The sequence below is a fragment of the Musca domestica genome, unplaced genomic scaffold (assembly GCF_030504385.1).
Source record: "Musca domestica strain aabys unplaced genomic scaffold, Musca_domestica.polishedcontigs.V.1.1 33, whole genome shotgun sequence".
NCBI classification, from domain to species: Eukaryota; Metazoa; Arthropoda; class Insecta; order Diptera; family Muscidae; genus Musca; species Musca domestica.
In genome coordinates, this window is record NW_026712312.1 from 8,596,435 (window position 1) to 8,884,792 (window position 288,358).

Consider the following 288,358-nt stretch of genomic DNA (forward strand, 5'->3'; position numbering starts at 1 on the left):
GCCGATAGCAAATATATTGAATGTGTATAGCGAAATATATCCAATGTGTATATTCGAAGGAAGGGGATGTTAGCTAGAATGTTTATATCTGAAGAATGGCTGGACCGATTTTGACAAATTTTGTCAATTCAGAATGCCCTCAGAATAAAAGTATAATAATCTATCTATATTCTAGCTTTAGCTGAATCACATAAAATATGTGAGGTAAAAAACTTTAATCGACTTTAAAAATGCACAACCATTTCCAGATTCATAATAATTAAATGTGTATGTGTCTGTCACATAGTGAACATAATTATTCATAATGTCGCTCAGTTCTTGACTAACTGAAAAGATGCTGACAAAAGAAAATCCATGATAAACATATGGTGGCCGACAATATGGATTAATTTCATTAATCAACATCTTCAAAACATTTCACTACTAAATTATAGGCCAACTTTTCCAGCACTCAAACACACTCACACTCAAACACACGCACACACAAAGCCACTCAACATTGTTTTCATGCGCCAAATAAGTTATACAAAATAATCCATTCATCCATTAGTCTGTCTGTCTGTCCGTTCGTCTGTCTGCGAGTCCATCCATTGAAAAAATGGCAAAAAAGTAATTAAATTCAAATGAAAAATGGAAATGGCGACAGACAACAATTGCGCAGGAGAAGAAAACTAGAAGAACCTACTTGGCGGATAAAAACTCAATAAAATCACAAAACAGCTGAGACAATCTGGAGCGAACTACCGGTCTCTGGTCATACTTAAATGCGTTTGCTAATTTCCCCTTACTGCGTGCATTCTTGTCGTGGCAACGCCGCAATGAGTGATGATGATTTTGAGTGGTAGCCGTGTAATAATCTTGGAAACATCTGGAAAATGTTTGGAAATACATTTACGTATAAGGTAAATGGTGCTCTAATTACTTTATTCTTTTGCGTTTTTGTTATTCCTTGGAATAGTCTCAGATGGAAATGATGGAATGCTGGCGACATTTGGGATATGGATTGCAAATGTTTCAATCTATTAATAGTTGTATGATTGGGTAATTTTTGGATGATGTTTTTGCATTAAGTGGCAGGTTTATTGCACCTAAATACATTAAAAGTTCACTTCTGACCAGTGATGCTGATAGCAAAGATATCGGATATATCGCAAAATAGGCACAATCTATATGTAAAAGAAATTGACGCCAGTTATTGCGGTCATAAATCAATAACCGCAGGACTGATTTTGACAATTCTCATCAATTCGGAATGTCCTCTTGTCAGAAAAGAATAAAATCTAAGAAAACAGCGCAAAAATATGCCAATAAAAAGTAATTTTTATACCCTCAGGCATATGGATACAGGGTTACAGGGTGAGATAAAAAAACTACAACAAAGTCAAACGCCATAATTTTTATATTTTATTTTATAAGAAAGCAAAAAATGTCAAATTTTCGAATAAGTTTAGATTTGTTTGAATTGGTCACCTTTGGCACGAATTATGGCCTTCAAACGGCCAATGAAATCGTCACGCGCTGCTCGAATGTTGCTCGCGGTTTTTTAGCGCTTGCTTGAGGTGATCGGCACTTTGGTATTTTTTAGTGCCAACCCGAAAGAATATTCCAAAGGATTGGTATCCGGAGATTTTGGTGGACATTGTGCACTGGAAATGAAGCGAGGAACCTCATTTTGTAACCATTCTTCCGTGGCGCGTGTTGAGTTCTGTTGGAATGCCCAAGGTCTGCGGCCAAAATGTTTGCGTGCCCAAGGCTTTAATACATCCACCAGAATATTTTCGTCATAATATTCGGCATATATTCTAATGCCACGGTCGATTAATACGAGCGGAGTGCGACCATCGGCTGTTATGGCGGCCCACTCCATCACCATGACCGGCGCTTGAGTTCTTTGGCAAGAAAACACGATCATTTTGTTTGTTTACAAACTGCTGGATAACGAATGTTTTCTCATCGGAGAAAACTAAACTCGGCAGTTCACCTCTTTCGGCCAAGCGAAGCTAATCTTTAGCTCTTTTAAGCCTATTTTCTTCCTGTTGCGGTGTTTGTCATGCACTTTTTGGAATATCAATGGCTTTACCCTGAGCTCATTTTTCATATTTTTGCCGAATGGAATATTGCGATATGTTCAGCTCACGAGCCATTTTTTGGCCACTGTGACGCGGGTTTCGATCAAGTCGCTTCTCTAATTTTCGAACCATTTCTGTTGATGCTGCTGTTTTCTTCCGCCCACTTCCTTGACGTCGGGCTACGCTACCAGTATCACGGTAACGAGCAATGGCACGAGACACAAAAAATATATTTCCATTTAAATGTTGGAGTGCCTAACGATAGCCACTTGTGGTTTTCCAGCGAAATATAAAGAACTCACACTATCACGCTTGAATTTCATCACGAATACATTTTTTCTGGAAAATTCTCACCAAAATGCTTTATTTATTTCCAGATGTTTTTTGATGAATATTCCATTTTTCTACAATTTTAAAAATAGCCTGCAAATATTATTGCAAAATAGATATTGATGTGCGATATGCAAACCCCAAAAAAAAAAATCTTTTGCCAAAGAATATCATAATTCGTGCTAATATCAAACAATTGCAATACAGACACCGACCGCACTTCAAGTGCTACATATTTGCAATCGCATTTCATCGCCATGCTTAATCGTGTCTGGTCTTGACGATAAAACAATTATTTTTATTGGAATATCTTTCAGCAATTTGGCTAATTGTCAAGACGATGCGGCATTTATTGGCCAAATAATAAAAACGGATAAAAAAACAATTGCGATTTGAATGCGGATAGCAGCAGAAAGCGTATCGCCACCCTCACTTCTACCCCTGGCTAAGAGTTAAATGTTCGCTTTCGCCCAACAGCCAACACTAAATCTTGTGAAGAAATTCATCGATAATTGAGGCAAACAACACACACACACATACGTAGTTACATATATACGTGTGAAAATAATTTTCGATAAAAAAAGGATTTTATTGGTTTAACCAAATTTACCAAAGTGTCGAAAGATTTGTTAAATATTCGAATGTTGTTGAATATTAAGGTGGGTAATGGAAAATGTGCAAAAAAATGATTGTTTATATAAAATGTTTTTTTTTTTATTAGTGGTGTAAAGGGAACTGTTTAGGAGCAGGACAGCAAGGCAAAGAAAACTTCAATCAACTTTAGACTGCTGTAATTTATAAGCCACTAGTCCGACAGCTGTTAAAATTATTCCATTGACAGCAGATTATATTGTTTACAAGCGGACCAAAGCATTTACGTGAGAATTTTCCAGAAAAAAAGTTATTCGTGATGGAATTCAAGCGAGATGGTGTGTTTTATTTATCTTTCGCTGGAAAACCACAAGTGGCTATCGTCAGAGCACTCCAGCATTTAAATCTTTTGTGTCTCGTACCATTGCTCGTTACTGTGATGCTTGTAGCGTAGCCCGATGTCAAGGAAGTGGACAGAAAAAAACAGCAACATCAGCAGAGTTGCTTCGCTTGGCCGATGAGAAAACATTTGTTGTCTAGCAGTTTACTTGCCAAAGAAGTCAGCTGAAAATGTGCACCTTCGGTTGGCCACCAGAACTCAAGCGCCAGCCATGGTGATGGTGTGGGCCGCCAAAGCAGCCGATGGTCGCATTCCTCTCGTATTAATCGACCGTGACATCAGAATAAATGCCGAATATTATCGCGAAAATATTCTGGAGGGTGTATTAAAGCGTTGGGCACGCAAACATTTTGGCCGCAGACCTTGGACATTCAAACAGGACTCAGCACCATCGTACTCAGCACGCGCCATACAAGATTAGGTTCCTCGCTTCATTTCCAGAGCACAATGGCCATCAAAATCTCTGGATACCAAGCCGTGGCACTGTTGTGCCTGGAGTATTTTGGAAAGCACTAAAAAATACCAAAGTGTCGATCACCTCAAGCAAGCGCTTCGCCGGGAATGGGCCAAAATATCGCAGAGCAACATTCGGGCAGCGTGTGACGGTTTCATTGGCGGTTTGAAGGCCATAATTCGTGCCAAAGGTGAACAATTCGAACAAATCTAAAATTTGATGCTATTTCCGATATTTTGCTATCATTCAATAAAATTTAACAAAACAATTAAAAATCATGGTGTTTTACTTTGGTGCAGTTTTTTTATCTCACCCTGTATAGTCATTCGTAAATAGTCAAATTGAACTGTTTTCTAAGTCTGCCCTTTGAGAATATGTGGAGCCGATTATTTAAGTAACAATTTTTTGTCATTGTAACTTATTTTTTTAGTATTAATTCAAATTTTCCGAAAAATTTTACATTTATTTCATAAATTATTAAATTCTGATATCCCGGCAAATTCTTTAGATGTGTATGAACCCACTTGAATAAATCGAATTCGTTTTAATCGAATTTGGTTAATTTGTGCGAAAGCACGCCAAGCCAATATCTCTGATGGCGGTGACCCATTTTTCATCGGCACAAACAAACAACCAACCAACAGTTGACAATTTATGGCGTAAATGGTAAACACTTCCTGGCACCCTGTCATAAATCTTGGTCTAATCGAAGGCGTCACCATCTTCCTTTCCCCGAGAAATTCGAAATAAGCCAGTAATCAGAAAACAAATAAAATAAAACAAATGGATTCGAATTAAATTATGTACGTCTTTGAAAATCGAATGTAATCATTTGTACATAAATTTCCCATAATCGGTTAGCGAAAGGATCTAAATAAGTTTTAACTTGCTTCTTCTACGACAGCCAATAAAGTGAGAATAATCCCTTAAACGGCTGAGGGAATGGTGGCGTATGAGCAATTTTCTGTAATTAGTTTCTTTTGAAAGAATGACTTTGGGGGTGCGTATGAGCAATGTTTACACATTCCTCCATACAAAGAAAAATATATAAATTTTATTCTTCGCTTTATAAGACAAGTCTACACAGAAGTATAGAGTACGGCACCGAAACCTATGGGACCCCACATTTTTTTTTTCAAAATTACTGGGAATTTCAGGTGGTTTATGAAAGTAGAGCTAGAAATATGACACACACGTCTCCAAAATACAGCGGGAAAATTCACATCTTTGAAAATAGTATACTTAATGTATATAGTATCTTCGGTAATATTACTCGAAAAAATCCGATGAATATTTTGTAAAACATCTTCACCATCAGCCGAGTAATAAAATCTTTCTATAGATCACAAAGATATAAAATCTTTACCATTTTTTTTTCTATTTTCTTAATAGAAAAAATATATTATATTTTTTATATTTTTTGACCGTTTATTAAAAAAATCCTCAAATTAAATTTTATTGTCAGTATCTGAACAACCAAAGTATTCAGCATCTCTAACAGTTTGTGTTTTGGTTATATAGTAGTGGATTATTTTTCACGATTTTTAATAACATTTTCGTTTTCATTGGAAAAATATATAAAATTGATGGTTTTTCGAAATGAAGATATAGTATGCTCGTTTTATATTTGGAATATATAATTTGAAATATAAATCAAGAATCTAAATACAGAGATTCGGAATGTTCCGTTGTATGGGGGCTACACGAAAACGTGAACCTGTATGGGTCATTATCTTCCGAAGAGAGAAGAGCACTGCGAATACCAACCTTCAAAGGACTCTTTTACAAAATTTTCCAAAAATCGTCCAAATACCCAATACCGTCCAGAACCGTCCTAAAAGGAATATACGAAAGGTGAACATGAAAAGACGAAAAGGCGGGGCCTATTTCTAACTCAAAATCCCCACTTTGGGAACATTACTTTTAATAGTGAGTCTAATTATTTTCCAAAGAAATGCTACCCATTGGAACTCAAAATATCATATTTGATAAAATTACCTGGAAAATGTGTCTATATTGTCTATGTACAAGGTTGCCCATATTCGACGGACCATTCCAATCGACGAGGCTTGTCCGCAGGCAACATTCTTTGCGTCAATTGAATTTTGTACGGGAACAAATGCAAATCAATGCGCATAATCCGTTGTAAAGTGGACCGAGCCATGCCCAACTGCTGAGAACGGCGTTTTTGGGATGTTCTTGGGGACCTCTCAACACTGGCTCGTACGGCAGCGATATTCTCGGCCGATCGCCTTGGTCGACTTTTATATGGCCTCTTCGGATTAAAAAGAGCCTTACCAGTCGAAAATTTTTCGTATAAACGCTTAATAGTGTTCTTTGAAGGCGCACTTCTCACATTTTTTAATGTTTTAAAAGCACGTTGAGTTTACATTCATTCAAATTTACATTCGACAGAAGAAGTCAATTGTGAAGACTTCTTCTGTTGAATGTAAATTTCAACTATTTCAGAGCGCTCGCGTGGCGTGTATTGGTTCATGATAAAAATCTGCTTGGACTAACGCTTCAAACACGGTATGTCATTAAGCGATGTGACATCTCTGTCAAAAGTTATGGCGTTGCCAGATGGGTCCGTCGAATATAGACAACCCTGTATGTGGGGCCTATGCGCAATTCGAACCTATATGGATAGTATTTCGAAGAACGTTTTTTGTCTGCTGGGAGCGACAATTCCGATTTACAAAGTTCTGTTCAAAACAAGTAAGCAAAGGCTCGCTAAAAACATGAAATTTGCTATGCGAACTGTACTAGATGGTAGTAATTTCGGAACTGTTTGATTTAGGATAAACGTATGATGGTGGATTTTTAAAATTGTGTATTGTTGTCACTGTTGGTGGTAGGTTTGTTATAAAGAGGTGGTCTTGGAAAAATGTGCTATATTTGGTACAATTTGGTATTTGGTGAACAGATAGTGCTTGAAAACTGATATTAGATTTCATTAAGGAAAAATTGTTCACTTCATATTTTCATAGAATTAGAAGCTTGTCTGAGATCAGATTTTATTCTTTAGCTCAATAGGCAAAACAATCTTCAACATTTAAAGCTCGACGTCAAAAAAGTTAAACCACATTTTTATCGTATTTGCTACTTTTTAGAACGCGTACGCACCAAAACCATAATTAATATTTAAATTTTAATTAGAAATCAATCTTCATTTAAATGGTATTACGTACGTTGATATTTCATACCAACCCCCAGATTAAATTACATTTTTAAATAGTTTAGGTTATTGTCCATTCGTATTTACAAAACCAATATCCACACATATTTCCATTCCCAAGGGCAAGTAATTCCTAATTAAATTCTAGACCACAACTAATTTACGGATGTGTTCTATTTCTTGTTATTGTTAACGAAGGGGTAAAAGAAAAACAATAGAACACTTTATATATAGTGTGTACGTATCCAAACCTTAAATATGAATAATTACAATAGTGGCAAATTTTGGCTTGGATGTATTTACGTTGCAGGTTTTAGCACCGCACCATTTTTTTTTTTAATTTTGTGATTTTTTCAAAGACTATCGTAGAAAAAAATTCTGTGTTTTTTCCCGTATTTAAAACAAATTATTAAATTTCAGAAGTTATCTCCAACAAATTGCTTATCAAACAAAATTATTTAAGCTTTACTTGCAAAAATAAAACACTCCATTTTTTTTTAACAATTACAACATTTTTATTATTTTTTATAGTTTATATTCTCATTACAAATTGATCGTGATGTTCGAAAATTTCCTTCAAATCCTTCATGTCTGGTACGTTCTCGAATAACTCTTCTATGTGTTCCCAAAGTTGGTCGTGAAATGAAAACATTTTCAACGTTCACTGGTGCTGTCAGGTTGGGTGACTGGAAAGGCTTTTATACAAAGCTTTGTTTTTTAACCACTTCGAAAGTGGCAGATATTAATATCAACTGAATACAGTTGCAAATTTAAGGGGTTAAATACCACTGCTGTATTTAATGGCCAAGATTAATAATTTTGTTATTCGCAATAAAACGTTGATGGCATCAGATTGATTGATATATTGATAGGGGTGTATAATAATATTGTTGTGAAGAATCTACAAATTTTACTTTTATTGAATTTTTCTATAAAACACTAACTATAAAACAAGCATGGTAGCTGAAGGAAAACAAGTAAAACTTTTTGCTGAATTTAAGATAATAGGGCCTTTATGTTATAGAGAAATTGAACCGTTTAAAAAATATTAGCATGATTACCAGCAATTGATCGACTCATGTGTTCATTTTCAAGGATTTCTGTCAAGTTTTGATAATTTTACTAATAATCCGTAATTCCTGGAAAAAAGGCAGTAGATTAGTAGAGCTAAAATTAAAGTAGAACTAACAACTAAAATAGTTTTAGTCGGTTTTGCTGACAGATGTATGCCTCAAGGCTTGACTTAAGGTTATTCAAACTGTTGACTCTTTATGGGGGAGTTGGTCAATATTGACCAATTCGTATCTGACCTAAAACTGATATAGATATTGCAACGTGACAGATTTGGACTATATCGACTACTTCCTGTATCTCATATAATATGTGCAAATTTTTGGAAATTGTGGAAATATGCGTGAGGTAACAGATATAGCGGACAGAAGTATTCTATTTTCAAACTTCATCTAATACAGATAAAAATATTGATATGTGGAAAATTTGAAGGAAGTCGAACATTTATATCCAACTTTATGCGAAATCATAAATTCGGATGCATTCCATATAGAAAAATATTTAGATATAGGAAGTTGTAAAGAATCGCCAACTTGTTTCGCAAGTTATGACATAAATAAGTATTGGAAATTGTGACCCTTTGTGGGTGAGGTGCCAGAAGAGCTTGGCAGATGTATAACATCTTTACAACAGTTCTTGTGTTAGCAAAAAAGTTTTGTAATTGGAAAATTTGAGGAGACGGTGGATGCATTTGGATGCTTATTTCGCTTTCTTTGAGAGTTTTGTTTTTGAAAATCTTAAAAATTTTGAAAATCTTGTGTGAGCTTCATGAATATTCAAAATGTTGACCCTTTTGTGGGGAAGGTACCGGATGGAGTGTTCACATCGGACCTTGGGAAAATAAAAATATTGTGATGTGTGTAATTTGAAGAGAGCCGGATGCTTACTTCGGATTTTATGATCCTTTTGGTTATTCAAAACGTTGAACCTTTGTGGGGGAGGTACCCGAAGGAATGGTCCGATCTCTACCGTCTTTATAACAGATCCTATCAGATGTGCCAAGTCTAAATGGAATTGGATGTTAATTTCGTATTTTATGAGCTTAATGGATATTCAAAATTTTGGAGGGAGGTACGTGAAGGGGTGGTACGACCTATTCCATTTACATACCAGAACTAGAGTTGTTAGAAATATTGAGATATGCAGAATTTCTCTACCAGATTTATAACATATCTTGCGTTGATGGAAATATTGAGATCTGCCAAGTCTTTATGAGCTTCATGAATATTTAAAGTTTTGACCCTTTGTGGGGGGATGGGAGCGGACCGATATATTCCACCTTCACAGCAGATATTGTGTTAGTAGAAATAATGGGATGTGTGAAATATGAAGAGAACGGGATGTTTATTTTGGAATTATGATCGTTTTGGTTATTCAAAACTTTGACCCTTTGTGGGAAGGTACCAGAAGAATTGATCCGATCACTACCATCTTTATAACAGATCTTGTGTTGATGGAAATATTGAGGTGTGCCAAGTCAGAATGGAACCGGATGTTAATTTCGTGTTTTAGGAGCTTCTTGAATATTCAAAATGTTGACCCTTTGTGGGGAAGGTAGCAGAAGGACTGGACAGATATTTTCCATCTTCAACCAGACCTTAGATTAATAAAAATATTGTGATGGGTGTAATTTTAAGACAATCGGACTCTTTAATTATATTTAATAAGATTTATAATTATTCAATAAGTTGACCCCTTATGGGGCAGGTACTTGATGAAGTGGATCGATACTGTCCATTTTCGCACCTGACCTAGCACTGATGCAAATATTTGGATTTGAAAGTTTGGATTATCCTTTCTCTTTCTGTGAAGTAAATTATTTTCTTTGAAAATGTTGACATTTTGTGGGGGCGGTAGCAGAAGAAGTGGACCGATATTGGCCATCTCCGAACCCGATCTATGTTTACCAAGTTTGGATCAAATCGTAATCTCCCTTTGAAAGTTATCGTGAGCACCAGTCAGATAGACGGCGACCCCAAATGTCCTGAAACGAATTTGGTCCAAAGAGACCTAGGTTCTTAAACTGTTATTTCGATGAGGCACGTTTTGGCCGTATCAAGTGATATATACCCTCTCTAGCCATATGACTGAGGGTATAAAAATAAGAAAATCGATTGGAGAGAGGGAATGTATATCGGCCGAACTTAATACTGAAATTTTCAACACAATGGGCTGGTGGCATATATCAGTCGGAAAACTATCACACTTCTAAGAAGCACCTATTGGCCGTAAATATATGCGGATACTGGTGGTGATTTCTTGCCCTCTAGGTTAGGGTTTTAATTTAGCGTTGCAAGCATTGCAAATTTTTATTTCAAGACCGGTTTCCAAGCAGTTATTTTATAATTAGCTCTTCAAGTATTTAAATAACTGAGTGAATGTTGTGATGTATCAGCAACTGGTTTGAGGCGAAAAATTACAATATTACCAGATGACATAATATTAGATTAAGAATAACAACGACCACACAACATTCGAAGGGACTGGGTGACTGACTGGCTGACTGACACACATATTTAATAACACCTTTCAAAGGAGTTCAGAGCCAAGAATAAACAAACAATAAATTATATCTACAACGATGAAATGCCGTCGATCAGGTATGGATATGGTTTGTAGCCAGGTGTTGGTGGTGGGCGAGGCGGGGTGGTGATATACAGTGAGCGGCATAATTTGCATATGGTTTGGAATACTTATCGCTCGCATATGGCCAAACATGGTGGTTTGTATTGAATGAACTTGCTTGAACCGCAACGAATTAAATTTTTAATTTTAATAATTTACCGTTTTATTTTTGGCAACTTGTTATGTTGTTAAAATAAACGTCAAACTTTTGACGTCACACATGTCAGGTGGAAGATGATGATGAGTATAAAATCAAAATAAAATGTGGAACAAATCAACTTTCAAGGGGAGTAGGTTAACGGGACAAGTTAGCAGTACTTCCTTAAAGAAAAATAAATCTTTTTACCGATCAAATTCCGACTATAAAAAGACCTATATTCTTCAAGGATAATACCAATGAAGTAGAGGATCCTTGATCCTGGAAAATGGTTTCAAACCCCAATGTTGATTATCACTCAGACATGTACACCATAGCGGAAATAATGAGAGCAGCTACCATGGTCTACTGTCCCTTTAACAAGGATATGCACATTGCCAATGACCCGCTGTGTGTTGACTGTACCCTGAAAGTTGGCCAGGAGGCAGACAAAACAAAAAAGTCTCCAAATACAAAAAGAAATAAATCACTTTGGTTAAAATTAAAACAAAAAGTAAAGCGAGGTTGCCAAAGAGACAAAAGTAAATATCATCACATAACAGGAAAAGAGAAACTGAAAGGACATCAACCCATTTCCCGAGAAGTAATGAGCGAACGATGTCAATCGGGTCCAAAGAAGTTTGACGATCACCTTTTGTATAATGTCTTAATTGCCAATAGTCTTTGTATGTATATGTGTTAAGAAGTTTGAATTTAATAGTTTGATATGATGTATTATAATTGAAATGAAAATTATTTGTTAACCAAAAAAAAAAAAAATTAAATAAAAAAAGGAAAAAAAGTGAATTATAAAATATTTTATTTCCAATCCTTAAAACTTTATATTCTTAAAAACCTTGAAATAGTAGCATAAGCCTTTTTGGGATCCCATTTAAAAAGTCACAATTCCAACAGAATCCTCTAAATATGAAGAGTACGCTTGTGTCAAAAATGCGTTCCATCAAGGCCCATTGCATAGGGATAATTCGTCAACAATGATATCAGAAGACATGTTCGTGAAGGTAAATTTAACTAACACAGACACAAACCAAACAAATTTTCTCAATTTCAGAAAGGGTTGATGAGAATAGAGAAATAGAAAAAGTTGAAACCTCTTCACTCTTCATTTAAAGCTCAGAATATACGAATTCAAACTAAAGCAAGGCCGTAATCCCGTTTGCTCTCTATCTCTCCCTTTGTTTTTATTAAGCCTTTGGAAGGCTATGGTCATTGGTAGTATTTTTTACTTCTTTTCTTCTTGCAGGCGGCGATCCCTATGTGCATCACAACAAATCACAAAAACGGAGATTAATAGAAAAAATGCAATTCGTCCACAAAAGGTCGAATTTTTCAAAATAAAAATTTTGTTGCACAGACAGAGAAAGGATAATCCGATTTTGCTTCAACTTTGCAAATCCTAATATTTTCGTCAGTGCTGGTGTGAAAATGCACAATACCGGCCCACCTCCCCCACAAATGGTCAAATGAAAATGAATAATTACAACTCTCATAAAATGTGATGTAGAGTTCGATTGTCTTCAAATTTCACACATCCCAATATTTATATTAATCCACGGTCTGGTGTTAAGATGGACAATATTGGTCCACTCCTTCTGGTACCTCCCCAACAAAAGGTCGATATTTTCAAAAGAAATATTTTACTGCATAGAAAGAGAAAGGATAATCTGATTTTGCAAATCCTAATATTTGCATCAGTGCTAGGTCAGGTACGAAAATGGAAAATATCTGTCCACTCCATCAAGTTCCGCCCCCACAATGGGTAAAAATTTTGAATATTCATGAAGCTCACGAAACATGAAATTAAAATCCGATTCCATTCAGACTAAGCACATCTTAATATTTCTCTTAGCCAGCTATGGGATTTGGATATGCAATATATCGAAATTTATAATTTTGCATAAAAATGGAAATAAATATTCGATTTCCTTCAAATTTTGCACATACCAAAATTTTTATCTCTATTAGATGAAGTAAAGTAAAATTTCCCCTTATCTCATATAAAGTATAGGAAATAATCCATATAGTCCAAATCTGGCACGTTGTAATATTAATATCAGTCTTAGGTCAGATACGAATTGGTCAATATTGGCCAACTGCTCCGGAACCACCCCCATAAAGGGTCAACAGCTTGAATCGGCAAAACCGACTGATACTATTTTATTTCAGATTTTTAGAGTATTCACCAATGACTTTAACGCATTTGGTTCCAAGATTTAATTTTAATTTTGTTTTTGAAAGAAATTGCTTTTTAGGATAATTTGGGCCCACTGATGTCAAAAATGTAGTCAAAAATTATTCCGATTCTTCGTTATTCCATAAACCACTGTTCGAAATTTCAAACAGTCAAGTTTACACATATGTAAAGAAACGCTTCTTAGGTTTTTGATATTTTTAAAAAATTATTTAAAAGGTATCCAAAAATGTACCCCTACCTTCGAGGGGGATGAGGGTTTTTTAATTACTACACAAAAAATTTCCCCTTTTTCACTTTTCTAAAAATCGAACAGAGGAGGGAAATGGGTTATTCTCCTAAAGAATGGGTTATTCATCCGCTTATTACTGAGCTCCATCGTGTTGTCCCTGTTATTAAAGAACGAAAAATAACACTTTTCAAGGAGCAATTGGGGAATATTTCGAATTTTATGGTAATATTTTCGTCCTGGGACATCTGCCTGAGGGACAGAGTTTTTATTGCTTCATCCAGCTTCAATTTGATATAAATCTTTTAAAATACTAAGTTTCAATTTAATTTACTTCGAAGGGAATCAGTGATTTTTTTCTAGTTTTATTTAAAATATTTACATACATATTTTGAGCCGGTGTAATCGCCCGGTTTCGAATTTGATCTTATTTTGAAGAACGTTCTTTTATCAGCTTCAGGTTTACAGTCGTGTCTGATATCTAACTTTTACTGAAATTCTTTATACTTTATTTTTAACACAGACAAATGTTAAATCTCCCTTGGTACTACAACAAAACGAAGAAATTTTAGGATGTAATATTTTATTATTAGTCTCCGTTTCCCAATTTTAATAACATTTATAAATAAATTTTTTAAAAAATAAATTTTCTTTTATCAACAAAAATGCTCTGTTCCAAAACCTGCAAGAATCTACCAGTTTGACAAATTTTCCCAAAATCAAAAAGAGAAAATCGGTTATCGTAGTGAAAAGTTTAACATTCTTGCATTTTTCAGTTACAGAGCAAAAATGTACATCCCTTAGAGAATAGTAACGAAAAAATAATTCAAATATTTTATTTTCTATTTTCGACCACAATTTCTCCTCACACTACAAAATACAGACACCCAGATACGCCTGTATACCGACATATGTAAATGACAAACAAACAATCTGCATATGTATGTGATTACCGATTGGCCGGAATGACATTAAAGATTGTGTGACAATTTACGTCTTAAAGCGGCAATAAAATTAGCATTCGAACGACCGATTTCAGGCCATGTCAGCAATCTGAACAAAAGCAACCGCAGGATGCCAGCCATCTTCCAAATAAGGACACATAACCGCAAACGGCAAGTAACATTCGCCACGAATGACAATTCGTTATTTGTGGAGGCGTTAGACATACACAACCACTTACACGGGTGCTATCGAACACTCCAACACACACGCACGCACACACACTCGCACTCACATTTTCAAGGTCTATCTAATCAATTTATCGCCGTTTAATGGCCAAGTGAAGATTCCACTTTCACATTCGATTCAATGTGAATGTTCTGAAGAATTCCCCACACATTTGCGTATCTCGAGGATTATTTACAAACATTCTCACACACCCACACGCATGGAATATTCAATGAAACACAGAACAGAAATAGACATTGGCAATGTGACATTTCATTTGTGTGAGAACTTTGCTCGATATGTCATTGGATGCATTCCGAATAAAACCTCTGTGAAGGGAATCTTCTCTTATTTTTAGCAAATGTCTTAGTTGTTTCAGTGCTTCTCCTTGACCCACATTTATTGTGGGATTGCTGAAGTTATTCTGGTTGGTAATATGCTCTGCTGTAATTAAATCCTATTTACGCTGAATGCTCCACTTCAGATTGTCCGATGTCAACTGGACAATTTATAATCCTTGTCAACATTAATTTCGTTGCGGAGAAACTACCATATGTTGAAGAAGTGCAGCAGTGGTTTATTTTTTTATTACCATTCATTCTTTGACTGAAAGGTATTGCCATGCTGCAAAGTATTTAAGCTTTATTTATCCTTCCTATCTCAAATACCCGTATAAATGACATATACATCCTTAGGTACACACATACATTGATGGTCAGCTATGCTTCTGCTATGCTGCTTTTCACTAAACTGCAAACTATTAAATAAACATTAATTAACTTTGAGTTTACAAATATTTGAAATCCTAATCCCAGATGGAGGTAGAGGTAGCCTTTCGTCAATAAAAATAAAAAGGTTGTTCTGAAACTGTGTCATATGTTACTTGGACATTGAAATGAAGAGGGTGAATGAAACCCTAATTAAACTTAAACCAAATGCATAAAACAATATTTGGAAAGGACAGTTTTAGAAGTTATGAATTCAACTAATACGATTATGAATAAACTGATATGAATTATAACGATCAAATAATAATTAAAAGACCATACACAACTCTAGGATAGTCTGGTTAAATTAGCTCTCTAGTAGATTTCCGACAACAATTTCGAAAAAGAAAAAAACAGACTATTTTATTTCATCACCTTGTTGAAATCTTTAACAAAAATTCCTCGCCCTTATAGAACTTCAAATCTACTGCATCTCTGAGGGAAAAACCATCATAACATTAATTCAAAACTCGGACAGACCCAGGTAAATAATACCCTGTCAGTTTAGCAATACAGAGAGTAACACTGCCCAGAATGCTGCCTCTGGATTCTTTTGATTTTGCTCAGTTCTTCCCATACCCATCTACCGCTCGTCCATATCGATGATATTCAACACACACAGGCAGTGTCTGATATCCTAGGAAATAAATAAAGTAAATATGTAGAAGCGATAATTCTAAAGTTGAGCTACAAGAAAATCGAGAAGGTGAGATAAAAAACTGCAACGAAGTCAAACGCCATAATTTTTACATATTTATTTAAATTTTATTGAATGAAAGCAAAAAATGGTGGAAATAGCATCAAATTTTAGAATAAGTTTAGATTTCCTCGAATTGATCGCCTTTGGCACGAATTATGGCCTTTGAACGGCCAATGAAACAGTCACACGCTGCCCTAATGTTGCTTTGCGGTATTTAGCTCATTCCCGGCAAAGCGCTTGCTTGAGCTATTTTTAGTGCCAACCTTGCTTTCCAAAATACTCCAGACACAATAGTCCAACGAATTGGTATCCGGAGATTTTGGTGGCCATTGTGCGCTGGATATGAAGCGAGGAACCTCATTTTGTAATCATGGGTGGCGGGGCTGAGTGCGATGGTGCTGAGTCCTGTTGGAATGTCTAAGGTCTGCGGCCAAAATGTTTGCGTGCCCAAGGCTCTACTACACCCTCCAGGATATTTTCGAGATAATATTCGGCTATTATTCTGTGCCACGGTCGATTAATACGAGCGGAGATCGATCATCGGCTGTTATGGCGGCCCACACCATCACCATGGCCGGCGCTTGAGTTCACATTTTCAGCTCACCTCTTTGGCTAGTAAACACGATCATTTTGTTTGTTTACAAACTGCTGGAAAACGAATGTTTTTTCATCGGAGAAACCCACTTTCGGTCAAGCGAAGCAACTCTTTAGCTCTTTTGAGTCTATTTTATCTGCGTTGTGGTGTAAGTTCTTACACTTTTTGGAATTTCAATGGCTTTACACCGAGCTCGTTTTTCAGCCAGCTCACGAGCCATTTTTCGGCCACTCGACGCGGGTTTCGATCAAGTCGCTTCTGTACTTTTCGAACCAATTCTGCTGATGTGGACGGAAATCCACTTCCTTGACGTCGGGCTACGCTACCAGTATCACGGTAACGAGCGATGGTATGAGACACAAAATGAGTGCTCTAACGATAACCACATGTGGTTTTCCAGCCAAATTTAAAGAAATCGCACTATCGCGCTTGAATTCCATCAGGAATAACTTTTTTCTGGAAAATTCTCACCAAAATGTTTTTGTACGCTTGTAAGCAATATAATGAGCTGTCACTGGAATAATTTTAACAGCTGTGGCTTAGAAATGACAGCAACCTGAAATTGGTTGCGGTTTTTTCATCTCCCTGTATTTAGTACGCATATCCAGCGTTTAAATGTGAATGAATCGTTTGTGTCTCGTACCATACCTCGTTACCGTGATACTGGACGTCAAGGAAGTGGACGAAAGAAATGGTTCGAAAAGTAAAGAAGCGACTTGATCGAAACCCGCGTCGCTGTGGCCGAAAAATGGCTCGTGAGCTGAACACCCTGTAAGTCAGATACGAAAAGGCCAATATTGGTCCACTCCTTCGATACCTCCCACATGAAGAGTCAACACTTTGAATAATCATAACGCAATCATGTTGCTTTGATGAAGAGTAAAATTCAATAATTCAGATCAGTCAAAGAGTCCTTCATCCATATTTGTCAGAATGATAGTGACGTAGTTATTACCTGTTGAACGTTGCTCATTTTACGCACACACTTCCGCAGATTACCTGACTTACCTTAAAAAACGGCATTAAAAAGCCATCTGCTTTCAAGGTTTGGCTTATCGCCGTCTTTCAGTGGCAATTGATTTAATAGGATTGAAATAGATTTTACTCTGAGTACTCTGATAATAATGCTACGAACAAAAGCGAGTGAGAGAGAGAGGGAGAGAGAGCGAGAAGAGATAAAATCCTATTTGATTCAAGTGAATTCATTAATCTGTTTCATTGAAAAATCGTTTTGTGATAAAGGACCAGCAGCAAAAACAATGAAATATCTTTGTCGGTTACATTCAAATACGAGTGACTATTCTAAGCAATGGCATGCTTATAAAGTCAAGGGTGGGGGTACTAAACAAAAATAAAACCACTACCACAAAAACCATAATGGCACTCTACGGAGATAATCTACACACAATCACATCTAGATAGGCTCCCACACTCACTAGTACAACCACGTAATTAAATGCAGAGGAACACTAGTCATACATCCCTCTGTCTTTAATAGGTTACGAAAAAGAATTTGAATTAATTTGGTCTTTCCTTTGGTTTGGGGAGATTTTTGGGAGCTTTTAATTAATTTAGAAAACCATAAACCACCCATCCTACCTACCAAGCAGTCAACCAAACCGCCAATGTCCCCTCCCCTGAGGACTGGTAGTGGCATTTGTCTAATCATTTGAACGTAATCAAATGAATGTCAGAAGTAATTGGGAATGATAGAATTAAGTTACTTTTGCCTCGAAATACTTTCACTTGTCTTCGAAAAGCTGATTCCTGTGGGAAAGGGGGGGGGGGAGGTGGAATTAAATACTGAGGGGAATTGTGGTTGCCTATCTCTGTTGTCTGGAGTCTGTGGTGTAAATGTAATCAATGGAGTGTGAAATTATTATTTACCCATTCACACTACATGGAATGCGGCTTAAAGGGATTGAGAATTCCCCTCGGGGGGGAAGTCTCGCGGTTGGTATTTTGAAAAAAAACCATTGACATTTCTATGAAAAAAGACGCACAAAACATTTTATGTTTGAAAACCATGCAATGAAAATCCCGTTATCTCGTGGAAAACAAATTCCAACCGAAACAACAGCAGCATTTCAATATTTGAACACAAGCATGAAAAATGTTAGCCAGCCTTCCAATAACACTGTGAACATCAACAGCTGTTCTCATTACCGCGACACAGTGTTCGGTAATGAGAATTGATTTTAAATCGATATTTATGTAGAAAGAAAGATATATTAAATACTAGCTGGCCCGGTCCGCGTTGCCGGCCCGTAGTTTTTGTCTATTATGCATATTTGTCAAAGCATAATTATTCACAGATATGACTGATATAAGTGTTCCCGTACTGGTCGATTAAAAGTGTTTTAAAATACCTGTACCCATATTTAAGCCGTGGGCTTCAAAGGTGTGGATGTGCTATACAAATCTATTAAAAAGTATATATCAATCTTATCCCCATGTAAGGGATCAAATTAATTTTTAGTATGGTAAAAATCGTAGCAAAATCTTCCAGTGAAATGAGCAGTAATTTGGAATTTGCTGTATTTTGTACACCTCATAATTGAGCGCTGAATGAATTAAGAATAGCCAAAGTTAATTACTTTTTTAAGCCATTAGCACCTCAGATTGTCCATTAGCGTTCTTATAAGTCCCCCTAACCATGTCGGTCTGTTTGTCCGCCAAAAAGTGGACTTGAGGGGGTACTATTATATGGAAAAAATTCTAAAATTTGTAGATATGTTCATATTTTTGTGTAAGTTTTCACCCACCAAATACACATTTTTAGCCAAATCCTTTGAAATATGGTAAAATCAGGAGATACTTTTACATGGGCACTACTCCGAGACATCGACCTACATTGAAAACATTCTTCTAGCCCTTATAATCCAATATGACAAATAGAGACCAAATCAAAAATTTAACAGAACAACATATCATATCAAACTGAAAAACATTCCGCGTGATTTAAATGAGTAAAAATAGTTTTATCCACCATATTATCATATAGATGTATTTCCCAAATCTACGTTTCCAACCAATATTCTCTTGAGAGTTACAAATTCAATAGAATACAAAATTTTCTTTCCTGACCACACATTATATGTGAAAGTGGACTTGGGGATACTCCAATGTGGGGACTTTACTTAAATAAATTCCTATGTGGCAATTATCTGTATGATGGTTCCCTAACCCCTTAGAGTCAAAGATGCCAAATAGGGCCAAAATATGAAAAAAGTGGCCAAGACCCCAAAAATAGCTTAAATCATATGATGGTTATATAAATATAAAATCGGGTTGTACCCTTATCCGTGAGTTATGATCGATATCATGACCTGCAAAAGTGATTTAGGGTATCTTGAATGTTTGGGAAGAATTCCTGGAAGGATAGAAATCCTTTTCTTACTAAAAGTTCCATTCGCTCTATTTTTTTTGCACCCTTTAAATTTGGTATTTTACTGATTGTACTTCCAAAGAATTTTGCATTTTGAGCTCTCATTGGACGGATTATTGTCACATGAAAGAAGTAGGTCCACGCTTTGAAATGAGCTCAATTAGGCTTTTTCTGTCATTTTTGGTTGTTTAAATGTGTTTGCAAATACAAATTAAAAAAAAAATGACAAAAGAAGTATAGCAAATTGAAAAAATCTTCAACTTGTTCGCTGATTTATTACAGCAAATGTTTAAAGACCCTTACTATTATTTTAAAATTCGATTCCACTGAAAATCTTTTCGATTTTTTCCCGATTTGAGAATTTTTGCAATGAGATCTCTTTTTCGTGATTTTTTAGCGAATTTGAAAAAGTAATTATCTTTTAATTAATAATTATCTTTCTTTTGGTGTGACCGCGTTAAATTATTTCGATATCATCTATTCCGTTTCGCCACCATATAATTCGGTATTACACTTCCATGTAACCCGCCATAAATTTCAGTTCTCAAGAAATCAAGTCAATTAAATAAATTGGTATTAATATTCGAATTCAAAAATAAAAAATAAAAAACACTACAAATGTACATTAGAAAAAAGCCAGTCAAAATAGAAAAAAATCATGCAAAATAAAACATTACTATTGTACATTTGAAAAGTCAAAATGAAAATGTTAATGTATCACATTTTTACGCGATTTTTTTTGGATATTATCCTTTTCGGAGAGTAGACAACTCCGAATTTGTGTGAATCGTTAAAATTAATCCAGCGGTTCTTAAGTTATAAGCGTAGTAACTAACACAACTTACATTTATATATATAGATAATATTAATATGTTAATGCTAGCAAGTGCCCGATACTTCGTCAGAGAAAAGTTAAACATTTTAGATTCGCTCCAACAGTTCCTGTTAGGTCTTTTATTACTCAGTACTCAAAACTTGTTCAGTTTGACAACATTTACACATTATTCAAATTTTTCGTTCTTTCGGAAATAATAATGCAAAAATATTTACCTTTTTTAAAAAAAGTTCTTAAAATCGTTCATTTTGAAATTTACCGAGGAGGATATCAATAACATCATTGCACAATGGACTCGCATCCAATTTCCAGTCCAAAACTATTGCAACGTCTCCATATGTACAACAGTGACCTCATATCTAATTTCAGCTCTATGTTGTCACCCAATACCAAATGTTTAGGTCCCATTGGCCAAAGCGTTCCATATCTCAATCCCAGACACCAACGGTTATCTTTACATACAATTTCACGATTGCGGGTCTATTCCTTCACCCAATACCAAATTCAGTTAAATTGAACACTTTTCGAATAAGTATAGTACGCATTTCCAAACCCACCTTCAAACCTCAACATCAGATACCAACAGTTATCAAAATATCCAACCAAGACCAAATTAAATAGCATTTAGTACTTTTCGAACAATTACAGAACGCATTTTCAAAACAATCTCCATATGTCGAGGCTACACATGAAGCACTATCTTTTCATTGTATACCAAATTTAATACCATTTAGTACTTTTCCTACAAATATATTACACATTTCCAAACCACTGCCATATCTTATACACAGATACGATTAGTAAACTAAATATCAAATTTCAGAACTCTATTTTTATCCCTTAACCCTATACCAAATATACTTTTATAATATACTTTTTTTTAGTTTTTTATACTATTATTATCCGAAACCACCATCATATGTTCAGGCTACATATGAACAGCGACCCTAATACAAAATTTAAAATCTCAAGCACTATCTGTTTACCCAATACCAGATTTTACGAAATATGATATAATAATGTTTTTTTTTTCGCGCACTTGTAGCAGAAATTTCCAAAACCAATTGTTAAATTTCAAAATAACAGCTTTATCCGTTGACCCTAAACCAAATTAAGTACCATTTAGTACAGTTCGCACACGATCTACACATTTCCAAAACCACATTCGTACATCAGAGCCAGAAGAGGCGTTCCTTCAGAACACTCAATATCAGTTATACGACATTAATTACATTTTTTACATAACCTCAGCATATGACTACAGAGGGTATATACAGGGTGAGATAAAAAACTGCAACAAAGTCAAGCGCCATAATTTTTACATTTTTTTTTAAATGTTATTGAATGAAGACAAAAAATGTCGGAAATAGCATCAAATTTTAGAATAATTTTAGATTTGTTCGAATTGGTCACCTTTGGCATGAATTATGTCCTTCGGCACTTTGGTATTTTTAGTGCCAACCTTGCTTTCCAAAATACTCTAGACACAATAGAAAAACGGATTGGTATCCGGAGATTGTGGTGGCCATTGTGCGCTGAAAATGAAGCGAGGAACCTCATTTTGTACCAATTTTTGTGTGGCGCGTGCCGAGTGCGATGTGTCCTTTTGGAATGACCAAGATGTGCGGCCAAAATGTTTACATTATACACCCTCTAGAATATTTTCGCGATAATATTCGGCATTTATTCTGATGTCACGGTCGATTAATACGAGCGGAGATCGACTATCGGCTGTTATGGCTGCCCACACCATCACCATGACCGGCAATTGAGATCTGGTGGCCAACCGAAGGTGCACATTTATAGCTGATCTCTTTGGCAAGTAAACACCATCATTTCGTTTGTTTACAAACTGCTGGACAACGAATGTTTTCCCATCGGAGAAAACCAATTTCGGCAGTTCACCACTTCTGGCCAAGCGAAGCACCTCTTTAACCCTTATGAGTCTATTTTCTTTCTGTTGTGGTGTAAGTTCTTGTACTTTTCGGATTTTCAATGGCTTTACTCCGAGCTCATTTTTCAATATTTGCCAAATGGAATAATGCGATATGTTCAGCTTACGAGCCATTTTTCGGCCACTGCGATGCGGGTTTTGATCACGTCGCTTCTTTATTTTTCGAACCATTTCTGCTGATGTTTAGATTTACCGGACTGAGTTTCACTAAATGGTAAAATTCGGTTTAATATGAAAAATCCATTCAATTTGGGCTGATATTACATATGTGGCAAGCAAGAACCTTAAAATCGGATGAAGATGTATATCGAAGCTATATAAAAATCTGAACCTATCAAAAAATCTGACCGAGCAGTATCTGATGCCTGGTGTTAAATATCATTGTTGTGGAGTGCATATTAAGCACATGAGGACTGTAACAACAAACCGGATAAGACATATATATGGGAGCTATAGCTATATCTGAACCGATTTTCACCAAATTTTATGTACATGCTTATAGAGCTAATTCCAAAATTCAGGTCATTTGGGCAGATAGTGGCCATTTTGTACAAAATTAACCCGAAATCGGGGAGCTATATCGAAATTTGAACAGAATCTCACCAATTTCAACAGGGTTCGTCATTGGGCCAAACAAATATTTCTTCTCCATCGGATTATAAATGCGACCTGCTTTTTGTTTACAAAAATACATGGACAGACTGACGAAAAAGTGATTTATGAAGATCCTCAAAGTAACTATGTGTCTATCTCGCTTCCTTCTTCATGTTACAAACAGATGCACAAAGATATAATAATATCATATCATATCAGTATAGAGATGTGAGATTTAAAAACACCTTTAACAGTGGATGAGTGCATTTTGCGCCCAACTACAAGTCAGAAGATGGGCAACTCACTAGCACCTCACTCGCTGCTGGGTGGGCTCTTGAAATAACACAAACACACTTTTCTACTGATTTCAATTTTTTTTTTCGACCAATGAGTAACCACTCACTTCGTACGACATGCCCTTGTTTGTTAAAATAATGGGTTGGTAGCTTGATTTGAAAACAGTTCTGACCATAAAAAAATAGCAAGGAAACGGAAGTTTTTGCTGGGAAGTAGTGCTTTGCTGGTTGGGACTGTAGGACCACCAAGTACTTCCTTTGATAGATAATCAAACGCCTAAATTACTTCCGCTTTAGCAACACTGTTGCCGCCCCCGTCAGACATGTGGTGGTGTGGGTAGAAAAATATGCAAAAACATATAAAAAAACGGGAAAACGTTCATGCTCCATTAATGAGGCATTGTTTTATGACGTTATTACTGTTTATAAATAAATATGTCAAAAAGTGCGTAAAATGTCGTCGACAACATTGTTTGGCTGGCTGCATGTGCGAGAGAGGAGGAGGTCCTATGTTTATGTGTCTGGATGTTGGAGGAGCAACGTTTGATGTCTATTCAAAAAAAACCAAAATAAAAAAAAAAAAAATATTTTATAAACCTCTTAGAATAGAAAAAATCAAAAATGGCCAGGACTATGTATGTGTCCTGATGTGTATGTTAAACAAAGAACAAATGCTTGAGGATTATGACGTCAGATCGTTTCACAGGACCAAATGCTGTGAGAAAAATAACGACATTTGTTTCCACGGCCTATCACAACATAACAGACTTTCTTGCAGACAAGTGATGGTTATTAAGGATGTGAAGGACATTAGATCCATGCAACAAAAGAAGGTTTTTGTTTGATGGAGAATGTTAATAATAAATGTTGATGATTTATTACAAATCTAGAAAATTGTTAATTTTAAAGGCATTTTGTTGCAACATTTTAACATTACAATTTAATTTTGTTATTTTAATGTTGACCAATCTCTTCTGTTGTTTTAGTGCCATGGAGTTGCTGATCTGATCTGTCCTTTTTAAAATAATAATCCAATTCCATCCATTCTTGTCCTGTGATATTAACGTATCCTGCCTTCAATTGCATTCGTAATACCTTCCATGCAATAATATCAAAAACAACAAAATCCTCAATGACAGAATAAACGCTCACTTTGTGGCTTGCGTTGACGTGGCAGCTCATTCATCGTTCAGTTTTGCAGAATCAAATACTTATCGAACGATGCCCAGTTCAATGACAATAAAATTCGATTCTATTTGCAGATAAATGCAATTTTCTTCATTCCTGGAAGGATACTTGAAAACAACAACAACAACCACTACGCATATAACAATGAGTATTGAAACAAAGAAGTGGTTGTGAAAAGAGCTATTCCATATTTGTTTTTTTTTTTTTTTTTTTTTCAAAACGTATGAAGAAGCAGACCCAGCAACATATTTACCCTTGCCAAAGGACAAGACACAGTTTTAATGGCATCTGAACTTTTGAATGGAACTTTATAGATGTGTGGGCGGGTGTGAAAGAGCAGTGCTCTGCCATCAAACAGATGATGTAAAACAATTGTGGCGGCTTCCAAAACCGCCACACTATGACTTTAGCTGCTGGTTTTTTACTCCCCTAAAATAAATGTGTGGCATCCCGACTCGAACATATGACATTTTTCATGACACACACATCCTCCTATCATCAATGCATACAAAATATCCTTGTTGGAGTGGAGGAGCACAGTGGACGGATATACATTTTAAAGTGAGAGTAACGCTTTGTGGGGCTTTGGAGTGATGAAAATCTTCAAGTAGCTCCTGAATCAAACTAAGTAACATCTGAGTTTCTATCGAAACTCATTTCGATCCTCAGTTCAATTTTTCGAACAGTAAAAACATAATTTTTCATAAAAAGGAGGTACCAGAAAAAATTGGCCAAACTCTACCATATTTATAACAGATCTTATGTTGATGGAAATATTGAGATGTACCAAGTCTGAATGGAATCAGATGTAAATTTTTCATTTAACGAGCCTCATAAATTTTCAGAATTTTTAACTTTTGTGTGGGAGGTACCAGAAGGTGTCGACCGAAATATTTCATCTTCACACCAGACCTTAGATTAATAAAAATATTGTAACGTATGAAATATGAAGGGAAGCGGATGCTTATTTCGGATTTTATGATCGTTATGGTCATACAAAACTTTGACCCCTTGTGAGGGAGGTAGCAGAAGAAATGGTACAATCTCTACCATCTTTATAACAGATCTTGTGTTGATGGAAATATTGAGATGTGCCAAGTCTGAATGTGAGCTTTATGAATATTCAAAATTTCGACCCTTTGTGGGAGAGGTACGCGAAGGAGTGGACCGATATATTCAATCTTCAGAACAGACCTTGGGTTAATAAACTTATTTTTACTTTTATAAGAATTGTATTTATTCGAAATTGATGACCTTTGTGGGAGAGGTACTTGATGGAGTGGACCGATATTGTCCATTTTCGCACTTGACCTAGCACTGATGTAAATATTAGGATTTGCAAAGTTGGAGCCAAATTGGATTATCGTTTCTCTTTCTGTGCAGAAAATATATTTTTTGAAAATTTTGACCTTTTGTTGGGGAGGTACCAGAAGGAGTAGACCGATATCTCCCAATTTCACACCAGAACTTGTCCTAATTAAAATATTGTGATATGTTTAATTTGAAGAGAAGCGGATGCTTATTTCGGATTTTATGATCGTTTTTGTTATTCAAAACTTTGACCCTTTGTGGGGGAGGTATCAGGAGGAATGGTCCGATCTCTACTATCTTTATAACAGATCTTGCGTTGATGGAAATATTGAGATGTGACAAGTCTGAATGGAATCGGAAGTTAATTTCGTGTTTTGTGAGCTTCATGGATACACAAAATTTTGACCCTCTGTGGGGGTGGTACCAGAAGGTGTGGACCGATATATTCCGTCTTCACACCAGACCATGAGTTAATAAAAAAATTGTGATGTGTGTAATTTAAAGAGAACCGGGTGTGTTTTTCAGATTTTATAATCGTTTTGGTTATTTCAAACTTTGTCCCTTTGTGGGGGAGGTACCAAGAAAATGGTCCGATCTCTATCATCTTTATACCAGATCTTGTGTTGATAAAAATATTGAGATATGTTAAGACTAAATGTAAATTCCGCGTCTTATGAGCTTGATATATATTTAAAATTTTGACCCTTTGTGGGGTGGAAGCAAAAGGAGTGGACCGATATATTCCATCTTCACACCAGACCGGACTCTTAATTCACATTTTATAAGAATTAGAATAATTCAAAATGTTGACCCATTGTAGGGGAGGTACTTGTTGAAGTGGTCCGTCCATTTTCGCACCTGACCTAGCACTAAAAAAATATTACGATGTACCAAATTTGGATCAAATCGGATACTTCTTTCGATAGTTATCGTGAGCACCAGCCATCTAGACGGACGGACATCGCTAGATCGACTCCAAATGTCCTGAAACGGATTTGTTTCAAAGAGACCTGTGGCCTAAAACAGTTATTTCGATGAGGCATGTTTTGGCTGTATTAAATGGTATATACCCTCTCTCTAGCTCTCACTATAAAAATAAATGTAAATTTCAAACACTTGTTTCTGTAAAAACGAAAAATCGGAAAATTTTTCTGAGTAAATTTTTGACATCGGTAGCCCAAATTACCGTACAAAAAATTTTTCAAAAAAAAAATTAAATTAAATTTCAGAACGAAGTGGATTAAACCATCTGTGGGAGGGGAAATTCATTTATTTAAAATTACCATTAAAAGTTTTATCCATTGATTCCATCAACACCCTTTCATCACATTCCCCTCCACCTGTAATCTATCATCACTCCCTGGTATCGAAGATAAATTGGAAAATAGTTTTGTGTGGTTGTGGCTGTGGTACTCTATTAGTCTACCGAACAGGGCCAGTAGTTGCTTGCCACGAGCCAAGTCGAGACCTGTAAACATTCTTTAAAAGTGACGTAAATATTTGCAAATGCCTTTGGCAGGAAGAGTTAAGGAAGCATAGAAGCAATCGGACAACTACACTTCGAGCTTAATCATCATCGCCATGCGGTAGCTGGTATTTCGAGTGACTTCATTTTGGGCATCTTTTGTTGACGGTTGTCATTTAAAAAGTTTGAAGTTTAATGATTGGCCATGTTTGGATAGCTACAATACTAGTACAGACACACAAACACACACTTCCTGCCTGTAACCCCACTTCTGGTTAATTTCATGGAAACCTACGGCAAACAGACTTTTCCACTGGTCATTTAACCACCAAGGACAATGATAGGACAAAAACAACTATTCTATTCATTGTTATAGTTGTATAAACAAAACTTCTTCAGAATAATAGTAAGTAATAATATTGTTATTGTTATTTTTGTTTTTGTTCTTCGTAGTGGTCATGATAAACATTGTGATAAGAATTTATGATTGACGATGGAAATTACGCTCTATTCGTCCCGGTTGAAACGGCGCGCTCTCTATCATGTGATGGAAATTTCAAGGTTTTGGAAATGCCTTAATCTGAATATTTATTTTGAGGATTATTTCTAACCACTAAAAATCTAAGAAGATTTCAAAATATATCTAAAAGAGACAAATAGAAAAGTCGGATATAAAATATTTATATATCCTTTTTCTTACATAATATGGAGAGTTTATTAGATCAGCTGGATCTTCGTACTTCGAATTCGTAATAAAACGGTACGAAAAGTATTAAAATGTACTAATCGTGATACTCTTTGTATTTGAGTAAGCAGTAGAGCTATAAATCTTAATTTTGGAACAAGTGTCGCTGATGGAGTATATGATAGATGTACGGAAGTGGTTTTTTGGAAATTCTCATCATAAGTGTACTAAAATGTACTACATTTGGCACCATTTTGTATCATGTGAACGGTTAGAGCTAAAAAATTGATATTTTGCATGGGTATCAAGGTTGAGGGGTAGAGTCGATGTAAGGAGGTAGTTTTGGAAGTGTATACACATATATACGAAAAGTACAAGACGGTACTAAATTTAGTACAATTTGAATTTGGAGGAACGGATGGAGCTGGAATACTAAAATTTTATATTAACATTACAGGATTGCGATATGGAGGAAGTTTTCGAAATTTGTACTTATGTGCACGAAAAGTACTAAAATTTGGTACAACTTCGATTTGGTTGAACCGCTGGAGACATCCAGCTGGAGCTTGAATTTTGAAATATAGAAATAAAATTACTATTGCATTTTAGGATTTAGGAATGTTGGTAGTTTTGGAAATTCGTACTTATGTGGACTAAATGGTACTAAAATTGATACAATTAAAATTTTGGGTGAACCGGTAGAGTTGGAATCCTGAAATTTGAAAAAAAAAAGATTTCTATTGGACTGTATGATATAGGTAATAATGAAAATTTGTACTTAAGTGTACTAAATTGTACTAAATTTGGTATAATTTGGTTTTGAAAAAAATATTACTGTCGTAGGATTAAATATTACTGAGTGTAGGATTGGGGTATGTAGGTAGTTGTGGAAATTTGTTACTTATGTGTACTAAATTTGGTACAATTTGGATTTGGGGGAACCGATTATTGATTATTATTATGAGATTATTGTTGGAGGATATGATTGGGTTATGTAGGAATTTGTAGGAAATTCGTACTTATCTGTAGTATATGGTTCTAAATTTGGTACAATTTGTACTTAGGCGAACCCGATAGGGATGAAATCGTAAAATATAGAAAAGGTGTTACTGTGGGGGTTTAGGATTGTGGTATGTAGGAAGCTTTTGGAACTTCTTACTTATGTGTACTAAGTAGTACTAAATTCTAAACAATTAGGATTTGGGTGAACCGATAGGGCTGGAATTCTGATATAGAGAAATACGATTGCTAAAGGTTTGTATGAAGCAGGTTCTTATGGAAATGTGTACCAAATTGTACTAAAATGTCCACAAGTTGAAATTGTGATGAACCGATAGAGCTTAAATTCTAAAATTTGGAAATAACATTTCTATGGGACTGTATGATTGAGGTATGGATGTAGCTTTGGATATTTTAAGTGTAGGATAGGGATATGTACGAAGTTTGGAAATTCGTACTTATTTTTGTAAATAAAATAGTAAAAATTGAGTGACTGTCTGACTAAGTCTTCAACGCCTAGGCGAAACGGCTGAAGCTACAATCTTGAAATTTTGCACGAAGGTCAGGGTTTTTGGAAATTCGTACTAAAAGTGTACGAAAAGTACTGAAATTTGGAATGAGAGTCACTGATGGAGTGCAGAATATACTTTAGTATAGATTAAAGAAAAATTGTAAAATGGTACTAAACTTCTAACATGTTAATTGGAATAGTTCTTAAATGGAATTTAACTTCTAAAATGGTACCATTTGGTGAGAGCTAAAAACTTAAAATTTGTTATGAGAATCGAGGTTACAAAGTAAGTCTGATATATGAAGGTGGTTTGGGAAATGTGTACTAAGAGCTGTACTAAATGGTACTAAATTTTTAACACTTTGCTTTAGGGTGACCGGATGAAGCTGGTCTTTATGAAATAGTACAATAATTGGTACAATTTGGTATCAGACAGTGCTTGAAATCTGAAATTTGGTATTAGAATCGATGTCCATGGATATATGGAGATGGTTACGGGAATGTGTACTATAATTGTACAAAAAGTACTAAATTTGGTATTGGGAGAAGGATAGGTGTGGAATTCTCAAATTTGATATTTACATTATTGATGTTTGTTATATGGTGAAGGGTTGCACAAAAAGTACTAAATGGTATTGGATGAAGGGATAGAGCTGGAATCCCGAAATTTGATATTAAGGTCTCTGTTGGTATCTGGAATTTAGATATGGAGTTGCTTTTGAAAATGCGTTCTTAAACTGTACGGATAGTACTTAATGGTACTATATTTGGTATTGGGTAAAGAAATGGGGCTAAAATCCTGATATTTCATATTTAGGTTACTGATAGTATCAGTATTCGAGTTTTGGCGGTGGTTTGGAAATTCGACCTATATTTTTAAGAAAAACATTTAAATGCACTAAATCCTCAAATTTGATATTGAGGTCTCTGTTGACATCTAGAACTGTGGTATGGAGGTGATTTGGGAAATGTGTGCAGTAATAGTATGAAAAGTACTAAATAGTACTATATTTGGTATTGGGTGTGATACAGCTAGAATCTTAAAATTTGATATGGATATCACTATTGGTGACTGTGGTTGGGAGAACGAGCTGGTTTTAGAAGAACGTACTATGAGCGTAGGAAAAGTGAACAATGTCACAAAGTGTGCCGTTGGGTGTTGGAATAAAGATGGAATTCTGAAATTTGGTACCGAGGTATTTAGGGTGGATAGAAGGATGTGGTTTTGGATGTATATAGTATAACTGCACGAAAAGTAGAGTAATACATTTAGGATTAAGTCTTAAGATAAAGCTGGAATTCTGAAATTTGATATTGAGGTCTCTGTTGGTATCTAGTGCTAAGATCTGGTGGTTATTTTGTAAATGCGTAGCATAATTGCTTGAAAAGTACTCAATGGCACCAATTTTGGATTACTTTTGGTGTCCAGAAGAAGGAAATCATGTGCATGATTAGCGCACAATTTATCGTAGGGAATTATATATGAGAGCTGTATCTAAATCAAAGTAGAGATTTGGAAACCTTTGTTAGAAAATTTTGTAGGGTATATATGTCATCTTGTGCCGAATATCATTACTTATTATCACACATATTCAGTTTGACATACCTTCTATTCTTTAGGGAATTAAAGTGAATCAAAAATATTTCCCGACATCCATCTTCATCTGAAATGACACAAGGAAATCTAATTTCAACACACATATTCAAAAAAAAAAAAAAAAATCATTTACCACAGATGATCTGAAACTAAAATCACTTTTCACTTGACTTCTTTGACGGAAGAATGAACCGTTTATGATTGACCCAGAAAAGTTGAACTCTAACCCCTCTCCACCCCTCAACGAATTCACAGCAGAGTGTTGAAAACTAAAGCAAAGGACAAAATAGTAAATAACACCAACAACATATCCTTGATGTTCAAGCCACAGTCCTCCATTCGCTGTTTGGGGAGAAGAAAAGAAGGCAACCAAAGTATATATGTGGCATATGGATGTATAAATGAATGGTTAGCCCCCTAACCATTAGAAAAGAGAATGTGGGGGGTAAATGAATATCTTCATAATAATCATAACAAAGTAATATGAGATTCTTTATTTCATTTTGGATTTTCGTTCAAGAATAATTTCATAAAAACAGTCATAACACGAGGTGGTGAGGAGGAGAGGAGACGACACGAGTGAGGGATTTGAGATGGATCTACTGCGAGGACAATTGATTGATTTCTATTTCAATTTTGTAGACACACCGTATCTTTTGGGGAAAAATAACAGCAACAACAACACGACCATAAAATCATAATGACAATGACAGCTGTAACGGTTGTTCACAGTCGTAAAAGAAGTATCGCCAAAACAACAATCACTGGCAAATCATATTTCCCTCCATGAAAGAAAACCTTGCGAACGAAAAATAATAACTGATAAGTTATGGTCTATTAAAATATGGAAGAATTGATTAGAATGATGTGACATGGAGCGATAGAGGGGCATCAGTTCGCAGTGAATATTTTGTCATAATAAAAACATTATCATTATGTCATAAATGACAAGTATTCGATTGCAAAAAGGACTCGGCAGTTACTTAAACATTTTTGTCGAATTTTGTAATACCCAGAGGATGGGTTGTGAAGTGAGTTGTAATAAATGTTCTGTTTGAGATTTACAATTTACACAGACATAAACATAATTACAGGTTGCAAACATTGAAATATTTTCGAAATGGATGTCAGGAAATGGTCATTCTGCAAGGCCACTTAAAAAGTTAACATCAATGATACCTTAATCTACTGTCAGACTTTAATAGCTGTTAACTGATGAAATGTGGGAAACAGATAATTACAAATTATTCACTTTTATAACCACCCGGTAAATCCAAATAAAATAAATTATACGTTTTTTTTTTCGTGTAGGTGTGGCAGTCTCTTAGAGAATGCCTAGATAAAGCTAATTCCGTTTTCAAAATTCCAAAACTTTAAAAAGATCTGACATCGACATATGTGGCCTTTGACGGAAAAAGACCCATATCATCAGTCCCACAAAACTTGCATATAGGTTAAACGCTTTCACGATGGTTCCACAGCCAATTTTTCCGACCAAAACTATTTCAATGTAAATCCTAGAAACCAACAGTGACCTCTATATCAAATTTCAGAATTTCATTTCTATTCCAACACCCAATACCAAATTAAATAACATTTAGTACGCATACCCACAAACATCTTCATTTACATCCTAGACACCAACCGAGATCCAAAATTAGTACAATTTAGTACTTTTCGAACAATTATGGTACGCATTTGCAAAAGCACAAACAAAGACCTCAATATCAAATGTCAGAATTCCAGCTCTATTCTAAAACCCAATCCCAAATTTAATACCATACTTTTCGTACAGTTTTAGCTCTGTAATTTCCTTCATTACCAAATTTAGAACATCAATACAATTATAGTACGCATATCCAATACCAGCTTCTTCTCTCAACCACAGACATCCGCTCTGACATCCATCGAAATTTGAGGATTCCCAATCCCCATCGCAGATACCAAGAGAGACTTCAATAATAAATTTCGCTATTCTACTCGCAACTTAGTACCGCTTAGTACTTTTCGAACAATTATAGTACATATTTCCAAAGCCACCTCCATATCTTTACCACAGACACCAACAGTGACTTCCAAATGAAATTTCAGGATTTCAGCACTATTCCTTCACCCAATGCCAAAGTTTTGTACTATCCAGTACTTTTCGTACAATTATACACATTTCCAAAACCACCTACACATCTCCATATTAACAGAGACCTCAATGTCAAATTTGATAAGTCAAGCCCTATCCCTTCACCCAATACCAAATTTAGCACGAATTTCCAAGCCACCGCCAAATCTCAACACAGATACCATCAGTCATCTAAATATCAAATATCAGAATTGTTTATCTATCCCTTTCCCCCAAATACGAAATTTAGTACCATTCAGTACTATTCGTACAATTACAGTACACATTTGCAAAACCACCTCCATATCTACCACTCAGTGCTCTTCAATTGATACAATTGTTGTACACGTTTCCGAATCCACCTTCACATTTTCCGGCGATAAATGAACAGCGACCATAAAACCAAATTTCAGATTTGTAGGTTTCGTAGCCACATCATTTTATATCATTTATGATCGACACATTAAAAGACAATAGAAAATATTTCACTGCACAGAGAGTGAAAGGATGATCCGATTTTGCTCCAACTTTGCACATCCTAATATTTGCATCAGTTCTAGGTCAGGTGCGAAAACGGACAATATCGATCCACTCCATCAAGTACCTCCGCCGCAAAGAGTCAACATTTTGAATAATTATAACTCTTGTAAAATGTGTAAGAGTCCGATTGTCCTCAAATTATACAAATCAAAGTATTTTTATTATCCCAAGGTCTGGTGTGAAGATGGAATATATCGGTCCACTCCCTCTAGTAACTCCCCCACAAAAGGTCAAAATTTTGAATAACCATGAAGCTCATAAAACGCGAAATTAACATGCGATTCTATTCAGACTTGGTACATCTCAATATTTCTATCTACACAAGATCTGTTATAAAGACAGCAGAGATCGGACCATTTCTTCTGGTTTAAAATTTTGAAAAACAAAACGCTCAAAAAAGTGATATAGGCATCCAACTCTCTTCAACTTTTATACACACAAACATTTTTGCTAACACAAGATCTGTTGTTAAGATGATATGTATCTGCGAACTCCTTCTGAGTTGTGCCAATCTAGTTTATAGTTCCTAAAAGTATGAGTGATTTCATAAATTTCATATCACTCATACGCGGATCTGTCATGTAACCGACCGGAATCCCCGAAACTAGTTCGATCCATCGAACTAGACTGGCACAACTCAAGTGTCAATACAGTACGATCTCGTTGCGTGGACTCCGGTAGATTGCATAAAAACTCTGCGTATGAGTGGTATGAAATATATGAAATTTATGAAATCACTCATACGTTTAGGAACTGGTGTACTGAACTGTGAACTAGATTGACATAAATCTATTTGATAGCTTCTGATTGTCTAATATGTTAATTCTGAAGAATTGTCATCTAGTTTAGACATTTTTATTGTTTCCATTCCTTTAGCTTTGAGTACAGTATCCGATAGAGTAATTTACATTTCGCTCTTCTACTATTTTTACCGTTAAAAAGGAAGGTCCACTATAAACTCCTCTTACTTTAAACGTCATATTTCCAGTGAAGATAAATCAAGTTAAAAAGTATCAGTCGGTTTTGCCGACATATGTATACCCTCAGATTGACCTCTATGGAATAGGCTCCGAAGGAATGGTCCAATCTTGTGTATTTCGTAGCGGACCTAAATAAATACGATATAAATATTGCGACGTGCAGGGTTTGAACTACATCCATCGTCTACTTCATTCACTTTATATGAGATATGTGATAATTTTTATAAAAATTTATATCCAACTTTATGCGAAATTATAAATTCCGAAAAATTCCATTTTAATCTCAGATTTCTGTTTGAGGGAGATATTTAGATATTACTAGTTATAAAGAATCGCTAAATTGTTTCGCAAGTTATGACAGATACAATTATTGAAAAATGTGATCCTTTGTGGGTGAGGTACCAGAATTGGTTCGCAGAAGTACATCATCTTCACAACGGATCTTGTGTTAGCAAAAATGTTTGTATGTGTGACACTTGAAGAGAGTTGCTTTTTTTATGCGTATTGTTTTTCAAAATCTTGAACCCTGTGTGGAGGAGGTACCAGAAGAAATGGTCTGATCTCTACCATGTTTAGAACAGATCTTGAGTTGATAGAAATCAGACGTGCCAAGTCTAAGTGGAATCGGATTTTAATTTCGCGTTTTATGGGCTTAATGGATATTCAACATTTCGATCTTTTGGGCGGGAGGTACTAGATATATTCCATCTGGGTTTATTAAAATATTGGGGTGTGTGAAGTTTTAAAGAGTTGTAATTATTCAAAATTTTGACCCTTTGTGGGGGAGGTACTTGATAGAGTGGACCGATATTGTCCATCTTCGCACTTGACCTTGCACTGACGCAAATATTAGAATTTGCAAAGTTCGAGCAAAATCGGACATCCTTTCTCTTTCTGCGCAGAAAACATATAAAAAAATATAAATAAAAATGAGCTGTAGATCAAATGGGATTTTTTCCCTTCAGATTACATTGTTTACTAAACAACGAAGGGATGATTTGTTGCTTCCCCCTAAAAAATGAAAAATAGTATTTTGCGATATTAACCTGCAATTATTCCATCACTTGATTTATCTCCATAAAATCTCATTGTTTTTTTACTATCTTGTTTGAATCTAAATAATTAAATGTATTAGACTAACAAATTAACTAATCAATATGTATTGCATAAAATATAATGAAATAAATCAGATTCCGGCCAATTAAAACATTCAACATTCCGATTATGGCAAATAAAACTAATTCATTCAAATGGTATTGTTGTTGGTGTTGTTACTTCCCAGCGGGTAACCAATATTCGATATATTTAACGTAAATATGAACATTTATTTTTTATAAAATAACAAATTTCTCGCCGTGAATAGATTTAAAAAGTAAACAACAAATGCCCTCTCATCAATTACCGATACCCGGCAAGCGCCGCCATCAGTTGTGAGAAGTTGAGAGAAAATTATTTGTTTAGCTTTTAGAAGCCCCTGTGGTGAAGAGAAACAACAACAACAACAAATATATCAACTGGCTGTGTAATAGCCCATGGCCATCTTCTAATTGTAGCGTCTTTACTGGGTCACAGTTGGCGATTGGTTTCTAGGGGTATTACGCGGATATTTTTGGTTTTACAGAAAAGAAGAAAAAAAAAACACACACACGAAACTGTTCCGCATTGTCGCCATCCAAACAATCGGTTTCAATAGTCAACTGAAAATGTTTGTTTGTATTGGTCATTGATGATTCCATGGGCCATTAGAGTGTCATAAATGTCTTGACCAGTCAGTCATTGGTAATGCGGTTGTTATTTTAGTGGAAATCACAAAAAGAGAATAAATAAACAAACAGAGAAGGGAGATATTGAAATAAGTTTTCATTGTCGTTGTTGTTGGGATATTTGAGAATCCTAAAATATCTGTAGCGTAAGTGTAGGGAATGAAATAAGCCGAGAATAAATCCAAGCCAAGTTTTCGCGGGAACTCCCCAACAGCCTATTAGTCATTTTCAAGTATTTAAATATTTATTCATTTACATATTTGCTGGAATGTCGTACACGAGAGAAATGGAGAGAGAGAGAGAGCGCGAGGGAGAGGCGAAGAGAGGGTGCGAGAAATGAATTAATTGGATTCTGTTGCCAGCGGTAACAGGTGTTACGGTTTATCCTCTTCCGCAGTGAATGACTTATTTTTTTTTACAAAGTTCACTGGGACATTTGATGTTTGGATGTGTGTGCGTGTGTGTATGCTCTCACACACATTTTTATAGAAATTCCCGTAAATGTAACAATGTTCTTAAACACGACCATTAACACGGTCAACACGAAGTCAATGATACTAAATATGGGTTAATAAATTTGACGGTCGCCCCTCCCACAAATGGTACCGAACATTTTAGGAAGCAACAATAAATTATTGACTACATGAGAATAAAAGTGGATTGCAGTAAAATTATATTACGTACATACACACATATGCATGTATGTGTCTGTATGTATCTTCGCATTCACGAGAATACTCCGCGCGTCATCATGCGATAGGTAGATAATATAAAGCGCGTGGATATTTTCCTGAATTCAAATGGCTTGTAATTCAAGGCAATGTTCCTACTTGTGTTTTTGTGGAGAGATATTAAATTGGTTTCCGTATCGAGGCATAGCATGGACAATATCAAAGGAAAACATAATAAACAATGTAAATTAGCGTAAAATTATATTTCAGTTCGGGACGAAAATTGTTAGATATTGAGTCAATTACTTTATAGGCCGTCGTTTGATTTTGGGATGTTAAATATATTTCAAGAGGAAAGTGGACAACCGAAAATAATTTAAAAAGAATCAGCCGGTTTTGCCAATAGCCAATGTTCCATTATTATACCCTTAGCCATATGGCTAGAGAGGGTACATATCATTTGATACGGCCAAAACGTGCCTCATCGAAATAAAGGTTTTAGACCCTAGGTCTCTTTGAACCAAATCCGTTTCAGAACATTTGGAGCCGATCTAGTGATGTCCGTACCTCTGACTGTCTATATGGTGCACGATAACTCTTGAAGGGAGTATCCGATTTGGTCCAAACTTGGTTCAACGTAATAATTTTGTCAAACTTAAATCGACTTCAGAGATGGGCAACATCGGTTCACTCAAAAGATCAAAATTTAAAAAAAAAAGAAAATATTTTATTTCACAGAAAGAGAAAAGATAATCCGATTTCGATTCAACTTTGCAAAAATCTAATATTTGCGTCAGTATTAGGCCAAGTGCGAAAATGGACAATATCGGCCCACTCCATAAAGTACCTCCCTCACAAAGGGTCAAAATTTTGAATATTTTTTTTTTGTCTTCAAATAAAACGCATCATAACATTTTTATTAACCCTAGGTCTGGTGTGAAGATGGAATATATCGGCCCACTCCTTCTGGTACCTCTCCCACAAAGGGTCAGAATTTTGAATATACATGATGATCCTAAAACGTAATATTATCATCCGATTCAATACAGACTTTGCACATCTCAATATTTCAATCTGTTGTAAAGCCGGTTGAGATCGGATCATTCCTCCTGGTACCTCTCCCACAAAGGACCAAAGTTTTGAATAACCATAACAATTATAAAATCCGAGATAAGCATCCGGTTATCTTCATATGTCCTATATCCTATTATATTTACTAATACAAAATTTGCTATGAAGATGGGATATATCGGTCCACTTCCTCTGGTATCTCCCTTACAATTATGAAAATCTTGAACTCAATATGGAAAAGTGCCAGAAGAAATTTATAACAGATCTTATGTTAATGGAAATATTGAGATGTGCAAAGTCTGAATAAAATCGGATATTAATTTCGGATTTTATGAGCTCCATTGATATTCAAAATTTTGACCCTATGTGGAAGGGGTGAACCGGTAACCGATCATAATTATTCAAAATGCTGTTGATGTTAAGTTAGATTATTTTATATGAAGATTTTGACCTTTTATGGAGGAGCTAGCAGGATATCAACCATGTTCAGATCTTGCGTCAGAAGAAAAGTTATATTGTGTAAAGTTTCAAATGAATCCTGTGCTTATTTCGCATTTTATGAAAGATATAATTATTCAAAAATTTGAGAAGGAGAAGTGGTCCGGACAATCAGACCTTTATTACACATTTTATAAGAGATTAAGAGAGATTTTTCAAAATGTTGACCCATTGTGGGAGAGGTACTTGATGGAGTAGAACGATATTTTCCTTTTTCGCTCCCGGCCTAACACTGATAAAAGTATTTAAATTTGCAAAATTTAAACAAATTAGGGTGATCCCCTCTTGTTTTTTAAGTAAATTATTTGTAATGAAAATGTTGACCTTCTGTGGTGGAGGTGCAAGAAGGAGGGGACCGATATTGTCTTCGATATAAATTTGGACCGGCCAGGCGGGCCGACATACCTAGATCGACTTCAAATGTCCTGAAATCAATTACTTTACCTTTCAAAAAAAGAGTGGACAACCGAAATATTTGGAAGAGTTGAACTTAGTATAGACCAATGTTGCGGATACCTGTTATGCAGAAACTTTGAATGAACAGACTTCACCGAAAATGTGGAGAACTTTACACCGGAAATACAGTTCTGAATAAATTTTTAAATTGAGCAAATTTGAAGAACTCTTGATCTTCAAATTTAATTTTAAAAATGTTTATTTCCCTGTAGACTTACATTGGAACTGTCGCCTTCCTGATCATTATTTCAACACCTATTCAAACATTGTCATAACTCAAGGAGAAAAAAATCTGCTTTGAAGTAAGCGATTTCGTCTAGAATAATCTTACGGAGTTATGATAAAAATTGTAATAAAGACATGGACTCTCCTATTCTAATTGAAATGTTTACCTAATAATATTAGGCTTCCTGATTTTATGACCAGTATAATAAATATATATTACAAAAAAGATATATATTACAGAAAAACGTCACTGTCCATTTCATTTCGTCAAAACATCATAAAATCAAGAATGTTTGAATGAATTATTAGAGAATTCCATTTCATATAAAAACAACAAACGAAAAATAGCTAAGAAACGTCGCAAAAACTCACCAATGGCAGTGGATTTACGTTTTCATCGGCAGAATCTGAAATTTAATAGAAAAAAAAACTATTTTAGTTTGATCTGGTCTCTGCACATAAAATTACCATAACTAATATATTATGCATACAAAGATAATAATATAACAAGCCAATACAATAGGGTGGAATGAGAATATTTATTTTATTATTATCAGTTAATTAAATTAATAAAAGATCTAAAATGAAAAAATAAATATTTTTTAATTGGAATGTTGTTAATTTTCTTCTTTGTAGGATTGTTATTGAAGTGTACACATTTATTTACCAATCCACGCAAATCTCGGCCCACACTAATGTATGTCTGTGAATTATTGGATACACTATTGTATTTAGAGCTTAAATATTAAAATTGAGTAGCTACTGAAAAAATGCTCAAAATGTTGAACTTTTGTAGGGGAAAAACGAAAAGAAGTGAACCGATATTATCCATTTCGCCCTTGAATTTAATAGAATACATATATTACGGTTTACTTAGCTTCTTATAACTCATCCATAGGGAGTATATATTATTTTTGTCATTCCGATTGTAAATGTTCGAAATTCTTATGATAGGACCTTCAAAGTACTTGCATTCTGGATCAGCGTACAATTCTAAATCAATTCAGCATTGTCTGCATGTCTCTGTCCTAATTACTTAACCTTCCTACTGGTAAATGGGCGATATTACTATACCACCCGATTATTATTATTCCCCCAAATTGTTTCAAATGTTGTAATTTAAGTTCGGAATTGGTACTATTGCCTATGGCAATGCAGGTCCACGTCTTCGCATAGCTCCCAAATAACGGGTTTCATTTAAATGGTATTTTTCGACAGATTTTTTTATTTCAAATTCCATCCAAAATGATGGAAGGTGTTAAAAGTTCGGTCCGGATGAGCTTAGCTGCTTTTGTACATGTTTTTTATACCCTCAGCCATATGGCTAGAGAGGGTATATATCATTTGATACGGCCAAAACGTGTCTTATCGAAAAAACGGATCTAGCGAGGTCCGTCTGTCTGAGATGAAAACTTAACCCTATAGGGCACCAGAATTATTTGCATTTTATTATATATCAGTTGATACGATCAAAACGTGCTTCATCGAAATAACGGTTTTAGACCCTGGGTCTCTTTGGACGAAATCCGTTTCAGAACATTTGGAGTCCACCTAGCGATGTCCGTCGTCCGTCTGTCTGGCTGGCTAGTCGCTCGATAACTCTCGAAGGGAGTATCCGATTTGATCCAAACTTGGTACATCGTAATATTATTGTCAAACTTAGATCGAGTTAGGAGATGGGCAATATCGGTCCACTCCTTTTGGTACCTTCACCAAAAAATGTCGACATTTTCAAAGAAAATAATTTACTGCACAGAAAGAGAAATGATAATCCGATTTTGCTTTTGGAAAATATCGGGCCACTCCATCAAGTACCTCCCCCACAAAGGGGTCAAAATTTTGAATAATTACAACTCTTATAAAATGTGATGTATGCGTCTGATTGTCTTCAAATTTCACACATCCCAATAATTTTATTAACCCAAGGTCTAGTGTAAAAATTAATTAATTAAAAAATTAATTAACCCAAGGTCTAGTGTAAAAAATTATCGGTCCACTCCTTCTGGTACCCCCCCACAAAAGGTAAAAATTATCAAAAAAAAAATTTTTTTGCACAGAAAAAAGAAAGTATAATCCGATTTTGCTACAACTTTGCAAATCCTAATATATGCGTCAGTGTTAGGTCCTGACAAAAGGTTCCTCCTACAGAAGGTCAAACTTTTGAGTATCCATGAAGCTCATAAAACGCGAAATTAACATCTGCATATTTCTATCAACACAGGATCTGTTAAAAAAAACGGTAGAGCTCGGGCGTTTTTAATAACCAAGAGGTTTATAAAATGCGAAATAAGCATCAGGTTTTCTATATATTTCACACATCCCATTATTTCCACTAACAAAAGATCCGTTGCTAAGATGGGGTATACCGGTCCACTCCTTCTAGTGCCTCCCCCACATATTTTATATGTTTTATATTATATATTTTATTTATTTAGAGCCGATATAAAATAACCAATATGCCCCTGATATGGCATAAGGGGTTAAACATTTTTATAATCATAACAGAAATCAAAATATTTTTAAATAATTGAACATTGGCCGAGGGCATACATCTGTCGGCAAAACCGACCGATACTTTTTTACTTGTTAAATTGTAATTGAATTATTTAACTTTTCGGACAAAACTGTGGGCCAATATTTCCAATGATTCTCCTATTCTATGTATGTTATAACTATTTGAACGGGTCATGTATTGAATATATTGAATACTTGTTTTAAGTGAGATATAGTTATAACTTTTTTTTTGGCAAGTTTTTGATCTTTCATAAAGAAAGAAAAAGTGTCTTCGAACTCGATCAAAGTTGTAAAAAAATGTTACGATGAACCAGGTACGGACTAAATCAGGTTCTACCATAAAAAGTTATTTTGAGTACAGGAAAAAAAGATTGTCGAACGGCCGTGTACGACCTGGGGTCCAAAATCTATATTTTGGCAGTAACCAGTTATAAGGCTGATTGAAGTAGGGGATTGGGGGATTGATTTTTGTTGTTCTAAACCAATGATGATTTTGATGATGATTCATAATCAGAATGTTTCATCTTTGGTCTTAATACTCCAATATCCCGAGAATTTATCTTGCATTCTTATTATAATAATTTTAAATAAGTTATTGTAGTAAAACTTTTGAAGTATTTAAGAGTTTGAGATTGTCATTCTTATATCCCAACACCATCGTTTCAGACACTTGAGACGGGGGGTTTTCAAAACGTTTATGATAGTTTCAATTGCAGTGGTAATTAATAGCATTGCGGCATCGCAGAACTGACGTGGAGCATGCGTAATTCTGTAAAACACTTCATAATAATGACAACAAGAAAAACAACAAAACTGGCAACACCATTAAGACGCGTGCACACACACACATACACACTTAGCGGTTAAAACACAATTCAATTCTAATCTATTTGGGTCTGAGACACAAATGAGGGTAAGGTTGATTGTTGCGGCCGCTGAATGTCGTCGCTGCTGGTGTTTGGCCCGATGGCTGGGTAGGTAGGTAGGTAGGTACCCCTGCTGTGGCTGTCGCTGTTCGCTTTGTGCTTCCAGCTCAAATGCGAAGCATAAAATAGCGCTGCGTTTAACACTCAATTACTAACATTGATTACATAATTATGCAAATATTCGCGCAAAGAAGCAATAAACGAACAAAAAGACAACAACAACAAAACAAAAAAAAAAAAAAACAATTAAATTTCTACAACAAAAAAAGAAGAAAGAAAAGAAAATACTACTAAATACACAAACAAGCTGGCAAACAACCAAACCAACCACCCACTCCCTCAATGTATAGTGTGGTGGATCCTCTTGGAGTTTAAGTTAAGAATGAATTACTTATTCACCAATATCAATAGCAGCAACAACAAAAACAAAACAATTCACCACTCATAAATGGCAAATGAATGAACAATGGGACTTCTAATGAATTATTGGGAAACTAGTGCGAATATTGATTTAGGTGGGTGAATGGGGTGGGTGGGTGTTTGTGATGATACTTTCTCTGAAACAGTTTACTTCCAAATTGACTCATTGAATTCCGTTTGATTCATCACTTCCGAACTTTGTGACACACATTCTAAATATTACGAGTCGATTGTTATTGATTGAAGTATTTTTCATAATTTGTATTTATCGTTCTCCAAAGGCGCGTCTATTTGACAGTTTTTATTGTTATTAATCGGTGACAGTGTTTCATATTAGGTCTGTTCCAGAACTGCAAGAAAGTAAACATTTTTACTAATGTAACCGATTTTGCCATTGTGACATCAAAAAATACTTCGAAACAAGTAAAATAGTATCAGACGGTTCTGTTGACAGATTAATAGCACCAGCCTTGAGTCACGATTATTCAAACTGTTGACCCGAGCAATCCGAAGCAGTTGGCCAATATTGACCAATTCATATATGACCTAAGACTGATATCAATATTACAACGTGCCAGATTTGGACTATATCGACTACTTCCCGTACTTTATATGAGATATGTGCAAATTCTTGGAAAATGTGGAAATATGCGTAATACAGATAAATATGTTGTTATGGGCAACATTTTAAGGAAATCCATATCAGAATTCTGGTTAATAGAAATATTTAGATATAGGAAGTTGTAAAAACGCCGACTTGTTACGCAAGTTATGACAGATAAAAATATTATTGGAAATTGGAAATTGTGAACCTTTGTTGGTGAGGTTCCTAAAGGGGTTGACAGATACATGCCATCTTGCGTTATGTTCTAAATTTGAAGAGAGTTGGATGCTTATTTCATTACTTTCAGCGTTTTGTTTTTCTGGGGGAGGTATCAGAAGAAGTGGTGCGATCTCTACCATCATTAGAACAGATCTTGTGTTGATTGAAATATTGAGATGTGCCAAGTCGGAATGAAATCGGATGTTAATTTCGTGTTTTATGAGCTTTATAAATATTCAAAAATTTGACCCTTGTGAGGGAGGTACCAGAAGGAGTGGACCTATATACTCCATCTTCACACCAGAACTTTGGTTAATAAAAATATTCTAATGTGTGTAATTTGAAGACAATCGGACATTTACATCACATTTTATAAGAGTTATAATTATTAAAAATTTTGACCTCTGTAGGGGGGGGGGGGGGGGGGGGTGTACTTGATGGTGTAGACCGATATTTTCCATTTTCGCACTGATGCAAATATTGGGATTCACAATGTTGGAGCAAAATCGGATATACCTTTCTCTGCTTGGAAATATTGATATTTTATGTGCAAGTTACCAGAAGGAGTGGACCGAGATTACCCCTCTCCGAACTCGATCTAAGTTTGAAAATAATATTAATATGTGCCAAGTTTGGATGAAGTCGGATACTTTTGTTTAAGAGTTATTGTGCGCACCAGCCAGTCTGATAGACAGATGTCGCAAGATCCGTTATTTTGATTAGGCACGTTTTGTCCGTATCAAATGATAAATACCCTCTCTTGCCATATGGCTGAGGGTATAAAAACCGTAAAGGGTGAGGCTGCTGTATAGGGGCCATACCAAATCGGGAACCTTCATTAGCAATTTTACACTCTTCAAGGATTTTCCGTATTCTGCCGCCGGAGCTAGAACTCATTATGAATTACAAATACCAATATTTACACAGAACGTGGACCTGTACATACTATAGCCATTACCAACTACAAATACCAATTTTGGACAAATCCATGAAAAAATGTGAGATCAAAATACCGAATATTGGGAGGCACGCTGCCGTTGTACCTGCAATGTTCGGCTACCGGAGCTAGAACCCATTATGACCTATAAAATACCAATTTTTAGACAAATCCGTAGAAAAATTTAGGCTAAAACCATCAAAATACCGAATATCGGGAAGCACCATTAGATGGAGGCTAAAGCAAAACGTTCAGCTATACAACCAGTGTTCTGCCACCAGAGTAGAACACGTTACAAACTCTTAACATAAAATTTGGAACCATTGCGTGCAAACATTTGGCAAAAATCATCAAAATACCGAATATTGGGAGGTACCGCTATATATATAGGCTTATCCCAAAATACAGTTTCCGAACAAAAGATATATGGGTCCCCAAGTCAATTTGGCCTCAGACCGTTGTTAATACATTTTAAAAACTTCACTTCATTTAATTTTTCTAAAAATCTCCCCCACTCCAATCTATGTCCACTTTCGAAATACTGTTTCTGGTTCCAAAGGTTATATTTAAATTCGCAAAAAAAAAGCATTTTTCCTACTCTCCCTTGTGGGGCTTCTTTTATTACGACTCGATAGGAATAATGTTTTTATAGTTTATCTACAATGCTATTGTTGTTCTTTCACTCGTTGTGGTTGTTGTTTTCGTTGTGGTACTTACATTGTTTGCCTCAGATAAATTGTTTACATTTTCGCCTAAAATACCAACACCAGCAACAACCACTGAGAGTATTGAACAACATGGACGAAAGCAAAAAAAAAAACCGGCAAAGTCATAAAAAACGATTTCGGAGGCAGCTCGCTGGGCTAGTACTCGGTTAGTCAACCAGCTCCTTAATGCTCGGTTCGGTCTCTTGGCCATTTCTGTTTCATCGTTTATTCCCTATTTTAGTGTGTGATAATGGTTTTGGTGTTGTTTGTCTTCTTAACGTCCAACAACAACAACAAATCGAGCTCGTCCAAATAAAATAAATGATTACGCATAGTAATTTTTATGATAGCCTTTCGTTTCGTCCGCCCATCCGTCTGTTCGTCCCGTCATTATTTTGCCGGTTTACTGCCCTGTCTTCAAAAGAAAGTCAATAGTCAATGGGAACACTCATTCATCTGTTGGCAGCGTTTTTCCTTTTGTTTACATTTCAAAAGCAAATGAAACAATAATTAGGTGCTGCCCGATGAAATTTATGCGAAAATGTTTTCTTTTCGCCGGCTGCCGGAGATATGGGTGGGAATATGCCACCTTATCATGTTTTTGGCAATGGCAAATAAAGCTAAGGATGTTAGAATGTGTTAGAGACACCCCAAATTCTAGATTTCATAGGGTATTGTTGTCATATCTTCTTGGAATTTATGACTATTTGGGATTGAGGTAGGACCGATTTATATATTTGCCCGATTATAAAGGATAAATAAATCAAATAAATAACATCAATGGCGATATTACGTAACATTCAAGGGATATATTGACAAGTGAAGGAGACTAAAAAGTAGTAGAAGAAAATAATTTTAGAATTAAAACTGACAACGTATTTTGGTTGGATCTTATGCACGTTGGGCGCCAAATAAATCAAAAAATATAAAACATGTTAAAAAGTATCAGTCGGTTTTGCCGACAGATGCATACCTTTAGCCAGTGTTCGATTATTTAAATATATTTTGACTTCTGTTACGATTATTCAAATTGTTGATCCTCTATGGAGTTGGTTCCGAAAGAATGGACCACCTTACCATTCCGTATCGGAATTAAATAAACACGATATAAATATAGCGACGTGCCAGGTTTGGGCTATATCGACAGCTTCCTTCACTTTATATGAGATTTGCGATAATTTATCGAAAATGTTGAAATGTGCGGATGTGCGGAGTCCCCATATTCACAGCAAAAAAAATGTTGTGATGTGTGTAATTTGAAGAGAACCGGATGCTTATTTCGAATTTTAAGTTCGCATTGGTTATTCAAAATTGTAACCCTTTGTGAGGGAGGTACCAGAAGGAATGGTCCGACACCTACCTTATAAAAAATCTTGTGTTGATGGATATATTGAGATGTGCCAAATCTGAATGGAATCGGATGTTAATTTCGTGTTTTATGAGCTTTATGAATATTGAAAATTTTGACCCTTTGTGCAAAGAGGTACCAGAAAGAGTTGACCGATATATTTATCAAATGATATATCCATCTCTAACCATATGGCTAAGGGTAATATATATAATATAAAATATTCCATAAGCTTCATTACTGCTGTGTAGGCGAGTGATAAGGCGTGATTATGGAAATTCGAAACCACTTTAAAATGCTCAAAATAATGTTATGTTTGAGTTAAATAAAAAAACCTTTAAAATCTGAAATTCACACACACTCTCTCTCTCTCTAAAATTTGGCGAGAGATATCTTTAAAAGCAGCTTTCATTACACTGTGCAATAATTTTTTTTTTTAATAATTACGGGGAAAATCTAGCAGATTATGAATATTTTGGTTGAAGATTTTAACCCCTAAAGCGATTGAACAAAGAGGTCTTTTTGGTCCTTATTTTAAAATATGGTTAAAAAACTCCTTAAACGGGATCTTTGCAAATCAAAATATTCCACAAAATTATTTTTCCTGAAATTTACTGTGGGTCCTTCAAGACATCCAGAGTCTAAATCTTTCCACGCCACAACATTTTTGGGTTTAAAAGCGTACCTTATGTGAGTTAATACAAAAATCTCCAACAAAGTAACATTGTAGAAGGATGACGTCATAGGCAAAAATGTTCTTATTCAAATTTTACTATAAGTCACCAAAGAAAAGAAATCTCCATTTCCACTTAATATCAAAAAATATTCGCATCAATGAAAATGTTCCCTATTTTTATACCCTCAGCCATATGGCTAGAGAGGACATATATCATTTAATATGGCCAAAACATACCTCATCCAAATACCGATTGTAGACCCTAGGTCTCCTTATAAAAAATCCTTTTCAGGGCATTTGAAGTCGTTAAAGCGATGTCCTTCCGTCCGTTCGTCTGTGTGGCTGGTGTGCACGAAGGGAGTATCCGATTTGTTTCAAACTTTGTACATCGTAATATTATTATCAAACTTAGATCGAGTTCGGAGGTGGGCAATATCGGTCAACTCCTTCTGGTAGCTCCCCCACAAAAGGTCGGAATTTTAAAAAAAAAAATATTTTACTGCACAGAAAGAGAAAGGATAATCCGATTTTGCTTCAACTTTGCAAATACTAATATTTGTATTAGTGCTAGGTCAGGTGCGAAAATAAACAATATCCGTCCACTCCTTCAAGTATCTCTCCCACAAACGGTCCAAATTTGGTATAATTATAATTCTTATAAAATGTAATGTAAGATTCCGATTCTCTTCAAATTACACACAGCACAATATTTTTTATTAATCCCAGGCCTGGTATGAAGATGAAATATTTTTGGTATCCCCCGCCAAAGGGTTAAAATTTTCCATAACCAAAACGATCATAAAATCCGAAATATCTATCCGGTTCTACTCAAATTACACACATCACAATATTTTTATTAGCCCAAGGGCTGGTGTGAAGATGGTATATATCGGTCCACTCTTTCTGGTATCTCAAAATTTGAGTATCCGTGAACTTTTTAATCGCTAAAATAACATCCGATTCCATTCAGACTTGGCATATCTCAATATTTCCATCAACACAAGATCTGTTATAAAGATGGTAGAGATCGGACGATTTTTTCTAGTACCTCCCCCACATAGGGTTCAAGATTTTGAAAAACAAAACGCTCAAAGGAAGTGAAATAAGCATCCAAATCCATCCATCCATCTCCTTAAATTTCCCACATACAAAAATTTTTGCTAACACAAGATATGTTGTGAAGATGATATACATCTGCCAACCTCTTCTGGTACCTCACCTACAAAGGGTCACAATTTCCAATTCTTATATCTGTCATATAAAATATAGGAAGTAGTCGATATAGTCCCAATCTGTAACGTTGTAATATTTATATCAGTTTTAGGTCAGATGCGAATTGGTCAATATTGGCCAACTACTTCGGAACCAATCCCCCCCCCCTATAAAGGATCATCAGTTTGAATAATCATAACGCAAGGCTGGGGGTATACATTTGTCGGCAAAATCGACTGATACTATTTTACTTGTTTATTAACAAAAAAATGCGCGCTATTCTTTATGCTATTTTTTTAGGGTAAATACTGAGTATTCAAATTTCTTTTGTTCGGAGACTCGTAATGAATTTTAGACTAGAAAAATTCTTACTTTGATACTTTACTCAAAAAATTAAGTAAAAAGGGAGAAAATAAAATTTTGAATATAATTTTCTTAAAAACTATTCTACCTAAGTCTATGGTTTATTCTGAGATTTGTAGCGAAATTTTGTGTAGAATATATCTTCTTTTGACACTTTTCGTCTAAACCAATACTGTTTGTTACTTTCAGGAGTATGTATACAAAAGAGTTAAATGTACATTAAGAATTTGAATTTCAGACGTTTCTATTTTAAATACCCTTCAGAGTCCCTACCGTTTGATATGAGCCATAGCAATAATTTAAAATATGTCGATAATTTTTTGCATTAAAGATTTTTGACCATCAGGACCATACCATGCTCATTTCTTGCCACATTGGTTGAAATCCCATGACATGTCACTACATACTTTGGTTAAACGTAAAATTTTGGTATGGAATTTGGTAAATAATGAACATTTATAATTTATAAGGTCCTTAATAGTGGATAATTGACAAATCTAAAAGATGAAATGTATTGCAAACGAATATTAAACATCAAATATGTATGAGTCATTTCTGGAGAGGTTCCAGTCATCTGGCTATTTCTACCGAAATTTAAAAAAAAATAAGACCTACTTCAAATTCATAGTAAATTTTTCACAGTGTATCGTCCGCCAACGTCACCAGAATAATGATCACCACAAATCATAAAAAATGTTCACAACGGCTCATCATGGCCAACAGATTGAACTTGCAAAAAAAAAAAAAACTAAAAATAACAAAAAAAAACTTAACTAAAAACATAAACTATCATTGCTATCGATTGTCAGCACACCGTCTTGGTAATGTGTCATTGCATTAAAACCCACGAAATTCTTCAAGCGCTAAAAAAAATTAGTAATAAAATTGTGACAGTTTTGAATTGCCATGTACAACGGATCCGTCAAATTGAATTCAAGCATTAGAGTTTTGTTATTTTAAAGACTTATTTTTTTGGAGGGGCTAGTGCCGCTTAGCAATAATTTTAATTATTCAAAAAACGTTTTTGGCCAAAAAAAAAAATAACAAATAACACTCCTGAAAAAAAAAAAACAAAAACAAAAACAATCAATGACATTACTCATAAAATCCACAAAATAAATTACACTCGGAGAAATAAATAAAATAAAGGAAACCAAACCCCTTTTTACTTTATAACCAAAAAAAAAGTAACTAAAAATTAATCATCCGATTTGTAATTTTTGCACTGAGGACAACTTTTAATATTTAGTAGGTGTTTTATAGTTGTATTCCAGTGGTCGTGACAGATACTCTTCACAGATTCCCATCAAAGTGGTGTGTGTATGTATGTGTGTGTTTGTACCGTTTTAATTGAGCAATAAATGTTGTTTTGGCAACACGTGTCGAACAGAATAGAATAAACTGTATTTTAATTTTATTTTGTCGGTTGTACTGCAATGAATAATAATTCTCGACACAGTCCGACGGACACAGAGACAGACCGACAGACACACATCCAACAACTGCCGAATTATGTTAAACTATTTTGTACACTCAATTAATGATTGTTCTACAACTTTGGCATTGACTGCAGTCGCTGGAATCCAATTGAATATTAACAAACATGGAATTGATTAAATACATTTTCGTAAAAACAAAATTCCATAATTCATCAAACAAATGCACAAAGATTTTATACCATATACCACAATTTGATGTGGGTTATAAAGAATCGATCAAAAAAATGTCCCCAAAAATTTCGAAAAAATGTGAAATAAGAAATGATGAGACATGGGGGGTGAAATTACAAAAAAAAAAAAAGAGATTAATTGAAAAAATGAAATTCGTTTTTGGAATAAACATTTTTAAACAAAATTCTACTTCAGTAGCGAAATGCTAAAGTTGAGAAAAGTTTCACTTTTTCGCAAGAAGAAGAAAAACTTTTGTTTTCGGTGTTTTTTTTTTCTCATCAAAACTGATAATTTTAAAACGGAAATATCGACTACAGGTAGTTATTGGTGTTTTTTTTTTTAACTAAAAAAAATTTAATCCCTGATGTTACAATGTTTTAAAAATTAACTCAAAATATGCCCATATTTTCGCAATATCAGAAAATTATATGGAGTTAAAAAAATAATATCGAGAATATTTGAATTTCGCATTTTAGTATGTCATATTTCATAAACAACAAACAACTTGTGCTGTTCTTTTTATATCCTCAGCCATATGGCTACTGAAGGTATATATCATTTGATACGACCAAAACGTGACGTATCAAAATTACGGTTTTATACTCTAGCTCTCTTTAGACTAAATCCGTTTAAGGACATTTGGAGCCGATCTTGCGATGTCAGTCCGACCGTCTGTCTATCTGAGTATCCCACTTGGTCCAAACTTGATACATCGTAAAATTATTGTCAAACAAAAATCGAGTTCGGACGTGGGCACTATTGGACCACTCCATCCGACACCTCCCCCACAAAATGTCCACATTTTCAAATAAAATAATTTTCTTCACAGAAAGAAAAAGGATAATCCTTTTTTGCTCGAACTTTGCGAATCCTAATATTTTCATCAGTGCTAGGTCAGGTGCGAAAATGGACAATATCGGTCCACTCCATCAGGTACCTCCCCCACAAAGGGACAACATTTTGAATAATTAAAACACTTGTAAAATGTGATGTAAGAGTCCGATTGTCTTCAAATTTCACACATCCCAATAATTTTATTAACCCAAGGTCTGGTTTGAAAATGGAATATATCGGTGCACCCCTTCTGGTACCTCCCTCACAAAAGGTCGAAATTTTCAAAAAATATGTTTTGCACAGAAAGAAAAATGATAATCCGATTTTTCTCCCACTTTGCGAATCCTAATATTTTCATCAGTGCTAGGTTAGGTGCGAAAATGGATAATATCGCTCTACTCCATCATGTACCTCCCCCACAAATGGTCAAAATGTTCAATAATTAAAACACTTATAAAATGTGATGTAAGAGTCCGACTGTCTTCAAATTACGCACAGCACAATATTTGTGTTAACCCAAGGTCTGGTGTGAAGATGGAATATATCGGTCTACTCCTTCTGGTACCTACCCCACAAAAGGACAATCTTTTGAATAATCAAGACAATCATAAAATCCGGTTCTCTTCAAATTATAGCCATCGATATATTTTTATTTACCCAACGTCTGGTGAGAAATTGGGATATATGGGTCCACTACGTCTGGTACCTCCCCCACAAAGGGGCAAAAATTTGAGTATCCATGAAGCTCATAAAACGCGAAATTAACATCCGATTCCATTCAGATTTGGTACTTCTCAATATTTCTATCAACACAAGATCTATTATATAGATAGTATAAATCGGAGCATCGGACCTCCCCCAATCCAGATAAGCATCCAACTCTCTTCAAATGTCAAACATCCAAATATTTCTCTGCTTCGGAACCTCCCTCACAAATAATCAATGTAGGCCCACTTTTTTGTATATTCGCACCTGAACTAAGTCTGATATAATCAACCAAATTACGTATTCCTTAAGCTTTATATTAAATTAATATTCTTCACGCAAATTTCGAACTCTTTTGGGGTTGGATACCAGCAGTATAGGATCGATACCAAACTTGCTCGAATTTTAACAAAGAGTAAGACTCAATCGAATTGTAGAGGGAGCGCTCGGTAGAACAAACTTAATTTTTCGACGTCGATGCTCGAATATGAGTAAGCTTATTTTCCTCGTTTTTGAGTAGGGGTTCGAAATCGAGCAGATCTTAGTCTTTCTGAGCACTCTTTTAGTTTTTTCCATATTGTCAAAATTTTTGATATTACATTGTACCCATGCTGTATGGCTATACTAAAATCTGAGTCTGGAAATAGAAAAATAGCAAAGTACTGACACATGGGGTCTATACTTTTTCATTATTGGACAGCAAAGTCGGTAATACCCTTAGCTTATGTTCGTGTATTAAAATATATTCTGAATTGCGTTATGATTATTCAAAATGTTGAACCTTTATAGGGGAGATACCGAAGGAGTTTGCCAATATTGTTTATTTCGTATTACAGCGTGCCAGGTTTAGCCTATATGAACTTACGTCCTTCATTTTTTGGAAAATGTTAAAATATGCGTGAGTAACCCGATATAGTGGACCAAAATCTTTTATTTCCAATTTTATGTTAATTTTTAATCAAAATTATAATCTTTTGCGGGGGAGGTACCTTAGTGGAGTGGGCCGATAAATTCAATATTCACTTTAAATCTTGCGAAATAAAATATTGTGATGTGTGAAATTAAGAAAGAATCAGATGCATATTTCGTATTTTATGAGAGTTATTCAAAATGTTGACCCGATGTGGAGACGTATCCGAAGAAGTGGTGCTATATATTCTATCATCTTATGTTAGTAGAAGTATTGATATGAGCTAACTTTGAAAGTGATCGGGTGCCCTTTTAGCGTTTTAAAAGCTTAATGATTACTTAAATTTTTGGTCCGTAGTGGGGGGGGGGGGGTTACCAAAAGGAGTGAACCGTTACATCCCATATTTATACTAGATCTTGCGGTGGCAAAACTATTAGTTTGTTCCATTTTTAAAAAGAATTAGATGTTCATTTTGCCTTTTGTGAGGTTATTCTTTTTGACCCGTTGTAGGAGTAGGGTAACACAAGGAGTGGTCCGAAATGTTTCTTCTTCACATCTGCTATTGTATTGCTAGATGTATTGAGACGTGCGAAATTTGAAGACAATCAGACTCTTATTTCACATGAAGTAGACCTATATCGTCCATTTACGCACTCAACTTTGCACGGATAAAAATATTTGTATTTGCAAAGTTTGACCAAAATCTGATGATACTGTCTTGTTCTATAAGGTAAATTATTTCCTGTAAATATTTTGAACTATTTTGGGGGAGGAATCCGATCTAGGCTGTACCAAATGTTGACTCCAAATGTCCGGAAACGGATTTGGTCCAAAAAGACCTGGGGTCTAAAACCGTTATTTCGATGATATGTACATATATGTGTTTAACATTGTGGAAAATAAAGAGATAATAAAACATTGCTTCCGAAATAGTTGGGGATTTTAAAATTTCCTTTTAATATTTTTATCGATTTAACATCGACACACATTGTGTTCTTTGAGTCCGCACCGTACTCTACTGTTTCCTACGAATTAGACATTTAACACACATCCCCTCCACCCCTCCTGGATGATATCAAAAATATATTTATGTTGTTTCTTCTCTTTTCTCCATTCAATCGAAATATTTTCACATTTTCATTCAATCATCCGACCCGCACTGCATCACTTTTGTTTTTCCAACTGAAAATTGGACAGTTTTGATTTCCATTTGATTGCGCGATTCCATTCCATGGCAGTCACATAAAAAAGGCATTCCGCCAGAGAACGTTTTAAATTCTCTTTCATTTTCATCTGTTCGCAAATGTTATGCCAGATGTTTGAAATAACGAAACAACTACAACAATGACAACACTGGCAACAACGGCAACAAAACATTCCAACAAAATATGATTTATGTACTTAACATTTTTTTAATGATGATATTTTTCATGGCGTTTTGGTTGGTCCGCTGCTTCGATGAGTGCTTAAATCAAACGACTAGCAGACGGACGGCGGACGGACGGACAGATAGACGTGTTAATACACTTGTGTGTGTGGGGGGGTGGCAGACGACAACACCTGGTAGGTTGGTCGGTTGTTCGACTGCTCGCTTGTATGTTTGCCACTCAACGCCTCAATGGAGAAATACTGGTCCAAGAAAATTTATAGTCAAATCTTGTATTTTCCGATGTTGTTGTATTTGTCATTAATTAATGATTTTTTTTTTTTGCACCAGCACGAATTTAGTTTGTTTACTTTGTTGTTGTTAATAGTTTATGTAGTTGGCTTGGGCTCATTGTGACAGAATTAAGAGAATAACAGCAACACCAGCACACTTATCATCCAATACTTGACTCGATGGTTTTTTCTTAGCGTTTTCTTCATTTGGAATTCATTTGGCGATTCAGTGCAACGGCTAACAGTTGCGGTTGCACTGAATCGCCGTCGGGGTCTAACAAACCGATAAATTCTGAAGTGGAAAGCGGCCTTTTAATGCAACGACACTTGAACCACAAAAAATTAAATAAAAATAATTACCACTTTGTTTGGCACTGTTGCTGCTGCTGCTGCTTCAAGTGTTTGGCGACAATCATTTGTCTTGGCTCCAAAGTGGAGATAATCATGTACATGTGTATGTTTGTAAGTATGCATGTATGTACTTACACATAATGAATGAACAAATGCATGCATGTACGACATAAGTTGTTTGTTGCAACAGTCAAGAAGAGAAGTTCCTTGAAGTGGTTGCAATAAATAAAATGAACGAATTGCGATTTGCGGGTCGTTGTGGGTTAGAAGCGCATCTGAAGAGGAATCATTGACATTAATACTAACACACATGATTTGCATTTATAATCAGTTTGTAGAACAAATAAAGATGTCCTTGTTAACGAGTTTTGGTAAAGAGCTCTTTCAGTTCGAATGCTATGATGCAAAGAAAATTATTGTGACTTTAGTCGTCCCACTTACAGGGGCTAACTGCATGACCCTTAAAATCTTTAATCAAAACCAAAAAAAGTTAGAAAATATCAGTCGATTTCGCCAACAGATGTATAACCTCAGCCAAGGTTCGATTATTTAAATATATATTGACTTCTGTTATGATTATTCAAATTGTCGACCCTCTATGGAGTAGGTTACGAAAAAATGCGTCAATATTGACCATTTCGTGTCGCACCTGAATACATATGATATAAATATTGCGATGTGCCCGGTTTGGACTATATTGGCTTTATATGAAATATATAATAAATTTTAGAGAATCTTGAAATGTGTCTGAGGAACCAGATATAGTCGACCGAAGTATTCAATTGTCATGCTTCATCTAATACATATCATTTTCGTATGGTCAAAATCGCAAGAAAATCGAACATTTATCTAATTTATGGGAAATCATAAATTCCATATTCATCTCAGGTTTCTGGTTAAGAGAAATGTTTAGAGATAGCAAGTTGTACAGAATCGCCAAATTATTTCTCATGTTATGGCGGATAAACTTATTGAAAATTGTTACCCTTTGTGGGTGAGGTACCAGAAGGGGTTGGCAGATATATTTCATCTTCGCAACATATCTTGTGTTAGCAAAAATAGTTTTATGTGTGAACTTTAAAGAGAGTCGGATGCATATTTCGATTTATTTGAGCGTTTTGTTTTCAAAATCTTGAACCCTATGTGGAGGAGGCACTAGAAGAAATGCTCCGATCTCTACCATCTTTTTAACAGATCATGTGCTGATGGAAATGTTGAGATGTACCAAGCCTGAATGGAATCGGATGTTAATTTCGCGTTTTATAAGCTTCGTGGGTATTCAAAATGTTAACCCCTGTACCAAAAGGAGTGGACCGATATATCCCATTATCAGAGTAGATCTTGTGTTTTCAGAAATAATGAGATGTGTGAAATATGAAGAGAACAGGATGTTTATCTCGGATTTTATAATCGTTTTGGTTATTTAAAACTTTGACCATTGGTGAAGGAGTTACCAGAAGGAAAGGTCCGAGTTCTACCATCTTTCTAACAAATCTTGTGTTGATAGAAATGTTGAGATGTACCAAGTCTGAATCTGGAACCGGATGTTAAATTCCTGATTTATGAGCTACATGGATATTCAAAATTTTACCCCTTGTGGGGGAGGTAACAGAAGGAGTGGTCTGATAAATTTATTTTTCACACCAGACCTTGGATTAATAAAAATATTCTGATGAGTGTAATATAAAGAGAACCTGATGCTTATTTCGGATTTTATAAACGTTTTGGTTATTGAAAACGTTGATCTCTACCGTTTTCATAACAGATCCTGTGTTGAGAGAAATATTGAGATGTGCCACGTCTGAATGGAATCGGATGTTAATTTCGCGTTTTATGAACTTCGTGAATATTCAAAATTTTGAGCCCTTGTGGGGAAGTAACAGAAGACCTTGTGTTAATAAAAATATTGCGATGAGTGTAATCTGAAGAGAACCGGATGGTTATTTCGGATTTTATGATCGTTTTGGTTATTAAAAATTTCGACCATTTGTTGGGGAGATACCAGAAGGAATGGTCCGACCTCTACCAACTTTATAACAAATCTTGTGTTGATGGAAATATTGAGATGTGCCAAGTCTGGATGGAATCGGATGTTAATTTCGTGATCTATGAGCTTCATGGATATTTACAATTTTGACCCCTTGTGGGGGAGGTAACGGAAGGAGTGGACCGATACATTCCATCTTTACAACAGACCTTGGGTTAATAAAATTATTAGGATGTGTGAAATTTGAAAGACAATCGGACTCTTACATCATATTTTATAAGAGATATAATTATTCAAAATTTTGGGGGAGGTACTTCATGAAGTAGGCCTATATTGTCCATTTTCTCACCTGACGTAGCACTGACACAAATATTAGGATTTGCAAAGTTGGAGCAAAATCGGATTAAAGTTTATCTTTCTGTGCAAAAAATATATTTATACCCTCAGTCTTATGGCTACAGAGGGTATATACCATTTGATACGGTCAGAACGTGCCTAGTCGACATAATGGTTGTAGACCCTAGGTCTCTTTGGACAAAATCCGTTTCAAAACATTTGGAGTCTTTCTGGCTGGCTGGTGCGCACGATAACTTTCGAAGGGAGTATCCGATTTGGTCCAAACTTGGTATATATTGTAATATTTTTTCATACTTAGATCGAGTTCGGAGATGGGCAATATCGGCTTTTTGCACAGAAAGGGAAACTATAATCCGATTTTTCTCCAACTTTGCAAATTCTAATATTTACGTCAGTGCTAGGTCAGGTGTGAAAATGGACGATATCTGCCCACTCCACCAAGTACCTCCCCCGCAAACGGTCAAAATTTTGAATAATTACAGCTCTCATAAAATGTGATGTAAAAATCCGATTGGTACCAGAAGGAGTGGACCGATATTGCCTATCTCCGAACTCGATCCAAGTTTGATATATGATATTAAGATGTACCAAGTTTGGACCAAATCGGAAACTCCCTTCGAGAGTTATCGTGCGCACCAGCCAGCCAGTCAGACGGACGGACGGATATCGCTAGATCATCTTCAAATGTCCTGAAACGGATTTGGTCCAAAGAGACCTAGGGCCTAAAACCAGTATTTCTACTAGGCACGTTTTGACAGTATCAAATTATATATACCCTCTCTAGCCATATGGCTGAGGGATGAGCGATCTATTTTCAATAGCCTCACATTATCATCACTAACTAACTATTGAAATCAAGCCACAGAACCAGAACGTATCTCTCCCTTATAAAGCCTCGCAGTTAGACCAAAACAATTATTAATTTTTAAATATTAAAAGCAACAGAATGTGTAACCCCCAACATAAACGAAACTAAATTTCAAACTTAGCATACCTACCAACTATTTTAATGTAGTTGGGGGGAGCTTGATCTTTAATCACCTCGATCATAAAATTTTACTTCGCCTCTGAAACTTGTTAACAATTTTTAAAGACCAACCACATTTGAAAATATCCACAAAAATGTCGTTTGGTATTCCAAACAACGTCACACAAATTACAAATGGTTATTACAAACCTGTACTGGTTGTAGATAAAAATCCGATTGAATGCCACAGGTGGTGGATGGTTGTCACAATTATCATAAATTTCAAGAAGTGTCAATATCACCGGCTATTTCGTTTTTCGGCGGCGTTGGACGCACTCTAATCAAACAGCGATGATGATGATGATAACAACAACAGCACCGACGACGACAACAAAAAAACCGGAGCTCGCAATTAAAACTGCATGCAATTCGGCGAGTCAATGAAAGTGTCACGAACTTCATAAATTTGTGCCAACCATTCGCTTTTGAGTTTTCGACTCGCTGGTTGGATGGATGAATGAATGAATGTCCTCACGTTCGTGTTGTAATTAATGAATGGCCGATATTTCACACCAATCGCATCAATTTTTCAATCTTTTGTTTGGGGATGTAGAAAATCTGATGTTTTCTCACACAGAAAAAATATTGAAAAAACTTAAATTTGCCACAAAACAAAAACAGCGATTTTTCCCACCATAAACAAATAATACAAGATTTATGGTTCAAATTATTATTATTATTATTTTTTTTTTTGTTTTGTTTATCTCACAAACAATAACAAAACATCACAACAATAACAACGGCGACACAGAACAGTTGATTAATTAAATCGCAGCTAAACTGTTTGTTAATTTGACTAATTTGACAACGAAGTGTAGCGAAGTGATAATTTGTCAATTGCCACTCAAAACGTTTCGAATGTTTTTTTTTTTATCCGCCGCCCGTCCGATTAGCAACGATGGCTTTGCAAATTTGGCCAATTTGGAATTTGAATATTCTACGATGGCGTTTTGAATTGTATTTTCGGTTATCCGCTAAATGCCGAACACATCAACCGTCCATGAAAGCGTTTTCTACGAAACTGAAGTTGACTATTTTGGCCAAAATAAATTCAATGCTGCTGTCGTCGGTGGCAACGACGACGTCGCTGACTACGACGTTGTTGATGGTGTTGATGTTGCTGCTGTGACTTCGACGTTGCCATTGCCGGCTTTTTGATATGGATTTGTGGATGGATACATTCGATTCAATTCAATTTAGCCATCTGTTGTAGCTTCAATGTTTAGAAGACGCTCTGCGTCGGATGGATGGTCTAAACATTTGTTGCCAGCCATGGTTACCAATGTTTGGAGAAATGGTTTGGGGTTCCAAATTGTAAAAAATAAAGTAAAATGTCACTCATCGGAATATCGGATTCCGATCCTATTGCATGAACTCGACACATCAGAATATTTAGAAAGCGTTTTGTTCAGCTGCAAAAAAATAACAAATTTCTCCCCACAAAAATCAAATCAAAGAACAAAAAGTACTAAAAGGTACTAAATTTGGAATTGGGTAAACGGATAGTGTTTGAATCCCGAAATTTAATATTGAGGTCTCTGTTGGTATCTATATGGAGGTGTTTTTGGAAATGTACTAATTGGTACTAAATTTGTTATTGGGTGAAAAGATGGGGCTGGAATTCTCAAATTTGAAATTTAGGTCTCTGTGGGTATCTGGGATTGAGATATGAAGGGGGTTCTGGAAATATGTACTATTATTCAACGAAAAGTACAAAATAGTACTAAATCTGAGATTGAGATTGGTGTTTAGGATTAAGGTATGAAACGTTTTTCAAATGAGTACTGAACCTTGTTGGAAAGTACTAAATTTGGTATTAAATGAACGTATAGAGGTGGAATCCTCAAATTTGATATTGTGGTATCTGGAATTAAGATATGGAGGTGGTTTTAGAAATGTGTACCATAATTGTACGAAAAGTAGTAAATAGTAGAAATTTTTTATTGGGTAGAGCTGAATTGTACGGATGGTGCTAAATTGTAGAAGGGTAAGATGTACAGGGTGTTATAAAAAAACTGCAACAAAGTCAAACGCCATATTTTTTCATGTTTTTAATTTTATTGAATGAAAGCAAAAAATGGCGGAAATAGCATCAAATTTAAGAATATGTTTAGATTTGTTCGAATTGGCCATCTTTGGCACGAATTATGGCCTTCAAACGGCCAATGGAACCGTCACACGATGCACGAATGTTTCTCAGCGGTATTTCGGCCCATTCCCGGCGAAACGCTTGCTTGAGGTAATCGACGTTTTGGTATTTTACCGGAGATTTTGGTGGTCATTGTGCGCTGGAAATGAAGCGATGAACCTCATTTTTTAACCATTCTGAGGGCGATGGTGCTGAGTTCTGGTAGAATGCTTGTTTTCGTGCCCAAGGCTTTAATACACTCTCCAGAATATTTTCACCATAATATTCGGCAATTATTCTGATGCCACGGTCGATTAATACGAGCGGAGAGCGACCATCGGCGGTTATGGCGGCCCACACCATCACCATGGCCGACGCTTGAGTTCTGGTGGCCAACCGAAGGTGAACATATTCAGCTGACCTCTTTGGCAAGTAAACACGAACATTTTGTTTGTTTACAAGCTGCTGGATAACGAATGTTTTCTCATCGCAGAAAACCAAATTCGAGCTCATTTTTCAATATTTGCCGAATGGAATATTCCGGCATGTTCAGCTCACGAGCCATTTTTCGGCGACTGCGACGCGGGTTTCGATCAAATCGCTTCTTTACTTTTCGAACCATTTCTGCTGGTGTTGCTGTGTTCTTCCGTCCACTTCCTTGACGTCGGGCTACGCTACCAGTATTATTCACATTTAAATGCTGGAGTGCTCTAATGATAGCCACTTGTGGTTTTCATCCAAATATAAATAAATCACACTATCACGCTGCAATTCCATCACGAATAACTTTTTTTTCTGGAAAATTCACACCAAAATGCTCTCGTACGCTTGTAAACAATATAATGAGCTGTCACTGGAACAATTTTAACAGATGTCGGACGATTGGCTTAGAAATGACAGCAGTCTGAAGTTGGTTGCAGTTTTTTCATCCCACCCTGTAAATTGTTTGGATACGCATATCCATTAATGTTACTAAATGGGTGAAGGCATAGAATCCCAAAATTTGATATTGAGGTCACTGTCGATTTCTTAAGTTTACATATGGAGACGTTGAAATAGTTCTGCACAGAAAAATTGGATGTGGGTATATTGTGCAATGGTTTTACAAATATCATCCGCGGTAAACTTCAAAATGAAAGATTTTGAAGACTTTTTGTTGTAGAAGGTAAATATGTTCCCTTTTGTCTTTCCGAAAAATGAAAAATTTGAAGAATATATAAAACGTACTCAAGGCCTAACACGAATTGTTGGAACGAATCTAAAATTTTAAGGTGGATTTTTCTCTGACGAAGTAGTGGGCACTTGATAGTGTTAGATATCTTGAAATTCAGTCTAGTCAAAATTCAGTTGTTCATTTTGCTTTGTTGTTAGCATGAGCTATGCTTATTGGTACCGACGAACTCAAATTCCTAGCCACATTTTTTAACAGTAGATTATTTAATGTAAATAATATGGCACCGGTTTCGCTTCTTGTATCTATTAAATGTAAATTCCATCAAAATTCCCAAATAATCAAAAAAAAGTTTCACTTAAAAGATGACCGAAAGTGAGCCCTAATAATATCATGATTTCTTCATTCCAAAAATGTCTAATACTAGTCCAAAAATCTTCTCATTGCAAAACTTTTCCCATCAAAACTTTCACTACTTGTACTTCTTTTTTTATATTAGAAATTCAAATAACGGTTAACAAAAGTTCTTCTATCGCTAGGGCATATCCAAATGTTAATGGGCTACTAAGATTTTTCAAAAATACATCAGCAACATGTTGACAGTGGCAAATTGTGCAACATGTCGCTAACCATTGGCCAAAATATCCCGCCAAACAATAGTTGGAGCTTAAAGCTCCTTCTCTATTGTGATTATGTCGTGAAGAAGACCACCACGAACTGTGAATAAATCATTCAATCTGTCCGTTATGTTTACCCGCAACCGAAAGTTCATCTCATTGTGGCCCATTAGGTTGCTATTGTGGGGTTTGCTTTAAAAGCTTTCATTTGCCGATGTTGTATGGTAAATATCAAAAAACAAAAAAAACTTGCGCATAGTAAAAGCTTTTGCTTGGCCAATTTTATGAATGAAATTTTGAAATGCTATGCAAATTAGACTTGAATGTAGGCAGTTTTTGGGAAAAACAATGGAGAAGTGGTATTTTATCCTGGTTATAAATTTGTCATTCCGTTTGCAGCACCAAGAAATAAGTGTGTCTGGTTAATTTCTCAGTATGATTTTAATCGAAGAATTTCAGTAAGATTTAACAAAAAATCAGTTGTTCTGTTAAATGTATGTTTCTACTTTGTTGTTCCAAAATGGCCAGGCTTAATCCCATTATTGTTGTTTTTATAAAACAACGTTTGTTCATTTGTATGTATGTATGTTTGTATGTATGTATGTTTGTATGTATGTATGTTTGTATGTATGTATGTTTGTATGTATGTATGTTTCTACTTCAAAATTGGTTTAGTTAGGATTAAATATTACCAACTGGTCTGCCCCATTGTGTTTTCTTTTTTGGTATTTTGATGATTTTTGCCACATTTTTCCAAGGATTTGTCTAAAAATTGGTATTTGTAGCTCTCAGTGGGTTCCAGCTCCGGTGGCGGAACATAGTAAATACAAGTCCACGTTTTGGTATAGCCCCCATATAACCGTACCTCCCGATATTCGGGTTTTTGAAGATTTTTGCAACATTTTATCCAGGGATTTGTCTAAAAATTGGTATTTGTAGGTTCTAGCTCCGGTGGCGGAACATAGTAAATATAAGTTCACGTTTTGGTATGGCCCCCATATAATGGTACCTCCCAATATACGGGTTTTTGATGTTTTTAGCCACATTATATACAGGGATTTGTCTAAATCTTGGTCTTTGTAGTTCGTAATGGGCTCTAGCGGCGGCAGAACACTGAATATTTAGATCCACGTTTTCCTATAGCGCACATATAACGATACTCACCGATATTCGGTATTTTGATAATCCTTGACACATTTACCCACATAATTGTTTTTAAATTGTAATTTAGTATTGAAATTTGTAAAACATCCGATTTACATCCAAGAGAAATATAATCTTAATTCAAAAGGTTTGGTCGGTCTCCATAGAGAACCTGGCTACAGTTGAGCTTACCTCAGCCGACGAGAAGAACACATAACATAGAATCTACGTAAGTCGAATTTCATTCAAAGTGTTGTTGATAGTCCCGAGGATACTTCATTTAATTAACAGAGTTGAGATGAAAAAAATGCAACCAACTTCAGACTGTTGTCATTTCTAAGCCACTAGTCCGCCAGATGTTAAAATTATTCCAGTGACAGCTCATTATAGTGTTTACAAGCGTACAAAAACATTTTGGTGAGAATTTCCCAGAAAAAAAGTTATTCCTTTATATTTGGCTGGAAAACCACAAGTGGCTATCGTTAGAGCACTCCAGCATTTAAATGTGAATAAATCTTTTGTGTCTCGTACCATCGCTCGTAACCGTGATACTGGCAGCCTACTGGTAGCCCGACGTCAAGGAAGTGGACGGAAGAAAACAGCAAAAATCAGCAGAAATGATTTGAAAAGTAAAGAAGCGACTTGATCGAAACCCGCATAGCAGTGGCCGAAAAATAACTCGTGAGCTGCACATATCGTAAAATTCCATTCGGCAACTTACACTTACACCACAACTGAAAGAAAATGGACTCAAAAGAGCTGAAGAGTTGCTTCGCTTGGCCGAATTTGGTTTTTCTCCAATGCGAAAACATTCCGATGAGATTGTCCAGCAGTTTGTAAACAGAGCTGAAATGTGCATCAACCAAAATCTCAGGATGCTAATCCGTGTCTGGAATATTTTGGATGGCAAGGTTGGCACTAAAAAATACCAAAGTGTCGATCACCTCAAGCAAGCGCTTCGACGGGAATGGGCCAAAATACCGCAGGGCAACATTCGGGCAGCGTGCGATTTCATTGACCGTAACCAATTTGAACAAATCTAAACTTATTCTAAAATTTTATGTTATTTCCGATATTTTTTGCTTTCATTTAATAAATTAAAAAAAATTAAAAAATATGGCGTTTGACTTTTTTTTGACAGTTTTTTTTGTATCTCACCCTGTATATACTTTGAGTATTTCGGGGAGTTACCACTACCACAGTATGGTGAAGGGTATAAAAACAACGAGAGAATGCCTTGACAGCAAAGAGGACAGCATCAACACTGAACCAGAAAAATCAGCAGTCGAAAATGTTCCGTTTGACATAAGTGGGAAATAATTCTCATTCACTTGGCGATGCCTGTCACATATAGTGCCACTGTAGGGGCGCTTGCAAAAGTGTAGTTAGTAATTTTCTGAATCATTTTTTGTCCTCCGGCTAACAGCTGGGAATACTTTCTGAACTGGCTTTGACGGGGTATTCATTCACACAAGAGCTACGGCTCCTTGTCCCCCAAAAGCTTCGGCTCGATAAAGCGTATCGCATAGCTTAAATTTAAGCCATAAAGCAAGCTAGAATAATTTTGTAGCCATTCTAGACAACCAAAACAGCTAAATCTGAATATACTTGAACGAGTTTCGATCCATCGGAAAGGCCTAGACATCGGCTGCTATACATACCTATGAAAGTTTCCGATTACATTCAAATCGTGACGATCCGGAATACCAGAGTTACTTAGTACACAATCGACGAATCTCGACGAGTTCCGTTCACCTGACATTACCTGAACTTTATTACCAGCTAATCGCATTTAATCAACCACCCTAGTACCAGTCATGAACAATCTAATATCGCTACGGCATAGTTCCCGATTGTCCACAAATCGTTCACCCTCTAAATATCAACCCTAGAATCCCAGATTACCTACGAGACATCGTAAAACTAGAATTCCCGATCATAAACTGAACAAATCTACATTGAATTTCCGAGCATCTCGGAAGTCCATTCGCCATCCTCTATTCTATATTCATCTTATCGTATTTAAACCCGATTAGTCTTTAAATCAATATAACATGTCTCAGGAAAGGGAGAAATATAAATTTATTTCAAAATGTTTAGTGAGTCTCTATGGAGAATCTGGCTACAGCTTACCTTGCCGACGAGAAAATCACCTGGTATTTGTATCACCTAGTATTTGTCAACTTATATCCAAAGCGTTTTTGATAGCCACGTGGATACTTTATTTATTTATAAATGATTGGATGTCGGTGTTTTTGATTTAGTATGTCCACGATATAGTAGGACTCTGATATAAGGACAACCCTGATATTCGGCATTTATTTATGGATTTTACGGGCAATCGATTCTGAAATAATTTAAGTTTTCCCATGATGGAGGACATAACACGTTTTATTTGCGTTTGTTCCAACGCCTGTCACACCCGCCCTTGCCGATCCTTATAGTACTGTAACATTTCTTCTTTTAAAGCTATCCAAAAACCACTATTCTTTTCAAAATTTAATAATAATGTTATATGAAGGTCACAGAAAAATGTACAATTGATACAACAATATCTAAATCTTAAAATATAAATATTCGAAATATTCGTTTAAATCCAACAACTAGTTTTCGATTCTTTGTTCTTACATGATAAGGCAAAAATGTGTAATTCTCCAAAAGCATATTCTCCCGCTTACTTAATGGCCAAGTATTATTTTTTAAAAAAGAACATATGAATATAACTGGGATTACGACCGTCAAATTGATTCTGATTCGATACTCATTCTCATCTTATTATCATTTGATATAATTCCTAAAATAAACAAATAATTAAATACCAACGAAAAAAGTTAAAAATATGCTTCAATGGGATTTACCCACTACTGTGTGGATCGGCTAACTGACCGACCACAAGCAAAACCAGATCAATAGCTCATTGCGGGAAGTAAAGAAGCCAAAGCAAATATTTAACAACAAAATGCATACGTCACTATTTCCGTAGCAATTGACTATTGGCTTTGACAGTGGCGAAGTGTTAATCGTGATTCGCAGAAATTGAGTCACACAAACATACACACACACACAATAAATTATTAACTCAAATCTATTTAATTTTAAATTTCCACAATAATTTGCTCTGCTCTGTGAATGGCGCCCAAACAAACTGGCTCCAAAATGAGGTAAACGTTTTAATGCTAAACACTGACGATTTTAGCCAAACGTCACCATTCAGTGACCGGCAATTAATTAACGTGTCATATAACGCAGAGACGTCATATCGCAATCGTCGGCGAACACAGAGAGAAATTTTAATGGAAGAAAAACAAATGAATTTTTAAAACTGTTCGGAGAGTTGTTGAAAGATCGTCTTATATTTAGACCTGAAATAAAATTAAATCCGCTGTTTATTTTTAACCGAAATGAGACTACACAAAAATGATGCAGAGCAATTGAACAAAATATTGAGTATCGTTATAACCTCATCCGTATGGCTAGAGAGGGTATGCAACATTTGATACGGCCAAAACGTGCCATATGAAATAATGGTTTTAGACCCTCTATCCCTTTGGATCAAATCCATTTCATGACATTTGGAGCCGATTTCGGGGTGGACACGCCCACCCGTCTGTCTATCTGGCTGGGAGAAGGAAAATCGGATAATTTGGTTCAAAATTGGTACATCATAATATTATTGTCGAACTTAGATCTCGTTTGGACATGGGCAATGTAGGTCCACTCCTTCTGCTACCCTCTCCACAAAAGGTTAAAATTTTCAATAAAAAAGTTCGCCTCATAGGAATAAAAAGGATCATCCAATTTAGTTCAAACTTGGCAATTCCTAATATTAGTATCAGTGTTAGGTCAGGTGCGAAAATGGACAATATCAGCCCACTCCATCAAGTACTTCCACCACAAAGGGTAAAATTTTTGAATAATCTTAAGGCTTAAAAATGTTAATAAGAGTCCAATTGTCTTGAAATTTCGCATATACAAATATTTTTAACAACTCAAGGTCTGGTATGAAGATGGGATAGGCCGAAACGACCACTCCTTCTGGTACCTCCTAATTGATCAAAATTTTGAATGCTTTTATCTCTTAAACACGAAAAAAGCATCCAATTCTCTTCAAACTTCAATCATAATATTTTTTTATTAACAAAAGATCTGGTGTGAAGGGCGATGTGTCGGTCCACATCTTCTTGTACCTCCACCACAAAGGGTCAAAAATTGGAATATTTATAACTGTTATAAAATGTGAAATTTGAGTTCGATGATCTTCGAATTTCGCACATCTCAATATTTCCGCCAACAAAAGTTCTGGTGTAAAGAACCAATAGAACGGAGTAATCCTTCTGGTACCTCCCCCACAACGGGTCAAAAATTTGAATGACCCGAAGCTAATAAAAAGCAATATAAACATATAATTATTTTTATACTCGGCTCCTCGTAACCACGCAAGATCTGGTGTGGAGATGGGATTGAGATGAGATTTTCCAAACAATATTTGTTTGATCCAAGGGCAAACCATATTGAAATTGGTGAGAATCGGTTCAAATTTAGGTATGCTCCCATGTATATATTTTCAACCGTTTTCGGGTTAATTGTGCACCAAATGGCCAAATTACCAGAATTTTGGCACATCCGACCGCAAGTACATCAAATTTGGCTATAGCTGATTCATCCGATTCCACATTCCACAAGAATAATATTTGGTACAAGATATCAGATATCCCCCAGAAATACCTATGTCAAATTTTATCGAGATCGGATAAGATTTGGATTTAGTTCCTATATATATCTTTATCCGATATCAGGTTTAGTGGCTAATATCAGCCCAAAAGTCCCTCACATGCGTAATATGAACTCCCCACCAACAATGAGATTTGATACCGGGCATCGGGCATCGAAAATATCTCTGTCAAATTTTATCGAGATCGGTTTTATACATATAGCTTCGATATACATCCTCATCCGATTTTAATGTTCTACCTCACAACATATGTAATATCAGCCCAAATTGAATAGATTTTTAAATATTCAACTGAATTTGACCATTTGATGAATCTCGGTCCGATATTTTTATTACTTCAATTATGGTGATGTTTAGTCATCAAATTAAAAATTTTAATTCAATTCATCGATTGTTGAATATTTTCTCAGTGTCTTTCGACACCGAGATGTCCAACAACGACATCGTTGTTTGTTATGGTTTTACGCATTCTTCGGAATTCAATTAAATGATTTTGCGGGGGATTCCACAGAGAGGCTTGTTTGTGGTTTCCATTTTCGCTTAGCATCCATCGTGTGTGTGTGTGTGTGTCAGTGGTAACCTGCATCTGTATTCACGTGTTTGCTTAAACACCGCGAAAACCGGAAAGAAAATACCGGCAGATAAAATGTACACAACTTGGTTGCGATTTATTGGGAAAAGATTCCATTTTTAGCAACGGCCAAATTCTATAGCAAATATGGAGCGGTATTAATAGCAGCAACTTGAATTCGAAGGTGGTGCAATGGAGTTACAACAGCAGTTTTTGTAAAAGGAGGCCTATGGCAAATAAGCCACTTTATTTTTAGAAGCTTTTGAAAGGGGTGTCAAGGAACTTTGATAATTATATTAAAGATATTATTAATGCATTTCAGATGAATACGGAAATTGGATTTAAATGTATTTGAACCTCTGGGCTTGGCTTGAAAATTGTGTCAGTTGAACGTCAATTGTTTTGTTATGTCATAATTATAAATTCCATCCAAATAACGGTTTATTTTTTAAATCCAATAATTTAATATTCGTATAATTCAAGTTCCCTTCTATTTTTTTGCTTTCCACCAACCATCGGCAATCAATTCCTCTGTCAATTTCAAATTCTCGTCATTATTTTCTACTTTGTCAAGAATTGATTAATTTTCGTCACCTTAGAATGTGCAGACGTCAATTAAAATCATTCTCCTGATAATAACAGCAATTATTTTAATTGTTACAGCACTTCATTCGATTAACGAATGCACTTGGTTTTCTTAAATGAAAAATTTTCAATCGCGAAATCAAAGCTGTTCATAATTTTATTGCACAACACAAATACTCGATGATTTATTTAATGAACTTAACACATAAAAAAAGCAGCTAAGTTCGGACAGGCTGAATTTTTAATGCCCTCCATTATTCGGTAGGAACTTGAAAAAATTAAAAAAAAAATCTTACATAAAAACCGTTGTATGGGGGCTATGCGAAATCGTGGACCGACATAAGTAATTTTTGTCATAGGTTGTAGTACCTATTCTGAATGTTAAGTACGAAAATTTAAACAATTCCGGTGGATAATATCGCTAAAATCATCAAATAAGGGAGGTACCGTTATATGGGGGTTATACGAAGACGAGGACCTGCATATGATTTTTTTGCCATAGGCTGTAGTAAGTATCCACAGCGAACTTTAAATACGAAATTTGAAATAATTCCGGTTTATAATATCTCTAAAATCATCGAAATACCGAGAATGGGGAGGTACAGTTATATGGGGGCTATACGAAAATTTGGGCCCGCATATGTGTTTTTATACCACACACCACAAGGTGGTCAGGGTATTATGTATTTGTGCATTTGTTTGTAACAGGAAATGGAAACGAGATAGACCCATATTTCCTTTTGATGATCTGCATAGAATCAAATTCTGAGTCGATTTATGCATGTCCGCCCGTCAGTCCATGTATTTTTGTCCAGATGAAATTTTGCACAAATCATTTGTTTGGCCCAAGGACGAATTGAAATTGGAGAAAATCGGTAAAAATTTAGACATAGCTCCCATATATATCTTCGACCGATTCGCCTTTTATTGTGCACCAACGTCTAATATTTGCTAAAATGAAATGAAATTTGGCACTTACGACCGAATTGAGTCTAGAAGCTAGTATGTCAAATTTGGTGAAGATCGGTTCAGATATAGCTATAGCTCCCATACATACTGTTCATCCGATTTGTTATATTTGATACCCACAGCCGTAATATGCACTCCGTAACAACGATATTCAGGGAAATATATGAAATAGGGTAAGTGTACCAGTAGTCGGCACTTTTAGGATTTTCGATTTTTCAAACTTTCAACATTCTGAGTGAAATCTTCAATTGCAGAAAAATAAAGTTGTTTAGATTCCAAATTTTGTTTAGTTTTCGAAATAATAAACAAAAATTTCATTTTTTTATTAAATTGGCAAAATTTGCAATTTTACTAATATAATAGTTTTTTGCCAGTAGTCGGCACGATTTTCCAATGCTCGGCATGTCTATTTGCCAGTAGTCGGCATATGGTATTTCAGTTAAAAAAATATTATTTTGTATATTTTTTTGTTTCAAATAGTATAAAACAATTATATATTACTAATTCAAAGTTTAATCCAGAATTTGAAATTAATTTGGTTTTTAAATAGTGTTTTAATTAATTATCATTCCAAATAGGGTAAGTGTACCAGTAGTCGGCACTTTTAGGATTTTCGCGTTTTTAATCGCTCACCATTCTGAGTGGAACATTTCAATTATTACAAAGTTAATTTTTTCAGATTCGAAATTTTGTATAGTTTTTGCAATAATAAATAAAGTTTTAATAACTTTTTATTAAATTTTATAAATTTGTAGTTTTATTAAAACAATGCTTTTTTGCCAGTAGTCGGCACCACTTGCTAATTGTCGGTATGGCATGTTCCAACAGTCGGCATACCAATTTTTTTGTAAGAATAATTAATAGTAATAATAAATTAATTCATTAAAATATAATATTTTTGTTTAGTTAAACTGATTCGACGTCTTTAATGTACTTTTCTTAAGAATATGAATTGTTGAGGACCTTCACAGACAAACATTTAATTTTTATTAGAATAATTCATCTTTTCTTAGTAAAATTGTGCACAAAGATAGCTGACAATATATTTGAAGTAAACAAAATACATTTAGTTATAATAGTTTCATTTATTTGGGCTTAAAAATAAAAAGTGCCGACTACTGGGACATGCCGAACTTAGGCACACTTACCCTATAGGTAGAAAATCAAGAATAGTATATTCGTCGTAGACCCCATAATGTATATATATTCATAATCAGCATAAAATTCTATGGCGATTTAACGATGTATGTCTGTCTGTTTGTTGAAATCACGATATAGGCCACATTATTTGACGTAGAGCGTCAAAATTTAGCAGAATAATTTGTTTTGTGTCTAGGATGGTTGGTATTGAAAATAACATATATCGGTCCACGTTTTGGTATAGCCCCCATATAGAATAGAATCCTCAAATTCGATATTGAGATCCCTTGTTGATATCTGGAATTGAGATATGGAGATTGTTTCGAAAATATGTACTATAATTATACTAGATAGTACTAAATTTGGTATTGTGTGAAGGGATAGAGATAAAATTCCGAAGGAATAGGACTTGGAATCCTCATATTTGTTGTAAATACCACTGTTGGTATCGGTGGTTAATATATGGAGGTGGCTTTGGAAATGTGTACAATAATGGTTTGAAAAGTACTAAGTGGTACCAAGCTGGGTATAGAGGTAAGGGATGGATGGAATTCCGAAATTTGATATTGAGGTATCTGTTGTTATATATGGAATTGAGATATGTAGTTGGTTTTGAAAATATGCACTATAACTGTACGAAATGTACTAAATATTTCAAAATTTGGTATTGGGTGAAGGTAGAGAGCTGAAATCCTGAAGTTCCGTAGTTAAGCTATCGAGGTGGTTTCGGAAATGTGTACTATAATTGTACTGAAAGTACTGAATCGTACTAAATTTAGTATGGGGTGAAGATAAAATTCTGAATGTATAGGGCTGGAATCCTCAAATTTGATAGAAATGCCACTGTTGGTGACTGTGGTTGTGATATGGAAGTGGCTTTGGACATTTATTCTATAATTGTTCGAAAAGTACTAAGTGGTACAAAATTGGGTATTGGGTGAAGGAATAGGGGTAGAATTCTGAAATTTCGTATTAAGGTCATTGTGGAGAGAAAGAAGTGGTTTTGGATATAATTTTCGTACAGTTAGACCACGCATGTCCAAACCACTTCGTTCTCTCCAACCAGACACCAATAATATTGCATTAACTTGTCTCCTCTGCGACTTCAGACGTCAGTGTCCAAAAAATGGCTCGTGAGCTGAACTTATCGCAATATTCCATTCGGCAAATATTGAAAAATGAGCTGCGGGTAAAGTCATTGAAATTCCGAAAAGTACAAGAACTTACACCACAACAGAAAGAAAATAGACTCAAAGGAGCTAAAGAGTTGCTTCGCTTGGCCGAAAGTTTTGAGCTGCTCAATTTGGTTTTCTCCGATGAGAAAACATTCATTGTCCAGCAGTGTGTAAACAAACAAAATTGTCGTGTTCAGTTCCCAAAGAGGTCAGCTGAAAATATGCACCTTCGGTTGGCCACCAGAACTCAAGCGCCAGCCATGGAGATGGTGTGGGCCGCCATAACTTCCGATGGTCGCTCTCGGCTCGTATTAATCGACCGTGGCATCAGAATAAATGCCGAATATTGTCGCGAAAATATTCTGGAGTCTTGGGCACGCAAACATTCTGTACACATTTGAATATTATATGACCATTTGAATATTATATGTATTATACGACAAAGATTCATTTTCCAAGGGATATGATAAGGTCAGCATAATTTCAATATCAATTTTTTTGATACACAAAATTCAAAACAATTTGAATCAAATATCTTCACATCCCAACATACCAAAAATACAATACAGCTTGAGAATAATATTATGAAAATAGTTTATCATAAGAATTTTTCAACAATGCTTGAGAAACACTTTTTTGCACAAACTTTTCTCAAATCTGTCCTTTGTTGACAAATTTGTTTTGATTTTTTTTGTGAAAATTGTCAACAAAAAATTATTTTCTTTGGTTAAAATCAAAATCACGCGAATTTAGGACCCATTTCCGGACGAAACTCTAAGGTAATGATGAATAATAAATCTGGGAATCTGTAGTATAAATTATTTCAATCTCATTTCAGAATGGAGGCGTCAAAAAGTTGCAGGAATTCAACAGAAGTGAAGAATAAGTGGAGGAGATACAGAAGCTCAAATAAGGGGAAAGAAAGCATCTAGGTATCAAGGCAACAGGATGCAGTGACAGCTGGGATGGCAATCAATGAATGAAATGTGTAAAATAATTAAAAAATGAATAAATAAATATTTTTTACCATTGAAAAAATAAGCTTTATAAAATATTACTTTCGTAAGCTTATTCTGCAATTACAAGAATAAGCTTATGAATAAGGGTTCCTTTTCGATTATTCTATAATTGTTAAACAAACATTTCTCAATACATTCTCAAGATTTTCTCAAGCTTTAGGCTTATGTTTGTAAGCTTATTAAAATATTATTCTCAAGTCAATTTGGTATGTTGGGATTGTTATAGAATGTGCGCATGTGTGTAACATGGCTATGAATATAATTCAAATTGAAAATACATTCATTTTTATATCATAACTGGTAATTGTTGTTAATAATGGGAATAGTTTTTGCACCTTCTAATGGAGGGTAGAACAAATGACGATAATCATCACCTACAAGTTGGGGCTAAACTACAATTAACTACTAAATTAATTTAATTATAAGTCAGAGCTACTCTCCAATTACACACTCTGGCGATGTGTCCAGGTCTCCATGTAAATGCTTCGATATTGATTGGAAACAAAACGTTTGTCTTTTCTAAATCATGTTCGAATTATAAATTCCATTTTTTTAAGGAAGGTGAATGCTTTGGTTTAACCTCATTTAGAGGAAACTTATTCTGAATGGAATTTCATGTGAAGTAAGGCAACGATCTAGCAATTGATCCTCCACCCATACCTCTCACCTGCTTCTGCCTTATTTTCCATGGAAGTGAATTGATTTGACTTGGAAGCGTCGTGTTAATTAATTCCAAATATTTGAAAATTCAAATTTTCATTCAAATAATAATTTGAGAGGGCACACTTCGAATGCCGCCCTCCTGCCCTCCTGAGACGTTTGTGGGACAATTATTACACATTAAATGTATTGTTGTGTGGCCCAGCTGAACTTGAAACAAGAATTATTGAAAACGTTCGTTGTTTGTTCTGCAGCGTTCACAGGTTAATATTTTTCCATTTGCCTTTCACTTTCGTTTAATGAATGAATAGACAGACAACGACGATGACGGCGGCGTCGGTGGGATCCCTTTAATTACAAGAACCCCTCTAGTGTATTATTACTAATTTAATCAGTTGTATGCATGTGATTTACTTAGATGGGGAGTGCACTGAAAGAAATACAACCTCTTAAAGATTCTTTTTTATAAAAAACTTGGATTTTTAAGCTCTTCGAATATGAATTTGTCTAAACAGGAATATTTCCTAATGCATCGTTATATAGTAAATAGTACTTTAAATTTTTGAATCAATGCCCATAATTATCTAATAAAAGGGTGTAGTAGTCCATTTTGGTATGGATCCAATATAAGAATCTCCATTTTGAAATATTTGAGTCCTTTTTATACCATCAGCCACAGGACTAAAGGGGGTATATATGTAATTTCAGGGGGTATATATCATTCATACCTCAACGAAATAACGATTATAGACCCTAGGTTTCTTTGGACCAAATCCGTTTCAGAATTTTTGGAGTCGATCTGGCGATATGCGTCCGTCTGTCTGACTGGCTTGATTTGATCCATACTTGGTACATCTTAAAATAATTGACAAACCTTATTGTAACTCCCACTCACCACCTCATTTACCTCATTTTGTACCTCATTTTCATTGAAAAAAATTACCTCATAAAACAGGAAAGTATCATCCAATTTTGTTCAAACTTTACAAATTTTAATATTTTTATCAGTGCTAGGCCGGGTGCGAAAATGGAAAATATCGGTCCACTCCATCAAGTAACTCCCCCACAAAGGGTCAAAATTTTGAATAATCAAAACTCTTACAAAATGTGAAACAAGTGTTGGATTGTCTTCAAATTGCGTATATCGCAATATTTTGACCAACACAAGATGCGGCGTAAGGACGATAGACATCGGAACACTTCTTCTGGTACTTCCCTCAAAACGGGTCAAATTTTTGAATAATTATATCTTTCATAAAATGCGAAATAAGCACCTGATTCATTTAAAACTTCACACATTTCAATTTTTCTACTGAAGCAAGATCTGATGTGAAGATGATAGATATCGCGCCACTCCTTCTGGTACCTCCCCCACAATGCGTCAACATTTTGAATAATTATATTTCAAATAAACTTTTAAATTAGCAGCCGGCTCCCGTCATAAATCGTACATCCTATTATTTCTACTAACACAAGATCTGCTATGAAGATGGAATATATCGGAAGACTACTTCTGGTACCTTCCCCACAAGGAAAGGTCGAAACTTTGAATATCCGTGAATCTCTTAGAACGCGAAATTCTATTCTATTTCTATTCTATTTTGACTTGGTACATCTCAATATTTCCATCAACACAAGATCTGTTATAAAGATGGTAGAAATCGGAAATCCTTCTGGTACCTCCCCCCATAAAGGGTCAAAGTTTTAAATAATCAAAACGATCATAAAATCCGAAATAAACATCCAGTTCCCTTCATATTTCATACATCCTATTATTTTTACTAACATAAGATCTGCTGTGATTAGGGTATATATCGGTCCACTCTTTCTGGTACCTCCCTCAAAAAGGGACAAAAATTCGAATATCCATGAAGCTCATAAAACGCGGAGAGATGGGACCATCCCTTCTGCTACCTTCCCCACAAAAGGTCCAAAGTTGTGAATAACCAAAACGATTATAATATCCGAAATAAGCATCCGGTTCTCTTAACATTTCACACATCCCATTATTTCTACTAACGCAAGATCTGGTGTGAAGATGGTATATATCGGTCCACTCCCCCCACAAAGCGCCAAAATTTTTAATATCTATGAAGCTCATAAGACGTAAAATAACCATCCGCTGCCATTCAGACTTGCAACATCTCAATATTCCCATAAACACAAGATCTGTTATAAAGATGGTAGATGTCGGACAATACCTTCCCCACACAAATGTTCAAAGTTTTAAATAGCCAAAACAAATTTAAAATTCGAAGTAAGCATCTGGTTCTATTCAAATTTCTGGCATGCCATTATTTCTACTAACACAGGATATGCTGTCCACTTCTTCTAGTAATTCCTCCACAACGGGTCAAAATTTTGAATAGCCCTGAAGCTCGTAAAACGCATGCGATTCTTTTCAAATGTTACACATCGCAATACTTCTACTTAAGCAAGATCTGGGGTGAAGATAGGATATGTATCCGTATACTCCTTTTGATACCTCCCATACAAAGGGTCAAATTATGAATAATTATAACTTTTATAAATTTCGCACATCCTTCACCAAAACAATTCGAAATTTTAAATATATTCTAACTCTCATAGCAGGCGAACTTTTGGAAAATTTTTCAAATATCTCATATAAAGTGAAGGATAACTCTGATTCGATTTAGTACTTTTATCAGACTTATGTCAGATACGGAATGGAAAATATTGGACCACTTCTTTCGAACCTCTCCTATGGTTAACAGTTTGAATAATCATAATATAAGTCAAAATATATTTAAATAACCGAACATTGGCTGAGGGTATGCAGCTGATGGCCGACTGATTCCATTTAACTTGTTATAAAAACTATTACCGTATATATAATATATCGTAATATAAAAGATACAATTTTAAAATATTACATAACCGTTTCTTATCTTCAAATTTATGGTATTCAAAATTAGATATGTCGGTCGGCATTTGATACTGCAGTATGAAGGTTTGTACAACATTTGGAGATAATTTACTGTTTGGTGTAACCAGTAAAAATTTTATTTTATTGAAGCTCACACATATGCGGGCTAATCTTGTTTCTGAGCAAGATGAAGGAATCTATAACAACGCTACATACAAAAAAATTTCTTGAGATAAAAAATAAATTACCTTCAGAATTAAATGCATCCTACTAACTTTCTTAGTGAAAATACGGCCCTTTCGATTTTAAATTGCAAATGACACTAGGCAAAGCTCCAATTGTTTATCTACAGAAAAACTTTGACAAGTGTATGAAATGAATGAATTATCGGGAGATTCATTAGAACGTTCGCTCGCAATTCGAGAAATTCAACAATCGACTGATTTAATTAGAAAAATGCACTTGTTTTATTGTTGTTGCCCCATCTGCATTATTCAGCAGTTGTTAGTGTGTGTGCGTGTGAGAGTCTGTGTGCTGTTGTAGTAATTATGTAAAACAAATCGATGGGGAGAAGGTAATTTCCCAATAGGATTCATATTCAGATTTCGAATGGCAAACAATGCCGATAAACAATCGCCCTTGCCACATCACCGATGCTGGAATTTCTCAGATTGTGCGAATGCAAAACTTAAAAATTCATATTTTATTAATTGTTTGCAATCAGTCGAAGATGTGGTTAATTATGTGAGTAGGAAGGTGGCTTGGGTGAAAATGGAAGTTTTTTTATTTTTTTGTAAAAGGGTTTCCACACTTAAATCTACATTGCAAAATAAAATTATTTTTTGTTTTTTTAATTATCTCCTATGGATCAAAACAAAAGTTGCATCATACGAAGTTGCTACAACGGGCGTAGGATACGCTGATGCATACACCCCTTGAAGGTCAGTGCGGATGATACATTATAAATTAATTCGAATTTGAATTATTATCAAAATAATTGAAAATAAATTGAGGAAATAATATTGGATGAAATAAAAGAGAGTTAATTGAGAAATTAATGGGAAATAACTCAGCATATTTGCTGAATCATCGTAATTTGGTAGTTTTTGATTTCCGTAACGTACAAATTTTAAAAAAATCCAAATTTAAAAAATAAAACAACAAGTAAAATAGTGTCAGCCGGTTTTGCCGACAGATGTATGCCCTCAGCCTTGAGTTATGATTATTCAATCTGTTAACCCTTTATGGAAGAGGTTCCGAAGCAGTTGGACAATATTACCCAATTCGTATCTAACCCAAAATGTTACAACGAGCCAGATTTGGACTACATCGACTACTTCCTATACTTTACAGGGTGAGATGAAAAAACTGCAACCAACTTCAGATGGCTGTCATTTCTAAGCCAGTCGTCCGACAGCTGTTAAAATTATTCCAGTGACAGCTCATTATATTGTTTACAAGCGTACAAAAGCAATTTGGTGAGAATTTTCCAGGAGAAATGATATTCGTGATGGAATTCAAACGTAATAGTGTGATTTCTTTATATTTGGCTGGAAACCCACAAGGGGCTATCGTTAGAACACTCCAGCATTTAAATTTGAATAAATCTTCTGTGTTTTGCAGTTACCGTGATACTGGTAGCGTAGCCCGACGTCAAGGAAGTGGACGAGGAAAACAGCAATATAAGCAGAAATGGTTCGAAAAGTAAAGAAGCGACTTGATCGAAACCCGCGTCGCAGTGGCCGAAAAACGGCTCGTGAGCTGAACATGCCGGAATATTCCATTCGGCAAATATTGAAAAATGAGCTCGGGTGAAACCATTGAAATTCCAAAAAGTGCACGAACTTACACCGCAACTAAAAGAAAATAATATAATATAATATAAGAAAATAATAGCTAAAGAGAGTTGCTTCGCTTGGCCGAAAGTGGTGAACTACCGAATTTGGTTTTCTCCGATGAGAAAACACTCGTTGATTGTGTTTACTTGCCACATGATTGTGTTTACTTGCCAAAGAGGCCAGCTGAAAATTTACACCTTCGGTTGGCCACCAGAACTCAAGCGCCGGCCATGGTTAAGAGGTTGGGCCACTATAACAACCGATGGCCACTCTCCGCTCGTATTAATCGACCGTGGCATCATAATAAATGCCGAATATTATCGCGAAAATATTCTGGAAGGTGTATTAAAGCCTTGGATACCCAAACATTTTGCCGGCAGACCTCGGACATTCCCCCAGGACTCAGCACGTGCCATCCAAGAATGGCGCGCACAATGGCCAAATACCAGTCCGTTGAACTATTGTGTCTGGAGTATTTTGGAAAGCCAACCTTGGCACTAAAAAATACCAAAGTGTCGATCACCTCAATGGGCCAAAGTACCGCAGAGCAACATTCGGGCAACGTATGACGGTTTCATTGGCCGTTTGAAGGCCATAATTCGTGCCAAAGGTGACCAATTCGTACAAATCTAAATTTATTCTAAAATTTGATGATATTTCCGACATTTTTCGCTTTCATTCAATAAAATTTAAAAAAAAAATTGAAAATTATGCCTTTTGACTTTGTTGCAGTTTTTTATATCTTAAATCAAGTGGTATAGAATTTCGCATCTAAAAATAGTTGCTCGTATTTTTTTGTGCTATTTTTGGTACGAATTTCTAAAAACACCGCATTATCTTTAGTGGCCCAAAAATGAACTCTTATTATTTTTAGTACACATTTCGGACAACGCCACCTAAGCGAAATTAAAAAGTTCTAGTCCATACTCTTCTTCAACGCGAATTTTCAAAAACATTGGATGTTTTTGCACCAAGAGTAGACTTGATATTGACCATTATTTCACATCTGCGAACTCGATTTAAGTTTCAAAGCACCTGTTGGTAAGTCTCAAAAATGGTTTGAATATATAGTGTTTTAATCATAAAGAATGAAGGACAATCGTTTGAAAATACAAAAGTATTTCAGCCTTTTTATCTAAAATATTACCTCTGTTCCTGTAACTGCAAGAATCTAATGTTTTTGCAATTTTCTTCGATATCATAAAGGGAAAATCGGTTATCGTAGTAAAAACTGTCACATTCTTGCAGTTTTGGAACAGATCAATCATTTTCTACGTAAGGACTCAGTCAGGTTCAAATGCATAAATCCTTTAACAAATTCTTATAATAATCACTGTTCTAATATTACTTTTTTGCCGTTAGTATCATAACAAATATTCCATATTCCAATATCGCCTTTTCAATATTATAAATTAGTCGTTTACACATTAGTCATCAATTCCTTCAAACATTTTTAAAATAAATAACAAAAAAAAAAAGGTTTTTTTAAATGCTCACTTTTATAATATGTTCCTAAACATTCACCCAATCTCAAAAAAACAGTTATTTTTAACCAACAAATTGCTGGTTTCCTATAGGAAAATTCCTCTACAATTTGCAGCATTGCATTAACCACCCAATGCGGGGTCAATGAAATCGATTTGAAAACATTAAACTAATTACCCGATAAATTAACTGACAATCACTTCCAGAGGAAAATCATAGAATAAGCCATACGACAGCTTAAAGTTCTTATTTCTCTGCTGGGGTAAGAGGTGCATGAACTTCCACTCAACTTGGCTCACTCAAATCTCTTTTGTTTCTGCAAAGAAAAAAAAAAAGCAAAAAATCATTCGAATGCATTGGCTTAGTCACTGAAATAAAGTTGTCCATAGACTCGTCGCACGCTTAACGTTACCACAACAGCTGGATTTTGTGGGATTTCCCCTGCACTCTAAACCAGTTCGGTGCACTTGCAAACATTTCACTATTCCAGGAGATCGCATGTGAAGCTATCGCCAAGAACTGGAACATGATGTATTGGTTTGTATCTGTGTTCCACCCGAGGCGAACAGTTGTGTTCGATAAGAGTAGTAGAGTGATGTTCGTTACAGAACGGAAAATAAAGAATTGTTTGGAAGATAAACTGGTTTTATGATCGCAATATAAGGAATACATGCATGTTCGTACTATGGTGGAAAATTCCGGTATTGCATGAAGATTTTAGGCCTCTGCTTACTACAGGTGTAAAAATGTTCCACGTATTTAGTTGTATAGATACAAGAAGGAAGAATCGAGGGTATATTAAGTTCGTTATTCCGTTATTAACTCATCGAAATAATAATTTTAGACCTAACAAAGTATATATATTATTGATCAACATAAACTTCTAAGACGATTTAACCCTTTCCGCCTGTCTGTCGGTCCGTCTGCTGTAATCAAGCTAGAGTCACAACGAATTAAGATAGGAAGCTAAAATTTTGCCCGGATCAGTATTTTGTCTGCAGGCAGGTCATGTTCGAAGATGGGCTATATTGGTTCACGATATCATATAGCCCCCATATAACAGTACCCCCGAAATTCGGTATTTTGATGATTTCGGCCACATTTTTATACCCTCAGTCATATGGCGTATAGAGGAGGGTAGATATCATTTGATACGGCCAAAATGTGCCTCGTCGAAAAAATGATTTTACACCCCAGGTCTTTTTGGACAAAACCGTTTCAGGAAACTTGGAGTCGATCAAGCGATGACCGTCCGCCCGCCTGTCTGTCGGTCTATCTGTTGTAATCACGCTAGAACCACAACGAATTAAGATGGGAAGCCAACATTTTGCACAGATCAGTCTTTTGTTTGGAAGCAGGTCAAGTTCGAAGATGGGTTATATAGGTCCACGACATCATATAGCCACCCTATAACATTACCCTCGATATTCGAATTTTTGATCATTTTCGCCACCTTCATTCATTTAGATAGGGTATATATCATTTGATACGGCCAAAACGTGCCTCATCGAAATAACGGTTTTACACCCTTGGTCTTTTTTGGACCAAATGCGTTGCAGGACATTTGGAGCCGATCTAGCGATGTCCATCCGTCTGTCTGCCTGGCGCGCACAATATCTCTCGAAGGAAGTATCTGATTTGGTCGAAACTTGGCACATATTATCATCAAACTTAGATCGAGTTCGAAGATGAGCAATATCGGTCCACTCCTTCTGGTACCTCTCCCACCAAATGTCGAACTTTTCAAAAAAATATTTTATTGCAGAGAAAGATTTTATGATTTGATTTTACTCTAATATTTGCATCAGTGCTGCGTCAGGTGCGAAAATGGACAATATCGGTCTACTCCATCAAGTACCTCCCCCACAAAGGGTCAACATTTTGAATAATAATAACTGTTACAAAATATGATGTAAGACTCCGATTGTCTTCAAATTACACACATCCGAATATTTTTATCAAGCTAAGGTCTGGCGTGAAGATGGAATATGTAGGTTCACTCATTCTGGTACCTCGCCACAAAGGGTCAATATTTTAAATATCCATGAAGTTCAAAAAACGCGAAATTAACATCCGATTTCTTTTAGGCTTGGCACTTCCCAATATTTTTATCAACGCAAGATCTGTTATAAAGATATTAGAGATCGGACCAATTCTTCTGGTACCTCTCCTTACATAGGGTTCAAAATTTTGAACAACAAAAGGCTCAAAGAAAGCGAAAAAGTCATCAAACTCTCTTCAAATTTCAAACATCCAAATGTTTTTATTAACGCAAGATCTGCCGTGGAGATGATATATATATCTGCCAACTCCTTTTGGTACCTCACCCACAAAGGATCATAATTTTCAATTCTTTTATCTGCAATAAATTGCGGAACAAGTCAGCGATTCTTTACAACTTGCTATATCTAAATATATGTCTCTTAACCACCCACCTGAGATGAATATGGAACTTATGACTTCGCATAAAATTGGATATAAATGTTCGATTTTCTTGTAATTTTCCTCACACCAATATGTTTGTCTGTATTAGATGAATTATAAGAATGGAATACTTCGGTCGACTATATCTGGTACCTCAATCACATTTTAACATTTTCAAAAAATTATCACATATCTCATATAAAGTTAAGGAAGAAGTCGATATTGTCCAAACCTGGCATGTCGCAATATTTATATCATATTTATTTAGGTCCGATACGAAGTGGACAATATTGGCCCATTCCTTCGGAACCTACTCCGTAGGGGGTCACAATAATCATAACAGAAGTCCAAATTTATTGAAATAATCGAACATTGGCTGAGGGTATAAATCTTTTGACAAAACCAACTGATCCTTTTTAACTTGTTCAATGTAATTTTGGGAGATTCTACACAAGGAGTTCCTTCTGTGTACTTACCCCCTAGAGAAGTATTTTCTGTGTAGGTCCACGATATCGTATATACCCCCGATATAATGATTGTCAAATTTTCCAATGGAATTTTAAGAAGAACTATACAATTGGGGCCATTGTAGTATCCCTCCATATTCGGTATTTTGATGATTTTAGCCAAATTGTTCAGTGGAATTGTCTGATAATCCACAAAAAGAGTTCCTTTTATGCACTTTACTCCCTGGTAGAGAATTTATAGGTGCACGACATTGTATAGTCATATAACGATACCTCCCAATATTCGTTATTTTGGTGATTTTAGGGACTGTATTCATCAGAATTGTTTCAAAGTTCGTATTTCGAGTTCATAATGGGTACTGCAGCCTATAAAAAAATTATTTATGCGGGACCACGTCTCCTGTATTTTCGATTTATTTTTTTCTTTTGTTTTAATTTGAAGTTCCTTTAAAATGGTGGAGTGTATTAAACGAACTTAATAATTTTTTCAATAATTTTCCAAAGTAGGAAAATATGTAAAATGTGACCTACTTTGCCAACGAAGTAATTTGGTACTATTTTGGAAATATTTAATTTTCAATATTCACCTCCCATAAACTTAACACAATCTCTTATCCACCAAAACAAATATCCAAAACAATTTGATCGGTTCATCATTGTGTCGAAGTGCGTGTCTCTCTAGTAACCCCTCCAAATTTATTTATCAACAGAAAAATATTAAATAAATAAAAACAAATTAATTGCCAAATTACTCTTTATTTTTTTTGCAAATTTTGCATTAATTAACGATTAGTGAATATTTAATTCAAACGTTGCCTCACAAATCTTTCAAATCGTCTTTGTTTTAAACCAGTTTAGAAAAGATCGATTAGTTGAGCCCTAGAGTCTTCCCGGTAACCGCAATCATACCATCGCACAAAATTTCGCACATCTACATTGAGAATGAGAATTCTAAAGCTTAGAACATGAAATAGTACCGGGCTTCGCGCAGTAGCGTAAAAACGTACAAAACATAAATAAATAAAACAAAGCAAAGCGTAAAAAAATTCCCAAAAATTATTCTACAAAACACACAAACAAACTAATTTATAAAATATAGAAAGTCAATTTGCAAAATGTTTTTTATTTATTTTTTTTTTTTTTATTTTTTATTATTCTTGTTAAAATTTCGTAGTATAACGTCATTGTTGTTTACTATTTATTTTTTTTATATTTTTACGAATCCATTTCAATAATTTTTTAATGTCATGAACACGTTTACTAAATTAGTCTCATTGGAGATTTAATAACCGCTTATAAATGGGACCGATTGACGGGCACTTTTGCTTTGTTTTGGGGTTTTTTTTTTCTATATCTCCTTCTTTGTTAGTTTTAATTTGACAAATTTATCGGACAATTTGTCTCAGAAGCAGTGCGCAAAAACGGTGCAACGAAATGATGCTGATAAACTATTGTGCAGGTAATTAAGATATTGGCTATTTGAAACTAGCAGCTTTATTGTTTTTTGTTTCATTAAATACTATTAACAAATACCCTAACCATTCCAGACAAAAATATCGAAAATATTTCTTAAATATTTATCCAGCATATTCATTGTTTTATAATTCAATTACGAAATAAATTTGGTAAAACTTTTGATACAGAATATCAAACATTCATAATTAATTTTGAAATTCCTACGTTTTGGCCCAAAATTGGTTCAGAAGTTTCAAAAAGTGTCAAAAAAGATAAAACTACGTTTCTACGCGGGTGTCAAAGTAAAATTTCAAATAAATTCCAGCAAAATGTACAAAACTACAACACGTACCTATAGGTGCCAATGCACTTCTATGGTGTAAAATGAACGCATAAAGTAAGAATTTTTAAAAATCTCCGATAAAAATAAAATCGCATAAAAAAGAGTTTGAAAATGCAGTTGTAATAAAAAATAAAATTTAAAAATATTTGGAATTTTGAAAAAAAAATAAATGGTACAAAAATGTACAAACTACAGGGTGAGATACGAAAAAAACTGCAACAAAATCAAACGCAATAATTTTTACATTTTTTTTTTAATTTTCTTGAAAGCAAAATATGTCGGAAACAGAATTAAGTTTTATAATAAGTTTAGATTTGTTCGAATTTGCACCTTTTGGAATTTCAATGGCTTTATCCCGAGGAGCTCATTTTCAATATTTGCCGAATGGATTATTGCGATATGTTCAGCTCACGAGCCATTTTTCGGTCACTGCGACCCGGGTTTCGATCAAGTCGCTCCTTTACTTTTCGAACCATTTCTGCTGATGTTGCTGTTTTTTTCCGACCACTTCCTTGACGTCGGGCCACGCTACCAGTATCACGGTAACGAGCGATGGTACGAGACACAAAAGATTTATTCACATTTAAATACTGGAGTGCCCCAACGATAGCCATTTGTGGTTTTCCAGCCAAATATAAAGATATCCCACCATCACGCTTGAATTTCATCACGAATAGCTTTTTTTCTGGAAAATTCTCACGAAAATGCTTTTGTACGCTTGCAAACAATATAATGTGCTGTCATTGGAATAATTTTAACAGCTGTCGGACGAGTGGCTTAGAAATGACAGCAGTCTGAATATGGTTGTAGTTTTTTTTTTATCCCACCCTGTATGTCCGTCCGTCTATCCATGTTAATTTGTAATCAAGCTACAGGTCGCAATTATGGCCCGATCCTCACGAAATTGAAAATGGAGGTGGGGTTAGTTTCAGAATATTGTTTTTGGAGATGATCGCAAAACATTTAGAGGTTGAAATGGAGCAAAAATACAGAAAAATTTCTTGATTTTAAAGTTGCTCTAAAGACTACAATCATAGAGCAATTGACGTGGAATTTTGAATGGAATTAGAGTTTAGAACTGAGTAGAAGCCCACCCACGGTCTGCGGTTAATATTTAGCGGGTAAAATAATCCGCAACTTTTATGTAATAAAAATCCGAAAATTTTATCTAAACCGCGAATATTTTCAATCCCTGCGAATTCCAAATACATTAATAGGTCACTTCTGACTATTGCAGTGACGCTGGGTATTATTTGGTTAAGAATTAAATCCTATTGTTTGTGAAGATGTACATTTCGAGGTACAAAAGAAAAATTAAAATTTTCCTGATTTTGCAGCCACAATAGCATGAGGAGAGTTAAGGACAAGGTAAAGGTCTAGCATTTCGGATTACCATGGGATTATATTTAGCTGGTCCAATGGTTCCAATGCCTAAAAGCACGAGGGAGTTCATATGGACAAATACCTCCGATCAAACATCTCTTTCAAATCTATTTTTTTTTTTTTTTTTTTTTGATCCGACATATTTTATCCGACAGAGGCAGACAAGATAAAAATGAGTAATGCCTTTCATAAAACCGTGCTGCATTATAGTACGCAATGGAGAAACTGTCATCTTAAATCGCATTCAGTTCAAGACTATTTAAAAATTCCCCTATTTTTATTTTGTGGTATTTTTTTATTCTCACCCCACTCTGCAACTTTCTAGGAAATGTGCAATGAATCTTCTTGTTATTGTTATCAATTCGATCGATTCGAACTCGTTCAGCGTTGACGTTCGAAGCGAAGAACGGAATCTTATTACCAAGATGGGGGCATTACCAAACTACACTTCGTGGTTTGCCTCTGACGTCAGCTATAACCAGGTGCTGGCACGCCAATAGCGTTGATGGCGATGCTGATGAAGACAGTAACAAAGAGAAGTAAACAAAGACCTGCCTCCTTTCCGCTGGTGATGGTCGAGTGCAGAAGCGCTGTCGCCACTGCGGAGAAGTTAGCTTATAATTTGCCCATGTTTTTAAGCTGCGTATGAATCGCTTGAGTTCGGACGTATAGCACGCAAAATAAATCATGAATAGTAAACAAATAAAAATAAATACGAAATAAAAACAACCAATTAAAGGGTTAATTATTGGCAGCTGACAGAGGACAGATTCTTGTTTTGGTCTTTAAGTTGTTTTTTCAGTTTCGAGGAAGGGGTGTATCAATTAAATAATTTTCCATTGCTATTTTTCGTCACACCACTGTAGTACCGGCCAATAGAAAATTATTGTAATTAATTATTATCACAAGCTCTGCATCATTTCCAACATTTAATCCGATTCCCAATAAATAGAATGGGATTTACTTTTGATGTGACGAGACGAGAGATTTTCGTCATTGCAATTCCAGCTGGCGTGTTTGAACGACAACGCACGCTTAGAACTTGCTCGCAGCCAGTGCGGAGGAATGCGAATGCAATTGTTGTCATAGCATCTGTGCGAGACACTCAATTGGCACTTGGAGCGATGATTCAGCAGAAACAAAACTTTGCATTTCCTGCATCACGACAACTTAAATTTGTTTACAAATTATCGCAAAACAGAAGCCTACAATGTAAATTTAAACAAAAGTGTGCTTTTTGTTGTTTAAAAAAAAATAGCATTAGTTTGTAAAGATTTAAATGCATGACGGTTTGAATTATTCAGATGTGGTTAATTTGGCGGTGTTCAGAATCTATATTAATTGACAACGTCCAGACGAAATGGCAGAAGCTTGAATCTTGACATTTTTGGTGAGGGTAACTCTTGGCCCGAAGGGTTCAGATAAGGCTGGGTTTTTGGAAATTCGTACTAGAACGGTACGAAAAATTATTAAAAGGTACTAAATATGGTACCCTTTGTATTTGAGCAAGCAGAGCTGAAATTCCTTAATTTGGAATGAGGGACACTGATGGAGTGTATGCTATATATGCCGAAGGGTTTTTGGAAATGCGCAATATAAGTGTACGAAAAGTACTAAAATGTACTACATATCGTACTATTGCGTAACATGTGAACGGTTAGAGCTAAAAACTTGAAATTTGGCATGGAAATCAGGGTTGAGGAGTAGGAGACGATGTAAGGATGTAGTTTTGGAAGTGTATACTCACGTATACGAAAAGTACTAAATGGTACTAAATTTAGTACAATTTGAATTTGGATGAAAGGATGAAGCTGGAATCCTGAAATTTAAAATAAACATTACTGTGAAATAAACATTGCTGCGAAATGTGTACGAATGTGCACAAAAATTACTAAATGGTACGAAATCTGGTACAATTTCGATTTGGATGAACCGATAGAACTGGAATTCTGAATTTTAGAAATAAGATTAATATTGCATTCAAGGACTGAGAAATTTGGGTAGTTTTGGAAATTATGCGTACTTATGTGTACTAAATGGTACTTAATTTTGTACAATTTAAAAGTTTGGAAAAACCGGTACGGGTGGAATTCTAAAACTTAAAAATAAGATTTCTATTGGATTTAATGGTACTAATGGTACTTAATTTGTCGCAATTCGAATTGGGTTGAACCAATAGAGCTGGTATCCTGAAAATTGTATATAAGATTACTGGTGTAGTGTAGGATTGGGATATGTAGATAGTCATGGAAGATTGTTCCTATATTTACTAAAATGTACTAAATTTGGTACAATTAAGATTTATATATATTTGGTACAATTTGAAATTAGGGGAACCGATAAGGTTGGAATGCTGAACTTTGGAATTAGGATTGTGGTATGCAGGAACCATTACAAATTCGTACATATGTGTAATAAATAGTACTAAATTTGGAACAATTAGGTTTTAATTGAACATATAGTGTCGGAATCCTGATATTGGGAAAACGGTTGCTATTAGATTGTATGATGCGGGTTGTTATGGGAATATGTAATTAGTGTACTAAATTGCCCTCATTCATTCACTCGTACAAAATGTTTATACAAAATATGGGTCTTATCAAAACAGACTCCAATGTTAACATATTTTCCGCATTAAGGCTTACCGTCCATTGTATTACTTCGTTACATCCTAATGTGACATATATGCGACCATTACAAGCTGCTGCTGCAAATATATGTGTAAGAGAACATATCCCGCAGCCAAATCAGGTTTACATTGACATGATTAAACATGTAGCTGGGATTTTCCAACATCAGCCTTGTTGCCAAAAGGAAGATTCGACGCACGGGGATTTTTGGACATCAGTCGTTCGAGCAACAAAATATGGCAAACATAAAAAATGAGGCAGAAGAATGTGGGATGTGTAGAATGTTTAGATAAAATATAAAAAAATTCAATAATGTTGGAAAAATTGAATAGAAGCTTCAAAATACTAGAATCACGTTTTTAAAATGTTGTTCAATTCTCTGATTTTTTTTAATATGGCAATGGATTATTGCTGAAAGAAAGTGTTGAAAAGCTGCAAAATATGTAAAAAAAAGAACCTGAAGCTAATATCTTGAAATTTCTCACGAGGATAAGTTTTGGTGCGTAGGCATGTTAAAACTGAGTAACGAGTTTGAAATCTAAGGGTGATACATGTATTTGGTTTAGGAATGTGTACTAAGTGTTTGAACTGTACTAAGTGGTACTAAACTTGCACAGTTTCGATTAGGCGGAAATGCGTACTATATTTGTACGAAAAGTACTAAATGGTACTAAATTTGGTATTTAATGGAGGGACTGAAATTTGATGTGGATGTCAATGTTGGTTGGTGTACGAAAACTACTTAATGGTACTAAGTTTGGTATTGGGTGAAGAAATAGATTTGAAATCCTGCAATTTAATATTGAGGTCTTCTTGGTATCTGGGATTGAGATTTGGAGGTGGGTTTGAAAATGAGTACTATAATCGTACGAAAAGTATTAAATAGTTACTAAAGAATAAGGCTGGAATCCTGAAATTTGATATGGATGTCACTGTTGGTTTCTTGAAAAAAAAAACGATGATATAGTTTTCGACAGAAGCAGTAGGTCTATTATGCAATGGTTATATACATAAGGATGAGGATGGGAAGTGGCTTGGAAAATTCGTCCTATTTTTGTACCAAAAGTATTAAATGGTACCAAATTTGGTAGTGGGTAAAGGGATAGATTAACATTTTTGAAATTTGATATTTAGGTAAGTGATGGTATCTGTGTGAGATTTGGAGGTGTTTTTGAAAATGTGTTCAAAATTGTGTATGAAAAGTACTAAATGTTACCAAATGTGATATTAAGTGAATGTATAGAGCTCGAAACTCAAGATTTGATATTAAGGTCTCTGTTGGTATCTGAAATTGACATACGAAGATTGTTTTTAAAATATGTACTTTAATACTAAATTTACTAAATAGTACTAAAGTACTAAATAGTACTAAAAATGGTATTGGGTAAATGGATAGAGCTTAAAACGTGAAATTGCATATTCCTTAACTTTTGATGTCTGGGATTGCAATATGGAATGGTTTTGCAAAATAGTACTAAAATTATACAAAAAGTACTAAATTTTACTAAATTTTGTATGAAGTGGGTCTATGAAGCTGGAGTCCCAAATTTTGATATTGTAGTTCGTTGGTATTTGGTGGAGGTTTTACGTACCATAAATGTTTGAAAAGCACTAAATGGAACTCATTTTGGATCACTGTTCGTGTTGGATGAAAGATGTACATTATTTCGGATGTACGTACTAAATTTTACTAAATTTGTAATTTGGTTAAGGGAGCTGAAATTCTGAAATGTGATTTAGAGGTTACTGTTGGTTTCTAGAGTTTACATACGGAGACGTCGAAACAGTTTTCGACTGAAAAATGGGATGTGGATCGACTGTGCAATGATTTTATAAATTTCATCTTTGGTAAACTTCAAAATGAAGAAATTTAAAGACTTTTTGGTGTAAAAGGGCTTTAAAATTCTGCTGAGTAGATTTTGAGGCGAAATTTATTTTTGCACAAAGACGAACAACAATATTATTTAGCAAACTACAAACAAGCACAAAAGTATTCTGGCGATACTTACGTTTGTTGTCTGCGCAAAAGGAAAAGCACTTTAAATTATGGTTTCAAATTAAAAATGACTCAGCCGGTCAACTTTGTTTATATGAAAATTCACAATATTTTTGATCTGTCGATCCACTTTTCTAAAACTCCAAGAAGAATAATGCTGGTTTTACAGATGTGACGACATCGATAGGTTTTAATTGTCGATATCGATTAGGTCCATGTCGATGTTGTTGGGTCTATTCCCAACATATTATTTTTTCTAACAAAACATTTGTATGCCGATTATAGGGACATGCCATGCCAATTTAATAAAACCTAATTAACAGATTGTTTCTTTTAGTGAAGCGACGACGAGCAGATCCTTAAGGTGATTACTACTGAACACCGACCCTACGCTCCATCTTATGGTGAAGGGGAAAAACTTGGTGGATTTTAATTTTTCTGCCGGTAATTATTTTAAATACCTATGGTGTTTGTAGGTATTTATTTTATCTCATCCCATTAAAGGATGTAAAACTGAACTACATTGTAATTACAATACAACTGTTTAAATCTAAAGAACCAGTTTTTTGGTGTACATGTCAAGAGAAAATAAAACAAATAACAACAATAATATCCTTTTGTTATAATAATCATTTTAAATTAGGCATTTTTAACATTCCACAAAATCGGCAACAAATGAAATTTAATTAACTAATAATTAGAGTAATCCAAGTTATATAAACTTTATAACGTCTATTAAAATACATGAATCAAAATCCTGTTGAATAATGGCCCATGCGGGATCCACGTAGTTCAATATTATAACAAGTTGAAAAGTATCAGTCGGTTTAGCCGACAAATATATACCCTCAAGCTAATGTTTAATTTTTTAAATATATTTTGACTTATGTTACGATTATTCAAATCGTTGACCCTCTTGGAGTAGGTTCCGAAGGATTGGGACAATATTGTTCATTTCGTATCGGTCCTAAATAAATATCATATAAATATTGGAACATGCCAGGTTTGGACTATATTGGTTATTTCCTTCACTTCGTATGAAATATGCAATCAAAGTATTCCATTTCCATACCTCATCTAATACAGATAAAAATATTGGAATGTGCAAAATTTCAAGAAAATCTAAAATTTATTTCCAATTTTGTGCGAAATCAAAAATTCCATATTCATCTTAGGTTGTAAAGAATCGCCGATTTGTTTCGCAAGATATGATAGATAAAAGTATTGAAATTTGTGACTCTTTATGGGTGAGTTACCAGAAGGAGTTTGCATCTTCACAACAGATGATGAATGGACTTTATTTCGTTTTCTTTGAGCGTTTTTCAAAATCTTGAGCCCTTTGTTGGGGGAGGTACCAGAAGGAGTGGACCGATATATACCAAGTCTTTCGTTAGTAGAAATAATGGGATATGTGAAATATGAGAAGAACCGGATGCTCATTTCGGATTTTATAATGGTTTTGGTTACTCAAAACTATGATCTTTTGTGGGGAGATACCCGAAGAAATGGTCCAATCTCTACCATCTTTATAACAGATCTTGTTTTAACGGAAATATTCAGATGTACCAAGTCTAAATGGAATCGGATGTTAGATTCGCTCTTTATGAGCTTCATGGATAATACAAATTTTGACCCTTTGTGTGGGAGGTACCAGAAGGAGTGGATCGATATACTTCATTTTCATAGCATATCTTGTGTTAGTAGAAATAATTAGATGTGTGAAATATGAAGAGAACCGGCTGCTCATTTCCGATTTTATAATCGTTTTGGTTATAAAAAACTTTGACCGTTTGTGGGAGAGGTACCAGAAGGAATGGTCCAATCTCTACCATCTTTAAAACAGATCTTTTGCTGATGAAAATATTAAGACGTACTAAGTCTGAATGGAATCGGATTTTAATTTCGCGTTTTATCAGCTTCATGGATATTCAACATTTTGACCCTTTATGGGGGAGGTACCAGAAGAAGTGGACCGGTATATCCCATCTTCACAGCAGATGAAGAGAACCAGATGCTCATTTCCAATTTTATAATCGTTTTGGTTATTCAAAACTTTGACCTTTGTGGGCGAGGTACCAGAAGGAATGGTCCGATCTCTTCTCTCTTTAAAACAGATTTTGTGTTTATGGAAATATTGAGATGTGCCAGGTCTGAATGGCATCGGAGGTTAGTTTCACGTTTATGAGTTAAATGGATATTCAAAATTTTGACCCCTTGTGCGGGAGGTACCACTCCAAATGTCCTCAAACAGATTTGGTCCAAAGAGACCTAGGGTCGATGAGGCACGTTTTGGCCGTATCAAATTATATAAACCCTCTCTAGCCATATGGCTGGGTATTAAAAATATACACATGTTCATATTTTGGAAAATATTGAAAATATCGTCTTTTTTGTTGTAATAAATCTTTGTGATTTTGTAATTGTTCGGCTGGCAACATTCAAGCTAATATACACAAGTTTTTATTGTTTCTAATTTTGTTTACTAATTAAAAACTATCACCCCCTGCTACCTCCACTTACCCAGCCAAGATAAACAATTGATTTGGTTTAAATCATAACGGTCTGAAAGTTTAATTAAAACTGTCACTAAATTGACTTTTACTACAACGGCAGTAAGATTCAAAACATCAACGGCAACAACAACAAAACAAACAGTCATGAAAAACTATTTTCCCAGCCCTCAATTAATGAATGAACAAGTGGCGGTCGGTTGCATTGATGCTGGGAGGACAATGGGCAAAAAAAATTGCCAACAAATGCAAGCTTTTATACAAACATTCATACATTTGTTTTTATTACTCAATTTTCCCCAAGAAAATGTTTCAATTGAAATAATTCAATATTCAAAGAGAAGCCCCAGAAGAGAACTAGTCATAGAATTGGAAGAGAAATCTTCAGAATAAAATGTGTGTTTTTCCAAACCATAACCCAACAAACAATTAGAACAACAAACAATTAGAAACCCCAAATGAGAGAGTCTGATCCATACCGGCATCAAGACACCCGAGAGCATTTCCACAAAATCCAATACGCTCTCATAAATTTTGCCGCTTTGGTCAGGGGGGCTTGGTTCATACAAGCGTTATGTCTCGTGCCGTAAGAGCAAACAAGTGTGTGCGATGAATCAAACCGCCGAACAGTATTTGTGTGTTTTGTTTAGATTTCGGTGCAGCTCCAAAACCCAGAAAACCCCCCCAAACCAGGTATCCAAACAATTGGACGAATGAGCATCTGTTTGTGTGTGTGTGTGTGAGTGTTGAAGAGGTATCTGCGACAAACTAAAATAAAACCCAAACAAAATAAACCAACGAACATGTCCACTCGTTTACGCTGTCTCGGTGGCTGGCTGACTGACTGGCTGGTTGGTTGTGTGCTTTTATTTTTAGTTGGAACTTTTTCGCGTATATAAGTAACTCTTCGGCCGGGGTTCTGATTAGTCTTTAAAACGCTCTTTTGTTTGAAACGTTCAAACGTTCACGACTATCAAACGCAAAGCTCAAGCGAATATAACTTACAAAAAATATAACTGAAATTTAAATCTTAACAAAAGAAAAATTGTTTAAAAAATATATTCTGAAAAATTAAAACACTTAAATTAAAAACTAAAATAAAAAATAAAGTGAAAAGTGAGAATAACATTTTTAAATCAACGAAAAAATAAGAAAAGTATGTATGAGAAAAAAATATTAAAAAAGACTCAACAAAAAATATAAATATAAATTTTTAAAATATGAAAAACCATATTCATATATAGAAAACATAAATAATATGCAAATATATATTACATTGCATTACAAGGAGTTAATGGAGTGGATTTAAATTCTATGGATTTTCCACAAAAAAATAAAGAACTTTTTTTAAATATTTGTCATATTATTAAAAGAAAAACAATGAATTTTAAAACTACAATATTTATAGTGAAATGCAAATCAGTATCAAAGGATATTCTTGTTAACAAAGGATACTGGCCTTGGCGAGTGATTTAAAGATCTATATTTAATGTATTTTTATTATTTTCAAATTTAAATTAAATGCTTCAAAACCTCAACACATTTCAAATGAAATCGCAGGATGTAAAAAAAGATTACATTTTTATCCCAATATACAAGGAATATCCCTCTACTCATTTCAATGGAAAATGGAATCATTTACAGACTTCCAATAAAAAATAGTGTTTTTCAAATAATTATCGAATTTTAAAAAATAAAATAAGGCAAAAAAGGATCGGCGTCACGGCTGTCAAAGAACAAAAAAATATAAGCATGTTAAGAGGACTTTATGTTTGGCCTCCGTTTACGAAGAAAACAAGCTCAACGATATCCAAATCTGTTGAAAACTATGGTGAAGGGCTTTAAATAATCTTGTGAAATGGGGTTCTATCGGCTAAAAAATCCAAATAAAAGAAAAGTATCAACAATAAAGAGCTATCACCAGTTTGGCCCCTATCTGAGTTTTTGAAGTACTATCTGCAAAATCCTGGGATCCATATTAAATGTTCGATCTACAGTGGGATTTATTGGGTGAAAAGCAAAACGTTAAATGTCTAAAAGACATTTTGCGACGGCTAGTTCTATGCACTCAGAATACAAAAGAGGTACAGGTATCTGTGCTAAATTTTAAATTACAACATAAAAGGATGTAGCCTCTATCTTAAACAAGTCTGCGAAATGGATTAAATTTTTATCAGACTCCGACTCCCGAGTCGGCTCCGAAACCAAAATCCTAATTTTTCAAGAGGAAGCGGGTGAAAATGATATATTTGATACGGCCAAAACGTTCCTCATCGAAATAACGTTTTTAGAGGTCTCTTTGGACCAAATGTGTTTCAGAACATTTGGAGTCGATCTAGCGATGTCCGTCCGTATGTCTGTCTACTGGCTGGTGCGCACTATAACTCTCGAAGTGTGTATCCGATTTGGTCCAAACTTGGTACATCATAATATTATTATCGGAGTTCGGATATGGGCAATATCGGTCCACTCCTTCTGGTACCTCCCCCACAAAAGGTCTACATTTTCAAACAAAAAAAAATAGTTTAATGCACAGAAAGAGAAAGGATAATCCCATTTTGCTCCAACTTTGCGAATACTAATATTTGCATCAGTGCTAGATCTGGTGCGAAAATGGACAGTATCGGTCCACTCCATGAAGTGCCTCTCCCACAGAGGGTCAACATTTTGAATATCCATGAAGCTCATAAACCGCCAAATTAATATTCCATTCCGACTTCGAACATCTCAATATTTCTATCAACACAAGATCTGTTATAAAGATGGTAGACATCGGACGATTCTTTCTGGTACCTCCCCCACAAAGGGTCAAAGTTTTGAAAAACAAAACGCTCAAAGAAAGTGAGATAAACATCCAACTCTCTTCACATCCAAATATTTTTGCCAACGCAAGATCTGTTGTGGAGGTGATATATATCTGTCAATCCTTTCGGCTACCTCACCCACAAAGGATCACAATTTCCAATACTTATATCTGTCATAACTTGCGAAACAAGTCGGCGATTCTATGCAACTTGATATATCTTAATATTTCTCTTATCCAAAAATCTGATATGAATATGTAATTTATTGCAATTTATGATTTCACATAAAGTTTTATATAAATGTTCGATTTCATTCAAATTTTACAAGATGTAGTATGGAAATGGAATACTTCGGTCCGCTATATCTGTTATTATTTCCATATTTCCACATTTTTCAAAAATTTGCACATATATCATATAAGGTATAAGAAATAGTCGATATAGTCCAAATATGGTTCGCTGTAATATTTATATCAGACTTAGATCAGATACGAATTGGTCAATATTGGCCAACTGCTTCGTAATCTCCCCCAGTTTTGAAAAATCATAATTCAGTGATTCGAAATGGGGGAACGTTTCTCCACTGGTTAACAATTGTACAAACAGTGCATATCATATAAGGTATAGTGCAAATACTAATCTGAGTCAGTGCTTTGAAATAGGAAAACGTTTCACCACTGGATAACGATGATACAAGCAGTGTATACTTATATAGTGGCCTCGTAGACAAGAAGAGTAGAAAAGAATATCCTATGGCTTTGTATTTCATAAAAATATTTTTTTTTTGTTTTTGCCCAAAGAATTGTGTCTAAAATATTGGGCGCCACTTTCGTCAACTTTTACTTGTCTTTCTAAGCGTGGCTGCATAATTCTTACTAAAACAGTAAAGTTGGACAAAGAATGCGCACAATATTTTAAAAAGAATATGACGACCAATATTTTAGGATTATTTGGCATTTCAATTCTCTAATGTCGTACGTTAATATCGTTTTCCAAATTCACCTCTTTTGGCCACGAAGTGTAACCATGAATGGTCAGTCTTTAGACTTTTCCATGTGGCCACTCATATTTATAAATTTATTATGGCACGGCTTTAAGAAATATTAACAATTATTATTATCATTACACCATGGCCGTTTTTATGTCGAAATCTTAAATTTTGACAGCGGCAACACCTTCTGTGGCACAAAAATTAAATTTATTACCTAAGGAAATGCAGGCTTTTAAACGGCATTGCAGCAACCGTTTGCACCAAAATGTTGTTCTCGAAATGGTTCTAAGTAACAAAAACAAAAAATAAAGCCAAAAAAGAGTCTTAAGAATGTCTTTACTAAATGGATTAAGAATAAATAAAATAAAAGAAATAAAACAGCTGTGGCAATTTATTGCATCGATTCCAATGTTTTTTTTTAATGCCATATTTTTGATACCTCCCAGCTGAGGTACATACTTCCAACAACAATAAAGTGTTTTAAATCCAGTTCCCACTTCTTAAGATCGAAATGAGAAAAAAATAAAGGAATTATTCATTCTTTCACTAGAAAATCTTACATTTAATTGTTCAACTAAATGGCCAGCTCCGCCATGCACAACAAATGCATTTAACATAAATGTATATGTATGTGTGTCTTTAATAAGAAAAATCCGTAGTGGGTTTCCAGAATTTGTGAATACCCTAATTATTTGCCATAATTTGTTGTTGTCTTATTCCGATTTTTTTTTCTCATTTCCGATCCGATTGACTCATAGCTTCTGGCTTAAGTCTAGAACTAGAATATCAAATGCTAATTGTCTTCTGTCGTCCCAATTCGAAGAAAATGCAGTTTCATGAAATCCTAATTGATTTGAATTGAATTAAGCCCATTGTGAATGTCATTTTTGTTTTTGGAATAAATAAATAAAACAAAACTGCCAGCCAGTGGACATCACAAAGGTATGGGTAATGTATTAGGGCGTATCTGAGAACTGCAAATAGTTTTGTTACAGAAATTCCAAATATTGCATCTGTTTTGATTTCGCTTCAATTTAGTTGATATGCAAATTATTTATACATATTGCAAATAGATAATAGATTATTAAATAAACAAATGAAAAACAAAAAAAAAAGCAGAAATTTAAACTTGTTTTCTAATATTCCCAGTTAATTGTTAGTAAATACATTTTTGCGGTTATTTTTTTTTTTTTACTTGAATTCTCTTTGATAAATGAATGCTTCTGCTATTAATCGAATTAGCATTTTTGGTTTAGAAACTTAAACTGGACTTGATTCTAGCATTTTGTGATTTGACAATAGCTAGAATGCAAAACGATACGGGTAATTATTTTATTTGGTCACTAAAGTCCCAATCAAATATTTTTTATTCAAAATTTTTGGGAGAAAAAATTCTAAAATTGTTGCAGTGTTGTTTTATTGTTTTTAATATCCTCATCCATCTAAGTCTCTTTGGACCAAAAATCACTTTCAGGACATTTGGAGTCGATCTAGCGATGTCCGTCCGTCTGTCTGGCTGGCTGGTGCGCACAATAACTCTCGAATTCGGAGATGGGCAATATCGGTCAATTCTTACTGGCACCTCTCCCACAAAAGTTCGAAATTTTAAAAGAAAATATTTTGCTGCACAAAAAGAGAAAAGATGATCCGATTTTGCTGCAACTTTGCCAATAATAATATGTGCATTAGTATTAGGTCAGGTGCGAAAAACGGGACAATATCGGTCCACTCCATCAAGGGTTAAATTTTTAATAATTATAACTCATATAAAATGTGAAGTAAGAGTCCGATTGTCTTCAAATTACTCACACCACATTATTTTTTTACCCAAGGTCTGGTCAACTCCTTCTTGTACCTCCCCCACAAATTTGGCCAGAATTTGGAATAGCCATAAAGCTAGTAAAACGCGAAAAAAAGCATCTAATTCTCTTCAAATTTCACACATCTCAATATTTTTACTAACAAAAGATCTGCTGTGAATATGTGATATATTGGGACCAAATTTTTTTAATATCCATGAAGCTCATAAAACGCAAAATTAACATCCGATTCCATTCAGACTTGGCACATCTTAATGTTTCTATCCTCACAAGATGGTAGAGATGGGACCATTCCTTCTCGTACCTCCCCCACAAAGTGTTAAAATGTTGAATAACCAAAACGATCATAAAATCCGAAATAAGCATCCATTTCTCTTCAAATTACACACATCACAATACTTTTATTAACCCAAGGTCTGGTGTGAAAATGGAATATATCGATTAATTCCTTCTGGTACCTCCCTCACAAAAGTCAAAATATTGAATATTCATGAAGCTCATAAAACACGAAATTAAACCCCGATTCCATTCAGGCTTGTCACATATCAATATTTCCATCAATACAATATATTTTATAAATATGGTAGAGATCGGACCATTCCTCCTGGTACCTCCCCCAGATAGGGTTCAAGATTTTGATAAACAAGACGCTCAAAGAAAGCGAAATAAGCATCCAGCCCTCTTCAAATTTCGTACATACAAACATTTTTACAAACTCAAGATCGGTTGTGAAGATGATATATAGCAGCGAACCGCTTTTGCTTAGGTCCGATACGACATGAACAACATTGGCCCCTTCCATCGGAACTTTCTCCATAGAGGGTCAACAATTTTCAAAATATATTTAAATAATCGAACATTGGCTGAGGGTATACACCATTCGGCAAAACCGACTGATACTTCTTAACGTGGTTTGTTAAAAATATTTAATTTCCCCTGAATTTACAAGAGGTAAACGTAAATTTCTGTATTTATTGTCAAAATGATAAATTTTTTGTTATGTGACAATCTTACAAAGAATACATATCTCTCTAATTATTGAAAACTTGATAAAATACCACATTGAATACAAATGGTTGGTGAATTGAAAAAAATACTTTGAATAACGGCCACTTTTTTGCCAAAATAAAAAAAAATAATAATAATAATAATAATGAAATTCAATGTTAATTTCTATGATGGATGTTCTTATAACTGTTGCGATTTGGCGCCCAACAAAACAAACGATTGACACACAAATTATTCCAACTGTCAGACGAATCAAGAACACCAAACATTACAAATTATTAAATTGTCATAAACAATTTGCTGCCAAACAAACAGACGAACGAACGAACGGAATCAACGACTTGACTATTTGGTGAGCATGATCGGCGGCAAATAAATGCAACAAATTAAAACAAAAGAAGAAAAAAAAAAAAAACAAACAAAAATTATGCTTACATTGTTGTGTCAGAGTTAACAAGTTTCCCTGGTGTAAAGCGAACGGCTTCTTTGCCACTGACCGGCCAGCGAATGCTGCCGTCCGACTTCAGCGAGTTTTTTTTTCGTTTTGCATTTTCGGTAAGAATGCTCGCTGGCTCGCTGGCACACAGAATTCTGTTTGCACTTGCGCAATGCGATGTTGCAACACACACCACGAGGCAAAGTCAATGGTAGGTAGCTGCAACATTCGAAGAGTTCATTGACACAGAAACGAACCACAAATGAATATAATCGTGGCTATAATTTTAGGATTTTGGTTTTTTTCCGTTTTTTTTTTTTTTCAATTTATTGAAAATAATTTAGAAAGAGTTGCCAGGCACGTAGAAAATGGGTATTATTATCAAAATTGATTATTGCCTTTTTTCATAGATTCAATGAGACAATGCCTAAAAATGGGGTCTTAAAGAGGTGGTAAATTAATTTTGGGGAATTTATTCTCTCTCTGATTTAAATATTAAATCTAATGGAAGAAGGCCATTAACAATTGATTATAGAGCAAATTTACATTTGGCAATGTACCACAATTTTTATTATTTCGATACGAGGGGTTGAAGAGAAGGGAGGAGGCTTCATTTTTCTCACCCTTGTGGTTATTGGGATTGGCTAATAAAAATCAGGATATATGCGAAATAGAAGCGGGTATCGAAATTAATACAATTAGAAATTGCCCACAACTTCATCAGCGAAAGTTCACCTTAAAATTTGAGATTAGTTCCAACAGTTTGAGTTAGGCCTTTTTAGTACCAAAAATGTACACTTTGTTTAGTTTTTTTAATTAAAACTTTATATATCGTAATACATTTTCAGATTTTCAAGGTTTTAATTATTTTTCAAATTTTTCGTTTTTGGAAACTATTTCAATGTCTACATATGAGAACCCTAGAAACCAACAGTGGCCCTAATATCAAAAATTTTAGCTCTATCCCTTCACCCCCATTCCAAATTTAGTAACATTTAGTATGCATATTCAAAATAATCTACTTCTCTTTATCCTAGTGCGATTTAGAACTTTTCGAACAATAATAGTATCTTTTTGCAAAACCACCACCACTTCTCAACACAAGATACCAACAGAGACCCTCAATACAAAATTTTTGGACTCAAGCTCTATACAATCACTCAATTCCTAATTTAGTAACATTTTGTACTTTTCGTACAATTTTAGTACCAATTTAGTACTTTTCGAACAATTGTAGTACCTTCACCCAGTACCATAGTACTTTTTAGTACTTTGGTATCCCAATTCCAGATCCCAACAGAAAGCTCAATATCAAATTTAAGAAATCTATCCCTGCACCTAACAACAAATTTTGTACCATTTAGTACTTTTCGTACAACATTACACGTACACATTTCCAAACCACCTCGAAAATCTCAAACAAAGATACCATTAGTATTCTAATAGAACATAACTTTGAGTTTCAAACCAACCATCAGTTTCAGATTTCAAATCAACCAATACAAAATTTTCGAAATTCTAGTTCTAACCCTTCAACCATAGAACATGTTAGTAAAACTTAGTACCTTTCGTACAATTATAGTGCACACTTGCAAAATCGCCTCCATATCACAATTCCAGATACCAAGAGAGATCACAATATCAAATTTTGAGGATTCCAGTTCTAACCCTTGATCTAAAACCCAATTTTGTAACGCTTAGTACTTTTTGTGCAAATATTGTAAAAACTTAAAAAAAATCCCATATATCAATACCAGGTAACAACAGCGACCTCAATATCAGCCCTATTCCATCATCCAATACTAAATTTAGTACAATTTTCCAATTTTTTTTTTATTATGTGCATATGCAGTATTTATGATATTTGCATATTTTTCGTAAGTTCCATGTCTTTGTATTGAATTTCAATTATATTCAAAAAAATTATTTTATATCCAATTTGCTAAGAAGTTTTTAATACAAATTATTATTTGTAGGGAGATTTTTCGAAGTGGGGTGGAGGTGGTTTTTTTTCTATATTTTTTTCAATGGAACGTGCATCATTTCTTAGCCATTATAGGTCATATTTACATGTCTTATGGTATTGACTTGCTTGTATCAAGCTTCTTGATCAAAGTACTAAGAGCTTGTTAGATAATTTTCCAATTGCCATAGTTTACGTATCAGCTTTACAAGGTTATGGACAATATTTGGTAACAACAAATCATTAAACTGCATAAATAGGTACACCATAAATCATCTATTATTTTTACAGAAGGACATTCCACGTTTGACAGTTTTCGAAAGGGAAACTAAAGGAAAATCGGTTAATTTGGACAATTATTATTTTTTTCCAATTTTTTCTAACGGACATTATCGCATTTATGATTTTTCACGTTCTCATTACCAATTGGAATATGGAAAATACAATGGCTAGCCGTGTAGAGCTGCAGCAAAAGTGGCCAGCAATTAGTTTTTCGGTTGACTGAACAATTGGACCTTTGGGAGCTACTGGCTGGCTGGTCGACTGGTCATTTGAATAGTTATTCAATTGAAGGCAACGGCGATTGCTGTTTTTCTTAATATTAATTTATTGGTGGTATTGTTTTGAATTTTGCTCTTTTTTTGGTGTTGCTCATTGTTTAAATGATTGTAATTTGCAATTGTTGAAAACCCAACAAAAACAAAAAAAAAAAACAAAATTGAACAGAAAACAAAACCGGCGCGTCGCAGCGGTAACAAATTACCGTTGATTTAATGTACCGCAACGTCAGTAAAATCGCATTTTTTTGCACCAAGCTTCACCTTCAGCGCCTGGCCACACTTTGGATGGATGAGGTGAAATCTTTAGCGCCCCTGGCAGGCCCCCTCTCACAACTGACTGGCTGACTGACAGCAACAATTACGCCATCGCTTATGGAGGCCGGTACAGCGGCACCTTTCTGGTCTTTCGATGGCCACTCAAGGTCAATGATTACAAATTGTTCTGGCCGCTCTTGAAGAACCCAAAACCTACAGATGGATGATCGTAATTCGTAAGCGCATAACACATTTCATTTGTTGTGGCAGCAATTTTAATTATTCGATTGTTTCAGCGAAACGTCGTTGTCCGTCCGGAAAAGCGTTCCACACAAATTGAAGGGGGAGGGGGTAAATTGAAAGGGTTTAATTTTGTGCCACAAGTGGCAATGCAATGATGTTGCATTTATTGATTCTGTTGTTAGACCACCTGATTTGATGTTAAACTAAAAATAGTCGACGTTGTCGTTATCGTCATAATGTTATTATGAAATAAATCAGCATGGCGCCCAATTTAGTTTAGGCATTTCCTTTTTTAATATTTTATGAAAGCTTTGCTGTTTAGATTTCCACTTGGAATTTATTTTATGTGGGGGATGTGAATTATAGTCCTATTGGTACCAGTAAGCGGTATCTGTCAGAAAGGTTGAAAATAATTTCCAAAGGTACACCTTTTTGGAAAACCTTGTTGTACAATTTCCAATGACAAATATAAGTTTCTCTGATTATAAAATGTCCAGCAGAGTCTTGCGAGCAATCATCTGATTCGGGCTGCTAGGAAAGGAATTAAGAACGCAAAAATAAAATAAAAAAATAAAAATGGAGCCGAAAAAAACAAAACAACTAGGCCTGTGATTTCCAAAATAAATTGGTTGTCCAAATATAAATCACCGGAAGGAGAAGAAGAAGAGTTGCAAGTGATTTCAAGAAGAAATTTGTCCACCAAAAATTTTTAAACTCTCATTAAAAGAACTATTAACATTTCTCTATCTCTCTCTCTCGAACCGCTCTCTCTCTCTCGTTTGTAAAACTGTTGGGTCAACAGAAGACTTCTAGTAACAGTTTGCAAAAAATTTTACAAATTTTAGGGTAACCAGACACACCTTATATATTGAAAATCGTTTCTCTGTCCTCAACGGTCTCGTTACCTTTCTTACAATAAATTTGGATTTCGCCTCTTCAGTCAAACTCCTATCTAAAAAATTTACTATTGAAGACTAGTAATTGCCTACCACAAGCAGCAAAGTTTTTATACCCTTAATCATATGGCTAGAGAGGAGGTATATATCGTTTGATATGGGCGAAACGTTCGTCCGTCTGGCTGCCTGGCTGCCTGGCTCGTGCACATGATAACTTTCGAAGGGAGTATCCGATTCGATCCAAACTTGGTACATCGTAATATTATTGACAAACATAGATCAAGTTCGGAGATGGACAACCACTCCTTCTGGTACCTCCCATACAAATTGTCAACATTTTCAAAGAAAATAATATACTGCACAGAAATATAAGGGGTAGTCCAATTCTGCTCCAACTTTGCAAATCCTAATATTTGCATGAGTGCTAAGTCAGGTGCGAAAATGGACAATATCGGTCCACTCCATCAAGTACATCCCCCACAAAAGGTTAACATTTTGAATAATTATAACTCTTATAAAAGGTGATGTAAGAGTCCGATTGTCTTCACATTACACATATCACGATATTTTTATTAAGCCAAGGTCTGGCGTGAAGATTGAATATATCGGTTCACTCCTTCTGGTACCTCCCCCACAAAAGGGTCAACATTTTGAATATTCAAGAAGCTTATAAAACGCGAAACTGACATCTGATTCCATTTAGACTTGGTACAACTCCATATTACCATCAACACAAGATCTGTTGTTAAGATGGTAGAGATCGGAGCATTTCTTCTGGTACATTCCCCACAAAGGGCCAAAGTTTTGAATAACCAAAACGATTATAAAATCTGAAATAAGCATCCGGTTCTGTTCATATTTCACACATCCCATTATTTTAACTAACACAAGATTTGAAGTGAAAATGGGATATGCTGGTCCATTCCTTTTAGTACCTCCCTCACAAAGGGTCAGAATTTTGAATATCCATGAAACTCATAAAACGTGAAATTAAAAGCCGATTCCATTCAGACTTGGTAAATCTCAATATTTCTATCAACACAAGATCTGTTTTAAAGATGGTAGAGATCGGAGCATTTCTTCTGGTACCTCTACTTGCATGGGGTTTAAGATTTTGAAAAACAAAACCCTAAAACTCTCTTCAAAATTCACACACAGAAACATTTTTGATAACACAAAATGAAGATGACATATATCTGCGACCCATTCTAGTACCTCACCCACAAAGGGTCACGATTTTCAGTACTTTTGTCTGTCAAAACTTGCAAACCAAGCTCACGATATTTACAACTTGCAATATCTTTTTAGCAAAGCCTCTATGTAATTCCTATTTTGTAATAATCTAAAATGTTCACCTTTATTTAAAAATATATTTTTTTGTTCGCATGTCACTGGGTAGTTTCCACGTCTCTCCCTCCACACGGTATTTAATGTTTATGAAAAAAAAAATTTGGGGACAATGAAAAACATTCCAGCCCAGAGCGAGCCCATTTGGTCCATTAAGTGGTGAAATGCAATTTGTTTTGATTTGTTTAATTGAGTCAATCATTGATGTGCGATGTGGTTGGGACAAGTCAGCACTGCTTATGTTCGTACATATGTATGTGTTTTGTGTGTATGTATGGAAATTATGAAGGTTTGTCTTTTTTGATTTTTTTTTTAAATCATGAATTTGACGAAAAACGAGCCGGTGTAGTTCAGACACATGTCTGTACCTCTGTCTGTCTGTCCAATAATTTCATACATAAATCAATCATTATTATTAGCTGTATCCCCCTTTTAAAGGGATTTAGAATGAAAACACACGCACATGTGTATGTGTGAAGACCCCTTAATTTTAAGGGGGTGGATGTGTAAAAAAATCGTCCAATGAACCGTAAAATGTAATGTTTGTATGCGAAGCTTTAAATGCATGATTTAATTTTAGCTCAAGAAATTTGAAATTTAGATTATGACTTACTCATTTAGCCTGTCATATGGAGTGTCAAAATACTGTTCTTGACCATGTCCTCTATATTTTCTGACATTTAATTACCATTAAGTGTGTTGATTGAACTACTTTTTTTGCTGTTAATCAAGCAATCTGGGGCCATAAATCAAAATTAAAATTTTTAAAGTTTTTTTTTTGTTTTTCTTTGTTTGGTCGGTCAGTTTGTGGAGCTAATTAAAAAATAATTTGCATTTAAATTATTGCATTAATTTTTCTTCGTCTTTTTTTTAACGGCAACTCCTCAGAATTGTTGCACCGACCCGCAACGCAACAATGTAAGTGGTCATGTTCATTGTGCCAGTGACACGCATCGCACACCTCACCCCCTTCGAACATGTTTCCTTTTTTTTTTGATGAAAATGCTGAAGCGAAAATTAAATTTTAAAAAAATGTATAATTTTGAAATGTTGTCCACACATTTTTTCGTTCGTTAGACGTTTGTGACCTGCTTCATATTCATATCGAATCAATATCAAGCTGTGATTTGTGGACAATTCGGTGCGTAGTTTAATAAGATTTTTGTCAAGATAATTTGTCAAGGACTTCTTTTTTTTTTTTTGTTTTTTTGAAGCAACAAACCCACAAAAATTCTAATGGAAATTTTTGAATATTTCCAACACAAAAAAAAATAATATAAAAACTGTTAATTAACCAAACATGTAATGATGACTGCTAGAGTTTTGTAGTGAAACATGAGGCAATGACCGAGACTTGAAACAACAAAATCCATTATTTTATGTCTATGACTTGGCTAAGTAATGCAATGTAACAAAAACAGAAAGAAATCGTATTCTTAGACAGAAAAAATTAAACATATGTTTTTGCGCATACCCAGAATTCGGAAGCATTTCAAATGGCGGCTTTGTCGTTTGCCACTTGAAAACTTGATTCCAATCATGTAATTATCCAAAGCTACATACAGCAACAATCACACAGTTGCATATGATTTGCACTGCAGTTTGTTTCGGACATGAGCGGACATTGCGCAAGAGACCGAAATTTATGCTCACACACAGACACCTACAAACATATGCATCAATGGAAATTAAATGTGAGAACAATTTTGGTGGCAAATTTGAAAAAGTTTTGTTTGAAACCAAATTTTGACAAATATCTCTGATATAAAAAAACTGGATGAAACATATATACATATGGAAGGCGAGCCATAAATTCGACCTGTAACTTGGGTGGAGGGATGGAAGGACATTTTTAAATCGACTCAGAATCTGATTACATTCCAGTCACCTTAAATCCTTAAATAAAAAATCCGTCGAAAAATACCGCTCAAAGGAAACCCGTTATACGAAGACGTGGGCCTGCAAACGCAATTTTTGTCATAGACTGTAGTACCCATTACGAACTTTAAATACGGGATTTGAAACGATTCCGGTAAAAAATTGTCTCTAATATTATCAAACTCGAAACGATTCCGGTGAATAATGCCGCTAATATCATTAAAATACCGAAAAAAATTGGAGGGGCCGCTATAAGTATATGCAGACGTGGACCTACATAGACAATTTTCCGTCATAGCCTGTAGTACCCATTACGAATTTTGAAACAATTCCGAAAAAAAATGTCGCTAAAATCATACAAATAGCGAATATCGGGGATACAGTTTTATGGGGATATGCGATATCTACAGGGTGAGATGAAAAAACTTCAAGCAACTTCAAACTGCTGTCATTTCTAAGCCACTTGTCCTACAACTGTTAAAATTATTCCAGTGACAGATCATTATATTGTTTACAAGCGGACCAAAGCATTTTGGTGAGAATTTTCCAGAAAAAAAGTTATTCGCGATGGAATTCAAGCGTGATAGTGTGATTTCTTTATATTTGGCTGGAAAACCACAAGTGGCTATCAATGTGAGTAAATCTTTTGTGTCTCGTGCCATCGCTCGTTACCGTGATACTGGTAGCGTAGCCCGATGTCAAGGAAGTGTACGGAAGAAAACAGCAACATCAGCAGAAATGGTTCGAAAAGTAAAGAAGCGACTTGATCGAAACCCGCGTCGCAGTGGCCGAAAAATGGCTCGTGAGCTGAACATATTGCAATATTCCATTCGGCAAATATTGAAAAATGAACTCGGGGTAAAGCCATTGAAATTCCAAAAAGTGCAAGAACTTACACCGCAACAGAAAGAAAATAAACTCAAAAGAGCTAAAGAATTGATTCGCTTGGCCGAAAGTTGTGATCTGCCGAATTTAGGCTTCTCCGATGAGAAAACATTCGTTGTCCAGCAGTTTGTAAACAAACAAAATGCTCGTGTTAACTAGCCAAATAGGTCAGCTGAAAATGTGCACCTTCGGTTGGACACCAGAACTCAAGCGCCGGCCATGGTGATAGTGTGGGCCACCATAACAGCCGATGGTCGCTCGTATTAATCGACCGTGGCATCAGAATAAATACCGAATATTATTCCGAAAATATTCTGGAGGGTGTATTAAAGCCTTGGGCAATAGCAAACATTTTGGCCGCAGACCTTGGACATTCCAACAGGACTCAGCACCATCGCAATCAGCACGCGCCACCCAAGAATGGTTACAAAATGAGGTTCCTCTCTTCTTCTTGAAGGCCATAATTTCTGCCAAAATTAACCAATTCGAACAAATCTTAACTTATTCTAAAATTTGAGTCTATTTCGGACATTTTTTGCTTCATTCATAAAAATTTAAAAAAAAATGTAAAAATTATGGCGTTTGACTTTGTTGCAGTTTTTTAACTCACCCTGCATACTGAAATTTCCTGAAAATTTCCAGAATTTGAATTTTGGAGTTTTAACATGAGAATTATTTCAGGGTATTTTGAACATACATTCACTTGTCTTCATCAAAATTGTGATCGAATTTTGTAGTTACTGCTTAAATTGTTATTATTGTAGGGAAGTTTGATGAGATTTGATTCAGAAATTTAACTTTCGAAAAATAATATTTTTTCCAATTCTAATTCTTAGCCAAAGTATGGTCTTTCCCTTGAATTTCGAATTTTTGTGAATAAAATGACATAAAATGGCGTTTGTTTTTTGATTTCCAAACACTTGATTCCATATGACATTCCGACGTAAATAAACAATAATTACTGGTAACGGCGAATTTGTTCATATGTCAGTTTGATTGACGTCCACTATGTCGATGCTGTTACGATGTATTGTTGTTGTTGTTGTTGCTGCTGCAGCACGTTCCCAATGAATTGGCAATTGGTGGTGGTCAAGTCATCAGCGCTTGGTTAGGAAAGTGATTGGACAACAATGCAAACGATTAGAACACAACAACACAGTGACAACAGCAACAACAACAATCAGTGCATAACTTAATCATGAATTATTTAAAAGTGAAATAAAAAACAACAACGAAAAAGACCATTTGTTATTGCCGGTTAATGTTGTTTTTTTGCAGCTACTGTCTGAAAGGAGGAACCAATCGATATCGCAACAGACACCCCACAAGACTGCTGGACGACAGACTTTAAATCAGTTTCAATTGCAATTTTATTTACCTTTTTCTGTTGTTGTTGTTAATAATTGTATGGACATGACAACAAATTAACATACATACATATGTATGTATGTATACATATGAACATGTTGTCTGTAAACAGAAACCGCGATAATTTTTAATTGATTTTAATTATGTTTAACTTTTGTTTACACAAATAAATTAAATTAAACATATGCTGATAGGAGGTACATGTTATTCCGAAAAGCATAATTGATTATTTGAAACCGCGTCAAAAGTAGGCAAAAATATCGGCTGAATTGTCATTCTACATTATTCAATTAATAATTTGAATGACTTGACATTTATACAGTTGTTGACAGTTTTTGCATTTAATTGTTATAGGAAAATAATTATTTAACAAATATTTATAAGGGGGAAAATGAATATCAAAAATTGAATGGGTTATGTGTTGACAATAATACCTGATGCAGGCTGTATGACATAAAAATGAACAATTAGAGTTTGGAGAACTCTATGGGATTATGTCGAAAAAAAACATCTGATATAGGCTCATATCAAATTATATGGACTAAAATTAATCTTTCCAAAATTGAATTTCCAATTTTGAAAATGATATTCAACAAGTTCTGACTCAGTTTTATGAAATTTAAAACTTTTATAAAAAATTTATTAATTTTATGAAGAAAATATTTTTCGCTCCATACTTTCATTGAACAAAAATCCACAGCCTGATCATTCGTTTAAGGCGACGAGAATTCTGAATTAAACCTAGGCCAGCTGTTACTGGTCTCTTAGACTAACATCTATTAAATTTCACGGTAACTTTTCAATTGCAACGATTCAGAGAAGTAATGAACGTTGCTTTTTAGGGCAGATGTAGAGCATTGAGTGATCGCTTCAAGCCGACTATTGTCATTTTTATACCCTCCACCATACATAGTATGGAGGGTATATTAAGTTCGTCATTCCGTCAGTTACAGACTCATCGAAAAAATAATTTTACACCCAACAAAGTATATATAGTCTTGATCAGGTTAAAAATCTAAGACGATTTAGCCCTAACCATGAAATGCCGGATTTGATTTTCTCCGATGAGAAAACATTCGTTGTCCAGCAGTTTGTAAACAAACAAAATTATCGTGTTTACTTGCCAAAGAGGTCAGCTGAAAATGTGCACCTTCGGTTGGCCACCAGAACTCAAGCGCCGACCATGGTGATGGTGTGGGCCGCCATAACAGCCGATGGTTGCTCTCCGCTCATATAAATCGGCCGTGGCATCAGAATTAATGCCGAATATATTCTAGAGGGTGTATTAAAGCCTTGGACACGTAAACATTTTGGCCGCAGACCTTGGACATTCCAACAAGACTCAGCGCACTATCGCACTCAGCACGCCCCACCTACGAATGGTTACAAAATGAGGTTCCTCGCTTCATTTCCAGCGCATAATAGCCATCAAAATCTCCGATGAACTATTTTGTCAGGAGTATTTTGAAAATCAAGGTTGGCACTAAAGAATACCAAAGTGTCGATTACCTCAAGCAAGCTCTTCACCGGGAATGGGTCAAAATACCGCAGAGCACGTCACACTTGGGAAGCGTGTGACGGTTTCATTGGCCGTTTGAAGGTAATAATTCGTGCCAAAGGTGACCAATTCGAACAAATCTAAACTTATTCTTAAATTTGATGCTATTTCCGACATATTCGGCTTTCAATAAAATTTAAAAAAAAAATGTAAAAATTATGGCGTTTGACTTTGTTTTAGGTTTAGTAGCACCCATATAACGCTACACCGACATATTCGGTATTTACAGGATATTCGCGACATTATTCACCGGAATTGCGTCAAATTTCGTATTTGAAGATCGTAATGGGTACAACAACATTTGACGGAAAATTGTCAATGCCTGTCCACGTCTTAGTTTAGTCCCCATAGTACAACGGTATCTCCCTTTATTCGGTATTTTGAAGATATTAGCAACATTATTCATCGATATTGTTTCGAATTTCGTATTTGAAGTTCGGAATCGGTACTGCAGTCCATGACAAAAAATTACTTATGCAGGTCCACGTCTTCTCCCATATAAGGGTTTTCATTTGAACGGTATTTTTCGACGGATTTTTTTTTTTTTTTTTTAATTTTTAAGTTTCTTCCGAATGGTAGAGGGCATAAAAAGTTCGGGCCGGCCGAACTTATATGCTTTTTTATTTGTTTTCATTATTCTATCTATCAAAATGTAAAACCTATAAATTATATAAAATTAGTAATTTAGATAATATCTATAAATTGACAAGTTGTCATACTAACAATTGAATGTTCTGCAAAAGTAGAAGATAAGGTCAAATTTTAATAAGCAGCCATTGGGATTAACCAACAAGTGGAAGTAGTGTAGACAATTTTTATATAATCCACATATGCCGTGTATACCAACTATATTGTGATATAATTATCAAAGTTGGCAGATCCATTTTACTATTTCCTATCCGTCGCTAATATGGTATTTATTTAGTTCACATTTGTTTAATCATAAATTCCGATAAATTACATATTCATATCAGATTTCTGGTTAACAAAAATTTTTCTAATATTCTGGAAGTATTAAGATTACCTCAATCATGTAAAAAAAAAAAACAAACTTTGTCATACCAACCAAATCAAATGAAAATCAAATCGCATAAAATCAAAATGAATGAAAATACAAAATTATTAAAAATGAATGTTCCTGCTTTGGAATTCAGATATCTTGCAGCTGTAAATGTTGCTACTTTAGCTGTCATTAAATCTAAATACTTTGATTAAATTTCAAATCAAATTTATTGGCATTTAAAAAATTAAATTTATTTCCAAACGGAAATTTAAATAATTCAGCAGCATTATAAATAGTTTTCAATAGTTTACATAGGCATATGTAAAAAAAAAATGAACGACTTCATTATCGGTATCTATTCAAAAATTAAATGATTTTTTCAGAGGTGTTCGCCAACACTTTATCGCATCGCTTCAAAGAGTCGAACAGCAATTGTGATAACGATAAACGGAGTAATCTCCATGCAAATTATATTGCGGAGCATTTCGCATAATTAAATGCTTGGCTGCTGGATTGGCAGGCTGCTTGTAATTGAATGAGCCATAAAACTGTCAACATTGCCAGAGTACGTCAATGTTGCATTCTGCTCTCGAATATCTGAAAGGTAGCACTGAGTAGCTACTTGAATTGGGATTTGCATGAATATGAAATTATTAAAATCTATGACATATTGAGTGGTACAATAAAATGCATTCATAATCGTTATGCTGATTAAATATAGTTATGTTTTTACACTCTGCGCCACACCGAGGGGTAGGGTAGTTGTGCATTTGTATGTGACATTGAAAACGAGACGAAATGGAGCCATAGTTACTTTTAATGATCTTCATAATAACATTGGTTCATTTCCAGTGCACAATGGTCACCAAAATCTCCTGATACCAAGCCGTTGGACTATTGTGTCTGGAGTATTTTGTAAAGAAAGGTTGGCACTAAAGAATACCAAAGTGTCGATCACCTCAAGCAAGCGCTTTGCCGGAAATGGGCCAAAATACCGGGCGGCGTATGACCGTTTCATTGGCCGCTTGAAGGCCATAATTCTGGCCAAAGGTGACCAATTCGAGCAAATCTAAACTTAGTTTGAAATTTTATGCTTTTTCCGACTTTTTTATTTTCATTCTATTAAATTCAAAAAAATGTAAAAATTATGGCTTTTGACTTTGATTGATTGACTTTGATATTTTATCTCACCCTGCATTCCATTTTCAATACCAAAAATCCTATAATTTACCCAATATTTTTTAGGCAAAGTATTCGTTTTCCCAATAATCATCTACACATAAAAAGAGTAAAAAATGAGTGACTGACTGATTCATCAACCCCCAGGCGAAACGACTGAAGCTAGCCGTGGGTCAATGTTGGTGGGTAGGGGGAGAAAAGGCTGGGTTTTTGGAAAAGCATATTGAAAGGATACGAAAAGTACTCAAAAATTAAATACCTTTTATTGGATAAATGGAATGAACTAGAATTCTAAAATTTCAAATGAGAGTCAATGATGGATGTACCAAAGGGTTTTGGAAAATTCGAAAAGTTCTAAATTGGTACTAAAATTCTGAAATGGTATCGATTGATATTATATAAATGGATAGAGCTAAAAGCTTAAAATTTGGTATGAGAATCAAGGTTAGAAAGTTAATTTGATATATAAAGACGGTTTTGGAAATGCGTACTAAGGTTGCGAAACAGTACTAAACGGTACTAAATTTGGAACAGTTTGATGTGGGTTGAACGGATGAAGGTGACATTATAAAATTTTGTATTGAGATCACTGTTGGTGGGAAGTTTATGATAAGTAGAAGGTTTTTGAAATGAGTACTAAAAGTGGACGAAATGTACTAAATAATACTAAATTCGGTACCATTTGGTATTGGGTGAACAGATAGTGCTTGAAATCTGAAATTCGGTATATGCGTCGATGTTTATGTGCAGTCATGACACATGGAAGTGGTTTCGGAAATGTGTACTATAATTGTACGAAAAGTACTAAATGGTACTAAATTTGGGACAGATTGGTTTAGGTGAACGCGTGGAGCTGAAATTTTCAAATTTTGTATTCGGGGTGAAATGTGTATTACAAGTGCACGAAAAGTACTAAATAGTACTATATTTGGTACCATTTGGTATTGGGTGAACAGATAGTGCTTGAAATCTGAAATTTGGTATAAGGATCACTGTTAATATAAAGCCTGGACATATGGAAGTGTTTTCGGAAATGTGTACTATACTTGTACGGAAAGTACTAAATGGTACTAAAATTTGAACAGTTTGGTTAAGGTGAACGCATGGAGGTGAAACTTGGGATCTTTTTGTATTGAGATCACTGTTGGGGTAGGCTTGTGATAAAGAAAATGTTTTGGAAATGTGTACTACAAATGCACAAAAAATACCAAATAGTACTATATTTGGTACATTTTGGTATTGAGTGAATAGATAGTGCTTGAAATCTGAAATTGAAATTTGGTATAAGGGTCGCTATCTGGACACATTGAGGTGTTTTGGGAAATGTGTATTATAATTGTACGAAAAGCACTAAATGGTACTAAATTTGGAACAGTTTGGTTTAGGCTAAACGGACGAAGCTGAAATTCGCAAATTTTGTATTGGGATCACTGTTGGGCGTAGGCTTGTGATAAAGAGAATGTTTTGGAATTGTGTACTACAAGTACGAACAGTACTAAATATGGACATATGGAGGTGTTTTCAGAACATATGGAGGTGTTAAATGCGTCCTATATACAGTCTGGAATCTCTATATTTGATACTGAGGTCTCTGTTAGTATCTGGAATTAAGATATGGAGGTGGCTTTAGAAATCTGTACAATAAGTGTACGAAAAGTAATAAGTTTGATATTGGTTGATGGAACAGAGCTGGAATCCCAAAATTTGATATGGATGCCAGTGTTGTTGTCTGGAGTTAAGAGACTTTTTAGTTCAAAAGGTAAACTTTTTTCTCTTATTATTTCCGAAAAAGGAAAAAACTTGCAACGAATCTGAAATTTTTATGTGGGCTTTTCGCTGACAAAGTAGATGGCACTTGCTAGTTTTGGTATATAATACCATAACCCTGATTTTCTGCCCTGTTACATAACCTGCAAGAATCTTCTAGTTTTGCAATTTTTTCCGATATCATAAATTCATTTCAGCATTCAATAAAAAATTACACAAATTACCTAATTTATTTACTCTCTCCAAAAAGTCCTGGTAATTAAGTCCCCATACGAATTCCATTATTTTTCTACAAGGGAACTAATCTAATTGGATCGGAAATAGTTATTGCAAGGCTTGCTTTCATTTCGAAACATAAATAATAATGTTTGTCTGTATCATATAAATTTGGAATATAATTAAGCGAATTAACTGATTTTCCGATACTCCATACATACATACACATACTTGTCTAATTTATAATGACGCTATTATCGTTCTAATAGAATTAAATTCTGAGATTACAAAACCACTATCGAAATCAGTGGAGCCCGGCTTAAAGCGATTAACTGCTTAGCTATGACAAGACAGACAGCCAGCCAGCGTTCTGCAATATTAATAAGCCATGAATAGAATGGTGTCGAAGGTGGTCAGCAGCAGCAGCAGCAGCAATCTTAACATCTTAATATCTTGGGCACCCCACCATTAAGAACAAGCATTGAACGGCAAAAAATGGAAAAAAAGAAAAACTCAAATAAATAAGACAAGATTTTAATGTTGTGATAGATTTTAATGCCATAAAAAGGTTAATTACCCGATTGCGATTCGTGCTGCAGCGAACTGTGCCACTTTGTACGACCATCAATGAGCAGCGCTCTTTGGCTAATGGAAATCCTAGAAATGTGATTATGGCAGACAGATATTCACATTTCATTTGCCGGCAAACCTCTCAGGCAAGTGAGTGACTGTCAGTATGGCTGTCCGTCCATCCGCCTGTTTGTCTGTCCCGGTGTAATTACCAGATAAAAATAAAAAGTTATTTTGCAATAAATAAATTAGCAATTTTTTTGATTTCTAGAATATTTATTTGTTGTTGTTGGTGTTGGCTTGCAAGTGATTCTTGTTGCTGTTGCTGTTGCTGTTGCTGCAGCTATTAAAATTTAAGCCGCTCGAACTGGCCTTGCGCGATTGTTGTAAAGAAAAGCCAGAGATATTTTATTGAACTGACAGCTATTAAGAATCATTTAATAGATCAACAAAACCTCTGGCATGGAATTCGAAATTATTTGTCCAGAGACACAAACATACACACATATACACGTATATGTTGTTGTGGCGCTCAGCACAAATGCAGTTGTGTCTGGCATTGTCTTTATTATCTAATAACTAATAGCTGCAGATTGGCCACAAGGGATAGATTAATGTGACAACTTTTCTTCGATTAACCCATTCGGATGAGGGTGGTGTTTGAAACAAGGGAAACAAGTCATGGCAATTATAAAATCATAGACCTACTCGAGTCTAGGGGAAAGAATGTGGTGTGGCTCCAAGGACTTTTCCATAAAACTTAACACCTTCACGGTGAATTTTTTTTTTTAAAATTCTAAAATTAACTAACTGTTGTCCCCCCAGACTCTTCAGTATTCCGTAAAAGTTCGAGATTTATACATAAATCCCAATAATAACATTTAATAAAAAAAATTCCAACAAATTCATTGGGGAGCGAAACTTGCTCGCGTGCAGGATTGCTCGAAGAGTGGGAGTTTTTTACGAAGTCTACTCTTCACTTTTTTGTTTTGAGTGGGAGCACTTCCGAGTCACTCATAGATGAAAAAATTGAGTGGGAGCAGAATCGCTCAAAATAGGTGAAGAGTTATCCCTAAGAGTGCAGATGAGTGGAAAAAATATTTTGTCTTCTAATTTGTGTGTATAATACAGGGTGAGATAAAAAAAAACTGCAACAAAATCAAACGCCATAATTTTTAAATGCTATCGCATAAAAGCAAAAAATATCGAAAATAGCATCAGATCTTAGAATAATTTCAGATTTGTTCGAATTGATCACCTTTGGCACGAATTATGGCCTTCAAACGGCCAATGAAACCGTCGCACGGTACCCGAATGTTGTTCTGCGGTATTTTGGCCCATTCCCGGCGAAGCGCTTGCTTGAGGTGATCGACACATTGGTATTTTTTAGTGCCAACCTTGCTTTCCAAAATAGCGGAGAGCAACCATCGGCTGTTATGGCGGCCCACACCATCAACATGGCCGGCGCTTGAGTTCTGGTGGCCAACCGAAGGTGCACATTTTCAGCTAACCTCTTCGGCAAATAAACACGATAATTAGTTTTTCTCCTAAGCTCTTTTGAGCCTATTTTCTTTCTGTTGCGGTGTAAGTTCTTGAACTTTTTGGAATTTCAGTGGCGTTACCCCGAGCTCATTTTTCAATATTTGCCGAATGGAATATTGCGATATGTTCAGCTCACGAGCCATTTTTCGGCCACTGCGACCCGGGTTTCTGCTGATGTTGCTGTTTTCTTCCGTCCACTTCCGAACGATGGTACGAGACACAAAAGATTTATTCACATTTAAATGCTGGAGTGCTCCAGCGATAGCCACTTGTGGTTTTCCAACCAAATATAAAGAAGTCACGCTTGAATTCCATCGCGAATAACTTTTTTTCTGGAAAATTCTCAGCAAAATGCTTTTGTACGCTTGTAAACAATATAATGAGCTGTCACTGGAATAATTTTAACAGCTGTCGGACGAGTGGCTTAGAAGTGACAGTAGTCTGAATTTGGTTGCAGTTTTTTCATCTCACCCTGTAATTATGGAATCAGTGTTGTAAATGTGGATCTTGGTCCATGTGTCGAAATCGATAAAAATTTGGTCGAAAAGTGTGGTTAAGAACTTAAAAACCCCATTATATGTATGGGCAGCTCTTATAATAGGGCTATTTCAAAATTTCGCTTCATATTGAACATTTTTGTCTTTTACATTTTTTTATGTCCTGCATGGGTTAATTTTCATGTTAATTAATTATTTTTTTTTCTACAATTAAATCTATTCATTCTGTAATGGTTTTATTTTGTAATCCAATTGAATTATTGCATTAAAAATAATTAAATGTATATACATATATACATGCATGCATTTATGACACACACACACACACACATGTGTGTTGGTAATCTGACACAACTTTCTTTTCGTTACGTGTCACAATGAATTGAAAATTGTCACCTTTTACATGCCTTTCGATTCGCTGCGATTCGGAAAACGAACTATTCCTAAGATCTATGCGGCGACAAGCGAGAACCATAACAATAACAACAACAATTGAAATTGAAATTCCATTTCAGATGTCAAATATCGCAATCGTGTAATAATTATTTATAAATATTTACAGTACATTTCTAATATTGTGTGTTTTATTTGTTTCACAATCCGAACCTTTCAAATTTGTCGATTTGCAATGTAAATGTTGTAGGTATTGATAGGACAGCAACAATAACAACAGCAAAGACGCTCACATAGTGATGGGAAGTGAAATAATTTATTTCCTATTCAAATAAGATAAAATGAATTGATTGGAAAGATGTTCAGCATTTAATTTACAGTGATGTCGGTTTACACTCCCTACGAAAAGTTTTAAAATGGTACCAAACTTATTGGAGCTAAAAGCATAACATTTGGTATGAGGTTGAAAGGCAAGTTTGATGTTTGAAGGTAATTTTGGAAATGTATACAAAGTGTGTGATATGTACTAAATGGTACTAAATTTCGAACGGGTGAAGATGGAATTTTGAAACTTGGTATTAGTGTCCCTGTTTGTGGTAGGCTTGTAGATGTATGTACTAAATTGCATTTATTTGGTTTATTTACATATATTTGATACAATTTGGTATTGGGTGGACAGGAAATATTTGAAATTTGCTATTAGGGTCGCTGTTCATGTGTCCTATAACTTTACGAAAAGTACTAAATGGTACATACAATAAAAGGTAATTTTTATAACCTCCACCATACTATGGAGGGTATATTAATTTTGTTATTCCGATTGTAACTCCTCGAAATACTCATGTCAGACCCAACAAAGTATATATATTCTTGATCAGCGTAAAATTCTAAGACGATTTAGCCATGTCCGTCTGTCTGTCTGTCCGTCCGTCTGTCCGTCTGTCTGTTATAATCACGCTATCTTTCAAACAAATTGAGATAGAAGGCTAAAATTTTGCACACATGTATATTTTGCCAGTAGGCAGGTTAAGTTCGTAAATGGGCCATGTAGTTATCATATAGCCCCCATATAACGGTACCTCCCGATATTCGGTATTTTGATGATTTTAGCCACATTATTCACCGGAATTGTTTCAAATTTGGCATTTGAAGTTCGTAATGGATACTACAGCCTAAGACAGAAAATTATCTGTGCAGGTCCACGTCTTCGTGTAGCCCCCATATAACGGTGGTACCCCCCGATATTCGGTATTTTGATGATTTTAGCGACATTGTTTACCGGAATCGTTTTAAATTTGGTATTTGAAATTCGTAATGGATACTACATACAAAGTCAAAAAATGAGCCATGTAGGTCCACGTCTTCATATAGCTCCCATATAACGCTACCCACCGATATTCGGTATTTTGATGATTTTAGCGACATTATTTAGCGGAATCGTTCCAAAATTGGGATTTGAAGTTCGTAATAGATACCGCAGCATAAAACAGAAAATGGGCCATATAGGTCCACGTCTTCATATAGCCCCCATATACCCCCGATATTCGGTATTTTGATGATTTTAGCGACATTATTTACCGGGATTGTTTCAAATTTCGCATGTGAAGTTCGTAATGGATACTTCAGCCCATGCCAGAAATTGTCTGTGCAGGTCCACGTCTTCGTGTAGCCCCCATATAACGGTACCCCCCATATTCGGTATTTTGATGATTTTAGCTACATTATAAACAGATTTTTTTTCAAGTTTCGCATTTAAATATTGTAATAACTTATGACAAAAGTTGCCTATGCAGGCCCACGTCGTCATATAAGCAATCGGTATTTTTAAGATTTTAACAGAATTTTTAACGGATTTTATTTTTTGGAAATTGCCAAATTTGTATCAAATGGAGGAGGGTATTAAAAGTTCGGCCCGGCGAACTTACAGCTTTCTTACTTGTTTTATTTGATATTTTTCGCACAGCAATATATTCTACCAGCTTATTTCAACATATGAGTTTTTTTCGTTAATAATTATACAATATTTGTGTACATAAATATTTAAACAAACACACGAACACATGAGCGCACTTGTTTTGGAAATTTTGAATTTTTAATTAGAATCGTATATTAAAAAATTTTCCTAAATATACATCTCTCTATAATTAACTGCAATAAACACCATAAGTACACATATTTCGTATTCTTTTTTTTTAATGGCAACCTTCGAATGCAACGAATTGTTTGTTTCCTCGCTTGTACGCAAACTTCAAAACAATTAAAAACTTGGCTCGTTTTTTGCTTTGCAGCGTGCCATGCCATGGCGTGGCAAAAAAAAGACACGAGAACATTTTGTTGTCTTCATTTCCGCAGGTAGGTTGTCGGTACTTGATTCGTGCAATATTGCTGTGACACACTAGTGATAAAACAAATATCTTGTATGTATTGTTTTTTGAAACAACAACAACAATGGGTAAAACAATTAAATGAAAACTAAACAAAACTAAATTCAACACCAGACCAAAGTCGAGTCTTCAAAAATACCGCCAATAAAAGCAAGAAAAGAGAGAGAGGCAGCAATACGCAATCAAATTAAAAGTTTCCATGGCTCCGAATTATAATCCATGTGATTTAGGCCTTAACAATTAATATCAATTTTAAACGGTCGTTTTAGAACCTAAAAGGTCATTATTGGTCTTTTAAATCCAACTTCCATTCCATTTCCTAGTTTTAATTGCCACCATTCTTTGGTAGTTTTAACGTCATATGTACCACCAATGTACATTTAAGTGTTGTTTTTTTTTATCTAGCTACAAAAGGGGAGGGGGAGGTGTTTTTTTTTTTTTGAAAATTACATTGCAATCTTATCGAGGGCTGGCTAGTCTTTCCAACTTGCCAGCCTGCCAACACCTGTTTGTTTTACTATTAAAACTACACTACCATCGGCATGGTGTGGAGATGTGAGACAGAAAACACTGGGTTGTGTTTACCATGTTTTGATATCATCGCATCGTGAAATGAAGGCCGCCGAACTACTGCCACGAGTAGAATCGTAAAAATTGTTGTCAATGATACATCATTAATTACTAAATATTTTAGCATATTAACCCATTTGCTTTTATTACTTTGTTTTATTGCCTTATTCTAAAATTACTTAATTATTTAATTCTAGAATGGATTTCTACAAAAATTCGAAGGTAATCCAATGCCATCCACCTGGGAGGGGGAAGAGGAAAAAAGGAGAATAATTGCATTGCATAGAAGTGTCTAATTTAGTAAATAATCTATTTCAAGAAGAAGGTCATGTTTAGATTGGAGTCCTTCATAAAAGTCTTGAGTGTTCCATGATGATATGATTAAACCAAGTAAAAAAGCTGTAAGTTCGGCCGGGGCGAAGTTTGAATACCCTCCAACATTTGGAACCAATTTGGACTATACGAAGACGTGGACCTGCACAGACAATTTTCTGTCATAGGCTGTAGTATCCATTACGAACTTCAAATAACAAATATAAAACAATTCCGGTGAATAATATCGCTTATATAATCAAAATACCGAATATCGGGTGGTACGGTTGTATGTGGCTATACCAAGACGTGGACCTGCACAGACAATTTTCTGGCATAGGCTGTAGTACACATTACGAACTTCAAATACCAAATTTGAAACATTTCCGGTGAATAATGTCGCTTATATAATCAAAATACCGAATATCGGGTGGTACCGTTGTATGAGGGCTATACCAAGACGTGGATCTGCACAGGCAATTTTCTGTCATAGGCTGTAGTATCCATTACGAACTTCAAATAGCAAATACGAAACAATTCCGGTGAATAATATCGCTTATATAATCAAAATACCGAATATCGGGAGGTACCGTTGTATGAGGGCTATACCAAGACGTGAACCTGCACAGACAATTTTCAGGCTGTAGTATCCATTACGAACTTCAAATAACAAATATGAAACAATTCCGGTGAATAATGTCGCTTATATAATCAAAATACCGAATATCGGGAGGTACCGTTGTATGAGGGCTATACCAAGACGTGGATCTGCACAGGCAATTTTCTGTCTTAGGCTGTAGTATCCATTACGAACTTCAAATAGTAAATATTAAACCATTCCGGTGAATAATGTCGCTTATATAATCAAAATACCGATATCGGGAGGTATCGTTGTATGAGGGCTATACGAAGACGTGGACCTGCACAGACAATTTTCTGTCTTAGGATGTAGTATAAATTACGAACTTCAAATACCAAATTTGAAACATTTCCGGTGAATAATGTCGTTTAAATAACCAAAATACCGAAAACAGGGAGGAACCATTATTTGGGACGCTTTACCAAAACGTGGAGCTACCTGGCCCATTTCCAATACCAAAAGTATTTTAAAAAAGATTTCCATTCAATATTTCAATCAAGAAACTCTGTGTACTGGTTTTGTCTGAAAATTGACCTGAAATAGGATCAGGATCTATAATTATTAAAAAATTGAAATATTCAAATAGAATTCAAACAGTTTGCTTTGCTGGGTAATTACAATCCTGTTCATATGGATAGATATATACATAAATATTTAACTTTCTTAGTATGTAATTATTTTGGTATCTAATCTCAGTTATATAACACCACCCAATACAATCTGTATCGAAAAACTGTGTTCATTTATGGAATTATTGAATAAATTATACGAATACGAATGTGAGTGATCGATACACGACAATTATTCAAATGACAAGATGATTTCCAGCAAAAAAAGTAAAAACTACATACTAATTATAGCAAAAGAAACAACAATCACTCAAGTAGTACAAAATGTTTTTTTTTTTTTTTTTTGTTTTTGCTAAATTGAAATTTATTAGATCTAAAATAATAAGATATGCAGAAAAGTAGTATTCTGGAATGTAATTTTGTATTTCATATTCACTTATTCAAACTTCTAATGGACAAATCAGTGGATCGATATTGCCCATTCTCCTGACACCTGACCTAGCACTGATACAAATATTAGGATTCGCAAAGTTTGAACCAAATCGGACTATCCTTTCTCATTCTGTGCAGTAAATTTTTAAAAATGTTGACATTTTTTGTGGGAGGTACCAGAAGGAGTTAACCGATATTTCCCGTCTCCAAATTCGATCTAAGTTTGATAATATTAATGTTACGATGTACCAAGTTTGGATCAAATTGGATACACCTTTGAGAGTTATCGTGCGCACCAGCCAGCCAGCCACACAAACGGACGGAATCGCTAGATCGACTCCAAATGTCCTGAAACGGATTTGGTCCGAAGAGACCTAGGATAAAATGATATATACCCTCTCTAGTCATATGACTGAGGGTATAAAAATATAATTCACTACTTCAAAAAAAAAAAAAAAAAAAAAAAAAAAAAAACATTCCACATGATTCGTATTTAATATAAATATAAAAGTTAAACATTAAAAACTGTAAATGAGATCAAACTTAACAAGAAAAAAAAAAAACATTAAGTGCGAACGGGCGGAACTTTAAATACCCTCCACCATTGGCTACAAAAAACATTTTTATATAAAAGCATCTGGATTCAAACGTGTTTCACCTTGAACTACAAATCCCTATGATATCGGTTGGAGAATGCCCTAAAATGTTCTGAGAAGAATAAAGTGAGTGGAGCCGTTATATGGGGCCCATACCAAGACGGGAACCTATATAGACAAATTTTCACAGCAAAGATTTTTATCTGTTGGGAGCCCTAAATACCAAATTTGAAATAATTCCGTGGGTAAAAGTGACTAGGATAGTCAAAATACCGAATATCGGTGGATACCGCTATATGGAAAACGTGGACCAATATGGACAATGTTTTGACACTGGTTGTAGAACCCATTTTGAACTAATCCATTAGAAAATGTGATTAAAATCGTCAATATGCCAAAAATCCGCAATAGGAAAACGTGGACCTAAATATTCAATGTTCTGGAACTAGAACCCATTACGAACTACAAACACCGTTTTTTAATCAAATCCGTGGAAATTGTTGAAAAATTATTAAAATACCGAATATTGGGAGGAGGCTATATCAAAACCTTGACCTATACAACCAGTGTTCAGCCACCAGAGGTAGAACCCATTACAAACTCTCAATATCAAATTTGGAGCAATTCCATGCAAAAATGTAGCAGAAATAATCAAAATACGAATATCGGGAGGTACCGCTATACATGGAGGCTTTACCAAAACGTGGAGAGTTATATTCATATAACCATCCTAGACACAATACAGACTATTCTGCCAAATTTCAAAGCTCTACGTCAAATAAAGGGAGCTTTGTTGTGATTCTAACAGAAAAACAGACAAAGTAGTTGACGGATATTAAATCGACTTAGAATTTTATGCTGATTATGAATATATATGTTATGGGGTCTACAAACGGAATGACAAATTTAATATACCCTCCTTTCCAAGCTTTGATTTAAAAATTGGTCCCCAGAATGGGGTTTCATTTCTAAGACGCATTACAATTAGGCAAGTAAGAATATATCCTTAAAACATAAAAAACATCAAAAAAGCTCACAAAATATTAAAATGCTTCTCCCTGTCAAAATTTGAAATAAATTATTTCCCCGGACCGTAAGTATAACCTGGGACCGTAGATGTCACCTATATACTTGTTTGTTAGTCTTTCGTTCATTGGTGTTGCTGCTTATCTCTGTACTATTATTAATTGCAAGTCTAAATCCATGATGTATATTCGAGTCCACATTCCTGTATTGGAACTTTTTGATCTCAAATATTTCAAATTAACAATGAAAAATTTATAATTGTATTCTGAATTCATGCTTCTGCAAAGCGATTTGGATAATTACCAAAGCAAATACAATTTCAAAAAGAATTTAATGTGGTTTCGATATTTTTAAACGCTCCGCGGCACTTGAATAACCTTTGGCGACAACAAGGCAACCAAAACAAAATGCTGTCTTTAATTATTTCTATTCTATGCGATTTAAGCCAGAACAATAGCAACAATTTACATTAACACCCAAGAATTTAAATTGGATGCATTTAAATGGCAATTTGAAACCAATAGATTCTTGTTTATAATTATCTCGAAAGCACATGTGTCCAAGGCAATATTATTGATTTTTCTTTTCTACAATTTCAGATCACTTATAAATCATGGGAACCATTGCCAAGTTATCCATTGTCAAGGGACATCAACAGGAATTGATTCCACGCCACTTGCACAGAATCTTTGAGGAGGGTGTTGCCCATCGCTCACACAAAACCGCCTTGATTCACTACAAAGATGCCAACTCGGCGGCTGATTTCCAACACCAACTGCCGCGACAGACTTCCTACCTGGAAATGAATCGTAGAGCCAACCAATGTGCCCGGCTTCTAGTGAGGGAAGCCACACAACGTTTCCTTCAACCCAATTCGGATGGAGATTTTATAATTGCGGTTTGTATGCAGACATCGGATGATTTGGTGACAACTCTACTGGCTATATGGAAAGCAGGGGCCTCGTATCTGCCCATTGATCCCACTTTCCCAGCCAATCGCATACAGCACATTCTACAAGAGTCCAAACCCATAATGGTCATCCACGATGATAGTGTGGATAAGAGCCGTTTCGATTCATCGATTGTCACAACATTAACCATATCTGAGTTGAGCTTGAACTCGTCACAAATGCAGGGCACCAATCTCATGGCATCGGAAATGTTGAGCAGCGGTGTCAGTAACTTGGCCATTGTTCTGTACACATCCGGCAGTACAGGTATACCGAAAGGTGTGCGCCTCCCCCATGAGGTCATATTAAATCGTCTGCAATGGCAATGGACCACATTCCCTTATGCCTTGAACGAAACGGTTGGGGTATTTAAAACAGCTCTGACATTTGTCGACTCAGTGGCAGAACTGTGGGGTCCTCTACTGTGTGGTAAGTAGTCGCACCTTATACAAAGTATCCCTCTAGCCCTTAATAGGGAATTGCAGCAAACAACATTTATCTAAATTGATCAATTCCAAAGTTCCGTAAGTTTTGGGGTGGTTACTGAAGAAAGTCCTTAAAATTAAAACTCGAAATTTAAAATTAAAATTCATTATAAAATTTAAATTAGATGCCAGTACCTGCAAGAATCTAATTTTGTAATTTTCTTCGATATCATAAAGGGAAAATCGGTTATCATAGTAAACACTTTTACGTTCTCGCAGTTCTGGAACAGACCAAGAATTGCATTTGAAATTCGTAAAAATTTACTTGAAATTAAAAAAAGAAATAATTTAAATAAATTAGAAATTCGAATTATTTCATTTGTAATTTGAATTGAATATGGAATTACAAATAAAATCCTCGAATAACTATTAAATAATACAAATAGAATTTTCAAACTGCTATTGAATAATACGAACTTCAAGTGGAAGTCTCGAATCACAAATTAATAGAAATTGAATTACAAATGAAAAAGGTTACAGAACATCGCTACAGACTTGAAGTGAATTCAATATTGAAAATTTAGTAATTTACCTCACTTTTTGATGAAATTATTCTATTTTGTATCATACTCCCTTCTAAACGAGTAAAAGACTAACAAAACTCCAACCTCCCCCGCTTTAGGTCTTGCAATCTTGGTTGTACCAAAGGCCATTACCAAAGATCCCGAACGTCTGGTACAAATGTTGGAAAAATACAAGATACGCCGTCTAGTTTTGGTGCCTACTTTGCTGCGTTCTCTGCTGATGTATTTGAATTTGGACGGTGGTCGAATTACTGCCGGCAATTCTGAGGGCAAACTTTTACACAACCTGCACATTTGGGTGTGCTCCGGCGAGCCTCTGCCAGTAGCTTTAGCCAGTAACTTTTTTGATTACTTCCAAGAAGGTGTTCATGCTCTCTACAATTTCTATGGATCCACAGAGGTAATGGGTGATGTCACCTATTTCGCCTGTGAAACCAAGAAACAATTACAGCACCTGGACCGTGTGCCCATTGGTATTCCAGTTAACAACACTGTTGTTTATCTACTGGACTCGGACTATAGGCCTGTAAAGCATGGCGAAATTGGTGAAATTTATGTATCTGGTTTAAATCTGGCCGATGGTTATGTGAATGGTCGGGACAAGGAGAAATTCTTGGAGAATCCCCTGGCCGTGGAATTGAGTAAGTAACACTAGGCTATTATCCGAACCCGAGCCTTTTCATTGTTTTCCTTTCCCCCTTTTTGTAGAATATTCACGTATTTATCGCACGGGCGATTACGGCTCCCTTGCCGATGGCTACATTTTCTATGAAGGCCGCACCGATTCGCAAATCAAAATCCGTGGTCATCGTGTTGACCTCTCCGAAGTGGAGAAAAATGTTGCCGAACTTCCCATGGTAGAAAAGGCCATTGTACTTTGCTACCATGCCGGCCAACTGGATCAGGCCCTGTTGGCCTTTGTCAAGCTTCGTGACGAATGTTCCCTGTACAATGAACTGCAATTGGAGAGTAAACTATCGGATAAATTGGCCGACTATATGATACCGCAAGTTGTGCTGATCGAGCAAGTTCCACTTTTGGTCAATGGCAAAATCGATCGCCAGGCCCTCTTGAAGATGTACGAAACGGCCAACAACAACGAGGGTGACTCCAGCATTGTGCTAGATTTTGATTACTCCCAAGTTCCGGATGAGTTGCGTCCTGTGGCTGAAGACCTCTTTGAGACCGTGGGCGGTGTTATCGGCCGTTCGACCAGGACCACCTTAACCCCACAAAGTAATTTCTATGAATTAGGTGGCAACTCATTGAACTCTATTTACACTGTGACCTTGCTGCGGGAAAAGGGTTACAGCATTAGCATTTCGGAATTTATTGCCGCCAAGAATTTGGGTGAAATCTTGCACAGCATGACCAAGGATCGTGAAATCAACATGGTAGAAGACACTGAGATCTGGTTGAGTGCCTGCCCCCATTTGGACATGGAAGCTGTTCCCCTACAATATTCCCACAAGCAGGATGTTATCCAGTAAGTAATTGAAGTTACCCTTTTAAAATTACTTCTTTACTGACGCTAGCCCTATTTTCTAGAATAATTGTGGATAGTTTCTATGGCAAGGCTGATTTGGAACAATGGTTGAAACCGGATATTTTGCGCACGGACTACAGTGATTTGATTTCGGTAAGTATTGCTAAATAAAACTGCCTTCTTGACCATAATTATGACATTCCGATACGTATTCCTACAGGACATTTGGGATGATTTGGTGGAAAAGGATTTGAGTTTTGTTGTCGTCGATAGAAACACAAATCGTATCATTGGCACAGCTCTGAATTTCGATGCCCGCAATGAACCTGAAGTTGAAGTTAAATCCAAACTGATTATCGTCTTTGAATTCCTTGAGTTTATTGAAGGACCCATAAGGTAAGTCCGTGCGAAACCATATTTAAGACGGCACTAACCTTGTCCATAATACAGAGACAACTACTTGCCAAAGGGCTTGAACAAGATCCTGCATTCCTTTATGATGGGCACCCATGTTGATCTCAACGCCCAAGAGAATATCGCCTGCATGCATTTCATGGAACACGAAGTATTAAAATTGGCCAAGAAGAAACAATTCGCCGGCATTTTGACCACCAATACCAGTCCCCTCACCCAGGTTAGTAGGATGTGGACAACAACAAGTCCCAGCTGAACTTAATTTCTAATATCTTTATTTGCAGCAACTGGGCAACGATGTCTACAATTACAAGACCCTTTTGGACTACCAGGTTAACGAATACGTCTTCACAGATGGTTCTCATCCTTTCGCCAAAGCCCCAGACTCACAGCGAGCCATTGTCCATTGGAAAGAGGTCACACCCTAAGACGGGGAAAATAGATGCCGCCGCCTCCTTTATGTTTAATGTCCAGTATTTAATGACTTAGTGCTTAAGGATAATTTAAGGAATCAATCCTTTTGAAAATGCTCTCTAGTAAATTAAACAAAATGCTCAAATATCTATTCCACCACATAGCTATGTACCTGCTCTGAACGAACATGTTTGAATGTTTGTCCGATCGTTTTGCTCCACTTCATTTCATGTCATTATTGCTCATTTTCACTTTTCATTGGAATACAAATCGATGTTGATTAGTTTTAAGATTTTCTCTCACAATCTCCATACATTTTAAGATACAAATAAATTTAGATTAATTCAAAATTGTGTTTTTAATTTAAAATGGTTGGAAACGTTTGACGGTGATTGAGTTTGGAATTAAAGTTGTAGTGTTGGCGTTTATTATTTGAGATAAGTCGGTTCGCTGTTTTATGAGAAATTAATTTTTTGGAGAGTCTATGCCCGATCCCCTTTGGGGAGCATATATAGATTACCGTCCAATGCGTCCTCAGGTTGCGGAAAGCCCAGTAGATATACTAGGTAGCTACGAATTGAAAAAGCAATCGTTGACAGTCACAGGTCATGAGAGAGTGTCTCGGCTTAAAATACGAGTGCCAATGATCCTTAAACAGGCGAAGCGATATTTCGGCCACCCAAAAGTAGCGAAATCTCTGTGCTGGTCCCCACATAAAGAGGTACCCCTAACGCTGGGGAGTCATGCGACCACGTTCCCAACAGTGTTACAGGTTTGCAGCCAGGGTATCGACTGTATTTTAACGGAGCTTTGTAAATACCAGGACGCTTCAACAAATAATACATTTAGTTACCGAGACTACCATGGTACGGAATCTATACCATGGTCGACCTCAGCCTCTTCACAAGACAATAACGGATGTATGGTGGCCAAACCCCGACTATCGGGAGGTACCGTTATATGGGGACTATACAAAGACGTGGACCTGCAAAGACAATTTTCTGACATAGGCTGAAATATGATTTACGAACTTCAATTACCAAATTTGAAACATTTCCGGTGAATAATGGCGCTAAAATCAAAAAAAAATACCGAATGTCGGGAGGTGTCGTTACATGGGAGCTATACGAAGACGTGGACCTGCACAGACAATTTTCTGACATAGGCTGAAATATGCATTAACAACTTCAAATACCAAATTTGAATCATTTCCGGTAAATAATGTCGCTTAAATCACCGAAATACCGAAAATAGGGAAGTACCTTTATATGGGGGCTATACCAAAACGTCGACCTCTATGGCCCATTTTCAAAACCTAAATTCTTGCAGACATAATATACATTTTAGTACACTCTTATCAACCTACTTAATTTCGTTCGGAAGATAGAGTGATTTCCACAGACGGACATAGCGGCCCCAATACAAATTTGTCGGCAAATAAGCCCACACTCTAAAGACAGTCTCCATCGACAAAATGGAAGTCCCGACACCAAGAGGGCCAAATCCATGAAGAAGAAATATGAAAAGGCATTTCGGCCAACAGTAAAATACTGTGGTCGATAATCAGGATGAAGCTAAAGTTGTTAGAAAGTTCGAGAGGACGTGCCCTAACGCAACATTAAGGGAAATCCAGGCAAGCGGGATGCCACCCACATACAGAACAGTGGCGGAACCAGTCGAGACCTCAAAAAAACGTGGAAACCCACGAAGGAAATTGTAACAAAGAAGTCTTCGAATTAGGCCTCTAATGTGCCAGAGCCGGTGGTATCAAAGCAAGTGAAGGCGAGGCTGAGGTTAAATCTACCGAACCGCAGACCACTAAAAAGGTTGAAAGAAAATCGAAGCCTGCTAAACCCTCGAAATAGACTCTCCCGAGCCCATCAGTTGATTCATCAAAGCAACTCGCTACAACGGAGAAGGTGGTGAAGCAACAGGGCGTGTTTCAGATGGAGATTCTGGCAACCAAAAGCAGCCAAAATGGTAAAAGAACTCTACAATATCATAACAAGTGCCATGAAATCGAGAGCCACTCTTGACTGCAAGAAAGCGTTTACTGAAATACGTGATTACATAAAGCTTTGTTGGATTCCAAAACATAGCAACATAGTGGGGAATGAGGTGACTGATGAATTAACCCGAAGAGGTTCCCAGTCGATTGATCTTCTGATTGATGAGAGAGTTTAACCAACAACAAACTATTTTGTCGGCTGCTTCAAAAACTCGCTCATCGAAAAAGTTGGAAGAAAATGGACCTTAGAGGCTAGTTACAGGGATTCTCGAATCAGTGATTTTTTTATTGAGAACAACAATTGATTCCGTTTGCAAGTTGCAAGATGATTGGATCAGTTATCTATATAAATCACATATTTGTTATATAAGCCAAATAATTATTGTTTTTCTTTATTATATATTATTATTATTATTATTATTTTATAAACTCTAGTTACATTTTTATCATATATTTTGTTTTTTCTTATCAATATATCTTTTTTACTTAAATATTCTACTTTCTTTTCTTTTTGAAATAAATAAAAAATAATGGAAAGCTCTGATTTGCCAAATTCAAAAAAGGTTCTTCATGTCCTACGAATATTTGAATGCTTGCACTCTCAAATACAGAGGCTCCATAACGGAAAAGAAAGAAACAGATGAAAGCGAAAGGTAATGACAAATTGTGAAAACTAATGAGAAACTATTGCCAGAACAGAAATTGCGAATAATGGTTATATTAAAGAGTTTTGTTTAGCATATATTATGATCATCATTATTATTATATATTTTATATATAGGGAGTTTCTTTTTTATTTATTTATTTATTTATTTATTTATTAATAATAAATCTAAGCATTTAATATTAATAAACTACCGGGTCTGATTTAAATGTTTGTACAACTAATTTAATAATGAACGTTTTACATATATGTATGTTCTTTTGTTTTAGTTCTATTTGTTTAATATATATGTGTGTATGTATAGATAGGTTTAATGTAAGTGTATTTATTTGAATGAAAGTGTATGAAGGATGGGAAAGAAGTGGTGTTGTGTCGCTAGTCCTTTTGCAGGAACTAGCTTGTGTTCTGTGTGAAAACCAAAACAACTCTATCAAGTGTTCAAGGGTGGGAGTTGGGGAACATAAGATCAAAAAATGCAACAAACTTGGATCCTAGTACGTACTTACCAAAAAATGGGAAATTATCGGCGAAATCTTATTGTTATTATTGTTTGTATGTTTGTATTGTATGTGTATATAAATTCTATTCAGCTAATTCGGGTATCTTAGAGACAGCAACATTTAGGAGTTTCATTTGAATTCCAGCATGTGGTTCATGATGATGATAATTATTTATGATTATGATGATGATGAGAGAAACGTATTTAATGTTTCAAACGTTACTTTAAAGCGTTTCACTAAGCTTTCCCTATACGGTGTGTGGATTGAATGTTGTTGTATTACATTTTTTTTTTTCTTATTTACTTTAAGCTATTGCGATTCTTTCCCTTTTTGTATTTTTTTGTTTTGTTTTCTTTCTATTTTTTCGAACGTTTTGATGTTGTGGGGCCCGTCGTTGTTCCTGCGGGCCTTATTCATTATATCACCACAGAGTTTTGTGTTTGCATAACATTACCACCGCCGCCATCGCTTGAACTCTGATTCGTCTGATCGAGACGTCTGTAATTCTGGAATGTTTTCCACTCGCCCGTATTGTAATCTAAGCGTATATGAGACTCCACCAAACAAAGGGCCGTCTGGCCATCTTCTTGCTGGACTTTCTCCTATAAAATGAGCAATAGAAATTATTAAATTGTTTTTTTTTTCAAGTTGCTTTTGCTCACCTCTGTTTCTCCCAATTTAATAACAATCACATTTTCTGAATTCGGTTTTGGATTTTCACGCAGGCCAGCCATGAAGCCAAGAATCAAAGCCTTATCAGGGCGTGAAACACGGTTCGCTTTACGAAACATTTCATGGGCCTTGTGAACATGTTCATTCTGAAACGGATGAGTGAAAAGTTCCAATAATTAGCACATAATGCAAAAATATCTGATTCTGTATAAAAATATTTCTTACCGACAGTGATAACCCTTTACGCTGTGGCGCTGCTTGCTGTTGCTGCTGCTGTTGTTGTTGCTGCTGTGGCATTTGGATAATATGGGTGCGTTGTATGCCACCCGTGTTTGTTTGTTGCAATTGAATTTGCTGTGTACCACCCGTTGTGGCCCCCGTCATTCCTCCCGTAGTAGTGGTGGTTATTAACCGTTGTTGGGTGGTTGCGGGTTTCTGTTGTAACACAATTTGCTGGGGACGCAGTTGAGTTGTCTGTTGGTGTTGTTGCAGGGCCGGTTGCGTTATGATGGTACGTTGGATCTGAGTTGTCGGCTGCTGTGATGCCTGGACCGGGGTAGTTTGTACCTGGACCAGTTGAGGTTGTTGGCCTGGTCTCTGAATGAGCGTCAAACCAGCGGGCAGGGTCGTTGTAAGACCACCACTTTGAACATTTGTCATTACCGGTCTGATGATGGTTTGTTGCGAAGGTTGCTAAAAGAAAAACAAATAAATGTATTATTTTAATATGCGATCTTGTTGCAGCTTTTATTTCAAGACTCACATTTGTTTGTATTAGACTTGTTGTTGCCTGGGGTTGCTGCTGCACGATCATATGCTGTTGGGTTGGTATTAATGTCGTCAACTTTTGTGTGGTCTGTGTGCTTTGCTGCGATTGTGGCTGCTGCTGTTGCAGTGTTATTGTTTGAGGTTGTTGCTGTTGCAGAGTTGTGGTTGCCGATGTCGTCTTCACAAGACCAGGCGGACCAGCCGCTGTTGTCATAAGCGTAGTGGCACCAGAGCCGAGCGTTTGCAAACCACTTACATTACTAATGGGAATCTGCTGATACATATCGCCGCCAATGTTCCGAAGTATAACACCCTTTTGGGTGAGAATAATGGTCTTATTCTTAACATTGGCATTACCTGCCACAGAAGCCTGACCACCGACAGTTGTTGCATTCCCGCCAGGTTGCATGAGAACTTGTGTTAATTTTGGTTGCTGTGTGGCGGTGTTATTGGAGACCAGCGTATGTTGTTGCTGTTGCAGCTGTGCCTGCATGTGTTGTTGTTGGGCAGCGTGTGATGCGGGTTGTATGGTCACAGGACGATTCGGCAATTGGACATTTTGTATATTCAAAAGCGTTGGCTGCGTAGACGTTGCCGTAGATGGCGACGACGAGGAAGCTATTAGGGGAGGAGGATTACCCGCACCACCGGTTACAATCTGCTGGGTAGCGGTTGGTTGTGTTTGTTGGCGAATAACTACAGACGATGTGGGCGACGTCTTCAGAAGAATCTTGGCGGATGTGGGCGTTTGTGGTGTGGATGGTGTGGTTTGGTATGATGTCTGCTGTTGACGCTGAGGTGTTGTAAATGTTGTTAAAGTGGGTAGGGTCTGTTGTTGTTGCTGCGACTGCTGCTGTGGTTGCTGTTGTGTTAGAATATACTGTGTTGTGGTTGTCGATTGTTGCTGCTGCTGTTGTTGTTGGATTAGTTGAGTTTGTTGTGTCTGTTGTTGCTGCTGATTACTCTGCTGCTGCTGTTGTTGCTGAGCCCTCTTCGCGGGTTGAATAATGGTTTGTGATATTATAACGGGACCACTGTTAGTGGCATTCTTCAACTGACTCAGCTGCATCGATTTAATCGCCTGAGCTGTCTGTGGTGTGGCATTTTGGGTGGTTGCCGTGGCAGAAGCCAATTGTTTCTGGCGCATTGCTGCCGTTTGAGATGGTGTTGAGGCCAATATTACCGGTGTAGAGCTGTTAATCAGAATTGGCTGCTGCTGTGATTGCGGTTGGCTGGATTGTGTCACCTTGCCGGTCTTGGTTGATGTTATCTTTACCGAAATATTGTTTGGCAGATTGGCCAAGGGATTATTGTGACTTGCTGCAGTGGACGCTGCATTTCCAATTGGCCGTACCGGCTGTTGTTGTGTTATAATCGTACCCGTCTGAGCCGTGTTGCGTACCAAAGGCTTTATTTCCAATTTTTCCATTTTGATTGGCGTTGTGGGGGTATTTTGCTGTCGGACAGTCAACGTCTGTTTCTGCTGCTGCGGAGACGTGCGAATAATGACATGTTGTGTTGGCTGTTGTTGCTGAGTCGTAGCTGATGTCTGCTGAACCTGCTGCAGCGTGGGCAATGATGTTTGTTGCTGGATAATAACCCTTTGTTGGGTATGTTGTTGTTGCTGTGAACGTTGGACACCCAATGTGTTTGATGTGGTTTGCTGTGTTAGCGGTGGTGGATCTATCTTTTCAACCTTGATATTGGCCGGCACAATAATCTCCTCACTTTCAATTTTTATTTCCTGTTTTATACGTTTGTGAGCATGATTCAAGTTATTGTTCTTATTGCTACTGGCATGCTGGCTATTGGCTTGATGTTGTTGTTGGTGTGGCTGAGGGGATTGTTGCGGATGCTGCTGTTGTTGCTGCTGCTGCTGCTGGTGCTGCATTCCCGATTTATCCGAATATGACGGCTGTTGAATTATATAATCCATAAGCTTATGTGTACTCGGCTTGGAGTCTTCAATCTTTATGGCCGCATTAGCACTATCCAAAATACCCGACGAGGCATTTTGGTTATAACTTAAGGACGGCGGAGCATATTCTGGCGTGGGTGTGTTTGTAGGCTCCGTCTTTGTTACAATGTTCTGACCAATATCCGGTTTTATATCCTCTTTAGAGTCTGATGTGTGACCACCTTCATCGGCACTGCTGCTTTGACTCTGATTGAGAAGATTTGTTTCTGTTTTAATTTCAAAACTGTTATTTGCCGATGTGGGTGTTGTTGGTGTGTTGGGTTCCTTGTTTCCGGCTGGACCACTAAGATTCGCGGTGTTATTGTTTGAGGGTGATGTGCTACTATCTGTTGCAGATAGAGCAGCAGCTGCTGCGGCAGCCGCCTTTTGCTCCTGTTTGCGTTGCTGCTCCTCTAACTGTTGTTCACGTTTACGTTTCTTAGCCGCTGCATAGCCCAGCGGTTGTTCGGACAATTCAATTAATTTAATGCCACCATCTTTGCGACCAGCTGGCGTTCGACTCATGTTGGGACGCTGTGCATTGGTTGCATTAATACTGGGACTACGAAAGCCCGATGTCGGTACCCGTGACGGTATACCCTTCAGGGGTGTTGTGTCTGTCATTTTACGCGGCATACCGCGTGACCTCAGCGGTATTGTGGGCGCTGAGGTTTTCTTCAATGATGACTGGGCATCTGCAGATTTGTGAAGAAGCTCAGTTCTTAAAGCGGCACTTTTTGGTTTGCGTTTGATTGTGAAATGCTTGACAGGATTGGGTTGCTGACCAACCTAAAATGAAAGACCAATTAGAATTGTTTACCAACCAAAGGGAACAAGTTTGTGAAAATGACGGCCAAAGAGATGCAATGTGTCAAAATGTCATCTTCTGCTCTTCATTTTCAAAACTATATCCCTTCTAATGAATTCGATCATAAGGAGGATATATCCAACTTACCACTGATACTAATGCATTCTTATTCAGATATTGACATTCCAGCGGCAACATACCCAAGTCACTGTGTTTGGCAACTAATTTGCGCAAATCATTGACCATGTCTGTGAAAATGGGGCGTGTGTCTTCGTAGTCCGAGATCTCGGTATTGAGCGAGCTGGTCGCTGGAAATGTCTTCATACTTTCGGCCAGCATAGACACCCATAGTTCCGAGTCGAGACCAGCAACTTCTATGACTTCTTCTAACTCGGTTTTCCACTACGTCGTCGGACATCGCGACAGCAAGTGCAGCACAAAAGATACGACATCGACGTGACGTTTGCAATGAAAATAAACAAAACAAAAACAATGCTTTTTAGTAATATAGAAACACACACACGCACGCACACACATGTCGATAGACAGAGTTTTGTATTTTTCATAAAACATCAGCACTTTTAAATGTTCGTCCAACAAAAATAAACAACACAACGTCAACTGGGTTTTCGATGGAGATCTGCAGAAGGCGGGAAAATACATCGCTGCTGAAGAGATAGATCCCCAGTTGACTTTTCTCCCACACTAACACTATCGCACCTACACGGGGGCACTGATTTCATTTCTTTCGTTTGTAAATATGCCGCTGTTTTTTGCCACTGCACTGAGGTTCGTTCGCGGTGTTATTGTTTCAAACCTTTGCAAATATTTTCACTTCTTTTTACATCACATTTTCGTGCTTTTCGGGGCAGTTTTCTTTTCATTTTTCCATCATCATCACAATGCTTTATGTTCACCAACACATCATTTGTTTTCTTATTGTTGTTTTTTGTTCGTTGTTGGATTGCTCTGTTGGTTGGCTGCGCGCGTGTGTGTGTGCTGATGTGTTTGCGTGTGTTGGTTGTATGACTTAACGAAACTTGATTTTTTTCAGTATTTCACCAGCAAAGAAAAAATTTTGTGTTACCTCTTCCACAAGTCGACGCGGAATATGGAAAAAACTTAGCAATAACTTAAGTTTCACTTGTGTCTGGAGATCGGGAAAGCACTCCTTGATATTGCGCAACACTTCCTTGTTCAATTGTGAACATATTGAGCCACTAATCCAAGAATCATTTGAAGTTCCGAGTTTATTATGCAGCCACAGTGATGTGTTGTCTCGCACACTCGCCATCTTAACTTAAAATGTAAACTGTCAAATATTTTTTTCTTTCGTCGTTTCGTAGCTGCTTCTTCTCTGGTGCCTTCGTTGAGTTTCGTCGAAATACCTCTATCTCGCTCTTTTTATATATGTTTGTGTTACTCTAATGGTTGAATCCCTTTTCAGGTCTTCTTTCTATCATTTTTCTCTTTCTTAATCATCGTCTCTTTGTTTTTCTCCCGTCATTCATACTAGTCGTGGTATATTGAGTAGGTAAGTCTTTCAAAAAAAACTGAATTTGAATAATAAGAGTCAAAAAATTCCTGATAGAAGGAGAAATGTACATTTGCCTTATAATAAATTACATGTTTATGAGGATCGCCAAATATTTGACATATCATTAAATTAAAACTTGATATGTTTTGATATTTGTAAATATTGTCCAAGGAGTGTTACCTGCCTTTCACTATAATTTTGAAAAAAAAGCAAAAAACATTTGATTACACAAGGTTACCTTCTTAATTCTAAGATGTAAACAATATTAGGAAAATTTATGCCAAGCCAAGTAATAATGATAATTGTAATTAAAATCATGGTACAATGATATCAAGGTAGGGCTATGATACCATATGATTTCAATTTTTTTTATTTTCTTGGCTTAATAAGTCATATTTATTTGTTTATGTATGTGTTTTCTTTTCAATAACAAAAAATTGTTCAGAAAACATTCAAATTCGGGTGTTTTCAAAATGTTTATTTCAACGTATGCATCGACAAAATCTAGAGTTTTTATAGCGAAATAATCCTTTAGAGATATATAGTTCATGATTTTGAAAGAAGTGTTGACCTTTCATTCAGTTATCGCGGTTTTCAATTATTTATTCAAAATAAATGCAACAAGTTGTTTCATTTTTTATTGTTTTGATACTAATTCTGACATTACAAGCCAAACAGGTAGACCTCTATACTTGCAATTTTTTCAAAGTTGCCCTACCTTCTACCTTGTTATTGCTCCAAATCATAGAACACATACACATAAGGTATACTACTTTTGCAAAGCGGAAAAGAACACAAATCACGAACAAAGACATAGAAGTATAAAGATGGGACAAGACAGAGTCAAAATATGACAACCCTGTGAAAATATATCTGTTGTTATGATATCGTAACAACATAGATAGCAATGTTACGCGATTTTAACCGCTTAGGCAATATGCAATTAATTGGGAAGGTCTATGGAATAGAATATCTAATTATATAAATGTGTTTTTTATATTAACATAGTCCTGTCATGAGCTGTTATTCTAGATATTATAGACATAAACCATCTGATCAGAATGCATTTTGTCTAGTCTTTACCATTTTAGGTCTTTGTCACGAAAGAAATGTTGTTGTTAAACCACAAAATATTAATATTTATTAATTATTATATTGTCAATTAATCGAATAATAACATTCACCGTTAAGTCTTAAAAAAGGCAGAATTAATTTGTGATCTTAAATTGTAAAATCACTGATTTCATCGCACCAATTTAGGCTACATCAAAAGATTTTTTTTTTTTTTGAAATAAGCTAGATTGGCACTCTTTGATATTTATAATAGTTGCTCTGTTCCAGAACCTGCAACAATCTACTATTTTTGCAATTTTTTCGATATCATAAAGGGATAACCGGTTATCGAAGTAGAAAGTTTTACATTCTTGCAGTTCTGGAACAGACCAAGTGTTATATACGGAAGTATAAAGATATAACGCCTTAGATTTGAAAAATGTTTATCATAACGAAACAATAGAGGTAAATCCGCTTGTAGTGGAATTCTGTAACACATTTTCTGAGTTACCGAAAAAAAAATCGGTAAAATTTAAATGCTTCTAATTTCGGTAATTAACAAAGTTTTTCGTCAAGCTAGCGACAAAATGAAAGTCGTCGCTAAGACCTACCGATAGATACCAATGTTGTCATCAATGAGTGGTTTATGTGGACCATTAAAATAAAAACATATTTTCTTTTCGTCATACTTTGAACTTTCGAAAGAACATTTCAAATACTTGCCTAGTGATCGAGCCAACAGATTTGGTACATTTCAAATAGTTTGTGTAGGTCTTTATTAGCGTGACTATATAATTATCAAAATATTTGTATTTTTAATACAATCTTATTTATTTGCAATTTCATGAAAAACAGCATTTAAAGGAATGAAATATTTGTGTGTTTGTGTAGATATTTAAAATGAAAACAAGAGATTCTGTAAATTCGTAATGTATGGCGAGATTCGAGTATGTTTAATTTTGCTTCTGCAGGGAATCCTTTTTCAGGTCATATGTTAGTTGAGTTTTCATGACAGTCAACGAGGATCCAATAATTTGTTTATGGTAGATTTGACGTGTTATAAACCTGCAATAGAAAAGAAAAATGTATTAAATATAATACATTTATTTACTTATCTTTTTGTGATAACTTCTTACCCCATATTATCATAGAAATCCCGACCCTCTTCTTGCCATTCCGACATGGTGCACTCTAAACTACTGTACCCCTGTTGGACACAATTTTTTATTACTAAATTAAGCATTGGCTCGGCCACTTTTTGTATTGGGTATCCCGGTGCTACAGCAAACCGATAAATCCAGGCAGCATTATAAACACTGATGTGATTTTTTACGCTAATACATGCTATAATCTAAGGATCAAAATATATATATAGTATAACATTTGATAGTGTACTACTACTATTTGTTAACCTTTCTGCGAAATTTATTTTTAAACGACGTTTCATACGGCGCATCATCTAAAAATATTTGATAGGTACACTCGGTTGGTTTCATACGAAAAATAAACGGCTCATAGCATTCTGCCACCAGAGATTGGTTAGGCTTTGTCTGTAAAGAGGAATATTTGTTGTGGTGAAAATATGGTATTTCCACTGCTCCTAACTTACCCTCATCAATTCGACTGCTTTTGCATAAAACGAAAAGTATGTTCCCGAGAATAAAAAGAATATACATCCGGGAATCGTTAGGGCGCAAAACACTAGGGGCACACCAAAGAATATAAACAATACCGCCCAGGTAATCACAATGAACTGCAATGTTATCTGTAATGAATAACCAAGGTCACACAACACATCTCGTTAAAGTGCTCAGAATCAAGTCTATTTGTGATGTAAAGATAAAACACGCTCGGACTAGTTAATAATTGAAAACGAATGCAAATTATGAGGGTGGGCAGCAAACCTACCTCTCTAAAACAGAAGCAGTAAAATGATTTCTTGGCGAAGGACATGATGTAGTTCTGTATCAACTCCTGACACTTGAGTTCATCATCTTCCCGATAGTTCCGAATCACAATGAATGGTTGCATCTATATGGATAAATAGCGAGGAACACCGGCACCCAAAACACAACAAAACAAATATTCACCAGCAAAAACACCGAACAGGAAAACAATTGAGATGATCGAAATTCGATAACTAAGCACATGAAACCGATAATGTGATATCGACAAATCTTAAGCAGCTTGGCAATGCCATAAATCATGTTCTAAATAATCAGTTGGTGGGAATTTTAAAAAAGAAAGAAATTGCAATTTGTTTTAATAGCGATTTCACCCAGAACAGCGTACAAAAATTAACTTGTTTATATTCTGTCAATAAATGTTTTTTTCTTTTTTTTGTTTTCGAAAATGTTTGTTGTTTCTATTCTGCCGGGATGGGAACAATTTCTTATGGTATAAATTATAAAATATACAAAACATGTTTGTTATTCCAATTGTTGGACAATTTTGGTTTAAAGCATAATAGAAGAAATATTTTAAATATTTAGATGACAAATTTGTACTAACATAGTTTATTACAGTTTTCGTATTGCTTTTAGCGGCCACGACATGAAAATACCTCTAAAAAAGTCTTGCTTATGACATGTTTACGTTAGAACTTTTTGTAGGGTTAACCTACTTTGAGAGGATTTATTTGAAGTATAAGTAATGGATATGACAATTTAAATCCAAATCCAGTCGGTTAACCTATTTATATATAAACGTACTGTTACAATATATGCATAAATAGTGGTGGGAGACTCTCTTGCCCTGCCAAATAAAATCAATGGCAAATTAAAATCGAGACAGCTCTAAAAGGCTAAAGAAAACAGCAAAAATGAACTAGACTGTGCATAACTCGTGAAACAAATAGAAATGAATACCCAAGTCTGAACATAATGTTGTTCCTTTTGCTTCAAGAAGAAAACTGAGTCTAGTTCCGATAATTCACTCGAGTAGCATTTCCATAGAACTTGTCGTTCCGGAACGACTCAACTCAATTATTTTTTGGTAATTTCGCGCAAATATTTTGTGATTTTTGGTTGTAAAAGAACATTTAAAGACAAGAAAGACAAAGCAAACTAAGGAAATCGTGTGGGTTGCAAGGTAAAGATTCATTCTTCCTGATTTCACATTCGCATACCGCTTGGAAATATTTCTTCATGGGCACAGGCGAAGCAAAAAACAACAAAGACATTCAGAAATGAGGGACATCGATGTTTATTTTTCCGGATGGGTGTTGCAAAATTTTTTTGCAGCGGATTCGTGTAACTGACCTTTCCAATATTGACAGGAAAACTAATATAATTGAGGGCCAACATTTTTATTTATATTCGGGTGACTACAAAATGTGTCCTTAAAATTATTATTTTTATAGTAATAGAAAGTAGAATGCATCAGCTTCAATTTCCCACAACATGATATTGGCCGGTAAAGACTAATTAAAATTCAGAAGTGATCCTAAACAATCCCTATTATATATTGCACATCATATTATTTTAATTCGTCCTTTGCAACTACATGCAGCTAGGATTATGTTTCATGACGTTGATATCTTATTCATCACATCTGTCCTAGTAAAAATAAAAGGAAATTGCTGATTTTATAGAAATATTTTTAATTTCCCTTCTTCTCTGTTTTCAAACAGAAGCCGACAAATGATAAACACAGCCAGAAACCCAGAAGACTGTGCATCAGCCGATGCCACCAACAAGGAACAACAGAAACCAAATTTTATATGTGGTGTTATAGAGGGCTTTTATGGGCGACCCTGGACTACGGAACAAAGAAAGGACTTGTTTAGAAAGTAAGTATAAATATGCATTTACATTCGAATCGAAATAATGTTTTTCTATAGGCTTAAAAAATGGGGCATGGATTCCTATGTATATGCCCCAAAGGACGACTACAAGCATCGTGCGTACTGGCGTGAGCTATACACTGTTGAAGAAGCAGATCATCTATCGGGTATGTAAAACAATATCAAGTTCAAGTTTATTTTTGCTTCAAGTATCCATCTCTTTCTGCCCACATCTAGGTTTAATATCGGCCGCAAAAGAACATGGCATTACATTCTATTATGCTTTATCTCCCGGCTTGGACATGACGTATAGCAGTCAAAAAGAGTTGCAGACCTTAAAACGCAAATTGGATCAAGTTTCTCAATTTGGTTGTGAAGCCTTTGCACTTCTTTTCGACGACATTGAATCTGAATTGTCCAAGGGGGATAAAGAAGTCTTTCAAACGTTTGCCAATGCTCAGGTCTCGGTTACAAACGAAATCTTCACGCATTTGGGCAATCCTCGTTTTTTGTTCTGTCCTACACAATATTGCAGTTCACGTGCTGTGCCTACCGTCCATGATTCTGAGTACTTGAATACATTGGGTTCAAAACTAAATCATGACATAGACATCATGTGGACTGGCGACAAGGTGATATCGAAAATCATATCTGTTGAATCGCTTCAAGAAATTACTGAGGTTCTGCGACGTCCGCCAGTCATTTGGGATAATTTACATGCCAATGATTACGACCAGAAAAGGGTATTTTTAGGTCCCTACTCTGGTCGATCGCCGGAAATCATACCCCATTTGAGAGGTGTAATGACCAATCCGAATTGTGAGTTCCATGCCAACAACGTGGCAATACACACATTGGCCTATTGGTCGCGTTGTGTTCTCGACTCTCGAGTGAATAGTAAGTAATGGCATGGCTACCCTCAAAAATTATATTGACAATTGTCTTTTAAGGTTCCATATCAGCTGACATTAGGCTGGAGACTGAAAACGATGATGAAAATGGTTCGGATGATTTACCAGTGGATTGTTGTCTTTCGAAGAATATCTATCATCCTCGAATGGCACTGAAGTAATCAATGTTTTAATGAACTATTATACTATGTCTGCTAATGTTTCTTCGTTACAGAAATGCCATATCAGAGTGGCTGCCAGAATTCTTTCTTGAAAAAGAGGCATGGGGACCAATTACAAAACCTCAACCACAAGTGACCCGTACGTATTGGGAATTTCTTTTTCTCTGAATTAAACCATTTAAAATTTGAAATACCTTTTCCATAGTCGTAATGCCCATCATACCTATTATACCCTCCATCAATACATGTATGAGTTTAACGACAACAACCACTACATCCACCAATGCTAAAACTCCCAATGTTCCCCAAGTGAATACAACACAACTACAAGCCTTGGCCGATGTGTGTAGCACCGTAAATTCGTCTTCTGTCAATCCCATTTCCAATGCGGTAATGAATTCATTGGTTTCGCCCACAAAGGTGGTAACCAACGAAGACATAATCAACCCCATACCAACTTGTGTGGCATCAAATATCGAGTTACCCAAGAAGATACCAATCTCTATAGTGTCTGTACCAATAATGGTGTCCAAAGAGGTGAACAGTGATAGTGATGACATGCGTGATGCAGACGAGATTACACCGGCCACAAAGGCTGAAGAATTACCGGTTAAACCGGAAACTTCTGCAACTAGTGATAAGGAATTTTTACCAGAGGTCCCGGAGACTATAAAAGACGAAGCTAAATTAGAGGAAGAAGATGTCGTAATAGAAGATAAACAAGCCGATGCTGATAGTTCTGGTCTGTCAATTGATGCAATGGCAGATGACAACAACCTAAGTCCAGTCAGTGCTGGCAACGAGCCAATGGAATGTAGTAGTAGTTTAACCTCTCAAATCTCTCCAAAAGATGAGAACGGCAAACCTGGGGCGGCTAATGCCAATGAAGATGTGGTTATGGCCGAAACCAGTTCGAATAGTGATAATATGAATGTATGTCTTTGAGTTTATACTCCAATTGTCGTTACTAATTTTGTAATTGTGTTACAGAACACCATGCAGGTTGAGAGCGTCGAGTCATCTCCTATATCTGTTGCCGAGATGACCGAAATTGAAAAGTAAGTGACTATTCCAAAATATTCTGTAGCAACTAATCTAGCTGGTCTTATTTTGAAGGGTGCCTAATGAAGCTTCAAAGATAAACGCCGAAGACCTGTACTTCCTATGTGACTTGTTTTATTTGCCATTTGAACACGGATGTCGTGGTTTCAAGCTGCTCAATGAGTTCAATTGGCTAAAGGCGAATGCCCACGTGTTGTTGGACGCCAAATTAGCAAAACCCAGCCCAGTTGGTGAAGCGCAAACAAAACCTGAAGTAGCAGAGTGGTTACAGAGGTCTGAATATTTCTCAAAGCTCTGCAAGTCAGTGTATGAACTCTTGCAGAAGGTTGCTCTGTGTGATAATAAGGAGATATGCCACGATTTGTTCTCCTATGTTTGGGACATTGCTGGGGCTCTGTCTCTTTTGGATGCTTTTGTAAAGTGGCTCAGCTTGGGTCACTTCCCGGCTAATGTTTATGCATATACCCAAGGAAGTTATACATGTAAGTAAATATCGGCGTAAACAATAAAGTTTTTTAATATTTCCTTTTTTTTTGTAAAAAGGGTTCAGTAAAGGATGGAAGGAGGCCTTTATGTCCGGCGATCAAGAACCGTGGGTATTTCGCGGAGGCCTTATAGCTGATTTACAAAGGTTGATGCCTATCGATCAGGGCAATGACTTGTTTGTCTATAAACTACCTGATCTACCCACAACAGATTATTACACGATGCGTCCTTATAGTGCAATGGATGAATCTGCAGTCAATATGATCTGTACACAGGGCTTTCTGACATTGTCATTGCCCTCATCTGCCGAAGAAAAGGAATTACCTTTGCACTTAAATTCAAAGTTTGCCGATTTAATTGCGGATAGTATTATTGGTCCATTTGTCACCTTGCATCCTGAATTTTGTATCGTGGCCACTGACTCTTCTGGTAAAGTGGTAGGCTATGCGGCTGCCGCTCTGGATTTTCAAACATTTGCGCGTAATGTTCAGATTTGCTGGATACCCGAAATGAAGGAGAAATATCCCGAAAACATGGAAGAATTGGAAATGTTTGATTTGGCGACACCTGCTTCGCAAAGAACAGGTGCAACTCTGCGCACAATGATTAAGGAATTCCATGCCTATGAACCGCAATGTCCGCCGGAAGTTAGCAGCTCGTATCCAGCTGTCATGACTTCGGCTGTGCTAGAATCGTGCCTAAACCCCGATTACGGTGTAGCCAAGCGTCTCATTACTGTACTCTTGGCAACATTAAGGGCCAATGGTTGTTTCGGGGTTCACATACGATTGGCAGCTAAGGATTCGGGCCTTGAATTGCTGCAGTACTATGCAAGACTCGGATTTGCTGAAATATACCGCGATGGACCAGATTACATTTACTTTGGACGTCGTTTCTAGCACCGCCAACGTTCGTCAATATCAGAGTTTTTGTTGAGGAAATAAACATTCAGCCTAAAACGGAATCTCCTTAAGTCTAAATTGCTGTACCATTTGGTAATCTACAGATCGCACTAAAACAAACCCGCCTTCGCCAAATGTTTCGAGAGATGCGTACCAATTGAAACGTGTACACGAAATTCCTTATAGAAATTTACAAATCACGCCAGCCAGCCCGCCCGACCACAATTTTATACTTTAGCTGTTCATAAGTTTTCAGATTTTTTACAATTGATTCGTAGACAGACAACATGTACGCTGTTCGGAAAAGCGTAACTTTCAATTTTAACGCTAGTATTTATATCATTTTTAGATATCGGTGCCCCTATTTGGCACTCTTTACTATATAAATATTTATATAAGATCAACAACTACAAAACAAACAGACAATTTTGCAATGTTTCCTTCTTTTTGTCAGCCGTCAAAAATGCATTTAAATCACAATGTTTTTTATTTTTTTCAAAAAAATAAATATGATATTGAAAAATGTAACAGACCCAACTAGCTTTCTTGAGCCCGGGTTTTGGCTTTGCTTAAATCATAGAACCATACAGAGTTTACACCATCCTCTATTACCTTTAGGGGTTCTAATGTTGGCAGGGGGAAACGACAGGCTATCACTTTGGAGGAAGGAACTTCAGTCACTAGTTTAGTTTCCAGATCTTTCATCTGTTGAATAAAATAGAATAGTTATTATGGTGTGCTTTCTCAATTCCCATTATTCTCACCATTTGTTCCACGCCAAAAATCACGACATAATCATATGGCATTAAACTAAACTTCCACAAATCTCTGCGGAAGAACTTGGTTTTTGAGCTGACACCTTCGCGCATTGCAGCTAAACGTGACCACCACACCAGCCATGGATTAAGCTCTACACCATCCGACTGAATGCCATGTTTGGCAGTGGCTAAGGGTAATTGTGATTATTAGTGGCTGATAAGTATTCCTTTGTAAGGCCGGCCTAGTCTCCGGGTTATATAAACATAACCACCAATACATACCAATTACAATTCTTCCATCTCCCGAGCCAATGTCCAGCAAACGCTTGGGACCCTTGCTCGGCAAAAACTTAAGAACATTCGAAACTTGTTCTGGAGTGGCAGGAACGTATGGCAGACAAATTCTTCGGAAAGCGGGCGCAACAAACGAGGCACAGACTACTGACAATCCAATGCCCACTCCACCAGTGGCAAAAATTAGAAATTTGGCCGATTTCGACATTGATTTTGGCTGCGAAGGTTTGCTGTTCAATTCCAAGGCATCCATATTTAAAGCTGCCATATTTCTCCGGTTCTATAGAAGTTATAAATGTGGTTTTGTTGCACTTTTATTCAAAAAAAAAGGAAACCAACATTTGTTTGTTTTTGTCCATGCCATTGGAGATGTGTTTTTTTTACGGAACGAACGAGTTCAGGGGAATAATTCTGTTAAAGGAACTATCGGAACCTTAGATTCTTCTTTCAAATAAGACTACGTTTAAAAGGGGCTGTTCTTGTATGTCGAAATAAAATGAATGCGGACGAAAAACAGAAATGGTTTGTTCGAGAACCTACAAGAATTTACTATTTTTGCTTTTTTACGATATCGGAATATTTTGTATTTTTTTTCCAGGGGTAGATTTTTTACCCTCATTCCAGGAGACTATATTTTTCTTTGGAGACGGACCCGGATATTTGGCCCAAGACCGGGCATACTAAACCAATATGGACAAAAAATTTATAAAAGCTAATGAAAATACATGCCAATAAGTGGTCACATAATGGGGCTATTCAAAACGGTTCGAAAGTTGTATCAAAATTCTGATTTTTTGGACCCGAATTTTTTTATACCCTCAGTCATATGGCTATGTATAATTTGATCAAACCGTGCCTAGTCGAAATAACGGTTTTAGACCCTAGGTCTCTTTGCACCAAATTCGTTTCAGGACATTTAGAGCCGATCTAGCGCACGGCTGGTGCGCACGATAACTCTCAAATGAAGTATATAATTTGGTCCAAACTTGGAAAATTGTAATATTATTATCAAACTTATATTGAGTTCGGAGATGGGCAATATCGGCCCACTCTTCCTGGTAACTCCCCCACAAAAGGTTTTTTATTCATTATTATTATTTATTATTTTTATTTATCTCACAGAACAAGAAAGGATTATCCGATTTTGTTCTAACTTTTGAAAATCATGGTATTTGCCACTATGCTAGAGGTTAGTCGGATAATTTAGGTCGACTGCTTCTAGTACCTCCCTCACAATGGGTCAACATTTTTAATAATCTCAACGCTTATAAAATTCGAAATAAGAATCCAATTGTCTTCAAATTTTGCATATCCCAATATTTCTAACAACTCTCGTTGTATGTAGTATGTAGATGGGACTTTTTTAAATTTTAAGTATCCATGAAGCTCATAAAACTCGAAAATAACGTCAGACTTGATATATAGCAATACTTCCATCAACACAAGATCTGTTATAAAGATGGTAGAGATCGAACCATTTCTTCTGGTACCTCCCCCACATTGGGTTCAAGATTTTTAAAAACAACCCGCTCAAAGAAAGCCAAATAAGAATCCAAATCCATCCATCCATCTCCTCATTGTTGCTAATACAAGATCTGTTGTGAAGATCCCCAACCCCTTTTGGAACCTCATCCACAAAGGGTCACAATTTCCAATACATATATCTGTCATAACTTCCGCAAAAAGTCGGCATTTCTTTACAACTTGCTATATCTAAATATTTCTCTTAACCAGAAATCTGATATGCAATTTATCGGAATTTGTGATTTCTAATATTTTTATCTGTATTAGATGAAGTATAAAAATGGATCCAGAGATATGGGTCTTTGAACCCGAACAACCCGATACTGTTCAGTATATTGAAATGATATTTTCAGTATTAGAAACATTAATTCGCCTATTTGGACATACCCATAACATTGGCAATAATTGACAAAACTTCTGCGTTTATTGTCGAAAGTAGTTTACTTGTTCGACCTAAAGTTGGCCTTGGTTTATCAGAAGAATAAATTGTTTTAAACATGAAAATATTGCGAGGATCAATCGCCGAGTAAACCCAATTAAAACGAAAGCCATGTATGATTATTATCAGCGTTCGAAATTGAAATTTGTTTTTTTTTTTTTTGTTTTTATTTATTTTCTTCAATTATTACTATATAAGCTTATAACTTGTAGTCAAGTTTCAATTGTTCTTTCCTTAATTTCCATAATCTTGATTTGATTTTTAGTTTGTTTCATTTCTTTTGCATTATTTATTAATAAATAAAATATATATCTTTTATTATATATGACATTTATATAAAATATATTTACTCTGATAGCTACTCATTGTAAAATACAAATAATAATAATAATAAAAACAAAAACAAAAAATATGCATGATTTGCAAAATATAAACTACAAAAAAATAATAAAATAGCTGCATATAGACGAAGAATATCAACGAAAAATTGAAAGCGGCATTACTTGAAATTAAAAACAACAAAAAAAAAAATAGAAACACGGTAAATTGTAAAGACAAGTTGGGACTTAAACGAGGAAATGTTCTGTTTCCAATCTCCACTGTAAGGAAAATATTTTGTATTTGAAAGAATATAAAATTAAAATCTAATGCTTTAATTCACTTCAAATACATTTTTTTTTTTTTTTTTTTTTTTTTGCAAAAAAGAAAATTGATAGAAACCTAATAGTTGTATAATAATAATAATATGCATGTGTCCTTAACGTATGTAAAATATATATGTAAAGAAAAAGCTTCTCAATAATGCCATGCGTTGCTACAAAGTCAGCGGCAAATAAAATAACTGGTTTCGGACCCCATTCGAAGGATATAAAACCAGCATAGTCTGAAATAGTTTTTATAGTTGCCACATTGTTTGTATAGTTTAGAAAATAATAATAAAAGCTGCATACATTCATAAGTGATGGTTGATGACGATGTGACGTGAAAAGTTAGGGGGAGGGGTTTGTTGTTAGCTTTAAATGTTCATCTCTGGTTTGCTGCTGTGTTCGTTTGTATCGTAATGGGTGGTGGTGTGTTGCTGTTTTATTTCTTTCTCATTTCATTCATCATCATTTGTTTGTCGTTTGTCTTCTTCATTATATTCATTGCTAAAGCTGTGTTACTTGGTTTGGTTTTCCGAATGGAGGTTTTGCAAATATATTTGTTATATGTTGTTGTTATTTGTTTTGTTTTAGGTTTTTTGTTTTTTTTTTCTTTTTTTTTTTTTTGGAAAATATATATTTTCGGCTTTTGGTATCATTTTCCACAGTTTGGCTTGAAACTGATTTTTGTATTTACATACACACATACAACTGGTTCTGCAAATGGACGATTTAGAATAATTTTACTCGTCGCTTCATTTCATTTCTTCTCCATTGTGGGAATCTATAGAAGTCAGCTCTGGTACACTGCAGTATGTGCTCGAACTCCACATCCGACAAATGACGCTGCAAAGAAGGAAATAATAATTATGATTATTTCCAAATTTCTTGAGTTTTTCCAGGATACTTTATAAATATGGTAGACAATTCTAAACTACAGTATTCCCCAAAGTGGAATATAGAAGGAAACCTCATTTGCAATAAGCATATCCAGATCTCCCTTTTCTGTAATTTACTTTGTCAAATTTAACTGGCTTGAAAGTAGGTTCACATCTCTGATCTGTGTACGATAGGATGTATGCAAGACCTGTATAAGGTCGACAAGTATATGGGAGCTATATTCAAATCTGAACCGATCGACAACATTTTAGGCACTTATTTCTGAGCTGTGTATGAAATCTGATACCAAAGGTCATTATAACTGAACCGATTTTCACCAAATTTGATGTACTTGCTTCTTGACTAAATTTCGTCTTAAGTACCAAAATTCAGTCCATCTGGGCTATTATTAGCCATTTAGTGCACAATAAACATGAAATCGGATAAAGATGTATATAGGAGCTATATCCAAATCCGAACCGATCTTGACATAATTTTAGGCACTTATTTCTGAGCTGTATTTGATATCTGGTACCAAAGATTATGGTTGTTGTGTCCATATTACGCATGTGAGGGACCTAAAACCCCAAATCGGATGAAACATATATATGGGAGCTATAGCTATAACTGAACCGATTTTCAAACCAAAAATTTGATATACTTGCTTCTTGACTGAACACCGTCGGATGTTCCAAAATTCAGGACATTAAGACTGATATTGGCCGTTTGGTGCACAATTAACCCGATGTCGTTTGTAGATATATATAGGAGCCATATCTAAATTTTCACTGATTATCTACCATTTCAATAGGGTTTGTCCTTGGGCCAAATAAGAAATAATAAAAAAGACCCTACCACTATGTGGCAAAGGGTATAAAAACAGATATCTTCTCACTTACCTCCAAATTGCAGCGATCAACGTCCGAAGGCAAACGATAATTAGTGATGACCAACAAGTGATAGGGATAAATTTTAGCAGGCTCGTGCACCAACATTGAATGGGCCATATTTGGCAAACTGCGGCGTATTAAACCAGCTTGGGGATAGTGGTAGGATAAAGCACCCGAATATGTACTCGAGGCGGGTAAATCACCGCCCATCAAAGCGCGTCTATCACCCTCCGTTATGGAATCGACTGAGGCTGAAATATGAAAACAGATAAACATTTAGAGAAAGAAACATATAGCAATCATAAAAACTGCATTTACCTTCTGATTTCCCACAACTTAGATCTGTACTGTGCGTTTTATCACCTAATCCTCCATACGAATAGTCCTAATAAGGTTTCATAAGGAAAAAAAAAAAAACAATTATTATAATTTGTATGTGTTGTTTTTTTTATCAAGTGTAGGAAGCGTAATGGTACCAAAATGAGGGGGTCATGCAAGCAAGCAGATAAAATAGAAAATTAAATAAATAAAAATGTTATTTACATGCTTAAAATATATGATAAAGGTGTGGCTTAAGACACAATGCATAGCAATAAGAAAGTGTTGTGTTTTTTTCGTCAAGATACGGCCTATGTCTCCAAAACTTAAAATTTCTAAAAAGCATACGTATTACAAGCCAAATGGAGTACAACCTACAATCAATGTATTGATTTGTTTTCAATTTCTTTAATTGTTTATTCCTAATTTGGATTCGCAAAGATGGAACAAAATCGGACTATTCTTTCTCTGTCTTTAAAGTAAATTTTTTTTGAAAATCTTGACATTTTGTGTGTGAGGTACCAGAAGGAGTGGACCGATATTGTCCATCTCTGAACTCGATCTAAGTTTGACAAAATTATTACATGTACCAAGTTTGGATCAAATCGGATGCTCCCCTTCTATAGCTATCGTACGCACCAGCCAGACAGACAGACGGACGGACATCGCTATATCGACTCCAAATGTCCTGCATTGGATTTGGTCCCAAGAGACCTAGGGTTTTAAACCATTAGTTCGATGAGGCACGTTTGGGCATGTATCGAATTATATATACCCTCCCTTCCTAGCCATATGGCTGAGAGTATAATAATTAAGATTGATTTTTTTTGGGATCTGCAATGCATGTAAAAGGACTACTTTTTATCTATATTGAATTTATAAATTTTGCTGTTGTATTTATAAAAAATAATGTCTTTCTTTACTAGTAATAACCCTAATGATGAAAACTTAACAAAGGAAACAAAAATATGGAAAAAGAAAATTAGTAAATCTAATCTCAAAACACTAATCGCAATTAACGTTCATTTTGTTAAAAATAAAATTAATGTTTTAGTAGGTACAAATAAATGTAAATTGGGCTTTCTCAGGGACTAATAACTATTTATGGGGTTTATATTAATTTGTTTATGACAGATTTGTTTAACTGGATTTAATACAAATTAATGTCCATATGTCAATATATTAACTGACTTATTTCAAAACCAAGATAAAGTAGCTAGATCAATGATTTTGAGATTCTCTAATAAAAATATACTGTCGGAATTTAATTGCAGATTTATGTAATTCATTCAGTATATGCAGCATAAATCTGCGTTCAATGGGATTCAAATGGGCAAAACCAAGCAAGGTGGACATGATCAGTTAATTGATTGTGAGGAACATTCAATTTTCCCGCTATATACTATTCAATTACATGCCATCTATCTTCATATAGATTCAGTAGAACATTAGAACTAATATATTTGAATTTGACATCTGTCTAAGTTGACAAATAGGTAATGAATATCCCTTGGACTTGTAACATAGTTGCAGTTTTTACAATTTACAAATAAAAATAATTAAAAAAGCAAATTAACCAAAAAAAAGGCAAATAATGCAAATTAAAAATTAAGTGCGAATGTGGTTTGTTTGGTGTACAAAAATATTTAATAACAAGCCGCAAATGTAATGCTTAAACAACTACCGCATATAAATGTATATATGTACGTTGTTTGTATATATATGTATATGGTCTACAAAAATACTGAATGAATATAAAGCGCTTACGGTGACGCCGTGCATCATGGCGCCGGCTGATGTGGTTGAACTGAAAGTGTGGGAACGTGGAGCTAAGCCGTATCCAGGTTTGGGGACATGACGAAGAGAGCTTACCACTGAATAGTGGAATGTCAGACAGAATATCGAGAGAGGCGCGGACACATAATAGGTAAAGGCATTACACAAGAGTACAACAACGATAACACAATAAAAAACACAAAACAACGGACATGCATGTTTGAATGGTTCCGGCAGCGATGTGGAAGTGATTAGATGAGTGTGGGTTGGGTGGGTGGTAAAATGTTGATGATTGTTATGATGTTCCAAAGTGCATTTGATGATGTTGTTGTTGTCATTGGTATGTATTATTTGTAGTGACCATGATGATAATGATGTTGATGATCGTCGGGATGTAGTTGTCGTTGACAAAAATATTTCATTTAGTTTGTGTGTTGTTGTGGTTGTTGGTAATGGCAGTAGTTTTTATGTGTGTGAGTATTTTGTCAAATGGAATACATGAGAGTGTTGTAGTTTATAACGTTGATGATATTTACAAATACATGGCAATTTTTGGTTTTTATTTTTTTGTTTTCATTTTGGAGGAAAGGTAATAACAAAAATATTAGTTTTTTTTATAATTGTGCACATTCGTTACAGAAAATAGTTATTATTTTTTGTATTTGTATTCACCAAAGGCACCGCATTTTTAGTAGAGTTGTTAAACAATATAGTTTCATTAGTTCCAAGATACACATTGCACATGATGACGTTTGTTTTATTTTTTGTGGGAGAAAACAGCCGAGAATGTTCCATATTTATTTTCACGTTTAAGTGATTATCACCCGAATTATGGTTTGTTGATTTTTCCGTAAATGTGTTTATGTTTTTTGTTATTAGGCGGCATTAAAAAATAGAGGAAAAGAAGCATGATTTATGGAATATATAAAGTTAAAGTCAAACGAATACGGTGAAATAATTTACAGCAGTAGTACATGATTATATGAATGATTTTTTTTCAATAAAAACTTTAAATTTAAAAAATTTCCTTTACAATATTGTAATTCATCCCACATTATATATAAATTTAATTTTCGATATACATTGTCCTTTCTCTGTCCAGAAAAAGAAACCCAAAACAATTTAAATAAAATAAAAACAAGTAAAAAATATTAAATTCGGGCGGGTCGAACTTTTAATTCCCTCCACCATTGAAGAAAACATTTTTGTATAAAAGTATCGAAATTCAAACGTATCCAACTTTAAACAACAAATGCCAGTAATACCATTGTCCCCTGGAAAAAATGGGGGCTATACCATACCATGGATCTATACATACAATGTTTCGCCTCCGGAGCTAGAACCCATTATGACCTAAAAATTTAAATTTTTAGACAAATCCGTGAAAAAATGTAGCAAAAGTCATCAAAATACCGAATATCGGGAGGTACCGTTATATGGGGGATATATTAAAACGTGGAGGACCTATGTTTTACAAATACCAATTTTTATACAAATCTGTGGAAATATGTGGCAAAAATCATCAAAATACCGAATATCGGGAGGTACCCTTATATGGGGACCTATATATACAATGTTTCGCCACCGAAGCTAGAACCCATTTCAAACTACAAATACCAAATTTTATACAAATCTGTGGAAATATGTGGCAAAATCATCAAAACACCGACTATCGGGAGGTACTGTTATATGGGGGCTATATTAAAACGTGCACCTATTTATACCATGTTCCGCTATGGAAGCTAGAACCCATTTCAAACTACAAATACCAATTTTTATATAAATCCGTGGAAATATGCGGCAAGAATCATTAAAACGTGGACTATCGGGAGGTAATGTTATATGGGGGCCATATATAATACTTGATCTACATATACCATGTTCCGCCACAGGAGCCAGAATCCATATGACCTACAAATACCAATTTTTAGAAAAATTCGTGGAAAACTGTGGCAAAAATTATCAAAATACGGTATATCGGGAGGTACCGTTATATGGGGAATATACCACAACGTAGACCGATATATCTCATCTTCAGTACCAACCATCCTAGACACAATACAAATTGTTCTGGCAAATTTTTAAGCTCTACGTCAAATAATGTGCGCTCTATCGTGATTTCAACAGACGGAAATCGACTTTGAATTTTATGCCATTTTAATCATGAATATATGTACTTTATGGGGTCTACGATGAATATTTAGGGAATGTTTGTAACACCCTTTCCACGGCGGGGGGTATAAAGATATAACAGTTTTCCAAGCATTTCACTAATGGTTCCCAAATGAGCAGTTTTCTCAGCATACTCAGCTGTTTTTGGGATTCTCCTTAATGGCGCATCTGAAGAGCCGAATCCTACTATTTTTCCCATGGTTATTAAAAGGGCAGTACATAATTATTTTCGTTTGAGTAATGTATTTTAAATTTAAACTAATGACTATTTTTTTAAAAGCTTGATGTATAAATTTGCATCCTGTCTTTGCACTTTAATGTATATAAATTCTGTTTTTTAACAAATTTGAACTGTTCTTTTCCAGATTTCTTATTTGGTTGGGGAACCAAAATATTAATTTTCTTAAGTTATTTTTAATAGTAGTAATTTTTTAATATAATTCTTTAATTTTTAAAAATAAACCTTTTAGTTTTCAATTTAAAACGCAACTTTTCTAAAGAATAGTAATATATATTATAGCTCAATTATAAAATAAATTAATATTCATATCCGTTGTAATAATTCTTTGATTTGTGGTATTATAATTTTCCCATATAATCTTCCTCCTTAAGTGGTGCGTATTCATACGCACGACTTTGTAAAAAAATTTTATGTTTTTCCCTTTTTTTTTTGGTATTAGTGTTAAAAATATTAAATAATACCATTATTAAATCATAAATTTTTTTCACTGGAAAAAGAGGAAAGTGATGATGTAGTCCATAAATTATGTTGTAATTTTATGAGTTTCAATTTGACAGAGTGAATGTCATGGAATGATGATAATGATGATGTAATAACAAAAAAAACATTATGAAAAGAAATGACCAGACCATAAAGTTGTATGCTAGTAGAGGAGTTTGTGAGTGAGTAGTAGCAGCCAAAACACAATACCAACAACCGACAGAAGACAACCGCATTTAGGCTTAAATTAGAGTTAGATTTTGAGTAGTAACACAGCATTAACAGGTACGTTTGGAAGCAGAGTTTTGCAGTCTTGAGACCATAAGTAGTAAATTAGCTAGTGGCGATGTGTGCTTTCTTATTCGATATTGCTTGACTGTTGCATTCGTTGTCTAGTTTGGGAAAGTTAAGAGATTTATTCACACTTACTGAAGAATAGCCATTACGAATATACGGCGGCAAGGTTGAAGTTTTAAATCCATATCCAGGTTTTGGTGGTGATCGGTAGGAATGTATAGCTGTGTTGTTTACAAGTTTTCAATTCGTTTTATTTGCAAATTGGGAACGGTTTTCGAAAACAAACACCCCAACAAAAACATAAGAAAATTTGTTGCCAAAATAAAATCGAAAAGAAAATTAAGAATAAAAGTCATAAATAAAAAAATAAATACATAAACAGTTTTTAAAAGAGGAAAACAATAAACCCAAAGCTTTGTTAAAGCCTAACGACAGACTTATGGAGTATCGTTTCGCTGTAGCTTTAAAAGGTAGAATCTGTGGAGGGTGTTTTGGCTTTCAACATTTTGTTCTCTGTACAATATTTTTGAGTATTTTGTTTGTATTCGTTTAGCAGAGTAGAAGTGGTGGTAAGATTGACCATAGTTTTTATATAATTATCAATTATTATCAGCACATGCGGTGAACTTACCGTTATAGCTGGGTGCATTGCCCAATGATTTGCCCAGGGATCCACGGTAACTCGTTGAACGATCGAACATATCCTCTTCGTAGAAGGGTTTTTGATGATCCAAATTTCGTGATGGTGATGCTCCAATTGGTGATTCGTATCTGAAACAAGATTTATTTAATTACCGTTCTAATCCAGTTAATATTGGGTAGGAAAGGAAACAACTTTACAAATAAATCCGAGCTCAAATATATGGAATAGTTAAGTAGGGGCAGTTTAAAAATATTGGTATGGGCAAAATTAGAAGAAAATCGAATATTAATGTCCAATTTAATGTGAAATCATAAATTCCATATTCATCTCAGGTTTCTGTTTGAGAGAAATATTTCGACATAGCAAGTTGTAAAGAATCGATGATTGTTCCGCAAGTTATGACAGATAAAAGTATTGAAAATTGTGACCCATTGTGGGTAAGGTGTCAGAAGGGGTTCGCAGATATATATCATCTTCACAACAGATCTTGTGTAGGCAAAAAAGTTTTGGTGTGTGAAATTTAAAGAGAGTTGGATGCTTATTTTGGTTTCCTTAAACGTTTTGTTTTTCAAAATCTCGACGCCTTATTGGGGGAGGTCCGAAATGAGCTTTATGGATATTCAAAATTTTGACCCTTTGTAGGGGAGGTACCAGATGGTGTGGACCGACATATCCCATCTTTACACCAGACCTTGCTTTAATAAAAATATTGTAATGTGTGTAATTTGAAGACAATCGGATGCTTATTTCCGATTTTATGATTGATTTGGTTATTCAAAACTTTGACCCTTTGTGGGGAAGGTACCAAAAGGAATGGTCCGACCACTACCATCTTTATAATAGATCTTGTGCTAATAGAAATATTGAGATGTGCCAAGTCTGAATGGAATCGGATGTTACTTTTCCGTTTTATGAGCTTCATGGAAAGGGTAAAAATTTTGACCCTTTGTGGGGGAGGTGCCAGAAGGAGTGGGCCGATACATTTCATCTTCACACCAGACCTTGGTTTAATAAAAATATTGTGATGTGTGTAATTTGAAGACAATCAGGCTATTACATGATATTTTATAAGAGTTATAATTATTCAAAATTTTGACCATTTCTGGTCAAAGGGAATCATCACAGGTCACTGTAACATAAGGACCTTGTCTTCTAACTGAGGTGACGACACTGAAATCGATACACTGCATAATCTGTCAAGATGAGAAGAAACGGTCAAGCACTTAGTCTTCCACTGTCCAACACTAAGTGACTTAACAACACATCTTTTTTCTTCTGTTTCCCTCTTTTCTTTTATAAATATTTAAAATTAAGGATGAAAAAAAGGGACCAGCAGGTGTCCGGTTGAAGTAGTTATAACTAGACAACTACCCATCATTTAACCCAACCTATATTGGATACAACTCTTCAAAATAGGTATACTGATGTAAGGACAAGTTCCTGAGGCAGCATAGTCCACTCACCTTAATTTATTTAAAGGTTCCTTATTTGCTGATGCTGTACGTGATGCATTCCTTGGATCTAAATTCTGTTGCTTCCATTTGCGATATTTAGCTGTCTCTTTTAAATCTTTAGCAATAGCTGCCCCAATGCCAGAATTTAGTTTTTCCAATTCCTTGGCTTCGCGTTGTAAACGACTGAAATTGTAAGGGATAATTTGGTTAGATCAAATCAAAATGTGTTTCCCAATCAACATACTCTTCTTCTTGTTCTCCATTTTTATTTTCGGTATCATCTTCATCATCAGATACGGGCACACCTTTGTAGGAATCGCTGTAGCGACGTCTACGTTCAGGATCTGTGTAAGGATATGGTGGTGCTGGGAAATCATCCCGTTCGATTTTGGGTTTTTCACCTGGTGGTGGCTTCTTAGCGGCTGGGTAGTGTGACAGTTCTATGGGCTCTTCATTGTTCATGGCAGGACTCTTTGGTCGTGGTGTTTCCGAGCGTATGGCATCAACCAACACTTTCATAGCACTACGTGTACGGGAGCCAGGTCGTGATGGTGGTCTACTACCCGCCACAGAACCGGCAGTGCTGGTAGCATACGATGATGGTCTATGGAAGTGTGGCGACAACGGGGTCTTATCATAGGGATCAATGGGTTTGCGTAGATAGTTGGGAGCATCGGTCAAATAGCTGTATGTGTATATGCGAGAAATGTCCTCGCCACCATGGCGACCGTATTCTCGCAGAATCAAACCAGGACTCACTGTACGATAGTGCTGTAATTTAGAGATTGAAAATATGTTAGACGTGATTCAACATTGGAGCTGTATTGAAATCATGATTTGATTGATTTCATAAAAATATATACTCTCTACTTTTCTGTGAATTTCATTATATTTGAATTGAACGAACTCGTTAGTAAGTGAGAGTGATAGTCAAGGCATACAAAAGCAAAAGGAAACAAAAGTTGGTTTTATTTTTTCGTTTCAAATAAAAAAAAAATAAAAATCAGTTTCAAAATGATAAATCAAAAAACAAACCTTGCGGCTAGAGGAATATACGGAACCATTAAAACTCGGCGTTCGGGATCTTATGTACTGTAAACAAAACAAAAAACAAAAAGAAAATCTTGCAAGCTCAGAAAATGGTGTGAAACAAATAAAAATAAATCATGTAATTAATTATTCGAAAGAATGCACATTTGCTTATTAATAAAAATAATTCCAAAAAGATGTGAAAAAAAAGAAAAAACAATTAATGATTTTTGATGGATATGTTTGGAGTGTGTGTGTGTGTGATAAACTTTTAGGGGGTTGGGGGTGATGGTGATTTGGTTGTTATTTGTGTTTGTGTAATGAGTGATTTGTAAGTTTTGGGGCACAGCACCATGCCCTGGTCGATGTTCCTATAGCATGGTGATGAGGAGAGTAGAGAACAACATTAGTAGCAAAAGGTGATTTCTGGTATCTTTGTACAGCCAGCTGTGAGGTGATTTGTTTGGTTACTTTTGGATGCACAAAAAAGTTAAAACAAATTGTTTTCCGTTTCTATGGAAACGCTTTTTGTGTGAAAACTTTTTGGTAAACTAGTAGTCGATAGATAGGATATCGATTGAGAACATCTTTCAGAGTTACAATTTGTAACAATTGTTTGCAATACTTTTTTATTCGATTTTTTATTTATTATTCGAGTAAATGATTTGAAACTACCGATCGAATCGAATGGACGGATACATAACAAACTTATTCAAGAGAAAAGGGAACTTAAATAAGTTTTTTATTCTTTGGAAGCTATATATTATTAATTGGCCTTGGAAGCTTCGGTATTAAGAATGAAATGATTAAAGTAAGAAAGCATGGAACGAACTTTTAACGTTAAATTCATTTAAAGTTTTCACACAAAAGGAGTTCATTAATACATAAAATATTGGAACCTGCCGATACTTGTGCTAAATTGTTTCTTTCTTTTTTAAATTGTCCCACATTCGCCGAATCTTACCATGTCACTTAAAGCACTCGAACTCATACGATCGCATTCTGTGTCTGTAAAGTTTCCATTTGATACGCCACCTCCACAGCCATTCAATATCAAACCCGATTCATTTGGTCCTGGACCACAACGTGGATGCCATATGGCACCGCCTTGCAAATACATTTCTTCGCCATCGCCGAACGGGTCACCACATTTGGTACAACGGGCACATGTCGGATGGAAATGGTGATTCTCGCCGGCCTGCAATACCTTGCCGCTAATGAAACGATTACAGTAGGCACACTTAACGCCGAATAACTTTTGATAGCACTTTTCACAATACGGCACACCATCTTTGCCCATGTATTCACCATTGAGGACTCCCTTGCAGGATTTACAACGGAAACACCAAACATGCCATTGCCGATCCAAAGCCACCAGAGCTTGTCCTTCTTTTAGCATTTCACCACAGCCGGCGCAGTCATTTGGATCGTAGTCCTCCTTCAAATGCGCTTTATCTGATACAACACCACTGGTCATTTGTTGGTGGGCGGTTGCCCTGGTCGGTGACTCGACAACAGGTGGTGGAGAGGTTGTGCCATCCTTGCCGCTAACTTGGCGTGTGGGTGATGTGGCAGCACCAGTACCTCCGGAGACACATGATTCGCAGAGCACCTCTTTTCCTGTATTAGTTACCTAAAAATGGAAACGAAAGGGGGAGATTTATTAACATTCTCTATTAAGAGTCAACTGTTTAGATTGCATACAATATGAGATTGTGCGAAAGAGATATTCTCTAATGGCAACATAAATTTTTTGCCAGACTGATAAACAAAGAAAAACTTAAGAGGGTTTGCTAGCATGGTCGAACGATAGAGTTGGAAAGACTATTTTAAAGTAAGTGTGAGTAACTTGTGACGTCAATTATTGTGTTATGTGTTATTTGATAATAACACAGAAGGAAAATAGAATTTTTTATCTATGAAACCGACGAAGTGAAGTGCAATTGTCTACAAATGTTTCGAGAATGCAAAATGCCAATTCAAGGGGCTGAATATGAGTTTTAAAATAAAAATAGTTCTGCATAATTATAAAAATTATGGAATCGAGTTTACTCTTATGGCAATCGGGATAGGGATTAGTTGCATTTTTTCAAGTTAATCTAACAACTGCTAGAACAACATCAGATTTCATTTTAAAAATTATATTCTTCGGGTAGATAAGAATGGAAAAAGGATAAATTGTTTTACAAATTAAATATTTTCACGTCCATCGGCTTACTATCCAAAGTGTATTATTCAACAACTATCAATAGAAATAGATTAAGTTTTCTGATTTATTTCTATGGAGTTGCTGTTTATGCCCCACACCAAATAGTGGTAAGGGTATTATGTCTTTGTGCATTTGTTTGTAACATGGAGAAGAAAGCGAGGTAGACCCATAGTTACTTTTAAGGATCTTCTTAGAATCACTTTCTGAGTCGATTTATGCAGCCCGTCTGCAGGTTGCATTTGAGCTCCGATTGAGCTCAAATTTTCCTAACAATATTTGTTTGGCCCAAGGACGAACCCGATTGAAACTGGTGAAAATCGGAATAGATTTAGATATCTTCAACCGAATTCGGGTTTATTGTGCACCAAATGGTTAATATAAGTCCAAATGACCTGAATTTTGGTACATCTCAACGATTTCAGAAGAAGAATTTGGTTGAAATCTGTTTGGATATAGCTATAGCTCCCATATATATGTTTCATCCGATTTGGGGTTTTAAGTCCCTCACATGCGTAATATGCACTCCACAACAATGATATTTGGTACCAGGTATCAGATACAGTTCTGAAATAAGTGTATCAAATTTTTGTCAAAATCGGTTCAGATTTGGATATAGCCCCCATATATCTTCAACCGACTCCGGGTTAATTGTGCACCAAATAACCAATATCAGTCCAAAATACCTGAATTTTGGCATATCCGACCGAATTAAGTCTAGAAGCAAGTACATGAAATTCGGTGAAAATCGGTTCAAATATAGCTATAACTCCCATATATATTTCATCCGATTTGGTGTTTAAGTCCCTCACATTCGTAATGTGTATTTAACGACAAAGCTATTTGGTACCAGATATCAGATACAGCACAGAAATACCTCTGCCAAATTTTATGGAGAGCGGTTCATATGTGGATATAGCTCCCATATATATCTTCAGCAGATTTCGGGTTAATTGCATACTAAATGGCCAATATCTGTCAAAAAGTCCTGAATTTTTGGCATATCCGACCGAATTAAGTCTAGAAGCAAGTACATCCGATTTTGTGTTTTAGTCCCTCAGATTCGTAATGTGCACTCGACCACAATGATATTTGGTAACAGATATATATATATATATATATATATATATATATATATATATATATATATGTGGTGTTTATTGTGCAGATAACGGCTCAAATGGAGTGAATTTCGGGACGCTCGTTTCCATTTGGTGGAACTCGGCTCCGATATATATTTTTTAACATAATCCTTCTCGAAGTGATGTCAGGAACTATATAGCAATGTTATTCGGTATAAAAGTTTACAATGTATCCGTAAAATTTAGTGAAAATCTGCTCTAAGGCAAATGTTGATAGGTGGTATGATCTACTTTCAATAAATTCTTTTGTTACGGGAGCTCTACTAAATATGCATAATGGTGTAGGATATCATATAGTCGGCTCCGCCCGACTTGACTTTTCCTTACTGTTTTTTATGGAGTAGTTTTTTTTTTATTATTTTATGATTTGACTCAATATGAACGGAAAATGGCATTAAATAAAATATTCCTACGATTTGAAACAATTAAAAAAACCACATACATATATATGAAGAGATTTTTCTTACCTTACTGCCCGACTTGAAGGGCTGTTTGCATTTGGAACATGTGAAACACTTTTGGTGATAGGTTTTACCCATTGTTGAGACCACTTCGCCCTCGACATATTGCGAACAGGCAGCACACTTCGTTCCATACAAACGCTGATAGTCTGGTATACAATAGTAAGCACCATCTTTGGTAAAGAAACCACCGGAGGCTAGTGACTTCTTACATTGGCAGCACTGAAAGCAGGCCTTGTGGAAATGCTTATCGGCAACACGTAACACCTCGCCCGAACATTTTTTATCGCATTTGGCGCAATAAATTTTTTGCTTGCCTGTAATGATGGAGAAAAGAAAAAAACAAAGAAGAGAAAATGGTTGGTTAGTTTTGAGGAAAAGGCAATTAGCATAGATTTGAAAATCAAGGAGGTGGAGTAGGAGTAGCTCATTACGGACGATATGCTAACGATTAGCTCATCACTGATATGCAAAACGCAAATGTATATATGTATATAGTAACTAGTTGAAGTCATCGTTATTTGTTTGTCGAATGCTCAAGTATGTGTCACACACATACATACATATGCCAAGGGGAAGAGTGCGGCATGACCAAATTGGAAAAATCATAATGTCATCCTGTTTTTTTTTTTTTTAAATCTCTATAAAAAAAAACATAAATTCGCATACGCAACGAAAGCGGTCAGTCAGTTTAGCAGACAAAAATATAAACCCATCATGTTATGAAAAATTACTCCTATCAGTACCAATGAGTCTTATTAGTCCTGTGCCAACAAAATAATCTTCGAAACTACTCCAGTAGCTTCAAAGTTTGCAACATGTTGAAGGCTCTCTCCGCTCGACATTTGATCATCATTTTATCAGGATGAGTTTAGAAGTAAATTAAAATTATTTGTTGCTCAGTCTATATCTGGTAAAAATTTTAACTAATCTTTACATTATAATTATATTGAAGTTATACTATTCAGAAGGAAACAGGAATATCAAATTATAGTTGAATTGAGACCAAAACCCCTGAAAATCATGGGGCACGGTTTTGTTTTGGTTGCTGCTTCACTCTGAGCTCTTTGATCCAATGTGTTCATTGTTCATGCTGAGAAGAAGTATTTACAGATAGGTTAGGTATGTTTGCCATGTCAGGAGCTGCTTTTAGCAAAACCTATTGATGGCAATGGGATCTATATCTGAGAAAAATTCTAGATTTTATCTCCCACGTACCAAATAGTCCTCGTCTCTTGTTTGAAACTCGGGACATACACATCAACCGCTTGCTCCTCCTTGTTGCTCGTCAACTTGACCACCAAGATTGTTAGATTTGCATGAGGTAAGTATTTCATTTCCAAGGAGTTAGACCACTCCGGAATGTCAAATTCTAAGACGATTTAGCCGTCCGTCCGTCTGTTATAATCAGGCTAGAGTCAAAATGAATTAAGATAGGAAGCTAAAATTTGGCTTAGGTCAGTCTTTTGTCTGTAGGCAGGTCAAGTTCGAAGATGGGCTACATCGGCCCACGATGTCATAGAGCCTCATAAAACGGTATGATTTTAGCTACATTATTCACCGGAAATGTTTCAAATTTGTATTTAAAATTCTCAATGGGTACTACAGCCTGTGACAAAAAATTGTCCATGCAGGTCCAGTTCTTCGGGGACTTCTTTCGATATTCCGTATTTTGATGACTGTAGCTAAATTTTTCAATGGAATTGTTTGAAAATCCATACAGGGAGTTTCTGCTGAGACTTTTACCTTCTGGAAGAGTATTGTCTATATAGGTCCACGATATCGTATGACCCCCATATAATGGTCCCTCCCTATATTCCATATTTTGATTATTTTAGCGACATTATTCACCGAAATTGTTTCTAATTTCGTATTTGAAGTTCCTTATGGGTACTACAGCGTGGGACAGAAAATTGTGTATGCAGGTCCAGGTCTTCGTATTGCCCCCATACAACGGTACCTTCCTATATTCCGTATTTTGATGATTTTAGCTACATTATTCACCGGATTTTTTGCCAAGTTTCGTGTTTGAATATTGTAACGGCCTATGACAAAAGTTGTCTATCCACGTCTTCGTATGGATTTCAATATAACGGCGACTTCCTATATTCGGTATTTTTGAGATTTGAACAGAATTTTTAACGAATTTTATTTTTTTGGAAAATTACAAAATTATGGAGGGAATTCAAAATTCGGACCGGCCGAAATAACTGCTATTTTCCTTGTTATTGATAGTTTACAACAACAACTAATTCCATCTTCTATTGCTTTTTTTATTTTTTATGTTTATTTTTCTATTGTTATTGTTGTTTTTTTCTTTACCATACCTTATTCTTTATGTGTCAGTCTTCGCTTTAAAGTTTCCATTGTGGCGTCATAAATTGTTCTCTCTGCCTCACTCGTATTTATAATTACTGCATCCTTTGTTGTTTACGTGCATTCGTTTGTTTGTGTATGTGTGTAAGAGCTTTGTCAAATGCACGTGGTTGCCAATACATTGGAATATTATACAATATCCCGGATGGGGATTCTCGAAACTTCCCTGTTTAGAGGAGCTATAAATACGAGCGAGTAGGAGGCCTATCAGTCCAATATTGAAATGCGACTTGTTAACATTGATTGGTAAAGAGGTAAAGTAAAGCTGTGTGCTAAATAGATTGTGTATAGAGGAGGATTTATAAATACGAGCGAGTAGAAGGCCAGGCAGTTTAGTATTGAAATGCGACTTGTAAGTCGTGTGTAAATTCAATAAAACCTTGCAGGATTCGTCATCTGAACGAACGCTCGTATTGCTTGCTATGATTCACTTCCGCAAATAAAATAGCATCTTTAAGGGATTAAGCTAAATCCAAATTACATAATAATATCGGATATATTTTGAAATTATCCTGACCACTGAGAACCGTAAATGTCAAATTACAACTGATTTGCCTGATAATTAAGGACCGAAACCACCAAAATACCGAAAATCAGCCCCCATACAAGGCTATAGCAAAACATTTATAGGTTTTTTTATTTGTAAAAATTTATTAAATATTTATTTGTGTGAACCCACTTCTTATTTTTTTCATATAATTTATTTACCATCCTCGTTAAAATGTTTTTATCCGACTGTCATTTTGTCTGGCGCGGCCGGCTTTTGACCATGTATGTACTCGTATGTGGATGCATACAACTTTTTTGTTTGTTGTACAATTGTTGCTTATTCAATTAGGAAAGTTCAACTAATTATTTAACGTTTTGCTTTTCTGGCAGTGTGTGTGTGAGTGCGCGCATCTCTGTGTGTGTGTTTGAGCGTATATCTGCCTCTATAGCCGTCTTTATTGACAATTACTGCAAAACAAGTACAATTTGTTTGTTTAATTTGTCTCCATGCATATAATTACACAAATTGAAAGTCTCATTGCAAAAAGATTCTCAACTGGCCTTTTTATTTATTTTTTGGAAATGAAAAAGAAACTCAAACCTCAGAAAATATGTGAGATTTTTTTTTCTGTTTTGAAAATAAAAACTTGAATATTTATTATTATTTAACACTCATTAAGTACCCACCCAAAGGAGGATTTCCATAGAGTAATTGCGTAGAAATAAGGACCTGAAACTTTAAATAATCTCATCAGAACAATTCGATAATTTTTGGTTAATTTTTATTTGTACCAATGAAAACATTTCACATGTAAAGCAATGTTTGTTATTACAGCATTCATTTTTTCCCAAACCCCATGTAAACACATCATTGAGTGTTCGGAATACCTCATTGAACCATGGTGGTGGTGGTGGTGATGGTGTAAACAAAACAATGGAAGCAAAAGTTTATTGTTTTTCTTTGCTGCTTTCGTTCATTTGGATGTTGATCAAAGGTCGACGGTGCTTTGCTGGAACAAGCTATGGAATGAGGGAGAGCCCTCAGCCGAAGCCCTCTTAAAACAATTAACAAATTCTATTTTTAACAAGTGCTTGGTCTATTTTATGTTCACACACAAATCTTAAGGGATTTTTGACGGCCTTCAGATGCGGCTGTTGATTATGAAATTCCTGCCAGGCATCGTACATTTGTGCTCGATTATGATCTTGAAAAATTGACTCATTTCCCGACTTTTATGGGCATTTTTCAAAAATACACTTCAAGGGCCTGTAGCCCCCTGATGGAAGACAGCCGGTGGCTGACTATGCAGCAACAATAAACAGAAAATAATTACAACAAATGTTTGAGCGGAATTGGAACATTTTCATGTGATTTATGACTATGGAAGTGGCTTGCGTTGTATTTTTATGTATTTTGAATTGTGTGTGACACCTCTTTTAAAAAAAGAGAGGGGGAATGTTGTGTGTGTGGTAAGATAACAAGTGCCGTCTATTTATTAAAGTTCAGGTTTATATACATACATTGTAAAGACAGGGTGTTACAAATAATCTTATAATTATATAGGTACGTGACTACACTACATCTCCCTTTTTTTATAATTCAGTTTTAATTCCAAAAACTTGTTTTAATTACATGTTAAAAAGTTCATAAAGTTTTTCAAAATATGTATTTCATAAAGTGCAAGAATATGTAATTATTGTACTTAAAGATTAAGCCTTGAAGGCGGTTTAACATTTCTGCCAGCTCGAGTTGTATAAACATTATTTTCTAAATTAGATCTTTGAACTGGGTTATAATTTTCAATATCATTTCTATCATTAGGTGATTGCTGTATATTGTTTGTTTCATTTTCAAAATCATTATCTGGTGGTGTTGAAATTTCATTTCTAACCCGTATGTGCTCTTCATTTCTTCTATACCTTCTGCCCTCTTCATCCCTAACAACATAAGATCTTGGTTCGTTTGAGCTCTCAGTGATTTCTGCAGGGTACCAAAATGACGAAGGATTTCTTTTAAACATTACTTTATCGCCAATATTCACGTTTTTATATTTCTTCGCAGTTTTGTTAAAACGATCAGTACTTTTATAGGTAAAATTATTCAAATCTCGAATATATTCCTGCTTATTTATGAGAAGGGGCTCTAATTTAGATGTAAGTATAGGAAGATTAGTACGCAATTTTCTGGACATCAATACTTCGGACGGACTAGGTAATTTTCCTTTGGGTGTAGTCCTATAATGCAAAAGGGACAAATACGGATCATCATTTGTTTCTGAAGACTTTTTTAAAATATTTTTCATTATTTGTATTGATCTTTCAGCGAGTCCGTTTGACCTCGGCATATAAGGACTAGATGTGTTATGTATTATACCCCAGGATGAACAAAAATTTTTAAACTCTTTTGAGTTGAATGGTGGTCCATTATCGCTTATCAAATACTGTGGTATACCATGTCGGGCAAAAATAGATTTAAGGCTAACAATAACCTGTGAGCTGCTGTAGCCTGTATTTAATAATGAGACCTCAAAATATTTAGAAAAATAATCTACTATCAATAAATATGTTTTACCTCCATATTCAAATAAATCACATCCCAATTTAAACCATGGAATATCAATTATGTCATGAGACATCATTTCATTTTTTGATTGTGAATTTTGAAACTTTAAACAAATTTCACAATTTGAAACAAGGTTGAAAATATCTGTGTTTATATTCGGCCAATAAACAGTCTCTTTCGCAAGATTTTGAGTACGTTGAATTCCCATATGACTAACATGTATGCGACTCAAAATTTCTTTTCTTAATAATTTGGGAATTAGAATTCTATCTTCCATTAGAATTACTTCCTCAATTACAGACAAATTATGACGAATTTTAAAATATGGCACTAAATTAGGTTCAATTTTATTTTTGTGTTTGGGCCATCCATTTAAAATATAATTAATTAGTTTCTGACATACTTCATCTGATTTTGTATGGTTTGCAATTTCATTTGCATTAGAAAAAGGAATATCAATATATGATTTTATTAAATCAATATGTAATGACGCCTCGTTATCAATTTCATCTAAAACAGTTTCTTTAAGAGCATTCCTCGACAATGTATCTGCAACGTATAGGTATTTTCCTGGTTTGTATCTTACATCAAAATCATAACACTGTAACCGTAACATGAATCTCTGAAGCCTAGCTGGGATTTTGTATAACGGTTTATTAAAAATAGAGACTAATGGCTTATGGTCTGTTTCGACAATTACTTGTTTCATACCATATACAAATTGATGAAAACGAGTGCAACCAAATAAAATTGCAAACAATTCCTTTTCTATCTGTGCGTACCTTGTTTGTGCCTCGGTAAGAGACGCGGAAGCATACGCAATCGGACGACGGTCATGAAGTATAGCAGCACCAACTGCATTCTTTGAAGCATCCACTGTTAAAGTCAAGGTTTTTAATGGATTAAAATATGTTAAAAGTGGAGCTTGTGTCAAAGCACATTTTAATTTTTTGAATTCATCATCATGATTTTTATTCCAATGCCATTCTATATCTTTCTTCAATAGCTCTCTCAAATGTTTGTTGTTGTCAGACAAATTTGGAATATATGAGCCAAAATAATTAATCATTCCTAAAAATCTTTGAAGTTCTGTTTTATTATTGGGACTAGACATATCGACAATTGCTTTAATTTTTTCTTCATCTGCCTTGACACCGTTTTTGTTAAAAATATGACCTATAAATTTGACTTCTTCTACAAAAAATTTTGACTTTTCTTTATTGAACTTGACTCCTACTTCTTTAGCTTTTTCAAGAACTGCCTCAAGTATTTTATCATGTTCTTCCTTTGTTTTGGCATAAATTAGGAAATCGTCAATATAAATAATCAAACCACCAATACCACTGAAAAGTTTTATCATCTCTCCATGAAACATTTCTGGAGCAGCGTTAATACCAAAAGGTAAACGAAGAAATCTATAACGACCAAATGGAGTGTTAAACGTACATAATTTTGACGACTCCTCGTCTAATGGTAACATCCAAAAACCACTGTTTGCATCTAAAACACTGAAAAATTTACAACCACTCAATTGGGCTTTACAAAATTCAATATCTGGAAAAGGAAAATGTGGCCTTAATATAGCCTTATTTAGACTCCTCGGGTCTAAACACAATCTTAATTTTCCATTCGACTTTCTAACTAAAACGATCGAGTTTACCCATTCTGTTGGTTCTTCTACAAATTTTATGACTTTCAAATTTTCCATTCTTTTTAATTCATTTTTTAAATCGGTATGTAAAGAAAATGGCACTTTTCTAGGCGGATCTATAACCGGCTCAACATCAGGGTTGACTACAAGTTTACATTTAGTATTGACTTCGCCTAAACCTTCAAAAATGTTTTGATATCTCTTTAAAATGTCACCACAAGACACAGCATTCACCTTTTTAATTAAAGACATTTGTTCTGCTAACTGTAGACCTATAATATTTTTACATGGCAAGTCTAATACAAAAAATGTTGCATTGTAATTGTGTAGATCATACTTAAATTCAATTTCTACTTTACCAACTACCGGCATGTCTTCTCCATTGAAAGCTACAATGTGCGCTCTTGTAGTTTTAATACGGTCCACCAACTTCAAATTCTCGGCTGTCATCAAAGAGAGAATATTTGCTTGCGCTCCTGTGTCGACTTGTAGTATAACAGATTTGTTGCCAATACATACTGAGATGTTCCATTCTCCTTTGTTTCCCTTAGTGTGAGATAGAGTACCAACAAAAAGTTCTTCTGGTTCATCTTCTTCATTTGCTTCTATCTTCTTCACGAATTTCGCCGTTATTCCACTTGACCGTTGTTGTTGTTGACGATGGTGACTTTGCTGTTGACTTTGTTGAGGATGTTGTTGTTGCTTTCTGCTATAGCACATCTTTGCAAAGTGGCCTCTTCTTTTACATGTATGACATATCACATTTTCTGCAGGGCATTTATTACGGTGTTTTTGTCCACATTTGGTACAGTTTTTCTGCTGACTATGCTTATATGATTTTTTGTTCACCCAATTAACCTGGATATCTTCCTCAGCCTTTTTTAAATGTTGTACATTTTCTCGCGCCAAAATCATACTTTTTGCTATGCCAATTGCCTTGTCCAATTGAATATCTCCTTCACTTAACAACCTTTCTTTGATATTCTGATGTTCTCCAGGAAGACCACAAACAAAAATATCTTTGACAAGGTCATCTCTCAGGGACTCAAACTCACATGTCAAACTAAGGTTTTTCAAGGCAGTGACATATGAATCCAGCGATTCACCTTCTTGTTGTTTTCTGGAGAAGAAGTTGTGACGCTCCATTGCAATATTTTTCTTTGGAACAAAATAGTTTTGCCACTTTTTCACGAGATCATCATATTTTATGGAATCAATATCAATGTTGAAGGAATTGAATGTTGTTAAGCTTTCTGGACCCATGTAATGCAAAAGTAATGCGACTTTCCTCTGGTCACTCAGCTTTTCCAAATCTGACGCACGAAGATATATTTTAAATTGGTTATACCAGTGATCCCATGTGACAGACATATTTGTACTCTTTAAATCTATTGGTTTTATTACAGCTGTGACTGGAACATGCTGCTGGGCAGTGGACGACGTTCCTGCTAACGAGTGTTCTGGGGCCATTTCACAAATTATTTACTGCACCGACCTTATTTATTTTGCGACTTTTTTCTTTATTTAGACTGGACTTTTATTTATTTTTTATGCAATACTTTTATTTGCATTTAATTGACTGTCTTTTTATTTTAATTTTTTGACTTGACACTTTACTTCCACTTCCACTTTTTTAATTAGCGGCATTTAACACCTGACACCATGTTGTGTGTGTGGTAAGATAACAAGTGCCGTCTATTTATTAAAGTTCAGGTTTATATACATACATTGTAAAGACAGGGTGTTACAAATAATCTTATAATTATATAGGTACGTGACTACACTACAGGGAAGTGGAGAAATACTGAAGAAAAGTTGGGTGTTTTCCGATGCAGTTTCTGTTTTGAAAATGGAAATGTTTGTTTTTGTCTATAAGGCAATATTGTATCGCAATGCAGGTCTGATAATTTGTATGGATATTTTTACCTTTAGCGGCTTTTTATTTTTGAAAATATTTTTTTTCACACATCACTGCATTAGAATTAGTTTATCATTGCGCAAAGCAAACAATGTCATAATTTTCTTGCTCTCCTCCTGTTCGAGAATCGTTCACTCACTCACTCACTCGTATTTATAATTACTGGCCCCTTTGTTGTTTACATGTGTATGAGTAGTTAAATTCTCGCTAGATTTATTTGCTCAGTCAAACACTTTGTTGCCAACATAAAAATATTAAAAATTAACAAAAAATTAACTAATTTTCACAACAACCAGTAAAACAGTATTAGACTGTTTAGCCAGCCAATGATCGATTATTCTAATATATTTAGACTTCTGTTATGATTATTCAATTTTTTGACGAGTAGGTTCTGAAAGAATGGATCAATATTGCCCATTTCGTGTCAGACTTAAATAAATGTGATATAAATATTGCGACCTGCTAGGTTCGGACTCTTTTGGTTAATTCCTTAACTATATATAAGGTATGCTTATTTCACTTTCTTTGCGCGTTTTGTTTTTTAAATCGTGAACCCTATGTGAGGGAGGTACTAAAAGAAGTCGTCCGATCTATACCATCTATATAAGAGATCTTCTGTTGATGGAAATATTGAGATGTACAAAGTCTGAATGGAATCGGATGTTATTTTTACGTTTTATGAGCTTCATAGATATTCAAAAATTTTGACCCTTTGTGGGGGAGGTACTTGAAGGAGTAGACCGAGATTATTCAACCTAACATAGCCCTAATGCAAAAAATAGAATTAGCAAAATTGGATCAAAATCGGATCATCCTTTCTCTCTCTGTGCAGCAAAATATTTTCTTTGAAAATGTTGATATTTTGGGGGGAGGTACCAGAAGGAGTGGACCGATATTGCCTATCTCCAAACTCGTTTGACAATAATATTACGATGTACCAAGTTTGAATCAAATCGAATACTCCTTTCGATAGTTATCGTACGCACCAGCCAGATAGATGGACGGATGAATATTGCTAGATCGACTCCAAATGTCCAATAAGACCTAGGGTCTAAAACCGTTATTTCGATGTTGGCCGTATCAAATGATTTATACCTTCTCTAGCCATATGGCTGAGGGTATAGTTAAAAATGTGACTTAAGTCTTATGGGAGGGTACCGTTAGATGGAATCTATTCGTTATCTTCAAACTGCAGACAAAAAGACAGCTCTGCACAAAATCCTAGCTTCCTATCATCAATAGTTTATACTCTACCGAGATTACAACCAACGGTCATGTATGGCTAAAACGATTATTTCAATAGGATAACAACGGATTATATATAAAAAGTATAAAAAAGATTGGTTCAACTTTTGATGCTCTCCACCATGAGTGCATCCATTTCGAATAAGGTAATATTACGATACGCTTTAAAAGCCACAAGATACGGGATATATGAGAACGTGCGTCAAATATGACCCATATTCAAACTTTATTTGCCTGACATGTGTACAAAATTTCAGCTTCCTTTCTAAAGTGCTTTAAAAAATCCAGATGGAGGCTAGATAGCATCAGAATTGTATTTCAACCAAAAATATTTTATGAAAACGTAAAGGAATATTTCCATAAATTACAGAGGGAAAAACAAACTTCAAACTTCCCTTCCATATAATGTATGGTGGAGGTTATGAAAGTCAATGACCATCAAAACGTATACTTCACGTATACGTTATATTAATTATACGTTTTCGAAAATTTTCTTTCATAAGTTTCTACCCATCTACCTGTGCAAATAATTTTGAAATCATTTTTCCACAAATTTTGATAAATGATTTGACCAAAATGATTAAATAAGACAAATGAATACCCATTTCAAGTTATCTGCCTCAATTAATTTGCTAATGAAGACAATAATGACCAATTAATATTTTTAACAAAATAACGTTTTGTAAAGCAGCCACAAAAAACCTCATTTTTAACTCTTCCTTGAGAAAACGGAAAACTGGCATGCCTAGTTGTGTTGTCATGACAACAGCAATAACAATAAACTGACCTCATCAATCCACATCCAATGCTGGCCTCTATTTGTCCAAATGCCGTTGGTAAAAATAAATTCCCCATCGGCATTTCTGCGCCAAAATTAGTGGGCTTAGTTGAGAGTTAGTTTCATGTTGTTACTCCATTTCATTCTGTTTTACTTTTTAATTCTTCTTTCGCTTTTAATTATTTGCTTTGTTTGTTTTGAAGAGCTGGTTAATTGTGTTGTGTTTGTGATATAAACAGTTAAATTTACCAAACAAACACTTGGTGCCGCCAGCCAGTTGGCTTAGTTTGTTCTTCAACCAACAACGAAAGAGAGAGAGAGAGTGAGATTAAACTCTTTGAGTACCAAAGAGAGTACATTTACGAATAAGAGTTGTGTGAGAAAAAGTGTTTTTGTTTTAATATTATTTAGTATTTTATGTTTTGTTTTTTTTTTCTTCTTCTATTCTTGTTCCTCTTCTTAGCTGTTTTTGGGCTACTAACTCTAACAAGTGACATCATCACCATGGCGCGTATCCGACTGTTGTTGTCGACACGGTGTCGCAATTAAGAAAAAAAAACTGCTCTCACACACAAATACACGCACAGCTAATACTTTGACATACATCTATAGATATAATATTCGTAGTATGGCTGTATGTTATGTATGAAACGTTGTACAATGTTTTTATACGATGTCTGATTATGCCTACCCGACGTCGAAGGCGACGACGGCGACGGCGGCATTCATAACGATGACACACTGCCAGTTAAACAGACAGTCGTATGGATGTATGTACATATGTGGATATCATACATTTCCATAAAGAATCACAAACAACAGTTCTATCCATAATATTGGTGTTCTAAGATGTACGATGTACATTTGTACGTGGGAATGTTCTTCTCATATGTTCGTAGGTATGTGGATATTAAACAAGCAGTCATATATAATAAACACAGCACACACACACACATGCATACATAGTCGAATTTGAAAACAGAGAAAAGAAAATATTTTTATTTTGCAATGACTGCAATGACAGAGAATTTAAGATTTTAAAAAGAAAGTGAAAGCGGCATGGGAGAACTTAAAAGACAGGTACATATATTTAGATTCAGATTATCAAATTTAGATTAAACACAATCATTTCGGTATCTGATTAACACCAATAATCTATTTTTATACCCTTCACCTTGGAAAGAAGGGTATATTTACATTGTCATTGCATTTGTAACACCCCAATATTTTCGACGTAGACCCCATACAGAATATATACTCATAATCAGCACAAAATTCTAAGTCGATTTAACGTTGTCTGTCTATGCAGCCCAAAATTATTTGACGTAGAGCCTAAAACTTTGGCAGAACAATTTGTATTGTGTCTAGGATGGTTGGTATTTAAAATGAGATATATCGGTCCACGTTTTGGTATAGCAGCCATATAACGGTACCTCCCCATATTCGGTATTTTGATGATTTTTGACGTATTTTTCCACGATTTGTCTAAAAAATGATATGGTTTGTAATGGGTTTTAGTTCTGGTGGCGGAATATTGTATATACAGGTCGGCGTTTTCGTATAGCCCCCATATAACGGTACCTTCCGATATTGGGTATTTTGTTGATTTTTACCATTTGGTATTTGTAATGGGTCCTAGTTTTTGTGTGCAGAACACGTTTTTGTATAGCCCCATATAACGGTACCTCCCGATATTCGGTATTTTGATGATTTTAGCCACATTTTTCCACGGATTTATCCAATATTTCGTATTTGTAATGGGTTCTAGCTGCTGTGACAGAACATAGTATATATAGGTTCACGTTTTTGTATAGCTCCACATAATGGTACCTCCGGATATTCATTATTTTGATGATTCTTGCCACATTTCTCCACAGATTTGTCTAAAAATTGGTATTTGTAGGTCATAATGGGTTCTAGCTCCGGTGGCGAAACATTGTATGTATAGGTTTTTGTATAGCCCCCATATAACGATACCTCCCGATATTCAGTATTTTGATTATTTTTGCCACATGTTTTCATGGATTGGTCTAAAAATTGGTATTTGTAGTTCATAATGAGTTCTTGCTCTGGTGGCAGAACATTGAATATTTAGGTCCACGTTTTGACATAGCGCACATATAACGATATCCACCGAAATTCGGTATTGGTTTCAAATATGGTATTTAAGAAGATTTGGTAGATGACAATCCTTGAAGTATAAGCTTGTCTATACAGGTTCCCGTTTGGGTCTGGCCCCCATATAACGGCCTCACCCACTTTATGGTTTTTTGAGACACGTTTGAATTCAGACACGTTTATATAAAAATGTTTTCTTTATTCAAAGTTGGAGGTTATTAAAAGTTCGGGCCGGCGGAACTTAATGGTTTTTACTTATTTTTCTCTTAATTTCCTTTTTTCCATACCTTCAACAAAATACTGAATGCCAAACGATGTCAATGTTCTATACCTTGATTTGATTGTCACAACTGTGCTGTAAAATACACGATCTAATGTTACGTACAATCCATCGGACAATTAAATTTTCATAAAATTGCTACTTATTTGCTTATTTGTTATTTCCCATAAATTCGTTGTATCCCATTTAGAATCTACGGCCAACCAAAGATCCAATATCCATATAAATATTTCGTTGCAAACACCTGTCTCAAATACCCAACATGGTGTCGAGTATTATATAGCCTGTACTGGGCTCTACAGTGATTAATTCATTATTGACACCATTCGTGGTATGTGATAGTACTACGGAAAAGTCAGGTGAAAATGTACTATGTACACACAAGTACATTTTACAACATTTCCATTGTATTTGATAATTTCCAGCAGTTTTACGACTTGTTAACCACTCGAGCTTTGCATGTTAAAAACTTATGTTCTCTATCGAGCACCTCCCAAAAGATGAGTCATCACTTGACGACAGAAAAAAAACGTTGACGAACATTTTGGGCAAAATAGTCACATTCATGCCTGTCATTGCTTCAGAATAATACTGATTAAAGAAGACGAGCAGGTCAATAATTTTCAAAACATTTATTCATTCATTAATTCCCAGAGAGTGAGAGAATAAACACACCATACGAATGGATCCAGCAGTTCAACAACAACAACACAAAACTGTTTCCCTATCTCTCTAACATTTTTGTTTCGGTGTTTTGTTCAAAAATTCGAAATTGTTATTTGGCAAAGAAAAAAAAATCAAATGTTTATGATTGCATAATCGTTATCGGTGTAGCTGTGTCTCCCTCTCTGTATGAGTGTGTTATTTTCTTTCACACTGCTTTGCTTTGCTTTACTGTTCTGTTAAAGCCAGACGCGTCATACGTCATGGCTTAATGGAGGCTCCACGAGAAATTAAAATAACCGCACAAATGTAGTGAACTAACGCCGGGTCGGCCAAGCGACGGTTCATCGTTCAACAACAACAACAACCAATATACAAAGTGGTTCGACGACGTGTATTTCGCTTAGACCTTTCTCATCATTCGTGTTGTAGAGTAGGAAGGGGCCAAGCTCAAATCGGGGAAAACTAGAACAAAAAAACCTTACGTTTGTTGTTATTCCTCGGCGTTACTGTCATTAGGTGTTGGTTGGGGTATCATTGACTATGACCGACTTTGTTATCATCGGCGAATGAATGACTGACGGAATGAATGTTACAAACGACATAGAGCCAGTCAACAGCAGTACATACCATCCAACAATAACAACAACAAAAGTCTATCGAAAAAAAGCCCACCAAGTCAATTTAATTTCCAGAATTATAGTTGTTGTTTTTTTTTCGAAATCTATCCAATTATAGACGTCTACATGTGTGCGTTTCCAATATAGTAAACGCTGTAACATAGTTGTAAAGGGGTGTGGGTATCGAACCTGTGGCATTGAAAATACAAACAAAATGATTAGCTTCTTCTGCCTTGCCTGCCTGCCAACCAGTCAACCATCAGCGTCATTTGAATCAAATTTACCGTATAACCCTTTTTCTGTTTTATGTAATCTACCGTTAGAATTATGTTCATAAAAATATAAACATAAAATTTCTATTCACAGTGGGTAGTGGAAATTAGAGGAAGAAATAAACGGGGGAGGGGGTAAACCTGTTACAAAAGCAATTTTAGACTCAATGTTATGAAAATTCTTGACATGTCATCATTGGGAAGTATTTTTGAGAAATTTCTTTTTGAAAAACTTGAAAAACAAACAAAAAACTTGATTAGAAAACAACGTTAAATTGGCCGGGCTAACTTCTTTATAACCTCCGCCATGTGAAAACTCGACTTGGACCGACTTGGAATGGGCCAAAACACGGCAGAGCAACATTCGGGCAGCGTGTGACGGTTTCATTGGCCGTTTGAAGTTATCTAAAAACTTATTTGAACTTATTCATTCAATAAAATTTAAAAAAAAAAAAATTAAAAATTATGGCGTTTGACTTTGTTGTAGTTTTTTTTATCACATCCTGTATTTATACTGAAAATTTTTTGAGTGTAGTTAATCTACCCATAAAGAAACAATAAGTAAAAAACATTAAGTTCGGCAGGATCGAACTTTTAATACCCTCCACCATTGGGTACAGAAAACCTTTTTATATAAAAGTATCTGAATTCAAATGTGTTCCACTTTAAACAACTTAACCAGTAAGAACGTTTGGATAATGCTGTCAAACTTTTTCAAAAAACCATGGGGGCAATACCAAAACGGGATCCTCCATAGACAATTTTATACTTCAAACATTGTCATCTACCAAATCTTCTTAAATACCAAATTTGAAACAACTTCGTGGGTAAATGTGACTAGGATTATCAAAATGCAAAATATCGGTGGGTATCGATATATGTGTGCTATAGGAAAACGTGGACCTAATTATCCAATGTTTAGCCACCGGAGCTAGAACCCATTATGAACTACAAATAAAATTGTTTAGACAAATCCGTGGAAAAATGTGGCAAAAAAACATTAAAATACCGAATATCGGGAGGTACCGTTATATGGGGGCTATACAAAAACGTGGACCTATACATACAATGTTTCGCCACCGAAGCTGGAACCCGTTATGATCTACAAATACTAATTTTTGGACAAATTCGTGAAAAAATGTGGCAAAAATCATAAAAATACCGAATATCGGGAGGTACTGTTATATGACGGCTATACCAAAACGTGGACAGGGTGAGATAAAAAAACTGCAACCAACTTCAGACCGCTGTCATTTCTAAGCCACTCGTCCGACAAATGTCAAAATTATTCCAGTGACAGCTCATTATATTGTTTACAAGCGTACATTTTTGTGAATTTGGTGTGAATTTTGCAGAAAAAAAGTTATTCGTGATGGAATTCAAGCGTGAAAGTGTGATTTCTTTATATTTGGCTGAAAAACCACAAGTGGCTATCGTTGGAGCACTCCAGCATTTAAATGTGAATAAATCTTTTGTGTCTCGTATCATCGCTCGTAACCGTGATACTGGTGGTGTAGTCCGACGTCAAGGAAGTGGACGGAAAAAACAGCAACATCAGTGGAAGAGGTTCGAAAAGTATTGAAGCGACTTGATCAAAACCCGCGTCGCAGTGGCCGAAAAATGGCTCGTGAGCTGAACATATCGCAATATTCCATTCGGCAAATATTGAAAAATGAGCTCGGGTAAATCCATGGAAATTCAAAAAAGTTCAAGAACATATACCACAACGGAAAGAAATTAGACTCAAAAGAGCTAAAAAGTTGCTTCGCTCGGCCGAAAGTGGTAAACTGACGAATTTGGTTTTCTCCGATGAGAAAACATTCGTTGTCCTGCAGTTTGTAAACAAACAAAATTATCGTGTTTACTTGCCAAAGAGGTCAGCTGAAAATGTGAACCTTCGGTTGGCCACCAGAACTCAAGCGCCGGCCATGGTGATGGTGGGGGACGCCTTAACAGCCGATGGTCGTCCCCGCTCCTATTAATCGATCATGGCATCAGAATAAATGCCGAATATTATCGCAAAAATATTCTGGAGGGTGTATTAAAGCCTTGGGCACACAAACATTTTGGCCGCAGACCTTGGACATTCCAACAACACTCAGCACGCGCCACCCAAGAATGGTTACAAAATGAAGTTCCTCTCTTCATTTCCAGCGCACAAAGACCACCAAAATCCCCGTATACCAATCCGTTGGACTATTGTATCTGGAGTATTTTGGAAAGCAAGGTTGGCACTAAATAATACCAAAGTGTCGATCACCTCTAGGAAGCACTTCGCCGGGAATGGGCCAAAATACCGTAGAGTAACATTCGGGCAGCTTGTGACGGTTTCGTTGGCCGTTTGAAGGCCATAATTCGTGCCAAAGGTGACCAATTCGAACAAATCTAAACTTATTCTAAAATTTGATCCTATTTCCGACATTTTTTGCTTTCATTCAATAAAATTAAAAAAAAAAAAATAAATAAATAAAAACTATGCCGTTTGACTTTGTTGCAGTTTTCTTCTCACCCTGTACTTATTATACCCTCCTGCGAAAACAGACTTTCGATTCATATGTATTTCTGGTTCTGCTAATACATTAGTCTGATAGGCCTCCACAAAATAAATTAGAGTCACTCGTAAACTTTGTATTACCTATAGTATTGCTTTATTTTCTGTCATTATTTTGTAAACTATATTTATCTCATCTTTATACATATTACGAATTATATTTTTATTATTTATATTACTTTATTAAAAAAAACAACTCGAGCTTGACTTTCAACAAGATGACCATGAAATATTTTATTAACATACCTATAATACATATTTAGTTGCACATTTCAAATACATTCGAAACAGAATGCAAAAATAAATAAATGTAACATTGGTGTGAAAAAAACACTTTCTACATCATGAACAGATCAATTACCAATGAGGTGATACTGTCTTGATTGAAAGGTTTTGAAAAGTGTAATTGAATACACAATAGAGGCTTCGCCTTTAAAAGAAAGTCATTGCCCACACTTTGTTAAGAAAGATGTCGAAAAAGGAAAATATGCCCAAGGTAAGATTCCTCAGTTTCAAAAAAAAGGGAAGAGAGTACATCCAAATTTCCCAGTGAAAATGAAAAATAACATTGAGAGGAAGATAATAATTGACTTCGAAATTTACTTAAACTGAAAGAGAGCACCCATTTCTTGAGCATTTTTCGCATACGCGTTGTTGATTCTCTCGTTTTTTTATCTAATCAGCAATCTGTTTTTTATCACCATCTTTGTGCAGTTTCAACTGCAGTGCTAACAAAAAACGACGACAGTAGGAGCTAGCAAAACGTCAGAATTCTAAGAAAACAATAAATGGACAATTATCTTTATACTAAACAACAACAAGTAAACATGCCGGTAGATTCTCGCCAAGACAGACTTTCAATAACATCAACCATGAGGAAAATAAAACTCAAGTTTCGGGCGAGTTCTACTTATTACTGCAAATATCAGTGCATTTAATAAGATAATGTAGCTTAAGCCTTCAAAATATCGAAAAGCAGCACAGTTAACTTTTCAAATATGCTAAACAACAAAATGTAACCTAAATTATTAATTGCAGACAATTTTTGTTTCAAAATTCTTAAAATCGAACTTTACCGCTCTATGGAACGATGAAATGGTCGAAATTGCAATTTTATGGCAAAAAGTACAAGAAAAAGGACCCGAAATCCCGAATTTTTAAATTGCAATCAATGCATCCAATTTGAGCTGATATTACCCTTTTTAGGCACAATAAAAGTGAAATCGGGTGAAGATGTATATGGTAGCTAAATATTCAGCAGTTATTTCTATGATGTATCTGATAGTTGGCACCAAATATCGTTGTTGTGGAGAGTATTTTTCGGGTGTAAAATACAAAATCGGATAAAACGTCTTAACCGATTTTCTTCCAGCCTAAATTCGTTCGTATATATTAACCGTTTGATGCAGAATAAACTTGAAATCGGGTAAAAACATATATGGGTGCTATGTCCATATCTGAAGGGATCTTGATTAAATTTATCAAAAGTATTTCTGGGATGTATTTGATATATATCTTCGAGTATGGATGTGGAGGAGAAATTGAACAAATCGGGTGAATAATATAAAGAGTTAGAGAAAAAAACTGCAACAAATCAAATTTTAGAATAAGTTTAGATTTGTTCGAATTGGTCACCTTTGGTACGAATTATGGCCTTCAAACGGCTAATGAAACCGTCACACTCTGCCCGAATGTTGCTCTGTGGTATTTTGACCCATTCCCGACGAAGCGATTGCTTCAGGTGATCGACACTCCAGACAGAATAGTCCAACGGATTGGTATCCGGAGATTTTGGAGGACATTGGGTGCTGGAAATGAAGCGAGGAATCTCATTTTGTAATCATTCTTGGGTGGCGCGTGCTGAGTCCTGTTGGATGTCTAAGGTCTGCGGCCAAAATGTTTGCGTGTCCAAGGTTTTAATGCACCCTCCAAAATATTTTCGTGATAATATTCGGCATTTATTCTGATGGCACGGTCGATTAATACAAGCGGAGAGCGGCGCTTGAGTTCTGGTGGCCAACCGAAGGTGCACGTTTCAGCTGACCTCTTTGGCAAATAAACACGATCATTTAGTTTGTTTACAAACAGCTATACAACGAATGTTTTCTCATCGGAGAAAACCAAATTCGGCAGTTTACCACTTTCGGCCAACCGAAGCAACTCTTTAGCTCTTTTGAGTCTACTTTCTTTCTGTTGCGGTGTAAGTTCTTGCACTTTTTGGAATTTCAATGGCTTTACCCGAGCTCATTTTTCAATATTTGCTTGGACCAAACAAACGATTTGTGTAAAAGTTTATCTTGATCCGGAAATTAATGCGACCTGTACTTTGTTTACATCGACAGACGGACGGATGGACGGACATGCATAAATCGACTCAGAATGTGATTCTATGCAGATCATCAAAAGAAACGATGGGTCTAACTCGCTTTCTTCTCTATGTTACAAACAAATGCATAAATACATAATACTCTGACCACAGCAAAGACATAGAAGTGTAAAGATAGGACAAGACAGAGTCAAGATGTGGTAACCCTGTGAAAATACCTCTGTTGTTACGATATCATAACAACATCGTTACCAATGTTAACTGATTTAAACCGCTAAGGCAATGTGCAAATTTTCGGAAAGGTCCATGGAATAGAATTTTGAAACAAAAATTTTGGATTTTTCAAATTTTTATTTGTTATCCGTTTCTTTATTTGTGGTTTTTATATTAACATATCTCTGCCATGAGCTGTTACTCTATGTATTGTAGACACAAACCATTTTCTCAAAATGCATTTTGTCTAGTCTTTACCATTTTAGGTCTTTGCCACAGTGTGGTGTAGGGTATACAAAATGTATTACTTGTAAAAATCATGACTTCATTGAACGACAAAATATAATCTGTAATCAATTGATCACCTAATTTGATACTTAATTGGCTTGAATTGAATCAACTTGTCACTAGAAAAAATATTTTCTTCAATCCTTTTTTCTTAATCAAAAACACCTCTTCTAGCCGCCATATATTCAAACCTTGTTGAAAAATGTGTTTAGTTATTCATTAACACCTTTTTTGCCTTTGTCAAAGTAATTGTCCCCTAGATAAAATGCACTTATGTCATCTTTTTTTTTGGTGCAAATTCTCAAACCATTTCTAATTTCATTACTTTTTTTTTGGTTTTGATTCACAAAGTGTAAATTCTTATTAGATTTTTGACTTATATTTTTTTCAGCACTAAATATCTAGCTTTCATTCATTAGAAAATTTCAAATTTTTGACAATCCGAACTGCAAATAAATTGTGTTCACCTGCCTGCCTGCCTGCCTTAATGTTTATACGTTGTTGTTGTTTTTGTTTTGGTGTGGAATTTAATGTGGGCCAAGTAAATGTATTGAGAAGTTCGTTTGCATCTTCCTTGGCCGGGCAGCGGGCAAAAACTTTAAAGCAGCGACGCTCGATAGTGGGTCAGCTATAGTTTTAGTTTTGTTTTTCATTTTTCTTGTTTTTGTTGCTTTTTTATAATTTACTGTGGCCACAGATCGGCGATCTTATTTTCGTCTAGTCGTCAGAGCAATGATGTTTGTGCATAAATAGGGTGTGATGAAAAAAAATGTCTGAAAATGTATCTACGGCATTATTATTTTGTTTGTCAAACACATACACACTACATAGTATTACATATGTGTGTATATGTTGATGTATATAGCTGCGTTTTCCTGGCAGTGAAAACAAAAAATTGTTGAAATGAATTCTAAAAAAAATTGTTTGTAATTTGGCATTGTTTTAATATGTATTGCTATTTTTTCTTGTTCTTGTTTTATTTTTCTCGAAATCGTTGTTATCATTGGTCTGATGTTGTTGTTATTTTTTTTTTAAATTTGAACATATTGTTTAATTTGTTTATGACGTATTTGCCCCAAACATATTTCGAGAAATGTATAATGTAAACATTTCGCTACACCAAACGTTTGGCAAATTCTAAGCAGATCTGCTAATTTTGTATTTATTTCAAAAAATTTGTTGAGATCAGTGAAGAAGCTATGGGCAATATTGTGAGGTAATAGGAAATTTTACAAAAATATATAAAATAGCAAAAATAAGCTTCTCAAATAACTGATAGAATCCATTACGAAATTTGGGTATCTTATTACATGATAATTATGAAGTAAAAGTCAGTTTTAGGATTCTAAATTCAATTCTGAGAAATACAAAAAATAACAATTTGAATAGTATCAGTCGGTTTTGCCGACAGATGTATACCCCCAGCCTTGAGTTATAATTAATCTTACAATTGACCGAAGAAGTTGGCCAATATTGACCAATTCGTATTTGACCTAAGACTGATACAAATATTACAACGTGCCAGATTTGGACTATATCGACTACTTCCTATATTTTATATGGGATATGTGCAAATTTTTGAAAAAAATGTGGAAATATGCGTGAGGTACCAGGTATAGCGGGTCGAAATATTCAACTTCAACTAATACAGATAAAAATATTGGTACCTGCAAAATTTAAAGGAATTTGAACATTTATATTCAATTATATATGAAATCATAGATTAATTACATCTTCATATCAGATTTCTGGTTATAGGGAATTATTTAGACATAACAAGTTGTATAGAATCGCAGACTTGTTTCGCAATTTGTGGCTGATAAAATTATTGGATATTTTGACCCATTGTGGTTGTTACCAGAACGGGTTGGCAGATATCTATCATTTTTACAACATATTTTAATTTGAAGAGAGTTAGATGCTTATTTCGGGTTTTATAAGCGTGTTGTTTTTAAAAATTTTGAAAGCTTTTTGGTGTAAGTACCAGAAAGAGTGCGCCGATACATCCCACTTTCACAGCAGATAACGGGAAGTGCGAAATTTAAGAGAACGGGATGCTTATTTCGAATTTTATGATAGTTTTGGTCATTCAAAATGTTGATCCTTCGTAGGGTAGGTGCCAAAAGGCAAAGTCCGATCTCAACCATCTTCATAACAGAGCTTGTGCTATCAAAAATGTTGGGATGTGTGAAATATGAAGAAAGTCAGGTGCTTATTTTGTATTTTGTGATCGTTTTGGTTATTCACAGTATTTACCCTTTGTGTGAAGTAGAAGAAGAAGTAATCTGATCTCTACCATCTTTATAAGAGATTTTGTGTTGATGGAAATATTGAGATGTGCCAAGTCTGAATGGAATCACATGTTAACTTCGCGTTTTATTAGATTCTAGAATATTCAAAATGTTGACCCTTTGTGGGGGAGGTACCAGAAGGAGTGCGCCAATACATTCCATCCATACACCAGACCTTGGGTTAATAAAAATATTGTGTTATGTGCAATTTGAAGACAATCGAACACTTACATCCCATTTTATTCGAGTTATAATTATCGAAATTTGGACCCTTTGTATGGGAGGTACTTGATGGAGTTGACCGATATTTGTCCATTTTCGCGCCGGACCTAGCACTGATGCAAATATTAGGATTAATAAATTTGGAGTAAAATCGGGTTATCTCTTGAAAATTTCGACCTTTTGTGGGGTAGGTACCAGAAGGTGTGGACCGATATTGCCCATCTCCGAACTCGATCTAAGTTTGATAATGATATTACGAGGTACCAAGTTTGGATCAAATCGGATACTCCCCTCGAGAGTTATCGTGCGCACCAGCCACCCAGACGGACGGAAGGACGGACATCGCTACATCGACTCCAAATGTCCTGAAACGGATTTGGTCCAAAGAGACCTAGGATTTAAATCCTTATTTCGATGGGGCACGTTTTGGCCGTATCAAATGATATATACCCTCTGGCTGAAGGTATACAAATGAACCCTATTCAACTGTTCTTCAAAAATAAATGCATATTAAACATGTTTGTAATTAAATTTCTTTATGTTGTGACCACCAAAATCCAGCAGCCGATTGGGAAGTTAACAAATAATCCAGAGATTTACTTTTTCAATGCATCCGACCTTAATGTGCTGTATAACAATTATGATGACATTTTAGCAAACTTCCAAGTTTTTTAATTCAAAATAGGTAGAGAAATTAAAAGCTTCAATTAATAAAAAAAATTTCAGGGTCACATTTTTGTGCACTTTAACCCCAAATAAATAAATTCCATCATTTGAACACGAGACGTATTATTCGGACTAGATCATCGTCTTAATTGAAATCACAATTTTATGACATAAGTATGTACGTGGACGTATGTATGTATGTTTTAATTAACAATTCATCACACATATCAAAGGAAAGCATACAACAACGACAATACATTCCCATCGGTCTACGCAAAACGAACGAACCAGCGAACCAAACATTTATTCAAAATTGAGTCATCATCGAAAAAAAGGCGTGGGCCAACCTTTCTTTGGAATGTTTTTAATAATTGAACAACCGTTGTATAATAACTCTTGGAGAATGTAAAGAAATTTGAATAAGACAGGTGAGGTGAGGAAAAGAAACACAATCAAATGGTTAGCTTACGTAGTGTGCCAAAGAAGTTCAAAAATCGCGAGGAACTGCCTTTTTTCATTATTCTGTGGTTTTGTTGTTGCTGCTGTTACTACTATTACTATTATTATCAATTACGTTTATCGATCGATTTTTTTTTTTTTTTTGATATTTCAATTTCTCTGCAAACTTTTTTTTTTCTTTGAAAGGTGTTATTTGGTGACGACGATCGATCGATCACAAAATTTCTTTTTATTTGCCTTTCTTGTTGACTTTTTTTCTCTTCTTTAGATTTGAAGTTGATAATCAATAAGATAAACTTTGTATCACTAGAGAACAACACACACGTCCGTTTGTAGATCGATAGGTGGATAGATAAGTGGCAGCAAAGGTGAATCAACTACCGAAATGTAATGAGGGACACAAAAGAAAAATCAACACGGAATGATCGAAAGCAGACCGCAGATGCTAAAGTAACGAAATTGACTGAAAATTCTCAAAGACAGCCAACAGAATTTGAATGTCCATGTTCGGATTCTCCTTCTTGGCTAGGCGGCATAGCATAAAATTCAAATGAAAACTCATGAAAAATCCATTGAAAGAGTAGTATGGTGATGAGAGTGAGAAGATTGCCTGTGCCCCCAATGAAAAGCGATCTTCGGATGGCAATTGTATTTGTGGGTGAAACAGTGGAACCTTGAAAAAGTAGATTGCATCCGGTATGCTACCTAAATGGGATGGTAGACTCGAAACGAAATTGTATTTAATTTATAAAAAATTAAAACAACAATTTTTAAAGGGAATTAAATTTTGGTAGGGTCGTCCATGAAATAAATTCAAACTTTCTGGCCAAGTGGGACTCTCGAAATGCCAAATATAGTCAATAAAGTTTAAATTTATATGCAAATCCTTTTTGGAAAATATTTTTCATGTAAGTAAACGTAGCTAAAGCTTGTTAATGCTTACGACTAATGCTTATGGCTAACGTTATAGGTATATGGTCAAAAGTCCAAGTCAGTAATTAAAAAATTCGTACTTGAAAAAAAAATCCGGCGAATAATGTAGCTAAAATCATAAAAATACCGAATATAGGGAGGTACCGTTATATCGGGCTATACGAAGAACTGGTCTAGACTAGACAGTTTTCTGTCATAGATTGTAGTTCCCATAACGAACTCTAAAGTACGACATTTTAAACAAATCCGGTGAGTAATGTCGCTTAAATCATCAAAATATCGAATATAGGGAAGTATTGGTATATGGGACATATACGAAGACTGGGACCTGCATGGAAAATTTTCCGTCATAGACAGAAGTTCTCATTACGAACTCTAAGTACGCAATTTGAAACAACTCCGGCGAATAATGTTGCCAAAATCATCAAAATACCGAATTTTAGGAGGTGCCATTATATTGAGCTATACGAAGACGTGAGCCTGCATACGCAATTTTTTTCATAGGCTGTAGTACATATTACGAATTTTGAATTTTAAACAACTTAGGTTAATAATCTTTCTAAAATCAAAACAAAAATATAAAATATCGGAGAGTACCGTTGTATGTGGGCTATACGATATCGTGGACCTACATATATAGACATTTTTATTCCAGGGGGTAAAGTGCTTAGAAATAACTTCTAGTATGGGTTTTAGATAATTTTATTGAAACATGTAGCAAAATCATCAAAACACCGATTATAGGGAGGTACCGTTCTATGGGGGCTATACGATATCCTGGACCGATATAGTTCATATTTGAACTTGACCTGTCTGCAGACAAAGGACTGATCTGCGCAAAAGTTCTCATCTTTATTCGTTTTGACTCTAGCGTGATTACAACAGACGGATGGAAGGACAGGGCTAGATCGTCTTAGAATTTTACGCTGATATACTTTGTTATTTCGATGATTTACAAATGGAATGACGAACTTAATATACCCTCCATGTATGAAAGATATTTATAAAATTCAACGTTCCATGTTAATTGGGCAAAAATTGCCAAAAAGTGACCACTTTGGCCCTGCGGACGTCCCGGGTAACTTAAAAAACCAATCATGGAACCAAAATAACAAATTACAGCCCATTCGACTAAAAAAGTTTTGCGTTTCTTATATATATTCGAAAATTTACCTGAAATATTGAGAATTTCCAATTAGAAGCCGTTGTAATAAAGAAGGTCAGGTTTTGAATGATGTCGGTTTAACAAAAGGGCAGCTAGGGATCAGTTTTGTTCATCCGGCAAAGATAATGAACTAGAAGAAATATTCAATTCCTTGCAGTACACTCCACCAACATTTTTTGCAAAAATGACTATCATATGTTAATAAATCATGGGTCCTTGACATCACGAATTATCAGTTTAGATATTTGATTACGATTTTTTAAATATCATCCCTGACATGAAAAACTTTTTACGATAATTTATTTAATTAAAACATAATAAGTCTCCACTGTAATCTCTCCCACACACAGCAGCATATTTTTGAAATAGTCTTTGCAAACAGCAAAACGTATTGAATCTTATGTTTGTTGTTGTTTAGCATCCATCATCGGGTTTTATGGTAAGAATTCTCTTAATTTCCTCTATAAGAGATGAGAGATGTTGGAAACCGACCATATCCAACCGCATTTCGTTCCAATACAACAAAGAGGACCACCAAAAGAATATCGACATCAAATTGAACAACATAAATCGGATAAATTTAAATGGAGGGTGGGAGTGAGGAGCACCATTAGACTAGGCATGGGAAGATACATATTAAAAAAAACAATAGCATAAAAGAGTAATAAACGAAAAGCATGAAACAGAAAACAACATTTTTCAACAAGACGCCAACGGCAACGTCGAAGCCAACTGCGGCGGCAGTGTGGCTCCTAAAAATAGATATAAATTAAGTGGCAGAGAGAGAGTAAACGGAATAAAAAGGCAACAAAAGCAACAACGAAATGAATCAAGTGCATATGACCTAGATTGTGACCCCTTTTCCTCCAACAACATTCTCCAACTGGACGGATAGCAGACACATATTAAGGGACACACACACAGACTCGTTGGCATGGAATGCACTGTGAAAATAGGGATAATTTGTTAGTACTTAAGCACGTTCCACTCATGATTATTATTATTTTTATTATGTTGCTGCTTCTTACCAAATAAAACAAGAAAAAAAAACTGCCGAAGATGATCTTTACAATGTGAGGGATGAGGTCGAGGATATTCAGTCATCGGTGGCCAGCCAGCCGAACGGGCCCGTTTTGTTTGTTAACACAAAAGAATGTCTATCAAATGGATTCCATTTCTTCTTCTTGTTGTTGTTGCCCTTGTGTTCAAGTGTTATTGTAATTTGAGAATGTGTCGTGTGCCACCGCATCCACGCCGACATGTATTCTGTTTGATGTTCGCTGTCAGTCAGTCAGGCAGCATTTTAACATTTGTCTGTTCATTTTTGGCTATTTTGGTGGCCCACATTCAAATGTGCTATGCTGTTGAGGAATTCCTGGATGTAAAACTGCAAGCCTATATGGAATGTGGCAGTTGGCAGTGGTTTGCAAATATTCTTCTAAGACAAACAATTTTTTGAAATTTGGTATTTGAAGTTTGTAATGAGAGGGGGAGCGGATTGCATCATAAACTTTTGATTTTTGTGTAGAATGATATTTTTGACAGGAGTAGCGAAAGCAGATAAATATGCCTATAAAAGTTGCAAATTCTCTCCAATCAATGAATGTATTTGCGGAAGATCGATCATCGGCAACCCTTTCCAAAAAAGATGTTCCCGCCGTCAAAAAATCAAACCATTTGGGGGGTTAAACTTGAGGAGACCTATTCGAAACCGCGTTTTTTGTTCATATCGCGATATAAGACACCTTCCGATTTTCTTTACTTTGATCATTTGGAATTTTGAGTTTGTAATGGGTTCTCCTTTAAGTGTCAGAACATTTCTCCATTCAGGTTTTCATTATTTTGATGATCTTTGGCATAATTTTTCAATAGAAGTGTTTGAAATTTGGTATTTGATAATCGCAACATATACCAGCCACAATAAAAGGCACCTGCCCACATAGGTCTACGTTTTCTTATAGCACACATAAAATATAGCGCTCGATATTTTATAACTACTGTCACATTTTTTCAACGGAAATGATTTTAATTTAGTATTTACAATTTTAGGCTTAACTCTAGTTCAGTAAAAACTCTCGGAAATCCCTTTTTGGATTTTTTTTTTCAGAGTTTGGTATTTGAACTCTGGAAAAGTTGAATCGAAATTATTGATTGAAATTATTGAGACCGGGATTTAAAAAATCCCCCAAATGTAAAAAAGGACCCACTTTGGGAGTTATAATCTGTCTTGGATCCATAGATATGGGTGCTTAAACCCATTTGACTTTTGGATAAAACATCCATGTCTGTCCCCCCTAGGAAAAATACTTACCCGGAATCAGGGTAAAAATACCTACCTCTGGGATAAAAAAATTCAAAAAAAATCTGTGTTTTATACTAAAAACGAGCGGTTTAGAATTTGACAAAAACTTCTGTGGATAGGTCAGCGTTTGGGTATAGGCACTCTCAATATTCGACATTTTGATGGACTTCATTTCATTTTTCGATGAAATAGTTAAGAATTTGGTATTTGATGTTCTTAACCAGTAAGGAAAAGTCAAAAGCCGGACGGGGCCGACTATATGATACCCTACAACACTATGCATGTTTAGTAGAGCTCCCGTAACAAAAAAAGTTCATACCACCTATCAGCATTGGCTTCATGGGTCTATCACGCTACCTTCTCCATGTTACAAACAAATACACAAAGAAGTAATACCCTTACCACTATATGGGTGTAAAAGGCAGTAATCACTACGACAGAAAGTAATCTTTATAGGTCCACGTTTTCCTATGACCCCTATTTAAAGTACCTCACGCAATTCAGTATTTTGATTATTTAAGCCACAGGTTTTAATGTAATTGTCATTAATTTTGGATTTGAAATTCGTAGTAAGTACGTATCCTTCTGATCAGATCTTTGCAACAGAATTATCAGAAACTTGGTATTTAATGTAAAGATTAGATCCGTAATATTTCGAAATGTAATATTTTGATAGTTTTCACTACACTTGAGAAATATTCAAGTCGACTATTTTGCTTCAATGGGGTGTGCTAATTATGTGACTGACTCTGAATCAAACAAAAAAAACAACACATCAAAATGAAAAAAGTCATGGAAATCCTTTCGCTTTCATTAGCGTGATAATAATGATGTCGCATTTGGAATGAAGAATGAATAATTTATAGTTTACATTTTGCATTTTCTATTCGACTGCAAAGAAGAAAATGCCCCGGCCGTAGCGTTTAATTCATAAAATGACTTGGCTGCTGCAATTGGAGATGCAGCAGCAACAAAGCGAAGAAAACATAATAAACGACGATTGAATGATGAGATGAGAAAACCCCCACAAAATAATCAACAAAACAAACACACAGACAGACATACGCAGTGCACCCGTCGACATCATCAGCGCCCATTCACAGAAATGCGCGAATGCATTCAATCAAAAAATAAGAAAAAAAAAAAACAAAAAAAAGACAACAATAACGGAATCGGTTCAGTCAAACAAACAAAAAAACGCACTCACCAAAAGTCAAGTAACTAAAAGAAATCATATTTTTGTTCATTCATGGCACGTCCACAGCAAAACAACAACAACAATAATAATGCACCTACTAGAAGCGGATGAATGGAAACAGGCAGGCAGACAGACAGACTGGCTGAAAGACACCTATCAGCGGAAGGTAGATAGATACCAATGTACGAATGTTACCGTTACTATTTTTAAGTAACGCAACTACCAACAACAGATGTCACATCAATGCGTGCTTTTTCTTTCTCTTTTTCAACATTTTTTTTTTTTTTGAATGGGTTACAGGTTGTATTTTTGTAATTATGATACGCACACTCACACACATTCAACATAAAGCTTGACAACTAAAAATGCAATGAGAAAAACAATTAACTGATCACTTTTGTCATTGTTGTTGGCCATAAAACTAATAATAATAATTGTGATGATGACATTTCTGTGGATTTGGATGATGTTGCTGCATCGCCCATGAACATATAGCGAAGAAGAGCAAGTGTATACGCAAGATATCCCACGATTATCGTAGTGAATGTACTTTGAGCAAGCTGCGACTTAATAATCATCGACTCGGTTACCATCAACTTGATATGAAGGTATGTACAAGTGCTCCAAGCCAAAGTCAGACATTTCATACATTTTATTTGTTTTTGATTTATAAAAACGAGGGCTGGGAAAGGATTCTGGTTCAATGGAAAAAATGAAACAAAGGATTTTTTGTACGATCATACTGTCAAGGAAAAAATACTTCTTTTTCAATTTAATGCAGTCACAGGTCAATCGTCCATCATTTGTCAAATGTCAATGAAACCACAATATATCATCAGGCAGAATACTATTGTCAAATCTTAAAAGAGAACAAGTTAGTAATATGTCGGTCCATTAAATAGTGACAAGGATTATCAAAATATCGAATTTCCTTGGATATCGTTAGATGTGCGCTATAGGAAGACGTAAAGCTAAATATGCAATGTTCTGCCAATGTTAGACAAATCCGTGGAGAAATATGGCAAAAATCATCAAAATACTGAATATCGGGTGGTACCGTTATATGGAAGCTATACCGACACGTGAACCGATATATCTATATTTTCAATACCAACCATCTTAGACATAATACACATTGTTGTGCCAAACTTTGAAGCTCTGCGTCAAATAATTTGGGCTGTGTTGTGATCCCAAGAGGAATATGGACATAGACGGAAATCATTAAAACGACTTAGATTTACTTTACTTTATGAGGTCTTCAAGGTGGAGGGTATAAAAAAAAAACTCTTGGCAATAAGAAAAACAAAAAACTTTTTATAAGTTCAACTAATTCGTATATTATTGATTACAGAGGAATTTTGGTCTTTCTTTAACAAATCTTTTAGAAATATCTACATTGGCAAGAATATATTGGAATGTGTTTAGGTGTTTTTGTCTTTAATAGGTATGGCCCAATTCAAGCTTGGATGTTTTTTGTAGGTCTTATTTAAACCAGTTAATTTTGTTATTAGTTTTAATTTGAACAAAATTGGGAAAAATCATATAATAATTTATTTCCGCATAATTTTGAGAGGTGCAACAATTCAATTTACAACAAGGAGTAAAAAATAAATTTTCAAATTCGGAAACAGCGATACAAAAAGATAATTCCATTAAAGAAAATTTGAGTCTTTGAAAGTTAACACTAATCTTTCCTTTTAGGCATGACACGCAGGTTAAAAACCTAAAATTCTTCTCCTGTGGAAATCTAACAACCAATGAACAGTTTTAGACTTTACCCTCCAATATTTTAAACACTGAAGTCTGGCAGGTATTTTTGAGCCACACAATTACTATTCAAACACATTTCCCGATAAAGATTCCTTTCAAGTCCAATCTTTGAGAAGCTCAAAATTGTGTGAAGCAGGAGTTCCACCCTATGAACATGAAACAAACTTTAGCTCTATCGCAAATTATAATGGCCAGTTCGAACGGTGCTTCATTTTCCATAAATACACCATGACCATGTGCCATGTCTCAGCAACAAAAAGGGATGTTGTAGCATACCCAAAAAAAGAAGTTCCTACCTATGTAGTACAACAACCATAATTATTGTTTGGTTTTCTTTAGGGCAGTGATTTTTGTCAATGTGCTCGCCCCCGTGAATCAACCACCAATCAGCCAGTCACTCATCCATTCATTCATTCATATGGGCATGTGGACATGGTTAACAAGAACATCTTTATAGCATGTTTCCATTGGAAACCGAACAACGTTGTTCGCTCTCAGAATTAGGTACACGAATTAACCCGTTCATACGGCACGATTCGTAATTCATAGTAAAATAATTCCTTTTTTCAAAAATTTTGTTTGTTGATTTTAATGGGAATTTATACGAAAATACATGAAATTCTTACTAATATGAATAGAAGAAACGATTGTTTTTCTCCCAAATATTTATTATATCATTAATTTTATAATTTTCATTCACGTTTTCAACTTTTTGTGTAAATGTTGACATTTTGAACATATTTTTGTATTTTTCTATTTTTAAATTTTGCTGGAGAGACACTTGTCAAACATTTTTTCTGCCGATACAAAGTTTTTGAAAATATTGCCTCTTTTGTTTGCAGTTTTCTGTGGTAATTTCAACTTGTGGATAAAATGCGTACCTCGAATGAGAGAGAAAACAAAATGTACTTTCGTTTGAATGTACATACGCCATTCAACATTGTAGTTTTCATTCATAATTTTAAGTCTTCCCAAAAATTTTTAAAATTTCATCAAATTTTTCTATTTTTAATTTTTAAATGTCATAATTTATTTTTTCGATAAATGCTCTCATTTGTTAGGGATGGGACATATTTTTTCGTTGTTCTGAGAGTGATTTGATTTGAACAACGTACAAATATGAGTGTTCGCTCAGGAAATTTTGTGTGAAGAATAATGTATTTTTTTCATAGTTAAGGGTCAAACAACGAATAGAGAGCGAATCAAGTGTAGTGGAAACGCCACATTAAATATTACATCGAACGAACGTACGTGCGACGCACACAAAAAATTCAAATAGGAAGCAAAAAGGGAAACGAGTATGTCATTGTTTACATTTGCGTTAAGTAAAAAATAAAAAATAATAAAAATTTGACACAATACATTATTGGAGGAAAGATATCAACACATTGACATCGTTAAAGGGGCAAGAGGGTGGGGGGATAGGTAATAAACACACACACACACACACTCGATGAGCAATTTCGTGTTTTTTGCCCTATTTCAGTTTCTTGACATAACTGCCTATTTCTTACGAACCATGTTGTAATTCAAGGGCCAACCATGTGTTGGTTACATGTGCCTCAACGGCAGTGCGTGTCTGAAACGTATTAACCTTTTTTGTTTGTTTTTTTTTTTTTTTGCGTACGGATGGATGGATGGTGGACAACGGGTGATATCATACTTCGAATTCGAACGAATTCATTGCAGAAATTCTAATTCGAAACGAACACAAAAACAAACCACCAATAAGGCCACTCTCATTCTCTTTATTGCTGCTGTCGCGCTCTCTTTGTGCAGAAAACAAAACGAAACAAATAGGGAGTGTTTTCAAAAGGAGAGGAAATGAAAAAAAAAACAAAACAGCAGCACTCTTTCACATGGCCACCAACGAATCGAAATTGTTAATTAAATAAATATTGAGCAAAAACAACTTTTTATTTCAACTTTGACCCATTGGAAAGAACTTAAAAATCTGTACGAACAAAAGCCACGAGACATTTTGTTTTCATTCAATAAATTGCTACTACCCCAATTTGAGCCATATTCTTCATGTTTTTTTTTTTTTTTTTGTCATTTTTGTTCTTGTCGTGTAATTGCAAAACTCACCCATTACAACACTTATGTTCGCCTGCTGCTCCCTTCTTTACTTGCTGGTGTTCAATGAATTCTTGCTAGCTTTGCTTTCGTCTTCCCAACAGCACAGCAGCGTCGTTTGTAGGCTTTTTCACACAAAATTTGTTTGCAAAACTTTGTTAATATGTTTTCTGTATTTTGCGGTTAATATTCGTATTTCCAACACTATTTATGAAAATTTCGCATAATTTATAAATCTTCAAAATAAATGCATTTTCTGTCGCTGTTTGCTGCTCTTGTTCGTCTTGAAATTTTTGCAAAGAAACGAAATAGCCTGTGTTTTTTAGGACCACAAAGAAAAAAAACAACAAAATGGTGAAAAATTGATAAACTACTATCTTTACAGAGTTCACTGATTATTAGTTAAAATTTAATCAAACACGTACACACACACGCACACCACCACTCACAGCTTTTCTAATTTTAAGTTAAAAATTGTTAAAAGCTAGTAGCGCAATAGAAGAGCACACACGACCTTTTCACGAACTTTACTTTTTTTGGACTGAAAATAAATGAAATGTCTATGAATTCAAAATCGAAAATCGATTATAAAAGTTGGAATTTGCGATTCTCTTCAATAATCGATTAATCGAAAGTCGATACTTAAGCCCCATTTGAAGAGAGCGAGTAGGGATAAGTAAGTCGACTTTTGGAGTGTTGAAAAGTTGAGGAATAGATGTCGACTTTTGGCTATGGTGAAAATCCAAAGTTAGACTTTTGTAATCGCTTTTGGGGAGGGAGGTGGTACCAGAAAGAGTGGACCGATATATCCCATTTTCACACCAGACCTTGGGCTATTGAAAATATTGTGATGTGTGTTATTTTGGACTTTATGATTCAAATGTTAACCCTTTCCGAGGGGGGTGGGGGGTACCAAAAGGAATGATCCGATTTCTACCATCTTTAGAACAGATCTTGTGTTTATGGAAATATTGAGATGTGGTTGGAGCAAAATCGTATTATCTTCTCTCTCTGCTGTAAATTTTTTTCTTTGAAAAGGTTGAAATTTTGTGCCCATTTCCGAACTTGATCGTAGTTTGACAATAATATTACGATGCACCAAGTTTGCATCAAATCGGATACTACCTTCGAGTTAACGTGTTCTTAAACGGATTTGGTCCAAAGGGACCTAGGGTCAAAAATCGTCATTTCGATGAGGCACGTTTTGGCCGTATCAAATCATATATACCCTCTGTAGCCATATGGCTTAGGGTATAAAATACAACATTTATTGGAACCAAGGCGACTGCAAGTATGCAATTTTTTTAACTACGATTACGAAAACAAGAATTGCAAAACCAGTAGATTCTTACATGTTCTGGATCAGGGCAAAAATGTTGCAAATTTTAAAAACCAGATAATATGTCAAAATGTGTTTACAGCCCCAGGGGCTGGATTCTTATTTTATGAAAATAAAAAAGGAAAAATATTTCCTTTATAAAATTTTTCATTTGACATTTCTTTCCTTTATAAAATTTTTCATTTCACATTTTCATAGAACAAGAATTGAGGCCGACATGGCAGCGAGACCTTATGCTTGGACAATAATTGGAAACTTGAATTCAATAAGGAAACTGAAATATGTTTCTTAAAAAAATATCTTAAATTTGTTTAAAAAGGGGTCCCTGTCAGGACCTACAAAACTTCACTGAACACATTTTCGACTTATTAAATCAAACAAAACAAAATTCTCCAATTCATTCTCATTCACTGAAGTTTTTGGTAAACAGAGTGTTTAGAAAAATTTTGTAAAAATTATTAGAAAATAACGACCAAGAGTTCAAATAATTCATAATGCAATACATACTTCAATTTAGCCAAATCCAATTTGAGTTTGTCTTTAACATGATTCAATGTTTTATTTGTGTATTGAATATATTTTTTTACGGTAAGTATTGAACTTAATCTGGGTATTCACTCTCCCACTTTCTCTCGAACTGTCTTCCTTGTTTTTTTTTTTTTTTATTTTGTATTTCTTTATTTAATAACATTACCAACAAAAATAATTATTTTTATTTAATATAATTTTCTTTTCTTGTTTTTTTTTCAGCAGCATCATCGCCATCTCATCTCAGTTATCGTATGTATATATTATCAATATAATCATTTTTAAAAGTTTAAAGAAATAAAATAAACTATGATAAAACAACTATTAAATATTTTTTTTTGTTTTTTGTTCATCTTAAATACCTTCATTTATAATGTATTGTTTAAAAAAGATTTTGTTAATTTAATTTTGCATGTTTGTATAAACTACTTTTTTAATTTAGGGGTCTTTAAAATGTTTCTCTTTATAAGTTGCTGAAATTTACGTTTTCTTCTTTAAAACGGATAACGGGCACTGGGGAGAGACACAAAATTCGAAATGTCCAATTTTAATCATTGTGAATGAACGGTTTTTTGTGTGTGTTTGGTTGTACAGGTGAAAGTTTGGGGCTTAGAATTTTGATAGAAGTTAACAACTAATAAATGTTTGGAGGACACGTCTATTTGCATCTGCTACATGTTTGTTTTTCTTTTTCTTGTCTCATAAAAATACAAAATTTTGCTTTCAATTTTACTCTTTCTTGCTTTTTTACTAATTGTTATCAAATAAAAATTATATGTTTTTTAGTAATTCGTACATGGGGTGTTCTGCTTGTTTTAGTTTTATTTCATTTCAGTGGTTCTTTAGAAGAATTTTTTGTATTTTTCTTGTTCTGTTTTCTTATAACATCTTTCATAAATTTCTTAAATAATGCATCCTGTTGCGTCTTTAAGAGTTTAGTTAACTAATTCAAAAAAAAAATTCACTACGAAAAATTTCATTTAATTTTTGTTTATATATCAAATATATTAGTTGTTGTTGTTGTTTCTTCAATATACTTATCTAAGCAAAATATGGTAGAAGTGTATCTGGGTGTGTGGATGTTTATTTAGTGTTGCCAGCTAATTATCCTTAGTTTACTCCTCATCTGAATCGCCATCGCTGGAATAGCCTATTTGCTGGTGTCTACGTACAAAGGGAGCTGTTATAACTTGTCTGGAAATGCAAAGACAAATCGATGAAGTTATTAAATTCGTAAAATGTTGTGTTACTTACGCTATTCTACGATAGTGATTTAGCCACTCTTCTAACATTTGGGCAACTAATAGAGGACGTTTACGTAGTTTCTGTTGGGCCACCAATAATCCACCTTCGGTAACACAAACATCAAGCCATTGACGCATTATAGCTTCTTCGCGTCCCATCTAGAAAAGTAATTTCAATGACAGAAAAAAAAAACACATTTAAAACTTTAATCAAATCAAGATCTTTGAATCTTTTCATACCCTCAGCCATATGGCTATAGAGGGTATATATCATTTGATACGGCCAAAACGTGCCTAACCGAAATTATGTTTTTAGACCCTAGGCCTCTTTGGGCCAAATCCGTTTCAGAACATTTGGAGTCGATCTAGCGATGTCCGCCCGTCAGTCTGGTGCGCACGAAAACTCTCGAAGAGAGTATGCGATTTCCTCCAAACTTGGTACATCGTAATAACATTGTCAAACTTATCGGTCCACTCCTTCTGGTACCTCCCCCCAAAATGTCAACATTTTTAAAGAAAATAATGTACTGCACAGAAGGAGAAAGGATAAACCGATTTTGCTCCAACTTTGCATATCCTAATATTTGCTTCGATGCGAAAATGGACAATATCGGTCAACTCCATCAAGTACCTCCCCCACAAATTTGGAATGATTATAACTCTTATAAAATGTGATGTAAGAGTCCGAAATTACACCCTTCACAATATTTGAATTATACCAAGGTCTGGTGTGAAAATGGAATAAATCGGTCCACTCCGTCTGGTACCTCTCCCACAAAGGGCCAAAATTATATATATTCATCAAGCTCAGAAATCACGAAATGAACATCCGATTCCATTCAGACTTGGCACATCTCCATGTTTCCATCAACACAAGATCTGACATAAAGATAGTAGAGATCAGACCATTCCTTCTAGTACCTCCCCCACAAAGGGTTAACATTTTGAATAACCAAAACTATCATAAAATCCGATAAAAGCTTCCGGTTATCTTCAAATCACACACATCATAATATTTTTAGCAGTCCATAATATTTTTAGCAGTCTGGTGTGAAGATGGGATAGATCGGTCCACCACTTCTGGCACCTCACCCACCAAGGGTCAGAATTTTCAATTCGGCGATCTAAATATTTCTCTTAACCAGAAATCTTATATGAATATGTGATTTATCGAAATTTATGATTTGTCATATAATTTGATATAAATTTTCGATTTCCTTTGAATTTTGCACATACCAATATTTTTATCTGTATTAGATGAAATATGAAAACAGAATACTTCGGTCCGCTATATTTGTTACCTCACGCATATTTCCACATTTTCCAAAAATCTGTACATATCTCATATAAAGTACAGGAAGTAGTCGATATAGTCTAAATCTGTCACGTTCTAATATTTATATCAGCCTTAGGTTAGATACAAATTGGTCAATATTTGTCAATTGCTTCGGAACCTGCCCCATAAAGAGTCAAGAGTTTGGATAATGATAAGTCAAGTCTTATGGAATTCGAATTGAATTCTACAATGGTCAAGAAATCGAATACATTTTATAAAATCCCGGCAATATCTTCTAAGTTTACAAAGCGAATGATGAATCCATTTAACGGTGGTATTTATTGCATTGCAGGCGCCATCTATACCTCACATGTTACAATATTACTTAGAATTTGTGTACTGTACACTTTTCCCAATGCATAAAGAATTTCAGTAAAATAACTACATACCTCCGATTGTTTGAGAAAATGTATTGGCAATAATTTTGATTCACAATCCATCAGTGGTAAATAGGTTACATCCTCAGGCTCGTCGCGACGCAAATCAATTCGAGCATATGGTTCCATTGGCACCAATGCACTAAAATGACCTCTGGTATAACCTAAAGCAATTGGTGATTTTATGCAGAAATTTTGATCCCAAAATAAAGGTAAATATACACCTGTGTGGAGGAAGGGAACATTTTAAACATTAATGTCTAATCTTGAACGAGCAGAAACAGCTCACTCACCCTCAAATCTGGCAAATCCAATGTCTTCTCCACGAAAACTTTTAACATACTTAACACCATAAACAATGATTGGCCTCCTCAGTATGTGGGCCAAAGCAAAAATATGCAATTGTTCCAGGGACGCCCCTGGCTGGCTTGCTAACGACAGTAATGTGGACCAGTCTTCTTGCCATTGGGCCTCTTCCAAAGTAAAATGTAACATAGATGCCTGCACCATTTCATACTCTTTCCAGCGAGAATAAAATCTAAGGTAGGGATAGTAAGAAAAAACACAATTAGAACAAAATACTTCTGGAGCTGATGGTTGAACGTACATCGGCGCACATTGATGTAAACTATCTGCTAATGCCCTGCGTAATATATTATCTCTGTCAAAGACTCCCCATGTGGCCTGCATGGCAGAATCTAAGAGACAGTCACCGGCACTTCGGTTCCATAGAACCATTAAACGCGACCCCAGACGTGCTGTTATCTCCAGAGACCAGTTTAAGGCTGGTGGAGGGTTTTCCAGTTGTTTTTGGGCATCGCGATCCAATAGCTCGTCATACAATTGCTCTTGAATGGGCAATGGTAGTTCTTCTATTTCAGCTGGTAGTACAAATGTGGCATGTTCCTGAACATATGTACAGGGAAACATGGATTTCCGCATCCGCAACATATTGGCAAAGTGGCGACGTATGTCGGACGCCAAGTCGGGTGCAACATACGATGGTACTCGTTTTATACCAGGACCAGAGCCGGAAATTTGTGCTAATAGCATAGGCAACATCTCCTCACGGTGAAATCGTATGGCCAAATGAATTAGGGTATGGCCCACATCGAATGCGGAATTACGATTCAAAGCTGCAATTTCAGTACTGGTTAGTGATCGAGCCGGATTGCCGCCACATGAAAGATACGCCTCGACCGCACTATAGTTGTTCTCCACCACGCCTACAAAGAAAGCATTGCATTACAAAATGAAAGAATATAGTTCCGAAACTGTCATTTACCCAAACAAGCATTTAACCATTGCCAATCAACTTGACGTCTTATTTGTCTTATTCGACGTTCCTGACGTTCTTGCATTGTATCACAGTTATTAATAGTATCAGAACCTAAAAAAAGAAATCCATGTTCGAACAAAAAGTTATAGCTTATTGTTATGCCAGGAGCAGGTGCTTACCAAGTTGATAAATATTTTGTTGTTTGTTAAAGGAATTATTCGATGAGACGGTATCATTCATTTTATCACTACTACAGGATATACTACTTTGATTATTACTATTTCCAATCACTGCCCCGCCGCCACTTGCTGCGCTGCCATTGTTTTCAATGCTATTGTTGGCAGTGGCAGAAGATGAACTATTACTATCACGAGGATTGCCACACATGGAACATTTGAGACTTTTTGGGAAATTTTCATAAGTACAAGTCTGAAAAACAAGAAGAATGCAATCATTGAAATCATATGCTTGTGAGAGGAGTATTTTTGTAAGTCACTTACATTGCAGGCCCATTTTTTGGTGTAGCTTGCTAGCTGTGTATTTGACGAGGTGGATGATAAGCAGGTGGTGGTGGATTGTGTCTGGACTGAACTATTATTGGCGAGATTATTGAGATGTATAGTTGAAGAGCCCTCGATCGGGCTTAGACGTTGTGCGGCTGCAGCCGCCCCAGCAGCACTGGCCGCACTATTGCTGGCATTCATTTCGGCATCTATGTTGGTTGCTATTTGCATTTTACTAAGCCTCTCCTGCAGTTGATGTTGATTGCTACTGGCCTCTGCTTGGGGGCAAGGGTCGATGAATGACTTCGTATCAATAATATCGCGTTCCATTGCACTATGTGCCATTATCGGTGAAGAACGCTGACTTGCCACTGAGGTGGCACCAATTTCACGCGAAGGACTTGTTTCTGCCGCTGTAGCTCCTTTCTTGGTGTAACACTGAACACATCGTATACTTCGGGGCCAATTCTTGTAAGTACACATTTTGCAGGACCATTTACAATCGGCATCGGTTGATGTCACAACATCATCAGTCACATTTTGCGTATCCTGACGTGAACAAGCAATCAAACCCAATGGTTGCGAGTCAATAACCTCGGCTACTGCACCATGGGCCTCGGCATTGCCGACATAGGATGTTTGGGGAGGACTCAGTCTGAAATACCAAATTGTGTTAGGTATTTAAAAATCTTCAACATGTTGATTGAAAAACTTACCGAAATATGTCCTCATTAACCATCGGTTTAACCCCCTTACACATGGTGCATTTGATGGCTGAGGGGAAGTTTTCGTAGGTGCAATAATCGCAAGTCCATTTCTGCTTCTTCAAAACTGGGTCGCACATGTTCAACAACAGTAAGTTCTACCCTTTTCCTCCTCTGCTAGAAAGGATCTACCAACAACAGCTTCTCAGACAACAGCAACGGCTTTTAGCAAGCTGTGGCCGTGCCTCCAGATGATTGTTTATTCACTTTTAATATCAATATGGGGAGAGTTTTATCTTGGACTCTTTAACGATGCTAAGCAAGATTTTTTGTTTATTTACAAAGATTATGTCCCTTTAATAACTGTTCGAAATAATTTGAAAGTAGTGCTAGAATGAGAAATATATGTAAAATAAATATATACCAAAAAAAATGCATTTTAACACATCGTAGTCGAACATCCCTTTATAATATTGTTGAAAAACATGTAAATTTGAATTTACTATTCAAAAATATGTCGACCAGTGCATTTACTTTGTTTCAATTAATTTGAATTTATCTAAATATTTTTGATTCATCACATGTGCTTTGAGATTTAGTTTTTCTGTATTACAATATTGAGCTGATTGTAATTATATTTTTTCATTCGTTTTTCAAATCATTGAAGTGACAAGTTCAAGAAAGAAAAGAAATAAAAAACAAGATATTCCATTTCAATTTTGTGTGTTTTTTCATTTGTCAAATTGTTCCAGAAGTTTAACTGAATTATAATATAAAATCTAATAGGTTATGGGCCCAGATAACGCCCTATAAATAAAATTGTGAATATGGACAAGATGAAAAGAAACATAGAACCGTTTAACGGTGCAAAATATTCAATTTGGAAATTCCGTGTTAGATCAATTCTTGCCGAAAATGATGTGCTTAAAGTTATTGATGAAGAAGTGCCAACGGAAATTACTGAAAATTGGATAAAAAGCGAAAGGAATGCCAAGGGTATTATAATCGAGTATCTGAGCGATTCGTTCTTAGGATTTGCAAATAATGACTGCAGTGCCAAACAAATTTTCGCAAATTTGGATGCCATTTATGAAAGAAAGAGCATTGCATCACAACTGGCCTTAAGAAAGAGGTTGCTATCATTAAAATTGGAAGGAGAAACATCATTATTAAATCATTTTCATGTGTATGACGATTTAATATCTGAGTTGGTTGCGGCTGGAGCAAATATCGGAGAAATGGATAAAGTCTCACATTTATTGCTGACACTCCCAACATCTTATGATGGTGTAATTACGGCAATCGAAACACTATCTGAAGACAATTTGACGTTGGCATTTGTGAAGACACGTTTACTTGATCATGAAATTAAAATCAAGAATGACGGAAAAGACACCAGTATGAAAGTACTACAAGCAATAAAATACCGTCGGCGTCCATTTAATAAACCAATATCACATGACTTCAAGCATAAGAAAAAGTTGAAGACCACGAAACATTTTGACCCGTCCATAAAGTGTCATTATTGTCATAAAAATGGCCATGTGAAGAAGAATTGTTTCCTGTTCAAGAAAACATTGGATACGAAAAACCATGGAGATGTAAAAACAGTTCATGCAGCAGTTCAACCCGAGAAAGGATTTGCTTTCATGATTTGTCGGGAAGCTTTTGTAAGCAGAGAAGATGGAATTCCTTTTTTGTTAGACTCTGGAGCTTCGGATCACATTATTAATGATGAAAACTTATTTTTTGATTATGTCAACCTTGAATCGCCAATTAAAATAGCAGTTGCAAAATGTGGTGAATATATTCATGCTACAAAACAAGGAAAAGTTAAACTATGGAGTAGAAACAAATACCAGATTACACTTGAGAATGTTTTGTTTTGTCAAGAAGTTCCACAGAATTTGCTCTCAATAAGAAAGATGCAAGATGCTGGATTTTCTATTGAGTTTAACTCCGAAGGTGTCATTGTACGAAACAAAAGCCATGTAATCATTCAAGGTAAATGTAAAAATAATGTTCCGATAATTTGTTTTAAATCATATAAAAGCTTGTATGCAGCAAGTGCTGCGAAATGCAATAGTTATCAATTGTGGCATGAGAGATTAGGACACATTAGTAAGAGTAAATTTATGGAGATAAAGAGTAAGGAAATGTTTTGTGATAGTCAACTTCTAGACAATGTGCGTCCCAATGAAGAGTTATGCGAAGCTTGCATAAATGGAAAACAATCCCGATTAAGTTTTGGTAAATTTAAAGACAAGGAACACGTAAGGAGGCCATTGTTTGTAATACATTCCGATGTCTGTGGACCGATAACTCCGCCCACAATTGATGAGAAAAATTATTACGTGATCTTTGTCGATGAATTCACTCACTACTGTGTGACCTACTTAATTACCTTTAAATCAGAAGTTTATTCTGTATTTAAGGATTTTGTTGCTAAAAGTGAGGCTCTATTTAACTTGAAAGTTGTTAACTTGTATATTGACAATGGACGGGAGTATTTATCAAATGAAATGAGGGATTACTGTATAAATAAAGGCATAAGTTATCACTTGACTGTGCCATATACCCCACAATTGAATGGCGTTTCTGAACGAATGATAAGAACTATAACAGAGAAAGCGCGTGCCATGATAAGTGGAGCAAAATTAGACAAAATTTTTTGGGGTGAAGCTGTTCTAACAGCAACATATTTAATAAATAGAAGTCCTAGTAAGGCGTTAAAAGATAATTTGAAAACCCCGTTTGAGATGTGGCATGGGAAAAAACCTATTTTTAAAGTTTTTGAGAGTTTTTGGGTCCACGGTATATGTACATGATAAATTGAGAAAAAGAAAATTCGATGAGAAATCATGGAAGGCTATACTTGTTGGATATGAGTCGAATGGCTATAAACTGTGGGATGTGGACAATGGACGTTTTGTAATGGCTCGTGATGTAATTGTTGATGAGAGAAATATGCAGTATTCTAGAGATCTAAAAGACACAGACCGTAGTAAACCTGATAATGTTAACGAATTCCGGAAAGAGAGTACGGAAAATGTAATCCTGAATGACAGTAAGGATTATTTAATGGAGGAACCATTGTACTCGAGTGATGTAAGAAATTTCCGGAAAGAGAGTACGGAAACTGTTATTCCGAATGAAAGTAGGAAAATGTTAAATAACGAATCACTTCATTCTAGTGCTGTAAAAATTTTCCAGAATGAGAGCACGGAAACAAATGTCCCGAATGAAAGTAGGGAGAGTCATTATCAAGAGCATGCATTGCCAGTAAAATGTAGAAATGTTGAGCAAAGTAAAAGTCAATTGCAGAATGACAAATTTATTCAAAATGAAGGTAATTTGATAAGGAAGAGTGATCGCTTAAAAGCTAAGCCACATGTATCATACAATGAGAATGAAACGTGTTTAGATAACTGTATTATGATCGCAAACGCATTTGTTGATAATGTACCGAACTCATTTGAAGAACTTCTGTATAGGGATGACAGCACATATTGGAAAAAAGCTATTGAGGAGGAACTTGATTCTCATTTTTCAAATGAAACCTGGTCAATTGTGCCAATGCCAGAAGACAGAAATATTATAGACTGTAAGTGGGTTTTTAGTTTGAAACATGATGAGTTCGGTAATCCGGTAAGATATAAAGCTAGACTTGTAGCAAGGGGATTTACACAAGAATATTTGATTGATTACAATGAGACATTTGCACCAGTGGCTAGAGTCTCTAGCTTTCGGATTTTAATATCTATTTCAAATCAGTTTGGTTTATTGGTACATCATATGGATGTAAAAACAGCTTTTTTGAATGGGGTGCTAAAAGAGGAAATATATATGAGAATTCCCCAGGGTTTGACATGTGAAGATGGTAAAGTTTGCAAGTTGAACAAGGCAATTTATGGTCTCAAGCAAGCCGCAAGATGTTGGTTTGAAGTTTTTGAGGAGGCCCTGAAGGACATGGGATTTGTTAGCTCACCTGTTGACCGTTGTATTTATTTAATTGATAAGGGTGATGTACTGAAAAATTTGTATGTATTGCTTTATGTTGATGACCTAGTAATAGCTTGTTCAAATAATAAAACTATTGATAATTTCAAAGAGTACTTGAAGAGCAGATTTAAAATGACGGACCTTTCTGATATTAAGTTTTTTTATAGGAATGAGAGTTGAAAGACATAATGATACAATTACTCTAAGCCAATCTGCTTACATTAAGAAAGTACTTAGAAAATTCGAAATGAATGACTGTAAGCCAATTGGGAATCCACTTCCAACAAACGTTGATTATACTGCACTAAATTCAGATGAAAATTATAACGCCCCGTGTCGTAATTTAATTGGATGTTTAATGTACATAATGCTTTGTACACGACCTGATCTAAGCACATCGATAAATATCCTGAGTAGATATAGTAGTAAAAGTAATAAAGAATTGTGGCAATGCCTCAAGAGGGTTCTTCGATATTTAAAAGGCACTATTGATTTGAAATTAGTTTATACAAAACAATCTTGTAGAGAAGCTATATTTTCGGGGTATGCTGATGCTGATTGGGGAGGAAGCAAAGATGATAGAAAGAGTACTACTGGTTTTCTGTTTATGATGTTTGAATCAAATATAGTTTGCTGGAATACAAGAAAACAAAACTCTGTTGCAGCATCCTCTACAGAAGCTGAATATATGGCATTATTTGAGGCTGTAAGAGAAGCGTTGTGGCTAAAGTCATTGTTAACAAGTTTAGGTTTTGTATTCGAAAATCCAATCTTAATTTATGAGGACAATCAGAGCTGCATAAGTATTGCAAATAATCCCTCATGTCACAAGAGATCTAAGCACATTGACATCAAGTATCATTTTTCAAGAGAGCAAGTGGAAAATAATCTGATTAAAATTGAATATATTCCCACAGGCAAGCAACTGGCTGATTTGTTGACCAAACCCTTGTCAACTCCACGATTCATGGAACTAAGAACACAAGTTGGATTAAAGAATTTAGAACACTAAATATAAGTTTTTTTTTTTTTGGTCTGATTAGGTTTTTCTGGGTTTTCCCTAGTCCTTGCAACAAATGTTGGGCCATAAATATTTTTACCCAGATATAACAACTTGTCAATTTTTTATTAAATACTATTTAAAGGATCGACATATTTTTGAGGCGGCGTGTTGAAAAACATGTAAATTTGAATTTACTATTCAAAAATATGTCGACCAGTGCATTTACTTTGTTTCAATTAATTTGAATTTATCTAAATATTTTTGATTCATCACATGTGCTTTGAGATTTAGTTTTTCTGTATTACAATATTGAGCTGATTGTAATTATATTTTTTCATTCGTTTTTCAAATCATTGAAGTGACAAGTTCAAGAAAGAAAAGAAATAAAAAACAAGATATTCCATTTCAATTTTGTGTGTTTTTTCATTTGTCAAATTGTTCCAGAAGTTTAACTGAATTATAATATAAAATCTAATAAATATACCTATATTCTTATATTATATTCATCTGTATGTAAAAGCAAAATTTACTTTCCCTATCCATCCAACTGTTGCCAAGAACTAGACAAATGACAGACTGTCCTTGTTCTATTTTAAATAGGCGAACATTAGATTGAAAGGAAAATCATTACGTCACAGTTTCTTTATCTTTTATCATTGCCTTCTGTCGTAGCGGATTGTTCTTTTCACTTTTATTTTAACTTATTTTCATAATATACATATGTACATATATATACTGTTTTTAAACAACAATCTTTATCTGTTCGTCCTCTCTGAGATGAACGACTTTTTGTTATTCAAATTTAAATTTTGTTTGGCGGAGATTCCTTTAATTATTCGCATTCAGTAGAGCCATCTTATCTGGAAATTATTTGTTTGACGTGAAAACTTGTTTGTTTTTGCAGTAGGTGTTTGTTTTGCGGCCATTGACTTGAAATTTGATTGCAGACTAAATCTGAAAAAGAATGAGGGTTCGCCCTGTATGAAGGAAAATGTAGGCCCTTTTATTGGAAATGTATATTTGCAAAAGTGTTAAGCTTATAATGACTAAATCACAATTTGGTGATAAAAGTGCTATCGGCTGGAGAACAAATTTAATTGTCGCGCCTGATAGGACAATCTTCTTATGAAAATGCTAGACTCAATTTCTAGGATCCAGGTATACGGACTTTACACAACTTTGGAAATAACCTTACTCCACATTCGTGTTTTACTTTCACAATTTATTTAAAAACAGCCTTAGGGATAGTCTGTGGTCTTGACATCGCATGTTGTATTTCGGCCAACGGCAAGGACATTGCTGCAATATTTGATAAGAAATTAGAAGCAGACTGACAAAAAAGAATTGATAAGACAGACATTGAGGATATTTTTTGTCCGACATACATAAATAAATCCTTTTCATTTTTGTTTTCGAGTGAAAAAGCACAAATTCGAGGAATCTGCTTCTATAAAACGTCACAATTGACCTTCATTATCATAGAGCCCCCCTCACAAAGTATGGCGATTCTTTGCAGAGATACGGCCAAAGCAAACCCAAATCCCAACCGTGTGCAATTGACAGCCATTGACTTCCTGGTCACTTGTCACAAAATTGTTATTGTTGTTACAAAGTTGAAGAACGCACCTCCTCCAGTTCAATTTAGCTGAACACAAACCATTTAAACACCCAATTATTGACAAAATTTTAATTTGTTTTGTTTATAAATAACAACAAACACTTCCCACTAAAATGACAAATATTCAGTTGTCGCTACTTCTGCTTGGTGTAGGCGTGTGTGTATATTATTATTTTGTTTTCGTACTGTTCGTATTGTTGACAGGTTGGTTGGTTTGCTCCATTGTTATGTTTGAGTTATGTGTACTGTTTTCGAGACTCTCATCTTTTTTAATCGACAATTGGGCAAGCACTCCGCCTCCGTCTACAAAAGGTGGACAATGAATTTGCACTTACATTTGCAAATTATTTAAATTATTTGCCATTCATCTGTGTCAGCCCTCCCTTTACACTTCCTTCTCTTAACAAGAGTGTATTTGCATTTGTCTTCTTCTTCTTCCTCCTCCTCTTTCACTTGCACCAATAATGTGATGAAATGTTATTTTTGCAATTAATTTTGCACATCATTCGTTTTAATTCGAACCATGTTCGACACCAGTAAGACAGCGAAAAAGAAAAACACTTCAACTTTCACTTTGTACTTTGTTTTCCACACATATTTTTCTGGTAATTTTCTTATTTACATTGCATGGTGTTACACCATTTTGTCGTTTCTCTTTCTCTCCACAGTTCACTGTTTAGGTGATATTTACCCCTTTCTGAATTTGGTGACAAATTTTCAATATTTTATGATTAAAACATGATTAAATTTCAGATTTTAAGAGATTTTGTAAAATGGTATTGTTTTTTCTGCCTATTTTTTTTTTGTTTGAAGAGATTTTGGATTAGAGCTGGCAAATAGTCGATGGCTATACTGATAGTGCCGATACTTTATTTTAGAAGGAAGTATCGATTGCTAGTTTTTTTCTATCGATATTATCGGACGTAATGCCAGTAATAGCATGTTTCCATTGGTTTTTAAATTACAAGTACAAGATGAAATTATTGAACAATATGCATATGGCCTTTTAATGTCTCCATGGTAGAAGAATACAGGTAAATGTATCAACGCTTTAGAACAAAAAAATGTCAATTTTTTTAAATATTATTTTTTTTTCTTCAAAAATAGGTAGTGTGTAAGTATTCGTATATATTTTCTTATACGACAGCAATCGGAGTTTCTTATGATAAGCTTTCAACCATTTAACGAATTTGAAAAATGTTTCGTTCAAAATTTTCAGTTTCAAAATTGGTTTGACAGTACATTGTCCCAGCAACTGTGTCGATGCGACTATTATAATATAAAGAAGCCTACAGGGCCCATAACATATATTATCCATCTACAATACCCTAATATTATACAAATTCAATTTCTCGATGAGGCAATAAATGGCCGACGACATGCAAAAAGTGCATCCGCCGAGAAATGGCGATAAAGCAACAACATGAATGATATGCTCTTAAAATCCGATTCCAGAGCATTTCCTTGTTTATTGAATGGAGAAAAATCGGCGAAAACCTTATAAACCCATCTTATTAATTTGCAAGTATGTCAAAATAAATGCTCTGTTACAGAACTGCAAGAATGTAAAAGGTTTTACTACGACAAACAATTTTCTCTTTATAATATTGAAGATTACTGCAAAATTAGTAGATTCATATAGGTACTGAAAGAGAGAGCATACAAATTAAAATGAAGTAGATTCTCGCAGGGTAGAAATGACTTGTTCTAGAGAAAAACAACTTGTTCCAGAACTTCATGAATCCTTAATAATATCAAAAACACTGCAAGTTCTTGAAATTTCTAAAATCTCAAGAATCTACTAGTTTTGCATTTTTTTCGATATCATAAAGGGAAAATCGTTTATCGTAGTAAAAACTTTTACATTATATGTCCTCGTTACAGGACTTCTGGTTTATCTAAAATTTTGTAATAATAATCATTAATTATTATTTTTAGTATTTATATTATTTTCTATGTCCCAAAACCTCTAAGAAACTAAAATTTGTTCTACGATAACCGGCTTAGTTATCCCTAAAGACAACGATCACAAAGAGAAACAAACACAAAGACAACTCCCAAAAGTCGACTGAGATATCCCTAGAAACAGCGATCACAATGAAAAAACTGAAACAATAAAGAGAACAATTGATTTGCACCACAACAATAAAATAATTTATTATTAAAATTCTTGCTTTGTGTGCCGTGATTTAAACTTGAAATTCTGTCGGTTTGTTACATAAATAAACAGATCAATAGCTTTTATTTGTATACAAAAGCTGGCCGCGAGTGTAAACAAAAAAGCTACCGAAAGGAAAATCTCGTTTGCAGTCGAGACGATGAAAGAAAGTAGAGATGTGAAAAAATGTTTTTGATTACCTTTATATGGCTTCTGGAACATTATCAAAAACCTTCGATTTGAAATTGGAAAAAAGTACAACAGATCAATTGTACAATAAATTAATTATTTTAATAATTCTGTAATAATAATTGAAATTAGCATCGTATCATCACGCACAGCGATAGCGTTTGTTGTCTGAGTCTTTTGCTTAACCCATTCGTCGCATTTCACCCGTAAAACCGTAAAACAAGAAAGACCTTTATTGTTTTGCTATTTGCCAAGAGGGCCGCCGCCAGCGATCGCTTGTGCTTCTTGTTCAGCTATCAACGTTAATTACTCTTGTGACACCCAAAATGAGTATTAGAACCCGTTCTTTAATATTTTCAACTTTCTTTGGAAGTTGTATAGCGATCGGTTTACTTTTGGGTAGTTTAACCACAGACAGCTGGGTAAGGGCAACACCAAAGCGAGGAAATTCATCGGTAAGTGTTTTTTTGCTGTTTCGAGTTTATTTTTTCTTGTTTTGTTAATTGTTTCGTTTTCGGTTTTATTACGCATGCATACATGAAATTATCAGGAAATCAAAACTAGTTTAATTTGGCTATAACAATGCGCTGGCTTTTCTCATGTGCGAATATACCAAATTGTTGTAGAATGAAAAAATATAAAAACAGCGAAACAATGCGAAATGCAAAGAAATTTCATAGCGAAATTTTTATGTATTTTATTTGGCTAAATTACATCATTCTGAAACATTCAACACTGGCAGTACTTGCTTTAAATATGAATTCCTTTAAATCGTACTTTTCTATAGTTATAAAGTATCATTTATAGTTGCGGTCAGGAGAATTTTACCGTTGCGAATAAATTTCATATTTATACCTTCCACCGTTGACGGTATAAAGGGTTTTACCACCGGCTTCGGAACATTGACCATATTGGTGTACGGTATTCATATAACGGTACTGATCGATATTTGGTATTTTGATAATTATACCCTCAGCCATATGGCTAGAGGGGGTATATATCATTTGATACGGTCAAAACGTGCCTTGTCGAAATAACGGTTTCAGACCCTTGGTCTCCTTGGACCAAATCCGTTTCAGAACATTCGGAGTCGATTTAGCGATCTGTCCGTCCGTCCGTCTGTCTGGCTGGTGCGCACGATAACTCTCGAAGGGAATATCCGATTTGGTCCAAACTTGGTACATCGTAATAATTTTGTCAAACTTAGATCGAGTTCGGAGATGGACAATATCGGGTACCAGAGTACCTCCACAAAAAGGTCGAAATTTTCAAAAAAAAATATTTTCTGCAAATCCTAATATTTGCGTCGGTCCTAGGTCAGGTGTGAAAATGGACAATATCGGTCCACCCCTTCTAGTACCTCCCCCACAAAAGGTCGAAATTTTCAAAAATATATATTTTCTGCACAGAAAGGGAAGCAATAATCCAATTTTGCTCTAACTTTGAAAGTCCTAATATTTGAATCAGTTCTATGTCAGGTGCAATCATGGATAATATCTGTCCACTCCATCAAGCCCTTCCCTCACAAAGGGTCAAAATTTTGAACAATTACAACTCTTATAAATTGTGATGTACATGTCCGATTGTCTTCAGATTACACACATCACAATATTTTTATTAACCCAAGATCTGGTGTGAAGATGTAATATACCTGTCCACTCCTTCTGATACCTCCTCCACAAAGGGTCAAAATTTTGAATATTCATGAAGCTCATAAAGCGAAATTATCATCCGATTCCACTTAGACTAGGCACATCTCAATATCTCCATCAACACTAGATCTTTTACAAATATAAATTTTAATCTCAATAAAACAATAATTATATTTTAATTTATTTATTAATTTAATACGTTACAATTATAAAGTCATTTCATCAATAATTTATACAACATTATTCCTTTTTTCAGTATACCTCACAGGAATCAACCGGTGAAGTAAACTTTGGCTTATTTTATGGCAGTAAAGTTTTAAATTCTGGAATTGGAGAACGCATTACACCGGTTGAAGGTAAATAAGTTGTTGTCAATTCCACATTCAAATACCCTCTCTTATTTGCTTTTGATTTTGTTACAGTCTACACTTTCATACAAACGGAACCGGATTCTATGAACTTTTGGCTTTGGCTGTTCACAGCTTTGGGAGCTGGCTTTGGTCTATTGGGCTGTGCCATTTCGGCCATTGCTGCTGTCATTAAGTCAGCCTCGGCCGCCAAGGGCCCCATTAATCTGGTAATACTCATTGCATCAAACATATCCTCAGCGGTGACACAAGTTGTTGCATTCATCTGCTGGCTAGTACAATTCATACAATATCTACAGCACAATGTTTTGACGGTGGCCGATCAAAAACATCACTGGTATAGCAAAGGTTTAGCCTCCTTGGGCTATAGCTTTTACATGGTTATACTATCAACTCTAGTCGTTATAATAAATATTGGTATATTATTGTATGCCCGGCATTGTGATCGAAGGGATCGCCAACGTTTGGAGCCGCCAAGTGAAGAGAAAAACCAATGTGCTATAATGTTGTATTAGGCACAGAGCACAATGCTGCAGGAACAACAAAAAACAACGCTTACTCGAATAATGAACGAATATTCAGAATCAGTCCATATAAACCTATACAAAGTACTCTATACTTACTCACGCTCACTACTTTGAGTCGAAGTTTATAACATTCCTCAACAAAACAATACAACAAAAAGACTTTATTTGCCTTTATTGCCGTAATATACACACCTGCTTACCTACATACTTTTTACTTATACGAATCTCATGCTGATAATATATTTCAAATCATAGCTCATATACCCACATATATTTTAAGCTTTATAATGAGTTTTATTTTGGAAGTATCCTCTCAAGTATTTCATATATCTCTGCATTTATATCTAAACTTATGTTTGCATTATAATCATCCAAAAATGATGTGAATTTTAAATAGAAGTACCATTGCAAAAATCTACATTGAATTGTACACTTTTTTCTACAAATGTATGCGATTTTTCCTGTATGGTATTTTTAAGTCATCTTAAACTGTTAAGTTTTTAATAATTTTTAATATTAAAAAAAAAAATAAAATAATGAATTTGTAATGTTATGAGTTCTTTTTCTTAAATATATTTATAGAAGTTTTTAAACGCTGCAGCCGTTTACCAAAACGACACAATGCATTCAAATCTGTTGATGAGAAAAAGAAGATTTTGACAATATTATATTATTGAAGTTACAAAAACACTGTATAGGATAAAATAAGTGAGAATATGGGATTTTTACAAATTTTTTATCAGTAGTACAGAATTGTTTTTAAATTATTGTTACAAAGTTCGTTACGAAAATTCTTATATAACACAAATATATAGATTCAAAAATTCGCTTCTCATATTTTCACAGATAGATAAATTCTTTGTGCAACATTTTGATTAGGAATATTCCGTTGCTCTCCCAATAGAAATTCCAAAAGAATGTTCTCTGGAAATGTAACTCCAAATACATTCCGGGAGAGATGAAAAAACTGCAACCAACTTCAGACTGCTGTCATTTCTAAGCTACTTGTCCGACAGCTTTTAAAATTTTTTCCAGTGACGACTCATTATATTGTTTACAAGCGTGCAAATGCATTTTGGTGAGTTTCTCCAGAAAAAAAAGTAAAGAAGCGGCTTGATCGAAACCCGCGTCGCAGTAGCCGAAAAATAGCTCGTGAGCTAAACAATTCGCAATATTCCATTCGGCAAATATTGAAAAATGAGCTCGGGGTAAAGCCATTGAAATTCCAAAAAGTGCAAGAACTTACACCACAACAGAAAGAAAATAGACTCAAAAGAGCTAAAGAGTTGTTTCGCTTGGCCGAAAGTGGTGAACTGCCGAATTTGGTTTTCACCGATGAGAAAACATTCGTTGTTCAGCAGTTTGTAAACAAGCAAAATGATTGTGTTTATTTGCCAAAGAGGTCAGCTGAAAATGTGCACCTTCGATTGGCCACCAGAACCCAAGCACCATAGTGATGGTGTGGGCCGCCATAACAGTCGATGGACGCACTCTGCTCGTATTAATCGACTGTGGCATCAGAATAAATGCCGAATATTATCGCGAAAATATTCTGGAGGGTGTATTAAAGCCTTGGGCACGCAAACATTTTGCTCGCAGACCTTGGATATTTCAACAAGACGCAGAACCATCGCACTCAGCACGCGCCACCCAAGAATGGTTACAAAATGAGGTTCCTCGCTTCATTTCCAGCTCACAATGGGCACCAAAATCTCCGGATACCAATCTGTTGGACTATTAGATTGGATCTGGAGTATTTTGGAAAGCAAGGTTCGTACAAAAAAATACCAAAGTGTCGATCACCTCAAGCAAGCGCTTCGCCGGAAATGGGCCAAAATACCGCAGAGCAACGTTCGGGCAGCGTGTGACGGTTTCATTGGCCGTTTGAAGGTCATAATTCGTGCCAAAGGTGACCAATGCGAACAAATCTAAACTTATTCTAAAAGTTAATGCTATTTCCGACGTTTTTTGCTTTCATTCAATAAAATTTAAAAAAAATGTAATAATTATGGCGTTTGACTTTGTTGCAGTTTTTTTATCTCACCCTGTACTATATACACATAATAACAAACTTTGCCTTATATTTCAAATATATAATATACAGAAAATCAATAGAATTCTAATCTAGGTTCGGCATCGTCAATATTGATGTTATTCGCTACCGCGTTATGTGGTTGTCCATCCATAAAATATCGCTGCCTCGCAAATAGCAAAGCAAGATTAATGATGTGCAAGATCATGACAACAACCACCGAATAATAGGCACCACCTAAGCTGGCATATCCTTCAGATGTGAAATTGAGCTGTTGACGTAAGGTGTCAGTAACGGCAATGTTGTAACGCAAATGGCTGCCAAACATGGCAGCCCATAGGGCCAAACACCAAAAACAACATCCAGCTGCGATGGCATTCCAAATGAAAAGCCCAAAGATGTTGAATATTCGTTCGACAGGATGCCATTTCATATTGATGCCGGAACAGACGAAGGCCATAAGCGAGAAGGTGAGTTGTAAACTCAGAAACAATATACAGCAGAGATGAATGGATGAGGGCATACAAGGAGCACGGGTTGGCGATTTATATAGGGCTAATGCTTTGGTGAAATTCTTCGCCTGGGGGTTGCGGCTTAGTTTCTTTCGTTTGTAGTCTTTACTTTGTTCGCATGGATCCAGGTCTTCGCCATTGATGACACGTTTTAGCTCGACTTTTCTTCGCTCTAAATCCTGCTGGCAGCTGTACATGCAGAGGTTGAGATCGAAATCACAGACGACTGGAATATATAATGTTTTTCTTAAAATGATTTCAAAATTACGAGATCTGTTTATTATGCCTGAGTCAAGATGAAAATATTATCTCTGCACCTCTAAATGAAATCCACTAAGGCTCATAAAATCGAAAAATGAAAAAATACCAAAAAAATGTTCTTTACCTGTCAATGGGAATTTTAATGTGGATGCCAGTTGTTGCCTTTCGATGGAACCTTTAAACAGGCCATAGTTGACATGGCTCTGTAAACGTTCTGTCAGTACTGCTGTAGCTTCTAACTGAAATGATGGTCGGTTGGTTTCAGAAGTGTTGGTTGGAAAATGATGTCGCCTTGAACTTTAACCTTACCCAATGATCACTGGCGAATGAGAATATGGTTAGAGCTGTGGCACAAAACGAGACAACCGTTACGGCCACAATAAATTTGTGTTGCTTTGTATTCCGCTTTACTTGGGATGGTGGTGACATTGTCGATTTGTGTCTTCCGACTTTAGATGCTTCTACGTTAATGGCGATGATAACTTTCGCAGTTGCCAGTCAATGACGAATCTTTTGATAAAAAAAAAACAAAATAGAAAAATCTTTGATATCTTATCGACAGAAATTCATTTGAAATCACAAAATAGATAAAATTGTAGTGGTTCTCTCTTCTGATATTTTATATATATTTATGCAATATTCTATTGAATATAAGTATGCGAAAGTAGCTAGCTATGCTGTTTCATTGAATATTTCTTCCAGTTATCATATTTCTTGCTCAAAGTCACAGATGTGAACATATGTTCGTTAGAACTTTACTGAAAATTCTGAAATTTTGATTGGTTGTTTTCTTAAAAAAAACTGAAACCGAATAATGTTACAACCTTTACAGAGAAATATTTAAATTAAGTTTCTAAAATTTAACGATAAAATTGGAAATAATTTCAATATGATGCAACAAAAGTGAATTGAATAAATAAAATAGCCAGCCTTGACTTATGATTATTCAAGATATTGACCCTTTATGGGGCACGTTTCAAAGCAGTTGGTCAATATTGACCAATTCGTATCTGACCTAAGACTGATAAAAATATTACAACGTGACAGATTTGGACTATATCGACTACTTCCTATACTTTATATAAGATATGTGCAAAATTTTTGGAAAATGTGGAAATATGTCTGAGGTAACTGATAAAGCGTACCGAAGTATTCCATTTTTATACTTCACCTAATACAGATAAAAATATTGGTATGTGCAAAAGTTGAAGAAATCGAACTTTTAAATCGAAATCATAAATTTCAATAAATCAGATATTCATATTGAGAGAAATATTTGGATATAGCAAGTTGTAAAGAATCGCCGACTTGTTGCAAGTTATTGCAGATAAAAGTATTGCATATTGTGACAATTTGTGGGAGAGGTACCAGAAGGGAACCGTACCAGAAGGGAACAGAAGAACCGATGTATTCCATCTTTACCCCAGACCTTGGGTTAATAAAAATATTGTGATGTGTGTAATTTGAAGACAATCGGATAGTTACATCACATTTTATAAGTGTTATAATTATTCAAAAATTTTTACCCTTTGTGGGGAGGTACATGATGGAGTGGACCGATATTGTCCATTTTCGCACCTAACTTAGCACTAATGCAAATATTAAGATTTACAAAGTTGGAGCCATATCGGATTATCCCTTCTCTTTCTGTGCAATAAATTATTTTCTTTGAAAATGTTGACATTTTGTGTGGGAGTACCAGAAGGAGTGGACCGATATTCCCCATCTCCGAACTCAATCTAAGTTTGACTTACGATATGCCAAGTTTGGATCAAATCGGATACTCCCCTCGAGAGTTATCGAGCGCACCCACCAGCCAGACGACGGACAGACGGACGTCGTTAGTTCAACTCCAAATGTCCTGAAACGGGTTTGGTTCAAAGAGACCTAGACAATTCTCTCCTAGGGGGTAATGTATTCAGAAGGAACTAATTGCGTGGATTTTCAGACAAATTCGAAAATATCGAAAATCGGGGGTACCGGTATATGGGGGATATACGATATTGTATTTAAATATTGTAATCGCTTATGACAAAAGTTTCCTATGCATGTCCACATCTTCGTCAAGACCCCAAAATATCATACGGTATTTTAACAAATTTTTTCGCGGATTTTATTTTATTAAACATTTCCAAATTCGTCCCAAATGGTAGAAGGCGGAACTTACTGCTCTTTTACTTGTAAATACTTATAGCTCTCATAACATGAAAATATTCGACTTGCTTTACCATTATTTTTATCAATATTCGAAGAAGTGGTATATAACATATTACAAAAACTATCTCATATGTCATTTGGCACATTGTAATATTTATATCTATACTTAGGTCAGATACGAAATGGACAATATTGTTCAGAATAATCATAACGCAAAGCTGAGGGTATACCCTACCTGTCGGCAAAATTTTGAGACTTTTTAACTTGTTTTTAAAAGGATTCGTGTAAAAATGTATCGGAAAAAATCTTTAAAAAAATGTTTCATGTGCAGCTTGATCATCGGCTTTGTTTACAGGCCTGCTAATTGTCCGTTTTATTTTTATATGTGGCGTTTTGGACATTGTTTAGAAATTATGTAATAAAATCTCATTCATTCATTCTCATGCATTGGAAGTAAAATGCCTGTGGCCAATGTTACGACCGATTTCGTTGTAATAACAATTATATAAGTTCCCCATATCCATCTGCATGTCAAGGTCATTATTTAAATTCATAATTAATTTGCCTACCCATCGATCTATTTCCCAATCTCACACACACACACACACAAATAATATTTATGCAATTTTAGATAAATTATTTGGCAACAAAGCCGTTGTTGGTAATCAAATCTAATTACGGACAAATTGAAATGTCATTCAAAACTGCGGGTTACGATAGCAAAAATTCTGTGTGAAATCCCACTGATTAACTCTGGCAATGGGAAATCTTGAATCAGTGGGAGGTGGTTGGTTGGTTGGCTGGCTGATTGCTTTTCAGTGGAGGAAATGATCGATTTATGGTTGTGGTTAACAAAAGCAAATGTAGGACAAAACCAAAACAAATATTCAGCCAGACGAAGGGTGAGACCCATAGCAATAGGGGCTAAGGGAGAGAGTATTTTTTTTTTTATTTTCAAAATTTCTCAAAGAGAAATGTCTTGTTTCCCAGCAAAGGCATCAAATGATGACATAATTTGTGTCCACACGGCCAGAGAAAAACGGGAACAAACATTGCATTGTAATGCAATCGGCGATCGTTTAGCCACACAAGTTGTAGAGGTGCACAACAACAGCAACAAAAATAAAGGAAACAGGAAGAAAACGAAATAAAAAGAATAAGGAAGTAAACATCATCATTGTATGATGGCGCAGCACAATAGATGTCTTCGGTTCCTGATTGAGACACCTAAGGAACTCACCATGCCATCCCATGATGATCGATGAAGAAATAAATGTCGAAAAAATTAGTTCCTTTTTTTCTTGTTCCTCTTTTTTTTAAACCGATCACTCTTCCTTGTGCAGGATAATTGATTTGTTTGCAAAACATTTTCTTTCGAACAAAAAAGTCAATCTTTGTTGCAGCCATTTCCTTTCGATTGTTTTGGGGGATTTCCCAAGACTGTGGCCAAGTCAACTTGTGAGGTTAGATTTTGACAAAATAATTTGTTGTCTTCCAATGAAATGAAGATATTTTTATTGGCCACCTTCACGCTCGTTAGTGTCAAAACATCATTGATGTCTCCTTTTTTGGAAATATTGTTGTGACATTTTATTTTTTTAAGGAAAATTGATATTTTTGGCTAAGAAATTGAAAATGATGAATTACTTGCAGAAAAGTGAATGGTTTTTTTTGGAGCACATACTATGACACTGGTCTGCTAATGGTCCGTAAAATGAATAATGATATAACATAATGAGAGTTCTTGCATTATTTTCTTCACGACATCATATGATTATGAGCCAGATTTCAGTCATTCAGATAGATTTGTCTTAAAATTGGAGTGATTGTAGAGTGACATGTAGAGGGACATTGAAGTATTTCACGCTGGTTACGGATTTATAGGGTCTTAAATAATTATTTTGATGACTTGCAAATTGAGTGACAAACCAAATAAACCGCCTCATTCCGTTATGGAGGGTAGGACAGCATTGGCCAATTATTTTCATTATTTTAATATATCGCTCACATTGATATAACTTAAAAAATCAGTTTTTTCTACATTACTATGGAGAGCTTGCAACTCCTCGAAATACTCATTTTAGACCCAACAAAATTTCGAAGTTAGATTTTTGGAATTTGGACGATTTAGACCACTTTTCAAACGTAATTGTTTAAAATTCACTACTTAGTGTTCCTAATGGGTTCTTTCTCCTGTAGCAGATCACTGCCAATCACTGGTTCACGTTTTGCAATAGCCCTCCATGTTTCGGTACCTCCCGATATTCGGTATTGTGAAGGTTTTAGCCAATTTTTTTAGGGGAATAGTTGAAAGTCCGATATGTAGAGTTTATAATGGGTTCTACTTCCTGTAGCATAAGACTATTCGAAAAGATTCATTATTTCTTATATCACTTATAAGGCGGTGATTTTTATACATTCAGCCATATATCTACAGAGGGTATATATCATTTGATACGGCCAAAGCATACCTCATCGAAATAACGCTTTTAGACTCTAGGTCTCTTTACACCAAATCCCTTTCAGGATATTTGGAGTCGATCTAGCGATGTCCGTCCGTCCGTCTGCTCGTCCGGCTGGTGTGCACGATAACTTTCGAAGGGAGTTTCCGATTTGATCCAAACTTGGTGCATCGTAATATTATTGTTAAACATAAATCGATTTCGAAGATGGGCAATATCGGTCCATTCCTTCTATTACCTCCCAAACAAAATGTCAACATTTTCAAAAAATAATTTACTGCACAGAAAGAGAAATGATAATCCGATTTTGCTCCAATTTTGTGAATCCTAATATTTGCATCAGTGATAGGTCAGGTGGGAAAATGGGCAATATTGGTCCACTCCATCAAGTAACTCCCCACAAAGGGTCAACATTTTGAATAATTATAACTCTTATAAAAAAGAAAAAGAGTCCGATTGTCTTCAAATTACCCACGGCACAATATTTTTATTAACTCAAGGTCTGATGTAAAGATGGAATGTATCGACTCTCCCCTACTGTTACTTCCCCCACAAAGGGTCAACATTTTGAATACTCATGAAGCTCATAAAACACCAAATTAACATCCGAATCCATTCAGACTTGGCACATCTCAATACGTCCATCAACACAAAATCTGTCATAAAGATGATAGAGATCCAATTATTTCCTCTGTTACCTCCTCCACAAAGGGTCAAAGTCTTGAATAACCAAAACGATCATAAAATCTGAAATAACATCCGGTTCTCTTCAAATTAAACTCATCACAATATTTATATTAACCCAAGGTCTGGTGTGAAATTGAGATATATTGGCCCACTCCTTCTGGTATCTCCCCCACAAAGGGTCAACATTTCGAGTAACCATGAAGCTCGTAATTTGCGAAATTAATATCAGTTTCCATTCAGATTTGGTACATCTCAATATTTCCATTAACACAAGATCTATTATAAAGATGATACAAATCGGACCGTTACTTCTGGTACCTCCCCCACAGAGGGTTCAACATTTTTGAAAAAACAAAACGCTCAAATAGTGCGAAATATGCATCCAACGCTCTTCAAATTTTACACATCCTAATATTTTTGCTAACCCAACAGATCTTGTGAATATGACATATATCTGCCAACCCCTTCTGTACCTCACCCACAAAGGGTCACATTCTTATATGTGCTTAATCGAAATTTATGATTTCGCATAAAATAAATGTTCGACTTCCTTCCTCCAAACCTTCTCCATAAGTAGTCAACAGTTTGAATAATCGTGACTCAATGTTGGGGGTATAAATCTGTCGGCAAAAACGACTGATACTGTTTTAGTTTTTAAAAAACCAAAACGCCAATGAATCCGTAGTAAGCATCTGAAATTTCACATATTCCAAAAAATCCAAAAAAATATTCATTCCCAAATCTTTTATTTTTAGATGTTTTCTTTACCTTTTGTTCGGAACTTAACGCGTTTTTACTTGTTTTTTTTTTTTTATAGCGGATAGTTTGTTTTTTAGTTAATCCGCTGTTTTTGCAGAGATGCTCTCTGTTTAGTTTTTACAGTTTTTTACAAAGAGAGTAAAACTACCGTACTCTCTGAGAAAAGAAATACCTCACATAGTTTTATACGTTCATTTATCACAAGGAAATCTGGAAATCGCCAGGGAAAATAGGATTTGCATGGGACAAAGCTGTTGAGAAAATTAGATACTTAAAAAATTGAAGCTATGGGTTGAAATCGATTTGACCTTTTGCTCGTTCAGTTTTGGTGCACGTTTTTACTCATCGGTATGTTTTGAAGTATTTTGATGTTTTTTAGATCCTGAGTAGGTAGACACGGTTAAAAACTATATTCTCATTTATTGAGAAAAGGTAAAAAAAATCAAAAATATTGAATTCCACGAGCGGTTTTGTCGAAGGCCTTATTTTCGTCTCATCTCGAGCAAACTGTTTGCCATGAAATTTCATAAGAAGTCAGAATTGGAAACTTTATAAGATCGTCGAAGATGTATAGTATTAAAAATATTTTAGAATTAATATATACTAGAAAATATATGCTCTGTTCCAGAACCTGCAAAATTCCACTATTTTAGCATTTTTTTCCGATATCATAAACGGAAAATCGGTTATCGTAGTAAAAACATTTACTTACTTCCAACTGTTTATTTCATATTTTTGATTACAAACGAGTTATGATGCAAATGTTGTTCCCACATTTTGTGCATAACACGTCCTGTGGCTTATTCACAATTGAAGCTAGCATTTTGAACTGAATTTAACCATATCCTGTGTAAATTTTAATCACCTGTTACTTTATTATTAAAGACTGTCATGAGCAATCAACTCCTTTCCAATATTTTCCCATCCAGTTAACCACATAATCTGAATAGAAACGCAATTGCCATGCAATATTGGAAACTAATTTCCCACACAGCACGACGTTTCGCTAATAGAGATGCTATGGGTTTATTCTTTTGCAAACAATGCCACTAACGTTTCAATTCCTTGTTTTGTGAAAATTGGCCAAAATGAATGTAAACAAATCGAAAGAGGAGAGTTGATTCACTTCCAAAAGGCATTGTATCATCGAAATATCTTCAATGGAAGACCCAGTGTGACAAGGGCACAACACAAAACATGTCATTTGAATCCCACCAATATTCAGTTAAGTTCTGAATTGGCCACAATAAAACAAAACAAACATTGACCCTTGGTGGTCCACGGTCTCTCTCACTTGGGCCTTGGTTACTCTGGAATGACACACAATATATTTTTTTGCTATAAATGAATCGGTCAATATTTTCTGCCAACCAAACGACATAATTACTGGCAACCAACAAAGACCACACACAATCTGCACTCCCATCGTCAGGATTTCAGGACAACAGCTCACCCATCTTGGAATCATTTCAATGCAATACGAAGACAATTGCACTTGCCAGCGCTGACTTGGAAGGGAGCTCAAATTGCCCAAGACAATGAAATGCCTGGGGGAATGAATGGCCAACAATGGTCAGTCCCGCTGTGACATAATTTTCCTTCTAGAATTTGAAAAGCGAAATCGCAAGAGATGGATGCCCTAACACAAACATCAGGAATCAATGACGACGACCAGTTGACAATGCAATTTTGCAGAAATTTGGGCGAACACAAAAAATATTCAATGGCAATCGCAAAGAGAATAATAAGATGGAGAACAAATGAAAGAGAACAACAGGCTCGGCATGAGTTTCTCCTATTCAGTCACACAGACACAGTGAGGGTTGAATTGTGACAAGGATGGCAAGGCAAGGCACAGTGTTTAACATTCAGCCGCAATTCGGAAATATATTGGAGAAACTTAGAAACAAAAATTGTAAATTTAAGAAGACTAGTGATTTTTTTATATTTTTTGGGAAAGGCAGATTTTTTTCGGGGACCAAAAGGATACTTGTATAAATTGCTTAAGGAAAAAAATGGATTTTGACCCTAAATTTTTAGTTGTAGCAATTTTTTATGTATGGAAGCACACTGGTCCGAATTCGAATATATTAGTCTAAAACGTAATAAGAATTCGTAACAAGAATCATATTTTGGCCCATACCCGGCGAAGAGCTAACTTGAGGTGATCAACACTTTGGTATTTTTTACAAAACACTCCAGACACAATAGTCCAATGGATTGGTATCCGGAGATTTTGGTGGCCATTGTGCGCTGAAAATGAAGCGAACCTCATTTACAACCATTCTTGGGTGGCGCGTGCTGAGTGCGATGGTGCTGAGTCCTGTTGGAATTTCCAAGGTCTGCGGCCAAAATGTTTGCATGCCCAAGGCTTTAATACATCCTTCAGAAAATTTTCGTGATAATATTCGCATTTATTCTGACGCCACGGTCGATTAATACGAGCGGCTATTATGGCGGCCCACACCATCACCATGGCTGGCGCTTGAGTTCTGGTGGCCAACCGAAGGTGCACATTTTCAGCTGACCTCTTTGGCACATTTTCAGCTGACGACACGATCATTTTGTTTGTTTACAAACTGCTGGACAACGAATGTTTTCTCATCGGAGAAAACCAAATTCGGCAGTTCACCACTTTCGACCAAGCAAAGCAACTCTTTAGCTCTTTTGAGTATGTTTTCTTTTTGCTGCGGTCTAAGTTCTTGCACTTTTTGGAATTTCAATGGCTCTACACCGAGTTCCCCCGATTTTTCAATATTTGCCGAATGTAATATTTTTGGGCCACTGCGACGCGGGTTTCTATCAAGTCGTTTCTTTATTTTTCGAACCACTTCTGCTGATGTTGCTGTTTTCTTCCGTCCCCTACCTTGACGTCGGACTAGGTTACCGGCATCACTGTAATGAGCGATGGTACTAGACACAAAAGATTTATTCACATTTAAATGCTGTAGTGCTCTAACGATAGCCATTTGTGGGTTTCCAGCCGAATATAAAGAAATCACATTATCACGCTTGAATTCCATGACGAATAACTTTTTTTCTGGAAAATTCTCACCAACACCAACCTACACAAGCAGGTAAGGCAAAAATGTGGAATACAGGTACAGGTTTTTGAATTGTTTCCATATAATGACTATCCCAAAAGTTAAGATGGTAGAGATCTGAAAATTCCTTGCGGTACCTCCCCCACAAAGGATTAAATTTTTGAATATACAAAACGACCATAAAATTCGAAATAAGCATCCGGTTCTCTTCAATTTTCACACATCCCATTTATTCTATTAACAAGCCCGAACTTTAAAACCCATTTTGAAGGAAATTAAAAATAAAATTAAAAAAGCGTAGAAAAATACCGCTCAAATGAAACCCCTTATATGGGGGCTAACGAAGACGTGTTCCTCTGTATGTAATTTTTTTATAGGCTGTAGTACTGATTACGAACTTCACATACGGTGAAAAATTTCACGAAAATTTAAAAATACCGAATATCGGGTGCTATCGTTATATGGGGGCTATACGAAGAGATGGACCCGCATACGTAATTTTTTGCCATTGGCTGTAGTACCTATTACAAACCTCAAATACGAAATTTGAAACACTTGCGCTAAAAAATATCTCTAAAATCACCGAAATATCGAATATTGGGATGTACCGTTATATGGGGGCTATATAAAAACGTAGACCGAAATAGCCCATTTACGAACTTAACTTGCCTACTGGCAAAATACACATGTGTGCAAAATTTTAGACTTCTATCCCAATTCGTTCCAAAGAAAGCGTGATTAAAACAGACAGACAGACGGACATCGGTAAATCGACTTAGAATTTTACGCTGATCAAGAATATTTATACTTTGTTGGAACTGACATTTCGGAGAGTTCCAAACGGAATGACAACGTTTATATACCCTCCTATTTTGGTGGATATAAATATGGCGCCCAACGAAATACTTTACTACTTTAAAAAGTCGTTTGAAAGCTAGGAGCTAAGAAATTTTAAACTATTTTATATGAATTTAGATTTCATCAACGTTTGGACGAATTTCGTTTCAAAGCAATTGGATGCAATTTAGCTGTGAAAATTCGCCAGCTGTGAAAATTCGCCAAAAAAAGGCTCAAAAGGAAATTTTGATTTAGTCCAAATTTTGGCAACTTCTAACAAACGTAGTTCAATTTCGACGTCGTGTCATATCAGCTTTTGTCTTGAAAAATAAAATTCGGCACGACTCGACCCAAATTGTACACAATAGTCAGCATATAACGAGCGTTATTTTGTTATGATGCAAAACACTGTGTTTAAAGTAATTTTCTTCTGCAGAAGCAAATATATTTTAGCATTCATTCAACTCTCATAGTTAATGTTTAGGCACTCACTCACACACACACACTTAAATCACCCTTACAGTATTTTGGCAATGAAAGCGAAATGCGATGGTAGTAGTGGTAGTGGTGGTAGAATTCTCAATTTGTTGAGCAAAGTGCGCATCCAAGAATGCCACAAATACACAAGAAGAAAAAACGAGAAAAACAACCCCCCAGGATATCACCACTGAACAACAATAACAACACACCGAAAGGACATCGTATTTTGCTCTTATGAATATCACGATGATGGCAAACAATGGCTCTGCACTCGTAACCGAACAAAAAGTCAGCAATACAAATGTCAAGTCCTTTTTAATTGGAAAATTTATTGGTTAAAATTGAATTGCATTTCTTTTTATTTTGCCTTGCGTTGTTGTTACAGAGATAGGCAAACGACGACGACGACGTCGAACCTCTAGGCAAGCCATTGTCTATTTTGTAGTGATTTGTATCACCCGAATGTAGCCACCATGTCTGGCCGGGTTTTTTGGTTCGTGTAAAAAACTAGCGATGATCACCAAGTTGCCTAGAACATCAGACCGGTGTGGTCGCTTATTGGGAACACCCATGTCACAACTTTCTTCGATTTCGCTATAATCGCCAACAAATGAATGGAGTTGTTGCGTCAGGAAAAGGTAAAGCATGTTTGAATTGTTTAATTCCTGCTAACATCGGATTATTATTGTTTTATTGGCCCCGTTTTTTTGGTATTTCTTTTTGGCCAACAAAAGAATGGTGATATGCGTGTGTGGCCTTGCATTGATTCATAACCACGAGGGGACATTATGGTTTCAAAATCCTTGTTTCCTTTTTTTAAAAATTGGGAATTGTATTATTTAAAATAGAGTCTTAGGATGGATGCCATACTTGTGGGTTGAAAATAGTTTATGTTTTGAGTGGCATGATAAAATGTCCAAAGAATACAATATATCTAATATTATCAACGGGGTGCATTGCAGTATTTCTTGCAACGTGTAGCCCGAGGCGGCCCTGGAATATTTGAATATTGACTATTTTTCTTGAAAATCAAATTTCCTTTTTTACCTCCAATTCAACGGAAATGAAATTTGTTGTTTTATCTATCTTTTTATCAAAAAAAATTTTTTATCAGTCCAAATTTCTTTGTCAATTTTGCATAAAATCTGTAACAGTCGCGATGCAGTTCTTAAGGTTGAGTTTTGGGCCTAATATTCTATACTTGCAGATCAAGAATCAATTAATTTCGAATAAGTTCACTATTGATGCGACAGCTCAAATTAGGTTGATTTTTTAAAATATAATGCTCTGTTCCAGAACTGAAAGAATTTAGAATTAAATTGTAAATTTTTACTACGATAATGGATTTTTATACGCTCCACCATTCTATGGAGGTTATGTCTACTTTGTCATTCTGTTTGTAACACCTTGATATATTCATGATAGACCTTGCAAGGTACATATATTCTTGATAAGCATAAAATTCTAATCGATTTATCGATGTCCGTCTGTCTGTTGGAATTACGCTATATTTCGAACGAATTGACATGTGTATTTTGCCAGTAAGCAGGTTATGTTCGTAACGGGACTATGCCGGTCCGGACCGATTTTTGTTTTATTTTTTTTTTAATTTCCTTCCAAATGGTGGAGGGTATTTAAACAAGTAAAATAGTATCAGTCGGTGTTGCCGACAGATGTATACCCACAGCATCGAGTTATGATTATTCAAACTTTTGACTCTTTATGGGGAAGGTCCCATATGGCTAATATTGACCAATTCGTATCTGATCTAAGTCTGATATAAATTTTACAACGTGCCAGATTTGGACTATATCGACTACTTCCTATACTTTATATGAGATAAGAGCAAAATTTCGGAAAATGTGGAAATATGCGTGAGGTACCAGATATAGCGGACCGAAGTATTCACCTAATACAGATAAAACTATTGGTATGTGCAAAATTTGAAGGAAATCGAATATTCATATCCAATTTTATGCGAAATCATAAATTCGGATAAATTACATATTCATATCAGATTTCTGGTTGAGAGAAATGTTTCATGAGTTATGACAGATAAAATTATTTAAAAATTGTAACCATATGTGGGTGAGGTACCAGAAGGGGTTCGCAGATATATATCATCTTCGCAACAGATCTTGTGTTGGCAAAAATGTTTGGAAGTGTGAAATTTGAAGTGAGTTTAATATTTATTTCGATTTCTTTGAACGTTTTGTTTTTCAAAATCTTGAACCATATGTTGAGGAGGTACCATAAGAAATGTTCCGATCTCTACCATATTTATAACATACCTCATGTTGGTGGAAATAATGAGTTGTACCAAAGATAGCAAGAATTGGATGTTAATTTCCCGTTTTATGAGCTTCATGGGTATTCAAAGTTCAAAGGGGGAGGTACAGAAGAGGTGGATGGATATACCCTTCTTCACAGCAAATCTTTTGTTTGTAGAAGTATTGATATGTGAGAAATTTTAAGAGAGTCAGATGATTATTTCTCGTTTTACGAGAAAATGCTGACTCTTTGTGGGGGAGGTACAGGGTGAAGTGGACCGATATATCCTATTATTACAGCAGAGCTTGTGTTAGTAGAAAAAATGCGATATGTAAAATATGAAAAAAAAAAAACGAATGCTTGTTTCAGATTTTATAATCGTTTTTGTTATTCAAAATGTTGACCCTTTGTTGGGGAGGTACCAGAAGGAGTGGATCGTTATATTTTTTGTTTACAAATTTCGACATTTGTGGGGGAGGTACAAAAAGGAGTGGATCGACATATTCCATCTCCACACCAGACCTTGGGTTAATGTAAATATACTGATGTGTTTAATTTGAGACAATCGGTCTCTTAGATCATAGTTTATAAGAGTTATAATTACTCAAAATTTTGAGCCATTGTGGGGGAGGTACTTATAAAAGTAGACAGGTATTTTCTATTTTCGCACCATGACATAACACTAATGCAAATATTAGGATTCGCAACTTTGGAGCAAAATTGGATCATCCTTTCTCTTTTTGTGCAGCAAAATATTTTCTTCTCCGAAATCGATCTAAGCTTAATGATAATATTACGATGACCAAGTTTGGACCAAATCGCCCGATAGACAGGCGGACGGACATCGCTAGATCGTCTCCAAATGTCCTGAAACGGATTTGGTCCAAAAAGACCTAGATCTAGTATCAATTGATATATACCCTCTTTGGCATTTGGCACAGGCTCAGGGTTTTTAAAATTATTTGAAGGAAGGATGTGCCTATATTTTATAATTTTTTTTGCTGAGGATTTAGTATAGCTTGAAAGTAATTTGGATATTGGCTTTTAAAATATAAAAGATGCTTAATACAGATCTCTTTTTTTTAATAGGACGCTGTGTATATATTAGATTTTGGGACTAGATTCTTCGCATAAAATTACTTAGTTGGAGATGTCCTGTTTCTAGAAAGAATATTCTCCAGTGATCCATTTTTGGTTTCTTAGAAAGAATATATATCGTGGGTAATAACCAATATTTATACCATTGGACATATTAACGTACTCTGACTATTTTACTTTCACTTTCCATTTTTGTTACTACGACCCACTCTAATATACCCAACGCACTCAGTTGGTCCTTATGTGCACACGTAATATTATTCAATTTTCGTTTTTTTTTTTTTTTGAAAACCTTTTCTTCTCAGAAATTTCCCGGGAATCCAAGGAAAAATTCCAACAAAAAAAGAGAAAAAACAACATTAAATGCAGCAAAAGAAAACAAACTAAGGAGAAATAATAAGCTAAGCACTTTCGGAATGTAAATCTTGTGGTTTGGTCACAGCCCATGCTTTAGCGGAAAAGTGGGTATGTCCAGGAAACCGCTAAATGATGTCATTATCTGCATAAACACTCGTCTAAATGCGGTTAAGTTCATTGTCTCGCCGTTTAATCTGAGAATGAGATAAAAACTGAAATTCCAGACTTATGGAATGTTGAATGTTTGTCGGTCTGTCCGACCGCAGCGTAATACGACGCAATGTTTTGTGAGTTTTTCCCCGTTTCGATGGCTAATGAGTTATTTATCCGCATTTCGGTTTGTGTGTGTGTGTGTGTGCGCGTGTATGTATGTTTATCCTGTTAATCCTGACGCCAGCCATATTTTTCCCAGATACGAATACGCAACAGCATGCAACGAAAACAAACTAAACAAGCACTTACCGTGATACTCTCCGCCAACCATCCTTCCATCCATCTCTCCATCCATGTGTAGGAAAACGAAGCATATTATTGGATTTGTGGTCAACAACGGCAACAACAAAAACAACCACAATGACAGAGTTTGTATTATTTGTGGTTTTGGGAGTATTTCTAGAGCTCAATTATCTCGTCGATCCTCTTCACATATGGAACGGAATGGGATGGACAATTACCGCTGGGTATTGGTTGCGAAGTGAAAATATGGGTTGGTTTTTAGATCATAATAATCTTAATACCTTTTCAAAACATTGCCAAGCCATGGATGTAGAAATCCATGCGTCGGATATTGTAATTACAACAACAGCAGCAAGAACAACAACGGCAATTGCATCACATGTGACATCATTAGCATTTCATAAAATAATCAAATTAATTTGGAAACAACAAGAAAAGGGAAAGGTTTTCCTCTTACCTTCAGAATCACACATGCATTTGGGAATGTATTATATTTATCCATTCTTTGGAAATTATGGAGATAAGATGGACTTTTGTAATCCTAGGAGTACAGTTTCCCCTTGGTTTTGTTCGATAATCTTAAGTAAATCTGCAGTGTAGTACAGAAAGGTAGAAAAAACTACTCTGGTGTTATTCAAAGAGAATAGTCAAAAAGTTTTATAAAACAACTTAATATACAGTAGTATGGAGCAAAAATGGGAGGAAAATATTTCCAGCTGATTAAATTGGAAACGAAAAATATTCAGTAAATTCGAAAAAAACGGAAATTCTGTAAAAATTAAAAAAAAAAAAACAAATAAAAAAGCTGTAAGTTCGGCGTGCCGAACTCTGACAGTTTGCACAGACAATTTTCTGTCATAGGCTGTAGCATCCATCACGAACATCAAATACCAAATTTGAAAGAATTCCTGAGAACAATGCCGCTAAAATCAACAAAGTATCGAATATCGGGAGGTGCCGTTATATGGGGCTATACGAAGACGTGGACCTGCACAGACAATTTTCTGTCTTTGGCTGTAGTATCCATATATATATATATATATATATATATATAAATAAAAAAAAATTAAAAAAAATGTAATACTTTAATGCTTAAATGAACAAATAGCTCAGTCTACCAACGCGTGAACATGACAATAACCATGAGAAAAGCAAAAACATGCCAAATTTTTTCCGCATATACGAAGGGTTTGTCTTCGGAGTGAAGAAGTTAAGTGGCATTTCTGTTGCAATTAGAGAATTCGAGGTAGAAACATACTTCCCCGTAATAATCGTATCCTCAATTAATTGTAGTTTTTTACTGTTATCCCAATACCATTGCAAGGGCGTTGTGGGTCAATGCTTCTTAATATAATCATATCCCAATCTGAAGCGATTTCATTATAATCTGACAAAATTTACTTTTACACCAAACTCCCTCACACCTTCCATATTTCATTTAAATTGGTACGTAAAATACGTGAAATCGTCCGAAAATATATATGGGCGCCATTTCCGAATCTGGACCGATTTCAATATAATTGGCAGATTTATTTGTGTACCAAATTTAGTCATTCATGCCGAATTTTATTGGAATCGGACATACGTATCGTATCAAACATATGAAATCAAACATATGAAATCGGCCTAAAATATGTATGGCAGCCATATCCAAATCTGAACCGATTTCAATACAATTTGGCAAAACAATTTTTTAGACAAATTCCATCACGCTTTCCAAACTTCATTGAAATGTGGCGTACACAGCGTGTTTAATGCATCAAATACATGAAATCGGCTGACAATATATATGGGAGCTCTATCTAAATCTGAACCGATTTCAAAATATTTTGGCAAATTTATTTTTGTTTCAAATTCCATTACGCATTCCAAATTTCGACACTATATCTGTAATCGATCAGTAGATATCTGCACATTTGGGAGGTACGTCCGATTTTGATGCTATATCTTCAGTTCCAAGTGGAATTTCAAAAATTTATTTAGCCTATGTTACTTTCAGGCGATGTTGTAGTATGCTATCTGTTCAGCGGTTTTCGAATCCATAATTTACAAACATTTTCCTCTTTTATAGATATAGATACACCGAACTGTAAATATAAACAAAGTCATATTTTCACGATTTTCACTCTTTTAAATAAGTTTGTTAGTCAACATATAAACAGCAGTCAACTAATCAAATTTGGAACCCATTAGCAATAACTTTCTCTCCGAAGAGATATATCGCGTTATATACGATTCAGTTCTTGTTGAGATTTGTTAATTGTTAACGTTCAATTCGTTCAATATTGTGTTCGCAGTTCAATCTGAAATATGCAGGATACTTCAGTTCTACATTCTCTGATCCAAGCTTATGAAAACCCATGAGTTTACAAAATATCAGAAACAAGATTCGTAAAGTCGACTGAGAGAGAGATTTTATAGATACGACAATCAGTTGGCGTCGTGGATTTTCAGTAAGAGACAATATGAAACATACTATATTTTCTCTTGCTGGAAATCCACGACTTCAACTGATCGTCGTATCTACGAAATCTTTCTCTCTCTCTCAGTGATTACGATTGGTTTTTCGATTATGTGCACACTACCTTACAACAAAATGCCTGATTCAAGTGATCAAGCTTATTTGGATCATGCCTCAGAGTAGATTAGATAATCTCCGGCTTATGAGAGAACATTTGTGAACATAAATCCGAAAAAACTCTGATATCGAAAGTAAGCTTGATAAAATCTGAAAAAATAAGTCCTCTTAAAACTTCCATCCATCGACCGAAATTTTTATCTCACTGGAATACTAGTAAAAAATGCTTGCAGGCTTACAGATCTGGCGAGTAAAATGTACTTAAAAAAATTTTAAAATCACTTTACTTTCTTCGTAATATATGTGCATGTATGCGAAGTATATAATCTAATTTTGACGATAGAAGTTAGAATGCAAAATGACGTTTTTGGCCTTAGCCTTATTAGATTGAAACTAGAATCGCATAGTTTAATAATATATACATATCTTAAGTAATACTTTCGTAGAGTTTCAATTCTAAAGATGTTCTTTATGGATTTTTAATGATCGGTCGTATAGAAAGTATCAGTCTGTTTTGCCGATAGATGTATACCCTCAGCCAATGTTCTCAGGTAATATATTTTGACTTCTGTTATGATTATTCAAATTGTTGACCCTCTATGGAGTAGGTTATATGGGATGTGTGATAATTAAAAAAGATTGAAATGTGTGTGAGGTACAGGACATAGTCGACCGAAGTATTCCATTTTTTGCTTTATATAATACAGATATCGGTATATGCAAAATTACAAGAAACATTTTATGCCAAATAATAAATTCCATATTCATCTCAGGTTGCTGGTTGAGAGAAATATTTAGATATAGCAAGTTGTAAAGAATCGCAGACTTGTTTCGAAAGTTATGACAGATAAAATTATTGAAAATTGTGACCCTTTGTGTGTCACGAATAGAGAAGGGGTTAGCAGATATATATAATTTTCAAAACAGATCTTGTTGTATGTGTGAAATTGGAAAAGATTTGAATGTTTATTTTGCTTTCTTTAAGCGTTTTTTTTTTCAAAATCATGAACTCTATGCGGAGTGTGGTACCAGAAGAAATCTTTACCATCTTTATAAAAGATCTTGTGTTGATGGAAATATTGGGATGTACCAAGTCTGAATGGACTCGGATGTTAATTTGGCGTTTTATGAACATCATGGATATTCAAAATGTTGACCCTTTATAGGGGAGGTACCAGATGGAGTGGAGCGATATATTCCATTTTCACAGTAGACCTTTTATAAGAGTTATAATTATTCAAAATTATGCCCCTTTGTTTGGGAGATAGTTGGTGGAGTGCACCGACATTGTATATTTTGGCGGCTGACCTAGCACTGATGCAAATATTAGGATATGCAAAGTTGGAGCAAAATCGGACTATCTCTTCTCTTTATGTGCAGTAATTTTTATACCCTCCACCATATTATGGTGGATAACTTTGTCATTCCGTTTGTAACACCTCATATTATAAATTTTAGACCCCACAAAGTATATATATTCTTGATCAGCATAAAATTCTATGTCGATTTAGCGATGTCCGTCCGTCTATCCGTCTGTGGAAATCATTTTAGCTTCCGAACGAAATGAAGTAAGTTAATGAAATTTGACTCAAATATATGTCTGCAAGACTTTTGATATTGATTTTAGCTACATTATTCTCAGATTTTTTTTCAAGTTTCGCATTTGAATATTGTAATAACTTATGACAAAATTTGCCTATGCAGGTCCATGTCATCCTATAGACCTTAATATAACCGTAAATTCCGTATTTTTAAGATTTTAACAGCATTTTAAGGGATTTTATTTTTTTTTGAATATTGCCAAACTCGTTTCAAATGGTAAAGGATATTCAAAGTTCGGCCCGGCTGAACTTACAGCTTTTTTACTTGTTTTCGATTAAAACCAATATACATCCAATACTATTTGAGAAAGAGCTTTGAATAATTGTTTGAATGCTGTCCAGGATGATTGGTATTAAAAATATTGGCCCACATTTTCGCATAGTTCACATGTAATGAAGGCTTCCGGTATTCATTTTTATACCCTCCACCATACTATGGAGGTCATTCCGTTTGTAACTCCTCGAAATACTCATGTCCGACCCAAGACCCGTCTGTCTGTTGTAATCACGCTATCTTTCGAACGATTTGATATAGAAGGCTAAAATTTTGCACACATGTTTTTTTTTTTACAGTAGGCAGGTGAAGTTCGTAAATGGGCCTTGTCGGTCCACGTTTTCATATATCCCCATATAACAGTACCTCCCTATATTCGGTATTTTGGTGATTTTAGCGTCATTATTCACCCGAATTGTTTCAAATTACGCATTTAGAGCTCGTAATGGAAACTACAGTCTGTGAAAGAAAACTGTCTATGCAGGTCCAGGTCTTCGTATAGGCCCCATATACGAGTATCTCCCTATATTCGGTATTTTGACGAGTTTAGTACAATACTCACCGAAATTGTTTGAGATGTCGTATTTGAAGTTCGTAATGGATGCTACAGCATATGACAGAAAATTGTCTATGCTGGTCCAGGTCTTCGCACAGCTCCGATAAAACGGTACCTCCCTATATACGATATTTTGATGATTTTAGCTACATTATTCTCCGTTTATTTCAAGTTCCGAATTTGAATTTAGTAATGACTTATGACAAACAATATATCGGCTATATTCGGTATTTTTAAAATTTTAACAGAATTTTTTAAGTATTTTATTTCCAAATTCGTTCCGAACTTACTGCTTTTTAACTTGTTTTCGATGATTTATTTCAAATTTGCAGACAAAAATTGTCTATGTAACTTCACGTTTTGGCATAGCATCCATGTATTACATGCTGCAACCACTGAGTGGTGATGTAAAACCCTTACTCATTTTCTCACTCTGAGAAGTTTACCGAAACATATTTTATTCCGTACAATTGTGCAATCCCTTATTATTTTTGGACAGCCCACTTCTATATCTATTCAATATATGGACAGGTTTATTTAGGTAAAATATTAGCCATTGGAATCGATGCCCAAATGGAAAACCCACATCACATCTATTTGTACTTATTTTAAGAATATTTCATGACATACTCATAGCGAACCAGGTTTAGATCAAAAAGATTTATTTATGACAAATGTATCGAACCTTGTAATCGGTCTCGTTTCAAGAGAAAAGAAAAAATCGTTCCCAAATCGAAGTATTTATTTTTCGAGAGCGTCACAATAGAAACGAACAATTAATTTAAAGTTTGATTCCAAAAAAATCGTTAATTCGATTTGACAATATTTCATCTGAAGAGCTACAAAGGACAATTTTATTTGCACTTCGAGGGAAATGTCGGACAAAAGAAGCAAATGTCAACAGAACCCGATATCAAAGCCTCCAAAGAACACACCACCACTCAATCTGGCCCACCCTAGGCGTATAACAAATCATGATAGATCAGGTGTTGGTACTCCAAACGACAAGTGTTCATATCTTCCATGTTTTTCTCAAGAAATTCATCGACATTATTTGATCAACATTCCGAAACTCTAAATGATAGATTTAATCCAATTAATCAGGGCCATTCTCCACACTCAACTGGTGTGCCTAAGTCAATATGCCAACAACGAATGGCTCAAGTGCGACAATTCGAGGAGATGACATTTCGTCATGTCACCTCACCTCACCAGCCGAGCAAGTGAATGGTTTGACAAATGGCGGTGATATAAATCAAGTCATTGCACCAGTTTCGTATCCCCGCTCCAGCCGATGACACAATGCGAGTATAACGAATACAGATTAATAACGGTTATTAATAATACAATTATCCAACAATGTAGTCAAATAATCAGGTTACAATTCTCTCCATCTCCATCTATCTCTCTCGGATTAAAGGACACTTCTGGGTCTATTCGGCCCAGACACCCTGTGGCGATAAATCAATAGAACTAATCGCACCAGAACTCAACGGACAATACAGCAAGGAGTGTAATTGTTCCTCTCGTCTAGTTTACGAGCAAAGAGACGTCAGTGTGTCTGGGAATGTTCTCACCGAACACAGGCGCATCTAACAGGTAGGTGATATTCTGCACGCCCCTATCAACCGAGTGAATCCCTTTCTTTTCTTGAATGCCACGATGAGGACCAGACAATGTGGCAACGGCAACAACAAGTTGCAAAACAATGATGTACCACAATCGGACGGACACCATTGATACTGCCATGGCCAGTTGTTGGCATTGTTTGATTTTGTCCAACGGCCATAGATAGTTAGTGTCGTGTAATTTCTGCTTAGCATCAGCCTCAAAGTCAATTGTTTTGAAAAAAAAAATGAAAAGAAAGAAAGAAATCAGTTGAATTTTAGTTACAGCGAGAAAAAGAGAATTGTAGAAAAGAAAAGAGAGATCACTGCAAGGTGTCACAAATGATTTCTAACCTGTCTGTCTGCCAAAATCTTTTGTTGGTTGTTGGTTTTTTTTTTGGCAAGGACTCGCATTGCATTGCCCACAATGAATGTCAGTCTTTGGATAATTGCTTTGACCCAACCAACCGCCAGACAGCGTGTCTTCGAAAAGTGTGAGAAAATCTGGATTAAAGCAAATAAAATCGCATTTGGGTTATGAAAAGCCTCCTTTAATGATGTGGTTAATGACACCACGTTGTCTGCAATGGCAGTGACAATGCACTTGCCGAGGATATACATGTTCGTGTGCAATTTCCAGTACAGTTTTTTTTTATTTCGGACAAGAGTTATTGATTTCATGATTTTTTATGTCTGAAACAATTTAAAAGAGTAACAAAATATTATTTAATAAACAAATAACTAAACTCCCGATTTTTCCAATTTTCAACTTAAAATAATTTGTGCAACACAGTAGTAAAATAAAAAGTCGAATTGACAGGAAACAGGATTTTTAAAAAAACACAACGATTTCAAAAAAACCTGCTCAGTTGATCCAAAATTTAATTTTTAATTCCATTCGATCCAATTTCGAAAACCACAAAATTATCTCTCCAAATGTAACTTCCATTACAAATTTTAAAGTCTAATTCTAATCGTATCTTCAAACCAAATGTAAGAATCTAACATCTTTTAATATCCATGAGACAATATGTCACATTCCATCCGATTTATCAAATTTTCAGATTTCACGCATCGCCAGTATTTTCAATATTTTTCCACTCTTATGAAGAGCATTTGCAAAGTTATTCCTTTATCCCCACACCAATATCAAATTGAAAAATATTCAAAATTAATATTCAAAATCGCCCTCGATGGTAAAAAAAAACGGACCGAACTTTTAATAACCTCCACAATTTGGAAAGTGAGACGTTTAAAAATAAGCCCTAATTCCGGCGAATTTAATTGCTAACAGAGGCTAACTTTAAAATTGTACAAAATAACGAAAATACTAAATATCTAGTGTTTCCGTTATAAGGGGCTTTACCAAAAAATGGATCTGTTAGCCAGATATAAGTTTCCCATTATGACTTATATTTAGTTGCCCCTTATGATTTATTACTAGCTCCAAATATCAAATTTGAAACTATTTGGTAGTAAAATATTTGCTAAACTGTTCAATATAACAAATATCAGAAATTTTTATGTCAGAGAATTAAGTGTCCATTAGGAACTTTAACTAACAATTCCATTGGAAAATGTTTTGAAAATCATCAAAATGCCAAGTAGCAGTAGGTATCGTTTTATGGGGACCATAGAAAAACATGGACCTATAAATAGTTGGTATACCCTCCGCCATATATTACAGAGGGTATATATGTAATTTTATACGGCCAAAACAAAATAACGGCTGTAGATTCTAGGTCTCTTTGGTACGAAATCCGTTTCAGGACATTTAGAGTCCATTTAAAGGTGTCGGCCCGACTAATGTGCAAGATAACTCCGAAGAAAGCATCCGACTTGGTAATTACACTGTGTCAGAAAGTGCAAAGTGCTATAGTGAAATAACTGACTGACTGAGAATCAGAGCCCACTCGAAACGGCTAAAGGAAACGTGTACTACAACTGGAAAAAAATACTAAATTGTACTATATTTGGTACAATTTGGTATTGGGTGAACATATAGAGCTTGAAATCTAAAACTTGGTAGTAGGATCACTGTTCAATCGTAGCCTGAACATATGGCGATGTAACCTGGATATATTGAGGTATGTATTATTATTGTACGAAATGTAATGAATGGTACTATATTTAGTAATGGGTGAAGAAATGGACATAAAGTTCTGAAATTTGATATTTAATACTGTTGGTATCTGTAAATGAGATATGAAGTCGGTTTTGGAAATGTGTACTTTAACCGAACGAAAAGTATTAAATTTGGTATTGGGTGAAGGGATAGAGCTGGAATCCGGAAATTAAATATTGATGTCAGTGTTGGTATATGGGATTGGGATATGAAGGCAAGGAATAGAGCTGAAATAATGAAATTGGATATGGATGTCACTGTTGGTGTCTAAGGTTGGGAGAAGTAGCTGGCTTTGGATGTGCAAACTATAACTGTACTAAATGGGACTAGATTTGTTAATAGGGGAAATTATAGAGTGGAAATCCGCAAATTTTATATTAAGGCTGTTGATATCTGTGGTTGAAATATTGAGATTGTTTTGCAAATGCGTACGATAATAGTTCGAAATTTACTGAAAGGTACTATCTGAAATTTAATATTTAGATTACCGATGGTATCTGTGAGATTTGAGATTTGGCACTTGTTTTGGAAAAGCGTCCCATTTTTGTACTAAATTTGCTATTGGGTGAAGGAATAGCGGAGGAATCCTCAAATTTGAAATTGAGGTCTTTGTTGGGATCTGGAATGAAGATATGGAGGTTGATTTGGAAATGGTTACTAAATGTACTAAATAGTACTAAATTTGGTATTGGGTGAAGGAGTAGAGCTGAAATTTTGAAATTTATTTATATTGATGTCACTCAAAATTAAGTTGTGTATTCTGCTTAGACCTCAACAACATCCAAGCAAAATGTTAAATTGTGGCTTGAATTTTTATAAAAATTTAAAATGGAACGATGGAAAGAGTCCGACTCAACTTGTAAAAATATGACGTTACTTAACAACGTATATTAGATATGGGTAACTCTGTCCTTCCCGTTCAAATTTCCTATCCGTGCTGGTTCTACACCTTCTATGTTTGTTTTATCAATATATAATTGTACTGAAAAATCATACATGCGTGCTAAAAATTTCTGGTTTCGTGTAGAATAAAACAAACCGGAAAAGGCCTCAAGTCTCCAAACTAGATTTTTCGTATCTTTTGAGGCAAGTCAAATGAAAAACAAAAATATAACAGTTTACATTTATTATTTCAAATATGTTTTATACCCTCCATCTTGGAAAGGAGGGTATATTAACTTTGTCATTCCGTTTGTAACATCCCTAAATATTTGTCGTAGACCCCATAAAGTATATATATTCATAATCAGCATAAAATTCTAAGACGATTTAACGATTTCCGTCTGTCTGTCTGTCTGTCTGTTGAAATCACTGTACAGGCCACATTATTTGACGAGCGTCAAAATTTAGCAGAATAATTTGTATTGTGTCTAGGATAGTTGGTATTGAAAATGAGATATATCGGTCCACGCTTTGGTACAGCCCCCATATAACGGTACCTCCCGATATTCGGTATTTTGATGATTTTTGCCACATCTTTTACGGGTTTGTCTGAAAATTGATATTTGTCGGTCATAATGGGTTCTAGCTCCTGTGGCGAAACTTTGCACGTATAAGTCCACGTTTTGGTATAGCCCCTATATAACGGTACCTCTCGATATTCGGTATTTTGATGATTTTTGCCACATTTTTTTACGGGTTTGTCTGAAAGTTGGTATTTGTAGGTCAAAGTGGGTCCTATTTCGTGTGGGGAAACATTGTTTGTATAGGTCCACGCTTTGGTATAGCCTCCATATAACGGTATCTTCCGATATTCGGTATTTTGATCGTTTTTGTCATATTTTATCAAGGATTTGTCTAAAAATTGGAATTTATTGGTCATAATAGATTCTAGCTCCGTTGTCGAAATATTGCATGTATAGGTCCACGTTTTTGTATAGCTCTATATAGCGGTACCGCCCGATATTCGGTATTTGATATTTGATATTCTTTGCATATACGCACACGTGTCAATGCATAATTTGGTCGATGATTTCGTTGTTGTTTGTCTATTCTCCTAAATCACACATTAATCCATACAATTTTTGCTAATCGTTGAATATTTCTTATTTTAGGAAATTAAAAACATAATGTTATAGTTCCCAAAAATTCTATAGAAGGCATATGTTTCACTAAGGAATATGTTTCACTAATATACATACATATATACATGTTTGTAAGTCATATTTTTAAAGAAAAGATTCGGTCTCTCCTAAATATTTATTGTTTTAACAATACTGAAAATATATTGAATGAATGTAGGCATCCCCTTCAGATGCTCGAGTCAGTTTCCTTCGTTATTCGTTGAATCGATTTTTAGCACCAACAAATATGTTTTATTCCGAACACCTCTCATTACTGGTAATTGACAACAATCCTTTCGGAAAATCATTGCCAAGTAGGTCCGGCATCTGTTTCTTCGGAAACATGGATGGATATCTTACTTATTCTATATTTTGGAAGGCGTTACCAAATACCTTCAAATTTCATATTAGCTTCCTAATGGCCGTCGTCCTGACGGCCGCCTGTCTTTGGAGGATTCCTGTTTGCATATTATTTCAATGGAAAACAGCTGGCAATTTGACAATTTGGAAAAGTGGCAAAAAATTCTGCTAATTTGTGATGATTATGTCAATTTCCCAGCCATGATCGGCGAGAACAATAAAATCCGTTTGTCGGCATGATATGAATAAATTTTGCAATGCTTTGTCGGCTCGAGCAGAGAAAAACCCTTTCATTCATTCATTCATAACGGAGCGATTGGCATTTACATTGAATGTCGCTGCTGGTGATAAATGAAGTTACAACTCTTCTCTGAGCGGCACATCACTCACTCACTGAGCGACAGACTGAGTGTGACAACGTTTCCAGGATCTTGACTGTTGCCACACCTCATTAGGGCTGAATGACTTAAGGAAATATTTGCAAGATCCTTAATCACCCACACAGACACACGCGCACTGCATGCCTAAGCGCACACACATGCGCTCCTGGATTTTCGTATTCCACATCAAGGCTTTACCTAAGAAGGAACTTATCGTTGTGTGAGAGCGAGAGAGCTGGGTTTAGAACGGATATAGCTTTGCTAAAGTTCCTGTAGGAAATTTTCGCTCGTTTTCATTAATCCTAAGTCCGGAGGGGATTATTAAATCCCCCCGAACCCAGTTCGCGTCCATAGGCTTGATCAAAATAATCTTGATTAATTAAATCTGGACTTTATCAAATCGTGGTTTATGGGTATCGAACCGGCGATACACGGCGATGCGATGGCAGTTAGAAGCGTGGTAATCGCCAGTCTTTGGATTTTAGATATTCCAAAGATGTTGGGAGATCAGTTGAGGTCTTTGGATTTCTGTCGACCGTTCGAAAAAGTATGTCCAACACATTGTCCACCCTGGGTTTGACAATGGGTTTCTTTAAGCTATATGTGCTATTTGATCGCCGTTGAATAAGCGTGGATGGCTAATGAGTTTTCTTTCAGGGTTTGGATTATAGGAAATTTGGAATCAAGTTTAAGCAAATGCATAGCTGACTCTGGAACGCAACTGTACTTTTTTCTAGGTTTTTGGGTTCTACAGAGTTTGAGGTTGTTGATGACATAAAATATAGATGACATCATGTTATGAAGAGTAAAAATAGGGAATAATTTTAATTAGGAGAAGGTTCTAGATTGTTTGACTGAGTGCGTCTTTTGTAATTCTTTGGAAATTGAGGGATTGAATATGGAACATATTACCTATGTTTTTGAACAGCTATCATATATTTGAATAATACCTGAGAATTGACATTTTAGATTATCGACAGTGATATAATCCATATGGACCACGTTTTACGCATCCTCCATATAACAGCACGAATGGATTATAGGTCCCAAGTCACATTCACAGGGCAAAACACTGCTCGCACAATAGGTCAACATATACATATTTCCAATTTTGACAAACACCAACCAAATTACTATTACTTTGTTCCAGACCTGCAAGAATAAAAAAGTTTTTACTGCCGATTTTTTCCTTCATAATATCGAAGAAAATTGCAAAACTAGTAGATGTTTGCAGGTTCTGGAACAGACCAAACTTGTGAAAATTTTCTGATCATTATCTAGGGTTTTAAAAATTTCAATTGGAGGGGATGATAGTCGGCTAGTAAATTTGTGTTCATTTCAGACCAAAAATTTGTGTTCAGTTCAGATCTAAATTCGTTGGAATACACATGCATCATATTAGTCCGCTTCTCGAGAAATAAACCGTTCCTTGCTCTTAGTTATTTCGTTCCGGTTGTAACACTTCGAAATATACATTTCAGACCCCACAAAGTATATATATTCTTGATCAGCATAAAATTCTATGCCGATTTATCAATGTCCGTCTATCCGTCTGTGGAAATCACTCTAGCTTCCGAATGTAATGAAGTAAGTTGATAAAAATTTACTCATATGTGTATTATGTCTGCAGGACTTTTGGTATTGAAAATGGGCCATGTAGGTCCACATCTTCGTATAGTCCGCATATAACGGTACCTCTCGATATGCGGCCTTTTGATGATTTTAGCGAAATTGTTTCAAAATTAGTATCTGAAGTTCGAAATGGGTACTACAGCCTAAAACAGAAAATGCGGTACCCCCGATTTTCGGTATTTTGATGATTGTAGCGACATTATTTACCGGAATTATTTCAAATTTTGTATTTGAAGTTCGTAATGGATACTACAGCCTATGCCAGAAAATTGTCTGTACACCCTTATGACAAAAGTTGCGTATACAGGTCCACGTCATCGTATAGACTCTAATATACAGCTACATTCGGATTTTTAAGATTTTAACAGAATTTTTAATGGATTTTAATTTTTTGAAAAATGGCAAATTTGTACCAAATGGTGGAGGGTATTCAAAGTTCGGCCGGGCCGAACTTATAGCTTTTTTACTTGTTTTATGATCTTTGCACATTTTTTTACGGATTTGTCTAAAAATTTGTATTTGTAGTTCATAACATTTGTAAGACTCAGATATTCTTAAATGGATCCATTCACCCATTCCGTTCCAAGATATTATTTTTATTTTTTTATTTACTCAGAAAAAATACAAACCATTCTTTTTAATTCAATAAATACCCATCATTATTTTTTTGTTACTTTTTTAAAATTTCAGTAATGTACCCCTACTGACAGGTGACTCAAAAATTTGTTTAAAATTTTCCCTTTTCATACATAATTATTTTTCTGAAAAGGACTTTTTTCCTGTTTTAAGAATTAATGTAAAGATCAGAAGTGCCCTTTTTATGAATTTACAATTTGCCAAAAAGTGACTTTCTGCATTAAAAATGTTTGCGAATAAATGACGTCATGGCCCATTGAACTTGCATAGTATTATCCGATGATCATTTAAAAGATGGGCTTCTGCCCTGTTAGAGTTTAAACCCCAAGGGAAATTACGATTGGTCCATAATTGTGATCTGTACAACTACACAGAAAATTGGGAAAATGTTCAATTTGCGGTCCATTTTAAATAATTGCGAATATATCCAAAAACCATAGGCATTTATTCAGACCCAAACCCTAACTCGATGTTAATAGCGACCTGCGGAGTGATCAAAAATTAAATGGACAGAAGGATGGGCGGACACATACAGCAACTAAACGGCGAAAAAGGAATATCGATATATATCATTGTAATTCTAGGATCAATATTTTGAGATGTTACAAACTTTTTTGGAGGAATCAGTCATTATGGGGACAGGAGAAAGGTGATGTAAATCGAATCAACTTTTTCTATGGTTACACAAAATATACTAAAATTTAATTTATTTGGCAAAATATAACAAATAGAGCCAACAATTGTATATTTTTGCAAAAAAAAAAATTAAATGCATATTTTATTTAATTTTCTGCTAAGGAGAAAAAAATTAAAATCAGACACTAAAATAAAAAACCGACGGAACTTGAAATTTAAACGATGCATTTTAAAAATCGACACAATTTGGGATTTTCTTAGTTTATTAAGGCATCAGTTTGTATTTGGATTTGCTTCGAATTGAGTAGTTCTTATTTTCCAAACTCGAATAAATGTTATTTCCTCATGAGCAAAGAGATACCCAAAATTCCCAGTAATATCTTTAAAAATATTTATAATAAATCAAACGAAATCATATAATTTTCAAATTTTTTTCCATTGTATATTTTTGTATATAGTTCGTGTTTTTTCATTCTTCTTCTTCTTATCAAAAAGTAAAACTTAAAAATAATAATAATAAAAATAATAAAACTAAATGAAATTAAAATTAAAAAAAAAAACATAAAAATATTTTACAGATTTTGTTTGTTTGTTTCAAGACAAGCACAAGAAGTATCCAAAAAGACGATACTTTCGGTGTAAATTTGATATTTCCTGAAGAGTTGCGTTTCATCTTTTTCTTCTTGGTGGATTTATAAAAAAATAAATATTTTTTTGTTCCATTTGTTTGACGATTGTACTTTTGTTGTTTTTGTTTGGCGTAGAAAAGAGAAGAGACTTTTTGTTTCGTTGCATTTGAGAGTTTCGAGTTTCTTCGTTCTTCGTTACAACCAGGTACTTCAGAATAATTGAGGTAATCGAGTGTTGTTTTTTTGCGGGGGGATGAGGATGGGGAGAAGGAGTTGTAGCGTTTTTAACGCGTGCAAGCGCGTTTTGTTTCGTTTTTCTTTCGTTTTGCCTTTGAGGAACCTTGAAATTGGAAGCAGCATTTGGGCCAAGCCACCACATGCGATACTATTTCTCCTGACACCGCGTTGTGTCCTAATGTCGTTTGCCTCGCCGCCTAGTAGCCGTAGAGGTAGGGATACATTGGCACAAAGATGGCGGGTCCCAGCTGGCGTTCTTGTGGCATGTGGGTTTTCATGTGCTTTTTGAGGTGATCCCGGCGTCCGAATTTCTTGCCGCAGGCTGTACAGGGATAGGGCCTCAGACCGGTGTGGATGCGCTTGTGGCGTGTCAGTTCTTCGTTGCGGGTGAAGGTTTTGCCGCAGGTTTCCACGTCACATTTGAAGGGTCTTTCGCCGGTGTGGATGCGGATGTGTCCCTTGAGTTGGCCATTGTTGGAGAAGGCAACATCGCAGTGGGGGCACTTGAATTTCTTTGGTCGCTGTTTGCGGGCATTGACAGCCTTCAGATGGGCCTCCTCGGCCATAACACGGGCATATTCCTGCTCCATAATACTCAAGGCATAGGGATCCAAGGCATAGGCGGCAGCAGCAGCGGCGGCGGCCGAGGGTGAAGTGGTTGGGGCTACATTTGGTAATCCAGCTGCGGCGGCAGCGGCATAGTAAAGATCGCTGGCAGATGGAGGCATCATGTGCATGGCTGAAGCGGAATGCATTGGATTGTCCATGGAACCATAGATGTGAGAAGCGGAAGGAGCAGCAGCATAGTTCATGGATTGCGGCATCATGTTGTGCGATGTTGTGGTATTGGCCGACGGCGAGGAGGTCTCCATTTGAATGCTGTTGTTGAAGCTCTCGTCATAGGATTTGCTCGAGGAACTGCTGGACGAGGCACATTCGCGATCGCTTTCGTTGCCACTGAAGGACAGGTTTTCAGCTTTGATTAGAGTTGAGGTAGATGAGGCTGACATGTCTTCAGTGGAGGAGTTGTATTCCGATTTGACCAACGGCTGTTGGGCTGGCACTACTTCCTCTGGCGTCCGGTTGGTTTCTTCGCGGGACGGAATGCAATCCCAGGGACGGAATAGTCTGGAGTAGGTTTGTGGTGGGTGCATATTCAAGGTAGACATGTTGTTGGTTTTCGTATTTGTTTTTTGTTAATTAATTTAAAAAAGTTTGTAAAATTTTTTTTCGTATTTTTGTTTCGCTGTGTGCGTGTGTATCAGAAACACTTTCACTAATTTTCTTTTGTTTTTTTCCAATGATTAATTTTTTTGGTTTTTTCGTGAAAATCGTTTGTGAGATTCGTGTGTGTTCTCGTTAAGATCCGTGGTGGAACTGATTCACTCGATGCTCTGCGCACAGTATATAAACGGAGACTGTGAAGAGACAGCCGACAGGACTACCTACTTCGTTCATAGAGATGTTTGGTGTGTTATCCTCATGAGCGTGTGTGTGTCTGCTTGTTACCTAGGTGTTGTTGGTGTCTACACACTGGCATAGGCTTATTCACACACACACACACACTCTTACGCACAACATTACTCAATCACTTGGCTTAGGAAATTCCCTGTTAGCCAAAAGAAAATCGCCCTGATTCATATTGTCTATCCATCGGTGAGTGAATGTGCGTGCGCGTGTGTGTGTGTCGAAGTGACTGAGCACGAGATTGTGTTTGGCTTCATTCATGGATTTATTTACCACAAATCCATGGCATGGATTCGCCCGTTGTAGAGAGTGCGTCTGTGTATGTGTGGGAGAGTGCGTGTGTACGTGCGTTGGGCTATTAGAGAAAGCCCTTGTTTAGGGGTGTCTCTTCTTCTGTTTGGTTTTTTTTTGTTTTGCATGGAAGAGGATTTCAACAATGGCTTCCCACTTTTAACAGCAGACATCGCGGCATCATTGTGGCTGGCTGGATGGTTGGATGGATGGATAGCTGGCTAGCTGGATGTTTTCTTGTTGTAAAAGTCCTTGTTATGCTGTTGTTGTTGCTGTTTATCGTTCCGTTTTACTTCATTTGATGCAGGATTTTTATTCAATTCATTTAAAGCACAGTGGTTCAATTAAGTGCCAAAAGTAGGTACAATGTTTATTTTATAATTTTATTGAGAGGTACAATTGTAATTGGTAATTGAACATTTTATGTTAATTATACCATTGCATTTACCAAATTATGGATATTTCCAATTTGTTTTTGCGAAACAATCAATGGATAACTACATTTTGAGAAATTACCTGTGTTTCACAAAAATGTATGTTGCGCATTTTAAATGTTTATTTTGTAAAAAAAAAATAATAATCACCATTTATGATTACAATATTTTGTTAGATGTGAATGAGTCTTTAAAATATCGCAGTATTTAAATTTTACCAAATAAGAATAACATACTTAATTCTGATATAATATGTTATACACATACGAAGAGAAGGCAATTTACATTCAAATTTTTAAAAAAAATTGTCCTTCGAGAAGGGAGTGGTGCTAGGTACATATTCAAATGGATTTGAGAGTAGTATACTATTTTTGGAATCCTCTTAAAATACTACTAAATTTAAATAGCCTCACAATAAACTAATTTGTGGTCCTTAGCCAAATTTTTAGCTGAATAAGCCAAATTGTTTTTTTTAGGATTAGAAGTTGTGGGATATCTCTCATATAACGGCTTGGTGGCGAATTTTCAATTCTTAAAACTATATGTAATTCTGAAAACCCAAGCAAACAAGTAAAATAGTATCAGTCGGTTTTGTCGATAGATGTATACCCCCAGCCTTGACCTATGATTATTCAAACTGTTGACTGTTTATAGAGAAGGTCCCGAAGCTCTTGGCCAATGTCTGACCTAAGACTGATCTAAATATTACAACGTACCATATTTGGACTATATCGACTACTTCCTGTACTTGACATGAGATATGTGTAAATTTTTGGAAAATGCGGAAATATTCGTGAGGTAACAGAAATAGCGAACCGAAGTATTCCGTTGTCATACAAGTAAAAAAGTATCGGTCGGTTTTGCCTACAGATGTATACCCCCAGCCAATGTTCGATTATTTAAAAGTATTTTGACTTCTGTTATGATTATTTAAGCTCTTGACCTTCTATGGAGTGAGTTTTAAAAGAATGGACCAATATTGTCCATTTCGTATCGGACCTAAGTAATGTGATATAAATAAATACGATAAGAAAATCAGACATTTATATACAATTTATGGGAAATCAGAAATTCAATATTAATTTCAGGATTCTGGTTGAGAGACATAAATTTTAAATATTGAAAATTGTGTCCCTCTGTGGGTGGGGTACCAGAAGGGGTTCGCAGATATATAGCATCTTCACAACAGATCTTGTGTTCTCAAAAATGTTTGTATGAAATGTAAGGAGATGGATGGATGGCTTATATCGCTTCCTTTGAGCATTTAGTTTTCATAAATCTTGTATTCTATGTAGGGGAGGTACCAGAAGAAATTGTGCGATCTCTACATATTTATAACAGAGTTTGTGTTGATGGCAATATTAAGATTTATCAAGCCTGAATGGAATCGGTCGTTATTTTCGCGTTTTATAAACTTCATGGATATTCAAAATGTTGACCCTTTGTAGAGAAGGTACCAGAAGGAGTGGAACGATATATCTCATCTTCACACCAAACATCGGTCTAATAAATATATTGTGAAGTGTGTAATTTGAAGAGAACCGTTTGCTTATTTCGAATTTTATGATCGTTTTGGCTATTCTAAACCATAACCCTTTGTGGGGGAGGTACCAGAAGTAGTGGACCGACATATTCCATCTTCACACCAGACCTTGGGTTAATAAAAGTATTGTGATGTGTGTCATTTGAAGACAATCGGACACTTAAATCACATTTTATAAAAGTTTTAATTATTCAAAATGTTGACCGTTTACGAGTAAGAGTGGACCGATTTTGTTGATTTTCACACCTGACCTAGGGTGTACACCTGTGAATATTAGGATGTACAAAATCGGATTATCCTTTCTCTTTCTGTGCAGTAAATTATTTTCCTTGAAAAGTTTAGTACCATTTTTGAACTTTTTGAAACCTTAAAGTTCGAAGAATTCTAGCTCACCCGTTTATAAAATAATGCACAATTTTGAAATGAAATTTGACCCAACCAATGTGCTGCTTAGTACCAATTCCACTTTAAAGACCCAATTCTTGCTGTACGCTTTCATAAGCAAAAAGTACAATTTCAGCATTGATTTTTACCGAACATTTTAACTTCATCAGTCAAATTTTGATAACTTTAGTTCTAAACAAATTTAAAAGAGATTTAAAGTTCGTACTGATTGAGGTTTTTTTTACCCTTCACCAGTCAAGGTTTGAGTTATGGCCACATTGGTTATCCTCAAATTATCTACAATTTGGAGGTCACGTTATATGGCGGCTGAACTTATATTGACTATTTTTGACTGGAGTTATTCTACCCACAAAAGCCGAAATATCGAAATACAGCTGATTTGTTTAGACATTGCGTCAGAAAATCAGGAGGTAACGTAATATAGATACTGTATCTAAAAGTGGATTGATATACCAAACATTCTAGGAATACCTTGCACCAATGCTGACCTTGGTGGAAAATTTAAAAATTCTAGCTCTATAAGAATACAATTTGAACTCTGAGGACGACCTTCCCAAAACACCGAAAAAATTCAACTTTAAGGTTATGGCCGTTTCGTTTGGGCGTTGATTTTTATTTAAGATTTAGTCTGGGCTATAAAATACTTATGTTTGATAAAAAAAATCTATACATATTTTCTGTCAGATTTCCATTTTCACTGATTTTTTTGAAAAATACCGCTGTCTCACAATATTTTCCAGACTTCGACACAATATTGAAATCCGCCAATGGCACATTTTTTGACGAATTTTATGTTGACGAAGAAGTATAAATACACTGAAATGGATATAGTTTTCTATAACACCTGGAACATGATTTTTTTACTCTCAAATCCTTAGTTATTTAGCTAATATTGAATCTAGGGATTATTTCCTAAAATTTGAAAATTTACATTTTAATTCTTTACGAATCCCTTTTTTCTTTTTGGTTTCTTTTTTTATTTTATATATCCAAGTGATACGATATTGCCAAGGATTTATCGCTCGTAAAGTTGTAAATATTTATCTAAAATTTTATTTTATGGAACGTGTTTAAATGACATTTCTTTTGGCTGATAGTGTCTCTTGCATTGGCACAATAGACCCACGGTCTTGATGCCAAAACCAATTTTATGCGTCTATCTATGGCAGATAGATGGATATAAAAAAATATGAAATGATTTTAGCAAAAATCTATCAAGAAGCTCCGGAGACATGCCAAACCTACACACACACACTCACACACATGTATACTCACATACGTCTGTTTGTGTGTATGTATGCATAACCTTTTGTCTATATTAAAAGTGTGTGTGGAAAAAGGTTTGTGCGAACTTATCGCCAGATATCATCTCTCTTAGAAACATTAACTTTTTCCCAAACCCCCTGTTCATGGCATCGCCGCCACTCCACTCCACTCCACTCCATTCCATCCCGCCACCAAACCACAATCGCTCTAATGTTTGGCGACGTTGGCCTACCGAAAACGACAAAAGCGCCGTTATTAGCCTTTTCATGGCATTTGTGGCGTAGTCCCATTAAATTGTACGAGTTTTTGTGGCAAGGATGTGTTTCCCCGAAGGATGGTGCTGATGACCGGGCATGAAAAGCACCCAACAACAACAATAAGGACCGCTGTAAAGCCACCCCTCAATATTTTCTGGGCAAATCGATGCTGCAAATAAAAGGCAAACCGAACGAAATAAAGTATGGCGAAGAGCCCTCAAAACAATTTTTAGGGCTTTGATTTCGTTTCGTTGCTGTGACTCGATTATAAATAACAACACCAACAACAAAATATATTCAAAGATACGCGAACAGACGTACGCACGTACATACGCAATGGGCTGGAAGGGAGATACGTAGATACAGTTTCTACGCACTGCTATACCCAGCGATAGATGTACATAAAACTTTATACGTTTGTATGTATGTGCATCTGTGTGTGTTTTTGGGTATAAATGATTCTGTATAAAATCTGTATCAATGATGCTTTCTACAGACGTACATACATACAGACACAAACATAGCTTGTCTGAGGGGGTTGGCGGTTTTGCGGCATAATTGTGAATTTTACGCTTACCTTCGAGCAAACCCTCCACAAAAATGGTTGAATGTATTTTTGACAACACCCCAAAAATACCCAACGGAATATCCATTCGGCAGGAGGTGGGGGAAATGAAAAGCCCAGTCAAGCGAAAAAAGTTGTTAGCGAAGGCAGGCACGAAGGCATTTCAGTTAACATCATACGCACACACAGACACACACACGGACACGGACTCACAAACTTTTTGTATTCCCGAAAGAAAGCCCATTATTGTTGAATGGGAAATGAAATGAAATGTTGTTTCTGAGTAGGTAGGTATGTATACGTCTTGAATCTGTGCACGCTACATTGGGAAAATTAGTTGGAATTTATAATATTTGGAATGAAGAAATGGAATTGAAATTAACTGGTAGTAATTCATATTCTGGCAGAGACTTATTGTATTTTTGTATAAATCAACTCTGCTCAAAACCCAGACCCCACCCGTCCATTTTCTCTTAGTTTTTTTTTTAAATCATAAAAAGCAGTGTTAAAACATGATTAATAAATTGTTTGTAATAATTAGGTTTATTAATAATTTTGAACAACCTCCTGGCTTAAAAATAATTGAAATGAATGGATAAATATAAAGGAAATAGAAGTTGTGTTTTTTTCTTAAATAATCTCTTTTTTGGGCTCTTAAATCACTACTCAGAGAAGTTGCAAACAAAACACCATAAAATGGACTGTACCAAATCAAAATCAACGGAATTTTAATTAAATTAAAACAAGATAGCAAAGGCTATAGTCGTGCGGTGCTGACCATGTGATACCCTACAACACTACAATATGTTGGAAGACCTCTTATGTCCAAATCCATTTTGCAAGATTTCGTTCTTGAAATAATGTCATAGAGCCCTGTCCAAATGTTACCCTAAGGTTTTGACCGGGAGCATTTATCCAATATTTACGTTAGGTATTCAAAACAATTTCATGCGAAAGTTGTGGCCCATTCTATAGCTAGATATAATCCAATGGTCATCCATAATACTAGACCTCTTCCCAGCCTTAATTCTCTTTTCAAGCAAAATTCCGTGTCGATTGGTTTTCAAATGCGACCTTCAAAAACAGTAGGCTTTAATTCTGACCTTAACCCTACCCCCTTGCAATCTTTCGATTTTTTTGCGACCTGTATATAATACCTTCAAAACAATTTTGTAGCGTGTAAAAAAATTAAAAAAAATATGCAATTCAAAATTGAAAGCCGACTTCATGATACCCAAACCACTTTGCACATTTAGTAGAGCTTCCATAACAAATAAAAGTTTTAATGGAGAATTTGTGAGATTTAAATCATACCAACTATGATTATAGTAATAATTAAAAGTCCAAAGGAACTAATATATGGGTGGAATATCCTCCTCTGAATCTATTTCTACTAAATGTGTCGATACGAGCTTGTATTATCCATTTGGAGCACAATTAACTTGAAATCGGATAGATATATATGAGGGCTACATGTAAATCTGAACCATCTCGAAAAAATTTGGCAAAGGTATTTCGGAGCTGTATTTTACATATTTCCCCGAATATCGATACCACGCAATCCATATTATGGCTATGCAGGGCAAATTCAACAAATCGGATGAACAATACTGCTTTCTAGACTCAATTTGGTCGTAAGTACCAAATTCCATTAGATTTGGGCTAATTTTACACGTTTGGTGCACAGTAAAAGGCAAATCGGACGAAGATATATATGGGAGCTATATCCAAATGTTAACCGATCTCGATAAAATTTAGCAAGGGTATTTCTGAGTTATATTTGATATATTTCCCCAAATATTGTTGTTACAGAGTGCATATTACGGCTGTGGAGGACAAAAATAACAAATCGGATGAACAATATATATGGGAGCTATAGCTATATCTGAACCGATTTTGATCGAATTTGGCATACTTATTTTCGCGGTTTAGTGGAAATTTTCGTATTTTTTTGACATAAAAGTTATGGTTTAATTTAACCCGTTAAACATTGTCCGATAATCGTCCAAATTGGTAGGCTTCTGCCCAGTCCTAAACTCTAACTCCATGCAAAATTCGGCGTCGTGGTTTATAATTGTGGCGTGTAGAGCGACAGAAAAAATCAGGAAAAAATCAGGTTTGTATTCTGACCCAAAACTCACCTCAATTTCAAATTTCGAAAGGATCGGCGTGTTACATAATTTATACAATATTTCTTTATACTTCATTTTTTGGGAAAAGTGTCAAAGTAGGAATTATTCTCGATTGAATTTCATTTTGAGTCTCTGAAGAAAAGAAATTTGGATACTTAATATGTACCATAAAAACAGCATTAATATTTATTTATTTTTCAACGAATATATCCCACCGACAGAACACATCAAAACTGTTTACGTCTATTTAATATTTCTAATCAATTTTCCACCCAGAGAAGAATTCAGAAACCATTTTGAAGTACCTTATACCTATAAAATATGCTCAGAGGTCCTCTAATTAAATCCCATTTTTTTGGCCAAAAACTTCAATGCAAATAACTAATTTTTTTGTCATATCAGTTTGCAAATTTCAAAAAATTGTGACGATTTGAGACACTTCGTGATTATTTATATTAAACTCTCGAACCAATGTAGTGTTTCCCTAGTTCACATAAACCGTCACTAAATCAAAGCCTCAATTGGTGCGGAATTCTAATGGCGCTGCTGTTGGTGGTGGTGAGTCTGTGTTACCCTCTCCCCGTCCCGTAACTTTGAGTGTGTAGATGATTGAACGTTCGCTTCATGGTTGGCTTTTATGCGAAAGTTTTGTTCTTCGATTCTTTGGAAATGAAAAACGCGCCCTTAATGCTTGGCGGGTTTTTGATGGCTTCCCTTCCTCAGTAGGCTGTGTGGGCTTAACAACTGAAGTGTCGTTCCAATCGTTTAGATTTTCTGCCGGGGCAAAAAAAAAAGCATTGGGGGTTTGTTGCTCTCTGTTAAAGTTGTTTTTCTTTTTTTTGTATTTTCAACATCAAAGCGGAATCCAAAAAATGTCGTCTGACGAAGGTGAAATGTTTTCAACAATCTTCGGGGCCTGCCACTGCTGTACTGCAGGGGTTGTTGATGTTCACTTTTTCCCCCATGTTTCGTTTTTTTTGCTTTCATTTGTGTGGAGGAGTAGTAGAAGGAGGAGGAGAAAAAAAGGGCTTTTAAATGTGATTATCTGATCTGTGGTTAAAACAAATGATGCCACCACAGCTAGGCGAGTCAGTGGCAGCAGCAGCAATGTCACCTTCTCCAAACGACCTCAGATAAGGTTTTAATTCGCAGAGATTACATTTTTATTCAATACAACAGGGCTCCCCTTTCTCCGGGACCAAAGGAAATAAAATAAATTGAAAATCTTAATAGTCACATTTCTTGCGAGTATTTCCTCTATTTCCCCCTAAAATTTCCATGAACTACGAGTGTACAGCCCTCAGTAATGTGATGTGGAGTGAATTTGGAGATTTTTATTTCCTAAAAGTTCAATATTTTAATATATTTATTAAATTTGAGTAAAAATATTATTTATAATCATTTTTTTGTAAAAACTGCAACAAAGTCAAAGGCCATAATTTTTACTGTTTTTAATTAAATTGAATGAAATCAAAAATGTCGGACATACCAGCAAATTTTAGAATAATTTTAGATTTGTTCCAATCGGTCACCTTTGGCACCATCACACACTGCCCGAATGTTGCTCTACGGTATTTTGTCCCATTCCCGGCGAAGCGCTTGCTTAAGATAATCGACACTATGGTATTTTTTAGTGCTAACCTTGCTTTCCAAAATACTCCAGACACAATAGTTCAACGGATTGGTATCCGGAGATTTTGGTGGCCATTTTGCGCTGAAACTGAAGCGAGGAACCTCATTTTGTAATCATGCTTCGGTTGCACGTGCTGAACGCGATTGTGTGGAGTCCTGTCCAAGGTCTGCGGCCAAAATGTTTGCGTGTCCAAGGCTTTAATACACCCTCCAGAAGTTGGTTGCTGTTATTCATCTCACCCTGAATATTATTCAGATCTTAAAATCTGGGCAATATTTTTGATTACATTCCATTCTCCATTTTTTTAATATAAAATTAATAAATGAATACCCTCTACCATTTTTAACGAATTTGGTCATTTTCAAAATATAAAATCCGTTAAAAATGCTGTTAAAATCTTAAAAATACCGAATACAGCCGTTATATTGGGGTCTATACGACGTGGACCTACATAGGCTTTGTTTGTCATAAGCCATTATCATATTCAAATTCGAAACTTGAAATATAGGAGCAATACGAAGGCGGAGCTATACGAAGACCTGGACCTGATAGACAATTTTCTGTCACAGGCTGTAGCGTCCATTGCTAACTTCATATACAACATCTCAAAATATTTATTTGAGTGTTGTACCTAAAATCGTCAAAATACCGAATATAGGGTGGTACTGATATATAGGGCCTATACGAAGACCTAGACCTACATGGACAATTTTCTGTCACAGACTGTAGTTCCCATTACGAACTCGTAATTTGAAACTACTCCGGTGAATAATGTCACTAAAATCATCAAAATAACGAACTTAAACTGCTTGCAAAATAAACATGTTTTCAAAATTTCGTTCGAATGATAGCGTGATTACAACAGACAGACGGACATCGCTAAATCTACTTAGAATTTTACGCTGATCATTTTTTAGGATTTTCGATTTTTCAATCTTTCAACATTTTGAGTGAAATCTTTCAATTGCAGAAAAATAAAGTTCTTCAGATTCCAAATATTGTTTAGTTTTCGAAATAATAAACAAAAATTGAATTTGTTTTTATTAAATTGGCAAAATTTGCAATTTTACCAAAAATAATAGTTTTTTTGCCAGTAGTCGGCACCATTTTTCAATGCTCGGCATGTCTATTTGCCAGTAGTCGGCATATGGTATTTCAGTAAAAAAAATATTATTTTGTATATTTTTTATTTGAAATATTATAAAACAATGATATATTACTAATTCAAAGTTAAATCCAGAATTTGAAATTAATTTCGTTTTTAAATAGTTAATTATCATTCTAAACCAAATATAGGTAGAAAATCAAGAATAGTATGGTTACCTTCAGTAACGTATAGATTTTCAATTAAAATAAAAATGAGATTAAATAATAAGAAACAAGTACCTTTCTTATATTTGGAATTTGTGAATTGATCTCTTTCCTTTTTTCAAAAATGCCACCGCTATCTAAAATGTCAAATAGCTGATTTAAAAAACCCACTTAATTTAGAAAAGTTGGTCAAAAAGCACAAATAAAAGCAACTGCCGACTAAAAATTATTTTTTTTTATTTGAATAGTTTTTGGATTATTTTTTAATAGTTTTGGTGAAATTGGTGAAAAATGATATTTTTCTAGTAATCGGCACCACCTGCCGACTACTGGCAAATCTGTTTTTTTTCTGTTCCTAATGTCGGCATTAAATAACACAACAGAAAAATGCTTGATTTGTATGTTTTTAATTTATAAAAGTGATCTTCAGACTGTTATTTACTATTATAAAATATTTCTGATTCCAAAAGTATTAAATTTAATTTACTTAAATCGATTATTAAGTTGACGCCACCACTATTTTTTTCTTTACAAACAAGCACTATCGCATGCGTTGGAAGACACTCACTGACGAAAACCGTTATTCTCTCGTAAAAAATTATCGGATCTCATTGTTTTTTTTACAGAAAGAGAGAAGAGAACACTGTTGATGCTTTTTTGCAGTTATTTCATTATTTGGTCAATTCTATTCTTAGTTATTTAAGTTTAAATTTCAAAACTGCCGACTACTGGGACTTGTCGAACTTAGGCGCACTTACCCTACAAATTACAAGTCCAACTGTACCAATTGTCTGTAGCCAAGCTTCAAGTCCTGTGCAAATACCAAATTGTCTATTGAAAATCTATGTGCTATTGACACTTCCTAATCGTGGAAACATATGGAAATATGCCCCGACGATTTCCTGTTGGAAATTTTCACAATGAATTGAAGAAAAAAACGCTCATTAATGTTCGACAAATAAACAAATATTATTAATTGCGAGCTCAACACAAACATACATACAGATACATGTTATCATATTTTATGTGGTTTTCAATTTGAAAACGCAACGAAATTCACATTCCAATAGGGACATCCCGAGACGGAGTCTAGGAAAAAATCCATTCGAAAAAAATGCATTTCCAATGAAATGCGAAATAGGCAGCGGCCGAACATTCATGTTGGCCAGACGCCATCCACCCAGCCAGCCAGCCAGGACTGCGACACGAGGTAAATATGAAAGTAAAAACCCAAAACGCTCCTGGGTGCAATTAATAATTACGAATATGTGGAATTCCGGGAAATTAGACGCCCTAATTGCCAATGGCTGTGATGACTGGCCGAACAACAGGAATTTGAATTTTTTATTAGAGGAGTTTTGAAAATAATTAGAGCACTGCGAGCAGGTCAGTGTTACAGTTTTGAGTAATAAAAATAAAAAACGCACCTCGTATGCAGGTAGATGGGCAGTTCTGAATGAACCGAGTTCATGGGTGTCATATAACTGGGACGGGCCCGAGGTACACATCACGTCTGATGGCTTTCACTTTCAATTGAATTAATTAGGTCGTTTTATGTGAGACCATCGGCCATTGTTTTAGGTAGTGGCTGGACATTGATTTTTATGGCCAGTGAGAGAGCGAGGGAGAGAGAGAGAGCAACCAGGCCGTATTGAGAAAACCCAAAGCGTCGTCATCGACAGTCATATTCATAATCATCAATGCGGCATTTATTTGCTTTGGGCATAAAGCAGCGACGCAAGGATGAAAAAACGCATCATTAGCGAGCAAATAAGCGTTGCTTAGCAGGGAACTTCCAAGTATTTATCATTAAATGCACACATACATGCACACACACGTTTATATGCATGCAAATGCATTTATGAAATCACTCAGCCTACGAAGAGATTTTCCGCCGGCGGATTTTTATGATGAGGCTGCTTCTATTTGAAGAGGCCACGTACATGGCTGCAACGCGGTGTTAGCCAGCTTGTACTAATATTTAATCGCTTGTTTTAAGCGGCGGATATTTATGAATGAAGCTGGCCAGCTTCGGCTGAATGAGGCTGCAGGTAGAAAATGGGCGCTTCGCCGAGCGATTTATGACTCGCAGAAGGTGCTGTTAGCTCGGTAGTAGCTCATATTACCACAGCTATTAGCGTCAGCATTAGAACAATCAACTAACGTCTTAATCCCTGTGATTTTCTTTTGTTCTAAAGTAGGCCTGGTTTAGTGGATGCTTGAGTATTTATTGTGGCAGCCACAGAAACAGCAGCAGCAGCGATGATGATGTAGCCTTTGTCCACTTCCCTTTGGTCGGAGTGGTGTTATTTATGGCACGCAATTGCGTGTGATTGCGTACATTCGCCTCGTTTCACCTCGCTCTGCTCTCGAGTATGCGTGGGTGTTTGTCCGTATCTATGAAGGTGTAGTGGGTGTTCTGTTGGTAAATACCAATTGAGGTTGGCGGAACGTTTAGTTAGTTGCTGCAACTAATTACCAATAGTTTTATGGCCGTTTAGTTGCTGTAACTAATATTCCAGTTTACAACTAACGTGGCCAGTCAATGGGAAGTAATGGCTGATAGGCCCATTTTAGGGTTTGTCACGAAACTTTTATGGCTGGACGGAAACAAGTCAACGAACGGAAGAGCATAGTGACCTGTACTAAAGTTATTTAGTAGGTACTACTAAAATTAATTGCTACCTCCATAAATGTAATCCGCCTCTGTTCGTGTGCTGCGGTCGGATTAATCCTATCATAAAGTAAATACTAAAGAAATCATAAAATTGATGGTGAATGAAAGTTGGAGGCAACTTCGATTTCAATTTAACTAATTTTTTGCAAATTGAAGAAAATAACCCATTATCTTCTCTGCAACTCCTCGAAACTTAAAACTCCCCCACCTACTAAATCTATATAAATGCGTGGAATTTTTAGAAAATACTTTCTGAACTGCTCAGACATGAGCTAGTCTGATTTGAAAGATAATAAGTTTTTTCCTTCCAGAACAGTGTTTTGGCTTGTTTGTTCGGGGTACCATAGTACTTTGTTGTTGCAAAAAAGTTAGGCTTAATTCCTTTTATTTTTGTTTTTATAAAAACAACGTTTGATTATTAGTGGAGAACGATGGTAATGTTTACCAGGGGGTAAGGTAGGGAATACCTTATCCGCTGAGCGAATATGGCTGTGTGTCATGGCAATGTTGCAGAATGTTTGAGAAAATTGCGTACGGATTAGAGAAGCGCGGTATGTAAAAAATCGCATTTGGGGCACCCACACGCATTCATTGAAAAATCGTTGCACCTAAACGTGTTACGGTTTGTTGCGTATTTTGTTCTAGAATCATAATTGGGCAATTTTTCTTCGAAAATAAGGATGGAGCGTCGGTTACGTTCTTTGGTCATCTTTGAAAGAAGTTGAATTCACAAAATTTGAAGAGGAGGATAATGTCAACATTTATTACATTCAATATTATGGCTCTACTTGCCACACTCGATTTTTTCGTCCTGTTTTGAAGGTCGCAATATCAATCGCAGAGCTGGTTGATACTGTACAATTTTTCGTAAAATTGTAAAAAAATATATTTTCATACTTTGTAAAAATGTAAGTATGGTCTGAGTATTTCCAGTAAATGTTTTCGAACATTAGACCATTTAAGCCGGCCTTGGCAAAACATTCCCATTAATTCCAATTAATATTGCACAATAAGTAAGTGTATACGATAACACAATAATTTGTACAAATTATTACAAAATGATGTTTCATAACAAAAATAAACCAGTAGGGAAAGGACAAAAGTCGGGCTGGTCCGACTCTACACCACTATGCATATTTAGTAGAGCTCCCGTAACAAAAGAATTTATTTGAAGAAGATCATGCCACCTATTCACTTTTCGCTTAAGAGCAGTTAAAAATTGGTTATGGGAGGCATAAATCGATTTTCACTTCTAAATCGATTTTTTTTCTTTTACACCAAAAACATTGCTATAGAGTGCATGAATCGGGAAGGATTATATTGAAAAAATATATATCGAGTTCGACAAAATGGAAACGCACGTCCCGAAATTCACTCAATGTGGGTTGATATTAGCTATTATTTGCACAATAAACCTGAAATCGGATTAAGCTATATATGCATATAGCTATATCCAAATCATAGCCGATCTCGATAAAATTTGGCAAAGGTATTTCCAAGCTCTATAAGATAACTGTTACCAAATATCGTTGTTGTCGAATGCATATTACGAATATGAGGGACTTAAACACCAAATGGAATGAAACATATATACGGTAGCCAAAGCTATATCTGAACCGATTTTCTCCAAGTTTGATGAACTTACTTCTATATTGAATTCGGTCGGTCATTTGGTGCACAATTAACCCGAAGTCTGTATGAGAACTATATCTAAATTTAAACTGATTCTCACCAAGTTTAATAGGGTTCGTCCTTTGGCCAAACAAATATTGTTTCGTAAATTTCATCTCAATCGGATAATAAATGCGACCTGTTCACAAGAATTCACGGACAGACCGACTGACCTGTGTAAAAAATTGAAATTATTAGGTAAAATTACTCTGTAACTTGTCCTGAGAGAATTTTTGCATTTTGTAAAACCCAGCAATAAATTCATTGTTTCACAAAATGATTGCGTTACACTTCTAAATAGTTGAGAAAATATAATCTAAATGAAATTTTTATTGTGGAAATTAGCCTTTTATTGAAATCTGAAAAATAATTAAATTGATCACATTTTTGCCTCATTTTTTAAGCATTTTCACGTCACCAGCTAATTGGAAATCAGTGTGGACATAAATAGATAATATTCGGCCACAGGAGAAAAAATGCAAAGCAAATTCTTGACTTGTCTGCCGACGAAATATCCAAATGTTCAAGTATAGCGTGACTTTTAACTTAAAATATATATCTATATATCTACTTTGTAAGGTATGATTATGTAGAGGAATAACAAACGAATGGTGGAGGGTATAAAATAGAATTATAGAATATTGGATATTCATTGTGAAGTAACATTTACGGACAGAACAACAATATCGTACCGGGAACAAATAGTATGAAAAAATTGGTTCCAAAAAAATTGAATTTATACTTGTTAGAAAATTTACATATTTCTACTATATTTATCTCTAATTGTAATGTAATGTATATCGCTCTATCAAATAGGCTGCCTGCTTTCTACAAATTCAAATAAATGATACACAAAATGAATTCTCCCCTTGAAAGCCATGTTATATTTAATACAAAAACTAACCAAAATGAATGCAGTCGACACTGTACATCAGCGATTTTATAAAATTCAATAATTAGTCGTCATAAGTCGTCATCATTTTTAATATTTGCGATTTTTCATTTTCAATATGAGGTAAATTGCTCATATATGTTGAGATTTCATGTCCATCAGTGGACACACGTTGAAACCTATATTTGGGGTATTGTAATAAGCGGACAATTGTACGATACCACGAAAAAATGTGTTTAGTCCAACTAGTTGTTATGTTCACGAATGACGTTTTCACAAAAATTTTAATAAATTTTAGAAGCTATGTATATCGAGATCATGATTTAAGATAATATTATACGTAAGTGACCCGCCAACAATACATACATTTTTGGTAGATGTGCGTAAAACAAAGGGATAAACTAAATATTCTTCCAAAAACATTTTGACAGAAAACCCAAAACGATTTATTTTTTAAAATTGTGTTGGTGAATACACATATATCCCGTGGGACTCACTTTGCCTAGCCTTGCATTAAAATTTAGTGGACATACCTTCAGTGGTGATGTTTCCCCTATATGCCTTACTTCCTCCTTAAAAGAATGCTGATACTTTTGAATTCAGACATTAGTCCATATCTAAAAATCTACCGACGTTATTAACGTTGTAAAAGTTTATATTTTTTTCAATTCACCCAATTGTTATGATTTCCAATTGCAGCTTTTTATGATTTCCAATTGCACATTTTTTGCATTATTAATTACTTTGGAATTTCGTTCGTCCGACGTAGTTCGGTAACATTCATATAAATACATATGTTTAACTTGTGTGGTGAAAAACGTCGACCGGGTACGTCGAATTTTAGGTAACGCCTTAGGCAGTGATTTATAAATGAATTAGTAAAGCTAAGAGAAATTGACCCCGATGCTCCTTTTTAACCAATTTAGACCATTTAATTAAAAAATTAAATTAGCCGTGAATCATATGGAACAGAAAATTATTTTAATTTTTCTCTTGAAAAATCTCTTTTTAGACAAAATTCAGCTATCAATGAAAAAGGTTATACCAAATGATTGTTTTTATACCCTACACCACAAGGTGGTCAGGGGATTATTATAATTTGTGCATTTGTTTGTAACAGGCAAAAGGAAACGAGATAGACCCATAGTTCCTTTTGATGATCTGCATAGAATCACATTCTGAGTCGATTTATGCATGTCGGTCCGTCTGTCCATGTATTTTTGTAAACAAAGTACAGTTCGCATTTATTGCCCTATCCAGAGGAAATTTTGCACAAATCATTTGTTTAGCCCAAGGACGAACCCTAATTGGAGATAATCATTTGTTTAGCCCAAGGACGAACCCTAATTGGAGATAATCGGTCAAAATTTAGATATAGCTCCCATATATATCTTCGTCCGATTTGCTTTTTATTGTGCATCAAACGTGTAATATCAGTTCGAATAGTATGGAATTTTGCACGTACGATCAGATTGGACCTGAAAATAAGTATGCAAAATTTGATCGAAATCGGTTCAGATATAGCTATAGCTCCCATAAATATTGTTCATCCGATTTGTTATATTTGTCCTCCGCAGCCGTAATATGCACTCTGTAACAACAATATTTGGGGAAATATATCAAATACAGCTCAGAAATACATTCGCTAAATTTAATCGAGATCGGTTCAGATTTGGATATAGCTCCCATATATAACTTCGTCCGATTTACCTTTGATTGTGCACCAAACATCTAATATTTGCCCAATTGGATGAAATTTGGCACATACGACCGAATTGAGTCTAGAAGCTAGTATGTCAAATTTGGTGAAGATCAGTTCAGATATAGCTATAGCTCCCATATATATTGTTCATCCGATTTCAAATTAATTGTGCACCAAATAGGCAATACAAGTCCCAATTTTAAAGTTACAAATGCTTCAGCATATTTAGTCCTTTGAACTTTAAATAATTAAAATTTTCATAGCGTGTGTGATTGAATTCTCCCATAAGAACTTTTAATTGTTATGCGCAACTATACTAAATTAGCAAAGTGGTGTAGGGTATCATAAAGTCGGCCCCGCCCGACTTTAAGACTTTCTTTACTGGTTTTTTTTGTGTCGCAGTCTTCCTCTTGCAGAGGAAAACGTCTGTACGTTTGATTGTAATTCATAGACTCAAAAACTGCTGAACAGATTTTCCTGAAAATTTCCAATTATATTACAGCATAGCCTGCAAGTAACATAGAGTTTATAAATTTTTGAAATTCCACTTGGAAGGCGAGATAAACATCATCATCATCATCAAAATTCGGTTTCGGAAGGTAATATCTAATGATCGATTACATATATAGTCTTCAAATTTAGAATGCGTAACGGAATTTGGAACAAAAATAAATTTGTCAAATATACATTGAAATCGGTTCAGATTTGGATATAGCTCCCATGTATATTTGCTACAAAAATAAATTCGGCAAATTCTATTGAAATTGTTTGAGGTTCGGGTTTTATGCACCAAACACGATATGTATGTCTGATTCCAATGCAATTCAGAATGTGTAGGGGAATTTGGTGCAAAAATAAATTTTGACAAATAATATTGAAATCCATTGATATTTTGATATGGCTCCCATATATATTTCGACTGATTTCATGTATCTTATGCACCAAACATGACAAGTATATCCGATTCCACTAAAATCTAGAATGTGTGGTGGAATTTGGCAAAACAATTAATTTTCCAATTTATATTGAAAGCAGTTAAGGTTTGGATATATATACGTCCCATATACATTTTCGCCCGATTTCGTATATTTGATGCACCAAATACGCTACGCTTCTCCAATTTCAATGAAATATGGAAAGTGTGACGAAATTTGGTACACAATCTTTTTTTCACTATATATTTAAAGCGGTTCAGATTCGAATAATATATTAATAAGAAACATTGATCCCCCAACGCTTTTGCAATGCCAACAGTTAAATACTACACAAAAATTTAATTAAAAATACAATTATTACGGAGAAGTATGTTGTTACCTTGAATTCTGTAATAGCAACAGAAACACCACTCAACTTGCATGTTCGCGCGTTGGTAGACCGGACGATTTTAATCAAAAAATATAATTGTGTATATAATTTTGAATGCATACAAAATCAAAAGGGGAAGCGAAGCACACAGGGTACAGCTAGTACCTATGAAAATATGGATATGGGTTCGTGCGAATCTGGTTGCTTTTTAAAAAAAATGTCCCTAACATTTATATATCAGTTATAATTCTCGTTTTTCTGCGCCTCTTCTACAATAAAAATGTACAAAAAATGTCCGGCATGGATTCAATAAACAACTTGAGGAACAATGGAAAACATTGACACATTTAAAAAGGACACGAGGGTTTCGCGTCCAACTCAAATAAAGGGGGAAAATATAAAACAACCCCCTCTCTTGAATTGGAAATACCGGATGGTCTAAAGTCAAGCACCGTCGCCACTATCTTTGCGGCCACAAAAAATGGAAAACAATAAAATTTGTTGGTTACATTGTTGTTCTTTTTCAGGCTTTGTCATCCAACAAAAAACAAAGAATAATGCTACACACAACAACAACAGAAACTCGAAAGAGGACCCCCAAACAAAACAAAAAACCTTTCGGTAAATGAGTATTGCAGCGGCTGCTGCTGATGAAGGTGATGATGCTATGGACGCTATCTACTCTCGATGACAATTGGTATGCGGTGGCGATGACAATGAAAAGTCCACGCGCGCACTTTAATTTCCCAGAAACAGAGGAGACAATAAAGAAGACGCTGCCGAGCATTGGCGGCAAAACACGTGATCTCTCCAAATGGTCCAAGAGGTCCATTTGTGGCTTCACGTGTTAGTCCGTGATTCACAGGCTAAACGGAGACCAGACGGAGACCATTGCAGATGTACACAACCAAAATTGTTATCTGTCGGGCATTCATGTGTGTGTGTGTGCATGCTGAGGATATGTCGAATAAGCCACCACATGTGCCACGACAATACATAACAGGAATGGAGCGGGTATATGCCCCGGGTGTAGAGGCCAAGCATGTGCATAAATCATTTGTGGCATGCAGCAACGGAAAAGCAAAATGGGGGTTGATGGCGAGATGCAACGCCACGCACTGGCGTGACGTTGTGTGTGTGCATGTGTGATTCCACACAGCAGATGTTTGATGCCCGAATACAAATGGCGCCTTCGTTTGTGTGCTAAGCTCCGCCTCTTCGTTGGCAAGCCCTCGTCCATCATTTGTCCTCTCCATGCCGTAGGAAGGACAAAGTCAATGATCATCGCCTTGTGTTGTTTGGGAGGATGCAAAGGCTTGCGAACTTCAATTCAATTTCTCATTTATCGCAAACGCTGAATGGATGATCGGCGAGTTGTCGCATTTAAGGATTTGCATTGTTGCTAATCTGCTTGTGCTACTACTGCTGTTGTTTTGTTCTCTCATTCATCGTCGTTCGCCACCAGTTCGGACTGTCATTCAAATTATTTGCAATGGTCACTTGATTTTTGTAGGATTTCGTTTTTCGAAAGCCTTTGAATTTTTCTCCTGAATGCATTTCTCGTGGGCTCCTGGGGTTCTTTTGTCCGGACATTGCCATGTAATCGCTTATTAATATTTACTCTGATTTTGGATTTATTCTTGTTTTTGTTGTCATCGTTTTTAAATAGAAATTATGTCCAGCCATTGATTTTTAATCGTCCTAATCCTGAAAGGCGATCATTATTTTCCATTCAAAATTCTGACACAGTTTTGACACCAACAATGACCTGACCCCTGATGGACCAAGTGTGTGTGTGTGTGAAGCTATTTAGTTGGATGACCACATATGCGTGACCAAACATGTGTGTCCTACCTAAGTGATGGCTGTTGGCTAAATTGTCACGCTGGGTTATTGTTAACAATTTTGAATGGTTTTAGGGAATAGGGAGATTAAGTCCATTGTTAAGGCGATGTCAACGATTCCAGAAGCCGAAGGAAGAAAATAAAATTAAAATGTTTAATATATTCCGAAACATTTAAATAAATTAATTTATAAGATTGTGACCTTTCTAATCGATAAAAAATAATTATACATTTTAATCATTATTTGAGTCATGTAATTGACTAACTCAGAGGTACTGTAACTTTAAATCGAATCGAAAAGTATGGGTTGCGCAGATATATATGATCTTCAAAACAGATCTTTTGTTAGCAAAAATGTTTCTATGTGTGAAATTTGATGAGAGTCGGATGATTATTTCGCTTTTTTTGAGCGTTTTGTTTTCCAAATTTAATCCCATATAGGGGGGAGGTACCAGAAGAAATGTCCCTATATCTACCATCTTTATAACAGATCTTGTAGGGATGGAAATAGTGAGATGCACCATGTCTGAATTGAATCGGATGGTTATTTCGCATTTTATGAGCTTCGTCGCTACTCAAAATGTTGACCCTTTGTGGGTAAGGTTCCAGAAGAAGTGGAACGATATATTCCGTATTCACAGCAGATTTTGTGTTAGCAGAAATAATGGGATGTGTGGAAGTTTATTTCGGATTTTGTAATCGTTTTTGTTATTTGAAACTTTGACCCTTTGTGGGGGATGTACCAGAAGGAATGGTTCCATCTTTACCATTTTTATTACAGATCTTGTGCTAATAGAAATATTGAGATGTGCCAAGTCTGAATGGAATTGGATGTTAGTTTCACGATCTACGAGCTTCAGGGATAATTAAAATGTTGACCCTTTCGTGGGGGAGGTCCCAGAAAGAGCCAGCCAGCAGAAAGACGGACGGACATCGTTAGATCGACTTCAAATGTCCTGAAACGGATTTGGTCCAAAGAGACCTGGGGTCTAAAATCGTGTTTTTCGATGAGGCACATCTTCGCCCTATTAATGATATGTACCCTCTCTAGCCATATGATTTTTAAGAGCTATAAAAAAGTTGTTCAAAATTCCAGAAAAATAAATGAAATATTTGCAGATTATTTCATTATTTCAAATTTTTCATCCGTTTAGTCCAATTTTGGCATACTCTTTCGAACATTTTGGCTGGTATCTCATGACTAAATTCTTCAATGTTGTCTTCCAATGCGTCAATTGAAGCTGGCACATCTGTATAGACATGGGTTTTAACATAGCCCCACCAAAAAAGCCGGTACTCGCACGTTCGAGGCTGCCAATTGACCGGTCCCAAACGTGAAATAAATTGTTCACTAGCAACAGAGACCTTAATATCAAATTTCGGATTCCTGCATTACCCCTTCACTCAAGTACTATTTAATACTTTTCGTGCAATTATAGTACACATTTCCAAAACCACCTAAAAATCTTAATTCAGATAGCAACACAGACCTCAATATCAAATTTCGGGATTCCACCTCTATCTATACACCAAATAGCAATTTTAGTACCATTTAGTACTTTTCGTACAATTATAGTATACATTTCCAAAAACAGCTGAAAGTCATAATTCCAGATAGCAACAGAGACCTTAATATCAAAATTTGAGGATTCCCGCCCTATCTCTTCGCCCAATACCAAATCCAATTCTATTTAGAACGTTTCGTACAAATTTCCAAACCTCGGCCAAATCTCAAAGACAGATACCATCAGTAATCTAAATATCAAATTTCAGAATTTTATCTTTATTCCTTTACCCAGTATCAAATATTGTACCATTTAGGACTTTTCGTGCAATTACAGCACATATTTCCGAAACCACGGCCACATATATAGGCTACACATGAACAGCTAACCTAAAACTACATTTCAGATTTCAAGACCTGTCTGTTCACCCAATACTAAATTGTACCAAATATAGTACAATTTAGTACTTTTTGTGCACTGTAGTACAGATTTCTATAGCCTACTCTTTATCACAAACCTTCCACCAACAGGGATCACAATACAAAATTTAACAAGTAAAAAAGCAGTAAGTTCGGCCGGGCCGAACTTTGAATAACCTCCATCATTTGGAACGAATTAGAAAATTTAAAAAAAAAATAAAATCCATTATTTTTTTTTTTTTAATCTTTACAATATCTAATATAGGAAGATGCCGATATATGGGTGTATATATGATATTGTGGACCTATTAAGGCAAATCTATGTCTGGGTGTAAAATACTCACAAGGAACTCCTTGTGTGGATTTTTTGTGGAAGGTACCGTTATATGAGGACTATACGATATCATGGACCGATATAGCCCATCTTCGAACTTGGAATTGACCTGCCTGCAGACAAGATTTTAGCTTCCCATCTTAATTCGTTTTGACGTGATTACAACAGACGAAAAGGACTAAATCGTCTTAGAATTTTACGCTGATCAAGAATATATTTCTTGGGTCTAAAATGATTATTTCGATGAGTTACAAACGGAATGACGAACTTAATATACCCTCCATACTATGTATGGTGGAGGTTATAAAAAATGACAGCTGCATCCATGCTCTCTAAACCAAACTGTTACTAATTTAGTACCATTTAGTACAGTTCGCACACTTAGCACACGTTTCCAAAACTAGCATCGTACATCAATCTTGATTCTCAAATCAAATTTTAAGTTTTTAGCTCTATCGGTTCACATAATACCAAATGGTCCAATTTTAGAATTTTAGTACCATTTTACAGTTTTAATAATCTTTAAGTTCGAATTTCCAAAAACCCTTTGGTACATTTATGCTCCACTCCATCAGTGATTATCATTCCAAATTTCAGAATTCTATCTCATTCCGTTTGTCCAATACAAAGTATTCAATTGTTTGTATATTTTAGTACGTTTCGTACACTTTTAGTACAAATTTCCCAACATTCTCAGATTCAAAATTGATTCTCATTAAATCAGTCAGTTATTTCACGTTGAGTAATCCACCTTTTCAGATATTTCGACTCCAACAGAACCAGGACTCAAAATTTTGATGTAATCTATTATTTTCCTGTTTTCAAGAATTTTAGAATATTTTTTTTTCAATTTACAAATAATTTGCCTTTTCCACAGAATTATCACTTTTCATATTTTTTGGGATAATATTCAAATCGCCGAATATATCTCAATTTGCCATGTAACACGCTTTAGGGATTATGACAGATTTAAACGGGAAGCAAATCACAAATCTACTTAAACGCCTAATCTCCGAACGGGCACACGAATGGTAATCATTCTAGCGTTTCTGTGACAGTTGTATTTGTGATCTGAATATTTTAAATTGTCAAACAGACATTGGCCGGCCGATGTCTTAGCCCGATTATGAATTGCGCATTGAAACGAGAAAGGTTTTCTAAAACTCTGCTGGAAAGTAAAACAAGTAAAGCGGTTCACGGCATTGTCAACACCTCAACGGGAACAATGACAGCATGAATGAGCCAACATAAGTGCTTCGGTAGCACTCATCAATAAGCGAACGCACCAAAATCGACTCGAAACTGATTACAAAAGAGGTCGTTCGGTCTGTTCGCTCTTCAATGGAAAGTCAAATGCAAATTTCCAAAGGTTAAGTTCTTCATTGTCTTCGGCAGACAATTTTCCCTTTCGAGCAACGAGCCCTTTCACACTTAACGCATTGTGAATTGAATGGAATGGGCGAAGCGATGAATGGATGAATGAAGAGGAAAGGAAGCAGGAACCCAACAGAGAGTCGAAATGAATTCATCAAACAAGCGGGCGAGCAAATCCTCCTTGCACTCGGCCATTGTTCGTAAAGTACTTTACACCCGAAATGACTTCCTACCGAGTAATTATTCGGAGAATTATGCAGCACCTCCGATGCCAGGGGTAAGGTGGCCAGAAGAGGTGACACAAAGGTGCAAATAATAACCGATAAATTTTCGCTTTGGAAATCCGTTAACAATGTAACGACATGTGATGACCTAAAGATGCATTTAAGACCGGGATAAGTTGTCATAAGGAAATCCATCATCATTGCCAGCACCATCGCCATCCGATTGTTGTTGTCATCCTCATGATGCATGATCATACAAAATGATTGTTTATTGCCAAATGGTTTCAGAAAAATGTGAAATTCAAAAAATTTCATGAAAAGCGGATCATCGCAAGGCAAAGGCCAAAGCATGAAATTTCCTTCAAAAGAATTAGCCTCGACACAACCTTTTGGGCCAATCAAACAAACATTGTCAGGGCTAATTGGAAGACGATCGATGAAGTAGTTGATTCTTCTGAGTAAGGGATAGAATGGCGGAATCAATTGCTAGTTCTGTAAAATTCCAGAGATGCTGAGATGAGAATTATTTATATTTAAACCAGTAAGGAAAATTCAAAAGTGGGGAGGGCCGACTATATGATACCCTGCATCATTACGCATATTTAGTAGAGCTCCCATAACAAAAGAATTTATTTGAAGGAGATTATACCACCTATCAAGATTTGGTTTTGGGGCAGTTGTAAATCGGTTCAGAGGGCTGCATCTGATATCTGATAAACATAATTTGTGTCGGGTGCATATTACGAATGTGGGGGACTTAAATAAACCTATATATGCTAGCTATTGCTATATCTGAACCGATTTTCTCCGAATTCGATGTACTTGCTTTTAGACTGAATTCGGTGAGATGTACCAAAATTCAGGTCATTTGGGCTGATATTAGCCATTTAGTGCACAATAGACCTGATATCGGATAAACATATATATGGACCGATCTCGATAAAAGTTGACAGAGGTATTTTTGAGCAGTATCTGGTATCTGGTACCAAATATCATTCTTCTGGAGTGCATATCACGCATGTGAGGGAAAACCCCAAATCGGATAAAACCGATTTTCTGAATCGGGTTTTTTCAAATTTGATTTACTTGCTTCTAGACTGAATTCGGTCGGATGTTCCAAAATTCAAGTAATTTGTACCGATATTGGCCATTTGGTTCACAATTGACCCCAAATCGGTTAAAGATATATGGGAGCTATATCTTAACCTGATCCGATTATCACCGAGACATAATACCATTACCACTATGTGGTGTAGGATATACAAATCCACATTGTTACTACACCCAAATAACGGAACTTTAACATTTTTGGCGATTTTGAAGAAATGCGAGTTTGCAAATAGTGAAGAGTATAAAAAGTCCGGTCCGGTCGAACTTATTGTCGTTTTTACTTCTTTTAATTACATTTACATTTTCTTTATACATTTTTTGAGACGTTTTTCTCGGTCAATCTTAATTTTGCTTACTTTTCTCTCTGTTTCCTACTCGCTCCCTTAAGACCCCATGCAAAACTACTTTCCCATCTTATCTCGACCATCCATTAGATGATACATGTTATGGCTGGAAAGCCCAAAGGCTCTTTCATGTTGTCATCCCACATCATTAAAAGGTCATCCACGTGCGACCTAACCTTCGGCGTGGCAGACAGATATCGTTCAGTCACTTCTTTGTTGACGGAAAGAAATGTTACAGACATTAAAGGTCTGTCAAAATCTTCGCCAAATTTATTTGCTCCATACTCCGGCCCATTATGAAGTTTGGATATTCAGTGTTTTTTATGCCAGCCCATGTCAATTTGATGTTCATCCAAACATACATTCGTACGTATGTACCTTTGTGATATCTCATCCATCAATTTTTGCCGAATTGCGAAAGCGTCCATTGTGGGTGATGGAACTAATTCATCAATCGAAATGTATTGTTCGATTTTTTAACGGTAAAAACGGAGAAAAATCACCCAAAAATGGTTGGCAAATTTGGGGATTTTTTCGCTGAAACAATCAGTGAAAGTGAGTTGCGGCACGAGAACAGCGAACACGTCACGTGGAAGTGGCAACTCATTAAAAAAGGACGCCAATCAATCAAGGTGAGTTTGACACTATTGCGGCCAACACGAAAATTGTGCACCGAAATTGCATCAAAAACTAGGGCACTCGAGTTAACTTCCGTACCGCCGACAAATAAGAAAACAAGAATTATTCTGTTTTAGATGCCAAATACAACTAATGCTTTATTCAAAAAATTCTTATATTTAAGCGATTTTACAATTATTGATTTTTCTTAGAGTTAACAAAGAACAAAGGAACATAAAATCTAGAGCTATCAAGAAAAATACTTAAGCTAAAAATTTGTATTGGGTACAGTAAAAGTAAACATTTCTTTTTGGGTTATTTCCGTCATAGTTTTATTACTAGTGTTGTTATTGTGATGTTGAAGTGGAGAATTATTGCTGACGAAATAATGTCAACAATATTGGTGTTAGCTCTTTGGTGCTTATGACAATGTTGTAACTAATAATGATGTTAATAATAATGATATTAATAATAATGATGTTAATAATAATGATGTTAATAATAATGGTGTTAACAATAATGATGTTTTTAATAAATGAGGTTGTGGTTGAAAATAATGAACTTAATAATAATGTTGTTTATTGGTGGCTGTAGGTAACTCCTCCCTCTCCAGAATGAAGTGAGGGCCAAAGGGGCTTCGGATCATTTGTGGCCAGAACTTCATTATTGTTGTGGGTTATGGAGTAGATTAATTTTATAGGCTTTCTTATTACTAATATTATTGATAATATTATGATTATAGAACTAATTATACCAAATGCGGAATAAGAAATTGTTTTGTAATTGTCAGAGTCTGTTTGAAGAAATTCGATATTTGCTTTATTTTGGAATCTGTATTGATCTAGTTTGGGTAATGTTAGTTCGTCTCTTATGGAGAGTGTTGTAATATTGTTTGAGAAGCTAGTTTGGAAGGTTATTGTGCTAATGTTTTCTTGGTGAATATTCGGTTTATCTGTATACCAGACATTATTAAATAAGATTTTGCATTCATTAAAATTAATAACAGAGGAAGACTTGATTGGTAGACTCTTAGTTACGTTGTTACATACTGTGGTTATGTTTCCTATTGGAGGGTTTATAAGCACTAGGTAATTTGGTTCTGGATATATTATGTCCGTAGTTAATCCTATGTCTCTAAGGTGACATGCCACCGTTTCTTCTCTAAGCAAAATTGATTTTAGGCAATCTCTATTTCTTTCGTATTGAGTTTCATAGTTGCAGTAAAATTTTTGTTCTATTTGTTTGCATCGGTTGTCGAAAAGATAAAGGTTATCATTGTTTATTAAAGCGTATTCACCGGTTATTATTTCTAAGGTGTTATTTATGGGGGTTTTGATTATGTGTAATAATTTAAATAGTTCATTAGAAATTATAGGAATTTGTATGTCAAATATTATGTTTGTGTCGTTATAATATGCTGTCAGTTGTAGTAATTCATATATATGTTCTGGTGATATAATGTCCGTTGCATTGTTAAGTATGTTGTGTATTTCATTCAGTTCGTCAGTAGTTAATATTAATTTTGGGACGGTGTTAAGCCTTGCTAATACTACTGATTCTGCGATATCATTAAGGTGGTCGGTAAGTATATCTATGTTAAAACTGATTTGAAGTAAATTTTGCATTTGGATTATTGCATTAACCGAGGGGTTTATGGCATTTCTTGTCTGGTTTTGAATCATCATTATAGAACGTTCTATTAGGTTTTGTTCTTCATTTATGTGATTGGTAATGTTTTCGAATCTTGTTATCATTTTGTTATTTAACATCATTTGGTTTTTAAGCGTTGTTTTTATTTGGGTATTTCCTCTAGTTAAATTGTCAATGTTTTTATTTAGTTCTTCTGCATCTTTGTAGTCCATATTTCCTGTTATGAATTTGATTGCTGATCCTAAGGCATTTACAAGTCCCCGTTTTTTCCTATAATTTGGGGTTAATATATCCAATTTGGCTGAGAGATTATTCAGTTTCAGTTTCGTAGTTCTAAGTTGTGATGCTGTAAATCTTGCCTCCTCTATTCGATCCAAAGTTTGCTTTATAGTGTTAATATTGTCGTTATATGTTTTAAGGTTAATAACATGGATTAGATGTTGAAAGTCTGTGATTAATTTAGCATCGCCTAGTTGTAGTGGTATAAGTCCCTGAGTCTGCGTTATGTTTGTTATTGTGACGTCGGATTGTACAGGTACGAACCTAAAAGACAAATAGAAGTCAGTTTATGTAAGACGTTTTCTTTTAATTTTGGCTTTATGTAGTTTTTGGTTATTTGACGTTATCAGCGTCACTTTCTTGTTTTCCTTGAGTACCCTCTTTGAGAAGCGAGGGGTCATTTTGTTCCTCCCTGATTCCCTTCTGTATATTGTCTGGTTTTCAGTTAAATCTTCTGGTTCTTCCCTATTTGCGTTTAGTTTTTTTATACGTTTGTCAGTGTCCATGGATAATTTATCTTTAATAATTTTGTGTAAGTCATTTTGAAATTCTTGTAGTCTATTTAAGTAGTCATGTTCAGAGTTATAGCTTAATGTCTTTTCGAAGTTATAAGTCCTACCATAGAAGAGTTCAAATGGGGTTAAATTTGTAGCACTATGGATTGCGTTGTTATAGGTAAAAATGACTTCTAATAGTATTTCGTCGTGATTTAGTGGTATTTCTGATGACTTATACTTTTCGTAAACTATTCTGTAGGTCTCGGTAATGGTTGAATGTAATCTTTCTACGGGAGAGTTTCCTGTACTTTGATGAAATGATGTATAATGTAAGGTTATCTGATGCATTTTACAAAAATCTTTTATAATGGATGCATTAAATTCAGCGCCCTGATCACAAACAATTTTCTTGGGTATGCCGTGTAGGCTTATGAAATGTTTGAAACTTTTCAGAATTGATAGGCTATTCCTAGAGTCTAAAGAGTAAGCGGCTGCAAATTTAGAAAATTTGTCTATGATGGTAAGTATATTACGCTTGTTTATACAATAGATATCTGTGTGGATAATATCCAGTGGTTTTTCGGGAATTTCAGGTTTTTGAAATTTGGGTTTTGGTGGTTTCCTGTCATATTTTAAAGTTTGGCATGTATGACAATGATTAATACAATTTTGTATTTTGTTTTTCATGAAAGGGAAGTAGTACTCTCGTTTTAAGTGTGCATATGTCTCTTGAATACCTCTATGGTTATGGTTCATATGGTATTCATTAATTATTTTGTCTTGCTCATCAATGGTTCTTATGTCTTGTAGAATGTCCATGCATCGTACTAACTTAAATAGTTTGCTGTTTGCAAAGTATTTTGAGTAGGTGCTTTGAATTAATTTAAATGTATCGTCATCTGCCATAAGCGCAGAGACTTTATTTGGTGTTATATAAATTTGGAAAATGTTAGTCAATGTTTGTTCGTCGTACTTTTCTCTACGTATAGTCTTGCGTATTTTATTTTTAAATATTGTTTCTAAGGTTATTGGTGAGCCACCGATTTGAGTTTGAAATATAATTTGAATATTAAATTCGTTAATTGGTCTTTCTGATATCGGTATTCCATCGTCAACATTTTCGTCGGAGGAATGGATTGTTGTTCCTTGTGTACCATGGTTTGAGATGTTATCAACTGAATTAGTGTTTATATCGACATGTTCATTTACAGATAGATTGTCTAATTTAATACGACTTAGTGCGTCTGCGTTAGTATTTAATTTTCCTTTTTTGTAGATAATTTCATAGTCATATTCTTCTAGTTTTAATCTCCAGCGGATTAATTTTGAATTTGGTTCTTTTAGACTCATGATCCATGTAAGGGGCCTATGGTCGGTAATTATTTTAAATTTCCTTCCAAAAAGGTATGGCCTGAAATATTTTGTCGCCCATACGATAGCAAGTAATTCTTTTTCTATCGTCGAGTAATTTATTTCGCTATTCGATAATGTACGACTTGCGTAACATATAGGCTTGTCACTACCTATTGGTCCTTGGGAAAGTATTGCTCCTAAAGCAAAGTCGCTAGCGTCGGTGGTTAAATTAAATGGTTTTGAAAAGTCAGGATATTGGAGCAGTGGGTCGTTCATTAAAAGATTTTTGCAAGTAGCAAATGCTTAAGACATTCTGTGAGGGGTTTCGTTAATTTCGAGAAATCTTGAATAAATTTCCTGTAATAACCTAGTAGTCCTAAAAATGATTTTATTTGTTTTTGTGTTTTTGGTACGGGGAAAGCTTTTATGGCATGAATTTTATCAGGGTTGGGTTTAATACCATCAGTGGAAATAACATGTCCGAGAAAAGAACATTCTTTCTTTAGGAATTCTGATTTGTCCAGTTGTATCTTAAGATTGGCTGTACGTAATTTACCGAGTACTTTTTTCAAGTGTTGTATGTGCTCCTCTAAGGAAGTTGAATATATAACTATGTCATCTAAATATACAAGGCAGACTGTCCCGATCAAGTCATTTAATACATTGTCCATTACCCTTTGGAAAGTGGATGGAGCATTTTTTAATCCAAAAGGCATCCTTACGAATTCATAGTGACCTCTATCGACAGAAAATGCTGTTTTACCAATATCTTTTGGGTGCATTTCGATCTGGTGAAAACCGCTAGCTAAATCTAAAGTTGTGAAGTAGAGACTTCTCCCCAATTTATCTAATATGTCAGTTATGTTGGGTATGGGATATTTATCAGAAACAGTTTTCTCGTTTAATTTGCGATAATCTATAACAAGTCTCCATTTTTGTATATTGCTCGAGTCTAATTTTTTTGGTACGATCCATATAGGAGCACTCCATGGTGAAAACTTCTTCTAATTACACCTTGTTGCAACATTTTATCGATTTGTTTGCGTATTTCCTCTTTGTGTATGTAAGGGTACCTGTATGATTTTGTAAAAATGGGTTTGTCGTCAGTTGTCCTTATTTGGTGTTTGATTTGATTCGAGAATGTCAATTGTTCTTCCTCCTTGAAAAACACATCTTCAAAGCATTTGCAAACCTTCAGCAAAGCTTGTTTTTCCTCTTTATTAAGATGACCGGTCCTTATCGAATCTAAAATGTCATGATTATCATTCATACAGTTGTGTTCTAAACTGAAGTTATTAACTTCGATGTAATTCTGGTCGTTGTATGGTGTCGTCTTTATTGGTTGTTCAATGTATGCAATTTTATCATGTCCAGAAGTATTAACTATTTCCACAAGGCTGTACCACTTTTTAGAATGATACAGTCCCTCTGAAATAAAGAGGTCGGAACCCAAAAAAGTCCTTGGGAGAAAAAAGCTACCATTTTGTGTGTCTACCGGTACATTAATAACAACTCTGGAAGAGCTTGGAATAATGAATTTCTCAGAAGTAAAATTGGGTTTGAGATGAATAGGTATGATGGCTTGACTTGTTACTAGAGTTTTGTTACCTAGGTCTATTTTAGCTTTGAGAAAATCTAATATGTCCAATCCTATTAGTCCATCGAAATAGTTGTGAAATTTGAAGACAAAAAATTCTGTATCTCCTTTTTGTTTGAATTCCGTAAATAAGGGTAGTTTAATTTTTTTGTCCAGTGAGTGTTTAGTTAAAATTGTTGTGATTGTAATTGGTTTGCAAGTCATACACTCTTCGTCATTTACAAATTCTGGGTTTATGAATGATGACGATGCTCCAGTATCTATTAAAAATTTCAGGGGTCTACCAAATGGGGAGGATATGTTAATATAGGGTAATGTGTGTCCATGTTTGTTAATATCTAAGTATCCCGTTGGTGTGGGTAGGCATTCATATGAAAATTTTCATTATCAACTATTACATTTTCGTATTCCGTTCTAATACCATTATTTTGTTGGTCTTTTAGATCGTTCATGTCATTATCATCATTTTGATGATAAGTGTAGTTTTGTTCGAAGTCATTGTCATGTGTTTGTCCGTGGTAATATCCGTCTAGATCATTATGGTAAGCTTGAGACACATTGACGTTGTTTAGGTACGATGTCTGTCTCGTTTGTGTAGTCATAGGTTTTCTTAAATGACTATAACCAGAACTAACATCCATTGGTTCTGGTGGTGGTAAGGGTTTGGTCGTAAGCTGTTGCTGCCTGAAGTTGCTGAATTTGCTCTGTCCGGACCCATTGTGAGAAAAGGTATTTCCATTAGGTGCTTGAGGTCCCTTTTGTGAAAATGCATTAGTTATTGGATTATATTGATTTCTTCCCTGAGTATTAACCGTGTTTTGGAATCTATTTATATTGTTTTGTGCGTAATGGTGAATTTGTCCGTGTGTAAATCTATGTGTGTTATTCATATTTGGTTGGTAATTACGAGCAGGGGCATAATTCCGTGTATTCTGTCTATACCTTGGTTGGTAGAATGGTTGGTTGTAAGTAAGTCTCCTTGAATATTGTATATTTTGTTCCTGAATGCAGAATGTTAATGCTTCATCTAATGAATCGGGTCTCATAGACCTAATCATTGAGCCAAGGGGTTCTCGGAGGCCTATTAAGAATGCATCTAAGCACATTTTAGCGTTAAATTCGCGCCTCGAGTTTATGACATGTTTGTTAGTTTCATGAATTGATATATTATTATTTATTGCTGCCTGTAGCTCTATAACTGAACCATAAAATTCTTGCACAGTCTGATTATTTTGTCGTAAATTGTGGAGTTCACGCACAAGGGAGGTTTCACTCCTTTTATCCGAATATTTAAGTATTAGATTCGCTTTAATTACCTCCCAAACTAACGGAGTACCGGATGAATTAAGTACTTCATTAGCTTCTCCCACTATTTTGTTTCTGATGGCTCTAAGCACTACTGTTGCTTGGTTAGAACCATCGATATTCGCTAATATTCTTAAAATCTCTTCAACGTTTTCTAAAAAATCATTTAGTTGCCTTGGATTTCCATTAAATGTTGGTAAATCTTTTACGGCATCTGGAATTTTTAATGTTTCGTATGCTTGAGAGGATTGTGACGGTTGTTGAGATTGTAGCGCCTGAGGGGCACTAATGTCATTAACGGTAGTCATTTCTTGTTGTTCCGGTATTGCAGTTAAGTATCGAATAGAATATGGTCTTGGTCTTAGTCTTCGCATTTAATATAATTACCCTTTTTATTGATTTGAGATATTTTGATTAGCCTTTTTCTTTATAATTGAAATATTTCTTTGCTTATTTCTGTTTTATATTTTATAAAGTAATATAATAGTGATAAATATTATAATTTTCTTAAAATAATTACCCTAGTATTATCATAATAAATAATTTCATTGTTGATTTCCAAGGTTTTTATCTGCTTCTTTCCTCCGATGAGACCTGTATAAGTTGCTTGTAGATATGGACTGCTTCAGGACTATTTCTTGTTCTTCACTTGTAGTTGTTGTTTGTTGTTTTAATTGTTGCTGGTTTTTTTTTTTTTTTTTTTTTTTTTTTTTTTTTTTTTTTTTTTTTTTTTTTTTTAGTTTTTTTTTTTTTTCGTTTTTGTTACGGTTGTTGTTATTGTTATATGTTATTAACTTTTTAATTGTTATTTTTAGTTGATTTTCCTTTTTTTTTTTTTTTTTGATCTTCACTGTATTGTTATTTGTTTTTGTTAGTTGGTTTTTTTCTTGTTTTATCTGATCTGATCCACTATGACCGTATTATTTGTTGATATTCCTTCAACGATTTTCATTAAATATTTATTCCAACCAAAAAGATATTCATTCTCTCCGGATGGTAATATTTGTTGATATTCCTTCAACAAAATATTATTTATGAATTTATATATATTTTTTATTTAAGATATAATTTGTTGATATTCCTTCAACAATTTTTATTAAATATTTATTCCAACCAAAAAGATATTCATTCTCTCTGGATGGTAATATTTGTTGATATTCCTTCAACAAAATATTATTTATGAATTTATATATATTTTTTATTTAAGATATAATTTGTTGATATTCCTTCAACAATTTTTATTAAATATTTATTCCAACCAAAAAGATATTCATTCTCTCTGGATGGTAATATTTGTTGATATTCCTTCAACAAAATATTATTTATGAATTTATATATATTTTTTATTTAAGATATAATTTGTTGATATTCCTTCAACAATTTTTATTAAATATTTATTCCAACCAAAAAGATATTAATTCTCTCTGGATGGTTATGTTTGTTGATATTCCGTCAACAAAATATTATTTTTGATTTTAAATATATATTTTTATTTAAGAGATATTCCTTCTCTTCTTATAGTAAATTGTTGATATTCCTTCAACAAAATACTATATTGTATTGGCACTTGATTTTCTCGGTTGTACGGACGTAGGTTCTTTTTTTTCCGATTGTTGGCGCACGATTTTTCTCCTTAAGGATTACTTGATATACCGTCAAGCCTAATTAATTTAATATATTTTTTCTTCACCAAATTTTTCTCAAAAAAAAATTTTATGTCCTTTAAAGGATAGTTCACTGTTTTTTCCACAATTAACTTGTCACTGTTTTTTTTTTTTTTTTTTTTGGTTTTTTTTTTTTTTTCTGTTTTAAGGATACATTTATTTAATTATATTTTTTCACTTGAGAAAGACCGCACCAACAATGGCCGTACGACTGCGCCAGTTAACTTCCGTACCGCCGACAAATAAGAAAACAAGAATTATTCTGTTTTAGATGCCAAATACAACTAATGCTTTATTCAAAAAATTCTTATATTTAAGCGATTTTACAATTATTGATTTTTCTTAGAGTTAACAAAGAACAAAGGAACATAAAATCTAGAGCTATCAAGAAAAATACTTAAGCTAAAAATTTGTATTGGGTACAGTAAAAGTAAACATTTCTTTTTGGGTTATTTCCGTCATAGTTTTATTACTAGTGTTGTTATTGTGATGTTGAAGTGGAGAATTATTGCTGACGAAATAATGTCAACAATATTGGTGTTAGCTCTTTGGTGCTTATGACAATGTTGTAACTAATAATGATGTTAATAATAATGATATTAATAATAATGATGTTAATAATAATGATGTTAATAATAATGGTGTTAACAATAATGATGTTTTTAATAAATGAGGTTGTGGTTGAAAATAATGAACTTAATAATAATGTTGTTTATTGGTGGCTGTAGGTAACTCTCGTGATGGTATCATCTGTGTATGTATGTATGTATGTATGTTTGTATGTATGTATCTTCGATGTTGTTGAGAGAGACATAGAACGGTTTTGATTTTCGATACGTTTTTTTGAGATCTTCATAGAATCGTTTTCTGAATCGATTCATGCATGTCATGCGTCTGTCTGACCATGTATTTTTGTGAACAAATTGCAGGTCGCATTTATTATCCGATTGAGATGAAATTTTCCAAACAATATTTGTTTGGTCCAAGGACGAACCCTATTGAAATTGGTGATAATCGGATCAGATTTGGATATAGCTCCCATATCTATATTCAACCTACTTCCGATTAATTGTGCACCAAATGACCGACATAAACCCAAATGACCTGAATTTTGTAACATCCGACCGAATTCAGTCTAGAAGCAAATACATCCAATTTGGTGAAAATCGGTTCAGATATAGCTATAGCTCCCATATATATGTTTCATAAAGTCCCTCAAATGCGTAATATGGACTCCAAAAGAATAATATTTGGTACCAGACATCAGATACAACCCAGAAATACCTCTGTCAAATTTTATCAAAATCGGTTCAGATTTGGATATAGTTCCACTATATATATTTTAAATCCGATTTCAGGTTTATTGTGCAAATAATGGTTAATATCAGACCAAATGGAGTTAACTTCAGGACGAATGTTTTCATTTTGTGGAATTCGGTTCGGATATATTTTTTTAATATTTTTTTAATATAATCCTTCTCGAGGTGATATCATGCACTCTATAGCAATGTTATTTGCGTTCAGTTAAAATCGATTCAAAATTGGATATGCCTCCCATAAATAAGCTCCCTCTGAAACCAAAGTATAACTGTTCTAAAGCCAAATGTTGCCACCTATCAACATGATCTACTTCATATAAATTCTTTTGTTACGGGAGGTCTGCTAAATATGCATAGTGGTGTAGGTTATCATATAATCAGCCCCGTCCGACTTTTGATTTTTCCTTACTGTGTTTTCTTTTTTTGAGTGGTTTAAATCGGATTTTTCGTGGATAGCCCGAACCATTAAATTACAGCTGATTTGTTTGGAAATAAGATGAAAAATGTTGAAAGGGTCTATACCTAAATTTGGAGCGTCATATAACATTTCCAATACCATACGAGTACTACTTAGATATGATATCAAGGCTGTATCTGTTTTCAATAGATATGGCTAATGTTAGGCTAGTCGTGGATATATGCATATATATAGAGGGTAATTTTTAAGAGCTGCATTATTTGAACATGCAAATGTTGACCTCGACTGCGCCTCAAATGAACTATCCTCTTACTCCAATTTTTGCATACTCTTTCCAACGTTTCGGCAGGTATATCACGGTTAGTGCTTCAATATTATTTTCCAATACCTGAATTGAACGGGCTAGTTTATATAGTCACGAGCTCTAGCATAGCCTCATAAACAATCGTATAAAGGCGTTAAATCGCACAAACTAGGCGGCCAATTAACTGGTCCCGAACTAGAAATAAAATGTTCTCCAAATTCGTCAAAAAGTCCATTGTTGCGAAGACTGGGTCGTGCTCTTGCATTTTGGGCAAAATAAGTTGTATATCATCACCGCTCACCGTTCACGGTTAGGTTTCGATTCGCATCTTTGAAGATGT

General features: G+C 35.3%; 11 protein-coding genes and 2 long non-coding RNA genes across 25 annotated transcripts; 5 read left to right on the top strand and 8 right to left on the bottom strand.

Moving 5' to 3' along the window:
* The first annotated feature begins 73,861 nt into the window (after positions 1-73,861).
* Positions 73,862-74,368, top strand: LOC131803768 (uncharacterized). The gene is made up of 2 exons (XR_009342759.1): positions 73,862-74,106; positions 74,166-74,368. It is a non-coding gene; the product is annotated as an uncharacterized LOC131803768 (long non-coding RNA).
* Positions 74,369-95,382: 21,014 nt separating this feature from the next.
* Positions 95,383-130,765, top strand: LOC101892844 (beta-alanyl-bioamine nonribosomal peptide synthetase ebony). Its single transcript, XM_059125384.1, has 8 exons — positions 95,383-95,580; positions 126,732-127,511; positions 128,190-128,732; positions 128,800-129,577; positions 129,640-129,730; positions 129,798-129,973; positions 130,028-130,211; positions 130,276-130,765. The coding sequence occupies exons 2-8, from the start codon at positions 126,746-126,748 to the stop codon at positions 130,417-130,419; spliced, it is 2,682 nt and encodes an 893-aa protein (XP_058981367.1). The 5' UTR covers positions 95,383-95,580; positions 126,732-126,745; the 3' UTR covers positions 130,420-130,765.
* A 2,456-nt stretch (positions 130,766-133,221) lies between these two features.
* On the bottom strand, positions 133,222-139,098 carry LOC101893975 (negative elongation factor A). Its single transcript, XM_011293370.3, has 6 exons — positions 138,870-139,098; positions 137,930-138,184; positions 135,013-137,763; positions 134,475-134,942; positions 134,240-134,395; positions 133,222-134,179 (listed from the first exon to the last, which is right to left on the bottom strand). The coding sequence occupies exons 1-6, from the start codon at positions 139,074-139,076 to the stop codon at positions 133,994-133,996; spliced, it is 4,023 nt and encodes a 1,340-aa protein (XP_011291672.2). The 5' UTR covers positions 139,077-139,098; the 3' UTR covers positions 133,222-133,993.
* A 2,026-nt stretch (positions 139,099-141,124) lies between these two features.
* Positions 141,125-142,487, bottom strand: LOC101893013 (uncharacterized). The gene is made up of 5 exons (XM_005181503.4): positions 142,281-142,487; positions 141,982-142,137; positions 141,785-141,922; positions 141,509-141,723; positions 141,125-141,437 (listed from the first exon to the last, which is right to left on the bottom strand). The coding sequence occupies exons 1-5, from the start codon at positions 142,401-142,403 to the stop codon at positions 141,326-141,328; spliced, it is 744 nt and encodes a 247-aa protein (XP_005181560.1). The 5' UTR covers positions 142,404-142,487; the 3' UTR covers positions 141,125-141,325.
* Positions 142,488-143,303: 816 nt separating this feature from the next.
* On the top strand, positions 143,304-148,206 carry LOC101893356 (protein O-GlcNAcase). 3 transcript variants are annotated; one of them, XM_005181505.4, is made up of 10 exons: positions 143,304-143,462; positions 144,004-144,162; positions 144,214-144,323; positions 144,394-145,053; positions 145,107-145,224; positions 145,282-145,367; positions 145,434-146,161; positions 146,219-146,286; positions 146,345-146,772; positions 146,834-148,206. In XM_005181505.4, exons 2-10 carry the CDS (start codon positions 144,014-144,016, stop codon positions 147,673-147,675), a joined length of 3,189 nt encoding a protein of 1,062 aa, XP_005181562.1. In that variant the 5' UTR covers positions 143,304-143,462; positions 144,004-144,013; the 3' UTR covers positions 147,676-148,206. The 3 variants fall into 3 exon arrangements, with proteins under 3 accessions (XP_005181562.1, XP_011291673.1, XP_058981369.1); XM_011293371.3 differs by having other exon boundaries at positions 143,308-143,462; positions 144,007-144,162; XM_059125386.1 differs by having other exon boundaries at positions 143,322-143,366.
* LOC101893195 (ATP synthase subunit C lysine N-methyltransferase) lies at positions 148,105-149,116 on the bottom strand. Its single transcript, XM_005181504.4, has 3 exons — positions 148,719-149,116; positions 148,443-148,624; positions 148,105-148,383 (listed from the first exon to the last, which is right to left on the bottom strand). Exons 1-3 carry the CDS (start codon positions 148,996-148,998, stop codon positions 148,216-148,218), a joined length of 630 nt encoding a protein of 209 aa, XP_005181561.1. The 5' UTR covers positions 148,999-149,116; the 3' UTR covers positions 148,105-148,215.
* A 1,691-nt stretch (positions 149,117-150,807) lies between these two features.
* LOC101894154 (actin-binding LIM protein 2) lies at positions 150,808-199,317 on the bottom strand. 7 transcript variants are annotated; one of them, XM_059125388.1, is made up of 12 exons: positions 199,181-199,317; positions 198,768-199,068; positions 165,329-165,639; positions 162,478-163,146; positions 161,520-161,576; positions 160,729-161,255; positions 160,494-160,667; positions 159,019-159,158; positions 155,189-155,295; positions 153,422-153,488; positions 153,113-153,354; positions 150,808-152,180 (listed from the first exon to the last, which is right to left on the bottom strand). In XM_059125388.1, exons 2-12 carry the CDS (start codon positions 198,769-198,771, stop codon positions 152,067-152,069), a joined length of 2,412 nt encoding a protein of 803 aa, XP_058981371.1. In that variant the 5' UTR covers positions 198,772-199,068; positions 199,181-199,317; the 3' UTR covers positions 150,808-152,066. The 7 variants fall into 7 exon arrangements, with proteins under 7 accessions (XP_058981371.1, XP_058981372.1, XP_011291678.1 ...); XM_059125389.1 differs by having other exon boundaries at positions 199,205-199,301; XM_011293376.3 differs by lacking the exons at positions 198,768-199,068; positions 199,181-199,317 and adding an exon at positions 189,322-189,756.
* Positions 169,651-174,183, bottom strand: LOC131803743 (uncharacterized protein K02A2.6-like). The gene has a single exon (XM_059125387.1). It carries the CDS (start codon positions 173,869-173,871, stop codon positions 169,891-169,893), a length of 3,981 nt encoding a protein of 1,326 aa, XP_058981370.1. The 5' UTR covers positions 173,872-174,183; the 3' UTR covers positions 169,651-169,890.
* A 2,109-nt stretch (positions 199,318-201,426) lies between the features above and the next one.
* Positions 201,427-213,535, bottom strand: LOC101901059 (ubiquitin thioesterase trabid). 4 transcript variants are annotated; one of them, XM_011294406.3, is made up of 10 exons: positions 213,380-213,535; positions 206,078-206,454; positions 205,359-206,016; positions 205,038-205,287; positions 204,865-204,969; positions 204,187-204,805; positions 203,873-204,117; positions 203,592-203,803; positions 201,877-202,025; positions 201,427-201,816 (listed from the first exon to the last, which is right to left on the bottom strand). In XM_011294406.3, exons 2-10 carry the CDS (start codon positions 206,203-206,205, stop codon positions 201,738-201,740), a joined length of 2,445 nt encoding a protein of 814 aa, XP_011292708.1. In that variant the 5' UTR covers positions 206,206-206,454; positions 213,380-213,535; the 3' UTR covers positions 201,427-201,737. The 4 variants fall into 4 exon arrangements, with proteins under 4 accessions (XP_011292708.1, XP_011292705.1, XP_011292702.1 ...); XM_011294403.3 differs by having other exon boundaries at positions 213,311-213,527; XM_011294400.3 differs by having other exon boundaries at positions 213,024-213,527.
* Positions 207,931-211,479, top strand: LOC131803745 (uncharacterized). The gene is made up of 2 exons (XR_009342758.1): positions 207,931-208,069; positions 210,985-211,479. It is a non-coding gene; the product is annotated as an uncharacterized LOC131803745 (long non-coding RNA).
* A 1,198-nt stretch (positions 213,536-214,733) lies between the features above and the next one.
* Positions 214,734-218,130, top strand: LOC101901227 (uncharacterized). Of its 2 annotated transcripts, XM_059125393.1 has the most exons (4): positions 214,734-215,101; positions 215,168-215,490; positions 216,944-217,043; positions 217,110-218,130. In XM_059125393.1, exons 2-4 carry the CDS (start codon positions 215,362-215,364, stop codon positions 217,568-217,570), a joined length of 690 nt encoding a protein of 229 aa, XP_058981376.1. In that variant the 5' UTR covers positions 214,734-215,101; positions 215,168-215,361; the 3' UTR covers positions 217,571-218,130. The 2 variants fall into 2 exon arrangements, with proteins under 2 accessions (XP_058981376.1, XP_011292710.1); XM_011294408.3 differs by having other exon boundaries at positions 214,734-215,490.
* A 1,491-nt stretch (positions 218,131-219,621) lies between these two features.
* On the bottom strand, positions 219,622-220,956 carry LOC101901392 (uncharacterized). Its single transcript, XM_005175573.4, has 3 exons — positions 220,697-220,956; positions 220,512-220,626; positions 219,622-220,352 (listed from the first exon to the last, which is right to left on the bottom strand). The coding sequence occupies exons 1-3, from the start codon at positions 220,814-220,816 to the stop codon at positions 219,691-219,693; spliced, it is 897 nt and encodes a 298-aa protein (XP_005175630.2). The 5' UTR covers positions 220,817-220,956; the 3' UTR covers positions 219,622-219,690.
* Positions 220,957-249,860: 28,904 nt separating this feature from the next.
* Positions 249,861-251,696, bottom strand: LOC101901556 (zinc finger protein 697). The gene has a single exon (XM_005175574.4). It carries the CDS (start codon positions 251,476-251,478, stop codon positions 250,507-250,509), a length of 972 nt encoding a protein of 323 aa, XP_005175631.1. The 5' UTR covers positions 251,479-251,696; the 3' UTR covers positions 249,861-250,506.
* Positions 251,697-288,358: the final 36,662 nt, after the last annotated feature.

Coding starts and splice junctions, on each gene's coding strand:
- LOC131803743 (XM_059125387.1), bottom strand. CDS start 173,871: ATGGCCCCAGAACACTCGTTAGCAGGAACGTCGTCCACTGCCCAGCAG.
- LOC101893356 (XM_005181505.4), top strand. CDS start 144,014: ATGATAAACACAGCCAGAAACCCAGAAGACTGTGCATCAGCCGATGCC. Junction 145,054..145,106: donor TCTCGACTCTCGAGTGAATA/GTAAGTAATGGC, acceptor TTGTCTTTTAAG/GTTCCATATCAGCTGACATT. Junction 145,225..145,281: donor CATCCTCGAATGGCACTGAA/GTAATCAATGTT, acceptor TCTTCGTTACAG/AAATGCCATATCAGAGTGGC.
- LOC101893195 (XM_005181504.4), bottom strand. CDS start 148,998: ATGGCAGCTTTAAATATGGATGCCTTGGAATTGAACAGCAAACCTTCG. Junction 148,625..148,718: donor AGATGGAAGAATTGTAATTG/GTATGTATTGGT, acceptor AATTACCCTTAG/CCACTGCCAAACATGGCATT. Junction 148,384..148,442: donor TTTTTGGCGTGGAACAAATG/GTGAGAATAATG, acceptor TTTATTCAACAG/ATGAAAGATCTGGAAACTAA.
- LOC101901556 (XM_005175574.4), bottom strand. CDS start 251,478: ATGTCTACCTTGAATATGCACCCACCACAAACCTACTCCAGACTATTC.
- LOC101901392 (XM_005175573.4), bottom strand. CDS start 220,816: ATGTCACCACCATCCCAAGTAAAGCGGAATACAAAGCAACACAAATTT. Junction 220,627..220,696: donor CATTCGCCAGTGATCATTGG/GTAAGGTTAAAG, acceptor CCATCATTTCAG/TTAGAAGCTACAGCAGTACT. Junction 220,353..220,511: donor ATTAAAATTCCCATTGACAG/GTAAAGAACATT, acceptor TATATATTCCAG/TCGTCTGTGATTTCGATCTC.
- LOC101892844 (XM_059125384.1), top strand. CDS start 126,746: ATGGGAACCATTGCCAAGTTATCCATTGTCAAGGGACATCAACAGGAA. Junction 127,512..128,189: donor GTGGGGTCCTCTACTGTGTG/GTAAGTAGTCGC, acceptor CCCCCGCTTTAG/GTCTTGCAATCTTGGTTGTA. Junction 129,974..130,027: donor TTTATTGAAGGACCCATAAG/GTAAGTCCGTGC, acceptor TCCATAATACAG/AGACAACTACTTGCCAAAGG.
- LOC101893975 (XM_011293370.3), bottom strand. CDS start 139,076: ATGGCGAGTGTGCGAGACAACACATCACTGTGGCTGCATAATAAACTC. Junction 138,185..138,869: donor CGCGTCGACTTGTGGAAGAG/GTAACACAAAAT, acceptor CCGACGACGTAG/TGGAAAACCGAGTTAGAAGA. Junction 134,396..134,474: donor GTAAAGGGTTATCACTGTCG/GTAAGAAATATT, acceptor CATCCGTTTCAG/AATGAACATGTTCACAAGGC.
- LOC101901227 (XM_011294408.3), top strand. CDS start 215,362: ATGAGTATTAGAACCCGTTCTTTAATATTTTCAACTTTCTTTGGAAGT. Junction 215,491..216,943: donor CAAAGCGAGGAAATTCATCG/GTAAGTGTTTTT, acceptor TCCTTTTTTCAG/TATACCTCACAGGAATCAAC. Junction 217,044..217,109: donor ACGCATTACACCGGTTGAAG/GTAAATAAGTTG, acceptor ATTTTGTTACAG/TCTACACTTTCATACAAACG.
- LOC101901059 (XM_011294406.3), bottom strand. CDS start 206,205: ATGTGCGACCCAGTTTTGAAGAAGCAGAAATGGACTTGCGATTATTGC. Junction 206,017..206,077: donor GTTAATGAGGACATATTTCG/GTAAGTTTTTCA, acceptor TTGGTATTTCAG/ACTGAGTCCTCCCCAAACAT. Junction 201,817..201,876: donor AATCACTATCGTAGAATAGC/GTAAGTAACACA, acceptor TTGCATTTCCAG/ACAAGTTATAACAGCTCCCT.
- LOC101893013 (XM_005181503.4), bottom strand. CDS start 142,403: ATGCAACCATTCATTGTGATTCGGAACTATCGGGAAGATGATGAACTC. Junction 141,724..141,784: donor AAAATAAATTTCGCAGAAAG/GTTAACAAATAG, acceptor TTTGATCCTTAG/ATTATAGCATGTATTAGCGT. Junction 141,438..141,508: donor GATTTCTATGATAATATGGG/GTAAGAAGTTAT, acceptor TTTCTATTGCAG/GTTTATAACACGTCAAATCT.
- LOC101894154 (XM_011293376.3), bottom strand. CDS start 189,370: ATGAAAAAAGGCAGTTCCTCGCGATTTTTGAACTTCTTTGGCACACTA. Junction 161,256..161,519: donor TATATTCCTCTAGCCGCAAG/GTTTGTTTTTTG, acceptor TCTAAATTACAG/CACTATCGTACAGTGAGTCC. Junction 153,489..155,188: donor CCATGATGCACGGCGTCACC/GTAAGCGCTTTA, acceptor AAACCTTATTAG/GACTATTCGTATGGAGGATT.